Source organism: Peromyscus maniculatus, chromosome 12, assembly GCF_049852395.1.
Source record: "Peromyscus maniculatus bairdii isolate BWxNUB_F1_BW_parent chromosome 12, HU_Pman_BW_mat_3.1, whole genome shotgun sequence".
NCBI lineage: Eukaryota > Metazoa > Chordata > Mammalia > Rodentia > Cricetidae > Peromyscus > Peromyscus maniculatus.
In genome coordinates this window covers 37,152,656-37,441,013 of record NC_134863.1, presented here as the reverse complement: position 1 = coordinate 37,441,013, position 288,358 = coordinate 37,152,656, and the positions used below count along the sequence as shown (strand labels likewise).

Sequence of the window (288,358 nt, the reverse complement as noted above, 5' to 3'; positions counted from 1 at the left end):
AGTGGCTTGAAACAAATATATATATATATATTTTAAAGTGTGAAAAACTAAATATGGCCAGGCAGTGGTGGCACACGCCTTTAATCCCAGCACTTGGGAGGCAGAGATAGGCGGATCTCTGTGAGTTCGAGGCTAGCCTGGGCTTCAGAGTGAGTTCCAGGAAAGGCGCAAAGCTACACATAGAAACCCTGTCTCGAAAAAATAAATAAATAAATAAAAATTTAAAAAAAGAAACTAAATATGAACTTAGGATGCTACAGAACAATGATCACATTGAAACCTCTAAGAAAAGGTGCATTATTACCTCTTCCAGCTTCTGGTGGTTTTGGTGATCCTTAACAGTCCTCATTAACAACAATCTCTGTCCCAGTCTGCACATAGCCTCTGCGTGCCTTCAAGTCTTTCTTTCCTTTAACACCTCTAGTCACTGGAATTGGGGCCCAATTCAATCTAGTCAGACCTTGTCTTGACCTGATTGCATCATCACAGACACAGTCTCCACATAAAGTCACGTGCACCTGTGAGGACGTTGTGTTCGTTCCTTTTCTTTTTTTCTTTCTTTCTTTCCTTCTTTCTTTCTTTCTTTCTTTCTTTCTTTCTTTCTTTCTTTCTTTCTTTCTTTCTTCTTTTTTTGGGGGGTAGGGTTGGGAGGGGTTCAAGACAGGGTTTCTCTGTATAGTTTTGTGCCTTTCCTGGAACTCACTCTGTAGCCCAGGCTGGCCTCGAACTCACGGAGATCCGCCTGGCTCTGCCTCCCGAGTACTGGGATTAAAGGTGTGCACGGCCACTGCCCTGCTTCGTTCCTTTTCTTGTTGCTATGAGAACTGCCTGACAAAAGCCAGTTTAAGACCAGCGGGTTTGCATTGGTTCAGCCCTTCACAGTGGGAGGAGACATGGTGGCATCAGATCACATGCCTTTGACAGTCAGGAAGCAAAGGACAGACAGGAAGTAGGGCTGGGCTACCAAACCTCAAAGACCTGCCCCCAGTGACTCACTTCCTTCCCCAAGTCTTCTCAAAGGTTCCACTTCCTCCCCAAATAGCATAACCAGCTGAAGACCAACTGTTCAAACACATGAACCACAACAAACATTCCAGGTATATTTGTGGTGAACACAATTAAACTGACAACAGGAAGCATTTAATTAACACAATTTTAGAATTAACTTTATGCCAGAACCTAAATACCAATGAAAAGATAGATCCTGGGATATAAGATATGTGATAAAAAGAAAACAAATGGAGCTGAAATGAGAACGCTAAAAAAATATTTTAAAATGTTACCTAAACTGAGTTTATTTTGATAGTGCAAGTGGGTGCAATTAATACCTACATCAAGATGATAGATATAAAACAATACTATTCTTAAATTACCTTGGCCTTGTACCAGACTTTATGTTTGGGGCCCCCAACTGGCTCCCAAATCATGACATGGAGATTTACAATTAGTTTAAATGTTTAAACTTAGGCTTGTTTCTGGCTAGCTCTTTTAACTTAAATTAACCTGTTTCTCTTTATCTACCTTTTGCCTCATGGCTTTTTATCTTTTCTTTCCTTCTATATCTCTTCCTTTCACTGCTTCTCATGACTGTCTGTCCAGTGGCTACCTGGCTGGCTGTCCCCAGGCATCTCCCTCTCTTCCTTCCTTGTTCTCTTCTCCTTCTTCTCTTACCAAGAGCCTAGATTTCTCCTCCTATTTATTCTCTCTGTTTGCCAGCCCCACCCACCTTTTCTCTGCCTAGCTACTGGCTGTTCAGCTCTTTATTAGACCAATCAGGTGCCTTAGGCAGGCAAGTTGGAACAAATGCAACACATCTTTACAAAATTAAACACGCATCCTTACATCATTAATCAAATATGTGAAAATGTTTGCTTAAAATAAGTAAAATTCTGCAGTATAAACAAATGTAACACGTCTTTGCCCAATTAAAATAATATTACACAACATAGCCTTTAAAAAGATAAGACAGCACCTTGAATTTGAAATATTGTTTTGCATTCTAGTTGTATTTTGAAAGGGTGCTCCCATGCTCTGAATTGGAGGCAGCAGGGATTTATGTATTTAATGATGGAAAATGATTTCTTTAGTAAAATGCTCGATAATTGATAGAAATAAATTATTTGTAAGCACTGGGGTGTTTCAATTCACCTCAAACTCAGCAACTGGTTTTTGCTGTGAACTTTCTCACACACATTTCAAGAAGACTTAGCCACCTTTAAGTGTGAAACTCTTTCCTTGGATGTACACTGGTTAGGTGCTCTCAGATGAACTATCTCTACATTGCCTCCCCTCTGTTTTACTTAACAGATTTGGTTGGAAAGATCCTTTAAACTTTTCTGAATCTTTTTTTAATGTTTCTGAAGTTAAAGCTACCATTTAAATCCTTAAGGATTCAATCAGGTTGTACAGTAAGTATTTAGCTATCCATACTCACTGAAATTCAAACACATTAATAGGATGAGAAGTTTGGAGTTTGCTTTGATTTTTACAGAAAAAAATGTGGAAAAAACCTCAGCCAGCTGATAGTTTATTTTAAAAAGTAGGTCAGCTCACAGAATGAAAGGCTGTTTAATTAACTAGAAGCTTAAAAGCCAGGGTGGCTAAGCCACTGTTTGCCTTATTAGAGATTGGCCTTTTAGACATAGATCTGGATGGGTTCTAGACAGTAATAATCAATTGCATGATTACTAGAGCCCCTGGTTACAACATAATACATAGTATGATAACTACATAAAAATAAATCATCATGTGTCCACAGACCTTTATTCCAAGTATTCAGGATAGGCTTTCACATATAACCTTAAAAAAAATGCAATAATAAAGTAATGATTGCCAACTGAAAATAAGAATGTTTAAAGTGGGCTGCCAATCAGTGTGGGCTGAAGCCATTAGGAGATTCCCAGGGTAAGCACTGTTAAGTGCAGAAGAGAAGACAGCAAGAAGGAAAGAACGGTGTGTACAAAGATACAATGAGCAGAAGGAGGGATGAGCATGTATTGAGTAACTAACAAATGACAGACAGAACACAGAACACTTCTGGTTCATTGTATAAAGGCTGGGAGGTAAGTATGCAGCGTCCATTTTTCAAGTAACACGGCTAAAAGGCAAGAGATATAATATCTGTGCAAGAACTACCTAAAGCCAGAACCTGCTTCATTGCCAGGGTAAAGCATGGCACTAATTCCACGTTGTTGTGGGAAGACCACCCCAGCACCCTAGTGGGGCAGCCTGGGAATGTAGGAGTGGCACCCCACACAGCAAGCAGAGCCCGCTCCCGGGAATGCTCTTCGCCAAATACACACCCACGGAGGTGATGCTTCCTAATTTAGAAATTGGCACCTCGCCTTCAGTTTTCTCTTCTACAACTATTTAAAGGCATTACTCTAAGACTTCACATATTACAAGGCAACGTGTGAAAAAAGTGTCTTTACACAGCTGCCTGGGGGAGTAATTTTTAGCAGTTTGAATTTATATTAATATCAGCTATAGTCTAAGTGTAAATGTGGTGAGTCAGGGCCCTGCCACTCGGCATATTTGAGGGTCATTATTCTCTACTTGTTTGCCATCAGTCATGAGATTTATTTTTCTCTCTAATATAAAAGAACTGCATGGGAACAAATAGTAAAAAGAGCAACTTAGCTTTTCCTAGAAGTTGCTTAGCCTGCCTATCCACTTAGGAGTCAATGTTTCAAAGGTTTTACATCTATACACACATGACTGGCAAAGGACACCAGAGTTCCCAGGGTAAAGAAATTCCTTGAACTAACACAGCTCTCAGTGTTCACTTTCTCACTGTTGGAAAGGGACCTGTTATTACTTTCTTAGTTCAGAGGGTAATAGGGGCTACTGATGCCATCTTCACCTTGGCACATGGAACCCCTCTTCTACAGCTTCATTAGTTTTGATCAACCCATGTGAAATCCTAGGAGGGAAAAAAAATGCTATTATAATATACAAGGGAGATGTCATTGATTGTGTTATCAGCATTATTTCAGTTCTCTTAAACTGAAATCTAGATGCTGCTCAGTGTTTTGCATTCCTTAATATGAGGATTGTAGCCAGGTAAGTATCATGCTCATTAACTTAGGTTTTACGGGGAAATAAGTGCAGCTAACACTGGGTAAAGAGGGCTTCTTTCCCTGCTTAAAGTGGGCAGGTGTGTAACACATTAACTTATAAACAGGTTAAGTGAAAAATAGCTTTCCTTTCTGTGGATTTTACTGGAGAAAACTGTCTGGGTAAGAAAAGAGGAGGGGGTAGGAAAAGAGAAATGCTTTTCAAGGTTGCTGACAGAGTGCACTAAGAGCTTCTTCAATCTGAGCACTCATTTGAAGATTATATTTAAACGATGGACAGATTTCATACCAGGCATCTGCAGAGCAACCTGAAAATGGCCAATACAGAATTGATCATCTTCCTGAGGAGGCAAATAAGTAGGTCAACAATGAAGACAATCTGGTAAGTGGTAAGGACAGTGCTATCTGACTTGGGGTGTCAAAGAAAAATCTTCCCTGTGAGCACCTCTCAAGCTGAGATGTAGTATGTGACGAGTTGTCTAGTGGAGCATTGATGGAGTCAGAGTTGGAAAGGGGCGTATTTGCGATTCTCCAGGCAACGGTAATCATACATTCAAGAGACTATGGTATATGGTATACCTTATTATTTTCAAAGCCACAAAAAAAAAAAAAAAAAAAAACAGTATACACGGAGAATTCCACTGTAGGGATTCCCTAATGCACATGCTCTAAATGTACAAAACCATGAGTATTCCCATTAAACACATTAAACCCCTTTGAGCAGATAATGCTGAACTGTAATGTAATCAAAGACTAACCACACAGGAGTGTTCCAAGAGGATCCAACGGGTTGGGAGAAAAAGGAGCTTATCTCACTGCTTTCTCTCTTCAGTGTCCCTCTGTATTGTAAAATTTACATGAAAATGCAGGATGCCAAGTGACTCTGGCTCCTCAGAGGAGGTTTAAAAATCTGTGTGCCACGAATCTGCTCTTTGGCTCTCTGGTGAGGAGAAGAGGCAAGCCACATACGTGTAAGGAAGCACAAGAAAGTGTCAGCCTTTGGCTGAGATTAGGCAGGTTTAACAAAGAAGCTACATGGCAAAGCATCAGATAACCTGGGCACCGGCAGAATTCCATGCAGAATGTAGCAAGCTCTTTGATCTAAATGGGATTACAGTAAGTGGAGTGAACATTTGTAGCAGGAGATGCCTGGAGAAATGTGTGTCCTAAGACTTTTCTTACTTGTATTACTTAATGTTAAAATATAACCATTTTCTCCTTTCCCTTTCCTCTATCTAACCCCTCCTATGTACCCACCCTGGCTCTCTCTGAGAGCTCTTTTTTAATGGATTCATTTTATTCCTTGACAATTGCAAGCATGTATTTACTGCATTCTGATTACTCTCTCCCTCAGCCCTGTATTGTCTCCCTCTTGTCATTACACACACAGACCCCCACAACACTACCCATGTCTATCAGTCCCTTACCAGATTCATGACTTTTGGTGGCCCAGCATCATTCCACACCTATGGGCCTCCTTGGCAGATGTCCCATGGTCTTGCATCCCCAATAGTCTGGAGTCTCCAATACAACTTAGGTTTCATCAGCAAAGCTTCGCACAATTATCTTTCAAGGCCAACTCGCAGGGACTCTGACTCTGCCACATATTTTCTGTTCTTACCTGCTCTCCAGGACCCCTTCTATTTTGCATCTTTCAGGGTTTAAAACTACTTGTCACCGGCCAGTCCCACAGCCACTCAGACCCAACCAAGTAAACACAGAGACTTATATTCCTTACAAACTGTATGGCCATGGCAGGCTTCTTGCTAAATGTTCTTATATCTTAAATTAACCCATTTCTACAAATCTATACCTTGCCACATGGCTCATGGCTTACCGGCATCTTTACATGTTGCTTGTCCGGGTGGTGGCTGGCAGTGACTCCTTCTGCCTTCCTGTTCTTTCTTTTCTCCTCTCTGTTAGTCTCGCCTATACTTCCTGCCTAGCCATGGGCCAGTCAGTGTTTTATTTACTAACCAATCAAAGCAACACATTTGCTATACTTAACATCCCACAGCAACTAGTAGTGTGTAGATGCCATGCCCAAGTTCTGCCATCATCTAGAGATACACCCTTGCCCCTTGGAGCACAGCTATCTCAGCTTCTCTGTGCTGACCCAGAGGAAACCCTTTCATATTGTCCCAGTTCCGAACCCTAGGTTTCTCTTTAATGGCACTGACCCTTTGGCAGTCACAGCTGCTTTCTTGTCTGCATAGCCATTGGAAAGTTTAAAGCTTCCCCACAAACTTCTCCTGAATCAAATTAGTCCATCATCATTTTTGTTTGTTTCTTTGTTTTCCTTTCAACTTCGCTCAAGTTCATGGGACACACGCAGAATAAAGTCAGATTCCTAGGCACAATATCACATAAATGGTCTTGGAAAAAAAATCCATGGTTAACAGTTCTTGTTCCCCTTGAAACCTCACAAGCAGGACCTCAACTGTCCACATATTACTCAGCAGTGCTGTCTTTCAAGTTCCCATGAGAATGGTTCATTAATCTCTGCTTCCGGCATTCAATTGCTTTTTTAAGTTCAAGACTCCCAACTGTTCCACATACATTCTACAAAATAGCTCCAAGGATCTAAAAGCCACGTGGTCAAGTTTATCCCCCCACTTTGGCATCGATATCCATCTTAGTCTCTTTCCTGTTGCTAATGATGAAGTGTTCTCACAAAACTAACATGGTTGAGAAAGGGTTTATTTGGTTCACAATTAAGGTTAAAATCAACCAGAACAGGTATGTCAGAGCAGCAGGAACTTGTAAGAACTAGTCACTGTACATCAGTCAAAACCAGAGAGCAATGAATTAATATTTGCATGCTAATACTTAGCCCAGTCTCCCCATTTTATATAGTCTATGATTTCCTACTCGGGCAATGGTCTCACCTACAATTAAAATGGGTTTCTCATATTAATTATCTTAATCAAGATAACCCTTCACCAATATTCTCAGAGACTAAACTTAACCTAGACAATCCTTCACAAGTATGCTCAGAGGCTTGCCTTTTGGGTACCAAGCTGGCAATTAATATGAGCCATCACAAGTAAAAAATTCCATCACCAGAGAAAAAAACACAAGACCAAAGGAACCACAAAATTATTCAATGGTTAAGGTTTAACTATAACGCACAAAGGGAACATTTCTCCAAGAGAATTATTAAACTCTTGAGTTAGCCAAGAGTTTGGATACTTCATGCCAATGAACTTATAATCCTTTGCTGAGTGGACTTAATTGTCTATTAATGGTAGTGAAAGCCACAGCATTCAAGCATTGCTGGAAAGGTTTTTCCAGGGAGAAAGTAGCTAAAACTTTCTCTGGAGTTCTTTCTAGTAGACAGTATAAATGATTATGCTCATGTGTTTAAAGCAATAAACCAGCAAATACAAAGACAGAAATTATTAAAGGGTAAATATGAGCCACATATAAGTGTGAGAAGAAAGAACATGAAAGAGACAGGACAAGCAAAATATGAAAAGTGAGAAAATAATTGGCGAAGTATCAGGGCAGTCATCCATATAATTTGTATATGTATAAACAAAAGTGTATGTTGTCATAGGGACACATTTATAAGCATGCTGCCTGTGAGGGGAAAAAACAGAAGGGACCTTGGTCAATGAAGACTGCCACTTTTACCTGTGCTGTAAGTCCAAAACATAATGTGACCATGGCCACATTTTTCAAATCTCTTGTTATAATTCTCTGTAGTTCTATGTGTGATCTTTTTTTGTTTTGTTTTATTATTTTCACTTTTGGAACTTCTCAAAATAAAGAGAGAGGTGTGGAAAGGATTTCAAGAACAACGTGAAAAGTCAAGGCTATGGACTCCCCAGCCAATAATGAATCAAGGGAGTCAGGCAGTACGAAAAGCTGCAGCACAGCAGAGGGAAGGGACTGAAAGGCAGTTTCCAATCTGGGACAGAGAGGGAAGAATCTTTAGATTCCTTACCAGTGCTGTGCTTTCCCCAAAACTACCTGCACGAGCTACTCTGTGTGGCTCAGCTTTGTTTATTCACTAGGGGTGCGGATTACCTGATGTGCTTTCTGTCAGCCCATGTTTACAGACATGTGATCATGTTTGACAAGCACTGTGAGCCTACACAGGTATACACTGAGAAACCATGCCTGTAGGATCAGAGGGGTTTGCACTCCTTTGAGGGGGTGGTCGGTCCCAAGCTCTACTTGAACCACTGTCGTGAAATGTTCACAAATTCTCTCACCATGATTCTTTCCTGTTATACGCCTGCTTTCCCCAAAGGTAGCTTTATTCTAAACCAGTGTCAATGTAATAGTGATATTTGTTGTACCAAATGTCATTAATATTCTAAATATTATTATGTTAACAAGCAAGAGCTTTCTTGCTTTAGCCCATAAAGGAGAACAAAGTGGGTTTAAAGTTTACAAGCAATAACCTGGAGCTCTAAGTACTTGCAGACCTAGGTAAGAGAGTCTGGGAAATTTTAAAAGATAAATAAACAGAACCCAAACACAAAGAAATAGATCGAGATGTGTGTGTTATTGTTCAGGGGGAAAAAGAGCAACTCGGAGGACTGGGCAACTTAATGAATTTTCTGAGATATATAAATGAGTTTAAGAATAGTATCAATAGAAGGTAGTGTGTGCCTCTGATACCAGCACCTAGGACACAGAAGAAGAAGAATCTAGGATTCAAAGCTAATCTGCTCTACAAGGTAAGACATGGTCTCAAAATAAATAAATAAAACCTGAAGGGATGGTTCAGTGGAAAAGAGTGCTTGCCACACAAACATGAGGAATGAAGTTCACATCCTTCTCACCTACACAGAAGACAAGTTCATATGTCGGTGTGTGCCTGTGATCCCTGTATTCAGGAGGTAGATATGGCGACTAGATCACATGAATTGTCAAGTTCCAGGATCAGCAAGAGACCATTCCTCAGTAAATAAAGTGGAGAGCATTGTAGGAAAATACCCACTGTCAACCTTCAGCCTCAATAGGCATGCATATGCACTCACATATTTATATATACACACACTTATACACATACTCGCACATACACACATAAAATAAATACACAGATAACATGAAAACAAAATCATTAATAATGCTGCAGACGAAATAGATATTCAACACAGTGTGGCTTTTAGATCTTCAAGCACAAGGGGACCTTGAATATAAATGCCACACTACCTCAGAAAGTTCCTCTGAAGCTTAGAAGAAAGTGAGATTCTGTGATTAAAGAAGAACATAGAGTTTTTACTTATTTATGCATTATGAGTCATGTCAATACTCAGCCTACTAGCACCATCTTACCAGAAACGAAGCAAAAAGTGTCTGAGGGTCACAAAGCAATGCAGATTATAAATTATCACTTCTAGGCCTGTTGCTTAGCGACCAAAAGAGCCATCTTCTTGCTGGCAGCATCATTTGCATTCACTTACATATACTTGAGTGAATTCTCAAGCTGAAAGAGAAACCAAAAAATTAGTACCTGGATACATTAAATGAAAGAGACACCAGTGCATGAGTAAGATAAAAATCTACAGCCTGGGTTAGAGTCTGGGAACCTTGAAAAGCTAAGTGGTGACTTTGGAGTATACCTGGACCACAGTAGAAATTTTGCTAATGGAACTGGACACCAGAAAACAATTGACCACTCACCTGAAAGCAACTTCTAGCTATAACCGACTCTTTAGTGGTTTTGCAATAAAGTTTTTTTTTTTCCTGGCTGACAGGAGCTGACAGTTTAGCTGCTGGTCTTCAAACCCTGTTATACGTTCTATATGTGACCATGTGTATCCCTGTATGTGACATGCACACAGACAGAAATATCACTTCTGAGTGTATCTGTGTAGACACAGCATTATTTTTGCAATAGTAAGAGCGAAGTATTGCAAAAAGTGCCATAGATTCTCCCTTTAGTAAGTAAACAGGAAAAAGACAGAAATCAAACATTAAGGACGGAAAACAGCTTTAGCAGAGGCCTCTCTCCCTCTAATGTGGGGTTGTTTCTAACCAGGGGTGAAATGCAGATGAAAATGAAAAGTGAAAGTTTCAATGTGTTTTGTATAAAGTCAGGAGTCAACATGCCAAGTGCTGAATGAGCAGCGTCTGTGTTGGGAGAAGTGTGATACCATTTGAAAAGCTGGATGTAGAGGTGAGCAATGACAGAGACTGAGAACCATACTGTTCAGGTGTTAAGTTTCAATACAGGAGATGAGAAACAGCAGGGCTGATAGAGGGCCTAGGATAAACAGTTTGAGCAAATTATGTTTGGTTGGGACTCGAGAAAAGTGTAGGGAGAGGAATGTGGTCTAGGTTTATGATTAAGAAAAGGGGAGGGGCAGAAGTCGACTTCATATATTTTCACAAGAAACCAAATAAATATAACTTTAACTCTGCATAAAAATATCTATGCATTCTTTAAAGGCCTTGTGCAAACACTGAGGGTATGAGGAGGAAGCATGGTACTTGGCGAATAAGAGGACCAAGATTTTAGGCCATGGCACCTTACTTTTCCAGGGTGCTATGCCAGGAATTTGATGGGCTATTCTTATAAGTAATAATTAAAATCTAAACCAATGGAAGCATATTCTTATATTCTGGTTCAAATCTCAGACATGTATAACACTTTTTGTTGCTTGTGTTAATGCTCAGAATAGCATTTAGCTTTTCCTTGAATGCAGAATCTCCATCCTGGATGCTAACGGTCTGGTTGTCTTAAGGCCATTGAGGCCTGAGACCTCAGACTGGCTACCAGTCCATTCCACCTGTCAGCTTTTGACATCTCTTCCCAGTGCAGTGATTTCATCAGTTTGGAAGGTGGCAGATGGAATAAATGACTTTGGATTTTCTGCTACTTCACATATTAATCCAGTAACTTTCTTAGTCCCCATATTGGCTCCCCCCAAACCCCCTTGCTTGCTTTCTGATTACAACCTAACATGAAGGAAAGGCTCACAGAGAAAACTGTTCTTGATTTTTAATGTTTTGTCATATTATATACTATTGACACACAAAAAAAAAAACAGAGAAATGTGCTTCTGCTAAGTAAATGTTATTATGCTAAGTAACAAAATGTATGAAGTTCATATGGGGACTTGAATTTTGTTTTTACATTTATTTGTTTGCTCTCTCTCTCTCTCTCCCCCTCACCTTCACCCTGCCATGTGTGTGTGTGTGTGTGTGTGTGTGTGTGTGTGTGTGTGTGTGTGTGTGTTTGTGCATAGACACACCCAGGCATGCGCATATGTGTGGGTGTGTAATGTTTGCACCTGTGAGGAGGGAGGCCGGAAGAAGGCATTAGATGTCCTCCTTTATCATTCCCTGCTTATGCCTTTGGAGGGAGGGTCTCTCCCTGAACCTGTGCTTCCCCCCCCCCCCCCCCGCCGCCCCCCAGACTGGAAGCCAGCAAGTCCCACCAGTCCTCTTTTGTCTCCACCACTTTCAGAGCTGGAGTCATCGGCAGGTACAGGATGCCTGGCTTCTTAGACCAGTGCTGGGATCTGAGCTCCAGTCCTCATCATCGTGCATTGAGCTCTCTGACCTGCTGGCTTGTCTCTTCAGTCCATGACAGTTCAGTTTTACGACTCCTGGCCAATTCTCATGTTCTGCATCTTGGTTGCTTTTACATTTCCAGTTTGTCCTGATTTGTGGCAGTGCGTTGTAAATGCCTGTCATTTTGAAGGTTCTATTGAACCATTTGCCAATAGTAAATTATTGTAATTAATACTTAATAACAATTATTATTATTACTAATTACGTGACAGGAATGTTCAGATTTTATTTGGTAAAGTGTTCACTGTGTTTGCTTTCCTGGGTAGTCTGGTTTGGCACTCAGTCTTAGATTTTTGTTTTATTTTGTATCTGCATGATTAGAGTGTAGAAAGATCTGAACTCATCCTGAGACTCTTTACAGCATCAGTGCACAAGAGATAAGTTGTCTCTGCTGTGGGACGCTTAAATTGTCATTTAGCTCCTACCATTGTCCTGGGATAAAGAGTAAGGCTTCAAAAATAGTCTGCTTACATGTAATTTTGAGGAAATCTTTGGGAGATCTCTGCTGTAATTTGTGTATGAGTAACAAATATTATATGAGTGTTCTCCCAGTGGCCTCTAGGGAAAATACCCTGCTGACATGTCCTTTCATGATCTCAGAATGCACTCCAAACTAATGCAAATATTTTATTTGAAATAGTCTGCACTTATGATAATTGGCTTGATGGAAGCTGAAAATTTGTGTGTCAATGGTCCTAATAAAGATTGATGCACATACATGATGGTATTCTGAACTTCAAAGAGAAGAGACAAATACTCCTGGCTCACTCTTGGGTGACTGCAGCATCTTAACAGATGTGTCAGGAATGTATGACAAAGTGATGTATAGAACTCTCATAGGCAATCAGTTAAGGACATTCTTGGCCAGAAGAACTCCAACAGCATATCTTAAAGGCATTGGGGCAGGTGGGAGGGTTGGGGGGTCGTGATTCACACCACACCTGGAACTAAGCCACGTTCCTTGGTCTTGCAATTTCCAGAGATGCAGAAGAGTGGAGATTAGTCCATTGTTGACACGCTGGCAAAGGAGTCCCTGAAACTAAAGCCTGCATTTTCTCAGCAAGGCCAACTGATACCCACTGATAGTTAAACTTCTAAATATTAATTCTGGAAGCTGAACTGAAAAATAAACTTGATATGGGTTTACAAAAAAAATGACAGAATAATATACCTCAAAGATTTAAAAAGATATTGTGGTGCTGGATAATAATCCAAGCACTTGAGAGACAGAGACATAGAAGTTCAAGATCATCCTTATATGGAAAGTCCAAGAAAGCCAGGATGCTATGTGAGACCCAGTCCCAAGAATAAAGGAGGTAATCTTAATTTGTTCTAATTGTAGTTTAGATTCAACTACGTGTTCAAATGTTTAAAGACCTGTTAAATCTATACTGCTAAATCTATACCATGAAACTTAGGTGCTCTTTGGCCTCTGAAAGCCTATTAAAACAGCATATTTGGGTCTATTAAATATGCCTCATAAAATGTTATGATGATTTGAATATGGCATTAAGGTATGTGATCACCTAAAGCAAGTACTTTTGGGAGACAATAAGTATCTGAAATATTTTATTGAAAGTATGGTTTTTAGACAAAAAAATATTAAATGAGTCATAAAATGTTTATTAAGTTAAAGAATTTTTGTATTGTCTATATAGATTGAATAAAGATTTTCTTCCAACACAAACTCTAGAAAGAAATTAAATTTTGTTGATTTTTCATGGTTTTCAGATATATTGGCCTTTTTAAAGTGAATATACAATGTTTACATCTATAAATGACATTTATAAGTTGTATGGAGAATAGATATAAATTTACATAATGGTTCTAAAAACTTGTAAGGAAATATATGTAATTAGGTGACTATGACCAAAATGCTCTTTATAAGATTTTTAATGCTTTGTATTCAGAGTATTTGGACTTTTTCAAATAATGATCTTCTTTAAATTTTTAAAAAGACTAAATTTAAAAGATAAAAAAGTAATGTTTTATTTTTCCTGTTAATTTTTTTTCATACTATTAACAGAAATTTCTAATTAGATTGAAATCTGTAATGAGCATATTATAGGACTGGTTAAACGGGCCAACCCTACATGAGATACACTTATTTTCATTGATGCAATCTTCAAAAACTTTTTTAAAAAATGCCTTAAAATATGAATTTTCTACCTGCAGAGATGACCAAACCCAACTAATGGGAACTCATGAAAGTTGGACCAATGGCTGTGGAGCCTGCATGGGACTGGACTAGGCCTCTGCATGGCGAGACAGCTGTGTAGCTTGATCTGCTTGAGGGGCCCCCTGGCGATAGGATTAGAATCCATCCCTGGTGCATGAGGGGACTTTTTGGAGGCCACTACCTATTATGGGACACCTTGTGCAGACTTGAGGCAGGTGGAAGGGCTGGGACTTGCCTCTCTACTGGATGTGCCTTCCCATGGGAGACCTTTACTTCTTGTGGGGGAAAAATTGGAGGATGGATTGGGAAGGGGAGGCTGGGGGAGGGCAGGAGGAGAGAAGAGGGGGATCTTTGATTGGTGTGTAAAAGGAATGAAAAAATTTTCTTAATATAAATAAATAAATACATACATAAATACTTACATACATACATACATACATACATACATATGAATTTTCTGAAGGATTTTTCTAAGGTCAGTATTTAATACACAGATTAAACTAGAACCTAATTCTCAGTGTCTGAACCAACAAGGAATTCATAAAAATATTATCCAGCTCTTAGTACCATTTTCAGATAGAATTGACACAGAAAGGGCTGGGAAGAAGGCTCAAAAATGAACAGGCTTGCAGAGCAAGCGCTAGAATGGGCTTCAGAGCCCGAGAACCTATGCCGATGCGGGGCTCCAGGTAGGCACGGCCAGGAGCTACTCCTTCTGTTTTGTAGCGGCGTGAATTTGCTCATGAAGGGTTCCATTGGCACTAATTCCTTGACATCTGTCGCTTAATCTGCCACCCTCTCCCACCACATAGATATTCTTGGATTGAGATCAGAAGACTGGGATAGATGTCCCTGCTTCAGGGAACGGTTGGAATCAAACCAGACAGTTAATCAGCGGTGGCTTCAGAGAATTGTTACAATACAAGAAAAGATGTTGTCAGAATAAGATGGACCCACAGTGAACACGCAGCACTGCAGAGGCTGAACAGGACGATTCCGAGTTCAGAGCCAGCCTGGACTGAATGCAGTCAACTGGGACAGTCCTTCTGAAAGTAACCAAGGTGCAAAGTTCATCGGGAGCTGTTTCTTGTGCATCAGTTAACACTAACTGACTGTCTTTCAATGTTGGCTCCTAATTGTATTTTGCTTAGAATATTTGTTTCAGGCACAGACGTATTTCAGGAAATTTCACACCAACTCTATCATATCATCCCAAATTCCCCAAGACTAAAAATAAAGAAAAGGGCATTGTAACTGCCCTGGTGTGTGTGTGTGTGTGTGTGTGTGTGTGTGTGTGTGTGTGTGTGTGCCCCAGTTTTTACTTCAATCATTTTTTTCTATAAAAGTGTAAGGCTGCTACAGGCAAGGAGAAAAACTGGAGAAACTTGGTCTCCGCATTTTTGCCAAACCATCAATAAACCCATTTTCCTGTATGAATTTATTTTCTAATGTCTTTGAGAATGAGAATGTTTGTGAACCTTTGAGAAGTGTATTTATGAATCTAAGTGCCTGTCCCATAATAACATGTTTGTTTTCCAATGAACTAATGACAAGGTGCTTTCAACTCCACTCTTCTGGGATTCTGAGTCTGGTCTTCCTTTTAATATTTGTAAATAGGTCATGCTTTCATCTTTTACAGTCTTGGGAAGGATTTTACACTTTTCACAAGAAATCTTAGAATCCCTAGGGTCAATGATCTTGTGGTCATTTCTTATTTTCCTTCTTTATGGCACTAATGACCACCAAACCAACAATTATGCATCTCTTGATCCTTCTTCTACCATGACATGTTGGTGCCCCATGGAAGTTTCTTGCTGGAAACCTTTTCCTCACAAAGCTCAGCTTCCCAATGTATTGATGTATTATCCACCATCAGCATCCTTCAACTTTGTTTTATAATATCTGCTACTTCACAGGCAGATTCTTTTTATGATAAATTATTCACCACTCAGCTTTGCCCTCTATTTCATGATCAGGGCTGCTCTTCAGAATCACAGGAACCATTAATAGCATTATGAAGTCTAAGCTCTACCCAAATCCCTGAATGAATTACAGAGTGAGCCCACAATAGCATTATGTTTTAAATGCCCTCCAGGTGATTTGTAAGGCTTTAATTTCTTGAGCATTAACTTGTGTAGGAGCCACCTGAGGATTTTGCTGAAATATGATTTTTGATATTGCACTAATGTGGCTCCTAAGTCTCTACATTTCTGACAAGCACCTAGGAACACACTGTCTCTGGGGCAGTGGTTTTAAGATGGCTCTAAAAGGAATCACCCAAGGAAATTTACAAATCCCTGCATCATGGTTCCCAGCACCAGACATTCGCTTTTTGTTCTAGTTTTCCTGGTTGCCTCTCTATCTCTATTTTTGAAAATGAATACAGGAAAGATGAGGATGCCATATCTGTCACCTCTTCCATTTCCAAACCTAAAGCCATCTCCAAAATATCTTTCCAGCAAAACTTCTGTAATTGGTTCTTACTTTAAATGGCGTGTCTAAAATAATTGTTTAGGAAATAAATGTTAGTTGCTGTTGGTTACTACTTCTGTTTCTGTACAGTAAGATAATCCCTTTAAGTATCATCTCTTATAGATAGTCTAAATCCAAGTGAACTTTTTCACCTATCAGATCTTAGTAAAAATACCAAAAGATTGCTTCATAATTAGTACTACAACATGGACTCCTTACAAAATAAATATATAAACATGGATTCCATGATCTTACCTTGGAGGGATGGAGGGATTATATATATATGGGGGAGGGCTCATGTCTTTATCAAGATAGTCACTGAATATCTAAAGATGTTTGAAAAAGTCTTAAGGAATCATATTGCTTATGCTTACCAAAAATTACAACATACACACACATACACTTAATCTTAAATGAAGATTATGCCACTTAGACTGACAATGCTCCCTTCAACTCCAGCACCAGAGATGAAAAACATCCTTTCAAGTTGTTCCTGGCACAAGAAATCTCCTTCCAAAAGACTCAATAAAAATGGGCTTTGCAGCGATCCTTGATTATAGCAGTAGAAGGGAAGTCAAAGACACTACATACTTAGATCAAAGGACTCCGAATATTTGAGCTGAATTTAGCCTGAAGGGCTCCTTCCTGAAGACTAACTTCCATAATACCAGAAAGTACTGTGAGAGCTACCAAAGGAGAGAAAAAATCAATCTTACACAGCTGTGATGCTTATGAACCAAAACAATGACCAGCATTGCAAGATATTCCTAAAGGTGCAATAGTGGTATCCATAGCTGGCAGTAACCAACAGCTCTCTAATTGAACTTCAGGCTTATTCCATTTGAAGGAAATTGTGTCTGGAAATGGAAAGCTAGCCAACTGCCCAGAGCTAATAAGGTCCTGGAGTTTGAAGAAGAACCGACAACCACCACTTGACTAAACCCTCGTAATTCCTAACTATATTCTAAACATTGTTCCTTATAACCACAGATCAGTGTAACTCTCAGCCCTCATCAAAGAAGTTTGTATTTGCAGCTTACAGAAAAATCACAAATGGTCAAAACGCAGAGATCAACCGATGCATCTATAACACAATTCCTCCATCTAAGGCAGGGAATATCTCAGAAAAGGAGATGGAAAGATTAAAAGAGCTTTAGGACCAGGAAGACTTCTGTAAAAGCATGGTTCCTAGAAAATTCATCTTTAGTGATGAATTTATATTTATTTAACATATTTATCTAATGTCAGGTATTCAGCACTGAAATCGTATACATACAACCAACACTAAATGGACTCAGTAGGTTGTAGTTATAATTTATGCACACACACATACATGCATAGACATATATATAAAACAATAATAATCAAATAAAAAGAGGCTAAGAATTTGAGAGGAAGGAGAGTACACGGGAAGGGTATGGAGTAGAAAAAAATTTTAAGATAGTCATTAATAAATTCATTAGGAGAGGCAGGCTCTAAAACATTGTTAATTTAGGAAGGTGCTCCTATCTTTTAAATCTCTTTTCACAAAGATAACCAATGTGAGCTCCAAAGCTAAATTTTTAGTTCATTTTTCCTCTGTCTACAAAATTTAGCATCATTAAACCTACTACATAAGCACGCGCGGGGGGCACACACACATACACACACACACACACACACACACACACACACACACCTCTCTACACTTATGCAGAAAAAATTAAAATATGTATTAAATGATTATTATTACCCAATACTGCATAAAATTAGCATCCTTCCTTTGCATATTATATCCCAGCCAATAAAACCGCAATTATAATTGGCTAGTAAGATTTTTCAAATGTCAATACTTTGTAGTTTGATTTTCTTTCTGTTCATAATTCAGAAAGACAGCATGATAGCAGAGCAGTGTACTGCATGTTGCAGAGAGCTGTAAGGGAAGTAGATATGTTTTTCTGAATTTAAAATGCATATCATCTATACTCAGACAGGATAAACATAAACATGTAAGTACACAAAAACACACAATGAAATGTACAGCTAGTTTCAGCTGTAAAAAGAATCAAACTTGTGAACTGCTCTGCTACCAAGAGACCTTGCCCAGGGGCCATCTATCTGTAAAAGCTACATAAAAAGGGTAACTTTGTGCAGGCCTTGGTGTGACAGGACAGGAGTGTGGGAGCAGGCAATAGTAGAACAAAGAGGACTACTATTTAAGCATCATCATGGTTGTGACCAATAAAAACAGACTTCTCTTGGTAAACACTGTAAGACAGGATGTAAGGACTACATTATTAAAAAGTAAAATATACAATGAATTGGAGTTTTAAAACAACTTAAGATCCAAAGGCAGTATTGGATCATCCTCTCCAGCAACAGTCCTCCATTATTATATCCAAAAGACACAGTTCACGGGCCTTAAAGAGTATCTTATTACCTTGAAGATCGGTTTGATCTGCTAGTGCCTTGCTATTGTGTGTTATTACTGCTGAAACCAGAGACCTCTGAATAGTATTCACTTTGGGGTCCTTTAAAGTCTGTTCCTAAAGTGCATTGTGTGTTTTTAGTATGTATTCAGCAGGAAGGACAGAAAAAGAGATAACAATCCTATTGTACTCGATACTCTAACAATCTGAGTTTCATTCACCTAAAACGAGATGGATGAATTTCACAATGAATAATAGCTGCACCGTTCTCTGACCATCAGGTGTCTGTTCTTGTGTAACCAGATGACAAGGATCTGTAGGCCAAAAAGGCAGTAATCTCACTGCATGCGAACAATCTTGACTTAATCAGCCACCCTTTAGGATGACAAGAAAATGAGCACTGTGACATGAGAGGTTGAAGTTCTCCAGCACGGTGTGACATGAGTCTAGGCTCAGTGGTCCTTTCTCGTCTGAAAATAAAATCAACTATCAAAAGCAATTGAAAATGAGGATTGTAAGATGCAAACTATGTTGTGATGTTTTTTGAAATCATGAAAATATGCAGTATTTTCAGTTCAAAAGAGGTAAGGATTGCCCTTTCCACGGAAGTTTTGAAGTGTAAAAATCTCCAACGTTATAGCTTCTCCAATAGAAAGGGCATACAATTTCAACTTCAGAGACTCCCCTGATGGAAAATGATATGAATAGAAAAGGTGACTGGTCTGGCCATCCTGCTTGAATCCTTGTGACATCAGCATTTGATTCAAATCTATATTCAAGGTGTAGTAGGTCAGTAATAGGTTCCATGTAGCCTCACCCTGAATGCTGCCAGTAAGTTGTAGGAAAATATCTGAGCCCACCATTGAGTTGCGACTATGGAACAATGAGCTTGAAGTCCAGGAAAAATCAGGTACATATAAAGATAATTAAAATGCTGCTGATCTGGCAGTAATGCTGCTGGACACATGTCAAAAGAACACAGCTAAGAATAAAGAACTGGCTAGTCTAAGAATCCATAACTCTGTGAACTGAAGATGGGACATTTGCACCCTCTAATAGGCTTTTCTCTACAGCTGCAGCCAATGTTGACAAAAAGAATAAACAGGATAGTAAGACAATTTCCCCTGAGATTCTCCTCTTGGAAAAGGACCACCTCTGCTGGAAAGCTGCAAAATTCTACCTAGTTCCTTCTTTTCTAAGATCAAAGACCTCAAACTGTTTAGGAAAGGAAGCAAATCCTACTTTCCTTGGGGCACCATTGGATATTAATTTTACCTTAGCAGTGGAAATAGAAAAGGGACTTCTCTAACCAACAGAAAAAGGGAAAGGAACACTGGGTGGGCACAAGTGTTCTCCAGCTGAATGAGAGACTGGTAATGCCATGAAAACTTTCACTCTGATGATGCAGAAAACGGTGCTTACCTGCCTCTGAAGCTTTATCGGAAAAACAAAGAATATCCAAGCAACAGCACCAACACACACACACACACACACACACACACACACACACACACACATCATCATCATCATCATCATCATCATCATCATCACCATCATCATCACCATCACCATCATCACCATGCAACTAAAGTTGAATAACCAGCACAGAACTTTTAGGAATGGAACAGACCATGATGGGAGGAGCTTTCTTTGAGAGAGTTCAAAAAGCAGGGCTCATGGAAAAGCCAATATTCAGGAAATTCTATTAGCCCAAGCCATATACACATAGTAATGTTAAAGCATTGAAAGCAGTAGCACACGGAGAGCTACCATAGTAGAGTAAACTGTAGAGAGAGTCTAACTTCTTTTTTTTTTATTTATTTTTTTTTTTATTTTACAACACCATTCAGTTCAACATAATAGCCACAGATTCCCCTGTTCTCCCCCTCTCGCCCCCCTCCCCCCAACCCACCCCCCATTCCCACCTCCTCCAGATCAAGGTCTCCCCCGAGGACCGGGGTCGACCTGGTAGACTCAGTCCAGGCATGTCCATTCCCCCCCTCCCAGAACAAGCCAAGTGTCCCTGCATAAGTCCCAGGATTCAAACAGCCAACTCATGTAATGAGCCCAGGACCCGGCACCAACGCACAGCTGCCTCCCAAACAGATCAAGCCAAATGACTGTCTCACCCATTCAGAGGGCCTGATCCAGTTGGGGGCCCCTCAGCCTTTGGTTCATAGATCCTGTGCTTCCATTCATTTGGTTATTTGTCCCGGTGCTTTATCCAACCTTGGCTTCAACAATTCTCGCTCATATAAACCCTCTTCTTTCTCACTAATCAGACTCCCAGTGCTCCACCAGGGGCCCAGCCGTGGAGAGAGCCTAACTTCTTACCCAATTGCTGCAACTTCTCCCCCCCTTGAAAGGTGCAGTAGAAGCAAAAGCACTCAGCCGTGTTGAGCACAGAATTTACTCATTCTTTACTGTCCACATTAGATGCACAACTGCCAACAAAAAGAAAAAAATTAAAAGACATCCAGAAAAGGGAGTAAAAACAGTATATTGTTCAGGGAGGAAAAAAAGCATCAAATATTCTCAGTCTTAGAAATGAAACAGGTGTTAGAAATATCAAACTGGTAATTAAAGATAACTAGGATTAATACATTAAAAGGCTCCAGTGGGGAAGGGAGTCCACATGCAAAGCCAGATGGGTAATTTCAGTAATAAAATTAAAACTATCACAAATCTCATGGGAAATGCTAGAAATTAACATATAATGCAGACAAGAATGATTTTAATAAGCTGAACAACAGGCTTGGCTCAAAAGAGAGGAGAATGTGGTATTTGCAATAAGTTAATGGAATTTTTAAAGATAAATAAAATAAAAAATAAAGAAATGAACTAGACATCCAAGAGCCATTCAATAAAGCCAAACTAATAATTGAAATGTCAGAGGAGAAGAGAAAGAAAATGGGGCCTGGGGAAAGGTTTTCAAAGAAAGAGTAACAGAATTTTCCAAATTTACAGACAAATTAAAAAGAATAGATATAGGGAGCTCAGAGAATATTTATTAGGATAAACATAAAAAGAAGAAAAAAGAGCAAATGTGTCATATTTTAACTAGTAAAAACCAGAGGTAAAGAGAAAACTTCGCTTATGGCTCAGAGGGGAAATACAGGGAGAACAAGGTAAGAATTACCATAGATTTTTCATTAGAAACAATGAAAAAGAAGAAGACAAGAAGGAGAGGAGGAGGAGAAGAAATCTTACACATGCTGATAAAACTTACTCCCTAATTAATACACCATTAAATATATACATTACAGTATATGCATCGTTAACTATCAATGGAGAAAAAGACTTTCTTAGACAAGTAAGCTCAGACAGAGATGGTGGCCAGCAGAGAAAGACTATTCCAAATAAGGTAACAGTGATGTGTCATACCAAATTGTCTATTAAAGGTATTTAGGCAGAAGGCACTTTACCTACCAGAAGCTTGGATCTACAGAAGGAAATGAGAAGCACTAAAATAGGGTAAGAATGTAAATATAAATATTCACTTGGCTTTAAATATTTCAAAAGATAATAGACTGTATAAACTAAAATGGGTAAGAAAACCTTGCCTGATTACTGCATGACTAAAAGCAAAAGTATGAAGCATACCCAGTGAGACAGAGGGACAAGAACTGCAGTGCTGCCAAGGTCTTATTGTATCAAGTGCAACATTATGAGCTGTCTGTAAAGAGGAACCTGTAAATATTATAGTAACTACTAAAAATTGTGAGGAAGAATAAGTAGTAAGTGAATGAAGACTAAAATGATAAGAAGAAAGTCTACAGTAAAGTGAGAAAAAAAACAAATAGCAAACAGCTGACAAGTTAATAGCCAAATGAACCAATCTAAAGGCAAATTATTATTCTATTAAAATGCATACAAATGAGTATTTTTAAGCCAATTACTTTAAATATAGAGCCTGTTGTATGTATACACAAAAATAGAAGTGTAAAAGTAGAAGATAATTCATGCCAACAGCAATGAGAGAAGTCTGAATTCTTATACTACCATAATACCAACCAAAGCAGACTTGAGAAGAAATATTGCCACAGATAAAGAGGTAAAATTGAAGAGGTCAATCACCTGAGAAAACAATAATCCAAAATTATTATGAGCTTAATATTAGCATCAAAAACAGAAGACAAAAGCTGAACGGAATGAAAGAGGAATGGGTGAACTCACACCGACTGTTGGAGACTTTAACTTGGCTCTCAATACTCAAAGAAAAAGCAGAACTGGTAAGGATTCAGGGGCCCTAAGGCCACTCTGACCTTACTGTTGATGCAGCAGCTCACCCAACTAGAGCACATGATTTTTGAGGAATACATGGAATATTCAACAAGACAAGACATATTCTCGTTTATAAGACAAAACTTAAATAGAAAAAGAAATAGAAACAGGAGAGAGCTTAAATTATATAAAACTCCCACATAATCAAATCATTGAAAATTAAAATTATATTTTCCTACCACTAAATTTAAATGGATATTCTAAATTATAAAATATAATTTTGATAAAGATTTCCAAAGTAGACACACTAATACACAGTGAGAATAAATACTGGTACAATCCCTCAAAAGAACATCAGGTAGCATATTCCAAGCTTTAAACACTACATAATTTGACTTCTTAGCAACTTTTCAGGAGTATGACTTTTTAGAAAGCCTCTTATTTTCATAATGAATTGCTGTGGGATGTTCTGTATGGCAAATGTGTTGCTCTGATTGGTTAGTAAATAAAACAGTGATTGGCCAGTAGTCAGGCAGGAGGAAGTATAGACAGGACAAGGAGGAGAAGAATTCTGGGAAGTGGAAGGCTGAGTCAGAGGCACTGCCAGCCACCACCATGACAAGCTGCATGTGAAGATGCCAGTAAGCCATGAGCCATGTGGCGAGGTATAGATTTATAGAAATGGGTTAATTTAAGATATAAGAACAATTAGCAAGAAGCCTGCCACGGCCATACAGTTTGTAAGCAATATAAGTCTCTGTGTTTACTTGGTTGGGTCTGAGCGGCTGTGGGACTGGCGGGTGAGAGAGATTTGTCCTGACTATGGGCCAGGCAGGAAAACTCTAGCTACAATGAATACCACACCAAAAGCAACTTAGGGGAAAAATAGTTTATTTCTGATTACAATTCTCGGGTCACACTCCATTACTCGGGCCCGGAACTCAAGCTGGGAACCTAGAGTCAGAAACTGAAATGGATGAAGGTTCTATGATGACAATTAGGGTAGTCACTAATCTGATTATTAAAAGCCAGTTCAGGCACCCTCTTCACTATTGCTAGGAGTCTTATTAGCTGGTGTTATCCTTGTGGATTCCTGGGAGTTTCCCTGGCATCAGGGAAATATAGAGAAATGGTGCTTGTCGATTTGCTCTCCATGGCTTGCTCAGCTTCCTTTTCTCTACATCTCAAAACCACCTACCCAAGGATGGCACCACCTGCCCAAGGGTGCTGATGGGCCCTCCCACATCAATCATAAGTCAAGAAAATGCACAAAGACTTGCCTATAGGCCAATCTAGGGCAGTTTTTCTCAACTGAGATTCCCTCTTTCCAAATGACTAGCTTATGTTAAGTTGACAAAAAAAAAAAAAAAAAAACTAGCAAGGACAGAATATATACCAAACAAATCATGGTAAATATGCAAAAATATAAAATCTAATAAATTATTGTTAACAATAGTATAACCATGTAATAATATAATAATGCATTTATACTATAGTCATTGAATAGATACTGTATACCAAGAATCATTCTAAGCACTAGACAGAAGGGAATATGACAAAAAGGAACAAGTTTCCCTATTTCCACAGATTTTCTACCATGGTATATTTTTTAAAAGAGATAAATTGTAAATAAAAATAAATAAAAATGCTAGAGAGATGGCTTGGTAAATAAAGCATTTGCTATACAAGAGTGTGGAATCTAACTTCAGATCCTAACCTTAACACTTGGAAGGCAAAGAATGGAGATCCCCAGTGAAGACATTTTAACTTTATGCTGCCACTTTTCTCATTATACACTTCACTTATTATAATAACAAAATGCAAAGAATAATTTTCTATGAACCCGTGATACTTAGAAATTAGTGTTGCATGTATAATGGCACCAAGTTGACCATAGAAAAATCCCATGGAGAACTTAGCAAACTGAAGTCACAATACTTGGATGCTTGCCAGAGTTGAGGTTAAATTGAATTTGACACTGTAAATAATAAGTACAAAGGAGTATTTGGCTAATACAATATATGATATATATGCATATATATATATATATATATAATGCTCCAATGTTATACAATTATTCCAATTATGTATATATATATATATATATATGTGTGTGTGTGTGTGTATAGATTTATCTTTATTACTACTGGAGGCTGCAAGAGTGATATGGGACAACAGTGGGCTTCCTAACAGTGAACTGTCAGCACTGAATAAATAGGCAAAAGATTCCCTACAGAATAGTACAGAGTGGAAGAGAAGGCCTTTCTAAGGTTACACATCCTAAAGACTCCACACTTTCTTTTTGTATTATTATTAATTTTTTATTAATGTTGCATACCAACCACAGTTTCCTCTCCCTCCTCACCTCCCATTCCCTCCCCCACCTCCTTTTTACCCCCCACCATCCTCTCCTCAGAAAGGGGCAGACCTCCCATGGGAGTCAACATAGCATGGCATAATAAGTTGAGGCAGACCAAGCTCTGCATCAAGGCTGAGTGAGACATCCCACCATAGGGAGTAGGTTCCAAAAAACTAGCTAATGCATCAGGGACAGATCCTGGTCCCACACTAGAGGCCCCATAAACAGATCAAGCTACACAACTGTCGCCCACATGTAGAGACCTAGGTCCATCCCAGGCAGGCTCCCTAGCTGTCGGTCTGGAGTCCATGAACTCCCATGAGGTTGGGTTAGCTGTGTCCGTGGGTTTCCCTGTCATGATCTTGACCTCCCCCACCCCTTGCTTATATAATCCCTCCCCTCTTCTCTTCAACTGGACACCCAGAGCTCAGCCCAGTGCTTGGATGTCAATCTCTGCATCTTCTCTCATCAGTTACTGGATGAAGGTTCTATGATGACAATTAGGGTAGTCACTAATCTGATTATTAAAAGCCAGTTCAGGCACCCTCTCCACTATTGTTAGGAGTGTTATTAGCTGGTGTTATCCTTCTGGATTCCTGGGAGTTTCCCTGGCATCAGGTTTCTCCCTAAGACCATAATGCCTCCCTCTATCAAGCAATGAAAGTTGTCTTGATTCTACACTTTCAAGATGAGCAGAGTAATGCATGCCCAGTTCTTTTTCCTACAAGCCTGCCAATAGGGAGACTGTGGTTCCTCCTTGAAGAGAGGCCTGTTAGAGAAAGAGAAAGCCTGCAGTTTTAATGTCTTCTCCAGTGAAACTAGAGAAGGGCAAAATAAATATTCCTAACAACAGATATACTGAGTCTTGCCCCTAAGAATATCATTGGTGCCTTTCAGGGAATATGTGGAAGAAGTTGTCCTCTTTTGGGGGTGCACTTTGAGATAATACTAAGCATGGAGAAAGTTCCAGTTTCTACTCAACAGAGTATTCCAGGGTCAAGGGGGAAAGAATGCTTTCTTTAATCTTCCAATTCCTTTGGGATACCAAAGACTGTCGAACACTTTACATGACAAGGGTGAAATAGACTGAACTCTCTTAGCAGGAAAGAATGATAGTTATATTTGTTTTCATATTCACCAAAGTGATGTATGTGTAGAGTTTAAGGGAAGACACAGTCCCCTGCCTGAAACTGATCTTGTTACCAGAGATAGTCATCATCAGTAATGTGGTTTATTTTTCTGACAGCTTCAATGTTAAAAAATAAAATGCCTGGTCTGTTATGTCTGGTTTCATCATTTCAATCATTCACCTTCTTCATATCTGAAGACCATAGGATTCTTCCTCATCTCATGAAATTATGAGTATTATGATCATTTTGTGGCCAGTATTTAGTTTTCTGCTGGAACACATTGTAGCCAGAAAGTTTCTCTGGTCCCACCAAGCCCCCACAATCCCATGACCCACTTACAAAATCATTCAGAAGCTTATATTAATTATAACTGCTTGGCCATTAGCTCAGGCTTATTACTGACTAGCTCTTACACTTAAATTAACCCATAATTCTTATTTATGTTTAGCCACAAGGCTTGGCAACTTTTCTCAATTCTGCCTTGTCATCTTGCTTCCTCTGTGTCTGACTGGCGACTCCTGAATCTGCCCTTCCTCTTCCCAGAATTTTCCTCATCTGCTAACCCTGCCTATACTTCCTGCCTGGCTACTGGCAAATCAGCATTTTATTTATCAGCCAATCAGAGCGACACATATTCACAGCATAAGGAACGATATCCCACAGCAACACACGTTATTATTTTTTCTTAGTCAACTTTCATTTTTCTCTGTAATTAATTATTGCACTTTTTAAAAAACATTTTAAACTTTATTTTTTTTTTAATCTGTGATATTTCTTCTTGTTGGTTCCAGAATGGCATTGTTTTATACTTTCCCACAATGTGACTTTTTTAATGTCTGTCACTTTCATGCCTTCCCTGAAGCCAACTGCCTTTCTTTTCCCGTTGCTCCTGAGACTTTCCTCACAGTTCTCTGCTGGGGCTTGTCTGCTCGGCACCTTGGGGACTGTTTTCACTTCTCTTGTATGGGATCTCCTGTTGCCAGATCCCCCCACACACACACACCTTCCTGTTTCTTGGTTTACCTATCATTTTAGAGTAACAACAAAAATATTTGAACACTAGGGAAGGAGTACAGGATGTCAGCTCTTGCACATCTGAAGATGATATTATGTTACCTTCACGACTTTATATATAATTCATTTGTGAAAAGTCTAAAAGGGGAAAATCATTGTCATTGGGATTTTAAAGCCAGGTATGCTGGCTATTGAAAAACCTGACATCATTCTCAGTTCCATTCTTCTACATGCAATTGATCTTGCTCTGTGCAGAAGTTTACATTTCCCTGTTGTTTTGGTGATCTGAACATCATCAAGGCATTCCTGAGTTTGATCATATTTTCTTTCCTTCTTCCAAGTTAATTTTCCTGCATTCTCAGAAGGCTCCTGTGCCAGTTAGTTTTTGTCCAGTTGATACAAACCAGAGACAACTGGGAAAAAGGAATTTCAACTAAGAAATTCCTTCTGTCAGATTGGCCCATGTTCATGTCTTTGGAGCAATTTTTATTTCTAGTTGATGGAGGAGGGCCTATCTCACGATGGGCAGTGCTGCCCCGGGCACCAGGCAGTCCTGGTTTGTATAAGAAAGCTAGCCGAGTATATGCCTTGAAGCAAGCCAGAAAGCAGTGTTCTTCCATGGTAACTGCCTCTGTTCCTGCCTGGAGTTCCTGCCCTGACTTCCCTCAGTGATGAATTGTGACCTGGAGTTGTGAGACAAAATATACCTTATCCTCCCCTAAGTTGATTTTCATTAGTGTTTTGTCCTAGCAACAGAGATACAAACAAGGATAACTCCTTCTATCTAGAAGACATGTCCTTCATTAATTGAACACTTCCTATGTTGTTTCCTGAAGAAGTTCCCAATCCACTGTCTCTGTAGTGTATTTGTGAATTATCTATTACTCATCTACAATAGATGAGGGGTGTGTTTGTATCTATCATAGAACTGCTGTATTGATCATTCATGATTTTACTCCTTTTTTCCCTCTTATTCCATTTTTCCAAAGCATTTCTTTCACTTAATATTCTAACCAGTGGGTTGAGTCTTTAATTTCAGGCACAAAGTCCTTAATTTCTAAAACTCGTTCTTAAGTTTTCATTGAATGTTTAGCATTTATTATTACTTTGCAATGATTGTTGTAGAATAATCTCTTTGTACACTATGAAAATGTGTCTTTACTAAGATGCCTTCTGATTGCTTTAATAAAGAGCTACATGGTCAATGGCTAGGCAAAAAGAGGTTAGGTGGGACTTCCGGGCAAAGAGAGAGGAAGAAGAAGTGAATGAGGGTGCAGGGGAGACACCAGATACAAAGAGGAAACAGGGGGTACAGGGTGAAAGAGAGGTAAAAAGCCACAAGGCCAAACACAGATTAATATAAATGGGTTGACTTAAGTTACAAGAGCTCATGGGACAAGCCTAGGCTACAGGCTGAGTTTTCATTATTAATAATAAGTCTCTGTGTCATTTTTTTTTTCTGCAAGCTGGCAGCCCAAAGAAAAATCTGTCAATGAATAATAGCATCATTTTATATCTCTTAAGAGTATGTAAATCAAATTTTGTTAAAATTGCCTTCTGATTCCAGGATTCCTTCTACTTTTGTAAAATTACTTTTATTAATTTTGTTCTCTTTCGTGATAGGAAAAATCCCTTGATATTGTGCTGTTGTGTTTGGTAACAGCATACCATAAAGCTTTTTTGTAATCTGCATCAAATGATGAGTTTTTCAGATGTACGCACTTTGCTATGAGGACTGAATGGCCAGCTAGCCTTTGGGGAGGGTATACAAAATACAATATCCATAATTATTTTCCCTTTGATTCTTCAACTCTTTTCAAAGAAGGGCCCTCTGGGTCTGTTTTACTACTGATTTTCATGGAATAAGGGTGGTGAGAAGGTCATGTTCTCATCATTATACACACTTCCTTTTATCATATTCCACCTTACCTGAGCGAATTTAACCCTCTATCTGTGTCCACCATTACAAGCCTCCAGTATTCATGATTGATTTTTTCCCCTAATCATTACCTTACATTACTTTCATATTTTAAGGTGATTTTTTTTTTGCTTCAGTCTTCATCTTACCCTCACCCCTTCTTAATTACTGGTCCCTCAGCCTTTCCGTGGTTTGACAAATGAAAAGGTTTGACCTTAATATCTTTCCCCTGCTCTTAAGAATCTCCTCCTGCTATGTTGTTTTTCTATCTGCTGGCCATACGCTGGATATCATTTAATCACTCTTGTCCATTGCAGTCTTTTCTCCTACATTGGTAACATTCGTTCTCATCATAACAGAACACTGACAAAGGCTGCCTTATAAAGAGAAAGAGCAGTGGCTTGTTTGTTCCACAGTTTCAGAGGCTGAAACTCCAAGTGGCAGAGGACTAACTCCATATTCGGGCCATTCTCCTTCCTCGCCTTTAGACATAGACAGCAGCTGTGAGAACAAGCAAGTGACTCCATCTTGACCCAGGAATAGTGAGTATGGCTCTTTCTATAGCACCTCTCTCTCGAGAACTGAGGGGATCACAAGAGATTTGCCTCTGTAAGTGCACCCTCAAATGCCTAAGGACTTCCTGCTGAGTCCCACTTCTTAAAGTACTCCATTACCTTCCAATAGTGCTCACCTGGAGACCCAGCCCCCAATCAAATAGACACTTGGGAGACATTTTAATTCATTCTTGTTGCCGTTTCTTATATAAACCAGTACATCTCTCCTATTCCTTTCTCTAACGCTGTTGGGAATCTGAGAGTAGCAAACATTAGCATTTAGTCCTGTTCACAAATTTTTGTTGGGGAATATTATTTTAAGGTGTCTTACTTTTGTTTATGCTGTATTTGTTTAACTCTGTGAAGCTGGGTTACTGTGCCTGTCTAAGACACCTGATGTTTAATAAAGAACAGAACAGCCAATAGCAAGGCAGAAATGAGCATGCTGCCAGATCAAGGATTGAATGGCATGTGAACTTGGTGTTGAAGAACTCAGGAAACTAAATTACTATGTCTCTGAAAGACTGAACCAAGTTAGGATAGACTTAGACAGAATTTGAACCTCTTTGATGCTGATGGCTTAAGTAGATCTTTGATCCGTTTCTAAAGCCCCCTGTTTTCCCTTCTGTACACGCAACTTAAAATGGTTTCAGTTCAATTATTTTTCAAGCGAGGTTTGGGATAAAGTTCAGCAACAGTTTTGCCTAGCATGATCCTCAGCATTTGAAAATCAAACATCATGTAGTCAGTGCCTGGTGCTATAGCGATTTTTCAGTTTTTAAAACTATGCTTCACCTAGTATTCCTCTCCAAACTGCTCTATTAAAACCTGCTCTTCTGGCCTTTCAGTTTTTTTTCTTTCTTTAATGTGCTGAGTAAAACATAATAATGTAATGACTAAATTATCTAGTGCTACCCAGGCTACCAAAAACCCAATAAAACTACATCTAGATATTGAATTCTTACCTGTTATATGTGAATGGATATGTTTCTCTGAAGAAAAGAAAAAGAACAAAGGTACTCTGTTTGGAGAGGCAAAGCATGAGAAGTTTCTATTATTTGATTTTACAAATTAAAATCACACACACACACACACACACACACACACACACACACACACACATCCTGCCACTGGTTTAAAATGTAAAGTTTTAGTCTAGGGCTTTACAGAAATTGTGAGAGTTTCAAGCAGAGCTTTCTAACATTTTGCAGGACTGCCAAGTGAAACAGCAACAGTTGGGAGATTTTAGCTCCAGAACACGTGGCTAATGACCTTTCAGGCAACTGGCCCCATATGTCAACCAAGAAAAAAATATGTGCTATAACTGTTGAGGTTAGATGACTTCCTTATTTTTTTCCTCATTTATGCAACTCAAGATCTGGTAAAATAGCTGTACCATAAGGACAGAAAGGTGTTTTTAATAACAGTTTTTCTCTTAAAAGATGTCATTTTTGAAACTAATTATTAAGAAAATTAGATTTCTTGGCATTTTGGTCGAAAATATGTCCTTGTTTCTTGAAGTAGTTGGGTCGCATTTTTCTACAAATGTGTATATTGGCTTGTGATATTCTTGGCTGAACAAACTGTTACCATGAGATTGTGTTTAAAAAACTGGTGGGGCTTGTGGAAAACACATTTCAAATACTAGTAACTTCCCCTTTTATTATACATTTCTACAAGCAATGCAAAGGAATTAATAAGATGTTTGTTTTTATTACACATGTCTGAGAAGAACTTACAAATATGAGGCATTGCTTTTAAAAATGATGAATTTTCATTCTGTCTGATAAGAAAAGGTTATCAATAAAATTATACAAATCAGAAAACTAGAATATTGATGAGGACATCTGCCAGCAAATAATCCTTGTTCTAAAACAGGTAGCAACATTATATTAGATTTTTACATTTATGATGTGTGGTTATGAACAAAAATATAATAGCATTGACAACTATCTAGTTAAACAACAGTTTATCGCAAGAAAAAATGTTCTGGTATACTCTAGTGTGTTGAATATGGTATTTATAGGTTTGGTGATCAGGCTTGAGGTTAAATAATGTCTACCACTTCTGTATGTACATGTATGCACATCTGTGTGCGTGTGTGTGTGTGTGTGTGTGTGAGAGAGAGAGAGAGAGAGAGAGAGAGAGAGAGAGAGAGAGAGAGAGAGAGAGAGAGAGAAGAGAGAGAGAGAAGGTACACATGTGTGCAGGTGCATGTGGGAATGAATATTTGTGTGGATGCTGAAGCATGAGCTCTAGTATCATTCCGCGGGTACCAACATCCATTTTTCTTAAAAAACATTTTTTTAACCTTTTACTGTGCTGAAACTGGCCAAGTATGCTAGCCTGACTAGTGGTGAGTCCAGGGCTATGCCTGTCTCTTCCTCCTCCACACTGGGATCACAAACAGTGTATCACTATACCAAGCATTTCATACATGCTTCTAGCAATAGAATGCCTGTCCTTGTTCAAGCATAATGCATACTGACCTGTCTCCCTAAGTCCCAACATAGACCATATATGTATGCCCTGAGCTTGTTCATATATTTATTCAATGGCATTATTTCATAGCAAAAAACAACTGGAAACTACTGATCATTTATCCAACACAAGTAAGAGTTAAAAATGGGTCAAGATTTGGCCTATAATCACATAGACTGGAACTTGTCTGTTTTGAAGGAAATACATTTAAAGTGAAGAGAGATTTTGGTCCCCTTCCTTGGGAGAGATGTCTATTCTCTTCTGTTCTATAGCCTGGAAAGTATTTTGTACTTTTATTTGATACCTAATGTTTTCTCATTTTCTTTTATCTGGTGTAGCAAAATGGTTACATTCAGTGTTGGTAAAACGGTAAATACGCCGGGCGTTGGTGGCGCACGCCTTTAATCCCAGCACTCGGGAGGCAGAGGCAGGCGGATCTTTGTGAGTTCGAGGCCAGCCTGGGCTACCAAGTGAGTTCCAGGAACGGCGCAAAGCTACACAGAGAAACCCTGTCTCGAAAAACAAAACAAAAAAAAAAAAAAAAAAAAAAAAAAAAAAAAAAAAAAAAAAAAAAAAAAAACGGTAAATACACAAATAATTAAAATAAAATTATAGCTGGAATTCCAGGGATGTAGAATTCTAATTGGTACTATCATGGAGTACAGATCACAAAATTATGAGAAATAATAATGGAGAGTTGGCTATAAATCTGATATGAAGAATTCTGAAAGTTAAGACTGAGTTTGTCATTTATCGAGAAGGTAGTTAGAAGCCACTGGAAAATGCATGGAGAAACTTATACCATCAGGTGCACATTCTGAAAGGATGGCTCTGGTGGGCGTGTGAAGATAAGATATCAGGAAAATGGGACTAGCCATAAGAGACATTGGGAGCCTACTGCAGGACATCTGCTCATGCAGACATTGATGACTCTCGGAGAGTGGGCATGATCTTCAGCATGAAACGGAGGATATTGACACATGGGAAGGAGAATGTGTTGTGAACTTTATTTTGTGTGGCAGCTTTAAATTATTATGTTCTTGTTATGTGTATTTTTACTTGAGAATTTCATAAGCATGTACAATGTATTTGGATCATTTCCGCCCTGCACTCCCTCTCCAACAGGAAAATCTGAAGGATTATATACAAACGGAAAATTTAGTTACAAACTTCCTACACATCAAATATTGATCCCAGGTGGCTCAGGTAATGAATTTTATCAACCATTGAATAACTCATACCAGTGCTGTTCACAGTCTTTCGTATCACAGATATAGGAAACTTCCTAGCTCATCTGTAAGACCATTATTATTTCAATACTCAAAAAAGACATGTCCATTCTAAAAAAGAAAATTACATGTCTATCATAAATGTAGTCTCAACAGTCTTTAACAAAACTGTAGAAAATAAGTACAGGAATACATATAACACTATCAAAGAGGTAACAATGACACCACATTGAATGCTCAGTGTCAGGCACTGAGGAGGAAAATGATCCGAGAACCAGATGCCAATGCTTCCTATAATTTTGGATTAATTAGGGATTTATAAGCGGCATTATCCAAAGACAGTAAGTTATATCTGGTGGTATATTGGGCATGTATTATTATATACTAGACCTGCCTAGACATTGGCATGTTTGATTTTCACACTGTCTCTATGATAGTATTACCGTATCTTTTTTTTTTTTCCACAGAAGAATAAACGGAAGTTTCTAGGTGTTAACTAATTTGCTCTGTTTAGAAAGTTTGTGAAGGGCTTAACTAGATTAAAATTCGTGTCTGTTGGGACCAAAAGTTCATGTCCTTTCTACTTTATCATACACCAGCCAGAACATCCTGAATCTAAGCAAGAAGAATTACGAAGGAAGAATGATGGTTGAGAAAAGTCTCAAGGTTGAGACAGGGGACACTGAAACTGGAGAGGAACCATAAGTACCTACAGTTTGAAAGGAATGAGAGAGCTTTGAAAAGACTTGTCCCATTCAAAGATGCATACGGTATCATCAATTGATTTAATTAGCCAAGGGACTCATCTATAAAGCCCATATGTGTGTAACAGAGGTTTCTGTAAGTAACTTCGGGTTCTATAGTGGACCAGTTAAACACCTCCTCTAAAACTAAGATGAAAATTTATAAACAATTATGTCTCTAAGTATAGAGATGTTGATAACTCTTTTCCCTTTGTTCTTTGCACTCATTATTTTTCAGTTACAAAAGTCTTTAAATACACAATCACCTCTCCCCTTTTCTAAGTGTAGAAGTATTTACACTGCATGTAAGTGTGTTTATGTTGCATCATATCTGATACTTTATATAAACATTTATTTATTCCAATTTAGATTGCTTCTCTTTATACATATTCACACACACACACACACACACACACACACACACACACACACACACACGGATGATATCTGTATATATACATTCTTTTAAAAAAATAACACCAAAAGGAGGCCATAAAAAAACAGAGTGTGTGGCTCCCCTAATTATTACCTGATGAAAGCCATTCTTGTGGAAAGTCAGGTGAGGAGGATTAATGCTGTGGGCTTGCTTTCTTCTTGCAATGCACCAAGTCTCCGGAAAAATCAACAGATTCTTGCACCAAAGCTCTAATCTAGGTAGCAATTGGATTTATTTTTAGAATAACCACCACCTCCAAAAATATTGCTCATGCTAACTCTTTTCCAGCTCATATAGAATGTGAGGGAAATTTATCTAAGATAGAGATCATTTCTCTACTTTCATATAACATGTTATAATTTGCAAATAAATCATATTGTAATTTGCTTGTAACTCAATGTTTCTTCAGCAAACAGTTGTTTGAGAAGGTTGCTGCTTTTTTTGCTGAAAAAAAATTGCATCTGTGTGTCTTCAGAGTAATCTTGAGTTCCATGTTGGATTCAGTAAGCAACATACTTCCAGCTGAACTTCAGAACGGTCTGAGTAAATGTTGACTGTCTCTTTTGCTTTTGAATATGTGCTGCATTTAAATTTAGAGCTGCAATCTTGGGCAACTCCTATATGAAGTAATGGAAATTATATTGTAATCAACATCTTTGAGTTTGTGTTTCCTAACTGTGCTCTTATGTTTGCATGCAAATATAAAGTAGTTAGCCCTGTAGGACGAAAGCAGTATAAATGAATTTCACCTTGAAAAATGAATCATCACAGCAACTATTTCATAGCCTCCTGTGAGTGTTTACAGAATTTATAGAGAATGCACTGGAGAATCTAGGGAAGTGTTGTTTTTAAAAAAATAACCTTAACATTTAACATCACCTATGTCATATTGATTTCTGAGGAGAAGTTTCATAAAGCCAAATTGCCTGTGCATGTTTTCCAGTATGTAATATTTGGAAAAAAAAATGATCCCACTGCAAACAATGATAAATGAATTTTCTTATAATTCTCTCCTTCCATAGCCTCTAGTCTGCTGCAATAGCATGAACACTGGTGCAAGAACTAGAAGGTAGATGCAAAATCAAACCACAATACAGCCATTGGACTCCCCAAATTAGATTCCTCCCTCCTATAGGCATTGTAGACAGAAAACAAAATCAAATTCACAGTTGGTCTTAAAATCCTAGCTTTTCACAGTTGGTTTTCCAAAAACTCACACACTGAAACACTCATTTTGGAAAGAATTGATCAAGCAATACGACTGGAAAGCATGAAATAGTACTCCATCAGGTGTGCTTTCTCAGCTCTGCACTCAATCCAGGAAGCCCTGTTTGGGCTTTGGTGTTGCCATCATTGTCTCAGAGCACCAATCTTCCTATTTCTCTAGTGATGAGTCTGTTCTTAATGTGTCCTTGCTCCACCCAGAGGTATCATCAGTTCCTAAAAGCAGATGCCTCAGAGGGTACATCTCTTCAAGCACTGCCTTCTCCCTCAGCCAGTAGACTTTAATTATTCATTATTTGGTATTGGACTTATGCCACGCATTGGTGTAATTCTTTGTTCTCCCACTCTAACCCAATAGTTAGCTAATTCTGTGTACCTGGGCCTTGGAGGCAGAGCCTTCTTGGCATTCCTGACTCTATTCCCATGGCAACCAAATCTTCCTTTGTTTCTGTAGCCCATTTAGTCTCTTGCCCTCCGTCTTTCTTTCTTTCTTATCATCCAACATAAACCATGGAGAAAACTTTGTAAAGGACACTGAACTTCTTGTGTGAAGGGGTTTGGGTTATTATAAATTGATATGCTGATCTGCACTTAGTCATTAAGATTTTGTTGAAATTTTGGCTGTTTCCTTCCTTCTTCCCTTATACTCCACCAAACATAAACAGTCCATGTGCCTCATTCCTTGTTCAAATGGGTCTGTCAGTTTTCTTAGGAGCTCAATGGGGGCGATTAGTTGTTTGATGAGCTGTCTTTTTCTTGTTATAGTTATAGGGACAAAACTTTGTAAGTAGAAGAGGAGCATGGAATTGTTAATATTCTCTGAAACAAAGCATCTTTAAACCTTTCTCAAAACATTTAAATTTTTATTTATTTGTTTAATTATCATGTATGCACACATGTGTGATCGAGACAGAGACAGAAGGAGAGAGAAACAGAGAAATGCAGGTGGGGTGCCGTGGCATACATGTAAAAGACAAAGGATAACTTTGGGGCGAGTCAGTTCACACTTTACACCATGTTTTTGAGGTAGCATCTATTGTGAGTTCTGCCACTATACTGCATATATAAGCATCCAGCTGATTCTTCTGTCTCCATCCCCATTTTGCTGTAGGAGTACTGGGATTGGGTTTATAGACTGTGCCACTGAATCTAGCCATAGTCTTTTTATGTGGGTGCCAGAGATTAAATCTGGAGGTCGTGGTTGTACACAAGAGGTTTTAGCCTCTGAGCCATCTTGCCAGACAAAATGTCTTCAATCAAACTCTCATAGTCTCAGGGAATTGAAAGAAAATGATGAACAAACAACTCTGCCTACAGTAGCTTCTTTTACTATCTCAAAGTGTTTCAAAGGTCAAATGATCAGGTTAAGAGGCTCTAAAAGAGGGCATGGGAAATAATCCATAAAGATAAACATTCTCAGGACTGAGGCACATAGGATCCAGATAACCAGGATTTGAACAGTCAAGAATTTTATCTTAGAAATTCCTTGTGGAATTAAAACGTACACTTAGCTACAGACAATGGAAGTCTCTAGTCCATGGAATGCTAGTTATGAACACCCACAAATGTTTAGATGAGCAAAGCAGGCCACTTAAAGAGATCTTCGAGGTGGACCTATGTAATCTGATGGTCCAAAGTCACTTCTGTATGATGGCCAACAAAGGGAGCAGCCATGACTTCAAACACTTTCACTGTCTCAGACAGATGCCCTGGTGGTGATTTCCGTTTTTTTTTTTTTTAATCTATCATCTGCATGTTTATAGACCTCTTAAAATTCACTTATCCTTTTAACAACTATCCTAGAATGTTGGCTATTTCACAACACAACAGAAAAGACCCTATCTACAGTGTGGAGTGTTCTTTCTTGGAATAGGAGGTAGAATTAAACAATATTTATGATAATGCAGTCAGTGTCAATTTTAACTGGGTAGTCTGAGCAAAGACTTGGAGGAGGGTAACAGAGGTAGGCACACAGAAGCCTGGGGGAAGTCCTACAAAAGGAAGAGTCAGCTGAAGGCCACATTCTTCTGCATTACAGAAGTAAGAAGGCCAACAAAGGGAAAAGCAGCAGTATATGCAGAAACAGGGAACAGAGCTGACTGGTTAAATAAGTACAAATAGCACAGCGTATTTGTACAAGTTGCTTCTACTCCCAGGCTTCTATCTACTTGTCAATGGGCCCTTTCTTTCTTTTTTCTTTTTTTTTTTTTTTTTTTTTTTTTTTTGGTTTTTCGAGACAGGGTTTCTCTGTGTAGCTTTGCACCTTTCCTGGAGCTCACTTGGTAGCCCAGGCTGGCCTCGAACTCACAGAGATCCGCCTGGCTCTGCCTCCCGAGTGCTGGGATTAAAGGCGTGCGCCACCACCGCCCGGCTCAGCCCTAGGTTTTTAATAGAGCTGTTAATGCACCAACTGTTCCCAGATATTCCAAAGGAGGTCGGGATATAGAAACTTCCAAATAAAGGCAGGACAGAGAATTTTGTTACTAATTGTAAATGATGCATTAAGATCATTTTAAAAAGAGAGAAAGACAAATGGCTCATAAGATGATAGTAAGAACCTTCGATCTTGCTAGGCATCCTGTTATAATTTTCTGCTCTCTGCATAGATTATTTCTATTTGGTATAGTCAGACTGCAAATTGAACAACCAGAGTGATGAAGCCTATGGCAATGGAGATTGGGAATGCAAGCAGCACTCATATTTCTCTGCAAAGGCCCCTCAGCACGATGAATACCTAAACCTGTGATTACTATCTCAGACTCTGCTAGGTAGCTCAGTGGTGAGTAACAAAAGGCTGGCTCTGCCATGTCAGTTAGACTTTTCCTACACTTAGTCACTCTAGTGGTAAACACTGTTGAAATGGTTCTTTGGTTATTATATAATTAAAGAGATGAAAAGTGATTGTTTTACTCAATGGAAACAAAATGCTTTGAAAAGACTCAATAAATATGTATTTTTTTAGAATAAAGAGATAAAAGAAGGAAAGATGCTAATAAATCAGATGTTTTGACCTTGAAAAGTTGCTTTTTAAGTGCTTTAAGTTCTGTCTCCATTTAAAAATTGAAACAAGTCTCATAAAGAATTAATTCACTATAGCACTCATTATGAAAGAACCCCTATCTGGAGAATTCTCTAATAGCAAAAAATTACAGAAATGAAATCCTGACCAACATTAAAATATTGGTGAGTAAAGATCTATAAAGCAAATAAAATATGAAGTATATATTATTTAAAAGTGTTATCATTTTTAAAGGTATTCTGTTTGGGGGCTGGAAAGATGGCTCAGATCTTAAAAGCATTTAATATTCTTGCCAACACCCAAGTTCAGTTCCAAACACCCATATTGTATAGTTCAACTGCCTTACACTCCAGCTCTAGGAGACTTTCTTCTGGTCTCCATTAACACCAGCACACATGTGACACGGATTCATATAGATACACATACACAAACATAATTAAAAATAAATATAAAACATTCAAAGGAAAGATATTCTGTTTTAATTTTCTTTTATATAGTCTGTAACTAATACTGGGCAAGAGGACTTTCAGTATATACACCAAAACCATTTTAGATACACAATCACTTTTCGAGTCTTATCAAGGACAAGGCTTAGCAAGAGCCCAATTGTGGGGCATCTAACTAACAGGTACTGTTCAAAAGTGTCAAATCATGAAGAAATTTGGAAAAGCTTCAGGAGATATGGGAATTAAATACAACATATTTTATGAATTGGATCTGGAACAGAGAAAGAGCATTAGTACTGTAACTCAATTAGCAGAATTAACATTTTCTTAATACCAGTAAATATGCCAAGATTATGATAAGATGCTAACTTCAGGGAAAATTAGATGAAGATAACTCAGAGAAAAATCAGGAAACTAGAGTTAGAAAATTTGTATTACCATTGCAATTCTATAAATCTAAAAACATTTCAACGAAAATTATATATACATACATATGTATGTATGTATGTGTATAAAATACTCTTTATTGAAATTCTCTTACTGATAAATTACCCTAAGGAAAAGAGACATAGGCAAAATTTAACTACAAGATATCAACTAAAAGTAACTAAAAAAAAAAAGAAAAGAACTTAAAGGCATGATGTAATTATTAAACATTAAAGCTAGAAACATTCTTTTTATTATTATTATTAAGAGATTTTCTATTTATTTTACATACCAGGATCAGAGTCCCTTCTCCTCCCTCCTCCCTCCTCCTACGCCAGCCTTCCCTTCCAACCCACCTCCCATTCCCACCTCCTCCAAGGCAAAGTCTCCCGTGGGGAGTCAGCAGAGCTTGGTGCCTTCAGTTGAGGCAGGCCAAAGCCCCTCCACCCTGCACCAAGGCGGAGCAAAGTGTCCCACCATAAGCACTAGGCTCCAAAAAGCCAGATCATGCACCAGAGATGGATCCTGATCCCAACACCTTGGGGCCCCCTAAACAATTCAAGCTAAACAACTGTCTTGACTATCCAGAGGGCCTCGTCCAGTACCATGGGGGCTCCTCAGCTATTGGATCACAGTTCATGTGTTTCCACTAGTTTGGCTATTTGTCCCTGTGCTTTTTCCAATCATGGTCTCGATATCTCTTGCTCATAGAATCCCTTCTCTTTCTCATCAATTGGACTCCTGGAACTCTGCCTGGAACCCTGTCGTGGATCTCTGCATCTGCTTTCATCAGTCATTGGATGAGGACTCTATGATGACAGGATATTCAGCCATCTGATCACCAGAGTAGCCCAGTTCAGGCACACTCTGGGCTATTGCCAGTAGTCTATGGTGGAGTCATCCTTGTGGATTCCTGAGAACCTCCCTAGCACTCTGCTTCTCCCTATTCCCATGATGTCTTCATTTATCATCGTATGTCTTTCCTTGTTCTCCTACTCTCTCCCTGTTCCAGCTTGAACCTCCCCTTCTCCTATGTTCTCATCCCCCATCTCTTGCCCTCCATTATCCTCCCTCACCCCCAGTTTGCTCATGTAGATCTCATCTATTTCTCCTTCTCTGGGCAATCCATGTGTCCTTCCTAGGGTCCTTCCTGCTAGCTAATCTCCCTGGAGCTGTGGGTTGCAGTCTGGTTATCCTTTGCTTTACATCTAGTATCCACTTATGAGTGAGTACATAGCTTGTTTGTCTTTCTGAGCCTGGGTTACCTCACTCAGGAAGAAAATTTCTAGCTCCATCCTGAAAATTTCATGATGTCATTGTTTTTCTCTGCTGAGTAGTACTCCATTGTGTACATACACATTTTCTTTATGCATTCTTCAGTTGAGAGGCATCTAGGTTGTTTCCAAGTTCTGGCTATTATGAATGATGCTGCTATGAACATAGTTGAGCATGTGCACAATGGAAAAAAGAAAGTGTCTTCAACAAATGGTGCTGACATAACTGAATATCAACATGTAGAAGATTGCAAATAGATCCATATCTGTTGCCATGCACAAAACTCAATTCCAAGTGGATCAAAGACCTCAACATAAACCCAGTTACACTGAAATTGGCAGAAGAGAAAGTAGGAAGTAGTCTTGAATGCATTGGCACAGGAGACCACTTCCTAAATAAAATACCAGTAGCACAGACACTGAGAGCAACAATTAATAAATGGGACCTCTTGAAACTGAGAAGCTTTTGTAGGGCAAAGGACATGGTCAATAAGACAAAATGACAGCCTACAGAATGGGAAAAGATATTCACCAACTCCACATCTGACAGAGGGCTAATCTCCAAAATATATAAAGAACTCAAGAAACTAGACATCAAAATACCTAACAATCCAATTAAAAAATGGACTACAGAGCTAAACAGAATTCTCAACAGAAGAATCTCAAATGGCCAAAAGACATTTAAGGAATTGTTCAACATTCTTAGTCATCAGGGAAATGCAAATTAAAACAACTCTGAGATACCATCTTACACCTGTCGGAATGACTAAGATCAAAAACACTGAAGACAGCTTATGTTGGAGAGGATATGGAGCAAGGGGAACACTCCTCCACTGTTGGTGAGAGTGCAAACTTGTACAGCCACTTTGGAAATCAGTATGGTGGTTTCTCAGAAAATTGGGAATCAAACTTCCTCAAGACCCAGCTATACCACTCTTGGGCATATATACCCAAGGAATGCTCAATCATACCACAAGGACACATGCTCAACTATGTTCATAAAAACATTCTATAACCACAAAAGTGATATTTTAGAAGTACAATAGTATGGATACATGTGCCACCAAGTAACAAGAGATTGATTTGAAAATAGTGTTTTCATACATCTATAAAGTTATTTGCATATATAGGTACATGTATGCTCCCATAGGAAAAAAATATACACACATGAAGTACACATAAAAAGATGTTTAGAAAGCTGAAAACATTTTATTAATAGGGTCATCACTGGGTTTGGAGCTCAGTGCTGATTATTTTCCATTGACATGGGACTTCAAATGTATTTTCCTTTTCCCTTCCTTTGATTTTATGAGCAAAACTCTCTCTCTTTCTCCTCCTCTTCTTCTCCTCCCCTTCCCTCCTTCACTTTTCTACAGAAAGTTCTATTATTGTCTGTATCTGTGAGAGCACTTCAGTTAACCATACTTGCATAACATGAACAACTGTATGATGTCTTGGTAACAGTAAAAGACCTTTAACTACTTTCCCCCAAGACTCAAAGTTATTGAAGCTTGTCAGGGAAGATTGAGGTAGCTCCACAGAAATAAAGTTGTGGTGAGGCCATGAAAGGCTAGAAGCTAGAAGCGTGGCTGTGGAGAGAAAGGGGCTCTGTATGGTGGAGGCCAGCCAGGTCTAATCAGTCTTGCCACAGACAGTCCTACATCTTCCTGAAAGATGGACATAAGCTTAAAGAGCTAGATTAGTCAGCCTCAGAACACTTTTACCCTGGGATATTGTTGTCTAATAGACTACTGTAGAGGGTGCTGGGGAAAAGGACAATCCTTAGAAATCCTGGAATAATCACTGGACAAGTATGTTCTATAAAAAATCTACTGAGACAAAACTATTTAAAATCCATTTTTCAGGCTTTTTGTACAAAAATGTTAAGAACTTCTTCAGTGGTAAAACATGGAAAATAAGATTTCATTCAAAGCCGTCATGTAGCTGTAAATGATCACTGCTGGGGAGTCTTGCAGTGAGGAAAAGAACTTGAGCTCTACTTTGAACAATCTCAGACAAAAAGAAAATTTACAGCCAGAGAACAGAGTAAGTTCTGTGGTGTAAAAATGACAAGGAAGCATCAGGGATAAAGCAGGGTTCTGACCAAACAAGCCTACAAGGATTCTGGCTGAATATGGACTTGGAGGTAGATCAATAGCCAATGCATGGGATGGTGGAGGATGAAGAAGCCAGATGAGTCAAGGATGATCTGGTATATTTTACTAAACTAACTCAGCATGTATTTTGGCTAGAATCAGATTTTACCAAAAAGTACACATATGGGCCTAAAGAACCATTATCAGACACCAGCTACCCTTAGTGATTATCATAATCCACTTTAAGTAAGGCCTCAATACAGCAGTATGGAAGCCACATTGTATTGGAGGAAGTAACCAGTGTACACAGGCACTTGGAAGTCCTCCATCTCAAGGACAACGACAGCCAGATTTAGTAATCTATTTTATAAGATGCCAGTTAGATGTGAATGTCAGATAAACAGTGAATAATTTAGTATAAGCTCGACCCAAATGTTGCATGACGACAGACTTGCATAAACAACTATTGTACTTACTATACATCTGAAATTGACATTTGATTGAGTAACTTGTATTTGTTTTGGTACTGTTATCGGAAGTGAATCCAAAGACTCAGCCTTCAAGGATCATTCTCATATGCCTCTCCTTTTTGTACCTTGAAATGTTACTAGATTTTACTTTCAATGCTGGAGGTCAAACCCAGTGCTTTGCATATGCTAGTCAAGTACTCTAATACTGAGATACATTCTCACCCATAAAATGCTAGTGAGAGAAATATTTTAAAGAAAACATTTCTTGTTAGATAATATGGTGCTTTTAATGCCTTAGCTGATAGATATAAAGAAGGAGAAAATATGGGAGAAACAGCTCACTCAGACACTGTTCTAGCAAGAAAAGTGCTATTACTTTTGTGCTAACCGTCACAGCATGTTGGCTTTAATGAACTTTTAAACAGAAGCATTGCTTTAAACATTTTAAGTGTAAGAAATATAAAAATGATAAAACAAGTAACAAGGTAGAAACAAAACAACTAGCCTGTAGAATTCAGGAAGAAAGAGTGTGAGCATCAGGAAGTTTGGATTTCTTGCTAACCCCTTAATGAAGATTGGTGATTTCCAATGTAATATTTAGAAGTATGGCTCACTGCTGGGAGCAGTTTTTACACTCAACCTATAAATTAGAATACCCATACTACACATGCAGTGTTCAATGAGTATTGTGCAACAAAAAATATGAATATTCATAAATTTTAAAAAAACTTTTGGAAAAAATCCTGCTGAGAAGTGAGAAAGATCAGACAGGTCACTGCTATCAAGAAATCCACCAAGGTGTACAATAACGGATGAGAACACAGACAAGCCTCATCACAAGGCAGAAAGCACTAGCTTCTTAACATTTTCTGCCAGAGGAAAACTGGTAAACAAATTCTGCTTCCTTGGAGCTCTAAATGCCTGCAGGGATATTACTATAGTTATTCATGTGCTTCTATCTTCTAGGCTTTTGTACATTATATAAATCAAGACATTCATCAATAACACAAGATATGGACTTAATATGCCTTCTTCAATCCACTTGGCAGCCTTGACTCTATTTGCAATACAGTGAATAAGCATGTAACAGATGCTCTGGAATTGGAATGCCATAGATGATGATAAAAGGACCCAAAAGAAACTTGAAGGCAAATTAACTGCCACCCATATAGAGAGAGACAACCCTGACAGGAAAAGTCAGCTGAACAAATATTTGACTTACTGTACTTGTCTCTATCTGTCATTGCCCCAGAAGGTTTGTTAAGGGCTTAGCTGGGTAAATGTGCTTTTGCTTGGTGGTCTAGCAAGGACACACGTAATGACAGTGAGTTATCTCTTCCCAGCTGTGTCATGTTTTCTTCAAGAAGGAATTAGTTCCTTTAAGAATGTGTAAGTCAACTTAAACAATCACTAAATCTCTACCTTGCATTGCACCCACAAATATGTTCTTCAGATGTGATGTTTAGCACATATTTTCTAGAAAATACTCAACTAGACTTTATAGGTTCTTCCAAACTGTTGAAATTAATTCACTCGAGCATTTGTCAGAGGCTGCTACGTGCAGATTTCGTTTGTATTCTAACTTAAAAGTCCTGAGATGAACAAAACAATCCCTGCACTAAGGAAATATCTAAGGATTTCCTGAGTGTTGTCAATAATGGCAAAGCTGGAGGAAACCCAAATGTTCATTGATTGTATGGCATTCACATAATGAAACGTTCTTCATCAATGAAAGGAACTAATTCACCCTAAACTGATCAACTTGAATGAATTGTAAAACTCATGTTGCCGAAGTCACAAATTCAAACAGCATTATTCAGTTCATTGAAAGTTTAAAATTTGGGAATACTAAACAATACAACAATGCTTGAAGACATGCCTCATATTGACAATGCTATAAAACAAAAGAAATGAACAGTAAGGATACAATTTAAGAAGACAGTAAATGGATGCATTTGGCTAGGTGCCTCTGAAGTGCTGGTCATGTCCTGTGTCTTTTTTTTTTAACTGTATCAAATATTTTATTCATGCAGTCATTACTGGTATCCCCACAGGACTGTTTCTTGGACTCTCAGCATATACCAAAATCTGCAGATGTTCAAGTTCCATCATATATTGTTGCTTGACTCCAGATAGTAGGTGAAGAACTGTTTATTGTTTTGAGTTTAAAAATAAAGTTTTATAGTTCTTATATATGTGTTTCATTTTATTAGAAATAAATTCAAAAATAATTGGAGAGGCTGTGTGGTGGTTTGAAAGAAAAGGCCTCTATAGGGAGTGGCTCTATTAGGAGGTGCAGTAGGTGTGGCCTTGTTGGAGGAAGTCTCTCTCAGTGGGGGTAGGTTTTCAGGTCTCCTATGTTCAAGCTATACCAGGTGTCACAGTTCATTTCCTGTTGCCTGAGGATCAAGATGTAGAACTCTCAGCTTCTCCAGCACCATGTCTGCCTGCACGCCACCATGTCCCACCATGACGATAATGGATTAAACCTCTGAACTGTAAGCCACCCAATTAAATATTTTTCTTATAAGAGTTGCCACAGTCATGGTGTCTCTTCATAGCAGTAGAAACCCTAACTAGGACAATGATTCATCAAGTAAAATGCTTATCACACAAGTATGAGCCCAAGTTCATAGCACCTATGTATAACATCAGATGTGACCATAAGCATCTGTCACACCATCACAGGGAGACAGAGACAAGAGGATCCCCAAAGCTTGCTGGCTAGCCAGCCTAGTTGAAGCATAAGATTTTAGTTAAAAAAAAAATCTGTCTCAAAAAATAAAAGTGCACAGTTATTAAAGAAGATATCACAACCTATGTCACCAGTACATATGTGTATATACACACAAACATACACATATGCATGTATATACCACACACACTGATGATTAGAAAATCCATTAGGAGATAGACTCTCTATTTGAATATTCTAGAAATAGCAAACCTTTAAAATGCCTTGTAAATTATTCTACTAAGAAAGAGATTTCCTGCCGGGCGGTGGTGGCGCACGCCTTTAATCCCAGCACTCGGGAGGCAGAGCCAGGCGGATCGCTGTGAGTTCGAGGCCAGCCTGGGCTACCAAGTGAGCTCCAGGAAAGGCGCAAAACTACGCAGAGAAACCCTGTCTCGAAAAACCAAAAAAAAAAAAAAAAAAAAAAAAAAAAAAAAAAAGAAAGAGATTTCCTTAGGATTCCTAACATTCTGAGGTTGGCACTCAGTGAAAAATTGAGGTGGCCACCATTGTTGGGGGAATATGGAGAGATGTAGATCATCTCTAGAAAAAAAAAAGTCTCCCATTCAAATTTGGCTTTGAGTAGTCACGTCTTCTTAGATAAGAAACCTGTGCTTCTAGGTATATAAATTTAAAATAAAGACAATGAGTCAACTGAAATGACATCTCACTTCACACAACTATCATACCAATTATCTGAGAATAATCAACTGAATGTCAAAATTAGTGCAAGACTGCTTGGATGAGTCAGTGACCTGGTTACACAGATGGTGGGCGGGATTTGATGCAGACCTGATCCATATTCAATTATAATATCAAGGTGTCTTGCATTTTGATTATACCATTTCATTCATAGACTATATTTGTGTGTGTTGTGAAAAAGGGAAAATATTTTTTTAATATTTAAGTGGATTCATCAACAATAAACTAGTAGAACCAAGAAAAAAATAAAAAAGCAGTTGGTGTCTGGCCTCAGAATCTGAAATATTTATATAGGAAAGGCTGGAACAGATGTTTCCCATGCCTGGAGAGGGATAAACAAGAGATGTCATAGTCTTATTGAAATAGGATGGATGGATAGGTAGATATGCCTATTAATAACAGTATTTGATAAATACATATACAAAATATTCAGAAGGATATGTTAACAACAGTTAACACGAATTTAGTTCTGAGACTTGGCATCAGAGGAGAGTAAGCCTTGACATACGTATCTTTCATTTTCTATACAGTACTTTTTTCACACTGGGAATATATTCCTTTATGAAATTTAAATTATTAGGAAAAGTTTTATTGGGAAACAGTTCAGCGACATAACATCATAGGTCTTCTGTCAAACCACTAACACTGCGATTATGTTTAACTGCTGTTGTAACACTACACATGCTTTTGTAATTTCCTATCTCTCTTTAAAGTAAATGCAATTTGAAGAGGTAAAATTTTGAATGGTTATCTTTGAAAAGCTCTGACATGATTATTTCAGATGTAATAAATAGAAATTTGTCAGTAACCTCAAAATTCCCAGCCAGAGTAGAAGACTTACTTTGTTTTCTTGCTGTGGTCAACTCAGGAAGGCCTGATATAGGTAGATGATGCATTTTACATGCTTGCCAAACAAATTTGTAAATCTTAACTAATGACCCCATCCCTGCTAATAGTGGCTTCACTGATACAGGTTCCCCTGGGTTTACATTGTAGACATCTTTTTACGATGCTAGCAAGTGGTGAGGGCCTTCCTCTTGTCTCAAACTATGCCTGATTCTCCTCCATGGATCTACATCTATGTGATCTTTCTTCACATTTGACTGCTTCAACACGATTCCCCATCTGATGGAGACACTGGTTCATTTAGTGAGGCCCTGAACTGAGTGCATTTTGTTCACACTGAACCAAATCTAGCAGAATGCACAAGGGTTTTCTAGGCTGGATAGCTCAGCCATCCTTTAACTTTCTCATTTGATTCAAACCTGTAAGACTCTGTTGGGGCGATCCTTGAGTTTCTTCTTGCATTGTGTGATTGTGGCCATGGTTATAATTTGATTTGTTTGTAGCTCACTGCTATCTCCAGATATGAGATTTTAATTTAGTTATATGCTGATTTGCCATCTGGTCCTGAACCTTCAATCTTCAAAGTTCTTTGAAATCCATCACTGATACAGGAGTTAATTTTTCAGAATCAGGGTTATTCACCTTGAGTTGTTCCTAAATGGCAAGATCAGTGGGGTGGGAAGATTCTGTAAAGTGGTTTGCTGTGTGCAGGAGACACCTCTGTTCTAGTCACAGACAGTCTTGCACCAAGCTGCTGCACTGAACTTTCGTATTGGCTTGTTCAAAATGGTCACATTGCATTGTAGCTGATTGAGGTGCCATTTGGAGAATGCTCAACAACATAAATGACAACTTCTGCCTGATCATCTGGCAATATCTTAATACCCTGCACATTTACAGTATAATTCTGGTTTCCTCCCAAAACTGTATGCAACGATTCTACCAACTGCTGCTGTTGGCTTCTAGTATCTATTTCTTTCTCGTGGAAAACTAAAATCACTAGCCTATCTCTGCCGTTTCTACTGGGCATACACCTATAACCTACTGATGATTCACTGTTGTGAACTGAAGACTTCAAATACCAATCTAGTTCCAAAACCAGTCCTTAAACCAATATTGGTTCCCATTGCTGCCTCAAAACAGTACCGAAGCCAAAACCTTTATTCTGAGCACAATTCCTAAGTCTTACAGAGCCAATGTTTGCTAGGACAGGAAATCCCAAAGTGGAATGCACAGTAGTAAATATTTTCTCAACGCCTTCAGAACCACCCTTAAGGTAGGGTCTGAAGCTCTGTCTAAAGTGACAGAGAAAGCATCCAGAATTACTGGCCATGTTGAGACTGCAAATAATTGGTTGGCCTGTACTACTGTTATGCAATTTTTGGTGCATTCATGTCCTGAAGGAAATCGCCACCTATACCACAGGGGTCTCCCTCTGGCTTAGCATCATAGTTCTGATACTGAATCTGTTATCCCTATTAATCTGGCATCTCAGTGTTTGCAAATAAGCTTTATCACAGGAAAACATTGTTTAGTTGAAAGAAACTGATGCTTGAGCTAGCTTAGATAAATCTCCTTCATAGGACCGGAAGTTCAGAATAGACAGGAACTGGAAGGCCACCAAGAAGAACCCGCTAACCCAAATACTGTCCCCTCTCTGCTCCTCTGTGTTTTATTTGCATTGTTTTTTTCTTTGTTCTGTATGCAAATAATTTTCTCACTTTTCTATATACAAAAGATGGTGTATATAGTTGGTCATTTTGTGTTGTGTAACAAAATGCCTAAATCTGGGTATTCCATTAAAAAAAGAAGATGTTCACAGGCTCACAATTTTAGTGGCTATAAGTTCAACATGACACCAGTATCTTGGCAAGCATCTCTGGCTGTTACACAATATGACAAAGAAGGTAAAAGGGAAATACTCACATACAGAAGGGACCAAACCAAAGTGCAAGCATGGTTGTGTAAGAACCCACTCTCCCTAGAAATAACTTCCTCTGCAAGGGCAGCATTAGTCTTTCTGGACAATGGTATGTGTCCTCACGACCTGATTTCCTGGTACTAAACCCTGACTTTTAAAGATTCCATCCACCCTGGGGAGCAGGTTTCCAGGACAGGAATGCTTCAAGAATATCTTCCAGTGGTGTCCAAACAACAGCATTGTCCTCCGATATATCATTTTTCAAACTAGTTCCTATGATAAGCTACCTAATATTTTCAATCATATATGACAACCCAAATTGAAATCTTGATATTATTCAATTTTTTCCACTTCAGGAGAATAGATTTCTGAGAATGAAAAACAGAGATGTTACCTAATTTTTGTAATGTCCTCAGACATTAGAGAAAGAAAAACATTTTTATTAAAGGGTCCTAATTTACTGGAACATTCTATTTAGGTGTGATTTTTTGAAATAGTCTGTCTACCCCTAATTTTACAAAGCTTAATAAAATATATTGATGATATTTGTGCATGATTTTCTTTTCTTATTTTAAAAATAAATATTTAAAAAGAATTCTAATTGTTCTGAAAAAAAATCCCAAATTAGTGATGTTTTACTTTTCTTATTAAGAAAAAATTTTTTTTTTTGGTTTTTCAAGACAGGGTTTCTCGTTGTAGCTTTGGTGCCTGTCCTGGATCTCACTCTGTAGACTGGGCTGGACTTGAACTCATAGAGATCTGCCTGGCTCTGCCTCCCAAGTACTGGGATTAAAGGCATGTACCACTACTGCCTGGCAAAATTTTTTTATTCATTTTACATACCCTTCCCTCCTCTTGCCTCTCCAGCCTCCCCCTCCTAACCCAGTCCCCATTTCCTCTTACAAGAAGGCAAGGTCTCCCATGGGGGGTTACATTTAGTTAGAGGCAGGTCTAAGCTCCTTCCCCTGCCTCAAGGTGTCCCATCATAGGTAGTGGGCTCCAAAAAGCCTGATCATGCACCAGGGATGAATTCTGATCCAACTGCCAAGGTGAGATCAATCAAACTACATAATTGTCTCAATAGTGCAGGATTTTCAATGATATTGTACTTGAATTTTTATCTAGGTATATTATCCACTGACATTTTTGTCAATTTCACTATTATCATTCAACAATAATATATTTTATTTTAAAATATGTACAAGTATTTAAAATATATAATAATACAGTTTTTAAATTTTGTTTATTTTTATTGGTGTGGTATATGTATGCAAATTAACTCCTAAGTATGTATGGGTGCCTAGTACAGAGGTCAGAGGACAGCACTGGATACCCTGAAGCTGAAGTGACAGGTTGCGAGACACTCAACATGAGTGTTGGGAACTTAACTGGGGTCCTCTGCAAGAGCAAATAATCACTAATATCTGATAAGCCAGATCTCCAATCCTGTGACACACTTTTTCTTTTAAGAGAGGAGTTTCCAAGTAAGGAAAAAATATTTCAGCAAACTCAAAAATAAATAAATAAAATTAAAAAAAAAAAAAAACCTGGGAGAAGCCTAGTTCAAAAACCTGTGGCTGTCAGGAAAGTCACTCTGGGACCACAGCTGAAGATGGAAGATGTAAAGTTATCAATTCTAGCTATCCCGATGATAAGATGTCCAGAGAAATTCTGCCAGTCTCCTCTATGCTATGAGACTGTCTGAGGTGAGTGGTTGTATGTGTGTGATAATGAAAGGCAGGCAGAGAACAGGAACCCAAGCATTACCTGTAAAGATAATGTATAGGAAGATGAACAATAGAAATTACTTCTAAACACAACTGCAAAATCCCTGAAAGCTACAATATTATTATGTACAGAGAAAGCATTGAAAATAGGCAAAGCCTGATAAGGGTGTGGTGTGGTTTCTCTTTTATTCCCATGACCTGAAAGTAGGTTTTCTATATTTGTTTCTTGTCTTTGCTTCAGCAGTGTCTATCTGCCTTAGCTTTCAAAATGCAATTTTAACTAGATGAAAGATGACTGTGGTGCTCATAGTATTTATTTACAGGGTGAATGTATCGTGAATCATATCTTAACAGACTGGTATTGTACACTTGGCCACAGAAGCTTTTTTTTTTTTTTCAGGCAAGGAAGATGTGAGACAGTGTCCACCTGCACAACTTCCGTCTTGGAACCCTGACTCCAGGCAGCCAGGGAATGAAGACAGGAAAAGCACTGTGATTGGGTGGGCTGTGCTCACCCTGTTGGAGGGCATCTGCCACCACCAACAACCTGGAACCTAACAACCTGTTAGGAAGTACAGCATGGTGTGGGGATGTTAGCTGATCTCAATAGGCAGTCTCTATGGCAACCAGTCTGGGGGAGGGGGGAGTGGCAGGGAAGATGTAGCATGAATCTTAAAGAGTTCTTATTAATAAAATCAGACCTGAAGCCAGTTATTGGGTGAATGCTGGAAAATCAGAGAAGCAGAACAAGCCACAGCTACCTCACCTTGCCAGTTCCTCAGCTGATCCTGTTTCCTCAGACTGGATGCCTCTGAGTCCTCATCCAACATGAATTTCAGCTGAACTGATGCTTGAAAGCCTGAAAGCTTAACCAACCAAATGCTTCTAGTTTCTGGTCTTCGTGCCTTATATATCTTTCTGTTTTTGCCATCACTCCCTGGAATTAAAGGCTCACTTCTTGGGATTAAAGGTGTGTGTCACCACGCCTGGCTGTTTCCAATGTGGCCTTGAACTCACAGAGATCCAGAGGGATTTCTATCTCTGAAATGCTAGGATTAAGGCATGAGTGCCACTATTTTCTAGCCTCTGTATCTAGTGGCTGTTCTGTTCTCTGACCCCAGATAAATTTATTAGGATGCACAATATTTTGGGGAACAGAATACCACCACAGTGGGGATAGACATCTGAGATGAGAAGGAAGCTGCTGTTTCTAGTCAGTACACACACTGGTCGTTCACTCATACTCAGACGCCCTAGGAAAGATTTTCCATCCCTCAAAGCTTGTCCCAGGTAAGGCTTTGCCACTCAGGTGGGGCTGAGCCATTGGAGTCCTCAACAAGGCCCTGCCCATGTCAACAATACATATTCACTCGGGATTTCATTCACTTGGGTTTTCTTCCACTTTCTACAGGAAAGTACAGGCTAGATCAACATCTCTCTCGAAGTGTCTAACTGTAAAGTGCTTTGATAAAGAGTCCCAGAAATAGGTGCAACATAAGTAAAGTCATTGCCCTGTAGAAGGTCCTGGGTCACTGTAATTTCCCAAGTGTCAAGGTCAAATATATTGAAAATGTTTCATTATAATCAAAACTATAAGATTTATTTTTTTTATATTTCAATATTCCCCATACTTCTCTTGAGTTAATTTCATTGGCATTGGGAGATAGATGCCATGGGCCTTTATAAATACTTAGATATCCTTCTCTAGCTAGGACTTCAAGCTTTACATAAGCATTCAACCTTGAGAACATGTAGTGTAGTTTAGTCAGGAATGATACTTGATAAGATACAGCAGAAAGTTCAGTCCATTTTTACTAGGCACGCCTTAAATAACTATCTTTTAAAAATTCATCCCTGGCCGGGCGGTGGTGGTGCACACCTTTAATCCCAGCACTCGGGAGGCAGAGCCAGGCGCATCTCTGTGAGTTCTAGGCCAGCCTGGGCTACCAAGTGAGCTCCAGGAAAGGCGCAAAGCTACGCAGAGAAACCCTGAATAATCAACAGTATCTCTCCAATAAAATATGCTATATCGTAAATCCAAGCAAAAGGATTTAATGAACTATCCACTTGCCCTCATTTAAACTAGTGAATCCCTCCTCTTGAAGGATGATGCCCAGACAAGAACAATAAGTGCCACTCTGGAACTTGTTTGGTAATACACAATTTTAGGCTTACCAGAGATCTGCTGAACTGGAAACTCTAGGAGCTGGAACCCTATAACGTTAATAAGCCTTTCAGGTGATTCATGCGTACTAACCATGAGAACAAGCCTTAAGTTGCTCTCTTCTGATGACCTGTATTAAAAAGGGGAAGGAGGAATCTAGGCCATTGATAAAACCGAATTCCTCATCAAAACACCTGCAAATGTGTTTTTTGAGTCTTGATGGATTAATCATTCTGCCTGGGATATAAAAATTAACCAAAATACTTGCAATTCAGCAGCCCTTAAGCATTATATTATTTTTGATAAAAGAAGGCAAGTTTCCATTTTGCAGAAGAAAAGTATTACAATAGCATTAGAATGATTTTTTTTTTCTGCCATTGAATGTTCTAATTATGGCAGTCTCTCTGTAATCACAGCACTGAGAAATCATACTCTGGTAATGACTGAGAATGCATTTAATGAGGTCATCTAATTCAAGAATTTAAATTGAAATGTTAGGGCAAGTTTTCACCTCGTGTAAAGAATCTTACATACTAGTCCCTCCGATCTCTGACCTTTTCTCTTCCCATAGTTCAGTTACTTGTGGCCAATCAAGGTCTTAAATATTAAACAGAAAATTCCAGAAGCAAGCAAGTCATAAGTTTTACCTTTTACATTTTTCTAATGAGTGTAATAAAACTATCCTAACAACTGCTGTCCATCATCCTCATGCTATATTTACCATCTACCTGTGAATCCCTTGGTAACTCTCTCTATTATCAGATAACTCTGGCAGTAGCATGATGCTTATGTCCCAGTAACCCTAATCAACTGGCTTCAAAACACTATGCTTGTGCCTATGTAATTCATCTCAATTCATCTCACCGTGTAGACACTCTAGCTGCTCCTGTCATCATAAAAAGAGCAAGAATATTACAAAATACTTTGAAAGAAAAAAAATGGATGACATTCTCATAATTTTATTGGGAGTATATTGCCTGGTTGTTCTGTGTTACAGTTAGTTGTTATTCCTATCTCCTACCATAACTATTAACAAATGAAATTTTACTATAGGTATGGAAGTACAGGGAAAACACAGCATGTGTAGAGTTCATGACTGTATGAAATGTCAGCATCCACTAATGTCCCCCACAGATAGAGGGGGTGACTGTACTAACAGGTGTGCCATAGAATGACCAGAAATTTATCTTTCATCTGTTCTTCATCTTTCTCATCTCATAATTTTTCCTGGGACTGAACTCCTAGGGACTTCAAGCCTGTGATAAATGCTATTAACATGAAAAAAATCAATTACTATCTGTTTGATGGCCTATTTCCTCCATTTCCTTTACCTATATATCTTGGCATGCTTCATGGGCCCCCTCGTTGATCTCTAAGAGTCCTTATAGGCTAATATTGTCCAGGAATTAATGAAGCCAATTATGGAAGAAGAAACCAATTTGAATTATTGAGGACATTAACAAAATGTCTACAAGACTTTCAAAATATGTGTTTAGATAGTTGTAGGCCTAATCAAGCTTCCTGCAGACAAATGACCCATTTTTAAAATAGGCTCATTTAAATTACATTATTCTGAAGGAGGGTTTTAAGTATGCTGTCATTTATAAAGAAAATAAATTACTTCTTTGATTAGGAACGAGAAAGATATTGTAGATCAAGGCAGGGGATCATAGTCCCTTGAACATAAGTCTGTCTGTACAACCAATATAAAAAAGAAAAAAAATTGAGTCCTGTTTGTGAGATTGCAATATGTTAGCAAATATTATTGTGATATATTTATAGACTATATAAGTACATAGAGAGTCTCTGCTGAGTTTTCTGGCACAAAGTTCCTAAAACCCTTAGAATCATTGAAGTGTTGTGTCTTTGTGAATACTAATGAGATGGCTGATGGCTGTGGTCTCTGGGTTAGCCTCAGGATGCAGGCGGTTGCCAGGGCAACCAACCATGTGAGTTGTGAGTTGGGACTTGCAGCTTCACCCCTCCCTCAGCCTCTGCAGAGAGAAGAACTGAAGGTTGAATTGCTTAGAAATAGCTAATGATTTAATCATGCCTATATATGAAGCTATTACATCTCAATGGATGGGTTCAGAGAGTTTCCTTTTTAGAGACGCAGTTCTGGGAAGGTAGTGTGCTCAGTGGGACAACTCCCCACCTCTTTCACCATACCTAACCCTATGCAACTCTTTCATCTGGCTGTTGCTGGATTGTTTCCTTTTGTAATAAAGAAGTAAACGTAAGGAAAGTGTTCCCCGTGCACTAGGAAATGTCCAAACCAAAGGAGGGGGTGTGGGAACCTCCCCTTTATAATTGAGTCAGCTCAACAACACTGAACCTCCTGAAGAGAGATTGTGTGCAACATGGAGACCTACTATTTGTGCCTGATTCCTAATGTGGGGCAATCCTATCACATGAACACTGACTTAGGTTACTATCAACAATGACGAAATGTAAGCTGTCCAGGGTTGGAGAATTCATGGGCACAGGAGGAATTTCCACATATTCGGTGACTGTAGGAAAGTTCTGAGTATTGTGGGTGAGACTAACAACAGAAGGAAACACTATGTGGTTATTCTCTATCCATCGTTCATTCATGAAGATTATCTTCTAAGGATTATGAAGAGAATAAGGCATTTTCTTTGATAAGACATTTCTCATCAATATGTATTCTTTTTAATTTTGTAAGGACAGTATATGAATTACAGTTTTGAGAAAAATCTTAGGTGTTGTTAAATTAAACCTAATCGGCAAAACTTTCCCCTATATGAATTATATTATTAGTGCAATTTAAATCTTGCCTTTCTTAAGCTATACAGTTGACCAAGCTGCTTTCTTAGTATCCAATATAAATGTCTCTATTTGGGGACATTGCTGTTGGACATTGTCCTGCAGAAATGGTAGGACATGAGGCTGTCATTATAATGTTTTTGTAAAGGATCCAGAAACAGAAATTTTTATCCTATTAGTCCATCCATTATTTTCTCAGAAATGGCATAAATCCATTTGTTTAGATCACACTTACAATGAACCCTTACTATTGGCCATATTCTAGAGATAGAAAATATGAACAAAGCACGTTGTTATTCTCATGGAATTGATGTTCTGCTTGGTGTAACACCATACACAAACGTATCAAATATGTATTTAGTACAATGGAGGGAAAATGTATAAAATGAGAAGGAATGACAATTAAGGGGCTGGAAAAGACTGATAGAGTGGGGAGGTAAAGGCATGAGTCCACATAAGATGGTTAAGTTAGGAATGCACGAAATAAAATGAGAAAAGCTATATGAACAGAAGGTTGATTGTAGGGGTATATGAGTGAGGGGAAGCTAAAGAAGACAGAGCTGTAGGAAGCCACGACCAGATGAGTAGGGCCCAAGTGATACAGGTATATCTTTAGACTTGATTCTGGGTGACACAGAGAACATCAAAGTCCTCAGCACATAGACATAGTAATGGTTTCTAAATAACCATTCTAGATGCTGGATCAGCACCAAAGACATCAACTAGGAAACGGGGCTAGCAGCTGAGCAAGAGGTGAACATGGTCACAGAGTTAGGTGAGGTGGAAATTTGTCATATTTGGTATATATTTAATGGTTAATTCAAGTGTGCTTATGAATTATAAATTAGATGACAGGTGTGAAAGAAGCAGAGGGACTCACAGAATCTTCTGGTTTAAGAGTTGAGCACTGGAAGGCTGAAATTAAGCAAAGACCATATTTTCTAGGAGGCAAGTTTATATCATTTAAATGGGGTATTGCTCACAGAGTATTGATCATATGTCTCATGGGTCTCGGAGATTTTATAAGTATGGAGAATTGCTTCTGCTGTTGTCATTTTCATTAGTGGAATGCTTTGTTCTAAGGTGGCAGAAAATAACATTTAAAATGTCTAAAACTTTCCCCCATATGATTCTATCAATAAATTATACAGACATCATCAATATATATTTCAGTACTACTAGGAAACATTGATCTCTGTTTGATTTTAATGTTTTAAATATTTCTTATGCAAGCTTTTTGTTATCGTCTAGAATTGGATTATGGCCTCCTAACGGCCTCTTTGATGTACGTATGGCCCAAGATATGTTCCATCTATGTGTAGGCAGTACATATAGTGCCTTTTGCAAATGGTATTTTAAATCACTGTAAATAAGGTAAAGGGGAGATAAGAGGTTTTTCATATCATATCTCAGAATATAAACAACTCTTCTCTGAATATGTAGCCTCAACTGATAGTAAGAACTGATCTTTATTTACATAATAGAAAAGATGCATTTCAGTTTCTGTGATGCAAACAGCTATCTTTCTCAATTACTCATGCCATTTCAGGCACCATACCAAGAGCTACATCAGAGATAAGAAACAAAGACCATTTTCTTCCAGGAACAAAGTCAGACTTACTTTGTTTCAGGATGTGATTTTTTTTTTCCTTTCACAATTCTGAAAGCCTTGTTGGTGTGGAACAGTTATTTCCTAAAATTTGTGCACTAATGACAGAGAGAGAGAGAGAGAGAGAGAGAGAGAGAGAGAGAGAGAGAGAGAGAGAGGGAGAGAGAGAGAAGGAGGAGGAGGAAGAGAGAGGAGACGGATACAGTGATACACAGAGAGAAACAGAGACAGAGAAAGAGAATAGCCTTGTACTTTCAGTACAGTAAAACAGCACTAAAGATAATTACAACTGAATGTTCAGGAAAAATTATAAGATTATAACAGGGAGAGCCACAGAGGGAAGACTGAGCCTCCATGTCAATTCCCTGTGATAAGAACATGTGAACTCTGTGTGTTATGGGAGAGAGTATGGCTAACTTACTACAATGCCTTCTCCCATAGAAGAACCATAGGACAATTAGGAATCACAATGCTTTATGAACAACTGCTTATGTGTTCATTCTGGATATGCTGGTGAGTTTGTTGTTATGGGAAGGAATAGAAAGAACTGTTTTCACAAAATCTATAATTAACCCGAGACTTTCCACTGAATGTATAGCTTAGCAAGGATTTGAGATGGATTTTAAAAGGAGATGAAAGTAGCTACTGCATTTTCATGAAGAACTCTCAAGGGCTGCAACTGACATGCAATGAGGATATCACTTTCCTCCTTTCCAAGCACTAGTACTACTTCCAAGATGCAGGAGAATTTCAGTGCTGTCTAAGTAGCAAATTCCTAGAGTGAAACTTGGAATGTAATCTTCATTATAGTAGATCTTGTTGGCCTCATATGCTGGTATATCCCTGGCATCAAAAATCCGTAATAGAGGCTTGATGAATGCACCCCAATATAAGATCAAGTCTATTTGGGGAAATTATATGTATGGCCATAGCTGGTAAGATATATGGCAATCTGAGCCCCTTATATATAGGAGTGAGAAAAGAGAAAAAACTCCTTGGAAGGATTGCTGGAACTCTTTCGAAGGTAAGTAAACAACTTCCTATATTTATGTTAAAAATGTAAAATTACTACTAGGAATGGGTGCAAAGAATTTACATCTCCAAACCTGTTACAGGCACCACCCATGTTCCCTGGATTTTTATCAGTGTAGTCCACTCCAGTCACTAGGTACCAGCATCTTCTTCTTTGCTACAAGGCTTATTTGGTTGTTAAAACTAGAGCTGGCTTTGGTGTAAGACACTGTTACCAGAATGGGATATCCCATGCTTGGGGTTAAATTGTCTGTAGTTCCTGTGTTGAAATCCTTTATGTTTGTCTTTGAATTTGCTTTCTGTGAGTTCTAATGGAATAAAAGCACATGGCACTCCCAGTTAATAACATCCCCCCTTCAGGATGCTTCCATCCCTCTCCTCTACCCTGGATTCAGTGACTTTTACTGTTCTCTGTCACTAGAGGAATGCTGAGCACAAGGTGGGGAAAGAGTCAGAGTCAGGTATGTGCATCTAGCATATCCCATGTGGCCAGCTGTGGAACAGGAACCAGACAACCACCAACTATATGTAGGACCAATTGTACTTTCCTATGAGTTAATGCTGGGCCCCAGGGAGGATGACAGTAGGTAAGAAATAACACAAGCCATAAGCTGGAGGGAGGCAAAGGAAAATGTGTAAGTCATTTTCCATAGAGAATTTCACTCTCACTTTGACTTGGCTCTGGACCTCATAAAGTTGATGTGGTTGGCACTCTGTCTGTCCATAGACATAACAGACCAACAGGACCAAAGAAATGATCCTGCCCTCTTGCTGAACAGTGAATTGATGCCTTGTTGTTGGAAACAGTGAGAATTCTGAGTTCTCCAGAGTTCTGTAGAATTAAGTTCCTTTTATGCCTTTATCCTTGGTAGTAGGTTGTTTGGTAATAGCTTTCAATCAATCTTTCTTTCTTTTGTCCATTGCTTTCTGACTGATATTCTCTGTGATAACCAAAAAGTATATTCCTGGGGTTTGAACCTTTATTGTCTGTTTCTGAAGAAATAGATTCATAAACTAACATTCAAAGGCATCTCCAATATATTTGGCTGAATAGAAAATGAACAACTTCAGTAGAGTCAAGTCCCTTCCTCTATATGTTCCTCTGGAATTTGAAGGCTTAGAGTTTGTATTTCTATTTATGCCTTAATGGCTAAGATGTATAACCACCCTAATTTTCCCTGAAGTTTATTTTCTCCTTTAATCAAAATAAAGAAGGTTTGAATGTCTAACAGATTCTTTTCCCACACCATAGTTCTATGACTTTTATGTACAATTTCTGAAAGAATGGGAATAACTGAACTATATATAACCTATTACCACAAAATAATTCTGTAAAGACTACTATAATACACAACCATCTATGTATTTCTACATTCTGGCATGGAGGTAGTTTTTAAATGTGACCCTCAAGTTACAAAAATCATGTGCATTATGTATTATTATCCTTTGTTCAACTGTGTTCAAATGAATCCAAGGTTGTGACAACATATTTTCTAGATTTAAGCAAGAAATAGGAAATTCTAGAAAGGCAGTGAAAATTACAGGTGGATAAGAGAATTTAAGTCCAAAGTATTTTATAGGTAAAATTTTCTGTTTTAAATCTTTATTTTAAAATTTGATTACTGCTAATATGGTTGAAAGAAAAAACTAAGAGGGTCCCATCCCCACTGAGACTTGGTTCAGTCCTTCTCTTTGAGAATTGCTTTAGAAGAAAAAACTATTAAGCTCAAAATAAATTAATTTCTACCTGCTGTTCCCTCTTTCCTTTAGTAATTTATAGACTGTTGGATACTATTATTCTCAATCCTGATATTAAAGGCTCTTTCCTTAAAATTTTTTATACCTTGTCAACACAGGATAAATAAAGCCAAGCTAGGGCTGCTAAGGAAAATCTAGATGCTGTTCTAACACATCATGGAACACCAACCCTCTGGTGATAATATTGACTACTGGGGCTTAAACTCCCATACATTTGCTCCAACTCTCTTCTTACCCCTACGCTTTAGTTCTAATCAACCTCTCTACTTATCCCACTGGCCTGCCTCAGTTACTTGTCTCCATGAAAAGTTCATTCATCCATCTATTTGTTTACTCTTTGATCAAAAGTGAATCTACAACCTACTTGATCTACAAAATTCAAGTTCCAACACGGTTTGTGGTACAGCAGCGTCAGAAAAGCAGGAGTTGTTGGAAGTATAAATCTCTGGTCCTTCCACACAGTAGCTGACTCAGAGTCCATGAGGGAAGCCACAGCCATCCGTGCTAGCTTGCTGTGCAAGTGGTTTCACCTAGAGTCTGGGGAATGTGGGTCTATGTCTAGGTCTGAGATGAAGCCCAGGAATTTGCATGTCTATCAAGTTTTCAGGTCATGTTGGTGCAACCAGTCCAGAGAGCACCGAGAACTGCCCACGCAAACACTGAAGCTATTATTGCTGTTACTCAACAAAAGCCTGAGTACAGCTCTACCCAGTTGCTTCTCAGCTTTAAGTTCTGCTTGCCCATTTTCACTATGCAAGTGTCCCTAATTTAGTAGCCCTTTGAAAGATCTGCAACTGTACAACTGTTCATGATATCCTTCATTATTTTTGTCTTTGTTTTGCATGCTCTTTCTGAAAATCACATAGCATGTTGAACTAGGAACAGATCTAAAATTAAATTTGATGGAATTACCAAATTACCTATGTAAATTTGAACAAGTTACTTAACATTTCTGAAATTCATTTTCGTATATGCACAATGAAAATACGATGAATTTGAAAGATGCTGGCAAAAAATGCCTGGCGTATTAGTAGGTGCTCAAATAAAAGTTCTTACATTTTCATATGATAGTATTCTCTTTCTTCAGTGCCATCTAATACAAGGAAATGACATGGAACATGATCAAATCATTTAACTTTTTTTATCATGTCTATATCTCTCGAGAACATTTTTGTTACATTTAAAATTTGAATTTTATTATCCACACTTTGCTCACTCTTCATTTTGATGACCTCTAGAAAGTGAAATATACTAATTTTCCTTTGGCATTAAAAATAAAGTTTTAAAAAGCAAAGCAGACTACAAAGAACCTCACAGTGGCAGTTGTAAAGTATAGTTCTCTGGGTTTCTTGCCATCTGATGTCAAACAAGTCCTAACTAAACGTACCTTAAATTTTCTTATTAGAAAAAAATAGCTTCAACATGGGCTAACGTTTTTTTTTTTACAAGTATCTAATAACACTTATAATGTGTCCATCAGGAAGGTAAGAATCAAAGTACACGAACTAAACCTGCACAGGCTAGTTTAAGAAGTAAGGGCGCATGCTATGTGTAAGTAATCCAAACAGATTAAGGCACAGCCAGCCTGCTCATTTACATCACCCTTAGTGATGTGCAACTCCAACTTAGAGAAGAGGGTGTTTTGAAAAAAATCAGGGATCTTTATATAAAAGGGATGCATTTATAGTCTTATTTAAGCCAAATAATGCTAAAGCACTTATGAATATTAACTATTTTTGCTCCATACTCCTCAATCTTAGATTCGGTCTTCTAGAAAGGACTACCTTTTATTTACAAGACTCTTTAAAGGTATAGTGTCTTAGTTAGGTTTTCTATTGCTGCAATAAAACACCATGACTAAAAGGCAAATTTGGGAGGAAAGGGTTTATTTGGCTTACACCTCAGCATTGCTGTTCATCACTGAAGGAAGTCAGGATAAGAACTCAAACAGGGCAGGATCCAATAGGCAGGTGCTGATGCAGAGGCCATGGAGGAGTGTCACTTACTGTCTTGTTCATCATGACTTGCTCTGCCTGCTTTCTTATAGAACCCAGGACCACCAGCCCAGGGATGGCAACCAGCCAAAATGGGCTGGGCCCAACTCCATTGATCACTAAATGAGAAAATGCCTTACAGATGGATCTTATCAAGGCATTTCCTCAACTGAGGCTCCTTCCTCTGATGACTAACTTGTGTCAAGTTGACACCCAAAGCCAGCCAGTACATATAGGTAATATGGTTTAGAAGACTAGTCTTAATTTCCTAATGTTATTTTTGTCCTCAGACAAAAATCTAACTTACAAAACAACAAGCATCCTTCTCTCGTTTCTCAATGTGTAGTTAAAAAATAATTTTTAGTTAAATAACCTCACAATGTTTAAAATATTTTGAGTTGATATATTAAAGAGTCAAGTGGTTTGGACAGTCAATCATATTGCTTTGCTATGGTTATGGGTCTTCTCTTGTACATATAGTATTGTTTTAGAATTCCTAATTATACCATTTTTTCATATTTTTTATTTTATATCATCATTACTTATTGACTTAGTTAGGGTTTCTATTGCTGGAAAAAACAACACCATAACCAAAAAAGCAAGTTGGGGAGGAAAGGGTTTATCTGGCTTACACTTCCAGATTACAGTCATCATTGGAGGAAGTCAAAACAGGAACTCAAGCAGGGCTGGAACCTGGAGGCAGGAGCTGAAGCAGAGGCCATGATGGGAGCTGCTTACTGGCTTGCTTCCCCTGGCTTCCCCTGACTGGTCTCTTACAGAACCCGGGACCACCAGCACAGCAATGGTACTGTCCACCATGGGCTGGGCCCTCTCCCACTGACCACTAATTGAGAAAATATCTTACAGCTGAATCTCACAGAGGCCATTTCCTCAACTGGAGGCATTTCCTTCCTCTCTGCTGACTCTAGCCTGTGAAGTTGACTTACAAAACCAGCTAGGACACTGATTTTGCTGAAGTCACTCATATCAGACGTTTATAAAATGAGTGTCTCATATCGCTTGTCCACACAAACCCAGGAACTTTCTAATTCATTTGCAGCTGCTGTTGTTCATGGCTGTCCTGGGCTGCTCCTGTCTACTCCGATTGTAGCTACTGCTTCTGATTTTACTCCCAGTGTTTTCTGACTCTTCGATGACAGGAAATAGTTTTTCTTCTCTTTACACTCACATTTGATTCTTTGTATAAGTTTAGAATTCAACGTTAAGAAGTCACTCCCCCGCCCCCCCAGAATTTTGAAGGATTTTTTTTTCCTTCGAAAGGCAATCAGTGGCAATGAGTAAACTTGAAATAATGGGTTAGATGTGTCGTGGTTTTGTTCAGCACTCCTATATAAAACATAAACAATGTAACAATTAGAAAATCACATGGAAACAAAGCTAGTTTTAGATGACGTTAGGTCTGTAATGGGCGGAGTCCTCCTAAAGTAGAAATGTGGAGCGCTTGATAAGTTACACAGAATTTCAACATGCTTGACAGCAGCGGAGTAAGCCGAGCTAAAGAGCCTTCCAGTGGCAAGGCCTCTTACACCATCCATATCATCAGCAACCCAGGAGTTCCAGCCTCTTGGGAAATAAATCCTGATCTCTAACGCTATACTGATTACATGGTGGTCACTTGGGTTGTTAGAGCCAGAGTAATTCAATCAACGTGGGCAGAATGACCTTTCAGCTTAATGTAATCACATTTTCACACACTAAACAAGATTTGCTTGTCGCTGGTCTTTGCTTTCCTGACACTCCAAGAATTAGCTTCCTCTCTTGCCCTCATTCCTTAGTCTTCTTTATTTGTTTGAAACAAAGTTGCTGCCTAACAAGGACGTGGCTGAGAACTATTCAGACACAGCCTCCTTAGGTTGGGTGTCTGGGACAGTTAGAACTTCAAGCAGCCGACTCAGCATCATTCTGAAGGTCTCAACTGGGAAGCTCGTCCCCGCCCAACCCATCTAGGAGAGCCCCTGCTGCAATTCAAACTGTTCATTTTAAGATGAAGAAAATAAAACCCAAAGAGACTAGCTGATTTGCTTCAAGTCTTTCATGGCAAGTTCTAGACTAAAATCCACTTCTGCCGCTCTGTATAACCTCCCTGCCACATCTCGCTTTCTTGGGTAAGCTGTTTTAGTTCTATATACCTTTGCCATATGTTTAGACAACACATTCACACACACACACACACAATATATATATATATATATATATATATATATATATATATATATATATATATATATATATATATATATGATGGGGATGACCAGAATCCCCAGCAGATTCCCAGACTCTGTCTTCAGGGAATCTGTGTGTGCACGTGAGAGCGCATGTGAAGGGAAGTAAGCAGCAGCAAGATTTGGCTTCCGCCGTTCTTCCTTCCCCCTGACTGGAAAGCAAACAAGGAAGCAGAAGTCATCTGGTCTCGAATGCCCATGGAAATTAGTTTGTAACTGGTCTGCAAACTTTTGTAATCAGCCTGAATGTCACTGTGAGCATCAGGCTGTCACTGGGTCTAGGGATTTGCAGGTAGACCTACCTCGCCTTTTCACTTTCTACCCATTTCAACTTACAAATAAACACGTGATCATGAATACTCAGTCTTTAAGGTCTGCTTGTTTGTAGTGTATTCAAGTTGTACGTGGCTCTCGACTGATACTCCCTCACTTGCTGGAGCAGTTAGGCAATTTGGGTAATTTCCTGTGTACAGTTGAAATCATTTCTTTATAGTTGTCTTACCTTGTACAGTTGGAATAATAGAACCTCATCTTCCTTTTGACCTTGGTAGGTCTGAAAGAAGTTTTAGATGTCTAGTAAACTATTTCTTTTGTACCTGCCTCAACTTCTGTGACTTATAATCTTGATCATCTAAGAGAAACTCCTTTTCTTTCTATTTCCAATCTGGATAAAAACACACTGCCAGTAGTCAGATTGCTGCCCTGTGGCCCACAGACAATTTCTGGAATCTAGTTCTAACTTCTCTGTGTACCTCTAAATCAAGGGAAAGAGTAACATAGTAAGTCACTATGAGTTGCTGGCCCAGTGAAAATGTCTCTGCATGCATGTATTTCCTAGTTATTCATTGAGGGAAAGAATGTAGGAGGGATTCTTATTAACATGGTATTCCTCAAATGCCAAAGTGATACTTGCACTGTAAAGCATAATAGGAAATCCGGAGTCTATGGAAGAATAAAATCGGAGGTACAATCTCCGACTACTTAGAAACCAGTTTTTAAAATAGTACTCTACCAATGACCAGCACAACTAAAATTGTTTATTTCACAAACGTAGAAGAGTGATTCCAAGTTATAGTTCATATCAGTAAATATCCAACTTTTGAAAAATATGGAGCCGGGCGGTGGCGGCGCACGCCTTTAATCCCAGCACTCGGGAGGCAGAGCCAGGCGGATCTCTGTGAGTTCGAGGCCAGCCTGGGCTACCAAGTGAGTTCCAGGAAAGGCGCAAAGCTACACAGAGAAACCCTGTCTCGAAAAACCAAAAAAAAAAAAAAAAAAAAAAGAAAGAAAAATATGAATTCTTTTGTAATTCGCCATGGTCAACAAACAAGCAAATGTGCAGGAGAGAGAGAAAGAGAGAGAGAGAGAGAGAGAGAGAGAGAGAGAGAGAGAGAGAGAGAGAGAGAGAGAAAGGGAGAAGAAAATGCTTCAAATACAAACACATATTTCAAGATAATAGCCCTGGCTACTGGGCCAGGCAGTAGGAAGCTACAAAAGCATCCATCATTTTCCCAGTTAGTAGCATCTGCGTTCTTTGGGGAGCACTTTGTGTGAGGTAGAATGTGCCCTTGTCCTCACCAGGGCGGACAGTGGAAGCTGAGCGGGAAGACTGCCTTGGCCTGATCTGTGGGGGAGGGGAAGTGGGGGGGGGCAGAATTGGCCTGGCTGGCAAAGCCAGACGCAGCGGTGAAGCCAGCCAGGCTTTGCCTTCTTTGCCTTTTCCCTTATAGGACTTTTGCACAGATCGGCCAAAAGTTACCTCCCATCTTGCCACAAACACTGGGCAGTGAAACTGGATTCTCATGAACAGCGCTCCACTACTTCCTCTAGACTGGATTTTCAAGTTTGGGGTCTGAAATTTAAAAAACAGAAGGAAACCTTAGTAGGGCAGTAATCCTCCTCCCAAATTAGTCTTTCTCTCCTCTCTTTTCCTCCCTTGTGTTTTACGGAAGAGGAAACATGGGAGTAAATACAGAATATATTCATTGAGAAAATGTCTGTTTTGCTCTTCCTGTTTGTTCATCTAACAAGTTTCACTGTGTGCAACTGTGTATTAGCTAAGTATTATATGTACATAGTAGTATATGTACTGTATGTACTAGAATAAGTTAGGTTTCCTAATGAAACCTATACTCTTTGGGGTTAGCCTCTAAGTCTGAAAAACTTTGCTATGGTGAGAAATCAGGACTCCATAATTTAGAAGTGAGGGTCAGGAAAGGCTTCTCCGAGGGAACAACATATATAAATATCTGAAAAATAATTGAATATTAGTCAAGATAGTCTAGGGAAACTTGTCCACCAAGTTTTCTGATCTAAAAATAGCCCTGCATGTATCTACATAGATGAAAAATAAATGTAGTAGGTAAGTGTGAACATTTGCCAATGGACATTTTAATTTTTCTAGGGTTAAAATCAATGTCACCCGGCAAACTTATATCCTGGTAACATTATAAGGGAAGTTCCCAAATAAATGCTTTATTATTTGATGTTAACAGGGCTTACTAGAGTTACATAGTAGAAAGGATATTAATGGGAAGATATACCTTCTCCTAGATGTGGGAAAGACATTGAAAATTATAATATGGGTAAGAGAGGGGGGCCTGGCTATTATGATAAACATGCTCCCACCTTCTTCTGATCACACTGTTGTTATGATAAACAATGTTCGAGAGACACAAAACACAGTATATGATTTGTAGAAATTGTCTTGCTTAGATTTTTAGAACTCTGTTGGAAATCCATGAAATAGGCACAGATCCTCACCTTCGGGGTCAAAAGGAAGATAAAGCTTAATGTTTAACTAGGTTTCCTTGTACTTTGTAACTAGCTCCTGTAGGAGCAAACCTGACTGAGCTGAGCCCATTGTCTTGGAAAGTACTCCCACAGTGAGTATCCTACCGAAGACAAGTGGGAAGGGAAACCGGTGTGTGTGTGTGTGTGTGTGTGTGTGTGTGTGTGTGTGTGTGTGTGTGTGTGTGTGAAAGCTGGAGCTTGCAAGTGATGGGATTCAGGGCACAATACCCCAAAATATGTCACCTTGGTGTTTAAAAAAAAAAAAAAAAAAAAAAGAACAGAAGCAAGAAGATCCCTCTTCCTCTTGCCCTTTTCCCCAAAGCAGGCCATAAAAGATCACCTGGTCTCCCTCTAGGGTAGGTCATAAGACTTACAGTAGGGGGTGGGTTAAAGAGCAGAGGCTTCCTATACGTGGACAAACGGAAAATTTCTTAGCTGGGAACGCATAGGGACAGAGAAGAATGTGAACTGGTGGGCAATTTCTGTAAATTCCTCTGCTTGCTACTATTTCATCATATCCTCTCTGCCCAGTCATTCTTCCACGTGACTCTCCGCATTCCATCAAGCTGAGCATCAACCACACACAATCGCGCTTACTTTTCTGAGTCTTTATTTCCCATGAAGGTTTCACTGTGGCATAAAATTCATATTAAATAAGTTTATGTGATTTTCTCTTAATCTGCCCTTTGTTGTAGGAGCCTCAACCAGAAATTTAGCAACGAGTGAAAAAAGCCGGAATCTCCTTGTGTATACAGTAGGAAAATACTAAATCCTTTTAGATGGATAAATTCTCTGATTCTTATTGTATTTGGAAACAAAGAAAGCTACTTTCATGGTGCAAGTTTGTGTTTTAAGTTGTACAAATAGAATTAGTTGTGCAGTGTCCATGGGGACATTAAACAACATACATTTTAAACATATTTGCTGTTATTTATTTATTGCTTAAACAGTTATATACTTTTAATACAGGATACTTGTGTTTCACAGTTCTTTGTTGTGAGCCCTCATCAATGCAATGGAGACTTCTCCATTGTTACCCGTGTAGAAAGCCAAATAATTTTTCATGCTATAAGAATGTACAACTTAAATCCCCGCATACAAATGCATATAAAACTATTGTCCCATTGCTGAAGAACATCTATTTGAAGAGAACTAAAACTTAATTACAAAAGCCCTGTCAATCAAGTCTTTCCTCTCAGCCCAGCACAAGGAAAATACTTTTCCAATGACAATTCTTAAGACAAAGCTCTTTAATGTTACTATTTAAAGAGCTCTATGGGGAGCAATTCTTGGGCCCTGACAATGAACTACTTCCAAAGTCATAAGCATGATCCAGGGCCTTTTGAAAGTACTTCTTAAGTAGATCTGCATCAGACTTTCAGGAAATGAATATTACTTTCATTTTCAATAGGGGTCTATGCTGTCATGATAAAAATAAGCTGCCGTGTCTCTTCACATACAGTTTTCTGAGTTCCAAAAACTGGAAGGGCCACAGCTATATTTGAATATTAACTGACATAGAAATCACATTTATTTTCAATCCTAAAATTTAGGATTTTACAGGACAACCAGGACTGTTTCACAGAGAAACTCAATCTCAACAACAACAAAAAATTTATAAAGTAGTTCTACTGAGCAGAGTGTACATGCTATCCTTGAGGTACAAAGCTTAAAAATAATAATGCATTAATATACATATTTCAAGTTTTTAACAGTATATCATGGATAGTCAATAGACATTAGCTTTCTATTGTTAACATTCTAATAATTGCAGATAGCATGATTAAGGGTCATACTCTATTTTCACATTTGGCTTAAATGGTATTCTTAATTTAAAAAAATGTTTAGTATACTGTATTTTTCCAAGTTCCTTTAAAGATCTCTTAAAATAGACATAGTATGTCAAATTTACCATGACACTCTAAAAAGAGTTTTAGTAAATGGCCAATCTGAAAACTTGTTTGTAGCTTTACAGATGGAAGTTGAACTTTTTCGGAGTATCTAACACAATTTTAGAGAACTTAAGAGAGTAAGCCAGAATTTGTCTTTCCTGTGTGGAAGCAAATCCCTATCCGCTTGTTCTTTCCTCATTGGCAGATGATGGCCAGCAGGGAAATGTCACTTTCTTCTGCAGAGGTGCTATTTCCGGCTAGCTCAATCACCCCTTCTTTGATATCTTGTTAATTCACAGAGGTCATCTTGTCCTCAGTTTTCCTCATAGCAAGAAAAACTTATGGTTAAACCACCTGACTGTCACTATCATTGATCATTTTGTCTCATCCCAACCAGCTGAGTTGATGGATAAACAGAGCTGAACAGCTAGGGTTGCTTAACATCCACATACCTAAGGCTAATCAATTCTTCTTTATTCACAATGTCTGCAACCTTCTATTCTCCTTAGACTCCATCCTTTGTTTATTTACAGTCCCCTGACATGGCATCCTCCCTTAAGACAAAGAAAACAGAACAAAGCAAACTCTCCCCCAAAAACCCTTTTCATGGAAAATGTCTTTAACCTGAGCCCAGTCAGTTCATGCTGCATCTCCCCTGTGTGGTCTGTAAAACCCGAGGAAACATTTTCTCTTGATTAAAACCTAGATGCCTGCTTAGGCTATGGATTGTGTTTCTGTATATTTCTTAAAAACCCATGCTTTTGGAGCTGGCCTTTGGAGCCCATTACCTATGGTGGGATGCCTTGCTCAGCCTTGATGCATGGGGGAAAGGCTTGGTCCTGCCTCAACTGAATGTACCAGGCTTTGCTGACTCCCCATGGGAGCCCTTATCCTTTTGGAGGAGGGGATGGGAAGGAGTGGGTTCGGAGCGGGAGATTGGAGGGGAGCGGGAGGAGGGATGAGTCGGGGATCTATGGTTGGTATGTAAAATGAATTTAAACATTTATTAAATTAAAAAATATGCTTTTTTTCGACTCAAGTGTTAATTCTTTTGTATAGTGATATATTTAAATGTTTCAAAGTTCAAAAATGATGGAAGATGATATGATGAAAAGTCTGTTTCTTCCGAGGTCCAGTCACCTAGCCTCTCCTAGGACCAAGTTCAGCCAAAGACATTTTAGACATACCATGTAAACAAGTGCACAATCATTCTTTCTTGAGTCTTAAAAAAACAGCAAAACTTTACACATGGCTACATAGCTGCTCTTCTCATTTAAAAATTTTATCTGAGGCATAATACCAACCAATAAAGTGTTATTTTATCCCTTTTCAATTACATGGCATGAATTATGAATTTCCTATAACTTAGCCTGAACTTACTGGTGCACAATTAGCACGTCTCTAAACTTTTACTGTTATAAATAGCACTGCAATGGCTGTTTTTATGAATTAGCTCACATGTGTAAATGCTCACTCTATGGGTTAAATAAGTTCCTATTAGATGGTTTTAAACATAAAGGATATGCAGGTGTAATTTTAACAGGTGTTTGCAAACCATCCTCTCACCAAAATACAGGAGTGTGACAACACACATCCAGAAGAAAACTTCTGCTAAATTTCTCAGAACTTCGTCATTTCCCTTACAAGATTGGGCATTTTCAAGAATTTATGTTTATGATGGTTTTGCTGCGATCTCTTTGTTCTTATGCTGTTCCTATTTTCTATATTCTCCACTTCTCTCTTTATATTGAACTCAACCATTCCCAAGTCCTAGCAGTGTGTTTTCGAAAGATTAATTTTTGGAAGCTATTCATAGGTAAGGATAGTTTCTGTAATATGCATTGCAACTTGTGGGCCATGCAGAAAATACCTTAGCATATAATTTATTAAGTATCATGTTTTTGGCTTCTGGCTTTTGTAATGTATTTAGAAACGCCCCCTTCCCCATGTGCCACATTAAGATGATAAAAGAAAATCGTGTGTTTTCTTCTATTTCTTTTATAATTTGTTTTAAAGTTTGCTGATGTAGAATATACCTATTTATTGTATTATTGCTATATATTTTATCATTTTGATTGCTACTGTAAGGGGATCTTGTTTGTATTAGATCACTTAACGTACTGTTTTAATTTGTGAAATCTGCTAATTTGTGTATATTAGTCTTGCAGTCAGTCACTGAATTCTCTGGTGGGTTCTTAATTAATTGTCTTGGGATTTTCACATGTACAATTGCATTATCTCCATGTCCTAACAACTTAACCTCTTCCTACCTCATATTGAAACCTAAAAATTCGTTTTTGCCTTTTTTATTAACATTCTCAAGGGTAAAAAAAATTAGACAATCACATACTGGTAGGTATTCCTGCCTCTTACTTAGGTAGTCTTGGGTTTTAGATTGTCTTCTAATTTCTAATATCATTGATTTCTTCCTATTCATTTGTACTTTCTAACTTCAAAAACCCTTTGATATTGATAGCACATACCCTTCATTTACTGTTCTGAGAGAACATGCATACTCCATCTCCTTGCTCTCTCAAAGCTGTCTGCCTTCTTCTTCCTCTAGTCTCCTTTTCTGTTTTAGTTCACTGTCACTCTCCTTCCAGTTCTGATCCCAACCCTGGCTGATGAGCTGCACTGGAAGGGGGTCTGAGTTCCAGAGGACACAGTGGCAGCAGTGTAAGGAGTGATGACTAATGAATGTGCTTTCTTCTTAGTGCCAGATGTGGCAGCTCATGTCCAGTGTCTGCATGAAGAGTGTCCTCGGGATTCCCTCCACGGCTTGATCTGGTGCCTTGTCTCTGGCTGCTGGGCTGCAGTCTGGCCTGTCACTCTTCCCAGAGGTGAGTCTTTCCATCCGATGTCTGTTTTTATTAGCTGTTCTTGGTGTTGCTCTTGAGATTACCAGTGTTCCCAAGTCATTCAAATGGGTTATCCTTTCTAAAAAAAAAAAAAAAAAAAAAAAAAAAAAAAAAAAAAAAAAAAAAAAAAAAAAATCATATCTTTAAAGTTTTATAATGCTGCATTATAATTTTTTTTCTTTTTTTGGCAAACCCTGGTCTGTTTTACTAGTAGAGCTTTCCTTCCATATATAATTCCAATATTTTCAGCTCTGAGGGTAAAGCTTTATCTTCCTGTGGCATGTTCATAAGTAATCCCATATACTTACATGACAGAAACTTTATAACTACCTTGGACCTGTTTCTTTCCAGCATCTAAATTCAACCAGTCCTTTTCAGGTTTGTTTTGACAACTGTGAATCTAATTTCCTCGCGATCACGTGATCTACCATCACTTCTTACTTCAGTTCTTGTATTCACTTAACTGATTGAATTCAGTTGATTCAACTCATGCATTCACTTAGCTGATTCCTGAATTTAGTTAATTCAGTTCTCAGAGGGAACCCCGACCCTCAGTGCTCATGCTCTCTATAGTAGTCAGGTATAAAAGGTTATAAGTGGAAAATTGATGATGCTATTTCTCAAGTGAGAATTCTTTTAAAGGGTTGTTTCCCAGTACTGATGACTGAAACCCAAAATGCTTAGCATGACCTTGCTAGGCTTTCAGTACCTTATTTTAAAAATTGTTTTGATTGATTTTATCTCTGCAGTATCATACTTGTATATAATATACTGTGATTAAATCACCCCCGCCATGCACACACACCTTCCTTCATCTCCCCAAGCAAATGGCAGTGGAAGGCTGCTACATTCTCTTCATTTATGTAGTCACTGGTGAGTTACTCATAATCCAGTGAACAACTTCTTGTACTCGTGCTCATGAGAGAGGCCCTGGTTAAACCCAGTGAGTCATAAAGTAAGAGTGAGTAAGTAAAATAACACTAAAATGGGAGAGGGACTTTGGAGAGGACAGGCTGGTGGGGGTGAGAGGAGACTGGGAGAGCAGGAATTGTGGTCAAAACATAAGCATGTATACAATTGTCCAAGAAAAATTAGTGAAAATAATAAACTAGGTCATAATTTTATGCTGGATAGCCATAGTAGCGCAAGAAACACAATATCCAAGGGATATTTGGCCAAGCAAGATACCACCCGGGTCAGGAAGCCGCTTTCCTCCCTGGATGGGTGCTCATAGCTTTCCTTTCTCTTTCCCAGAGATGCTGTTTGCTCTGCCTCTGCTGGAGCTAAATAGGTACATGCCCTTCTATAGAAGCTGCTAAAAGCCTCTGTTAACCACACCACATTTTGTGTGGCTCTAAAGGGTCCCTAGGAATCAGGAAGGATAATTGACTTTTTACTTTCTAATTCCTCTGCCACTGCTGCCCAGTGTCAGATATTAACAGGAAATGTGTTGACAAAGGAATCTGCAAATTTCAATTTGCAGACTTCCAGCCCCTGTGACTGAGATGAGAGCACAGTCAAGAATAGAGCTGGCAGGCATATGTCCCTGCTCTTCACTTTCCAAACTTATCAAACTCCTGGCTTTTACATCACCCCTTTCACGATACACACATACGCCAAGTTGTTGTTGTTGTTAAAGTATTAATGCCAATGTATTGTAAGGGTCTGAATGTAAATAATAGTTCATCAGGAAAGCTATTTTAGGCCCACATTAATCTTCATCCCTCAATATATATGCCATCCTGTGTCTTTCCTTATAACATTGATAAAACTGAGACTAAGTAACACATTACATAATTATTCATTTAATATCTACTTCCCATGCTAACCTGAAAAGTCATTGAAGAGAAGCGTCTATATGTCTTATTCATGACTACCAAATGAAGCATGGGCAGTATATATTAAATGTTGTTGAATATATGAAATGTCTCTTTTATCATACAATTTGAAAGAATAGTTTTCTCATTCATTGTCAGTGGTCCTTCTAGGGACAAAACATTTACCAGTTTGGAACAGTTTCTTTTCATTAGGCAAAAGGGTCAGTTCCTCAAGGATTTCTCTCATGTTATTAAATCAGAGATAGAAAGGACTGTTAGTTTTTCTGGGTACGTTATGTTGAAGTTAAAGAAGAATTTTTCAGGAACCTAATATGCTTCACAGAATTTTGTTTTGTTTTGTTTTGTTTTTGTTTTTGAGACAGGGTTTCTCTGTGTAGCTTTGGCGCCTTTCCTGGATCTCACTCTGTAGACCAGGCTGGCCTCGAACTCACAGAGATCCGCCTGGCTCTGCCTCCCGAGTGCTGGGACTAAAGGCGTGTGCCACCACCGCCTGGCTGCTTCACAGAAATTTAAGTCATTGTGAAGATGGACACAAAGTGTGGAGGCAAATTCAAGGAGTTAAACAACATTTTTGTGAAAGGTCTGAAGGGAACACAGTATGAAGAAACAAAGAAAATTCAAGAACAAAAACAAATCCTGACATTTCCACACATCTAATTATTGGTCATAGCAATGACAAAAGATATTTGTCATTTACACATTTACATATATATGTAATATTTACATATATTTCATGCCAAAACTATTTTTCCATACCAAATGGTAGCAGCTAGACATGAAGTTACTGGTTCATAAAACAAATAGAACTATTGGTCTTGAGGAGCTGGATGGTAGCTCTCTAATCTCTTCTATTCATGAGGCCAGCTGCTTTGTCTTTACATTCCTATAAGAGAAAGATCCTAAGGCAGCTGAAATACCACCGATCTGTTAGCTTTGAGTCTGGGTTTCAGGTTCTGACATACTTTGACAACTCTAATACTCAAATGGTTGATCTATTTTTAAGACATGAGTTGCATCAATGCTCTTCATTCCTCCTCAGTCGAAGAGACAATAATTATCCTATGGGTGGTGATTTGTGGGGGAAGTGGAAAATGATGTTCCCAGCAGCGAACGTTTCAGTTACTTCAGAGAAGAAAGGGTTGCAAGTTAAATTAGAAAGCGAAAGCTAGATCATCTAGAAGCACCTCCATATTTTTCCAAGGGGGGGGAGGACCATGAACTGAAGAAAGAAAGAGCATGCAGGATTGAGGAGAAAGAAAAAAAAAATATGGGTTATCACTGCAAAGGTCTCAATTAAGCTCACAATAGATTGCATAGCTTTGAGAAACTGAAGTGGAAGTTTGCTAACACAAAGTTTCAGGAATTAAACTTGGCACACTGTTGAGATTTTTATCAAACAACTTGACCTAGGGCAGGAATGTTGAATGCCATTAGTGAAGGACAGCAAAGAACGTAGGCATTGCTGAGTGCATTTTTGAAAATTTTGTTATGATGTCCATTCTTGATAGGAAGGCAGACAAGCAAGAATGGGGATAAGAGCATGGAGATGCATTAGAAGACAAAGTCTGGAAGATTAAGAGCAATTCAACACTGATAATTGACAGGAAAAGAGGAGCTAAATTAGAATAAGGTCTTCAATCAGAAATTTTTACTAAGCCCAAAGGTTCACAGGATGAAAAGGTACTGAAGCACTAAAGCTAAGTAGTGCATGTAGAGGCAGAATGGGAACATGTCCACAGCATTCAAACAGCAGTACAGTTGTTGGATGCAGGCTGTAGAAGGGTGGTGTAGAAACAGACACTACCCTCTTCTAGGAAGCATGCGTTGAAGGAAATGGAAAAGAAACCGGAAGCTTTCTTTGAGGAGGGGAGACAGAAGATCTTCGATTTCTGGACCACTGATTCATGCTTCATTTCATTTTGAAGAGAAGGACTAGTAAAAGCAACAGCATGAGGATGTTTGTTCCTAGTGGCATGACGGCCCTAAAGGGACCAAAGACAAAGATGGCGTAGAGTATGCTGATAGGTGGACGTGGCTAGGGACAAGCTGAGGGCCCTGCCTCTTTGAATGCTGTTCAAAGGGATCAAAAAAGGTGGAAGGTACAGTAGTAACATTACTACTGATACAATGACTTTCAAAAATGAATTACAGTTTTGCAGGCTAGTTCAACAGGGGATCATACACGGCTCAAATCAAAGTGGGTAGGGCTATATTGCTTTTGGGTGGCCCCAGGAATAATGCCTGTTTTGTCTTTTCAGTCTCCTAGATAGAGCACTTATTTCTTGGTGCACATTCTCTTCTCTCTGTCCTCAAAGTCAAGACACAATCTCTCTGACCATTCTAAGCCATCATTTTCTGTCTCTTGTCGTCTGTCTTCCTTGACTTCTAAGGACCTTTGTGATTATACGTTACCTACCTGGATAATGCAGGGGCACCTCACCATTTGTAATGTCAACCAGTATTGGTGAAATTATTAAGGCTACTCCATGTAGTCAAAATGGAGGTTTATTTAGTGGCGTAACTTACAAATGAAGGGATAGGTAGGCTGCAGGGTCTGGGAAAGATGCAACACAGTCCAGTGTTGTTCTCTGGAGAACTCTGCTAGGTCTACCTCCACCATTCGGGATCCAGGAACCAAGAGAGCCCTCACATCCGGAACTCCGGTCTTCAGGGTCCTCTCTCGGCCCCGCCTTGTAGGCGTGACAGTTACCGAAACCTCGATGTGGGTTGGAACTTCCAGATCAAAGCTACCCACTACAAGCCAGTAGTAACCTGAATTCCATCCACAGACCTTTCACCTTTGCTGTATAGCCTGATATGTTTCTAGGTTTGGGAGACTGTCACATAAACATCTGCAAACTACCTGAAGTGAACTGATGAGGTCTGTAAATCGTAAAGATAAAGATGCACACAATTATTATAATAATAGGTAGAGTTTGTCAGGGCAGTTTTCAAGATTTGAATGGCATCGTTGGAACAGGAACCTGATCAGAACTGCTCCCAGTTAGCTGCAATCAACAAGGAATCCCCAAGTTTATGTTTAAAATACCTCAGTGGCTAATAATAACTCAACCTCAATCAGAACTAATGTCTCTTGGGTTTTGTTTCAGATCAGTTCTAAAGTTGCTACACCAACTAAAGCAGCTTTAATACTCGCAGAAATGAATAATCGTTTTCCTTACTTTCATAGGAGGAGACTAAAGAGAATTAGTAACTGACCAAAGATCACAAAGTGGCAGGCCATGAACTGAATCCCTTGCAGCAATGTGATTTTGACATCAATTACAATTATGTGCCCTTATGTGCATATTTCTGGGTTGGTGTACATGAAATCACTGATGAGTATCATTATGAATTAGATATCAAAGGACAATTTGTAAACAATGCTTCAGCGTGGACAGGAACTAGTGAAATCCCAAGGGAGAGCAAAGCAACTTTTCATTCCATAGCCTATATGGATGGAGGATGACCATGGGCTCTGTTAGTTCAGTATGACTGACACACAACAGCAAAATCACCCACAGGTCTAGTCTCTCTCTCTTCCCATTCCATTGAGAGAACACCTATGGATTATTGGCAGTTGGAAAGAAATTGGGCAATATGTGAGAGAGCTAATTAAGACTTAAAAGTACGGAATACACTTTACCTCAAAACTGCCTCATAGTGCACGAAGCCATCCATTGCCTGGCTGCAGCTTTTGTAGCTTCTGCCTCTCCAGATTTTCTGATCCAGTGAGGTCACTGGTCTTTAACCCCCACCCCCACCCCCCCCACCCCCCCGCCCACCTTTACACACATTTTCTTACTGGCTTTCAGTGCTTCCCCCTTTCTTCTTCCCCTCCCCCCACCATCTCTCTCTGTCCCATTGCTTGTTTCTCTCCACTGCCTATATATATCATTTCCTATCTCCTCATATCCTATTCCAGCCTCTGTGGAGATCCAGAACGATGTTTTAAAACCCTAAAGTTTTCCCTCAATTATTTGTTTTGAGACAGGGTCTTCTCCTCCCTCCCCCGCCCCCCACACCCTGCCAGTAGACTGTGTTGACACATTCATAGAGATCCACCTGCATCCCAAGCGTTGAGATTAAAGGCCTGTGCTTCCACACCTGTCTTTATTAAACTGCTCTGTTTCATCCACGTGAGGCTCATTCCCTCACTGCTCCTCAGAACTCCCTTACTAAATCCCCACTTGCAATATCCCCAGACGGCCTGACGTCCCATTTATCTTCGCCTTCCCCAATTTCTCTGATTTCCTTAACAAATATAATCTTGTCATTCTCTTCCTCAAAATTCTTAAATCGTTCTCATGGTCTCAGATAAAATCCAATCTTCTTTTCAAAATTTGGAAAATTTTAGTCAGATGTGTTGGCTCAGGTCATCACTCTTGGGTCAGGATTGCCAAGACTATGGGTCCAGCCTGGGCTACAGGGTAAGACCCAGTTTTAAACTAGCCCAACCTGGGTTGGGGATTTAGCTCAGTGGTAGAGCGCTTGCTAGGCAAGCGCAAGGCCCTGGGTTCAGTCCTCAACTAAAAAAAAAAAAAAAAAAAAAAAAACCAAACCAAGCAGAAATCTCTGCCAACCTCAGTTCATTTTCATCTTTAGCCTTATGTTCCTTATATGCTACCCTCTCGCAGCACAGCAATGCTTGTGGTTTCCTGAACATATGACATGCGTGTCTCTGTAACTCCCCATTCCCACTCCTCTCTTTGCTTCCTTTCTCTTATCTTAGTGGCAAACTCCAGGCCACACTTTAAGACTGTCCAAACACTGTGTTTCCTGTGAAGCTTTCCCAGTCTTTTTAAGGTAGAATGCAACACAAATCCTAAATGGTGTTATAATAAGACCCCAGAGCCAGATATTGAGGTAAATGCCAGAGAGACAAAGGAACAAGCCACTAGAGAAACTTCTCACTGCTAATGAATCCTCCAGCTGATTGGGACTCTATATAACTTCCTTCCTAGTAGATAAGTCCTGTCTTTAGGAGATTCCACTTCCCCCTTTTTAACCTAGAGACTCCTTCAAGCAACATTTCCCTCTGTGCAGCATTTTCCTCTATTAATTTCTTTCACTTAAATAGTTTCTGCTTCCGTCATTAGACTCCGAGTGATACTCATGGGATCCTATCTCCATGAATCCTCTGACTGAAAGCCTCTCAGTCCTCAGCCGAAAGGCACGTTCTTCAGCTGTAAAGCTCTAGTTCCTGTCTCCTCATGCCTTACATGCCTTTCTCTGCCCAGCCATTTCACTTCCTTCCTAGTGCTGAGATTAATGGCGTGTGTGCTTCCCAAATACTGGTAGCAAAGACAGGAGATCTTAAGTGCTGGGATTAAAGGCGTGTGACTCCCAAGTACTGGGATTAAAGGTGAGTGCCACCACTGCCAGGCTGTTTCTCTCCTAGACTGAATCAATCTCGTGTAATCTAGGGTGGCTTTGAACTCACAGAGATCCAGATGAATCTCTGCCTCCTGAGTGCTGGGATTAAATGTGTGTACCACCACTGCCTGGTCTCTATGTTTAATCTAGTGGCTGACTCTGTCCTCTGATCCTCAGGCAAGCTTTATTTGATACACATTATATCACCACAGCAGAACTTTGCCTTCCTTCTCTGTTTCCTTTATATTATGGATCTTTAAGTGAAAACTATCATTAGTATTAGGGCGGGTTCAATTATATCTGTTAATCTAACCTATTTATTATTTAACACATCAATCTTGTGGCATCGCTCCTCTTTCTGCCTGAATATATCTCCTTTCAAGCTACATTCTTTGGAATGATAGCATTACTACAGAAGAGAAGCAAAGTATAACTATGGTTTACCAGTAGTCAGATGTATGAAATGAATGTTTGCTGTCATTGTTGGCTTGAGAAGTATAAATGAAATAAATCAGACACATAAAATGAAAGGTGTGCATTTGATTTTTAACATACCTGGATAAAAAACAGAAAAACTAAGACCTACATGTATATCATAGTATCAACATAATTTCACTGCTTTCAAGATCATCTCTGATAAATGTAGTATACTGCCAAGGAAATAGAAACAGTTTTGCTCTTTTGACTTGTGGCTTCTATTTACAGCTATTGGTTTATTGATGGATTAATGTTGGCTCTGCGATGTTCAAACAGTTTTATGTAGAGAAAAACAACGGTTATAAGTTAAGATGTGAAGAAATAATCACAGAAAAACTGAGTGTCACTTGGAGTCTAATGACGGAGGCAGAAATTATTAAAGAAATTAATAGGGGAAAATGCTGCACAGAGGGAAATGTTGCTTGAAGGAGTCTCTAGGTTAAAAAGGGGGAAGTGGAATCTCCTAAAGACAGGACTTATCTACTAGGAAGGAAGTTATTATGGCCTTTAGAATCCCGGGAACAAAGGAGGAAGTCTGGGTTATCAGCACTCAGAAGTCCAGAGAAGAGATGCTGAGCTCAGGACTGGTCCTCTGAGGAGTGGGAACACCTCGGCCGGGGCTGGTATCTCTGAAAGGTTGTGAAGAGTCTATTATTTAGAGTGTGAAAATGAAAGTCTGGAAGCAAGTCCTAAAGACAAGAATGACAGTGTATAACCACCAAGGTGATGCTGTTAGGAGCAAGAAATGAATGCCAAGAAATAACCCAGTGACTTAGTGGTAGAACCTATGAGAAAGCCCATTGGTAAAGGAGACGTGTAGACTGCAGAACCCCATACCCCAGCATGGCAGCCCTAAAGTGCAGAACTGTGTGAATATACAGCGGAGAGACAATGGTTGGAGGCACAGCACCAGAGCTGGCTCAGTAAGTCAAGCGCTTGCCGAGCATACATGAGGACCTGAGTCTAGATCTCCATGACCACACGGACAAGCCAAGAACCAAACCTTTTCTCCCAGTGCTAGAGGAGCAGTCACAGAAGGACAGAAGGAGTCCTAGAGCTCCCTGCCTAGGCCATTTAGCTTATTAGATGAGTTCCAGTTTAGTGAGAGGTCCTGTCTCAAATAATAAGTATTGAGGGACATATCCAGCATTGACCTCTGCTTCCACATGCATGTGCATACATGTATATACTCACCCCCAATACAACACACACACACACACACACACACACACACACACACACACACACGCACACGCACTAAATAAAAATAAAAGCATCACTAATGGCAGTTAAATCAAAGTCTTAAGCAATGGTCAGAATAATCATTTTCTAGCTTAAATATACAACATGATCAATAAATACATGCTAAAGTCTTGAAAAAAATTAATGTACTTCCATTGAATTTTTAACCATTATACAGGAACTTGAGTATGTTACGCTATGTTGTTATAGTGATCATTTAAGCATCCAATCTGGAATCTATATAGTACTTTTTTTTTTAACGTGTTTCTGTATTAGTAGTGAAAAAGTAGGAAGGAACCTGAGTGTCCTCATAGAACTTTCACTTTAAGGGGAAAAGATGATAGACATATCTGGAGAAAATAAACTGGATTAAGTAGACGGAATGTGGAGGTAGTTTTCACCCAGGTGGTCCTTGACGAGCTCAATGATAAAGTGAAATTTGAGCAAACACCCAGAGGAAATGAGAGGGAAAACAAAACAATGATCTTTTTAGTAAGAAGAATTGCATTTGATTAAAAACATGACTTTGAAACTTCTCAAAGTTGTGGACTCCTTTGTGGGCTTGTAGCTTGTTTGCAATCACTTGCATAATTCCTTTTCAGAACCCTGGAAGTCTAAGGGGCTCCATCACCTAGAGTGTTATGTATGGTACCAAAGTTCAAACATTCTATAAGCCATTGTTCTTCTCCTCCATTAAGGAAAAGTTATGCTTTGTCACATGAGTTAAACTTGCTGATGATAGGGAAATTTAGTTAATGCATACACTGTCCAACCTGTTCTACAAAGGACTTACTTGGTCACTGAGTTTTACTAGTCTCAAACTTTTGAACCAATTTAAAACCCCCAGAACTGCACATAATTACTTCATCGTTCACACAACAATCTTTGTTTTTCTAGTTAAGAGTTAATGAACTCCGATAATTGGCAAATGGTCTTTAAAACTAAAAGCAGGATCAAACCCTATCAATACTTCATGTGAAACAATGAAACTATTGTTGGCATCAGAATTGTGTTACTTTTTCTTCCGATGTTTTTCCTAACATGTAAATATATATTTCAATATATGAGGCCAAAAATTTTAATGAATTAGAATTATTTTTTTTCAACCAGATTCTTAATGTGAGTTTTTCTGTAAAAGAAAACTCAGATTTTTATAAAGCCCAGTAATGGTCTAATTCTAGTCTTTGGGGGATATAAAGTTTTACTATGAAATGTAAAATATTGTGTGTGTGTGTGTGTGTGTGTGTGTGTGTGTGTGTGTGTGTGTGTCTAGTAATAATTTCCATCAGGGAAACTAGAGCTTGGTAAGGAGAATATAATCTCAGACTGGACATTTAGAAAGCAGAAAATCATATTGCCTAAGTGCATTTTTTTTTTTTTTTTTTTTACTTAAAAGGGTATCCTGAGGACTCAGTGGTGCCCACTGGAAGGCAAGAAGGCAGTTCTGGCAGAAATAAACGTGCATATGTCTGGCAGGGTTTGCAGAGCACTTAACCCCTGCCTAGGTTCCTCCAGCTGTCAAGTCGGGATAATAGTAATTGCCACCTTCCATGTGATATGAGCATGAGCTTTGACATCTCTGGCTGAAGATGCCACAGCAACACAAATTATTATTATTAGAACATAATGCATGTATTCACATAAAACACCAGCACAATGCTCTTTTTACTCATTATATCACGTCTATAAGTACTGTTCTTCCACATTCTTGCTTCATTTTAGGTGAGAGAATATGATCACAGCAAGCCACTGTTCACTGTCTCCATATATGGAGGAAATAGTTTAGAAGTTCCAGATCATCCTTTTGAGATATCCTCAACCTGTTAATTTCTTATGGTCTTTGCAGCAAATTGCACAATAGCCCCTGAATTAAGCCTTTGGCACCTTTAAAAATGTTAGCTAAATTACTTTTCCTGGAATCTGGAACCATCAGGGAAAGTCTGGGGGAATGAAATTGGCTAACGATATTAAAATTTTGGTTGTTTAACATTTAACTGAATCGCAACAACGTGTTAAAGTGCTATCTAAACAGATAATTAGCTAGTAGTTGTAGCAGTGGGCTCTGTCTAAATTTAGCAGTGAAATTAGATTTAGGGAATGTGAAAATAGGGAAAGAAATGTTCTCAGGGGAAACAGTGGTGTCAGCACAGCTGAGGAATGTCACAATAGCTACATTTTGTCAATTATGAGCATCATCAGGGGAACTTCCCAGCAATGCGGGGCAAGGTTTATTCATAAGTGAACCTTGAGGATAGGCGATAGAAAGCAAAGACTGGGGCAGACAGATGGGAGGAGAAAGAAAGGGGGAAAGGGTGGTGGTAATGAATAGAAGTAGTCCCAGTGCTGGGAGACAGGGCAGGAGACAGGTGAGGAGAAAGATGATAGAGGAGAAAGAGAGACACACTGAGAGACCGACTGGGTAGGAGGCTGTGTGGTCTTGGAGGTGAGTAAAAACATCATAAATCAGTGTGTGAAGGTGGAGAGATCCCGGTGATTCAAAGTCTGAGCACAGCGTGCTCTTGGGCACAAGGCAAGCTTTAGTTTAGCTGCCACAAGCTCATCTCTGGGTGGCTGATCTTATTATTAGAGCACATCTGTAGCTATCTGACTGCAGGATCTACGTAAATTAATGGTGTCAGGCTTTAGGACGGTGTCCTCCGCTTCCACTGCCCCCGCAGACAGCCCAAACTGTCCATCCTTCCCCTTCCTCCTACAGAGCTACAGTGGCTGGGGCTTCAAGGTCAAGTCACTTTGGCTGTGTGTGGTGGATGGATGAGGAGAGCAGGCAGACAACCATTTGGGGTTGAGGGAGGGCTGTGATGAATCACAGACGCTCCTCTTATGGGCAAATGTGTAATACTTCCCGAGGTCACTTTTCTGCGAAGAGCTCGAAGAGAAACACGCAAGAAATAAAATTACACGCGCGAACATGCAAACGATCAAAGAAAAAAAAAAAAACACACGACCGCACTCGAAGCCTTCGGATGGGAGAAATCCATGGCCTCCTGTTGCCGGTCGCCTAGCGCAGAAAGTGGACAACCCGTCGGCCCGAGCTAAAGAGCAAACCTTCCGGGGGGTGGGGGTGGGGGGACCCTAGTGTCCCCCGCCAGCTCCGCTGACCCTTCCACCAAACCGCCCTCCCAAAGAAAGGAGCAGGCTAAATGCCTGGGCTAACGCAGGCCCGGGACAGCGGAGAGCCGGGATGCCCCGCGGGGGGAGGAGGAGGAAGGAGTGGAGAAGAGTGTCTCCTTTCAGTCCCGGTGCCCCGGTGAAGAAGGGAAGAGCAGGCTGGTCCAGCGGGCAGCATCCAGCTTCCCAAACAGGCACCTCCCGCTCCGGCCGCCGGAGAGAGCGGGCATCCGAACCCTGCCTTCCCCGCACACCCCCTGGTCGTCCCTGGTCCCTTTGGGGGACCGCACCACTCCACTCGGGAGAAGGAGAGAGCCAGGACTGGGAGTCCCCAAGCCCTCCTCCGCCTGGGTGAGCCTCGGTGCGCCCCGGCGGCCCCGGCCCCCGCGAGGGGCGGAGTGGGCGAGACCATCTCAAGCGCCGCGAAGGGGGGAGACGAGGCGGGGCCGAGGGGCGGGGCCGCCTACCCGGGTCCCGATAGCGCTGCCTCGGGAGAAGCTCGGTTTTCCAAGTGGATGAAGTTTCGGTTTTTTTTTTTTTTTTTGAAAGGGGAGGAGCGTGAGGGGAGGGGGTGGGTGGGAGGGGACTCGGCGAGCGGCTGGGCGTCCCGGCAGCGGGGCGGCGGGGAGGGCGGGCTCGTCCCGGCGGTGAGGGTCGGCGGCTCCCCCCCTCCCCGCAGGGCGGGGTGGTGCGTTCCGAGTTCCCAGGAGTTCGCGGCGGGCGGGGACCGCGGGGAGGGGAGTGGCGGCGGCGGCGGCGGCGGGCGGCTCCCGCTTCAGCCTCGGCAGTGGCGTCGGCGACGACGGCGGAGTCGAGGCAGCCGCGAGCGCTCGGCCGAGTGGCGGCGGGCGGCGACGGCGCAGGAGCCGGGGGTTGAGGACACGCGCGCTGGCCCTTCCGCGCCGCGGCCGCCGCCGCCGCCGCCACCCAGAGCCTAAGGGGCCGGGGCAGGGCGGGCATGGCGCGGACCCCGGGCCCGGCCCCGTTGTGTCCCGGAGGCGGCAAAGCACAACTTTCCTCGGCTTCATCTCCCGCGGCCGGGCTGCTGCTGCTGCTGCCGGCCCCGACGCCGCCGCCGCTGCTGCTGCTGCTCATTCCCTTGCTGCTCTTCTCCCGGCTCTGTGGTAGGTGAAGCGGGTGGGCGCGGGGCAGGGGGAGACCGACGCGGCGGGGCGGGCGCGGGCCGCTCGTCCGGGCGGCGAGGGGAGGCGAGGCCAGGCGAGGCGAGGCCAGGCGGTTGTGCCGGGCGGTTGGCTGCGCGAGCGGCCGCCGCGGACTTTGCCTGGAAACTTTTCGCCGCGCCCCGGGCGAGGCCCGGGAAAGGCAGGGAGAGCGAACGAGGCGCCGGCCGCTGGCTTCCCGCCCCCCTCGAGGCCCGCGCGGGTCGTGGCGCTGGGCGCCCCCACCCTCCCCCCGCCACCCGGGGCCGGCGGTGGAGCTCGGGGCGCGCAGACCCCGCGCTCCCCGGGAACCGTTACTTCCGAGCTGGTGCGCCCGCCGCCGCCGAAGCGGAGAGCGCGGACTTCTTCTGGGCTGAGGTTAGGATGCCGGGATGCACGTTGCCGCCGCCTCTTTTCTCCCTGATGAAACTTGAGCTGCGAGTCCGGAAACCCTTCGGACACTAGCCCCGGAGCACTGAAGCCTTTGGGTCCACGCCTCCCGGCCTCCCGGCGAAGGCACCATCTTAAAACCCACCCTGCGGCAGCATCCCCCTCCAGCCACGTTTGTACCCTGGCAACCTTTGGATCTTTGGGTTGAGCCCAAGACACACGCTGCCTTCCAGTTGTTGGACGTCCTTCACGCTACCCCTGCTTATTTTAGAAAACCTTGTTCTCGGGGACCCAAGATTTACCTTTTAAATACGTATTGCATCTGCTGTCCTCCGGCTGTGGAAACAAGTAGCCCGGGTTTCTCCCGTGTGTCTTTTTTTTTTTTTTTTTTTTTTTTACTCCAGGTTTAGGAGCTAATCTCTTTGTAAGTTCTGATCCTGGGATCTGAGACTAGTTTAGAGACCTACTTTCTAAGGATGGTGAAAAAAAAAATTGATAAATTCACTTTTCATGCAAGAGAAGTGGACGTGATAATCAGTGAATGGCACTGATTGGTGAAAGAAAGCCACCAGTTTTAGGAGATTAAATGTCTGGGTTGATCAGAATACTGCAAGATGTTGTTCATTGAAGGGTTGCTGAGGGGAAAGGTGGAGGAATAAAACTTAGATTGCTCAGACACCGGTTCTCAGTGCATCATTAAATCTCACAGCTGATGTTCTACCAGTATTTATTAAAAAGGAGAGGTACGTACCAATTTCTTTGGATACATACACATTTCTGTACTGTGATGCAGAAGAAAGAAAATCCTGTTACTGGTAGGTGAGTCAGGGTGGTTGGTTCTGAGGGAGACGAGATTATGTTGAGATTGAGTGCCACTTACAGACTGAGAATTTCAGTACATTCCCAGTGCTGTAAGGCAAGTTTTCTGATCTACATGGAATGCAGTGTGATACATGGTATGCTATCTAATCCACAGTTTGCCTAGCTCTACTCTCCAGATGTTTGGTTCTAAGACACAGTTCTTAGCCCTGTTACCTCCTTTTACGTTAATATGAGATAGATCTAAGATTGAATTTGTATGTTGTGTTATGAGCCATTAAGGGGGGATGTAGATGGTGCTTAACGATTTCACTTCCAAGACACCTGGAAGTGGGAGGTGATAGAAGCATTTTACTGTCAGGACTTCCTTGTGGGAAGTGCTGAAGGAGTATTTGTAGGTCTAGAGGTCTTTTTATCTAGACAAAACCCAATGGGATTCTGCAGCTGTAAAAGTTGATAGCGAAAATAGAGTTCATGTTGGTAATTTCATGGTGGCAGTGGGTTGTTGATTAGTTTGGGAACAAACATTAGTTTTTACCTAGAAGAAGGAAATAGGTTTTAAGGAGATCTTGTATAGTGTTCGACTGGAGAAGGATGATCAATTGTTAGAGCCCAGTAAACTAGGCAGTGTAGGGAAGTGTCCTGTAATACAGAGGAGGTGTAAAGTGGGGTTTTTAGTGTCAGCTCTGCTTGCTGCTGTAGGCATAGACAGTAGCTACGTTAATATGTGCCCTCGATTTAAAGGGTTGACTTTTGGGGCTTGTGTTAGAATACCCTAATTTGTGAGCCCCTATGACATTAAAAAAAAATCAGCCTCTATTTTAGAATACAGTCTCTGAATAGGGCACAGTTGTCTTGACTTAGGGATGCTAATGAGTATAGAAACAGGATTTTCTTCATGTAAGCTTCCCCCCTCCCACAACCTGTTGATCTGTGAATGATAGTAATATTGACATTCCATAGTGCTTACAAGGTTTGGCTCATACTTACTCTTTGGTTGAGTTGACTCAGTTTTAGAGTTGGAAGATTTTTAGATTTTCAAAAGATGACCCTACCTGATTGTTAATCAGAATGCTGTGTGCTTGTTTTATCGTTTGCAGTTTTGTTTTTTCTTTCTATAAATTTGTTTTGATAAGTTGTTTACATTTAGCACTGCATTAACTAGTCTGGTTAGCATCATCATGTTAATTTGACTGTTGAAAATATCCCTCATCACTGGTAGACCTTATATTTATATATATACCGGAGTTGCTATGTGTTTAGGCACTGTATACTATCTTATTTGAATTTGAAGAATTAAACTCTCTCTCTCCAGGGGTGGAGAGCCAGGGTCTCCTGTGTAGTTGAGATTGGCCTCAATTCCTGAGCCTCCTCTTTTACCCTCCTAAATTCTGAGATTATAAGTATGCAAACCCATTTCTGATTTGAGAGCTGAATGTTTAAAATGAGAGTTTCAGAGGTGGAGAAACTGCCAGTTTTTTAAAGTCTAAGACATTTCTAGTTACAAGGTCTAAGGGACCAAGTTTATATGATACTTGATTCAACAAGCCTAATTTCTTTAATTCTGAAATTCCATATTCTTTTGTGATGATAATTACCATTTGATCAATTATGTGCCTCCCTTTTTCTTCCTACATTTTTGCTGAGAGGTTGAGAATATTGGGTTAGTAGGAAGGTGACATTGAAGAATTAGAAGATGGAAATTTTGACCCTTCTAGGGCCCTGTTTGTCTTTGGGATTCACCACAGTGCCTCTGCCTTGGGACCAAGACTTTATCTTATGATAAATGTTTAGACGATGGTTGAAAACAAGCTATCATATAATGCAAATCTTTAAAAACACTTGGAATAGTTTTAGGTGCTTTATAAACACTTGGGAACACACACTCGGCAATATGCTTGCAGGGTTCTGACAGACAGAAAGGAAGTAGATGATTACAGGACAGTTTAGTGTTTCTGTAGAATGGATATGCTATCCCATGAATTTTTTGGGGTAGGAGAACGTTAGTTAAACAGACATAAATGAGGAAAAAATTCACTCTGTGTAAGTGTGAATTGGGTGTATGTTTAGGGGGGGGGGTGTGCATATTTGTCTAAGGATGGAATCCAGGGAATAAACAAGTACGTTTCCCACTGAACTTTAAAAATCCTTACTTTAAAAATAACTTAAAAATCAATTGAGTCAGATCTTCTTGAGATTAGACAGTTTAATGATATAAGATGTCTGTTTCTCTCTTTTTCTCACTCTCTCACTGCAATTTATGGTTTAATCACTAAAAAGTCAGTCTGGTTCGGAATGAAGACTGCCACTTAGTCAAAGTGAATCACTGGCAGGGTACTTATATCATCTTACTAATAGGATTCTTAGGCTATTAAATGAAAGAATAAACTAAAATGCTTAGAGTACATGGGTGTGGTAACTTCTGCGTGCAAACTTTTATTACAGTGTACATTATAAACTGTCGATCCTGGCGTAGGTGACTCTTAATCCTAAATAGTTGAGTTTTCTGGTTAATTGACACTTGCATGTTCATGACTGTGTAACATAATCAGTACTCCAGAAATATTTATTAGATGTACTTTCTATAAACAGTTAGCTATTTCAGCACATAGCCAAATTAAATGTGTATTAGTGTGGAAACTACTTGAATCCTCCATCAGTGATGTTGAGTATTTTTAAGATTTGGGAGTTTTTCATAGAGTCACTTAGAAGATTAGTGATTATATTGAACACGTGGGACTGGAGAAGGAAAGGGACAGAATTTAGACTCTACTTTTTCTCCATACCATCACGTTAGGGTCTTAATGAGATTGTAAACATGAATTATTGGAACATTGACCAAATTTAGAAGCAAATGATAGAAAAACTTGCTTCTATCTATAGCATCTGAAAGAGGCATAGCTGTAGGGTTGTATGCTTGTGCTTTTATAATGTATATTTATTGGCATGCTTTGTTTATGTATGAGAATCTCCTTTTTGAAATGCTTGGGATCAGGCATGTTTCAGATTTAAGATAAGAAAATTAGATTTTATCTTATGTGTATGAATGATTTGCCTGCTTGTCTTCATGAATACCGCATGTGTGCCTGGTGCTCATTGAGGGCAGAAGAGGGCGTCAGATGCCCTGGCACTGGAGATAAAGATAGTTGTGAATTTTCCTGTCGGCGCTCGGGACTGATATTAACTACTTGAGAGCTGAGTATTGGGTTACATACAGGTAACATGGATAAAATCATCATGATAGGACTGAGGACTAAAAGTAGAATGTGATCAAGTTTCATATATGCCTTATACACTTGGCTTTAAGGTAATTTTATATAATATTTTCAGTAATTTTGTACATAGTATGGGATTTTATACTTGAGGCATCATGTGCAAAGAATTTTCTTTTTCTTTTTTTTGTAGCATTTTGAATTACAGCATTTTGGTTAATGGATAGACTCAATCCCTTCACATATTTACACACACATACACACACACTCTTGGGTTAATGGATAGGCTCAATCCCTTCACATATTTACACACACATACACACACACTCTTTGGTTAATGGATAGGCTCAACCCATTCACATATTTACACACACACATGCACACGCACACCACTAGTAGCTTACTCTGGTATGCATCTTGGATCTGTATAGTTAAAGAGATAAAACTTTCCATTTATCGTTAAGTCATTAAAAACTAATTGAAGAGAAGCTAGCTATGATAGTCTTATTAAAAAAACAACAACAATATTTTGACATTCTGTAATTTATTAAAAGTCGTAAGTGTATTTCTGTAGATTGTTGTGTTAACTATTAATGTCTTCGTAAAAATTGACAGTAAGGGCTATATAATTTTCAAAAGGAAAGACGTTTAATTAATTACTGTTAGTATGTAAATTGGGATAAAATTAAATAACATTAAGACAATAATAGAATTTTAAACATTCTTTGTAACAAGCATTCAGAAAGCACTTAACTATCCAAACACCCTTAATTTGTCATACTTTCAGTTTTTTAAATATATCTTTGCTTAAAATCGCCTTGTAATTCTTAAATGCATAAACTTTCTTGAATTTCATTAAATTTGTGATTTTAATTTTTTAAAATTACTTATTTTCTTTGTAATTTTGTCTCACTGTGTATCTGTGGCTAGCTTAGAACGCACTGTGTAGACCAGGTTGCCCTTGAACTCAAGAGAGCTCCAATGTACCTTTGCCTCACAGGTGCTGGGATTGAAGGCATGTGTCACCACACCCGGCTTATGTATTTTTCCGTGTTTATGTATAGTATGCATGTATGTGTATGCAGGAATATATGTAGACGGGTGTGTAAATGGAGGCCAGAGATAGAGATTGGCAACCTTCGTCTGTTCTCTTACTCATTGAGGTCTCTCACTTGAACCCAGAACTGGGAGATAGGGCTGCTATGGCTAGCGGAGATCCCCTTGCCTTTTTCCCCCAAGGCTAGAATTGGAACCTTCCATTATTTATGTGGGGGTGGGGATCTGAACTCAGTACTCTTTCTTACTTGCATATAAGCTCTTTAACAACTGAGCCTTCTCCCAAGCCCTCTACGACTTTTCCTTTTTAGTAGATTCTGACAGTGTAGTTCTTAATTTGGGTTTGTTGGGAAACTATTAAGGGTGGATTTGAAGTTTTTTTCCTAAATGGCTCTCTTATAGGCTGTCAACTTAAAATTTTAGTGAGTGCTGCCTTACATTTGTCTTGATTCATCTATGTTGTACTTTCTGTGGTTCCCTTAGAAAGGATAATCATTTATGCTTATATTGTGAATACTTATATATATGGTGTAAACACGTCATGTGTTTGTCAAAGAGGTTGTTTTTCTTGTAGACTTAGTGATTGATTACAGTCATTCTACTGACTGGGTAAGTAGGGAAGAGCTGTTGTATTGTGTAGATCCTAAAATGGAATAAGAGACATGTATAAAACATACCAGCTTATAATTGAATAGCTATGAAATGGAAGTATAGCTTTCAATACTGTGTGATTCTGTAGGCTTAAAATATTTTATGCATGTGATTTTATAGACTAAAAGGATGACAATTGTTTTTATAATGTTATTTGGTTTCCTTTAATAATGCTTAAGAAAAACATTTTAAATAGGTTGGCTCTTTAGGTTCTTCCCAGAAGAAATCAAATGAAGGAGAGAAGGCCAGTATGAATTACTGTCCTCAGATGGCCAGGGTCAGCGAGAGTCGAGTGTATGGGTGGTTTCAAATCGGTCACCAGGGGTCCTTTCTAAATCCTGCTGCGCTAGGCTCCACTGTGGACATGAGGTCAGCAGTTTGCAGGAGGGTTGGCGAGCCTGGGCTTCTGAGGTATTTCCAGAGATGTCTTCAGATTCTTCTCCCAGATGACTTCTACTTGTTACAGCCATTTCGTTGACAACTTGACCAGATGTGAATACTTTCTGAAATGAATGCACTGTACCATCTTGTTCACTATTTTGTACTCTTGTGTGCTTGGCATGCAGACACTCAAGTTTACTTCAAAAGTTTAGCAACAAGATCAAGTTTAGTTTTAAGTGAGTATGTGTACAATAGAGTGTAATAGGACCCACATAATTTTGTTTTCCTAATATTACATTAAAAGGTTTAAAAAGTAAACATGCCATGAGATAACCAAATACCGTTTCAGCATATAATTGATAGTAAAATTGTAGATATTTTGCTTTATGTTATAGCTTTTGAAGTCTTGTTGGCATTTTATGCTTACAGATTGTTTCAATTTGGATACCACACTTAATGCACTAAATAGTTAGATGCGATGTGGCTGGTGGCTACCACTTCAGACATTGAAGCACTAAACTATAAATTGTCTCTGAGGTAGGTTATGTGCTTTGGGTTTAGGATCACATTGTTCTACCAACTTACAGCCTAAAGTGCTTGCTGTAAGAATGGCTTTCCTCATTAAGGCCCCCCTCACTGCTTACATACAGTGAGAATATAAATCCATTTTCCAAGGGTTTTATGTTTAGAATCGTGTTGATAGGAGTTTTTGATGGAACATTCATCTTTGGAAGAAAATACCAATGATGAATGTATTTGGGAATGGGAAAAGGTATATACTATATAATTAATACCTGTCACACAAAAAGTCACAGTGTGTATTAGATTATTAGTGGTCTAAGATATTGTTTCATGAAGTATTCTACTTTAACTCTTTTTCTTGTGAAATGCTTATTATGTTGTAAAAGCTAAGCTATACAAGGCATATTATTGGAGATAAGAAACTCTTGAGATGTATGTTAAATTTGAGGTACAAACTTTTTTAGCTGGAATACTTTCCCATTGTGATTTGTTTTGTGTGTTGATTTCTCATTGGTATTCCTTTTTGAATTTGAAGAGGTTCAGAATTGACCTTTTGGAGAAATGTAAATTTTCTTCAGTGATATTGTAAACAGCTGTGTATTATTTAGCTAGTGTGGCTGTAGCTTAAACAGCTTCTAGTGGGGGCATACCTTATGATGTGCAACAGAAGTGGGTAAACTTACAATTGATAACATGTTATCTTGTAATAGAAATATACCAGAGCCACTGTTGAGAAGATATGGTAGTACCAAGTGAAAAATATAAAAAATAGGTTCATAGAGCTATCTCTTCAACTCAGTAACTGAGAAAATTACAATTAAGAGTGAGCTACACTCTTCAGAGAAAATGTATTAATGAATGCAATATTGGAAAACCATGACAAGATCAACTTTATACATGAATTATTTCTGTGAATTGGGCATGATAGAAATGATTGCCTTTCAAAAATATTTTGGACCTTTGTTTTTGAAGACAGAATAAAATTTCTTAGGTATAGCTGTACTGAGTTTGGTTAAAATTCATTTCATAATGGTCATTGTGGATTCAGTTTGATTTAAATTAGAGATAATTGTTTATAGCTCTAAGTTTAACTGGCTTAGAAATCTGTTAGGCCCTTTATTTAGAAAAATTGGTTTTTAAATACCTTTTACTTAATTGCTTTTGAAGAGATTATGACTCGGGGTGGAGTGGGGATAATGTACACGGAACACTTGAACCTTGGTTTAAGTATGCTACAACATCAGCAGCATTTTTTTCACTGACTTGTAAAACTGCTTATATTAATAGCTGGCATAGCTACTCTGAATTTTTGCAATTCTTGTCAACCTTGAAAGAGATAAACAAATAACCAGCACAAGACTCTAGAAACATGCCAGTTATGCATTTGTATTCAGTACCAATTTCCATATTAGCTTCCTCCTTATAAACAATACTCAAATGGAATGAAGTTTGACATAGAAATGGCAGCAGACTGGCAGTTCTCTTACAAGTTCTCATCTGTTTGTTGTATGTTAGTATAATGTCAAAGGTTTCACTTTTTGTTTAAGCTGCTATGGACCCTATAGTTGACTGGTTTCGAAATTTAAAAGGTATATCAAGTCTAGGATTGGTAATAGTAATGAACACATCTTTCTTAGAAAAATAAGGCTCTCTGGTTAAACTATGTTACTTTTTTTCTATATTCAAGAAAATAGTTCACAAGTAAAAATATATTATTTTCATAGTTTTAGTGAGAAAACTGGAATTAATTAGTAATTATTGTACTTATTTTGAGGCCATGCATTATTTATCAAATTTATTTGTGTATGTATATACACACATACATGGATCTGGATGTATATGAAAACATTAACATATATAAATAATCTGCTAATTTTACATTCTAAAAGTCTGTTGTCCTCCAGAGCTTTAATTTTGATGATATATTTTAAGATGCAGGTTTTCTTTGAGGACACTTCTGTTGCTTTGCTGCCCTCTACTGTCATCTGGAGCAGTGGCTGTGTTTGTATTCATGGCTGTTTCCCTGGGACATAGTTAGAGAGAGTCCTTGTTGATTTGTGAACTTTAAGCTTCAAGAGTGGGTTGAATAATGCTTACTGTTTAAATGCAATACGGCTTAGGTAATTATAACACTTGGTCTTGTTATGCAAAAATTAAAGGGCTTAGAAATAGAAGCTGGAGGTAAATGCTGGTTACTATTAATCAAATCCTGAGAGACTATAGAAATCATGCGTGTGCTATGGTAGAGTCATGATAGCTACTCCTAGGCTTATAAACTCGGTGGTAAGACTAATACAAAGTCGTGTGTGTGTGTGTGTGTGTGTGTGTGTACAAATATGTGACATCTGTAGAAACATACCCTGTATAGCTGAAAATATGATCAATAAGGCCTGAAAGAGACATAAGTAGAGTTCAGCTGGATAAAACTGCTATTTCAAATAGAGAAAGGACTTTTTCTCCCTTTTATTGAACATTGAGCATCCCTTTGTAATACTGGCCCTTAAAACACGTGCAGTTTGTTGCTTTACTTTTTACAGTGCGAGGGGTCAAACTTCAGGCCTTGAACATGCTAGGCAAACACTCTGCCACTGAGCTGTATACCCTTCACCTAAGAAATAGGAAGTGTCAGATCTTCTTGGAAGGAAGAGAAGGGAGGAGGGAGGGGGGAGAAAGGAGAGAGGGGGAGAGTGGGAGCTAGTTACTTTATACCTGTTTCAAAATCTGTAAAATTGTCTAAATTATACTTCATTTACAAAATTGCTGTGAAAATCAAGTTACACTCTAAATCTACACAACAAAACCAGTGTAAAGTGTTGTGTGGCAGGACCAGGTGGTGCAGGTCTGCAATATCAGCCACCCAGGAGGCTGAGACAAGAGGATTTCAATTGCAAGTTCAAGACCACCAGCCTAGCAGCCTAGTGAGACCTTGTCTCTAAGAAAAAAGTGAAAACAGATTTGAGCATATAACTCAGTGGTTGAACAGATGTCTAGTTTGCATGAGACTTTTACTTGTCTCCAGCACCATAAAAATAAATGAAGGTTAAGTTTGTGAGATTAAAGAAATAATTTTTTTTTTTTTTTTTACTGTTGATAGAGGCAGACTTGAAGAGGATCTAACATTTGTAGCTGAATTGTGAAGGAAACATTTACATTTCCCTTTATGAGGGAATCTAGAGAAATAGAAAATAGTAAGTTGAGAAACTCACTGGCATGAGGATTCCAGAAGAAATCAATGTTGCTGTGCCTTTCAGACAGGCAAGTGATTATTTTTCTTGGCTGAGATTAGCATGGTGTAGGCAGTTAGGAACTATGGAAATTTGAATTAGAAATGTCTCCCATGGGCTCATGTATTTGAAAATTTGATCTCTGGGTAGTTGTAGTTTAGGGAAGTTATGGCAACTCTAGGAGTTGGGGCCTTGCTGGAGGTAGTACACCACTTCCTGTTCCCTGTTCCTTCTTTCTGTTGATGGATGGAAATGTCATCAGTTGGCTTCCGCTCCTGCTACTTATACCATTCCTTCCCTGCCATTATGGATTCTTATACCCTGGAACCATAAACCCTAATAAACTAATTTCTTCCTTAAGCTGCTTTTAGTCAGTGCTTTTTTTCACAGCAACAGAAAAAAGTGACTAAGAAGGACATTGGTACCAGAGAAAGAGGAATGTTGTATGAAGAACTTGACAACATGGTTTTTTGAAGGAACTTGGAAAACTTTGGAAGTTTGGACTAGCAAAGCTATTGAATGCTGTAAACAAAGCTCAAAGAGCTGTTTTTATAGGAACCTGCAAGACAGTAGTGCTGGGAGTAATGTGGAGAGGGGAGACCTAGCTGTTAGTAATTGAGCTACAGGTCATTTGTGTGATATTTTGACAAATAATCTGGTTGCGTTATGCCTTTGTCCTGAGAACTTGCCTGTAGCTAAATTAAAAAGTAACAAACTAATTTCTTTGGCAGAGAAGATTTGAAGATAGTTGATGTTTGATGTTGAGTCTGTGACATGGTTATTACTCTTGGGCAAATCTATAATGAAAAAAAGCAGATGGAAAAACAAAAGATGGTTTGAAGAAGAACGGAACACTGGGAAGTTTAGGATTGCAGTAAAGTCATGTGCTGAAAAGGCAGTGCAGTAATTGTTAGGAGATTAGGGCCTTAAAGATAAATGGTCTCTGCATGGGAGTCATAGCGAAGGTTTCCTGGGGGCAGGACCCACCCAGCTAAGCCTCCAACTTGTAAAAAAGATCCAAGGGGTTTCTTGCTCCTAGAAAACCATTGCATATGGAATTTTTGTTCATCTTTACAGAAACTGCTGTAAATGTTGTCCATGTGGGGCAGGGTCCATCCCAAGCTGGCATCAGAACTTGGCAGTGTCATCTAAATCCTGCTGTTTTTAGAAACAAGAACCATAAAAGGCTGAGAAGGTAGTGGATTCTTTCTCTGCAGTTTCAGAGAGCCATTGAGTCGCAGCAATGTATAACAGGGTTGATTTTCCCTGTGAAGATATGAAGGTGAAGCCTGGGTTGTGGTGGAAACCACATCTCCAAGGTGTTGGAGATGCCAGAGAAGTGAGACATAAGGTAAGGAGAGCTTCATATAGGAGTAAACCATTTCAAGAGAAAGATGCATGTTGCAGACAGCAAAGCTGGATGGGTGGAACCATCTAGGATCTTTGATGCTGAAGCCCCAAATACTGGACATAAAGTTAGAGAGATTTAGTGTTTGCCCTGTTAGGTCTTCAGGCTTGTTTTGGTCCAGTTTTTCCTCACTATGCTTCTATCCCTCCTTTTTGGAACAATAATGTGTATCCTGTGCCATTGTGTGTTGAAAGTACATAATTTTTTTTTGATTTAATGAAGTCATGGGTAAGAGATTGCCTTAAGTCTCAGAAGAGACTTTGTACATTGGATTATTGAACAGTATTGAGACTTAAAGACTTTGGGGACTGTTTTAGAATATTATTTCAAGGTGTGTTAGTTTTGTTTATGCTCTGAAACGTTTAATTAATGATGCAAAGATGTGTTTAATTAAATAAAATTCACCTGCGGTCAGGAGGCTGTATCAGCAGTTATCTGACATTAAGTGATAGGGAGGAGCCAGGTGAAAAGGGTTTATAAGGAGGGCCAAAGAGAAGTATGAGGGCTTTTTGGAGGATGCGAGCAAGGAGAGAAGGTGAGCTGCTTGATATTTAGCCTCTCTTTAGAGCAAAATTCCACCTTATCCTTTGACTCTTGAGTTTTTTAGAGGGACAGAGGTTAAGTTCCCTTCTGGCCTAACCACTTCTGGTAGTGGCGGAGTTAAAGTTGCTGATTTGGACAGCTGTGGCTTAAAAGGCAGAAACAATTTAAATAAGGACAAGAGGAGATCTTTGAAGCTGGACTAAATGTATTGTGTATTATGATATGACCATGAGCTTGTGGGGGGACAGGGACTGGAAGTGGTAGTTTTTGATGAGAAATATACCCCATCCTAACTCATGTATTTGAACAATTGATCCCAAGTTATTGGTGCTGTTTGGGGAGGCTATGGAACCTTTAGGAGATAGATCCTTCCTTACTTCAGGGTTGCCTCCTCTCACTTCCTGTTTCTTCTCTCTGCTTCCTGTATATGGATGGAAATGTGATTAGCTAGTCCTGTTTCTCCTGCCATGTCATGCCTCCCTGGCATTCTGGACTCTCTGGAACTATAAGCCTGTTCTTAAGTTGTTTTGATTAGACCATTTTATCACAGCAGTGGAAAAATAAGGATTTTCAAGGAAAGTAGCTATAGACTCAACTGTGTGGTTGAGTGTACATTAGTAGACTCTATTAGTGAGATGTCAGTGCTATGAGAGGCCAAAGTGGACCTTGGGAAGCCAGGATTCCAAGATAAAGGACAATGTGTTAGGACTTGAACAAATCTGAGAAGTAGAAGTATTTTGATATCATTGTGACTCAGAAGAACTTGAATTTCCTCTGAATGACTAGGAAAGAGTAGTGATGGCATTGATCAATTAATTCACTAATTATGGTGCCTATGGAGTATATTCTTTCCACGTCCTTGGAAATGACCTGTAGCAGATAGGATGTGACATTGAAAAGGTTAAGATTAAGACATTGTATTTGGTGAGCTGTCTGGGAGATAGTAGGGCACAGGACAAGAAGAAAGGGATCAAGAGGAAAAGCAGAAAGGAAAGCTAGAAAAGGAGAAACGAGAGTGGGTCAGACTTTAAAGGTCAAAGTTATTTTTATTGGATAAACTGTAAGAAAGAGGGAGGAAGAAAGGATAATTCGGAGGGGCTGCATCCTGTCATAACTAGGGCATCTCTCGACGATGGCCCTATGGATCAGTAAAGGGTGTGGAAGTAAGCCATTTTGGAAGCAGTTTCAGGCAACAGTGTTGTTTTATTGCATGTAAGCAATCACTTGTATGCTGGAAGCCCATCAACTGTGATTGATTAGCACATCACCTCAGATTGGATAGTGAGCACTACTATCACCAGGGTCTCTATGCAGAAGAAGCACATTAAAGGAGACATGGAGAGTACAGACGCTTCAGCAGGCCAGCTCTGTTATACACACTACTTTAGAATTCAGTGTTGTGACTTCAGGAGCTTGATGTGCCATGCCTCTTATTTAGAAGTACAGTGTGCCAGGTAGGCTGGCTGCCAGGTAATGCCTGCATTTTCTCCTACAGCTGGAGAGAGGGTTCAGCTGGTAGAATGCTTGCTTAGCATACATGGACGTTGGGCAGTATCCCCATCATCACATAAACCACATGTTGTGACTCACACCTGTAATCCTACCACTTGGAAGGGTGGAGACAGGAGGATCAGAAGCTCAGAGTCATTCTTTGAGGCCAGTCTGGAATACAGGAGACCCTGACTTAATGGGGCAGAGAGGAAGAAAGGAGGAAAAGAAGGGAAAAAAAGCTTTTAATAAGTAGGCAAGTAGATTTACTAGTTAGGAAGAAACCATTGAAGCATCAAAGACTATTTTATTAGATTATTTGTCGTTGTGCATGTGTATGGCCATGGAGTACAGAAAAGGGCATCAGATCCCCCTGAATATGGTGGATCAGGAGTTACAGGTGGTTGTAAGCTGCTCAATGTGAGTGCTAGCTAGGAACCAAACTCAGGACCTTTCTAAGAGCAATGAATGCTCTTAACCTCAGAGCCGTCTTTCTAAGTCCCAGGCCAAGTGGTTGGGGAAAAATACCACATACCAATAAATCATTTAGTGAGAGGCTAGTGAAGATATAGGCTAGGACCCACTCTTGGGAAAGATAAAATTGAGAGAAAAAAATGAATCAACTCATTAGAAACTGAATATATGTATGTCTCATTTATATGTTGACCTTGAATCCCCACTGTGACAGTGTTAGATGGTGAGTTCTTCAGATGATTGAGTTTGGACAGGTTGGAAGGGTAGCACAGCAAGAAAATAATAATCAACAAGATGCAAAGATCTGTTAGCAGGACTGAATGAAGCTGGCACCCTAATCTCAGACTTTCATCCCTCCAGTGTTTACGGTTAAGTGTTTAAGGTTCAAGCCACCCAGTCTGGTATTGTCATAGCAGCTCAAGATAAGACATGAAGATTGAGAGTTCTCAGTTAACAAGTGCCAGGAACTTGACTGGCTAAAGTAAATGATTTAGTAGTGCAGATATGGAAATGAAGAACAGAAGGAGGCTACTTGGGCATCTAGAAGTATATGCCAGATACCACTGTGGAGGCAATCTGCCCAGGACTTTACTTGCTACCTCTTAAAAACACTGAATTATTTTAGCTTTGCCTCTGACACTGACTTTGATGAAATTGGGTGTTGGATTTTGTGGTGCAGGCCTATAAAAATAGTTATTAAGGAGGCTAAGGCAGGAGGATCATATATTTCAAGGCCTTCTAGGATAACTTAGACTCTGAAAAAGTCCAAAAATGGTTTAGAGATAGGGCTTGATTGTAGAGTACTTGGGGACCATGCACAAGGCTGTAGGTTCAGTTGCTAGAACCATCAAACCCCTGACCCTAGACCTTGATGTTTTTGCCATAGCTGAGGAAAGTACATTGCCTGTAGTTGTCCATGTATAGACAGTGATAGAAAATCCCTTTTCTTGTCCAGTTAATTTTTATGACTTCTAAATGTGGGGGAAAGACATGGGAGATGTACACTGGCTATATAGCAAGGTTGAGGAAAAGAAAACAGGGAGAGGCTAGTCTTTAGGAGACCTTAGTAGTAAAAGCACCTTCTAAATTGAGGAAACTAAACCACAGGGAGAGAAGAAAGTTATAGGGAGGGTTTGATCTTTAATGATTTTAGTGATATATTTTGAGGATAAATCAGTATGAGTGATAGCTGGAGGAAAGTGGAGTAAAACAAAATGAAGAATAAATTATGAATCAGCTTTGAAGACACAGGTTGACAGAAGCTGAACTTATACAATAAAAATGATGATGTGGTAGTAACAGTGTTATGTTGATGGATACAAATATTTGAGGACTGAGTTTCTCAGAGATTTTAGGTACCATGAAAAAAATAAATTAGCTAGCTAATAAGGAATAAAATAGGTTTATTGGAACTTACTATGTTTTTGAAGGAAGTAGGATAATAGTGCCCAGATACTGCATACTTTTTGGCTATCATTTAACGGAATGTCTGACAGTTTAGGACAAGATAAATAATATAAGAAAAATATTTGACACTTAAGAAACAGGAATTATATAGGGAAAGTAATATGATTTATTGTAAACTGTATGTTCTAGGTTAAAATTAGAATGGTAATGATAGAAATAGAAGGGAAGGGTTTAAAATAAGAGATTATTAGAAGAAAAAAATAATGTCTTGATGATTCCAGGATATGAAAAATGCTGAGAAACGAGTGGATTTGGATTTTTGTATTGTATAAGTAAGAGAGTAATATAATAATTGCTGAAAGGGAGGTTGAAGTGAGAATCTGAAATTATATGGAAGGATTCATTGGCTTCCTGCAGATGCCATAGTAAGCACTGCAGACCAAGTTACTTAAACCACATACATGTATTCTCTTAGGCTCTAGAATCCACAAGTCAGAAGTCATGTTCTAAGACAAAAGAGACTCCTTTCTTGCAAACTAGTTCGGGTGGCCATTGTCAGTTTTGCTGTTTACAGCTTTTTCGCTGGAGTAACTGCCTCTGTCATCATACACCTCACTGAACGTATGGCCTAGGATGTTTGGATAAGAGTCTACTATACTAAAGGCATCCCCTACTTCAGTGTGACCACATCTTAAGTTACATGTTACTTACATGTGTGGATAATTCTATTTCTAAATAAGGTCACATTTACAGGTCTTCAGCATATCATTTTCTATGACAAAATCAAACCCATAACAAAAGCGTGATGATTTTTATTTTGGTAGTACAAACTGGGATTTGGGGTTTGAAGTCAAAGTGCCAGATAAATAGAGTATTTTGAAGGTACTTAGTGTGAGCTGGCTTGGACAAAATTTTACACAGATGAATGAAGTGTTAAAACTTATGTATGTAAGCGTGCCATTGGATGGATTGTAATACAGTTAATATATCCTTGAAACCACAACTCTGGCCAAGAAATAAAGCATTGGCAGTATTCCAAAGGTTCCTCTAACTCTTTTTCAATCGTAAGTCTCCAGAGAATAACCACAATTCTGTTAACACTAAATTGCATCTAAACTTGCAAAATACATTTTTACTGATATGAATGGGTTGGACCACATTATTATATAGAATGTTTTTTTTTTAAAATCATTGTATATTATTCTTTGTCCTATTGTAAAATTTATTAGGGTTCTGATGTTACTTTGAGTTGTTTTCACTTTTAAGGCTTTTACTGCTATGAGCATCCACATTACCTGTCTTGGTAGTGGAATTTCTGGGCACTCTTAAGCATGATTTGCTTTGAAAAGGCTTATACCAGTTTATACTCTTACCAGTAGAGTATAAGTTTCCTTTATAATAAATAGCAGATTTTTCTTTAGCCATTCTAATTGTTGAGTAATATTAAAACATGAGTTTTATTTGTATTTCCCTAATGGCTGGGGTCTCAGGATTATGAGCATGTGAATACTTACTTTGTGAAATATATGTTCATTTTCTTCTTTTTTTTTTTTATTAGTTTGGGTTGTCTTTTAGATTTGTAGGAGTCTTTTACATGTGCTAGATTTGAGTGCTCTATCTGCATGTACACTTTATGCCAGGAGAGGGCATCAGATCCCACTATTAGATGGTTGTGAGTCACCATGTGGTTGCTGGGAATTGAACTCAGGACCTCTGGAAGAACATCCAGTGCTCTTAACTGCTGAGCCATCTCTCCAGCCCTGATACTTGTTTTCTTAAAAGGTATGTTAGAAAGTTTCTTAGGAATTTGTGGTGCAGCATGCTTTCATACTAAAGACTGATTTATTACAGCAAAACAGTACAAGCATTATTAGCAATGGGTCATAAGGCAGCATGGGGAAAACCAGGTACAAGCTTCCAGAGTTTTTTTCCTATAGTCCCAGAGGGTGCACTTAATTCTCCCAGGAAAAGCTGTGATGGCACATATGAACTGTCTAACCATTAAAGCTTGTTTCACTGGAGTTAATTCCTTCCTCAATAGATATCCAAATTCTGGTGTGCTTCCTTGCTCAATAGATGCCCAAATTCCAGGATCTGAAGGAAAGTGGGTTGGTATACTGTAGAATCCAGCTAGTTTTATCTGAACGTCAAATAAATGTATTTACTGATTCTTAGTACTTGCTCTTGTGTTTTTAGTGGTTGCTTTTGTTTTTGTTTTTTGTTTTTTAAATTTTGCTGGAGATTTGCTAGTTAGGTGGTGACATTGACATCTTTTAAGTGGGAAGATAAACTTTTGCATCCATAGTGTTACTAGTATAAGTTAGAGAATGTGTGTTCTTGAATACAATTTAGTTTGGCTCAAAGTTATGTTTTTGAATTTTCACCTTATTTACAAACACTTTAAATCTTTATTTATATGTAGAAAGTGTGTGTGTGTGTGTGTGTGTGTGTGTGTGTGTGTGTGTGATGTTTGTGTGCATCCATCCATGTGCTATGGCAGGCGTATGTGGAGGTCAGAAGATAACTTTGTGGAGTTGGTTCCCTTCTCCACCATGTGGCCTCTGAAGTTCAGCTCAGCCATTATGCTTGGTGGCAAGTACTGTTACCCACTTGGACTCATCTTGCTGATCTGCATCAGTAGTTTTATATCTCAGTTTTATATCTGAAAAGTATATCATTAAACTGTAAGCTCTGAGTATTTGGAGATTCTGCCCTTAATATTGAATGTTTTTGAGATTGTTCATGCTTGTATACAAACTTTTGTGTTTAATCATTATAGAAATCGAATATTTATGAAACTTGAAAGTAGATTAGTGTTTTGAAAGAAGTAGTTCTTCGTAGTGTTTGGTGCTTCTGAGATGAAAATTGCCTATTTGTGGGCTCCTGCTTTCCTTTACCTACTGTACATTTAAGATCAGAAATACAGAACCAAAAGTAAAGGGTTGGAGTGAATTCCTAAGTGTGGTTAAAAAATAATTTATTTGGTTGAAAATCGCCTCCTGTTGTTCATTATGATCACTAAAATATTTTGTTAGAAGTAAAACTTGAAATTTTTAACTCATTTCATTATTTAAAAATATAACAGTACTGAGACAAAATATCTTGACAAGCAATTTAAGGAAGGAAGGACTTATTTTGGCTCTGAGTCCCATTGTGGTAGGGAAGTTGTGGCAGCAGGACCTCAAGGAAGCTCCATCACATTGCAGAGTGTGAAGCAGAGGAGATGATGCTGTTCTCAGCTCTAATGTTCTCCTTGCACAATGAGAGACCACAGCCCCTTTGATGGAATGGTACTGCTGACATTTAGGGTGGGTCTTCCTGCTTCAGCTAACCTAATCTGGACGATCCCTCATAGACATGCCCATAGATTTTTTTCCATGGTGATTCTATAGCCTATCAAATTGACAGTAGTATTAACTGTCTCAAATCAAAAGGACAGAGTCTTGGTAATTACTATGAAAATCCTTACATGTTTGCTTGTGGTGGAAGTAATGTTTACTCATGAAACACAACCCTTCTCCGCCTTTGTGTTTTGGAAGCCATCAAAGTTTGGAAAGACAAGATAAGTAATCCAGTTTCTCTTTGTGCAAAACTTTCCAATTTTTCTCATATGTACTGTGCACAACATGATGAGGGTGGGAAAATGTCCTTTCAAATCTAGGAAGCTGCTTCCTGACTCTGTTTTTGTCATAAACTGGCCATATGGAAAGAACACCTTACTACACTGTAAAATAAGTTAGATTATATAACCTGGAAAATATCCTTTTTGAGAGAAACGTTTACTTTTTAGAAACTGAGTTTTATTTAGGCATTTCATGACCTATTCCAAATTTTGTGAGAAATATTTATGCAGTAGGAAAATATAGAAATGTCCTCAGTGGTAAACGAAGAGTTTTCTGTAGTTTGGAGGCATAGGGTGAAATAATTTAGTAGTTCTAAATACATTTGGTAATTGCTTTTCAGTTTTCCTGTGGAAGTGAAGTGAAAGCCTTAAGTGTTAGGTTATGACTAAAGATATTTAAACTCTGAAGGGTTTATTATATGGGAATGATAAAGCATTATACTTTTATTTTGCTAAATAATTTTAAATTTATTATAGGAAGAAATGGATGCCATTATACTTTATTCATATACAACTCCCTTCCTATGGGGGATCCACCACTACCTTTTCCCCCAGGATACTCTTGAGGAGTGAGGGGTAAGAGATTTAGATAGAAATATATATGTGAGAGAGACAGATAGAAACACAGGATAGCCTCAGGAGGGCCTGCATCTTAGTCCACCAGCCCCTGTATCTTCTAAAGGGCTTTTTAAAGGAATGCCAATGGGTGGAGCAAAGATGTCCCCCTAGCACAGCCAAGTGCAGACCCTTCCAAACACCTGGTAACCATGCACGTGGTCAGTCCACCCCCTTATGCAGCCCTGCTGGGTAAAGCAAGCTCAGATCTCACTAGGAAACCTGTGAGCTCCCACAGATCCCTCCTCTTAATTTTTTAAAGAACCCCTCAGGCCCCTCAGATGGACTGGGTCTATCTTAGGTCATCCTTGATTATTCTTCCATTAAGCTTTCCATCAAGCATACTCTGGCTTAGGTCGAAAGCTATCAAGAAGAAAGTTGCCTGTCTCTGACCACCAGCCTCTGGCAGGGGGAGTACATAGCTTAACTCAACTCAGACTCACGAGCAAGTAGTTTGAACAGCCCAGTGATTGCTAGGCTGCCACACCTTCAGTAAAGGAGTAGATGATGACCAAGATGGAATGTTCTTTTTTGAGTGGGTCTTAAGATGTCTGTAACAGCCTTAGCTGTGCCAAGCCCTTTTTTTAAATCGATAAACTCTTGATGAAACCACATCAAATAAACTGCATCAAACTTAGATTCCCTTAGCTTCACCAAACTCTGGTTTGTTAATATTTACATAATTCTAGTATGAATATTATTATACATATTAACAACTAGCATGACTATTTACTATACGTATTTACACTTTTTTACAAACTTAACATTCTATAGGGCTACTTTATAAACCTTAGCAAACATCTGGAAGAGATCTCTTAAATGAACTATCATCACTATACATATTTACACTTTTTACAAACTTACATTAAACATTTATACTTACATTCAACATTTACACTTTTTACAAACTCACATTCAACATATACTTATTTACAAGCATATTCAAAAGAATACTATTTTACAAACTTTCGTATATATCTAGAAGAAATTTCTTAGAACTATTTATCAAACTTCAAGAGGAAACTATAGAACTATTTTAAAGAATCTCTTAACAAAATTAACTTACACTAGAAAGAATCTCTTAACAGAACTAACTTATTTTCTTTTAACAAGATAAGAGTACACAAATCATAAGTTACCATAGTAAAAAATTGTAAGTTAACTCAACACTGCTTTATTTCTAAATTCGGAGTTCATGGTAAGCTTTGATATGAGACTTCTGTAGGTACAATTTTCCCCCCTTCTTAAATTTTTAAAGCTGCTTTTTAAGATTACCATGAGTTCTTTTAATGATGCCAATGCTTCCCTCTTGTATTTTTAAGCACAACACAATCCCATAAGGTTTTTTCATACCTGAAGCAATTTCCCAGTGGGAGGACCGCTTTTCCTTGTTTTCTAAAATATTTTAAAGTGGCTTTTTGACAAAGAGTATTAGCACTTTTAATTATCTTTTGAGAGGCAAGCTGCTTGCCTGTTCCTAGTTCTAAAGAAGTAAGACTAAGATTTCTGCATTTGGAGCTGAAAAAAAAAAGTTTTAGGGCCTTATCGCCATTTTGAGCTGATAAATTTCTACCTTTCTCTGTATCTTCCCGCAGTTACTAATGACATTATGGACTAGGTTTCCCAAGGTGCCTTTCAGGTCCGCCACATTCCCATTTCTGTTTACATGGTTTGTTTTCATACTGAAAATCAAGAGCAAATGAAGTTTTTTTTGCCACGGGAGGTTTCTGTTTTCCTTAAGCTTGCTTTAGGACGCCTGTATTACCGTTTGACAGGTGTACCTCTCTATCAGAATGAATAGTTTTCTGACACTGTTCCCAGACTGGGTCACATCTATCTGCTTGCATTCAGACAGATCGTTTGGTGCCTGAAGTAAAAACCCCTCAGTGCTTGCTCTTCCACCTTATCAGGTCAGTGAAAGAAAATGAAAATACTTAAGAGCCTTTTCAGAGAGATTTTTAGGAACTCAAGCCCTGTTTCCCTCATTGCAGGGAGGATTTCAAAGCCTCCACTGCTTTCTCCATACCAGCAGCCCCTCCCCGCCTCTGTTGCTGCTTCACTTTGGGGCAAGCTGTCACTGCTTCAGCTTTCTGCCTGCACTTTTCTGTTAGGCTCTAGCTGCAGGGAACTCTGCCTGCTGATTTTCTAATACTAGCTTGAAAGAGAGACAGGACTAGCAGAGAGGATTTTTTTTCCCTCAGAGAGGATTTTCTATATACCAAGAAGTTTTTTCTTTTTTCTTAGAGCAATTAGAGATGATTTTTCCCATACTGATAGATGTTGTTTTGAGGTGAGTTAAATTTTTGCCCTTACAGAAAGAAAAAAATCTGAGAAAAGTCTGAAAAGCTTTTAGTTTTTTAGAGAGAGATTTTACTATGTTTTTCCCAAGTAAGCTTTCAGTTTTTGAGAGAAAAATTAAGTTTTCCCCAAATCTTCTGTTCTCGAAACTTTTGACTTCATGGCCAAACAAAGACTAATTCTGATGGTATGATGTTTTCATACAGTGGCTCATCAACGGAGGTAAAAGTTTTATTTTATCCACATCTGTCTCAGGGAAAATTCTTTCATCTGCCTCTCAGAGCTTGATTCTAAGCTGTCTCCAGCCCAAAAGCTTCCATAGGAATCTTTTTCCACCCATTTTTTTTCTCATCTTTATAGATTTCTCTGATTCTTCCCCAGGATTTTGTGTTTGTAGCCCTATAATTGGAAAATCAAAGACATGGTTTCTCTGTCTTGTTGCTTATCTTTTTTTCTTAAACTATATTCCTAACCCAATATTTCTATATTCTACCTTACTCTAAATTTCTTCCTACACTATATTCCTATATTCTACTCAATTTTTATAGAAGGAAATTAAGAGAGTGAGAAAGAAATCTAGATAGAAAGACACTCTGCATCTTCACTTTTCAACTTCAGCATTCCACTGCCTAACTTGACTCTTGAGAATAAAATGCCATCCCCTTTATCAATTCCTTATTGGCATGCCTTACACCCGCAACCTCCCCTAACACCTCTTTCGCCAAGTCCCTGGGTCCCTGTTCATGGCACAATTTATGGGAGACCCGCCCCTACCTTTTACCCCAGGATACTCTTGAGGAGTGAGGATTAAGAGATTTAGGTAGAAGGATAGAAGTGAGAGAAACAGAAACACAGGATAGCCTCGGGAGGCCTGGATCCTTATCTCTTGGCCCTTTCTGTCTCTTCTAAGGGGCTTTTTATAGGAATGCCAAGGGGTGGAGCAAAAGACCTCCCCCTAGCACAGCCAAGTGTAGACCCTTCCAATCACCTAGTAACTAACTATGCATGTGGTCAGTCTATCCCCTTATGCAGCTCTACTGGGTAAAGCAAGCTCAGATCTCACTAGGAAACCTCTGTGGGCTCCCACACTTCTTCAGCCATCCTCCCCCTTCTGATTTGTCCTCTTCCTTTCTCTATTAGTCCCCTTCTCTTTCATGTCACAAGTATCCCACTGCTGTCTCTTATTTCCTCCTCTCCAGTTAGTCTCCAGTCTCCTTTAGACTTAACTGTGTGCACAAGCAAGGTTATAGCTGGGTTAGTTTATTTATGGGTCCTACTGTTTTACCCCACTGGTTTAAGTGTCTACATTTGTGCCACTGTCTTGCTGTTTTTGTTACTGTGTGTCTTTGAGACAATCTGATGTCAGAAGATATTCTGATTCTCCCAGAGATGCTCTTACTATTTAGGATTTCTTTGCCTATTTGGAGTCTTTTGTTTTTCCATGGGAATTTTAGGATTGTTTTTGTAGTTGTGTATAAAGACTGTCACTGGAATTTTAATAGAGATAGCATTGGAGATAGTTTTTGGTAACATAGCCATTTTACAATATTAGTTCTGCTAATCTATGAGCATGGGAGTCTTTCTTTAAGTACTGTTTATTCAGTATTATGAAAATTTCATTGTAGAGATCCTTCATTCCTTTGTTAGGATTGTTCTAGATGTTTTATGTTTTTGGAAGCTGTCTTTAATTAGATCATTTGCCTTTGTAAGTAATTTGACCTTTTCCTCTTAAGAAATAGATGTTTTTGGACATTTTCAATACACTGTTATAGAGTGGTTTTTCTATGGTTATGTCTATTTGGGGTTCTAAGTATCTTGTAAAGGGTATCAATTCTTTAGATTTGGGGAATTTTCTACTGTAATTTTATTTAATAGATTCTGTGTCTCTACTTTTTATATCAATATTTCTACTCCTGTATACTTAAGTTTAGGCTCTTGCTAGGTCTGGTCTTGTATATTTTTGTTTGTAAATGACTGACTGATGTTGTCTTGACTTAATTTTTTCCTTAATCTTGCATGTTGATGATTTCTCTGTTTATTATTTGTTTTTTGTTCTCAGCATCTCATTGTCCTTGCTGAATTTTTCTTTCATGGTTTTAAATTTTTCCTTCACATTGATGATCTTTTAATCTCTTTTGTTAATTTTCATGATAAGGCTGTGAATTTATTTTTCCCTTCATCTACTTTAGTCCTCTCTGTGGTTATTAATACTTTTTTATTATTGTAATTTAATTTGTTCTCTGGCAGTTTCTCTCTCTCTCTTACACACACACACACACACACACACACACACACACACACACACACACACACAGCAGTCTGATTACTCTTATTCCCCATTCCCCAACCCTTTTTTTTATCACTCTCACCAAACCCATACTGGTTTCTTTCCCAGACTCATGTTTTGTTGTCATTGTTGTTTTGTTAACCACTGAGTTTAACTAGAGCCATTATGTATGATCATGGACTAGAAACTATCCAAATATGAACACAACTGAAGACAATGGCTCCTTCTCCCGGCATCTATCAGTAACCAATATTTTAGCAATGAAGGTGATAGGGGCCTGTTTTTGCATGAATGTTCACTGGCCAATTCTTGTGCGGGCCCAGAGCAGGTAGCCCTTTGTTGCTGTTGAGTTCATGATGACAATGACTGTTACTGCCCAGAAGATGGCATTTTTCAGTCCTTCTCACTATCTTACATTCATTCCACCCTCTTTCCATTGATGTTACCTAAACATTCAATGGAGTGATCCAAGTTTTCTGTTTAGGGGTGAGCACTCAGCTGCCACTTACTCTCAACACCTTTAGCAGCAGTGAGTTTCACTGTCATTCACTGGAAAGAGAGTCCATCTGATTAAGACTAATAGTAGCATTTGACTATGGGTATAAAAGCATGAATATTTAGAAGGCAGCCTGATGCTGTGCTGGTTTAGCTCAACAGTAGTAGTCGGTTCCCACCAAGCATCTTTTGACTTACCATTCATGGGGTTTTTACCAGGTTTATAGTACCATGCATGGATTTCCTTCCCATTCATGGGTTTTTACCAGGTTTATAGTACCATGCATGGATTTCCTTTTGTGGAGCAGATGTCAAATCCAGAGGTGTTGGCTATTCCTAGGCATGCTACTGCTGCACAAGTAGGCTCATCTAGTTTGGGTAGTTGGTATTGCATTTGTAGGAATCATAGCCAGATAGAACCATTGGTGCCTCTTCTCCACAAGCAGCCTGTATAGCATCTTGAACATTATAAAAGCTGCCAGAAAGAAGGTAGTATTCAATGCCATTCCTGCTTAATTTCTTTGTATCTTACATCCAAGGTATTTTGTGTCATCAGAAATTGGATCTTATCATTGAATTCTGGTGGGAAACTGAGAGAAATGCCAAGTGCATTGTTTTGGATGCATGTAGGACCTTCCTACAGTTGTCATATGGAGGTATGCTACAATTGGCACTGGAATTTTTTAGTGTTAACCCACAGCTCCTGGAGCAGTATTATCAAACCATGCATTTTATCCTTCAAATGCTTTTGTTAAAATGGCATTTTTATAAACTGGGTTACAATGAACATGTGGAATCTGTGTTCTGAGAAGAGAAAGAAATAAGGCATAGAATTGAATGAGTGGGGCGTTGGCGTAGGGGAAACCTGATCAGAATATACTGTGTGAAGAAAAACTATTTTCCATTAAAAAAAAAAGTAGCATTTACATGAACATCTCTAAAATGAAATGTTCATATAAGAATCTAATAAAGCTTTCATGTACATAACCTGTGGTGGTATTATAATTGTACTGAAATGTGATTTTGATTGTATGTTAAATAAAGTTCCCTGGGGGTCAGAGCTATTAGAACCATAGCAAGAGTGTGGCGGTGGTGGCACACGCCTTTAATCCCAGCACTTGGTAGAAGAGCTAGGTAGATCTCTGTGTGTTCAGGGATACAGCTGGCATTGGAGACATATGCCTTTAAGACCTGGGGCGCTGTACATACAGACAGTGACGTGTTTGGGTTTACAACCAATGAGAAGGCAGAACAAAAGACTATGAAAAGACTTACACACAGGAAATAGCTCTCTTTCGGGAAGCTAGGACCACCGCAGGAGGAAGGGTAAGATTTTAGCTCTGAGCTCTGACCTCTTGGCTTTCTCTTTTACATTGGTTCTGTGTTTCTTATTTAATAAGACGGTTGGTTACATCTACAATAACCCACATGCAGAAAAATATTAAAATCTGGATAAAAGCAAAAGTCAAATAAATGAAGAGATTTCCTACGTTCATGAATAGAAAGACATGATATTGTCAAGATGTTCATTCTTCACAAATTGACATACATATTCAATGCAATTCCAGTGCAACACTTCAAGTTTTATTGCAGATATTGACAAATGGGTTCCAAGTTTATATGGTCTTGTTTTTTTTTTTTTTTTTTTTTTTTTTTTTTTTTTTTTTTTTTTTTTTTTTTTTTTTTGTAGATGTCCATTCTCAAGTTGAGATGTTCCTGCTTATTCTAAATTGAGTGTTCCTTTTTCATTTCTGAGTGATAGTTCACTCAGTAATATATCACAGTTTGTTTACTTGTTGATGAACAAGAGGGCTATTTCTAGTTTGGGGCTGTTTGGATTAAGTTGTTGTATACATTTATGTGGAAGTCATGGTATGTGGACAGAAGCTATCTGATGCTTCCAGTGTGTTTATATAATTTTGTAGTCAGTCAGCATTTCATGAGGGATTCAATTTGTCCACATTCTCTCCAGCATGTGGAGTAGTTGTTCTTTTTTCAATTTTGTAACAGTAGTGAGTATAGAGTGATCATCATATTGTGATCTCAACTTGCATTTTTCTAATGATGTTAGATATCACTCTGTGTACTTTGGTGCTGTTTCTTTTCAGCTGCACCTTTAAAAGTATTGTCTTTTAAATTGTGGAGTAACTGTTGAGTACTTATCTATTTTGGTCCTCATCAGATATCCCTTTTAGATATCTGTATATTTGTAAAGATCTTCACTTGGTTGGTGGCTTGTCCAAGAGTGTCATAAGGAACAGAAATTTATTGGTGGTGTTCACTGAATATTCTTGTAGTGGCATAACGAAGAGATTATTGCCTAACCAAGATCACTTTTGTATTTCCGTGTGACTTTTATCAACATCTTTTCTATTGCTCCTAAAATTTGAATAGGTTTTTGATTGCATTGAGTGTACAGATCAATTTAGAGAGACATAATGTCTTACTCTTCAGTTTCTGACTCATGGATAGAGTCCATCTCTCTACTTAGGTCTCTATATTTCCCCTAACACTTGTTTTTAGTTTCAGGTGGTACAGTCCTTTTCACATTTGTTGTTAGGTTTATCCCCATTTCTTTTTTGGTGCAACCACTGACAGTAGTATTTAAAATGTTTATTTATTTTTTTACTTTTCACTGTTAGTTTGTAGAAATCCAGTCAGTTATGTATTTTGTTCTGTAGTCTTCATAAAGATGGCCGTTGCCCTTGTTAAACAGTCTCAATGTTGCTTGTTTGTGATAGTAAAACTGCACTGGTTGGTGGCGCTGGTTACAGGTGGAAAAGTCACAGGCCAAGGCAGAACCCAATATTAGTTTTTAGAGCTTAATTAGGAGGGAAAGGAGGGTAGAGAGAGCCAGGCCTGGGGGGAGGGAGCAGAGTGGGAACAGAGAGAAAACAGAGAGAGTGGGGTCCACATCTGGCTTTTTAAAGACAAGTACTTAGTTGCCTGCGTCTGCTGATGACATAAGATGCCAGACCCAGAGTGAGAGCAGAATCCCAACAGTTTGGGTAGATTTTTATCAGATTATCCATACAGATTGTGTGTGTGTGTGTGTGTGTGTGTGTGTGTGTGTCTGAAGTAGTTTTATTTCTTTCCAATGTGGATGCCTTTTATTTTTCTTGTTCCATTGTTCTAGCTAGAACCTTTAAAACTGTTTTGGTTGTAAAGGAAGACTGCCTTGACTCAGTTTAGGTTTTCTCTTCTGGTGTTGTGGGGCTTGAAATCGTTTGCATGTTGCAAGTTAATGCCAGACACAGTACTCACTGTGTTTGTTATCTCTCAAATGGAGCCTTGGTATCCTCAAAGGATTGGTTCTGGGACAGCTTACTTTTCCCAGGAGACCTCCAAATTCTAAGATGCCCAAGTTTGAGATGCATATTTCCATATAATTGAAATTACTGTAAATTGTATTTACTACTAATACAATGTGTGCTATGTAAATAGTTACTATATTGTGTTGCTTAGAGAAAATAGCTTGTGCATGTTCAGTACAACCACATAAGTACATAGCATTTGAGTGAGATAGAAGTGAACAGTGATTAGAGAATGAATTCTGAGGAGATAGTGAGAACCTGTGAAGTGGAGGAAGAACCATAGCAGAGTATCCCTCCATACCGTCATGGACTTAGCATACTGTTCAGTGCACAGGAGATAGTGAGAACCTGTGAAGTGGAGGAAGAACCATAGCAGAGTATCCCTCCATACCGTCATGGACTTAGCATACTGTTCAGTGCACAGGAGATAGTGAGAACCTGTGAAGTGGAGGAAGAACCATAACAGAGTATCCCTCCATGCTGTCATGGACTTAGCATAGTGCTTGGTGCACAGCAAGGTCAGTATTTGCTTTGGGGACCTTTAAGGAATTTTTTTCCTCTGAATATTTCTATCCACAAATAATCCATAGATATACAAAAGGCCTATTAGACTTTAATGTTGACTACTCTCTGAAATGGTGGTTTCATACAGGAGGGTGAATCATGTTACTTTTTTGTGTAGGAAAACAAGTCTCTGGCTCTGTTTTTAAGGTATCCCAATCATTGTTTTATGTTCATGATAGTTGCTGAAACAGTTACTTATCAGTCCTCCTTTCGATGTATTAGCGGCATTTAGAATAATTAGCACTCATCTTTGGTTGATACTTAAATTGGTCTACAGAGTGCTTGACTCTTTGTTCTCCCCATCCAGTTTTCTGTCATCTTTGTAGAATTCTCTTCTTTCACACCTTTCTGTGCTGTAATGGACCACCAATACTGGTCTTCATATCTTCTTCTCTTTGTTCTTATTAACTTATAAATGATTTCATATAGTCTCATGTCTTCACAAGCCCAGCTCTTTGTAAATTGATACTAGGAATTTGCATGAGATCTGTCAGTTTTTCCAGAACAGCATTTTGTTAGAGATCTAGCTGCTTTTCCAACATGTCCCTCTGGTTATGAAGTAGGCACCTCAAATACAAGAAGTCTAAAACTGTGCTTCAGAACTGTCTTCTCCTTGCTTTTCAAAGAATTACACTTGCTAGCCCTGTTTGATAGCTGGATCTCTCATTCCACATGCGCTGACCAGAAGTCATGGAGTAATTTTACCTTATCTGCTGCTTTTACACTCTTGCTCATCTTACCTGCAGTGCTTTTCAGAATGTCGTTCATCCCACCTTCTATATTCACCTGATGAATAACTTCTGTGTGTTTGATGATTGCTTCGTTTCAAATGAGAAAATTATGTCAGCTTTCATTATTATTAGTCAAAGTATCTTTTCATTTCTGGAATAATTCAACTGGGTATCATATATTTTTATGTGTAAAATGTAGAGCTTAATGTGTCGTAATCTGTGCATTTATTTATTGTAAAAGCAACTTTTTATTGAGAATAATTTTAGTACAATATATTCTGATTATGATTTCCCCTTCCCCATATCCTTCCCACTTTCCCACCCACCCAAATCCTTACCCTTACTTTCCCTCATTAAGATACAAACAGGCATCTTAAAACAAATAATAATAAAACGAAATTAGATAAAATAAAAACAGACCAGAATAGTACAAAATAAACCAAAAGAAAAAGAGCCAAAGAAAAAGCTCAGGAAATACATATAGACATAGAGACACTCATTCATACACACAGGAATTCCATCAAAACACAGAACTGGAAACCATAGTATGAAAAGGACCTGTAAAGAAAAGTTAAAAAATAAGAAAAAAAAAAAAAAACTGTGACAAAGCATCATGAGACAAAGAACCTTTAGAAATGCCATTGAATTTGTTCTGTGTTAGCCATGTACTGCGGGGCGTGGGGCTTGGCCTTAAGAGTGGTTTGTTTCCCTGGTGAGACTCTTTTGGAGAAAACTAATTGTTTCATTTGTGAGTAGTTATCAGTTGGAGGTAGCTTCTGGGTTAGGGATGAGGGCTCTGTCCACTTCCCCCTCAGTGTTGGGACCCCATCAGACCCAAACCTATGGAGGCCCTGTGCATGCTGCCACAGTCTCTGAGTTCATGTGTACCTCGGTCATATGTATCTAGAAGGGCTTGTTTCCTTGGTGTCCACCATCTCCTCTGGCTCTTAGAATCTTTCCATCTTCTCTTCCTTTTCTCTGAGCACTGAGGGAAAGAAATTGATGGAGATCCATTTAGGACTGAGTTCAAAGTGCCTTACTCTCTATTCACTATTGTCTAGTAGTGGCTCTCTGTATTCGTTCCCATTTCCTGCAGGAGGAAGCTTCTCTGATGATGACTTGAGTGAGACCTTGGTCTATGAGTATAGTAGAATGTCGTTAGGAGTCATTTTATGGCTGTGTTCCTTAGCAGAACAGTATTATTTGATTTTTCCCCTAGTTTCTTGGCAACTCAAGCATTGTTGGGGAAGGGTTCCATCTCATGGAGTAGGCCTTAAATGTAATCAGATATTGGCTGGCTAGTTCCACTGTTCCACTTGTGCATCTTACAGACAGGACGTCATTGTAGACTGAAGGATTTGTAGTTGGCTTGGTGTTTACCTCTTTCCCTTTGGTAGCACGCAGAGTCTCTTCCAGTGCCATGAACATTACTTCATAGGGGTGAAGGCTCTAAGATAAGTAAATGCCAGCTCTCCCTCTCTATTGAATGAATTGAGTAGCTGTTATCTTCAGCAGTGGAAGTTTGTGGAAAGGAACCACTGGCCTTAATGGTAGCTTGGGTTGTTTGGCCAGCAACTTGATTAGATGTGACCCATTCCTAGAACCGGAGGCTTCATTTGGTAACGAGGGATGTCCAATTGGGGCTCTGTCTCCCCATTACTTAGCAGGTCCATTTAGATCACCTTTAATTATGTAGCTATTTTAGGAAACTACTGTATTAGACTCCCATACTTCTCAAATGGCCCTTCGTTTTAGCTGTATTCCCTCCCTCACCCACCTCTTGCCTCCCTTTTCCATCTGATTGTCCTGTTCCTGTCCCCTAATAAAAATCAGTATTCATGAGACTTTTTCATGAGTTTGCGTTAAAAAATACCTTAAAGCTTGGTAACTTTGAAATAACAACCACTCATCTTAGGTTCAGTGGGGAGGGGATCTAGACATGGTTCAGTTGCACCCTGCTTTAGAATCTCAAAGTGCTGAAGTCAAGGTGGCAGCTAGGTCTGAAATCTCATGTGAAGTCTGATGTGGGGAGAACCTGCTTCCAGGCTTGCCTCCAGTGGACTCCCCTTTCTACTGAGCTCACTGTTGAATGATTTGACAGTCATTTGGAGTCTGACTTCCAGCTGAACCCAGATCCCAGCTCTTTTCAGTCTCTTACTGTTCGTGTGTGTTTGGGTGGGATGGGCAGGTGGAATATGTGCTTGTGTGTAGAAAAAGGGACAATGACTATATGTTAGCATAAGTTTTTCCATTATTAAAACTATATTGCATGTGTTTCTTTACAGGTGCCTTAGCTGGATCAATTATCGTGGAACCACATGTCACAGCAGTGTGGGGAAAGAATGTTTCATTGAAGTGTCTAATTGAAGTGAATGAAACCATAACACAGATTTCCTGGGAGAAAATACATGGCAAAACTACACAGACTGTTGCAGTTCATCATCCTCAGTACGGGTTCTCTGTTCAAGGAGACTATCAGGGAAGGATCTTGTTTAAAAACTATTCACTTCATGATGCAACGATTACTCTGCATAACATAGGCTTCTCAGATTCTGGGAAATACATATGCAAAGCTGTTACATTCCCACTTGGAAATGCCCAGTCCTCTACAACTGTGACTGTGTTAGGTAGGTGCTTGAGTTGGGTTTGATTACTGTGATAAATAGCATATTAAAAATGTTTTCAAGAATATAAAATGAGGATATCTGTAAATGTGATTTAAATTAAAAAACATTCAAATATACATTCTCAAATTCTGTCTTAAAGTTGTGTATTTCTAGGCTCTCTTAATATAAGCAAAGTCTGTGTGTACCCATCTGTAATGCCGCATAGTTTTAGCTCTTTTTATAATAGGTGGCACTTTAATTATAGTGACGATGTGATTTTCAGCTGGGCATGGTGACTCACACCTGTCATTCCAGCTCTTGAGAGGTGAGGAGGATTATTGCCATAAACTCCAGGTTAGCTGGTGCTATTGAATGAAATCCTCTTCTTAAAACTGGAACTCTTATAACATTTTATTACTTCCTTCAATATTAAAACCTTAGTTAAATTTTTGTTGTTTAAGTTTTTCCTATTTTTTGTTTACTTCTTTTTCTCTAATGACTTGCATTGGACTTCTTGGAGTCTTTTGCCACCTTGTATTTCAGTTTTTCACAATGATTTTTGTTTTTGCCATTGAAGAATTGTATATCTATTTTAATCACATACTATTTTCCATAATAAACTTTATTTCACTGTTTCCTCCCTGAATTGTTAGAGTTTATGGTGAAACTTTGAATAAATCTGTTAGCATTGTGGTAGTTCCCTGAAGTGGAGTATAAAGCAATCTGGAAATGCAGATGAGTACTGTAGTAGTCATAGATCAGGGATGGAGGAGCAGCAACAATCTGTAAAGGAAGTGGAGAGAGAGGCACTGCTCAGCTCCTCCTACAGAAAGCCTCTTTGCTAAGCTAGAGGAGCCAACACTTTCCCTAAGGCCAGTAAGATTCCCTTTATAAGATAGAGGGTGAGTTGGTGGACACAGAAGTCAAACATTTTATAAAAGGACTGGCTGGTAGTCTTTAAGTAATAGGTAGTTTGAGTTTGGCACATGGAAGGAAATTTAGGGAAACCTGCCACTGGGATTGACAGAGAGCTAAGTCTGAGAGGTACTTAGATCAAAGTTTCCTTAATACTCAATTGTTGAATGTGAGAACTAGAATTCTTTTTGTTGAGGATTCTGTCCTGTTCCTCATAGAGTGCTTTGCAGATCCATGGACTCCAACCCATCAAATGCCAGTAACTTCCTCATTGTGATGAAAATCTCTCATCATGCAAGTGTCCTTTGGGAAAGTATAGGATAGAAGGAATTGAAATGGTTGGAAATGGACCACTGAAAAAGTAATTTGTCAGTTGAGCAAAGGATTTGTGTGAAGTATAAGACATTTTAAATTTGGAGCATATGAAAATAACTTGAATGGAAAAATTGGTATTTCTGCTGTAAGTGTGAGCTTGTGCTCCTGCCTCATCTGCTCCCAAGCCCGTGGTGCTTGAAATTTAGTTCATAGGTTGACAGCCTTGGTCTCACGTGGAAGTGTGTTAGACACAGCATTTGAGGCCCATTTTGTAGTTTATTGAATAGTATTCTCTAAGTTTAGCAAAGTTGTAAGGGGTCCAAGGAGACAGAGCAGGAAGATTGCTTAGCACAGAGGGCATCTGTACAGAGAAGCCAACTGAAGTGATAAAACTATTTTACCCAGAAATTTTTACCAAGACAAAATAACAAACAGTATCATTCAAAATTGACTTTAGATATACATGCTCCTCAAGGAAAATAAATCTTTAATGAATCTATAATTTTTTCTGGCCAGCTTTTCAACTGGGGTGTTTGGAATCCCAGAGTATATAGTGAGGAGTATGACTGCATTAATACTGGGAAAAGATGAAGGTATAGAAATTAACTTTGCACTGAAAGCTGATTGATCCTGGAGAAACATTGTGGTGGTCAGATGAGATTGGGGCTGATGGAAGGGAGAGATGGCTTCTCAGCCCTTGAGCTAAGATAAGTGAAGCAAGAGGCAGTCTTGAGTGAAATTCTGTCCAGATATAATTCAAATATAGGTCTGCACTCTACTTGAGGGCCACCAGTCTTACAAGTAAGGAAGGTCCATCTTCAACTCCCTGTACAAATAAGACAACAGAAGTAACTCATGTCTGGGGTATGGCTCAGTTGGTAGTGTGCCTAGCACATTTGAAGACTGAGTTTTAACCCTCCAGCTCAACATAAATTGGCCCTAGCGCCAGGGTGGGGGTGGGGGATGGGGGTGGAGGGGGTGTGTGGCACATTCTTGTAATTCCTGCATTCTGCAGGTGGAGGCAGACAAAGGAGAAGGTCAGTCACAGCAGGCTGCAGAGTGAGTTTGAGCCTAGCCTGGGATGCACAGACTGCCTTAAAAAACACCCAAATAGATCTACACAAACATAGGATGCTAGAATTACCAGAGACTTTTAAACAATATTGCTTGTTCCATTTGGGGAAATGCATCAATCTATAAATTTATGGAAAAAACTAGAAACAAACAAAAATCATATAGTAGTTGGCCTCAGATAAGAGAAATAGGATATTTCTTGGTATGTAGTCAACGATCAAAGTAATTAAAAACATAATACATTTGAATTAACTTTTTCAAAAAGGACTGGGGACATATCTCAATGACAGAACGCGTGTCTAACATCCACAGGGCTTTGGTTCAGTTCCTGAGCATCTCAAAAACAAAACACAGAACAATGGAATGGCAAGTTTGAAACTGATAGAAAATAATCTGTGCTACGTATAATTTAGAAGAAACTGTTTTTTAAGATTTATGTATAACCTCTACATACCAGTTTAAAAAAACCCAAAAAACAAAAAAACCTTGCCTCAATATACATTTGGCAGAAAAAGAAGTTGAAAATGACCCTAAAACATGTGATACTACCTACCCTTGTTCATAACTTGAGAAATTTAAACCTTAGTCATGTCATATATGAGATTGGAATACTGAATCGTTTAATAAGATTAGCTGGTGAATATATGAATCCATATCTTGAAGATTGCAAGTAATTGGCACCTCAAATAAGTTTAGCTGAAATTGAAAATAAATACTAGAGGCAGTTCTAGTATCTGGGACAAACCAGAGAAAGTTGTGTATAAATATACCAAGATATGGATATGTACTCCAGATACAGGTAAAGTAAGGCTGTCTGGTTTGGATTTGCCTTATTGATTCTAATGAGAAGATATTTAAAAATTCATTTACCAAGTTAGAGTTATGGTTCCACGTTAAAGTAGATAGGGTAAGACAAGGAGAGATAAGAAACTTGTGAGTTGCTTATATTCCTAGTTCAGATGGTGGTAGATACATGGATATTTGCTAGAAGTTTATTCATTATATATATATTTTTCTTTCCCTTTGTTTCCCAGAGGAGAGGTACAGAAGGTAATATTAATAGCCTTTAAAGTACAATATAGAGCAAATAGGTAGGTAGGTATAAATTAGAGATAGAGCAAAACTAGTAACTTATTTAAAGGTTATTGACTTTAAATTTTTTGCTTAGGATGTACATATACATACTTAAAGTATAAAACTATTTCAGAAGTAATGAAATTATGATTGACTCTTTCAATTGGGTTATATTCCATTCATCTCAGAAAGTGAAGCTTTATCAGGGACAGCCATCTTTGTGATGATAATTTGAAATTTAACTTGTTCCAGGAATGCAGTTGATATTGGCATTACTTAAAAAATAACTTGTATGATTTTATTTGTATTTGTCCCTCAGATTATGAACTGTTTCTAGATTTTGCTAGAACAAATTGTAAGTACTTTATTAATTGAAGTACAACTTTTTTTTTAAACAGTTGAACCTACGGTGAGCCTGATCAAAGGGCCAGATTCTTTAATTGATGGAGGAAATGAAACAGTAGCAGCCATTTGTATAGCAGCCACTGGCAAACCAGTCGCACATATTGACTGGGAAGGTGATCTTGGTGAAATGGAATCGACTACAACTTCCTTTCCCAATGAAACAGCAACGATTGTCAGCCAGTACAAGCTGTTTCCCACGAGATTTGCTAGAGGAAGGCGAATTACTTGTGTCGTCAAACATCCAGCCTTAGAAAAGGACATCCGATACTCTTTCATACTAGACATACAGTGTAAGTACGCGCCAGGGTCTGCTTACTCGATGTACGTAAGGGTGTACCAACATCTACTTGCAGCTTAAGCTACATACCATATTTCTCCTGTTGTCAGAGTTCTTTATCAAATTGCCTTTGGTTTGAGTACTGAGTATGCAGATATTCCTATAGCAGAAATGCTCAACTTAAACATGTTGAATTGTGTCCTTTTGAGACTTTAAAGTAGGCTGGCCTTAAGGAAGCTGTGGAAACTTGTACCTCAGGTGTGCACTACTTAAAAGATAAACAACTGTGTTGTGGGCTGCTGACCCTGCCCTCGGTCTTACTGTTTTCAGTAAGAATCTTTTCCTTGGATGGTGGTGGCGCACACCTTTAATTACAGCACTCCATAGACAGAGGCAGGAGGATCTCTGGGTTCCAGGACAGCCTGGTCTACTGAGCAAGTTCCAGGACAGCCAGGGCTAGCTACACAGAGAATCCCCTTCTTGAAATACAAAATAAAGTATCTTTTACTTTCCAGATACATTTTAGCTAGTTTGAAAATTTGTCTTCAGTATTGTTCCAAAGTGTTCTTACTGATAATATCATACAGTTTTTATGTAGTTGAGATATTTTAAAGCTATCATTTGGGATAGTAAAAACTATATACAAGAATCAAAGTTGCATACTTTGTAGTTAAAATTTTTGAGGAGTTCTCACATGTGTTTATATTTTCATGTGTACCTACATTTCACTTTTCAGCAGTTTCTGGTTTTGATGCATTGTGATTTGTTTGGAAATTTAAATTTTTGAGTAACAATAGTGGTTGCTTTTCTTTCAGCAAGGGTGACTAACATTAGGTAGATTGAAGATAATACTAGCAAGTGTTTAAGTCTGCTGCCATTGCCATACACGCAGATTGAAGTCATCTGTATTGGGGTTTTGAAGTTGTGCTTAGGAGTTTAGATTACACTACTCATTACACTTAAATAAAATTGATTATGCTGTGCATATAGTAAAGACCATTTGGCTTCAGTGAATACATAGTTTGTTTTATCACTGTTGAAGCCCTAGATAATTATTGTACTTGTATATATTCTTGAAAAGTGTGTGCTACAGCTCTACATGTGCACTGAATGTCTTAATTATAATATATGAATCTTATTTCTCTTAGATTAAACACCCTTTTCAAGACAGTTATATAAGGTATTTGGTACTAAGGCAGTACCTAAATGCCATGTTTCCTTATTTTTTAAGTACAATAATGTATTTGTTTGGTTTGAGTCTACAGTGGGACTTACAAAGTCTTACATTTAACATCCCTGCTAAATAAAGCCATGGGAGGTTTTGTTTATGTGGTATCTGAATTCCATCCATCCATTCATTCATTATCTTAGTCAACTACTGTTGACTGAATATTGTCTTCCTGGGTGATTATGTTGAAGGTAAGGGGAAAAATTATCCCTTGCATTAATGTTTTTTCATTGTGTAGTGTATTTACTCCTAACAAAGGATGATTGTGTCTGCATTCATTGAATTTATAGATGCTCCTGAAGTTTCAGTTACAGGATATGATGGAAATTGGTTTGTGGGAAGAAAAGGTGTTAACCTCAAGTGCAATGCTGATGCTAATCCTCCACCCTTCAAGTCCGTGTGGAGCAGGTAAAAAGAGTTAAATCCACAGTGGCTAATTGTTTAAAGAAGAAAGGTATTCTTCAATGCATTAAGATTGATTTTAATCAGGACAGTGCATAATTAATAGCTGTGAAGAAATTAAACAAACAAAAGTTTTCTCAGTATTCTTCTACACTCTTGCTGTCTCTTACCGTCCTGTTTTCAAATTTCTGATCCCTACTGGCAACAGTGTTAGAGATTTTCGCTTTTTTCTTTTTCCCCTGTAATTGCTATCATAGGTCTGATGAAAGCTAGCCAGCAGAGAGGAAGCTTCCACCGCAGTGTCAGCTGGATGTCTCTGGACCCTGTAATTAGGGTGTGTGATATCTTAGGCAATAGTCTTATCTAATTCTGTTAGACAGCCAAGAGAAATGGCAAGAGGTTATATTGTTTGGGGCCTCTAGTGCCTAGCTAACTAGGGGCTTATAAAGAGGCAACTCATATCTAGCACTGGGATTGTTGTTTAATGATCTGTGACTTTTAGGAGCAACTCTCCAAATCTTGCAGAAGGGCTCTCTTTTACTCTCATTCTTGTTTTTGGCCTACATTTAAATTAGCGAGGCTCCATATGGCCTTTTCATATATACTTCATTGAAATGACCCCTTCCTGTCATGAAGATTACCCCCTTCCTGTTGCCTCCTTACCTCCCCTACCCCTAACCTTCGTTTACTTTCCATCTCTAATATTCCTTCTGTCCACTTCTGTCCATATCAACCATGTTCTGCTACACCCCTGTTAAGGCCCACCCAACCCAAGTGGCCCTTTCTGACTTCCCAGAATTCTGCAAGTACTCTAAATTGAACACAAATCTAAAGATTCAGTGCTAGGGTCCATATATGAGACAGAGCATGGAGTGCTTTGGTTCTGGACCTGGGTTACCTCACTCCTAACTTTTTCTAGTTCTATTTACTTGTAAGTCTTATTTACTTTACAACTGAATAAAGTTAATTGTATCTATCTGCTACATTTTTATTATCTATCCATCCATCAATTGATGAACATCTAAGCTGATTCCATGTCTTAGCTGTTGTAAAGAGAGCATAATTAAACATTGTTGAACAGAAATCTCTGTAGTAGGATATAGAATCCTTTGAGTATATCCCTAGTGGTGGTATATTTGGGTGGTATGATAGTTCTAGTTCTAGCCTTTGAAGAACTGATTTCCATAGTGGCTTCCTTGCTTTACACTCCCACTAACAGTCACTAAATGCTCTTCTTTGCCTACATCCTTGACAGCATATGTTGTCTATTGCTTTCTTTTACAAGAATTTACAAAATTAATTTACAAAAATTAATTTTATTAATTTTTATGTGTATATGCTTGCATATGTGTATCGTGTTCATATTGGAGCCCATGGAGGCCAGTAAAAGGCATTACAATCATGTAATTAGATCTGTAATTAGACAGTTATGATGGGCTAGATGGGTGCTAGGAACCTAGCAAAAGCCTTCTGCAAGAGCAACAAGTACTCTTAACTGCCGAGCCATTTCTCGGGCCATTCATTAGATTTCTTGATGATAGCCATTCCAGTGGGTAAAATAGACTTTCAAGGTCGTTTTAATTTCCCTGATGACTAACAATGTCTAACTTTTAAAAATGTTTATTATTAGCCATTTGTATTTTTTCCTTTGAGAATTATCTGTTTAGATTGTTAGTTTCATCTCTGTTGCTATGACAAAACACTCTGACCAAAAGTAAATTAGGGGAGGAAATGGTTTATTCCCCACTGAGGAAAGTTGGGGCAGGAATTGAAGCAGAAAGCTAACTTTCATGTACAGTCCAGGACCATCTACCTAAGGATGGTGGTGCCCACAGTGGGCTGGGCCTTCCTGTATCCATTAACAGTCAATTAAATGTGAAGTCATTTCTGCAGTCATGCCCATAGATCCACTCTGATCTATCCAAGTAGTCCTTCAGTTGTGATTCGCTTCTTATGTGACTCAAAGCTTTATCAGACTGACAGTGAAAGCAACCTAGGACTTAGCTCCGTAGCCTGTTTTTAGATGAGAGTCTTTTCTTGATGTTTGTTTTAATTTCTTATGTGTGTATTGTGTATATTGACTTTGCAGATATGTAGCTGGCAAAGACTTTTCTTTCATTGTATGGGCTTTTCTTTGCTATACACAAGCTATTTAATTTCATGAAGGCCAATTTGTCAGTTGTTGGCTTTGTTTTTTAAGAGACTCAAATTCTGGTTAAGAAGCCTTTGCCTATGACTTGTAGCCCATCACCTTCCTTTGCCTCTAACAATTTCAGAGTTAATGGTTTTCTGCTGAGGTCTTTCATCCACTTAGAGTTGGTTTCTACCAGGAGAGATCTACTAATGTATTTTCTCTCTGCAGTGAATGGTTTTGAATACAGAGCCCCATGACTGCTCAAGATGCTGAGACCAAGTGATAATTGAGTGCTCAACTCTGAACAGGACATTTATAGCACCCCGTCAAAGGCTCGGGGAATATTTTGAAGAGTGGGTGGGAAATAAAAAGCAGGACGATGAGGAGAAGAGCTGTGAAATATTGTCTTCTGTGCCTGACAAAATGAGTGCAGGCTGTGACAGCCTGTACTGACCCTGCATATGACCAGTCAATGATTTATCAAGAAGGGACTTAGAGGCACCAAGCCCTGCTTACTGAACTATTGGCTATCCTGCATTCTGGGGAAAGGGATGAAATGTGCTGTTTTCAGTTAGGTCCCCACAGATGAGCCCACTCGGCTCCAGTAGATAGTTCCAAATACATGGTCACACCAATAGCTTTGGTTAAACTCAGTGTGCCACAAAAAGACATGAATGGAAAAAGCAACTCTTGAGGGTGGGGCAGAAGGGGTTTGGTGCTTCAGATATGGTAGAGGATGACAGTCATCAGGATGCAGTATATATGTAATTGGTGAAATTGTGGAAGACATTTAATGAAAGCTATGAAAATCTTCCCTCTCATTATGTTGACCTATCTAACATACATAGATTAATTTCCTGAAGAAATGGGTGTACTTAATGGACTCAGATAGTTCATCTTTATTGAAATGAAATTTATGTGTGCTTATAACTAATTATATCCAAAAGATAGTTTTATTGGCATCTTAAAAGTATAACAACTTAAATAGTTGTCAGTGTTTGCTAATTTAAGCTATTTAAAATAATGTCATGCTTTTTAAACATCTAGGTTGGATGGACAGTGGCCTGATGGTTTATTGGCTTCTGACAATACTCTTCATTTTGTCCATCCACTGACTTTCAATTATTCTGGCGTTTATGTGTGTAAAGTGACAAATTCCCTTGGTCAAAGAAGTGATCAAAAGATCATCTACATTTCAGGTAAGCTACTGCCTCCTTTCAAGATGAGTTAAAGTAGTACTATCATAATAATTATAATGTAGTACTGTGTAGTAATTTATACTTCTAACAGCTTATATTCATTGATAGTTTTAAAAATAATTCGTGGGATATGGTAAAGTAATACCATCTAAAATATGTATATAAAGTGGCAGTTCTTTAAAGCAATATCAAATGAGTATGTAACAAGTTCTGCATATTTCTTTGACTGGTAGCATGACTTTCTAAATTCTTTGGTGTTTAAATACTGAACAGTGTTTTTTGTTTTTTGTTTTTTGTTTTTTTTTTCTTCTTTATTTGCTGCTCTGCATGTAATTGTTGGGAAAATAAAATGGGATATTAACTTTGTTAATTTGGCTGCAGAAATAACATTGCTTGCCATTGGAGATAAGACGGCCATTTTAGGTTAAGCAGAGGTGAAGTAAGAATGCTACTGTAAGTGTTTTAAGGAAGTCAAATTTGGTATTTTTGTCAGTTTTTATGCCCTGAAAATATTTATTTTTCATATACTGTTTGTTTTACCATGAAAGTTTTGTTAATTTGGTTCAGTATAAATTTGAACATTCACAAAATATAAGAACAGAATCCACATTTTTTTATTAATAGCTATAAATTACCCACAAGGTACTAATAATGTAGGAAAAATACATTAAATATTTGAGTAATTCTTAATGATTACTCAAATGAAGGATATAGCAGTCTTCACATCTAACACATGGGAAATGAGGATGGGCAAAAAGAGGACTTTGAGATGGTTTGTATTATAGAATGGATAGTTATGGTGCTCAGTCTCTTCAAAGGTATGAATAAGTTATGGATTTTAGAAAGCATTTATCTTTGTGTTTTCAGTGATGTGTGACCCTGTGCTTGTGCCCAGTGTCACTGCAGGCTAGTGGTGTGCTTATGTTGATGCTCACCTGTCCTCAGGACAATCAATAGGTTAGTGCCTAGCACACAGCAGAGCTCCTGTTTTGTTTTTGTTTTTTTTTTTTGTTTTTTTGTTTTTTGTTTTTTTTTATCATGCTCGCAAAGAACATAAAGCTGTGTACAGCCACATACAGCTCTTTAGTAACAACACTTCAGTGGGAAGTTGATTGAAATATACAAGTCACTTTCTTCCCTTAAAGAACAAGTCATAGTCAGTTTATATTTAAATTATATTAAAAACTTAAATTTTAATTTCCTGAAGAGTGTTGAAGTTACCATTTGTTGCTTTTCCACAGCTTCCTATGGGGTATTTGAACTTAGCTCTAATGTTACTGTTACTATTGTATCTTTATGAATCAGGTTCATGTTGGTCTTTTACAGATGTTTACTGAGTCCATTGGTGACCAAACCTAGACTTCTCGGATTCCGGGGTTGTTATTTATTTATTTCAGTATTCTCCACCTTTGTTTCAGTTGCCTATTCAGAGTCATTAAATATATGCAGAAATTGAGCAGGCATTTACAACTCACCTTGTTCAAACCAAGGTCTGTCCTGACTTTTGTCTTGCCCCTTGATCCAAACATGTTTCTCTTGTCAGTCCCTCCTTTCTGTTGCTTGTGAGTTCTGTCATATTCACTAGGATACAGCCCTTCTTAGCAACCTCATTTCCTCTTTCTCCTTTGCGCCACTCAGTCCATCAACAAACCTGTATCAGCTCTCCTCCGCAGTATGAAGTATTATCCACACTACACCTCTTCTGCTGTTGCTGCTATGATCAGAACGACAAGAGCTTTTCTCCTCTAAGCTGTTTATCTCCCTCTTTGGACCTGTCACCCTTCAGTCTGTAATCAGATAAGCAGCCAGTCATCCTTTTAAAGAGTGCATTAGATTATGTCACTCCTCCTTACATCTTCCTGGAACTTGACTTACCTATGGTCAAAACCAGATCTTCACACTAAATAACGGCTCTGTGTGCACTCTTTAACATCATGTCTGTATTCCTTGTTCCTAGTTCATCCACACTGGCCTCCTTTCTCCTTGAACATAATAGGGATGCTTCTGCCTCCAAGTTTGCATTTTCTATTCCTGTAGCCTGGAGTAGCTCTCCATAGGTGTCGTGTCGCTCTTCCCTCAGTTGTGTTTCCAAACTGCCATGTTTTCCAACAAAATCTCTGTTCTTTCTGTGATTCTCCATACCCTTTTACTGCCTCCTCTCCTCTCCTTATCCTTCTCTTTGGTGCTTGTCAGTGTGGCATACTCTTTATTTTTATCCATATGCTCATCTATTTTTATCTCCACTAGAAGTTAACTCTTAAGAGGGCAGGGATGTGTATCTATTTTAATCATGGCTATATTGCTGTCATGTCCAATAATCTGTCACATACAATAGGTTTTTCAGTACATTTTTGTTGCATGAGTGAAAAATAGATTTAAGAAAGAAATAAACTAATTTTCTTTGTTTAGGGAACTGATGACTAATCCTTGTTTAAAATTAAAATCTAATAAGTGTTATAAACTGGGGAGAAAACTTTAAATATAAAAAGTCAGTTTAATGACCTCAAACAACTGCTGAAGAACACAAGATAACATTGTGTGAGGTAGTGTTTCTCAAGTAATCAAGAATTAGATTTTACCTTTCTATGCAGAGTCTATGGCACTGTTTTCTGTGCCAAGCATATTACCTTCTCTGTTACTGCTTGTGCTGTGTTAAGCAACCTAGATGTGCTGGTGCTTTTACAGAGGCGTTTTCTCATCAACCTACTGGGTTTTTATCAGGGTAAGAGGCTGTATTTGACACAGTAAGATTTCATCTCACTGTAAATGAACTTTTAAAAATATATGATCTTATGTCAAGAGTCAAAATTTTGCTTAGAAAAACAGAGTTGGCAACTCTGAAATTGTGAAATTGTTTTTAATATCGTTATGTTTTCTCACATGAATGGCCATCAGGGTTAGGGTTAGGCTTTGGGCAGAAAGCTGTGGGCTCACGTTTGCAGTATTCAGCTTAGGTAGTTGCACTGTATTCTAGCATAGTGTCACTCCCATGGCTCTTAGTAGCTCTTAGTCCAAGACTAGCTGAATGCTGGAAATTTTATTTTTCTGCTTTGCTGTTTGCTTTATTTTCCCATAACTGATTTATTACTTCTCTGAAAGTAGAAGGGCAAATTAAGACATTTCACATCATCACCTCATGCCCTTCATTCTTACTCCTCTGTAAAGTTGAATTTCATAGTATTGATTTTAGGGTCCAGGCATAAATTTAAGAATCTACAAATGACAATTTCTGACTCTAAGATATGTTTTTTTAAAATTTAAACAACCTACATATAGTATAAAGAAATGAAAGTCAATATATGTAATTTTTAACACAATTATCAGTAAATTTAATTGTACCTTATGGCTACAAAGAAATTTCTGAATGTACTATATGTTGTACTGTTTGGCAGAACTAATTAATTAGTTGGTGAAACAGACTTACAAGGCTCTTGTTTTGGGAGCAATCACAGAATCAACTGAAATTCTTTCTTTTTCCCCTGAAATTCTTTATATCTATCTCAGAATCAGCTAAAATTCTTTATATCTATCATCTCATATGCCAAACATTTAGCAAAGAACCTAAAAATGGCTTATTGAAACAATAAAGAATTTTGATGTGATTATTTTTTTACATCACTATCAATAAGTAGCTGTTGATGATTATTAGAACCTTTGACTTCATGCGTGAACTATGATTCAGTTTAGATAAAATAAAAAAGATAGGTCTGTAATACATTGCCATATGCCCATTGCTTAGAATGTGCAATGAAGTGTTAACTCCTTGGACTCCTGACATTATGGCTATTATCTTTAATACTGGTTAAGGAGAATAGTGAATGCAAAATTTCCTAGGGCCACTAATAAGGCTACTAAAGTTTTAAGTATTTTTGTTAGATTTTTCTGAAATCTTTGTTTTGTTAAATATGAGAAAAAACAGCCATTTGTGTACATTTAAAGAATTTTATAAGTTGAAATAAAAATGTCAAATTTTTATCAATATATTGTAACACCATTGAGTTTCGTATTTTCTCCCTGGTTGGAGCTCAGGTGTATGCATTGCTTAAGAAAAACTAGGGCTTGAGGAGCTGTCATAAGCCTTGGAAGTCTCCATGTATACAGATGGATACAGATGTATAAATCTTAAATAATTAATGTAAGCAATTTGTATTTTTATTTTGATATGCTGGTACATTCTCTTTTGCAATCATTACATAGGTACCATTCAGTAGCTCTGCTGGCCGGTACTCCCCTAAACAGATAACTTGTCTCAGGAAGGAGTGTAGGTGTTTATCTCTAGTCCTCAACTCATCGAAGCTGGATCATAGGAAGCTTTACTGCTTTACACCAAACAGAATCCTTCAGTTTCACAATTGCTTCTTTCAGAATGAACTTGCTCAGCTCGAGAAGACTCTTATAATAAAGTTGTCCTAGCTTCACATACATATAGCACTTGATAGCATCCAGCAGTAGCTTACAGCCATAAGAAAAAGACGTCTATGATATTTGGTGATTTTTTTTTTTTTAATTACTGTACTTGCTAAATTTTTACTACATTCTATACATATGGCATTCCGTGATGAAACCTGTATCAGTAAGTATATTTCTTTAGCTTGTGATGTTAGAATAACTTACCCCATGTAGATTTAGTATTTTTCTAACAATCATTTTAAAAAGCTGTTAGACCCACTCACATAAAAATTAATTTTAGGAGATTACCATTTGGGTCATTTATTTTTATCTATGAAAAAACTCCACATTTTAAAACTCATCTTCTCTTTAAACTCTAGAACTTTATATAACATGACCTACAGATACTACTTGATGGACAATTAACAATCTTTAATTTTTATTATTTATGTTTAGTTGCTTTTTAATATTAATGGCTACTCTATAGTATAATGTCAATAAATGGTCCATTTGCATCTAATATTTAAATTTTATTAGAATGTTCTCTCTAAAATATTAGCTATTCTCTTTTGACAGTCTCTCTTAAAACATGGCATGGAATCATGCAAATATAGTTGAAATTCCTTCATTTTACAAATGTTCATATATACTACCCATTGATTATTTGAGGCGATTACTACATTAATTTTTATTTTGTGTCTGTTAGTCTCATTTGATAATAGCTCATTTGATTGACGCAGTTTTAAATATATGCTTTTGATTTTTAAAATTACCAAATAATTTTACTATTATATATCTTTACCATTATGTATCTTTCATAAGAAAAATATTTTTGAGAGAATTATTAAACCAACAACTTATATAGTATGCTCATTTAACAAGATTCTATGGTTTTTCATTCTTTTAAAAGATAAGTTCTTATACATTAAGTAAGGATGCATATTAAGAAAACATTTCATTTTTATTGTCATTTTATTTCCTTTTGCTATTGGCTAAGAAGATACATTTGAATACTTGATTTAATTGAATTTTTGTCTGTTCTTAAGCCGTCCATGTATAGATCACTTAAGTAATACTCTACACTGAAAAAATAACCCATTCTTTAGAGCACGGTATTACTCAGCTGTGGATTGAATGACCTTGTACTCACACTATTGGTTTCATTCTTCTCATCTCATTGGTAACTGACTAAGAGTCAGTTCTTTTGGTTTGCTTTGTTTCGTTGTTTTTTAAAAAATATTTGTAAGTAACACTACTTTCTAATCTTAAATTAAGAATGAAAAACTATTGTTAGTGTGAATATGTATTCATTAACTATGCTGCCTTTTCAACTGCTACTGAATCAGCCTCATTGACATTCTCTGCCTTTCTGTGTCTTGTCTATCTTACTGTTTCCATTAGATCCTCCTACCACCACCACCCTTCAGCCTACAGCTCAGTGGCATCCCTCAACTGCTGACATCGAGGATCTAGCAACAGAACCTAAAAAATTGCCTTTTCCATTGTCAACTTTGGCAACAATTAAGGATGACACAATTGGCACCATCATTGCTAGTGTAGTGGGTGGGGCTCTCTTCATAGTGCTTGTGAGTGTTTTGGCTGGAATATTCTGCTATAGGAGACGACGGACGTTTCGTGGAGACTACTTTGCCAAAAACTACATTCCACCATCAGACATGCAAAAAGAATCGCAAATCGATGTTCTTCAACAAGATGAGCTTGATGCTTACCCAGACAGTGTAAAGAAAGAGAACAAAAATCCAGTGAACAATCTAATACGTAAAGACTACTTAGAAGAGCCTGAAAAAACTCAGTGGAATAATGTAGAAAATCTCACTAGGTTTGAAAGACCAATGGATTATTATGAAGATCTAAAAATGGGAATGAAGTTCGTCAGTGATGAGCGCTACGATGACAATGAAGATGATTTAGTTTCCCATGTAGATGGGTCCGTAATTTCCAGGAGGGAGTGGTATGTTTAACAGCCACTAATGTGACTTCACTGTACAATGTCTCATTCATACTAGTTGATCATTTTCAGATTGTTCATACTTTTTCTTGAGGAAGAATAAGCTTTTTCAAGTTGATTTCAAGCTTACTTTTTATATTCTGATCTGACAAATGAAAATGTAAAATCTGGGTTCAATGTATCTGAGCTGCTTTACAATTTTTTTCACTGCTGTACTACTGTCTCAAGATTTAAATTCTAATGCAGAGTACTTTATTGGTCTGAGGCACACAGGTAAGAAGAAATGTCAACGTTAAATGTATGACGTTTTTGGTACAAAAATTAAAAACAAAAAAAAAATGAAACTACCTTGGCATTGTGTATTAAATGTTTACCTAAGACTATAATCTCAAGTATAATGTTTGTGTAACATAATACCTCTCAAAACTGATCACCACTACGTGTACTCCATCAAAATTGACAGTAAATCTAATTCAGAAATGCTTATATATTTTTAGTATACTAAAATTATTCATCCTGATGGAGTATCTTTCATTTTCAAACATTATTTTCTAAGTTTCTATATAGATAGAATCTTTACCTCTGCATTTTAATGAGCCTTGCCATAATTTCTGTAGAGTGGCTTTTCAAAGATATTTTGTTGCACTAAAACCGTGGCCATAAACTCAGTGAATATAATGTGTGGAAGAGCATAATTAGCTGATCAATATTTTTGTCCAAAATACATGCAAGAATAATAAAATATATGCCTCCTAATACCATAATTATTAAATTTTTTCATCTCTGGAAGAACTTGTTTTGTGAACATGGTTTTGGTATATGAAGCATTGACCTTACTTTAATGCTTTATTTGCTAAATGTATGAATAGTGATGAAAATAAGGTACACAGATAAGTTCAGAGAGGATATTTGAGTATATGCGTGTGCCAGATTTAGACATGAGCTGTTTCAGCCAGGAATCTATACAAACAATTTTCTAGATCATCTTGTTGTAGTTATTTAATGTTGGTGTTGTTCAAACGGGTAAATGTAAAAAAACAATTAAAATAAACTTTGAAGCTTGAGGTTTAATTAGAGAAATTGAATTCCAAAGCCAGTTGTTGATAACACTTGCTGATGAATATTGGCAATCCATCCCTTTTTCCTTCATGTCCTCCTAAATGTATGTATATGTTTCAAGCTTTTTTGTTTTTATTTTTGTTTTTGGTTTTTTCAAATTAAAACTGGAAACATATCATGAGATTTTTTTGGGTTTTTTTTTGTTCATTTGTTTCACGTAGCTCATTAAGTATATTCTTTCCAGTATCATGTAACTTCTGAGAGATGTTATATAAAACTTCAAATGTTAATCTTCTTTGTATGGTAAATTAGTTCCATAGTAGAGTTCTAAAAATTGTGATAATGGCAACTGTTTTAAGGCCCAACGAATGTTTTTCTATTGATTGATTAAGAAAAAAGTCTGTGTAGAACAAGTGTCCTGCCAGGACAGTGAAGATGTTATTAAATGAATCATAACAGATAAATTATTTTTAATAAAAATAAATTAGGTGCTCCACCTACTCCCAATCATCATTCATATGTATATGTGAATTTTATATATATATATATAATAGAATGTCATTCTATATGTTTCATATAGAAGACATTGTGGCATACTCCTAAAATATCATAAGTAGTAAAAGCTTTATTCTGAATGACTAGATACTTTATTCTTTAGCACTGTTGTGGAAATTAGAGGCTCTTCTGTAACGTGTATTTTAAGGCAATAATATCAGATTGAAAGTACAGTTAGTTCACCAATCTCTCATTGAAAATATGTTTTTAATATATTTAATCACCTAATAGACAAATAGTAAGACATATTACTTCTAAGTCATTGGAAGTACACAGTTCGTTAGTAATAATACACTGTGACAAAACTAACTGTATTTTCATTTAAGTAAGAGTAGTGATATGAGCCACAAGAAAGATAGGCCTAAAATTTCTTTCCATGAAAGATAAGAATTTATTGCTCCTTTGATCGAAAATTTTATTTTGAGATGTAAGGTTTTGATATGCTGTATGATTCCAAGCAGAATGATCACATTTAGGATTCTATATAAATTTCAACTTGAATATATAACCTAAAAAATATTAGTACTTAAGAACTGTGTTTCTAAAGTACAGGTACCTACTGATGGTGAACTTCCTTTCCCGTTGTGTCTATTATGTGGCTAATATTAGGAATTTTGTTTAGTTTTGTGGGCAAAAGGCAATCTGGAAATCTATGGAGTATTTAATATAGTCTATATCCATAATCTGGATAATTTGGCATTTTGGGGGCTTGGCAGGTTCTAGGAATCTTACACTGGTGCTTAAGGCTTTTTGGAAGCATTGCACTGTTCATAAAGCTTTATATATGTACACTGTACATAGGGAAGTTGTCTGTGAACATGAGTATTCACATGAATACCAGTGATGTGCACAACTGATTGTCAGGTATATAAAAATCGTATCTCCTTGGAAATTTTGAAAGATTATTTTTACCCTATAGAGACCATGTTTACTTTTGTTACTTTGATATGTTTTGAACTGTTTTTACATTTTTATATTTACTTCATGGTTTCTTTTCTACTTGTTAAAATATTTCAATAATACAAATTGTTTTTTCCTGGTAAATTTTATTAAAATATAAATGTTTCCATAAGCTAGAAGTTAACTATAAACTAGTATTTGACTGTATTTGAACATTTAGTATTTAACCATGTGCCTATTAAGAGACGTGTGTGGCTATGCCCATTCCCTGCCACACACATACATGCACACACACACACACACACACACACACACACGCATACATGCACACGCACAGCTATAGATAAAGAAATTAAAACTTTTTTAGTAGTAACTACTGCTCTGATAGTCATCCATGTGTGAAAAAGTTCTAGGAAGAAACTGTAGCTACATGTCTTACATTAAGGGATTATAGGAATTAGAATAAGTGGAAAATTTGACAAAAATGTAGCCATTTCATATGCAAAAATATTTGATGTGATTTTGATGGACTGTTAAAGTATATAAGTATAATAGGTGATTTATACATGGAAGTAGTCAACATAAAATATGAGAAATGAAAGAATGACACACAGTGAATTTTTAATCTTACAGGGTCTAGAATATAAATAGATTTTTCCTCCCTACTTGTTAATTAGAAATGACCTGTCAAAAAAGAGTGAGAAGTATTTCTCAGCTTTTTTTGACGTTCTGGGATTGGGTTCCATTTTCCAGTTTTTTGTTTTTAACCAGTAATTTATTCATTCATTTTTATTCTCTCCCTCCCTCCCTTCTTCCCTCTCTACCTCTTTCTTTCTTTCATCATTACTTTTATTAGGTGTTAGCTCTCATAGCCATGTAGTAAATCATGAAATAAAGTTTAAAAAAAGCTTTTTCAGTGGTATATTTCTAAAGTGAGATGAAATTCTGTATTATTTTCTTCGTCTTCATATTTGCTACTGTGCCTGTGCTTTTATGTTCATGGATGTATAACCCATTTTCATTTCAATTAACAATTAAAATGCAATTAATAATCATAAGAATTAGGATCTACTTCATTTGTCCCCCCAGACAACTAATAGTCAGGTTAAAGATAGAGTTAAGTCAACTCTGACAGTGCCTATACGTGGACATGTTAGCCACATTGACAGTTTGCTTTTACCATATATTCAGTAGCTATTTTGTGTTTTTGTCAGTGATACTCAGAAATACTGAAAAAGTTCATCTGCACCAAAACACGTGCAACCTGTTTGTCTCACCTTTTTGTAAACGCTCCTTTACAACTGTTATACGGAATTTACAAACTATTAGGCATTTTAAATGATTTGAAGATAAATTGTATTTTGGAGGATATATACAGATTATGTTTACCTAGTAGTTGGCTAGGGATTTGAACATCACTGTATTTTGTCATCTTTGGGTTCCTGGAACCTTTGTGTATAGATACCCAGTTTGCTTTCATTTTGAGATCAGCTCATTTTAAAAGATGCTTAGCTTGTCTTTAAGTGGTGTTTACTTACTGCTTATGAATTGTTTTGAGTAGCAATCACACTTTATAATCAATTTCCTGATTACGATTTATTATTTTTAATAATGGTATATATTTTTCTAAACTATTTTTGAACAAGCAGCCATTTCTTAAAAGTGACATACACTTTGGATTGTTTTGTTCACCCGTGGTATACCAATAAAAACTGATTGATGCAAGCATCCCTAGAATAGTGTCAACAGTATCCCAACTTCTAAAGTTTTAAATGTGTCTCTGTTTACATGTCTGTTTTCTTCTGTTAATATATGTCCACATTTCTAAACCACAAAGATGAGTAGTGAAAGGAAGGCTACGTTTACAAAAGGTCGTACTGTATATATTTATGTGGGAGTCATTTATTGAAGACTGGTAGTAGTTATTTCTGTTTGACTTTGCAAGAGTAAGGCCTCTTTGTGGGGAGAAAGTACATGTCACTGTTCTAGATGCACACTATGACAACAGCAGTGACGGCATCAGAATGGTAACACCACAGCAGAAACAATCCTTAATGCTTGAGAACAATCCAAAGACTCATTTTTTACATGCATATTATTTCTATATAGACACATCAGTACAGAAATTACTCCATTCCAGTTAGCAGAAATGTCTCAGGGAAAACCTACTTGTGGAGATTTTTTTTCTTTTAAATCCACCTACTTCAGTTCCTACTGGTTCACTGTCACTAATGTGGAATTTAAGCACATCTCCTCTCCTGCTGTGAACTCAATGACAGTAGATCAGATAAGTTCTAAAAGATAAAGATTCTAAGAACCGGCCATTATCTATTTAAAAACTTCTCATAGTATCTTTATTATACCAAAAATGAATATCTCTAAAATTTCAAGCAGTAAGTATTCACATTTCAGTCATGTTTTAGCAGTTTTAATCAGGATCCAAGTATGATCTGTATATTGTAATTTTAGAAATACCTTCTTGTGTGTTCTGGCCCAAAAGGCAGAAGTTTCTCCCATCCTTCCCTTTGTTTGTTTTCTGAACATGGCTTTTCCCTACAGTTTCCCTGTGTAGATTGTCTCACTGCATCCCCAATGCATCCTCTGCATTTTTATAAGTTGTAAGGTCTAGAGCCTTGCTTCACTCAAGTTTCATTGTGTGAGCAAAGTTACTTCATAGGAAATGATTCATTCTTCCACCAGGACGTTCATAGTACTTGCTTTTCTGCTTGGATACTAGCAACCATTTGGTCCTCAATGCTGAGACACAAAAATAGAGGCCCTACTCATGTCCAGATATATTAACTGTGCATTTACCTTGTGGTGTGCCTGATATATGAATAATCCTGTCCATGCTTCCCCTTTATTGAAAACTTCCTTTTCCCCTTTTCCACATTGCAAGGCCAGTCCATATAAGTGTATCTCAAATGATAGATTTATGATGCTTCAACAGAATTAACAAATGCCGACCATGGTCTTTTCTGTCATCTTGTATGTTTACATTTTATTATTTTGGGCTGTCTTTTGTAGATCAGTGAAAACTCTTGATTGTAACATAAGCTAAAAAAATGAGTGTGTATTCCAAGTATATTTGTGCTACTAGAGCAACTCAGTTGTATGTATTTTAAAGTAGTCCGAAATGGACATCTTACTCTGATAAAATAATACTTTTCAATGCCCGTGTCATTGTCACTATTTGGGATGCATAATGTGCTTCATTTTTAAAGTTAACCTCTTTTCTCACAAACTGATATTTAAAAATAATTAAATGTGCTTCATTTTAAAAATCTTGGTTTTTAGACTTTTTGATTCAATAATTTAAAAAGACCTTATTCATTCTATGGTACATATCTTTTGATACTTGGCTTAATGTGGTGCTCTCAAAGACAACTTGATTCACATGGAATGGGAGAGCATTGTTGAGAACTTGAAAGATTTTTGTCACACCTACATTTGAGAGCTTATCTTTATGTACAAGGTGTTTATTTTTCAGTGTCTTGCCAGTTGCAGTCAATTCACATACTTTGTGCTTTTGACCCTCTGTAGGTTTATTGTGAGTGTAATTGATACGGAGAAAATATAAGTATTTTAATTAGTCTCTTGGTGCACCTGAATTTTAGCTGATTTATCATAGCTCACTAGGTTGTCATGGTTTTACTTTCATACTATAACTAATGGGGGATGTTTATGTATTGAGTAAGATGTTGGCACTGCTTTTCTCTGAGTTATGTGATACCTTCATTATGCCACAGCTTTTGCAGGATAGCATATACTGGGCATAATGCTTACCTAGTGTATATCACAGATGAGTTTTGGTAATCTCATTTGGTTAGGTGCTCACCTGACACATGGGACACATTAGTGTTAAAAATGAGTACTGAGTCAGTCGGCTGAACTCCCGTGTGTCATACGTGTTGATTATACTGAGAAGGCACATAAGCGAAGGCCTTGAGGAAGTTCCGCAGTTCACATTGGTTGTGGAACTGTTACACTTCTTCCTCCCTATGTGCAGCCCCAAATGGTGAGTGAGCAACTGACTCTCGGATCATATAAGGCTGACAGTGCCAATTCATAGATTTCATGCTCGCTGCCATTTGCTTTTGTTTTTAACTACTGTTGCTTGTTTTTGCTTTTCCTTGGAGAAGGTAATTGTCAATAATTGAGTATAACTTGTCATTCTACACAAGCTCTACCAATGAATCATTAAATGTCTTTTAAATATTAGTTCTGTTTCTATACTTGACTAGACTGTATATTTTATGAATTTGTAACCTCATCTTGGGACTGTTTCTCTTTTGTGAGGACCAGTATTATGTCTGATTCACCCTTGTGTTCCTAGAGATGGTATAGTGCTTAGCACTTAGATGCCTGATAATTTATTGAATGAACAGCTGAATATGACCTGAGCTAAAAATGGTACTTAGGGAAAAAATGGTGAGAGAAACTTTGCATAGATAAAAGCTTAACTGTTGTGTTAAAAACATAAAAGCTGTTGAAAATGAACACTGGAAGGCTGACAGTATAGCTCAAAAGTAGATCACATGCTTGTCATGTGCGAGGTGTGGATCCTCACACTGAAAACTGGAGGGGTATTTATGGAAAAAATGGTAATAACAGTTTTGTATAGTATGAGAGTAAATATAAGATTGATAATAAAAACAAAACTAATTGTACTTGATAGCTATAATATTTACTACGTGTGTGTTTTCCAGAAAGTTTAGTATGTATTGGTTGGTTGGTTGCTAACTGGTTTTTGAACATTATTTTTAGAAGATGTACACTTGGTATCTGTAATTAATTACAGGTGATATATTTTTGATGTATGGGAGATTGTCATTTTTTTGTGTGTGTGGGAGGGTGAGTTTCCAGTGTGTGGGAGGGTGAGTTTCCAGTGAATGTGAGGTAATGTAACTGTAGTAGCAGCAATCTGTTGTTCTTAGAGATTCATATACCACCTTTTCATGGTAAAATGTTAACACTTATTTTCTGTCACTTTAAACGTTGTAGAACGTGTCATGTTTCTTAAGTCACTGGCTTAGGTTTGAAAATGCCAAGTTTCACTTCTGCACTGAACTTTTGCACTTGTGCAGTATGGAGAGTTTATGTCAGTGTGCTTATCTGAGACTACAGTATTATTGTGGGACCAAATTCTCAAATTTCCATCAAAATACTCCAATTTAAATGCAAAAGATTTTATATCTTCCTTTATTTCATTCTGACACTCAAAAATTTATATCTTTAATGCCTTGTACTATCCTTAAATATCCTGTGTCCTTTTCTTTATTTAGTAGAAGAATCAGGAAAGGAAATGTGAAACATACATATGCATTTACCATCAACTTACTTATGTGAAGTGAACCTATTGTAATGATCTGTGGGTTGAAAATTTTACTTTGCACTCATGCTCAAGAGTAACCTGAGCTTTTGAAAAACAGTTTGGAAGTACTACTGTTCTATCTTGTGAACATCATTATAAAATAAAACTCAGAAATTTAAATTCTGTGTACTTAGGCAAAATGGTAGGGACATTTTAACCTTATCAGATGAAAGATTCAATTTAAGACATTTAAAAGAGCTAGTATGTAATAAATAGAAAATTTGATGATTGGGACTTTTATTTCTGCCACTGCCTTTAGGTGGTTGACTTTGGTTGGTCAAGTCCTTAAAATAGATTTCAGTTGGCCGACCATTAAAGACAGAGTGGACTCATCTACATTGTAGTTTGGTGCCATGGTGGAAAATAGAATATATATTCTGAAGAAGTGAGTGATTAGGTTGAATGACTCCAAATCTCAGGTTTACAAGCACTAAATCCTCTTGACTGCACTGACAGATGAGAGAGCTGATAATTAGACTGATAAACCGAAGCTGATAATCTCAGTTGTGTGAAAATTGAAAGTTGTAGTTTGAGCATAATTGCGTGCTATGCCCACTCTGTCTAGATTGTATTCATTGATTGACAGTTTATTCAAATGGATGACTTGCACGGAAGGGTAAGAGTTGGAGTTTAAAATGAAGCTAATGAAATGACCCACTAATAAACTGTCTTGTTAGTTTGCTAAAGAAAACTTTAGAAGGTAAAAACCTTTCAGCCATGTAAAACCCCACATGCACAAGACTTCTCTTGAACTTGTAGACATACGTCTGCCTCTCCCTCCCTAGTGCCACGATTAAAAATACATGCCACCATGCCCAGCCACAAGCCACAGTTTAATAAAAATACTTTGATAGGTAAGAAATATTTTAAACATTCTGTAGTGCTTCAATTTCATTTCAGGTAGCCATGTCTGGTCTGAAAACTAATTACAAGGATTTAAGACATGTGACTAAACCATTTTAATGAAAACAGCTTTTGGTTTCCCATAGGGAGCAAAAGGGCAAGGCTGTGTTAGCTGTTGCCTCCCACCCCACGTCCCAAACTGGAGCAAGAGCAGTGGCTGGAGACTTGGATCTCACCCTGGCTTTTCCTTTTGTTCCTTACTGCTCCTTAAATGGATGACTATGGGCAGGAAGCCTTAGAGCCTGGCTTCATTTTAATTTCTCATTGTCTGCCTTATTGGTTAGAAGAGTAAAAAAAAAATCAAGTTCAGGGGTGAGGGTGTAGTTTGTTCGGTGGAGTATACATACACAAAACTGGCTTGGTTCCCCAGTAGCTCTTAAACTGGGCATCGTGGCAAATGCCTATAACCCCCACTTACAAGGCCCCACAATTAGAATTACGAGTTTGTAGTGACCCTTTGCTACACAGCAAGTGCCAGAATAGCTGGGGATACATGGCACCTTGTCTCAAAAAAAAATAAATAAATAAAATAAAAAAAATAAAGGGTATGAGGAAACAAGTTACTCCACAAAACTGGGCTGCTGGATTTCATATGGCTAGAATTAAAACATTTAGTAATGATATTACTTAATCCATTTGAATTGAAGTGGTTCCAATTTTTGTGTTTATGAATGACAGTGTCTTTTAAAATTTGTGTGAGAATGTTGCTATATTCTATTTTAAAACATTTTTAAAACTTTTTAAAGTATACTCTATAACTTTTTATACTATATCTGTAGTATGCTTTTTTGATTTTTTGTTGTATTCAAATCCTTGAATATTATTACATTATTTTTAATAGTGTCTCTCTTTCATTTTAATAGAGTAAAATGGTAAGTGTACGTATTGTCAACTAATTTTTTATCACCTGTTTGAATGAGAACTTAAAATTATCTTTGTCTTTTTATTTATCTTCTCTTTAGACATTATTTGACTGTAGAAAATAGATTTATTCAATAATGACTGATTAGAGATATTCTTTCCAAAATTTGAGTAAAGCAAAGTTGGTAGTCTTAAGGAAAATAGAATTGTATTAACATAATTCTTCTAAAATGGATGGGTTAAATTTGAGGTCCTCTAAACTAATTGTTGGGTAAATACTTTAAATAGCCATTGAGCACTGTAAAAGTTAAAGCATGCAACTCTAAAAACTCTTTCAAGTTGTTTGAAAAGTCTGATTTTTTATTACTTAACAGACATCCCACTTAAGCAGACCTCATCCATAGCAGTGGCTGGAGCTGTGATTGGAGCTGTCCTGGCGCTCTTCATCATCGCTGTCTTTGTGACTGTACTGCTAACACCGCGGAAGAAGAGACCATCATATCTTGACAAAGTGTAGGTAACCATTTTGCTTGTGTTCAGCTGTGAACATCCTTTTTCCATTAGCCTTCATGTCCACCTTTACGTTACTTATAGTCAGTGTTCAACAGATGGAAATAAGGATAGTGTTGGACCTTTGTTAGTTAACTGGGGATTTCATCAGACCATCTTAAACTGCTAGTTTAATAATAAATAAAATGAGAATCTTCACAGGGTTGCAAACCTGGAAGCAAAGGTGTTAGGCAGCTCCTCATCCACAGGCACTAGACATCTTTCCAAATGCATCATATTGATAGCTTATGTTGTCCCACCTAAATAGAATTCAGGCCTGTACTAAGTACTGGTTTCAGTATTTCTTAGGCTTAATTGATTATATGTCTGTCTTAAATATAGATATAACTAAACTACCAAGAATTATTTTTAAAGACTCACTTTAAAGCTTTTTTCTTTTTTTCTTCTTTTTTTTTTTTTTTTTTTTTGGTTTTTTGAGACAGGGTTTCTCTTTGTAGCTTTGCGCCTTTCCTGAAACTCGCCTTGGAGACCAGGCTGGCCTCCCAACTCACAGAGATCCGCCTGCCTCTGCCCTTAAAGCTTTTTTCTTAAGAAAATAAATGCTTTGTTTCATTTAATTATAAAATATCTTTTCATTTAAGCAATAATTTTTCCTAATCACCAAGATTGAATTATAAGTGAAATACTGTACCTTGTTGTAGAAAGTAATGACTAACATATCATTTCATTTTAATCTTGTTATTATCTCTGCCTGTATGATATTTTCCATATTTCACATGGTTGTGTTGGGAACAGAATAAGGTGATTTGGTTTTGAGGACTGAGTAGCACTGAGTAGCGGAGCTTCCTGTTGCCCGAGGGCATGAGGCTGGTATTCAAATGGTACCTTCCTTTGTTTCTTCAGAGTGCTTTGGGATAGGGTTCCACTCCTTCCACCTGACATGGTCACTGACTGGCTTCTCTGGATCCTGTCATCATGTCCTCACCGCTGTCACCATGAGCAGCCCACTGCTCCCATCAGCTTTGGCTTTCTTCCTTAACTGGAGCTATAAATTTGTTTCTATTTTCATTAGAGAAAAGTTACTGCTTGTGAATAAAAGATGGACAAATGCTGCTTTAATTTGATAATTGTAAGATGGGAGTTCTTTTGTAATAAACTTTTTATATACTTACTGAATTATTTTCAGTAGAAAATACCACTTTATGCCCATATTGAGAAATGAGTAGGTCATGGCACATTTATTATTTTAGCATCTAAAGATGTCATTTATTTTATCTTTTAATATAGATAACTTTTTATTTCATTTGCTAAAGTACTGAAAATACATCTTTAGTCTTTAAATCATTGAAAACTATGTATCTATCTATCTATCTATATATATATATGAGAGTAATTTCTATAAAAACTATAGACTCATGAATTTGTTTTTAAATATCTAACATTTAAAATATGTGTGACTATTAGGAAGTTTTAAGGATGAGGTTATCAAAAATACATTCTTTAAAGAAATCTTGGATCCTTCAGATGGCATGATTTATGATGAATTGTAGCTGAAAAAAACTTAATTTATGAGATAAATGTTCTAAAAATAAATAAATTCCTTATAAAAAATTTGTTGATTTTTGATTTATGTGAATGCTTGTTTTGTTTGCATGTATGTATCTGTACCATGTGCTTCCCTGATGTCCATGGAGGTCAGGCAAGGTATCAAATTCCCTGGAACTAGAGTTTCAGATGATTGTGAGCACCATGTGGGTGCTGGAAACTGTTTAACCTGGGTCCTCTGGGAGAACAAACAGTCTCTCCAGCCCCAAGGCAGCCCTTTTGAAAATCCGTCTTGGAAAGCTGTTCAAACTATAATGTGAGCTCTTGTCAATCTTCTGAGTCACTTCTATGACCATTTGGAGAAACATAATAATACACACATTAGGGGCTGGAGAGATTGGCTTAGCGACTTAAGAGTGCTTGCTGCTCCAGCAGAGGGTCTGAGTTTGGTTCCAAGCACCCACATCTGGAAGTTCACAGCCACCTGTACCTTTGGCTGCATGGATCTGACCTCTCTTATGGTCTCTGGGCATCCACATACGTGTGACAGACATATGTATATCATGCATATATGCATGAATAAAATCTTTTAAAAATACTGTCTTTAAAATGTTTGTCAGCATCATCAAAGGTCAAAATATACCAAACTTGAGAAGGATACTTGTTTAATAATAATTTTCAGTGTTTCTATTTGAATTGCTTCTTTAATGTGAATAAGTTAGTTGGTGTTAAGTATTAGAAGTAGTGATGACTTTTTTATTTCCTGATGGATTAACAGAATATAACTTAATTAAACATGTAGAGTAGAATAAGTATGTATTATTATAGTATGAAGAAACTATCCTTCAGATTTGTGAGAATCTTGTTTTCTTTGTTTTTCCTCCTGGAACCCCCCCACACTGTGTTTGCTGTTTTGAACACAGAATCGACCTTCCACCTACACAGAAGCCACCCCCTGTGTATGAAGAACGAGTTCCTCCTCTGCCTCAGAAAGGCCTTCTGTGTCAGGTAAGTGTTCGTGAAGACACCTAACATCACCCGAACTATCTCCTAAAAGTCTGCCCAGCTGTTGTGGTGCACATCTGCAACCCTTGCACTGGAGAGGCTGGAGCAGGAAGACCAGAAGTTTAAAGTCATCCTTGGCTACACAGTGAGTTCGAGGCCAGCCTGGGCTACAGGAAACCCCATTGCAAAAATTGAAGTGAATAAACATTTTAAAAAATCTATTCCATTTGTTTTAATTTTTTAAAACATTGTCATTATCGATTTTGTAATGACACATAGTTCTTAACATGTTCAAGTATTCTTCTGAAATATGTGAGTGATCATTCAAACTTTTTGTACCAATTAGTAAGAAAAGTGATGACTAGCGTGAGAAGGGAAGTCAGTACTGAACTGGCCTTTCACTAGAAGCTGCGCTTAGAGACTGCTTGTGAATGCAGTTGTATTGACCTGCAGATTGATTGTAAAAATAGGCATCTTTATGTGAATAGAAAGTAGAGGCCTTGAGTTTCTTTGGGAGATTGTTGTGGACATCTACTCTTCTCGGAGCACCGCATTTTACTCTTGTTTCTTTTCAGTATGTGGTGTCCAGAGTTGGTTCTGAGAATTTTGTTTAGGATATTAGTTTTTTTTTTTTTTTAGAACAAGCTTAATTGAATATAATTGAATTGTGGTCAGGAAAATCAGTTTGTATGTTATTTATTCTTTATATTTTCAAGATGCCTGTGTATTGAAGCTTGACTTAGAAAAAGTTGTTTGGTTCAAGTCATATGCATTGGGTTTTAGTTAAGAAAATATAACTGTTACACTTATATTATAAGACACTGCATGAAAACAAAAGGAAGGTGTTATATTTTGCATGACTTGAGCTGACAGTGAAGCAGAGGGCTTCCAGGATGGCTCAGCTTGGGAGATACAAAATAAATTCCTCAGACAATAATTAGAGCAATTTGATTGTAGTAAGTTTAGTAACAGGAATAATTCTGGGCAGAAATGAAGAATGACGTTGAAAAGTAGTCAAGACCTTTTGTCGAAGGAAGCTTGATGGGAAAATACCTTGTAAACAGATGAGCATTGTTGGCCCTTAAGAAGTAAGCCACCAATTGGTGTTGTGATTTTTTTTCTCATTCAAATCAAGAAGTGAAAAGCATTAGTCACCAATGTTTTCTTCTAAATATAAAACCAATTCTATAGTCCAGGTGGTGGTGGCACACACCTTTAATCCCACCACTTGGGTAGGCAGAACCAGGCAGATCTCTGTGAGTTCGAGGCCAGCCTGATCTACAGAGCGAGATCCAGGACAGGCACCAAAACTACACAAAGAAACCCTGTCTTGAAAAAACAAAACAAAACAAAACAAAAAAATCTATAAAATATAGGAGAATCAGAACTTGAGTTGGACATGAAATCGGTCATAGTTTTCATTCTTTAAAAAAATGCATTTAGAAATAGAGTTAAAGCTTTAGTAAGATAATTTATTGTGACTCTCCCATTATACTATCATACAGTAATTATATAGATATTTGTTTTGAGTTTATCTTATGTCAAAATGCAAAGCATATAACTGTTTCTTGGTTACTAAGGAGTCTGTGCCTCAAAAGATAACTCACTAACTTTAAATTCATTAATTTCTACTTGAAATAATTACTTTGCTCTAACAACCAGGCCTGATGACACAGGTCTCATGTTCCCAGAAGGTCATTCTGGCTTTAAGGAAGAGCCTGTTGTCTACATTAAACACGACTCTTGCCTCAAAGAAGATAAGAGACAGTTTATTCTCGAGCCAATTTCCACAGCCTGGGAACAGGGTAGCCTCAAATGATATGCTCTAGTGTAGACACAAGGTGTAGAACAAAAGAAAGTCTTAAATTGAGGTACATTTTCAAATATATTGGTGGAAACATAAAGTAGGCAGGCTATACCAGACATCCCTAATGTAGCTGCCACATGTTATGTGATGGTGTTCATACCTATTGAGTTGGTGGAAGCTGTTGACCTGTTTTTTTATGTTAATGCATTATAAGAACTTTGACCAGATGAACACAAGAATGCAGGAATGTTAGGTCTAATACAGAAGTGGTAGTGAATGTCTGTTAAAGGGACTAAAGATGGCCTGTGATAAGTTGGCTTTCGATCTGCAGCATTCCAACAATCAAATTCTGATCCATCAGTCAGTGTTGTCGAATCTTTATGAGTGTGACTCTTTCTCTGAGAGTTTCAGTTTGTGTTGGCCTTTTTATTGGTGGTTTTCCTTGAGAAACTATAGAAAGAGGTGATTCCTCCCATATGTGCTAGTTCACAGTGATGAGCAGGTTTTTTTGGTGCTATTGTCTGCATTAATCCCTGAGAGCTTTCACCCCAATACAAGGTATTCAGTGGAATGAAGCCTGCTATTGTGAAGAGACACTTTTCTTGAGTGAGAGCTGTTTTCCTACAGAGAAGCTGTCCGAAGTGGCAGTACACATTTTCAGGAAATCAGAAACGATGTTTTGTCTGAAGGCAGAGGGCTCTTAAATCCACCAGTGTGTCTGTCCTCTTCATAGATGAACACCTGCCAAAGTGATCTTTATTTATGAAACATACAAGGTTGCAACACTAAGCTGTATCTTACCATTTTATGATGGTTTATTTTCCTTGTATTTTTCATACATAAGTATACTCATCGTATAAAATATAAAATACAATCTTACAGAAATTTAGAAGATCAACTGTGCAAATCTTTCTTTCATTCCACTATCCTCAAAGATCCCAGTCCCTTTCCCTGGACAACGCTTCTCACCACACTTCTCTCCATGACTTTACTTCATACATGTTCATATTTTATCTGTGAATTGTTATTTTTAAAATATAGGTGGAGCTTATTTGAAAATTTTCTTTGTCTTATTTACTATGTCTTCCTTGATAATGTATTTTTCAGAATGGGCAGTACAGTTACCTTTATCAAGATCCTCTGGGTTATTAAATGAGTATTCACAAACAGTTTCAGTTACTTTGGATTGCACTCTTTGGATTGTTAACAGTTGACATGACCCTGCCAACTAGGTGTGTTTTAATGGCATTCAAGTCTAAGTTCTGTTTACGTATCTCTGTCTCACTCTGGATGACTATCAAAATATTCCATTTTATTGATACATAAAATTCATGCAGTGAGATCTTTATTTTCGTTGCAGAATTGTAGTGGGAATATTTGATGCATTTTGTGTGCTTGTGTATTTATTATGTGATTTATGCAAAGAAGTAGAATCTGTATATTTTTTTACAGAAGGTGTCATAGTATTAGCCACAGTGTCAACATATATTCTTACAGATGGCATATAATGCCTGTTTCTTTCCCCATCCTATAGTATGAGGTGTTCTGTGGGTGTTATAACTAAACAATCCGTGGATTCTTGGCTGAAGTGGGCCCTACTTGCCAGTTACTGAGCTGCCTGTTTGCATAGTTTCCCCCAATTTTTTAGTTGTGTTTTGAGCTTTGATTGTTGTTTATTTAGGAATTCTGATGTAAATGTAGTCCTTTGTCTTACATCATTTCCTAATTTTTAACTTCATGGTGTCATGTAGGCTACTAAAATTTTTAAGTCATCAATTCCATTTCTTGTACTTTGGGGAGGTTGTTTTAGTCTGAAACTGTTTCCATTCTGTCTCTTATGACCATTATTTTTTTTACTCTTATAAATTTCTAATGTTTTTATGTTTTACTTTAAAACTGAGATTTTGTGTATGTAAATTCAAGTAGAGACCTGTTTAACCAGTGAGATCACCAGTTGTTCAAATTTCTGAGGTCTAATTACATTTATATTTTTGTGTTCCTTACTAAACCATAACTTGGTGATATGATTTACTATTCACTGAAACAAATTCCTTTATTAATTTTTCCTTGCCAAGATGTTGTTTTTTCTTTTTCTTTCGACTTTATGAGTGACTTCTCAGATTTCATAAAACTATATATTGAACTTAAGGATTGCTTCAATGCAGACTGACAACCGTGGTAATACTGATATGAGAAATCACGTAGGCTTTCACTTTGGTATTTTTTTCTGTATTGGGATAAAATTTCTTCTTTGGAGTGCCTGTTTTCTCTTTAGGTTTATTGTACACAGGATAGGCATTTTGATTGCCAGTGGTGCTCCCGGCCCCTGCCTCTACTCCTTGGCCTCTTCTAGGGGCTTGTTACTAACGTGTACAAAGACAGACACTAAAACCACCTAGGGTTTTTGCTATTGCTCCTTGTTAGTATACATTACATAGAAAACTGTCATCTGTCAGATGACTTTAGTAAGTGCAAAACTTTTAACAGTATTGAAAATAATGTATGAGTGGTACTTCTATTGTAAAACTATACAGAACAGTTTTTGTGATTCAGTGTGTGTGTGTGTGTGTGTGTGTGTGTGTGTGTGTGTGTCTGTGTGGTATGTTTGGTGCATGTGTATAAGTGTTCGTGTTCTCTACTTTCAGGAAACAGAATATGGAGTTTACTGATGAGTCTTCAGATTCTGTATAGCAAGTAACCTTAATAAACTAGATACACAGTTTGGGTGTAGTACTGCAGATGTTTTCCACTTACCTCAAAAGACTATTGAAATAGGCCTCCCTTTTCCAACTTATCTGTGTGCTGTGGATTTTTCCTTCATGCTGCTCAACTAAAGAGCATATTAAACAGAGTAAGCACTATAGCTAATAGTAGTATCTAGTTTTCTTCCTGGTTTTGTTGTCTTTTTTTGGCCTGGATTTTTTTTCTTTTTCTTTGCTAATGAATATGTATGTATGTAGATGTTTTAATCTGTAAAGGTATACATGCAGTAGAAGCCCAAGGTTAATGTGGGGAATCTTCTTCCACTGATGGCTCTTCTACCTTCTTCTTTGAGGCAAGGATTCTTAGTCAAACTCAGAGCTCTCTGATTTGGCTGGCTTCACTAGCCAGCTTGTGCCAGACTCAAATTACAGGTGAGCCTTCACAACTACCTAGTATTTATGTGCCTACCGAGTTTTGTGAGTTGCCACTTTGCTGAAATTGTTGGTTGTTTTTTTAGAAGTTTTCTGGTGGAATCTTGGGTATCATTTATATGTAATATCATGTTCATCTGTAACGATGGATGATTTGTATCCTTTTAATTTTCTTCTCTTTTCCTATTGCTCTGACTAGTGTTTCTAGTGCTGTGTTGAAAAGGAGTAGGGATAGTGGGCAGCCTGGGCTCATTCCTCATTATAATGAGATTGATTCAGATTTTTCACCATTTAACATAATGGATTTTTCATATGTGGCTTTTATTACGTTGAGGTATGTTCCCTCCACTCCAACTCCTTTAAGACATTTATTATGAAAAAATGTTGGATTTTGTTAAAGGCTTTCCTGTATCTATTGAGATGATCATGTGAGTTTTGTCTTTAAGTCCATCTATGTGGTTTAATTACATTTATTGAAGCAATCATCATGGAATATCAAGGATAAAGCCACCTTTTTCATAGTGCATGTTATTATTGATATGTGCCTATATTTGGTTTGATAGTATTTTATTGAATATTTTTACATCTATGAACAATATCAGAGATATTGGCTGTAGTTTTATTTTGTATGTGTCTTTACCTGCTTTGGGTGTTAGAGTAAGACTGTTTTCATAGAATGAGTTTTGGTGTGATCCTTCTAATTCCATATTTTTTGTTTTTGAATTGTTTAAGAAGTATTGGGTGTAGTTCTTTGAAAGTATAGTAGATTTCTGCTGTGATTGTTACCGTTTAAATCCCCTCTTTTGTTTGAGTCTGTTTAGGTTGTTTATCTCTATTTGGTTTAACTTTGGTAGTTTAGATAAATCAAGAAGTTCATCCATTTCCTTTAGCTTTTCCAACATAATGGAGGACAGGTTTTTAATGTATTCCCTTGGAATATTCCAAATTACTCTGGTGTCTGTGTGATACTTGTCTGTTCATTCCTGATTCTAGTAATTTGGGGTCCTTCTTTCTTTTGACTAATTGGCCCTAGAATCTGTTGATCTTGTTCATCTTCTCAGAGAGACAGCTCTTAGATTCACGATTCACTGATTCTTTGTGTTGTTTTCTTTGTTTCTATTTCATTAATTTCTCCTTTGATTTTTATTATTTCTTGCCTTCCACTGGGTTTTTGTTGTTGTTGTTGTTTTTCTAAATACTTGACTTGTGTTATTAAGTTATATATTTGAGCTCTTTCTGGGTTTGGTTGTTGTTGTGTTGTGTTTTGTTGTTTTCTCACATAATATATCCTGAATACTGTTTCCCTTCCCTCTATTCCTCCTAGTTCCTCTTCACCTCCCAAATGGATCCACTCCCTTTCTAGGCACTTAGTGCTGTAAATGTTCCTGTTAGGGCTGCTTTTATTGTGTCCCAGAGTTTTATTTTCATTTAGTTCCAGGAACATTTGTATTTTTTCTTGATTTCTTCCTTGACCCATTCATCGGTCTGTAATGAGTTGTTTAATCTCTGAGTTTATACACTTTCTCTATTTTTGTTTGCTGTTGATTTTAAGTTCCATTGCATAATATTTGGATAGTATACATGGGATTATTATTTTAGAAAGGCTTCCATGTGCTACTGAGTAGATTGTATGCTATTTGGTGTTTAGGTAGAACATTCTATTTGTAAGGTCCATTTGGTGTAAGATGTCACTTAATTCTAGGGTATCTCTGTTTACCTTTTGTCCAGAAGACCAGTGAACTGGAGAGTTTTGGTGTTGAAAGCATCTACTGTTATGGGGTTTGCTTTAATCTGGGTCTTTAATTCCATTTGTATGCTTCTTATGAAATGGAGTTTGGTGCTGTAACATTTTCTCTATTAATTAGTCCCTCAATTAGAATGACAAGCCCTTCTCTGTCTCTTCTGACTAGTTTCAGTTTGGCATCTGTTTTCCCAGATATTAGGAATAGCAGCACCCGGTTGCTTCCTGATCCTATTTTCTGGGAATACTTTTTCCATCTTTTCATTTTAAGGTGGTGTCTGCCTTTAAAGCAAAGATGGGTTTCTTGTGGACAATAGAAAGGTGGGTTTTTGTTTCTTAATCAGTTAGCCACCCTATGTCTTTTGAGTGGAGACTTGAGACCCCGAATAATTAAGGTTATTATTGAAAGATATATGCAAATTGGAGTCATTTTGTTCATTTTTTGCTGTTTATGTTCTCAGTTGTGCTCTGTATTTCATTAATTATACCAGTTTATTTTCTTTCTAGAGTCTCTTGGCTGTGCTTATTCCTCTCTTCAGTTTAAAGCATTGATTCCAGTATTCTGTTTAGCAATTGTTTCTGAATATACATGGTTTCAGGCTGTTTGGAAGGAGAAGAAGAAAAACTTTCCATGACCTGGCCTAACTCTAGTCACACAGCTCCTGCACTGGTACAATACCAGACAGCGGGAAGGGTGGAAAAGAAAAGGAGCACGTCACTAGTCAAAGGGGGCTCATGAGCAAAGCAGCCTCAAAGCCATGTCTGTGGGTGGGGAGAGGGCAACAGTGGGGCGAAGGATGGGAAAGGGAAGACATGATTGACAGTCACAGGCAGTTCACAGATAGACTAGAAGACATGACTGACAGTCACAGGCAGCTCACAGATAGACTAGAAGACATGACTGACCAGTCACAGGCAGCTCACAGATAGACTGGAAGACATGACTGACAGTCACAGATAGACATGGTTCTTAGGTGCAGGATGGTTGTAGGCATACAGGTGTGGAGCTGGGGGGAAAGGATCAAGGGAGAAATTGGAAAGGAAGAAGCCACTTACCCTGCAAAGGTGGCTCACAAACAAAAAGGATTGCAGGCCAGATCTAGGGCCAGGCCTACGTATGCAAATGCCAAAAGGCAAGGGGCCAAAGAGTATTCTAATTTGACATAAATAACTTGCATTATTTATGATTTAAACTGATGATTTGATGTATGCATGGTTTGTGAAACAACTAAATCAAGATAGTTAATGAATGCATTTTGATATAAAATTTTGATAAAAAATCTCTGAATAAATAATTGAAAGCATCAAACCTCTCCTTACATCCTCTCTACTTCTTCACTATTCTATGATAGCTCTGTGAAATATACATATATATATGTGTGTGTGTGTGTGTGTGTGTGTGTGTGTGTGTGTGTGTGTGCACATATATATAAGTATGTGTAGGTATACATACCAGTATATATGTGTATATGTGTGTGTGCATGTGTGTGTCTTTATATATATCAGTACCTAATGTCTGTATAGCTCATGTTGTATACCAGTGTATTATCTACTGGATATAGTAAAACATGTTTTGTGCTTTACTAATCCTAATTTACTAAAAATACCATATATATATATATATATATATATATATATATATATAATTGTAGCTTCGGTATTTTCAGTGATAGCATCTTTTCAAGTGTTTTAAATGCTGTTTTTCCTACAGATATCACTTTTCCATCTTGATTCATTTGAAAGGTTATTGTGAGTATTTATGCATTCTATAGCAGCTATGAATGGCTTTTATCTTAACCTTGATATGAACACTATATACCCTACTTCTTCATATCAAAATTCATAGTAAGAAAACTTCAATAAGATGAGTGTTCTTGGGGCTGGAGAGATGGTTCAGTGGTTATGGTCACATGTTGCTCTTACAAAGAGCCGAGGTCTTGTTCCCAACACCCACATGTCAGCTCATACCCATCTGTAACTCCAGTTCCAGAGAATCTGATGCCATCTTCTGGCCTCTGCAAGAATGGAGAATATGCATGCTATATAACACACACACACACACACACACACACACACACACACACACACACACACACAAATGCAGTGAAATTACTTGAGTAAAAGTGAAAGTACTGCCTCTTTGATTCATTTAGATTAGATTTGGAATATTTCTTTTGGAAATTTTTGATGCTTTATTTTAATTTTATTGGTGCTTGAAATTAAAATAATATCTATTTTATATTTATAACATCTTGTTTTCTAATCATTATTGTCATAGAATTCTTTCATTTTTGCTTCCTTTTTTTAAGTTTTTTTTCAAGATTATCATGTAATTATATCTTTTCTCCCTTTCCTTTCCTCCTTCTAACCCTCCCATATACCCCTCCTGCTGTCTCTCAAATTCATGGCCTCCTTTTTTCATTAATTATGGTTACATATATATATATATATATACATACATATATATATACATATATATTCCTTAATATATATATTTAGCTCACTGTGCATAGTGTTCCTTGTGTGCATGTTTTCAGTGCTGACCTATTGGTTCTAGATAACCAGTTGTGCTCTTCCTTGCGGACGACTATTTCTCCTGCTCCTAGCATTCCTTAGTTTCCTGCAGCTCTTCTATAGGGTTGAAGCTTCATTGCCTTTCTCCTGTCCACTTTGACATGTCTGTTGTTGTCAGATATTAGGATAGTGGCACCTGCTTGCTTCCTCGTCCCATTTGATTGGACTATTTTCATCCATCCTTTTACTCAAAGGCAGTATCTATCTTTAAAGCTAAAATGTGTTTGTTGGTTGGTTTTTTTTTTTTGTAGACAACAGGTAGATGGATTTTATTTTTCGATCCATTCAGTTAACTTGGGTCTTTTGATAGGAGAATTGAGGCCACTGATACTTAAAGTTATTATTGAAATGTGTGTGTGGTCCCCATGTTGTTGATTTTTATGGTGGTATTTGTGTTCAATGGTATTTTGTGTTTTAATAATTATGCCTTTATATATTCATGGTTCCTCTTCTACGCTCATTCCTCCTTTAGCCTGACATGCCTTTCTTGTTTTTTCTTCAGGTTTGATTTGTTGGGTGTAATTTTTTTAGACTGTTTATATTATGGAAAATTTTACAACTTGAATTATGGTAGATAGTTTTGTTGGGTATATTAGTTTAGACTGGAAGTCATAGTTTTTTTTAGGACTTGGAATATGTTGCTTTAGGTTCTTTTGGCTTTCAGAGTTTCCATTGAAAAATTAGCTATTATCCTGATGGGTTTTCCTTTATATATGCCTTGTGTTTTGTTTTTTTCTCTTGTAGTTTTCAGTATACTTTCTTTGTTATGTTTACTTAGTATTTTAACTATTACATGCTGTGGGTATTATCTTTTCTAATCTTGTCTATTTGGTGTTCTGTGTGCTTCTTGTATCTGCATGGGTATGTCTTTCCTTAGTTTGGAGAACTTTTCCTCTATTATCTTGTTGAAAATCTGGTCTGTGTGTAGCTAAAAGGTTTCCTGTGTCTGGCCCAGTCCACAGCCACTCAGACCAAAGTAAACACACAGAGGCTTATATTAATTAAAACTCCTTGGCCATTGGCTCAGGCCTACCACTGGCTAGATTTTACATTTAAACTCAGCCTATTTCTGTTAATCTATATGTCTTCACGTTTTTTGTGGCTCTATCTGTGTGCCATTACATGCTGTTCTCTGGATGGCGGGCTGGCGTCTCCTGACTCATCCTTCTTCTTCCCAGAATTCTCCTTGTCTGTTTATCCTGCCTATACTTCCTGCCTGGCTACTGGCCAATCAGTGTTTTGTTAAACCAGTGTACAAAAGCATTAACCACAGCATCAGTGTCCTTACCTAGGGGTTCCTCTAACTCAGCTATGCCTATAATTTGAAGTTTTTTTTTTTTAATGGTGTCCCACACTGCCTATATGTTTCTTTAGCTTTTTTTTTTTTCCATATTCCTTGCTTATTTGGTCTAGATTATCTACTTTTTCTTGAGTCCAGATATTCTGTCTTCTCCTTATTCATTTTTACTTGCAAGACCTTCCTCTGGATTCGCTATTGAGTTGAGTTTTTCAGTTTGATCTACATTTCAGCCTGAGTCTTTAGTGTTTGTGTCTCCTTATCGAATTCTATTCTCGAGTCCTGGGTTGTCGTTGTCATTACCATCAGTCTTGTGTTTGTGTTTTTTTGGGCTTCAGTCAGGCATTTATTCCCCTTAAGCTCTTTCTCCTTAATTTCACTGCACTGTTTCTTTTTGTCTTCTTGAAACTGCTTGAATTTTTTTTAAAGTTCATGAGTGTCCTTTTAAATTCTCCATACTGGGATTCATCTAGGAAATTCTCATTGGCAAACATTTCTTCAGGAGCTTGTATTTAATTAACAAATAAATAAGCACCAAGGATAACCCCTTTCTTCCTTTTGCTGAAATACCATTATTTATATACAGCTGGTACAAAATAAAATGAACATATTAGAAGTGCAGATATAATAATGTTTTCCATATGATCATATGCGAGCAAGCATCCCCACAATCTGTAAAGTGCACATAGTCATCATGTCCAAAGGATTTTTAGTGTGCTTTTATCTTCCCTGTGGTACTTACCAGCTTACTTTCCACATTCCACTGATCTCTCTGCTTTCTGTCAGTTTATGCAGCAGTCTTCCCTAATTCTTGCCAAGAAAGATCCATCCCAAGACTTCTTGGGTTCATAAAAGTACAGATAGTACCAAACCATACCTACCTTTTTTTTTAATACATAGAAAGATACCAATGATAGTATAAATTAAGTATAGTAAGAAATTATATAGTAAGAAATAATAATAAAATAGAATAGTTCTAGCAATATTAGTACTCATGAAAGAGTTAACTCATGAAAGAGTTAACACACTTACGTTCTCAGATCACACAGATGTGTATCTGAATCTCCAGACAGTGGAACTAAGTACATCCTTACAGTATGCCTTCCTTTTTATCTTGAGTCTTTCTTGATAGTTTTGAAATTCACTCGAGTCTTTCATGATAGTTTTGAGATTCACTCCTGTTACGTCCATCAGCATATATCTCTTAGATAGTATTTCTTGTACTTATACAGTATTTTGTACGTTTACCTGTTAAATGTTCCCCTTGAGTCCAGTTGGAACTTGTAGTAGACAAGAGTTTCAGGGAGCCTTATAATGCATACCTTTGTGTAAATGTGTGATCTCATTTCTCTAGGAATTAATGACTAAGTCATGGAGTAAGCATATTTTTAATTGTTTAAGGAAATGCAAAACTGTCATCTTGTGCTTTTATCATTTCTGTTTCTGTGGACAGTATATGAGTTGCTCCATGTACTTACCAATATTTTTTCTTCTTATTATTTTAAATGTAATTCTTTATTAATACTTTGGAAATTTCACATCATGCACCCCAACCCTGCTCCCCTCCATATCTGTCCCTCATCCTTGCAACCCCCAAATTAATTAAAACAAAACAAAAGGCCCACCCCGTTCCTTCATCATTCCAGTACCTCTTCATCCTGGTGGCATCAGGAGCTGTGTGTCACGCAGTACACCCCTTTTGTCCAATCACACCCCCCACAAAATGTTCATTGCAGTGAGTCATTGGTCTGGTTTCTGGTATGCCATCATCACTGGGCCCTCATGGAGACTCCTCCCAGATATTCTCTTGTTGCCCCCCATCATGGATATCCTATGGTTATCTTTCCAGCAGGTCATAGATGCGGCAGCTGTTAGGGTGGGCCAGCCCAAGGCCCAGGATGTGGATCTGGGTGGTAGCTGAGCTGGTCAGTCTGGGCCATTGGGACCACCTCATTAGGCGAGGGACAGAGTCAGCTCTCCTAGGCCCCTGCCATCTGGGCCAATTCTCCTAGGCCTGTGTTGAAGGATGGGGCCATCTCTTCCAAGTGCTGGGGTCAGCTCTCCCATGGGAGGGCAGGGCCAGCTGTCCTAGGGCCAGTGAGACACAGGGCTGGCTCAGCATGGCCCTTGGTTTTCAACAGGAATGCTTTCTATGACCCCCAGTGATAACATAGCCAGTGACATCAGCCCAGACCCTGGCTTATGGTCAGTCTGTTAAGTATTTAGGGGGGTGGTTATATTTTTGTCTTGGTTTTAATTTGCATTTTTTGCAGTTACTGTATAGAATATTTTCATGTGTTGAAGTGTCTGTTTATCTTCTTTGGTATAGTACATGTTCAAATATGTGCTGTTTTTATTGGATTACTTTCCTTTTTGTTTTTTTGTTTGTTTTTTTTTTGGTTTTTCGAGACAGGTTTTCTCTTGTGTAGCTTTGCGCCTTTCCTGGAACTCACTTGGTAGCCCAGGCTGGCCTCGAACTCACAGAGATCCGCCTGGCTCTGCCTCCCGACTGCTGGGATTAAAGGCGTGCGCCACCACCGCCCCGCTTACTTTCCTTTTTTTTTAATCTCTTCACCGACACATACGCACACTTTCTCTTCCCCTTTCCATTCTCCTTCTCCTTCTTTCTCCTTCCCTGTTTTGGATTGCATTCTTATTGTTGAGTTTGAACGGTCTTCATCAATTTTGCATATAATTGTAAACATTATATGCAACAATTTGTAAATACTTTCTCTCATTCTCTTAATAGTAACTTTTGAAGAGCAAAACTTCCCTTGAGTTGAAGGTGTGGAGAACCTATTTTGTTATTTAGGTTCTACTTCATTAAAACTATGTGGTTAATGATTTTATGATATGCCATTGTACTTAATTTTTCCTTTGTGAACAATCTCACCAGTTAGAAAATTCAGCAAATTAACTCAAATATAGTTTTTTTTTAAGTCATCAAAAATCCTTAGTGTCTGCTATTCTCAGGAATTATTAAGTGTTATACTTACTTCTTGCCTGAACACTATAGACATTAGAAGGATTTCTCCTCCTCGGTAGTATTTTATGGCTCATGGCACAGAAGTGCACCTTACCTTTTACATGTTTCATCCATTTGTCTGTCAGGTACAGAATTATCACAAGTGGTAAGAAAGTAAAAATTGAGAAGGAAATAAGTCCATGACACCATTTTAGAGCTGTGATGTTAACTTTAGAATTACATAGGATCCATGAAGCTAATTATAGTCAAGACCATATTAGTCATTTTAACCTCCTATCAGTGTGAAAATACTCCAAGAAAGTTTATTTCAGACTTACTGTCTATGCATAAACCACAGGTAATCTAGGGAGCCTGGAGTGGTGGTTTCTAGGCTAAGATTCCACATTCACTGATTTTTTAGTATTTTATTAATGTGGACGCATTCACAAATACTGTTGGTATCAGCACATTATATGTGTGGCTTTTCAGGAGCTGAGTCAGTTTGGTTTTGGTGCTGGGGTTTGAACCCGGGGACCCTGTGTATACTGAGCACATATTTTAGCACTAGGTACAGGAGTTGAAATTTGACTACTCTTCTCACTTCTGTCTCTTCCTGCCTTCTAACTGGATTGCTTCTGGGTGGAAAGTTAGTTGGTACTATTTTAAGAAAGAAAAATAAATGATGGGCTATGTAATGATTCCTTCAGAAATATATCTAACACTGGTTAAATTATACTTTTGTGTAATTAGTGATTGAAAAGAACTGACTTTATTCTAGCCACCAGTATCCAATATCAGAATGAAGCAGATAATTAAAAGCAAATCATTAGATAGCAGCTTTTTAAGTCTGTTCTGAACAACTCAAAGAGAATGTCTAATTCACTATTTCTTGAGATTCTTTAGTCTAACTCCATGCAGTTCTGTCTACATTATAAACCCCCAGCCTCCTTCTTCTGTTGGAATTTTAGCACAGAGTTCAAAGAATGGATTTTTTAAGCTACATAACTACTTGTACTCATATATTTGGATCTCTTCTTGTTCTCTGTCTTCTTATTTGGCTCTACAAGAGGAAACTGGCTATTACTTCATTTGTAGCATTTCTTCATATCTAATAAACTGCCCTATACCAGGGTTATTCTAAAGTCACTGCCTTACAATGATAGTGAATTGTTCGTGAAGTCAGTTACCCAGTCCAACTGAACGTAATAGAGATTTGGGATAGAGGAAGGGATGCTTGGAAATCTGTTGACTCTGTCGCTTTGTTCTTCTCCCTGTGTAATTGATTTTTAAGCAATGAGGAAATTGTATAGCATATGGTTTGTGAAGAAGAAGAGGTAACTTTTGGAATAGGTGCTAGTTTCTAGGTCGTGCCAAGTTCAAAGCTTTTACCATTGTCCACTCATAATAAGCAGAAATTGACCTCGGCTAGTAAAAAATTGCTAGTAATTTTTTCTTTTGAGGCTGGGGATGTTTTTGAGACAGATTCTCATGCATCCCAGGCTGGTCTGGAAGTTGCTGTATGGCTGGTGAAGACCCTGACCTTCTGATCTTCCCGCCTTCATCTTCAGAGTGCTGGGGTAAGTATAGTATCCAGCCTAAGGCCTGTACAGACAAGGCAGGCATTCTATCAACAGGCCACATCCCAGCATCCTAAAAATGTTCTAAAACGCCACATAAGTAAAAACTTGAAGAATTAACCCAGATGCAATTCCAAAACTTTGGAAACAAAAAGGAATGAAAAGAAACTTTTAATGGCTCAATGTTACTTGGGAACTCTTATAGAGAGGTATCATCTGAACCAATAATTTACTAAGACTGTGGTTTTAACTTTTAAGGAATTAAATTTAGACAATTTTTGCATAAAATACAGTCAGAGCATTAAACTTGTGTGGTTTACGTTAGACCTGTGTTAAGTTCACACTGCCATTAGGGACCTATAAGTCTTAATTAGAGGTGACTTGATTGACTCCTGAGTAAGTAGTACAGAAACTTTTGAAGGTAAATATGGAAGCTAAGTAAGGTGAGATTTCCTCCTGGATTTCAAAAGACCTAATACTTTTCCTTATCAAAGTACTCATGATCCTTTTTAAATGGAGCAATTTTATTTCATGTTCAGAAGGGGCTGAAAACAGAAGTGGGCTGTTTTTATTTGATTTGTTACTTTGTGTGTGTGTGTGTGTGTGTGTGTGTGTGTGTGTGTACATGCAAGTTCATAGATGTGTTCTGATCTGTATGTGGAGGTCAGAGAACAGCATGGAGGAGTCAGCTTCCTCTTCCTACCACATAGATCTCAGAGATCAAACTCAGGTCCCCAGACTTGGCAACAAGCACCTCTACCCACTGGACCTTCTTACTGGTCCCAAACTGGGCTCTTTTAGATATTCTGAGCAGAGTGATTAACTTTGGGGAATATTTGTTTTTTGTTTTTTTAAAGATAGACTTCATATAAATGAAATTTCATACATTATCAGTTTTATTTTGAATGTGGTCATTTAGACTTGGTTTACTGTAGACAAGTTGTTCTGAGGTTCTTTTGACTGACAATGACAAGCTGTCCTCTGACCTCTCCAGACACACTGTGACACTGTCGTGCCCCATCCCAATAAATAAAGGTTTAAAAAAAAATGCCAGCAGTTAAAACATAGGCCATAATTGTCAACAACACCATAGTTAGAAATAAGAATTAAAGGTGTCAGTCAGCACCTGGAAGGGATTGAATCAAAGACTACAGTTGTGCTTAAAATCCTGACATGAAATTTAAGACATAGGGTTTTGCAGATCTTCCAAATACTTTAAATCATGTATGTCCCACCTGTGAGCGACAGACTGTGTGCATGCTAGGATGACTCTGGATGCCACTCAACATATTTGTAGATAACAGCATCCTGTCTGAATGTCAGAACATGAAACCTCAAGTCCTCTGCTAAGCTATGGAAGGGAGCAAGCAGATACAGAGACCCACAGCGAAATATTAGGGAGAACTTGGAGAATTGTAGGAAGAGGAGGAAGGATTGTAGGAGCCAGAGGGATCACCACAAGAACATGGCCCACAGAATCAACTAACCAGGGCTCATAGGGGCTCACAGAAACTGAGATCAATCAGGGAGCCTGTATGCACCTGACCTATGTCCTTTGCATATGTTATGGTTGTATAGCTTGGTGTTCTTGTGGGACTCCTAACAGTGGGAGTGGGGTTTATCTCTGACTCTTGACTGCTTTGGGGACCCTTTTCCTTCTACTGGGTTGCTTCACTTAACCTTGATATGAAGGCATGTCCCTAGCCTTGTTATGCCATATTTGGTTGATATCCCTGGGAGGCTTGCTCTTTTCTGAAGGGAAAAAGGAAAATGGAAGAGGAGTGATCTGGGGGAGGGAGGGACTGGAAAGAGAGGAGGGAGGGAAACTGTAGTCAGGATGTAATAGAGAAGAATAAATAAATAAGTTAATTTAAAAAATGAAGCCATCTCTGGCTTGCTTAGTGCAACATAAATGCTTATAAATAGCTATTATTCTGCAGTGTTTGGAACAATAAGAAATCAATGTGTACATTGAAGCATTTATAAAAAAAAATTGTATTGTTGAAATTCCTTAAACATTTTCAGCCATAGTTGATTGAATCTGTGAATGTGGAGTGTGAAGATAAAGGAAACTAACTATACTAAATTAATTTCAATGTACATATTGGTTGAGAAATCTTTAAAACACCAAAATGTAAGAAAAAGTTTAAAGAAACTGAATAGCTAGAAAAACTAGGAAATGTGTGTTTAGGGTACAGTGGTCATGATCAGTTTATCTGTGGGTAAACTGTCCTCAGTTATTCATCTACAGACACTAAATTGTTCTGTTTTATTATAGGTTTGGGAGTCTTCTACTTAGACTCCTTGGCAGTCTGTCAGATGAGTTTCCATAGCTACTAAGCTAGCATGCTACAAATTTCCTGCCCGGAAGCATAGTGGTAGATGTGGTTATCACACCAGGTCCCAGTGATATGTTTCTCATCACTGATTACATTTGATGTGACATGGTTCCAAATTAATGTCATTGGTAAACCAAGATGTTCATTTCTTCAGTCTCATGTACAGTGGTTTACTTGATTTAACTAGTACTTGTTGAACTGCAAATGTGTTCTGAGCCAGCAATTAGCCAATCAGTGAGTCCATTTTTCTTTTAAATCTTATTTTAAGAATAAATTAGGCCGCAAGTAACTTACATGTTTCTGTGGCCAGGAAGATTAAAGGATTAATCTTTTCTAAACATTACATTTTTATTATTTATGACTGGTCATAGGCCATGGCCAACTTGAAGGAGTTAGTTCTCACCACCATCTGGGGATCGAACTCGGGTCAGGTGTGATGGCAAGTGCTCTCACCCATAGAGCCATCTTGCTGGCCCCCAAAAAAGTTAATCTTGTAATTCAAACTAACATCACTTTATCATTGATGAGTTAATACAACCCCAGTACCTGGAGGTGGGAAAAGTTATCTGAAGTGATTCTTTAGTTTGAGTCATTGGTGTTGCTTTACAAATACTTTTCAAAACCATTGGATGAGTTAAGTATAAAAGTGTCACAACTCGCCATTGTTCCTTTTGTGTGATTAACAAATATGTACGCAACACATTTACATCAGGATCGTCTCCTGTGATGATTTCCATGGCAACCAAACAGTAACTTCGAGTTTCTATCAAATCATTTATCCCGACTTCTGTAACTTTCTGAGAAACCTAACTTGGGTCTTCAGCATTTCTAAGAATGGCATTCTTGCTTCTTCTCTGTCTTTTCCTACAGAGCCAAACTCTGACAGTGGCTTCATATTCCCCTCATTTGTTGAGTATAATTGTTGTATTGTTTTGTAACACAGGGCTAAGACCTGAAGGTGAAGACCCACGAAGGGAGATTCCATGAGCACTTGCTTTACAGAAGACTTTCTAATGATTAGGTTTATTTGAAAAAGGGGCGAATGGATCCCATAAGAAGTGGTGGTGTTAATGTTTGTAACCCTAGTTGTGGGTAAAAGAAGCTGCTTCTAGCTTGAGAATAAAGTATTCTCACTTATTTTTACTTATGTATATAGATGTGTTGCCTTAAAGTAAGTATATCACATGCATGCAGAAGTGAGAAGAAGGTGGTAGATGCCCTGGGACTGGAGTTACAGACAGTTGTTAGCCTTCATGTGGTTGCTAGAAACCAAAGTCAAGTCCTATGGAAAAGAAGCCAGTGCTCTTAACTGCCAAGCCAACTCTGTAACCCTTCTTGACTTGCCTCTGAATCTTTTTCTTTTTCCTGTGAGGAAATGATACAGATTTTCTCATATACCTGAATAACCAAATTAAGTTATCAGGACAAAAGGTTAATTTTGTCTCACTGTTGTAGAGATTCAGTCATTGATTGGTGGTAGTTCCTGTGTCATTCTCCTGAAGTGGAGAGGGAAGTAGAAGAGAACCTCTTTTCTCATGAACAGGAAGCAAAGGAGAAAGGGAAAGGTCCCACAATTCCATGTCATACCTCCAGTTAGCTAACTTCCTCCCACTAGGCTACCACCTCCCCATTGTGCCATCCTAGGGACCAATCCTCTGAAGCATGGGCTTTTAGGGACATTCACAATGCAAACACTTAGCTCATGAGTTGCCAACTGCACTCTTAGCAATGGCAGCACTACTCTACACGTTTTTATTTTGTTTAATTTTAAGAGCTGCTGCTGATTCCAAATATTGCTGGGTCTTCCTGTAGAGAAATAAATATAACACAAACAAATGTTAATTCAGAGAGGTGGTGATGGTGGTTTTTCCTAACCTTTTCAAGAAGAAAAGAACTTTCTTCTTAAAATGCAATTTATGCATTGGTTTATGATTGGTTACTTTTCTACTTCTGTGACAACCCACCATGACCAGGGGAAGTTAAAGAAGAAAGAGTTTATTGGGAACTTGCTTAACATTTCAGAAGATAAGAGTCAGTGACCATCATAATAGGGAGTATTGCAGCAGGCAGGCATGTTGCTGGAGCAGCAGCTGAGAGCTTATATCTGGTCCATAAGTCTTGGCAGAGGGGCGCAGGAGAGGAGAGTGCTAACTGAAATGGTGTGGGCCCACCCTCAGTGACAAAACTCCTCCAACAAGGCCACACCTCCTTACCCTTCTCAAACAATTCCACAGACTGGAGACCAAGTATTCAAACAAGTTAGCCTATGGGACCTGTCTCACTCAAAACAATATAATTTACAAGTTTGATTCTGTTCGTATAGATAACAAGCTAAAAATGTACATCAAATATCTTGAACATAGCTTTAACAACGAGTATTATATAAAATATAAAATCTGCTAGATGTAGAATATTTCTTAAAGTAAGTGTAGAAGAATGTGGATAGGTAAAAGTTTTCAAAATAAAATACTTAGCATTGTGGCAGTTCCTGTTTTAAGTTTAGAAGCATTTTACAATGACCCCAACTTCAGGCGTTTAATGGGCAGTGGTTTTTAGTCTGCCATTTTTATTAAAAGAAATGGCATGTAAATACATTTGCTTGAAACTTCTTTAGAAATATGATCCAAAATATTAGCTTTATTTGTATGTAGGAGCTGAGACATCATAAGCTACATTCCAGAATAGGTAGCTACAAGGTTGAATATGCTTGCTGTGGTTCCCTTTTACTGAGATATGATTGGATGTGCGGTATGCATTTACATACGACAAGCTAATTAATTGTACTAGAACACAAAAACAAGAACTATAAAAAGCATTAAGTTGGGCTTACAGTCAAAAATTAGTATTTTAAAGGGCACCCTTAAGAAAACAAAAATAGCTGGGCCGTGGTGGCACATGTCTTTAATCCTAGCATTCAGGAGGCAGAGGCAGGCAGATCTCTGGGTTTGAGATCAGCCTGATCTACAGAGCTAGTTTCAGGACAGCTGAGGCTGTTACACAGAGAAACCCTGTCTCAAAACTCCCCTTCCCACCAAAAAAGAAAGGCAAACCAAAGGTTAGGAAGAATATTATAATGTATCAGAAAAAAAATAATATCAGAATTATACATATATAAAAAGAGTTATATATGAAGTCATGCAACTCAATAAGAGAAAGACAGGGTGACTCCATTTTTAAGAAATGGAAAGACAGGGCTGGAGAGATGGCTCAGTGGTTACCAGCACTGACTGTTCTTCCAGAGGACCTGGGTTCAATTTCCAGCACCCACATGACAGCTTCAACTGTCCAGTTCCAGGGAATCTGATACCTTCACACCAATGCATAAATTAAAATTAAATAAATTTTTAAAAAGAAATGGAAAGACTTATGTAGCTATTTTTATCAGAGAAATAAATGTGTTGGTAGCATATATTAAAGGCTGATACATTCGGCACCATTAATCAGTAGAGACATATAAATAAATCAAAGTGAAAAGCCAACTGATTGAAATGGGTGTCTGTGTCACTGCTGGTTAAATTGGCTAAAGCTAAAATGATTGACTGAACTAGGAGTTACTATCACAATAATGACTCCTGATTTATCTTGTACAAGTTTACTCTTCATTTTGTTTATATAAAGCAGTTTGTACTTGATCTCCTCCATTATTATTAACCAAGTACATGCATTATTCTTATTTTCTATTCTATCTCAGAGAATTGCATATAATTGGAAGCCCATCTGTCATTGTTCTTAGGGTATGGAGGGGCTAATCTTCATTGTCAGCTTAGGTAGATTTAGACTGATCTAGAAGACTTATCTCTTAATGTGTCTGTGAGGCATTTTCAGGAAGATTTAACTGAGTATAAAAGCTTCCTCTGAATGGGTTGTGGCACCATCCTGTGGGTTGGGCTCCCAGACGGAATAAAAATGCTTACCACCAACATCCCTGTCTCTGTGGACTTGGTGTCACTTCATGCTCCTGTTTCCCCACCACGATGGACTTGATCTCCTTCAAACTATATGCCCAAGTCAATGCTCCCTTCTCTGGGTGCCATTGCCAGACAGAGAGGAAAGTAACTAATACAGGAGTTTCCTTGCCCCTTCTGCCATTATGGTTCTTACATCAGAGATCTATAATGGTCAAGGCTTGGGGCTCCACAAAGTGACTCTGTTCTCTACTGCTGAATAAACCTGTTCTTTGTGGTAGTTTCCTATAATTATTGGCAATCCACTTTTTTGTTTTTAATGTGATAGGATTGTTAGCAGATTTGCCAAAGGAAAGCCTTAGAGCATAGGACCAATCTGAAACATGCACTAGAGTGAGATACCATTTGAGATCTCATAACCCAGTCTTTTTTCTCTCGGTAAAAGTTCCTCTAACACTGCCCCACCTCAAAAGCTAGTCCCCGTGCCTTTATTAAAACACAAAATAATACTTTACCTCCCAAGACATTTTATTCTGTTACTCATCTCAAAAATTGTGGACTGAAGAGATGCACTGTCTGCTTTTCCAGTGCCAACATGGTGCTTCACAAGTATCAGTAACTCAACTTCCAAGGGATCTGACACCCTCTTCTGGCTACCATCAGCACGAGGCACCGTCATAATACACAGACATACATGCAGGCAAAACACCAGTGCATATAAAATAAAGTTGCTAGGAAATTAGACATCTAGTTTTCTTTCCATTTTTTTCTTTTGAGACATGGTCTATGTAGCCTAAGGATGACTTTGAACTTGTGATTCTCCTTCCTCCACCTTCCAAGTGCTGGCTTATAGGCTTGCACCACCACATTTAGATTTTGGTGTTGGGGACCAAACTTGAGGCTTCCTGCATGCTAGACAAGCACTCTACCAACTGAGCTACATTTTCAGCCCCTCCCAATGTCATGAGTCACTGTTGTAATTGTTATAAGTCTTAATATTACCTTGGCATTTTAAGCGATAATTATTAAGAATGTGTGTATATTTTTGAATCTGTATGCTACTACTGCATACCTTAAATGCTTACAATACCCCTTTAGGAATTGTTTATATCTCTCAGAATATTTAATGTCCTCTTACTGACTTTTACCATTTGGGGGGGGTGTTGAGACAGGGTTTCTCTGTGGTGTTTTGGTGCCTATCCTGGATCTCGTTTTGTAGACCAGGCTGGCTTTGAGCTCACAGAGATCCGCCTGGCTCTGCCTCCCGAGTGCTGGGATTAAAGGCATGGGCCACCACCGCCCGGCCCCTTTTACCATTTTTTTAAACCAACCTGAATGTTCCTTTTTGCCCTTTTCTTACATAATGTAACATATCTTCCTTCTGTGGACTATCTATCAAAATACAGTTTAGTATGTGGCATATTTTGTTTAGAACAAAATAGAAAACATTGGGGTGGTAAATTCTAAAATAATTTAGTTATATTTCTCTTTCCTAATCCCTATACTTGTAGCTAAATGATCTACTTTGTGTGTGTGTGTGTGTGTGTGTGTGTGTGTGTGTGTGTGTGTGTGTGTGTATTTCCTTGCCTATGTGTGCGTGTATGCATGTGGGATATAGCCAGCTACAATCCTTATTTCATCCCTTTTAAATTCAAGCACTTTCTATGCCATCATACTTTATTAACTTAATTATCTTTTCTCCTTCAAATATAACCTTTATTTTAGATTAGTGTTTCAACATGTTGCCAACTTTTCATTTACAATCAATATTCTGAATTTCTTACTTATTTTAGGGCCCTTTGCTAGGATGAGAAACAGTGAAACCAACTCAAAGCAGAAAACAGGAAATGATGTGACCTAGCGGGTTAGTTATCAAAAATGGGATCTGTGCTATCCTCTTCAAGCTTAAAGACAGTCTCCTGTGACCCCCTAACCATCTGTTACATGACAGCAACAGAGAGCCAAGGGGTTGCCTTAAAACCAGCTTGGATGCTTTGTGTGTGTGTGTGTGTGTGTGTGTGTGTGTGTGTGTGTTAATTAACATGGCTACTTTGCATAAGTATCACCTCTAGTACACAATAGGAGACTCTAGTTATGGAATCACAAATTAATGATAATTAAAGTATTTTTCTAGAACAGTATTTTGGAAATTGCTTGGTTTTAGTTGCAACCAAATATGTTAAATAAAATGAAAGTTTCCTCTGAGACGAAATTATACACATAAAATGTATATAATATAATTAAATATATTTAATTGCTTATTTTTATGTAGACTTTTAAATAATTGTTATAAAACTTAAGTGATCCTATTTCGTTTACTATAATAACCAGTTCTTAGCTATCCATAATGAGAAGACAGTAAAATACAGATAATTGAATTCTACCAGTAATTCAGAAACCAGTAACCTGAACCCATCCTCCAAAAGAGCTCTTCCTGAGCTACTGCACATGGCTCCTGCAGCACTAGGTAAGCTTGGTTATTCCAAAGGAGCCAACAGTTTCTGATTTGGGGAGCTTATAGGAGACAAGCATTTATTGCTGTGCCCAGGGTCTGCTGCAGTTCTTGGCAGTGACTCAAGGCAGCTTTCTCTGTTAACTAGCTAGGTTACAACAGTGCATACTTCTGCAGCCACTGGGGCCAGCCCTAGAGCTGTCGGGGAGCTTTGTCCCGAGATTCATTACAGCTTTAGGTGCATTCCTCCTTATATGCTTGTGTGGTTTATACCTATCACATGCCTTCAAGAGCATGAGAGAATGTCATCAGAATTCCCAGAAAGAGAAGGGACCTACATATCAGCAAAGAATGCATATCTAACAAGCTCCTTTTCTGATCCTTGCCCATTGTCTTACGACATGGTCCATGAAGAACAAAAAGATCAGCCCACCAGCAAGTTGTCTGCAAATAAACTCAGAACAAGTTATCTGCCCATTTTCTTTGTAGAGATTTTAGAAGGATCTCATCGGCCTGGAACTGGGGCACTGCGGATGCTTTCCCAAGCTGGAACTGAGGGAATCAGTTTTCTGACGTTATGCCTGTGTTCCTGGAGATTTCTGAGTCGGTTATTTTCAGGTTTTTCGTGGCTTATTCAAGAAGCACACACATTGCAAATTGGCAAGTACAGTTTATTAAAAAGCCAAGTGATAGTCCAGGTCAGACATGCCACAAATGAGCTATGCACTCAAAGGTATCACCAGTTGCTATAAGGGGCTTCCTTTTAAAGGATCCAGAAGCAAGAAGAGTTGGTTGCTAAGGGGTATATGTGGATGCATCTGTTTGATTGGCTGGCTTGATTATGTCAGGCTTTGTGTACTGAACATGTCCCTTCTTATGATGCATCTACTCTTAATCATATGCATGCTTGATTATGCATGAGCATAAGATGGTTAGAACAAGACTTTTCCTTAGAAGTTCATTCACTCAGTGGACAGTTTGCCTTATTGTGCATGTATCCAAAACTAGTTCAGACCAGATCAGTTCCCTGCCTCCAGTATCCCGATCTGTTCTGGATATATCTGAATAGAAACTGTCCACCAAGAGGGGAGTTACAAAGACTGTCAGGAAGTAGTAATTTATTCTATCATTTAAAGTGGGATGTATCTGCGGTTTGGTGCAACTGTGTTCCCTGGGTTGATAGCTGTTATTTAGAGAGGTGTGGGCATAGCCTAAACCAAGTAAAGTCCCAGGTTGCTGAGCTATTATTGTGATTGCATACCGTGCTGCTTTTTGGTACCTACCTGATGTTTATCTGATTTGAGATCCTTTGATCCCATATAGATTAATATCTGCCTTAAGAGTCATCCTGTTCTTTATTTGGCCTGGGAATGATGGAAGGGGAAAGTAGTGAAGATGGGTTGCTGATAAAAGGTACAAAGTATTAGTTGTTCCTTTACTACCCTTCCCTCCATCAGTCCTACATGACTACACTCATGCACATACTGGCTTCATTAGTGGGCTCAGTATGTTTTTTTGTTTTGTTTTGTTTTGTTTTTAGAACACTTGACGTTATGGAATAACTTGGAATCGTAGTGTTGGTGATAAGGGAGAAATTGGAGGAGAGGGGGTGGGGAATAGACCTGATCAAAGCACAGTATGTATTTATGTGAATTCTCAAACAATAAAAAATTTTAAAGTTAAAATCTTTTCTCACATTGCTTTATTGTAAGCAGTAGTGTATACTGAGCATTACTTAGATAGCAGGTGCTGTTTTAGTGCTTTACATAAGCTGTCTCATTTCATCCTTGCCGTCACTCAGGTCAGAATGACTGTCTTCCTATCGGTAAGGAAGTTGAGACTCTGAGGATTGTTAGAGAAAACTACTCAACAATGGATGTTAAAGCATGCCATGGACAGGTTTATGTAGAACAACCAGAATGGGAGTCCCACTACAGCAGGAAATACAGGGGAGAAAATTAGCATAAATATGAATACAATAGGATAAGGGAGAAGCATAGGGAAGAACAAGCTGGGGTCAGTGGATAGAAAATCACTGCGAGAAAACAAGGGTAAGGAAGATCCTAGCAAAACTGACCCAAGAGGATACTTGCTGAAGTCAGGTCTGGGTAATGGATCAAACACCACCTGGCGGGGAGGGTGAAGACCTATGGTCTCAAAGTTAACACATTAGAGCAGTGGTTCTCAACTTTCCTCATGCTGGGACCCTTTAATACAGTTCCTCATGTTATGGTGAACCATAACCATACAATTATTTTGTTGCAACTTCATAACTGTAATTTTGATACTGTTCTTAATCATAATGTAAACATTTTTTGGACATAGAAGTTTGCCAGAGGAGTCATGACCCACAAGTTGATGGTTCTCATCACTGCCATTAGTGGGTGAGAAATTTTACCTGACTGTCTTAGCAAGGATGGAGGAAGTAGATTCTATAGGACATGCACAGAGAAACCTAAGATAAGGTTCTGAAAGAAGGCTGAAGTTCAGTCAAGCTTGATCTCTCGGGTCAGTTTTCCCAAGGTCATAGATAGTTCCTGAGCTTGAGGTTTTCTTTTCCTAACTACCTGCCAACTGAGGGAGCATATGTTAATCCTAATTATAGCATCCACTTATGTCGCAACTTAAAATGAAAGGCATTCTTCTAAGTGATTTAAATGTATTAACTCATAATCCTCATAACTACCATGTGTGGCACAGACCATTGTTTTCAGATGAGTGAGCTCCTAGAGTTACACCACCTCGTCAGTGTCAGTCACCTGGATAGTGGGAGTAGAACCCAGGCCAGAGCCCATACTATGATCATTGGCTTGTGAGTCAAGGAATATGGATTTAGATTCATGGGTTAGTCTCCCACAGGTGAACCCTGAGCAAAATGCTTTTACCTCTCAGGAGCTCCATTTGCTCATAGAAGAAGAGAGGATGTTTGTTTCTAAATAATTCCTGACGGCATTTGTAGACAAGTCCTGAGGTTCTTGCACTGGTATTTTAGAATTGCCAAGATGAAAAGGTCAGGGTGAGCATGCACCTTCTGATTCGTCAGCTGAGGACACTTTGAACCTCTGCTGCTCTACATCCTGCACCTTCTGAGTTTGTGCCCAGAAGACATTCACCTGCTACAATTTAATACATGTCCTTTCCCAGTGTATCACATGCCTAGCTTCTCTGTGGGACACAGCTCCATGCAACTGTGTGTGTGTGTTGGCACTGAAAGCTCTTGTTCAGGGATATCATATGACCCTATTATTCAAGTGGATGGACCCTCATAAGGAAAAAAAAAACTCTTAAAAACCACTGACATGTTTGCATGTGGACATATGCATTTAGTGTATGTGTCTATGCATGTCTATGACATTTGTAGCAATAACACTAAAATGTAAAAGGCATGGGTTTTTGTTGTTTTTTTTTTTTTTTTGGTTTTTTTTTTTTTTTGGTTTTTTACAACAATTCACCTGGTCATCCACCTTGCCTTGGTAAAGGTCTGTTATACAAATTTGTAGTGAAGTACTTAAGGTGACTTCTTTTTTATAATATTACACGAAATAAGTAAACATGTAGGCATTTTTCTGGATTTAGTCATTTAATATTTAGTGCTGTCTCTTCCTTTGAACTGAATACAGATCAACTATAATATTTAAAAGTAGAGAAATTGATGGAGCTGGAGAGAAGTTTTAGCACCCACATCTGTAATCTTCTAGCTGCGTAACTCCAGTTCTGGGACATCTGATGCTTCTCCTGACCTCAAGGAATGCTCACACATAGTGCACATAAATACAAACATGCATCCAGACACACATGATACACATACATACATGCACACATACGTACATACACCTGAATGCTCATGTACTTGAAATAAAGAAAAATGTGACCAAGATATTGAGGATTATTGTTATAGGCCTATTCTTCTGGTTACATGGCCATATTTTATGAGCTTCTTTATACATTGTACTGTAGATGCTTTAAATCCTAAACTCTTTTCCTTTGTGTATGTAGCAGCTGCTGCTTGCCATGATCTCCTTTCTTCCTTTCCACACTCCCTTGCTCTTACACCTCCTGCTTAGCACATGGAGCTGCTCATATGTTAAACACCGTGCACACCCCTTGTTATTGTGATGCAGAATCCTCAATGTCGCTAAGTTAAATACATGGAGATATCATGCACATGTTTAAATTTTGGATTAGGAAAACTAGAAATAAAAATAAAATCCTTTTCTCCCATGTTTACACAGTAAAAGAGTCTAAAGTTAGCCTTGATTGTATTCGACATGAGAGATATTTGGACTATTTAGCATCATTCTTAATAGTCCCATAATATTCATTAGAAAATTCTCTACCACAAATTATCAGGTGGATGCTGTTTCCTTTTCTCCTGTCCTATTGTTCTGCCCTGCTGTGTACAGATTGGCAGCTTCGTGTTTTCTGTGAATTCCAGGGTGAAATTCTATACTACTCTTTGAATCCTTGTATTATGTTCTCAAACTCCCCAAAGCAGGGTTTCAGCAAACCACTCCTAGCTATTTTGAGAGAAAGGTGATAATTTTTGTAGCTTTCAAAGCCTCTCACATTGAATATGATTTCTTCTTCCTCTACTCCAAACAGCTTGCATACAGATGCTATCCACATTCTTTTGGGGGAGGGGAAGGGGGAAAGACTGGCCAGAGCAAACTATGATGCCCTTAGTACACAGGTAGAGCGGGTTCTCTTTGATGTGTTACCAGCTCTGGGTCTCTTCAGAAAGGGAGACCCGTCACTCTTCTTTGGTCCAAGCTGCTTCATCTCAATTAACAAGGAAGGTCGATTTCTGGACCTGTGTCTACCCCTCCTCTTCACATGAGGAGGTTTGTCATGTGTTAACACTTAGGCCCCTTTCTATTCTGATATGTTTCAGGCTGTGGGCAGCTTTTACTTCTTCTGGGTCGTTTTTTCACTTGTAATCATACATGATCTTTTTCATCAGGATTTTTCTATGAGGCCCGTAAAGCCTTGTTCCTTTCTTTCAGAGCCTGGCAGCGTTAGACCTTCTACCCCTTCTTCTTAACCTCACAGTCATTTCAGTGTCTGTAACATAACCCAGGGATTTCACACCTTTGTCCCCTCCTCAAAACCAGTCATTTCCCCAGCAGCCAGGCCCCGCCGAACAGGCCCTCTTCCCGCTGACCTGGCATTCCTCCTCCTCCCTCTGCACCTTTGTGTTCCTGGATGGAACTTGACCCTGCTTACTCTGAGGTTCATTTGTAGTAATGTCTCTGTTATGCACACTGATACCCTTCGACGCACAGACACACACACTTTGGCCCTGCAAACCTTTATTTAATAGAATAAAAAGTTTGCATTGGTCAATACTTTTTCACATGCCTTCTGCTTCCATGGGTTGGTTTAGGTCCATTGGTAGTTTTTGTGTCCCTTCTCCACACCCAGCTGTCAGTGATCAAACCCTGCATTCTGAAGGACAATTGGAGCCTAGTCATTTCTGTCACCACCATCACCACCACCACCATCATCATCATCTTCACCATCAGTCAGACTAGAATCTCTCAGGTCCTATTCATTGTTGTTGTCCCAACCTCCTGTGTGGGTGATTCAGGGGGCTTGGGCCTCAAAGTGATCTGTGTGATCTGTGTGATCTGACCCTACTATGTACCTAGTTCAGTGCCTCCAGCGCTCCCTGTGACCCCTCTCTCCCACCAGTGGGTCCTTGCTAATACTGGTCAGCTTCCTCCTGGGATTAACTTATATCATGTTAAGAGAAATAAGCCAGGAACAGAAGGACAAATGCTACAGGTTTTAAAATCTCATAAGTAGAATCTAAAATAGTGGGTCTATTACAGGTAGTTGAAAGGAAGGTACCAAAATGAAGTTTGATAAGAAGAATGAGTTCTAGTCACCTGCAGAATGACAGAGGAACTACAGTTTATTTTTTTTTAAAAAAAAAAAAGTATTACATGTCTCAAAATAACTAAAAAATCGAATAGTTTGAAGATTTCAATGCAAAAGAAGACTAATTACCCTGATTTGATTGTTGCATATACATGTTTATAGTTGTCAATTATATCTGGCCCTAATAGTTTCAGATATTATGGGCCTGCAGTGTTCAGAGTACTATGATAAATGAGGAAAAGAGAAAACAGAACACTGGTATATGGCTTCCTTCCAAAGTGACTTTCTTTGTTAACTATTTAAAAGAAGACCCACATGAATCAAATTAAAAAATTCCTGGTGATTGCAGGCCCATGAGATCTTTTCAACACTCTTAGTAAAGAGTGTTACAATGTGAGGCTTTGTAGGCAACTAACTATGAATTTCCAAGCTACTTCCCTTTCATGGCTTTTCACGAATAACAAAGCCAACATTTATATCCTATTTCAAGCCAGATTTCCCAAACACCCCAACATTTGTCTTTCGTACTATCTGTATGGGGCTGAGGCACAGGCTGTTTCTGCTTCAGGGTACGTATATTATGAAATGAGGTCTCCCCAGCGTGGCCAGTACTAACCAGACTCATCTGCTGGCTTAGGCTATGCCAGCTTGTGCAGGAAGTGGGGTGCACTAAATTGCTGGGTGAATATTCCACTAAGCATTTTTGAGTTGCTGTTCAGAAGCACATGTAGTCCTCTGTTAAATAATGGAAATGCTTATGTCCTAACAGAATGACTGAGTCCTCTCCTCTCGAGTAATAGAATGTCATCTTGCAATGGCATTTACTAGTCTCAGACTAAGTGGATGTTCTTATTTGCAGTGCAGCCTATTTTAGGAGCCATAGTAAAATACTCTGACTCTGTTTGGTCAAATGAATTATGTATGTATGAAGAGAAAAGGCTTTTAGCTGTCATTTATTCTTGGCATGCAGGATTTCTTGCCTCAGCAATAATAACATCTAATAAAGTAGTGCCGCTGTGTAACAAGTATGAATGCTGTAGGGTATACCGAAGATAAGAAGAATGCTTGACTGGCTTCTGTTGTTACTAGGCAGCATATGTCCCCTAGAAGAATTCCTCCCCTTGGTGTTGTCACCTGATTGACTTTTCTCCTGAACCACCAGTGTAGGTGTTCTCATACCAGTGACTGCTGCTGTCTGCTTGTACTTGCCTCATGAGCTAACCTCCAGCACAGGGTTCCTTTCAATGGGAGGAACCATGAGGAAGCGGCATCCGGTCTCAGTGTACTACCTGTTGACTCAGGTCCATGGATATGCTCACTTAGATAGTCGATTGAAGATGAGGCTTAGGACGGCTCATATTAATGAATTAATGATCTCTGGAGGGGAATTGCTGTCGGTTCTTATTTTAGGTGAGAGAATTTTACCCCTCTGTATAAGAGCCATCTCTGACATAGCTTGAGGCATATGCTTCATCAAGAATATGATTAGCATATGAGGAAAACTACAAAGCAACTCTGAGCATCAATCTTACAGCATTCTGATGTAAATACGTGGTATGTATTGATTGTGAGAACTAGTCTCTGGCGTGCATACCCTCTTTGTTCCCTAGAAATCGTTACGCATGGGTGGAGGGGCATTTTAGAATTGCATGTGGGGGACTAGTTTGCTTGTAAATAATTTTCTTTCTCATCTGTCCACTTTAATTAGATACTTGCTTTGCATACATATTGCAACTTAAGTAAACTTTTGCTATCTTGTGTATTTTAATGCAAGGATTGAGACTATAACCCAAGATAAGAAATTTCATTAAATATGTCTTATCAAATTTCACTTTAAACATTAAAATTCAGAGTGTCTACTCAGCAGAAGTTGTGCATTTATTTACCCTTGAGAAGTAGGAGCACAACTTTCCTTCTGGATGAGGCATTTGTAGCAACAAAGCTCCTAGAGTCCTGTGATAACTTCAGAAAAGTCCTGTGCCACCGTATGTGATACTGTACCTACTCTTCTATCTCGAAAAGAAGCCTCATGACTTAAGCCTGTGTTTGATAATATTACCATGAGGTCATTTCTTCCTTTACTGTTTCATTAAAATCTGTAATATCCTGAGTCAGGGAATTAAAGCTATTGAACTTTAAGATAATAACTATATCTCTTTGTAGTATAAGCAAACAATCCAAAAGAGAGAGAAAATGCACTCCAGTTATTTTGAAGCATTAGCCTACAGTAGATAACCACTCTGTACCTACCCAGGGATGAGTCTCATGATTGCTCATGAAAAGCCTTGTCTGTGTCTTCCTTCCAGAAGCCATAGCCCAAGTAGGTGTTGTGACATCACTTATGCCATAGCTTCTATCCACTCAGATAAAGATGAACCAGAAGAAGTGGGAAACTGGCAAGGACTGAGCATTTCGGATCTCTCCTTGAATTGTCAGCCATCTCCCCTTTCATGTTCTGTTTTTGTTTTGTTTTGTTTTTGTTTTTGTTTTTTGCAGTCAACTTAGGAAAACTAGGCAGTTTCATATGATGGTTGAAGACACAGATTTTGATATTACACCAAAATGAATCTAAATCTTAACTCTATAAATGTGGAAATTGCTTGGTCATTCTAAGCCTCAATTTCTTCATATGTAACATGGGAACATTGATGATACTGCCTACGATAATAAGAATATATACATCTAGATTTTCTTTGCCAAGGCCTATCTGATCATAATTCTTGGCATAGGTTTGTTTTCAGGAAAATACTCATTAACTGTGTATGGAACTTTGATTTGAAACCTTTATTTAGTCTTGAATTGCACTGGAGAGGGCCAGAGTAAAGAAAGAATCTTTTGCATTTCTTATAAATTACCTGTGTACATGTACCATAGCCAAGACTGGTGATGTCTCTTTTACCAAGCACATTACTGAGCCAATCTTTGTGTTCTCTTTCTCTCCTGGTTTTTACTTTAATAATACTCCAAAATACCAAGGATTGAGAACCTGTTTTTGTGGAGTTTCTTCCCTTTTATATCCCCTGTTCTTTGCAGAAAGTAATTCAGAACTTTAAGGTTTCTAGTACCAGCTGGCATTTAGTGTCCCGGTCATCTCCGGGGACCCCTTACTAGGTGTGGGACACAGAACAGATCCTGTGTGTCAGAAGCAGCTCTTCAAGGATTTATTGAGCCCTGTTCCTTGTCAGAACCACGTGGAGCTTGAGAGTCTCTGCCAGTCTCTTACAAAACTATGAAGAGTGCTGATAGATGAGAACTCTTTTAAAGTATTTAGTGGTAAACCTAAACTACTTGACATTTGGAAAGAAGGGCTATATGCAAAGAAATCTCAAGTATGTGAGAGTCCAGTCCACATAGACTTTACACAGGTAATGTGTGTAATGTGGGATGGCAGTCTGCAGTGAGCATGATTGACTGCAGATACCAAAGAACCAAGAAGTAATTTTAATAAGATAAGGGGAAAAGTCCAAACTTAGCCATACAACAACTCTCCAAGCATTCAGAAAATACTCCATAAGCTTTTCAGAAGCCTTACATCTCCAAAATACTTCTGTAATTATAAAAATTACTTGGAAAGTTGAAAATAAAAGTTGGACATTGAGTGGTCCCTGAGCTTGCTGGTTAATTAAATGATAAGTCCTATTAGTAATATCTCTGGTCTTGATTCCAGTCTGTCTTAACAAAGGACATTTTATCATCTGCCATAGGCCTCTTGCTATCATTCATGAGCACTGGCTGTCAGTTGATGCCATCCAGTCTCTAAGGTGCTGAGGGTCTATTGGAATATGAAGAAGAGACAGTCTGTGATAAATTCCCATTTGGGTAATTGTCATGAAAGTGTAATGATTACCTACCTTGTAGAACAGGTACCGGATTAATGTAAATGCTACTCAATTAGAACCCCATCTTTATGGATATCGCTCTTGCAGGATGATCAGCTTCTCAAGCAACAACTCAAAGCAGTGAAAGGGAACCTTTGGCTAGCACTTTTATTTGAGATTTTTGTTGGCTTGAGGCAGGGCCTCTCTGTAATGTATAGGCTGGCCTTGATTCCTCAGTTCAAGTCATTCTCCTGCCTCAGTTTCCCAGGTAGCTGAGATTATAGATATTCTTCACCACACCCAGCTAGGTTTTGTTTTCTTTCAGAGAGGAACTTAAGGCAGGAGAATATCATGTTTTGAAGAGTCTGTACATTTTGAATTATGTATGATAGCTAGTCTTTATGTATTTCTCTATTAGCATAGAGAAACCATCTGCAAAGATTAGCAACTCAGTCATTAAAACACAAATGCACATTCAGATATATTAACAGAAAAGTTTCTGCATCAGAGATAAGGTTATGACTGAGAATTTACTTTATTGTGGCAGATGCCAGAATAACTTCCCAGTCTACTTCATCTCTTCACTTGAGTTCCTCCTAAATGGGTAACTATGATAAAATAGAATACAGATTTAAAACATCAGCTTCATTGAAGTACAACTTATGTAACAATGCTGCATTTTAGGTATAAACTTTGATAAACATTGCCAGATGCATGCATTCTATAGCCCCTTCCCCAGCCAAGACCATTTCAGTGACCTGAAGCATTTCTCACATAATGTTCATCCTCACCACTACCTTTCACACATGTACCTTCTATCTCCAGCAAGCCCTGATGTGCTTGCTCTTGCAGTACATTAGGTCTGTCTTTTGTCAAGACCCACACATGAAAGGAGTCAGTGTGCTCCTTTATATTCAATACTCTTGGTCAACATGTTTTGAGATTCATTCATATTGAATGAATATATATCTCATTGCTGAGTAGTGCGTGTGTGTATGTATGTATATATATATGTATGTATGTATGTATATGTATATATATGTGTATGTGTGTGTGTATATATTCACAAACTTTTAAATTCACATAATTGTTGAGGACTGCTTTGGTTTCAAGTCTAGGAGTTTAAAGTTTGAGAATAAACTGTGGACAAAATCCATTAGCTGATTTTCTTATGTTGTCTTTGGAACCCAAGTGATGCCAGTCGCACAAGAGGATTCAGCGTGTCTTCTTTCTCCCCATTTGCTGAAGGAGTTCAGGCTGGTATTAGCTTGTCATTATGCAAAGAATTTCTTTTGTATCTTGAAGACATATGTCATTTCATCTAGGTTGTTGAAATATTAGCATCAAATTGTTTATAACAGTGGTTCTCCACCTTCTTACTGCTGTGACCTTTTAATACAGTTCCTCATGTTGTGGTGACCTTCAACCATAAAATTATTTCTTTGCTACTTCATGACTGTAATTTTGCTACTGTTATGAACCATAATGTAAATATCTGATACAAAGGATGAATGATACATGCAACCCCTTTGGGATTTGCCACTCACAGGTTGAGAATTGCTTATTTATAACATTTTATCCTATTAATTTATGTGGGATGAGTGCAGAAATGCCAATTGTTTTCATTTTCAAATGTCTTTATGTTTGCTGGGATTTTGTTTGGTTGGTTTTTTTCAAAGAGTTTCTGATTTTTCTAATTTTTCAAAGAGGCAGTTTATGGTTTCATAAATTCTCAGTTTGTTCATTCTTACTGATTTCCCATTATTGTTGCTTCATTCCTTCTTCCCTTAGGTTTAATTTGATCTTTTGTTGTTGTTATTGTTCCTTAAAGAAAGACTTTAGATGATTAAGATGTTTTTCTACGAATTGTCTAGTTATAAGCATTTAAAGTGGAAATGTTTTAGTATGAACACTTAAAGTACAAGCAGTTCTTTGTTTGAAATCCCACACAGTTTGACAGTTTTATTACATTCAATTCAGAGTATCAGGCTGGGAACTGGCTCAGTTGGTAATTTTACAAGTGCAAAGACCTACCTTTGATTTCCAAATTCCTATGAAAAATGTTAAATATGGTGGTATGCCCTTGTAATCCCAGTCAGTGCTGGGGAGGGGGAGACAGGTGGATCCTGAGGCTCCCTGGCCAGCCACACTGACCTGATAGATGAGCTTCAGGCCACTTAGCAACTTTGTCAAAAAGAATGTGGACAGTGTCTCTGAGGATGATACTCTAGGTTGTCTTCCGACCTCCAAATATTCACCTCAACAAATAAATGTGTAAACACACACACACACACACACACACACACACACACACACACACGCAAATATTCACCTCAACAAATAAATGTGTAAACACACACACACACACACACACACCACAAACAAACAGGGGGTAGGGTTGCAGTGTTTTCTAGTCTCCCTTGTTGTTTTCTTCTCCAATCAATGAATTATTTAGAAGTATGGTTTTTGTCCTTGTAGTTTTATTTGGTTTGGTTTTTTGTTTTGTTTTTTCCGAGACAGGGTTTCTCTGTGTAGCACTGGCTGTCCTGGAACTCAATTTGTAGACCAGGCTGACCTCGAACTCACAGAGATCCACCTGCCTCTGCCTCTGAAGTGCTGGGATTAAAGGCATGCGCCCCCACACCTTGTGGGAGTCTGTCAGAGCCCAGTCCAGCTCTGACCTGCTCTCACCTTTCAAAGCATTCTTGGGTAGAGGAGAGAGGAATGAGGAAATATTAGGTAGAAAGATAGAAAGAGATGATAAGAAAAACAGAGACACAGGATAGCTTCAGGAGGGCCCTGGGTCAATACCCAGTCATCCAGAGCTTTATTCAAAAGGACTTTTTATAATATGCCAAGGGCAGAGGCAAAAGACTTCCCCCTTGCAAGATCAAAGCACACCATACAGCCAAGTGTAGCCCCTTCCAAACACCTGGTAAACATGCCCCTGGCCAAATAATCTCATTATGCAACCCTGCTGGGTAAAGCAACTTTGTTAGGTCTTACTAGGAAGCCCCTGTGGGCCACCACAACACCTGGCTAGAAGGATGTTTTTAAATCTATAAACATTGTGAAATTTTTCAAGTATTTCATTATTAACCTCCCATCAATTTTCTAGTGATATATGCATACATATCTCCAGTGAGAATTAATGGCTGTAAAAATGACTATAGAATCTTAGTTCCTCCATGTTGAGACTTTAAGCCCCGGCAGATGATGTGTCTTACAACACTGATGTAAATGTCATTGTGTGTGGTGGATTGTAGTCCTCTACAGATGTCACTTAGGTCAAGGTAGTTGCTAGAGTTGGTCAAGTCTTTTAGACACATAACAGATGTTCAGTTGATAGGAGTACTTGTTCCAACTGTGTATTCGAGTGTGTCTGTGTCTTTTAGCTCTGTCAGCTATTCATAGATTTTGTAATTCTATTGGGTACACAAACACTGAGGATTGATTGCTTTGCTGTCTCCTCTTTATACCACGGGTCTTTTTATTATTACCTGACAGTTTCATACATGTATATAATAAATTTCAGTCCTTTTCACCCCCTTTTCATCCCCACTCCTTTTTTTGTGCTGAAACACTTCTTCTCAACAAGCCTCCCTCCTGCTTCCATGTCTCTCTTAATGTATGTGTGACTCAGAGTTTAAACAGGGTTGCCCACATGAACAGGGGTGGGAGGGCTTTCACTGAAGCACAAGTAATTCATCAGTGACTAACCACTGAAGAAAGTGACACCCCGTCCTCCAGCCACTATTACACGTCAATAGTCCCACAGTGGTAGGTCTTCATGAGTCCTACTCTTGCTCTCTACTGGCTTGCTTTCATAGTGCCAGAGGGTTCACTGCACAGGAAGGAACTCATGCCTGCCTGGTACTGTAAACCTGGCTAAACCTGTGTCTGGGGAGGTCCTAGGCCTAAGGGAGAACCTGCCTCTACTGGAAGTGAGGCCTCATGCATCTTCCCTGCTTCCATATGAAATGTGGAGGGGTCCAGTCTTGGGCTGGTCATCAAAGCTATAGTAAGTTCATGCGTATCAGTCATGGCCTTCTCAGAAGACACTTTTGCAGCTGTCTTCCCCAAACTCTGGCTCTTGGATTCTTTCTGCCCCCTTTTCCGTGTTGTTCCCCGAGCCTTGGGAATGGGGGCAGAGGTGACACAGATGTCCCCTTTGGTGCTGAGCACTGCACAGTCACTATTTCTCTGCACTTTGACTAGCTGTGAGGCTCTGTATTAACCACTGTCCACTGCAAAAAGAAGCTTCTCTGAAGAAGGCTGAGAGCTGTGCTGATCTATGAATAGGAAGTGTTTAGAAGGCAGGTTGATAGTATGTCCATTTAGCAAAGCAGTAGAAGGCTCTCCCCTGTGCCTGTGACCTCCCAAGCCACGGGCTCTTAACCGGGTTTACAGAACCAGGCATGAGTTCCCTCCTGCGGAGTGAATCTTCTAACATCATGAAAGCAAGCCAGTAGAAGAAGGTAAGCTTCCAGCTCAGTTCCAGCATGATTTTTTCATGTTCTGTGACCAACATTTGTAGAGTCTTCAGCAACAGGGTACCATCCAATTCTGATGTACAGCCAACAGCAATGGCAATAGCCCATTTTGAGGCTCGGGGCCTCTCTGACTAACAACCTGTATTGCTGGCACTCAGCTTCTTGTTTAATAAACTGGCTTCCGAGAGAACCAGCATTTCCCTGAAACACTGATCTTTCCTACATCTGTGAAAGTTCTCTTTTTTTTCTAGTAATTTTCCTTGTCCTGTAATCATTTGGACTGATATTAGTATGGCCACTCAGCTTTTAAATGTTTCTAATGCTTTTCTAACGGATTGTGTTTTCATGGTATGGCTTTTCCTTCCTTTTGCTTTGGGGGCGGGGGGGGGGGGGGAGAGGAAAGGGTTGAAGCAAGGTTTCACTTTGTACCCAAGGCTGGCCTTGAATTTGTAGCTGTCCTACCTCAGCTTCTCAAGTGCTGGGATTGCAGGTGGGAGCCCACACACACTGCTTCCTTCTGCTTTTCATCTCTCTGGATCTCAGATGAATTTTATATAAGTAATGTGCAGGTGGATGAGTGTGCTCATTCTAAAAATTCTTGCCTTTTATCATTATGTGTATGCCGTTCTGACTCCCACAGTTAGGTTTAACTTGGCCATCTTATTTGTTCTGTTGATTCTTTACCCCTCATCATTTCCCTGCCTTCTCCCAACTAGATGAGTCATTTGGTATTAACTTCTCTGTTGAATTTTAGTTATACTTTTAATTTTTACTATTTTTGTGATTTCTCAAGCATTCAGCAAGCTCATTTTTTAACTTAACTCTCCTAGTTAGGGTTTCTTTCCTGTGATAAACACCATGACTAAAAGCGTCTTGGGGAGGAAAGGGTGTATTTCAGCTTACAGTTCTCAGATCACACTCTATCACTGAGGGAAGGTGGGGCAGGAAGTCAAGGCAGGAACCTGGAGACAGAAACTGAAGCAGAGGCCATGGAGGAATGCTGCTTACTGGTTTGGTCCTCATGGCTTGCTCAACCAACTTTCTTATTGTACCCAGGACTACCACTGGCTCTGCCCACAGTGGACTGGACCTTCTCACACCAATCACTAATTAAGAAAATACCCCACAGGCTTGCCTATACGCCAGTCTTATGGAGGCATTTTCTCAAATATGGTTCCATCTTTTTAGATAACACTAGATTATGTCAAGTTGACAAAAAAAGAGGACCCCTTCCATGCTCTACTTAACATTTACTTCTGCCTCCCTGTTCCCTTAATTTAGCTTTTCTTTTTTTTTTTTTTTTCGTCAAAAAATTTTATTCAGTTGAAACAGAAAAAGCAGGAGTTCATACTATAAGGAGAAAATTGTAATTCCCAATAGAAATAATGTCTAGGAAATAACATCAAAATGAGTGACAATATTTCTCTTAAAGGTGGTGATATATAAATGTTAATCTGGTTTTTAATCAAAACAATGACTTCTGGTTGTTACCTATTGTTCTGAATCAATCAATAATCTAATTCTGTGACTGTTTCTTTACTTTTTTTGACAGACATGTAATTTTACTTCTTAAGGTGACCAGGAAAGGAGCCCCCCCCACATACATACATACATATTTATACAACATTATTTACAAAATTACAATAGAATATTAAAATTTAAACTATAATTCTAAGCTGTGATCATTTGGACAATGAAGAGACTATATTTGTAGATTATAATTATGCATCACCATGCTATATGTTTTCAACAACATTAAGTAATCCATTCTTACTGTGCTTTTCTGAAACCATAATGTATTTTTTTAATGTTAAAGTTATGATTGGAGTCAGTTTTCTTGGACCTGGAGAATCCTTCTGTAACACTCTAACAATACAGATGTTCTGGGCACAAAATGTCTCATCTTTGCTTTGTCTGGAAATGTCCTCATTTCACTGTCTTTATTTAACATTTCTCTAGGGATCACAAATGATATTCAGCTTAATTGTTTTCATCACATGCATTAAAACTGTATTTACATTGTCTTTTGTCCCCCATATTTTCCATTATTGCTGATAAAAAGTGACAGATACTTCTTGCCTTTTTGCATATCTTACATCTCATTTTTTTCTTCTAGCTGTATCTTTGAGTATGTCTTAAATATTGAGTTTTAGCAGTTTGATTTTGAAATAGGTTTGGGTGGCATTACATACTTTAATTCTTCTTAGAATGCATTGACCTTTGAGAAATACAGATTTGTATTTTTCACCAACACTCAAAAATTCTGCTAATTCTCATTCCACTCTGTTGTTTGCATTGATAGTTTTACATGCATATATACATTCACTTTTCTTGAACCATGTCTAATCTGCTGTGAGGACATCTGGAGAAACTTACCGTTTTAGGTTGTAATTTTTTTTTCTTTTTTTTTCTTTTTTAGCTGTTGAAGCTCTCTTTGATTTTTTTCATCATTATTATTACTCACATTTTCTTGCCTTAAGCATATTTATAATAGCCATTTTTTCTTTATTTTTGAGATAGGTTTCACTGGTTACCATGGAACTAATACTCTTCTCCCTCTGACATCTCAGGTGCTGGAATTATAAGTGTGTGCCACCATGTCTGGCTTATGCTGGATATGTTAAAGTGTTGGCCAGCAAACTGTACTGTATCTATCATTTCCAGGTTATTTCTGTTGATTTACTTTCTCTATTTTATTCATGGTCATTAGATATTAATTAGGCCTTGGACATTGTAAATGTGACATCAATTTACTTAATTTTAATATTATTCCTTAGTAAGAATTGGGTTAGTTTGTAGCAGTGTTAACTTAAAAATCATTGTCATCCTCCAGAAGCCTATGTTCAGTTTTGGGGGTTGTTCTAGAGGCCTGTCTTTACCTCTAGGGATGACTGGGTCTTGTCTCTGCGGTGTTCTGGGTATGTGTTCAGTATCTGCCAAGGCTTCCTCTGCTGCAGTGTAATCCTCACTTTATGCAGAGAATGGAAACTTACTGAAGCTCTGAAGGCGGCTTTTGAGAGGTGATTGGGGTTAGATGAGGCCGTTGAAAGGATCTCCATAACTGAGTGCTTTACAGGTGGCTTTATAGGAAGAGGGAAACCAGACATGCCCATGTGTGCACTCCTTGTCTCCGGCCATGTTCTCCCCTGGGTTACCTCAGGACTCTGCAAGTAAGAAGTCCAACACTGGATGCAGCCCCTCACTCACTCACAGGACAGCGAGCCAAAGTAAATCTCTGTTCTTGAGGTAGTAACCAAAAATGAAGTGATTCATTATCATGTTGAGGAGGGACTTTCCTACTTCGGCTGGTTGGAAATTTAGCACCTTTCAGTTTTAATCATGCTCTGACAGTGGTAACAATTATAGTTTTCTACTAATATCTCCTTCTCTGGTATTCATTCATTGTCTATTCCACGTCTGCTCACACTAGAATTGAGCCAAATGAACTCTCTTCCTGTGCCAACAACTGAACTTTTTCTAGTTGAGTCTCATTTTCAGTTCCCTTCTCCAGATTCTAGACACTTCATCTTACCTAAAAGTGGAACTCTTCCATGTGAGTTCAGCAAGACACTGTGATCATCTTCAATAGTCTCTCCTGAAGCTGACAGAAAATTCATGGCTATTATAGGATCATTGATTGTGTGCTTGCTTGCTTTCTGGAATTTCAGCTCTGTACAACACAATTCTCCAGTGTTTGATTGAAACTCTTGTTCCATGAACTTGATGTCCAGTGTTTGAAACGTGGGTTCTGTGGACTTCATACCATAAACCATTATAACTGGAGACTCACTCTTCAGTCTATAGAAAAAGTATTAGGACAAGCTATATCAATAGAGTTGAAGTCCTTTGCACTGTCTTGACATAAAGAGAGGAAAAAAGATGCTAGCTTTGTAACTAGAGTTTTCCTGCCTGGCCCACAGTCAGGACAAATCTTTGTCACCCGTCAGTCCCACAGCCGCTCAGACCCAACCAAGTAAACACAGAGACTTATATTGCTTACAAACTGTATGGCCGTGGCAGGCTTCTTGCTAACTGTTCTTATAGCTTAAATTAATCAATTTCTATAAATCTATACCTTGCCACGTGGCTCGTGGCTTACCGGCATCTTCACCTGCTACTTGTCATGGTGGCGGCTGGCAGTGACTCCTTCTGCCTTCCTGTTCTTTCTTTTCTCCTCTCTGTTAGTCCCGCCAATACTTCCTGCCTAGCCACTGGCCAATCAGTGTTTTATTTATTGACCAATCAGAGCAATTAGACATACAGACCATCCCACAGCACTAGCAGACATGTGGCAACATGTGGAGAGCAAACCAGAAGAGTTCTGGAGCAAGCATCCAGCTCAGAAAAAATAGCTAGGTTTTCTGTGCCCCCAGAATTGTCTGTTTTTTGGAAGTCCATTGAAAAGTAAATTTACAGAATATCATAGGTGTTAACCTGGAACTGATCAGAGAAGAAAAAGGAGGTGTGGTTTCTGTGGTCAGCAGTGAACTTGAGAGATAACAGAAAACTCCAGGACTGAAAAGGAGAGAACACTATAAAATATATCATCTTGAAAGGCATAGAGGGCAGTAGATAGCAATTTGTTCTATTTGTCTAAAAGACAACAAGATTTCATGCAGAATCAATATAATTAAGTCATATGTTCATTACTCATGATCTCTTCATATAATCTGTACCCTTTCATAAAAGATTATGAGTGTGCGTTAAAATCTGTAGTTATGTCTGATGTGCTGTTAGTGGAGGTGGAAAGTTACCCAGGGATGTGACAGGAGCTGAACAAATGCTGGGACTGGAAAGGCACCTGTGGAGGACAGAAGAGCTACACACTAAGGGTGAATCTGCCTATCTTTACTTGCAGCCTTGGGAACTGGGTGATCTTTCAGGAGGAAGGGCCAAGTCCATGCTGTCTCATTCATGACGTTTTTGAAATGTTATGTCTGAAAATTTTAAGGACATTGATTTTGCCTTTCTCTTTTAAGGTGGGAGAAACTTAAACAGATTATATGTTGAATAGAAGAGTCAATGAAATGATGATTTGGAGATGAAGTATCCCTCAGAAAGGCTTGTGTGTTCAAAGCTCAGCCACCGGATAGTAGACCCAGTTGTTAGGGGACCATTGGATTATTGGGCCCACTAATTTATTAATTAATTCTTTCACTGGTAGCATCATAACTTGATAGCAATATTGAGTCATGCTAGGAAGTAGAGGATGGGGCTGATTGGAGAAAATGTGTCCCTGGGGCCGAGCTCTGAGAGGGCATATTTTGACATACACACCCTCCCCTCTCATTTTTTCCCTTTTGGATGCCATGGTGTAAGAATCCTGCTCTGACACACACTCACAAAAGCATAATATTCTGCCTTGTGCAAGTCCAAACCAACCGATCGAGGCAACCATGGAATGCACTATAAGCCAAAATCAATCTGTGATCTTGCAAGCTGTTGCTGTCAGGTATTTGTCACGGCAGAGAAAAGCTGAAGGAAATAGGTAGCTGAAGCAAGAGAAAAAAAGAAAAGCTGAAGGAAATGGGTAGCAAGAGAAGCAAGCATGCTGCAGAGCCTAGATATGAAAGTGGGGCAGAAGTTCTCAGAGGTGTGGGAATTTCTTCTGGAATGGAAAGAAAGACCCAAAAGCAAGATGAGGATATGTTTTAGCTTCAAGGAAACTAAAATGATGGGTCAGGCAGAGACCAGAAAGCACTGATCTAGGTGTCCAGTCCTCAGTCAGAAGTAAATGTGATCATAACCAATGGGATGGTAGCAGCGGCAAATCTGGATTCTCTCAGAAAACCCCTGGAAATGTAGGTGGCAGTGGCTAGCAGCTAGAGAGAGCATGATAGGAAAAGGCTTGAAAAGACAGGAGTGTGTTTTTAAAAAGACAATGTTGGGGCTGGAGAGCTATCTCAATGAGAGCACTGTGGAGGCTCACAAAGATTCCTAGTGAGATCTGAGCTTGCTTTACCCAGCAGAGCTGCATCAGAGGATGGCTTGACCATGTGCATGGTTACCAGGTGTTTGAAAGGGTCTACACATGGCTGTGCTAGGGGGAGGTCTTTTTTTCCATCCCTTGGCATTCCTTTTTTTAAAAAGCCCTTTAGAAGAGACAGAAGGGGCCAGTGGATAAGGATCCAGGCTCTCCCAAGCTATCCTGTGTTTCTATCCGTTTCTCTCCCCTCTATTCTTCTATCTAAATATTTTTCACTTCTCCCTCTTCAAGAGTATCTTGGGGTAAAAGTGGGAGTGGGTATCCCACAGAGCACTGGCTTCCTGAGGACATGGGTTTGATGCCCAGCACCCACATAGTGGCTCACAACTGTCTGAGTGGCAGAGCACGGGTTGGGGGGTGGGGGGTGGGTGACAAACTATTCTCTATGTGATAGTAGGATGATGCTGCCATAGCATTAGACTCTTATTAGCAACCAAATAAGGTGCACTGCCAAGAGTCAATTCAAATATGAGTTTTGAACTTCTGAAAATGAGAGTGTGTACAAGAGTCACCATTTGTAACAAATGAGCCTCAGTGAGGCTGGAAGTTACCCTGAAGGTGGGGTTTATACATGCAATTGGAGGGGACAGGAGAGGTATATGGAAACTGTACTTCCCACTCAACTTTTAGATAAGCATAAAACTGACCCATGAAAATCAGTTTGTTAATTTAAGAGCTAAATTGGTGTATTCATCATTGCAGACTTATGGGTCCCCTGAGGTATAGTGATTTGATGATGAACATTTCAAATGTGGGACAGAGTCAAGGCACTTCCTTTCTTGTTCGGGTCCATGTTGTCAAGGGTTTGGCTAATTTCCTATCTCCTAGCATAGGAAATGGGAGCAATTCTGTACTAATCATAAAGCAAGTGGTTCTTCGACATCTTTGTATTGAAGCAAGTAGATTTTAGCTTCTGCAGTTCCCTAGCCCTGGCAAGTATAATGCGGATATTGTTGCTCATGATGCCCTATCTTTGGCTTCCAGGAAGTTGTTCTCATGTTGCATTGACACAGAGGAGAGGCTTACAAGCAGGTTGGGAAGATGGAGGCGATAATGTGTTTTCTGGCTATGTTAAAGTTACCATCTGGAATTTTGTAAATTGGGACAGCATGTCTTCACAACACATCTCTTCTTAAACCCTTGCAGCCATATTGTGTTCCTAGAATGTGCCTGTCCTTCAGGGCGGATGGTGGTGGTTCTTCATTCCAGAATGTCCCCAGTAGGAGGAGCAGGGAAGAATGTATTGGTGTGCATCTTCCTTCAAGGTTAGCAGAGTTGTAATAAAGATTTTCTTACTCTTTTTCTTTTCTCATTTTCCCCACGATTGAGCTCTTTTAAAAGAGCAGCGACCTCCAAACATTGCTGGTTGCCCTTCCTTTGGTAGATTCTGTACCCTTCTGGAAGATGGAACAGCTTCATCCATCACCTAAGTTCCTTTTTCCTTCTCTGACAGTATTAGATGTAGAAATTGACTCAGACTATTAGACAGCTGGGAGTGCTTAGGAAGACCATGTAGGCCGACTGTGAGAGGACTTTGTCAGAGGTTCGTGATGTTGGGAAAAGGCACAGGAGATTGTGATGCCTTTCACTGACTTACTTTTTTTCTAAAGATCAACACAAATAGGTTTAAGTTTTGTTATAACATAGAGGATACTGGAAGAAGAACAAATGAAGTTATAAATAAAATGTCTTTTGTAAAGACAAATGATTTAGAAGATCTATGCCTGCCTTCTCTGTGCATCTGTTATCTCCTCTGTCTTATCAAGTTATACTTTGTTCTGATTGACATAGAACAATTTTTTTAAATACTTGTATAAAATGGATAGAAAACAAGCACAAGCATCCTCTAAAAAGCAAAGAAGCTAAAGAAAATACTAATTTTACTTAGTTTTCAAGTCTCTTTTCCTTGGACCATGAACAAGAAAAGAATTTGTAAGGCCTAGCAAAAGTGAGCATTGAGATGGTGATGCTAGGTACCAGAATGAGTACCTAGGGATGAGTAAGAGGCTTGCCTTTGCTGGGACATGGCCTCTGGGACCTGCCGACTTGTGTGGTACTGGAAGGGCACACACTTCTGACTCTAGCTTTCCCTAAGCCAGAACTCTGTCCTCTTTCAGGGTGGAAGGCCATGACATTACTGGATGGGATAGTAAGTGAGACCTGGGCACTAGGAGAGGAGAATGATATCCAAGAGCCAACTAAAGCCAAGCACCAGAAGGCAGGATGCGTGGACCTGGGGTTCCTCATCCATAAGCATGCTGCTTTGCCTTCTTGAGCCACTTACAAGATATAAATTCATTGTAAAATTAAGAAATCAAATATGACAACTGCAGAGTATTGAATTCCAAGGACTCCACATGACTGGCCACAGGTCCATTAAGCTGACCTACCTGGGGTTTGTAACCAGTATGTTTTGTATTGTTAATGTCAGCTGGTCATCATCATGGTACAGATGGCATTAGGAGGGTGTGGATTATCAGAGATAATTTTAATATGGATAACCCTGACACAGGAGACCAAGAACCAATGAGAGTTTACATTCCAACCAGGTAATTAACTATTGACTTGTTATTACAGAAGATAGGCTGTAATATAGGGATGAACAAAGAGATAGATATAGAGATGCAATAAAAACAAGCCATAAATTAGGGGGCTCATGACTAACAGATACTCACTTAGTTCTGAGGCTTGAGAAGTCCAAGATCAGTGCACCAGCACATCTGGTATCTAGGGAAAGTCTTCTTCCTGATATGGCCATCTCACTGTAACCTCATAGTTTAGAAGAGAACTCTGTAGCCTCTTCAGCGCATTATAAGGCAACACTAACTCCATTCATGGGAGCCCTACCCCCATGTCCTTATCCCTTCCAAAGTCCCACCTCCTGATACCATCACATTACAGATTAGGTTTCAACAAATGGATTTGGCAAAGGACAAACTTTCAAGCCACAACAGCAGACAGGACAGACTCAGTATTTGCTGGAGTTGAAAATGGCAAATGTTCAAGATTATAAAATAAGGCAAACTATGATGTGAGGCCTAAGATATGTGCAGAGAAGAAGAGTGGAGAAAGTGGGAGTGAAAGGATTGACTATGGAAGAAAAAGGTTCCACAGAAGAGAAGAGTGACTTTAGTGAAGCCACCGTATATGGAGAGGATTTCAACTATCAGAGCTTAAGGAGCAAACCGTCCAGACCAAAGAGACAGCAGGAGCAAAGACTCCTGTTGGTTGATATGCCACACAGGATATCAATCTTCCTCCCATTGTATTTGCAGAACATCTCGTGTAGGCATGGCACCTGAAACAGGACATAAGCCTCAAAAACTTAGAATCTGACAAAATTATGCTTGAGTAGCAGTCTACTAACCATCTGTGAGATGAGACACCTTAACCAGGCTGAACCCCGGATTAAGTCACATGTAGGATAACACTGATAGAAAAACACAGTTTCTGCTTCAAAAGGAATAAGAGATGGTTGATTCTGGAGTCAAATATGAGTGATCATGGCCTGATCATGAGGGAACACTGTGTTCTAATGTGGAGGCAGTAACATGAGATTTTATTGGTTGCAGAAGAAAGTTGTAAATCAAAGTATTTGCCAGATTCATGGGTGGGTGCCATATGTATGTGGATTTAGATGCTACTTGATGACAGTCCTTAGCCCTTGGGTTATGGGAAGCTAGTGGTCTGCTAAGAATACATTTTAAAGGTTTTGATAGTTTCCAGGATGTTAAGTCAGTAGGGGTGAGCACTGAATGGCTTTCAAAGTGACTAAAAGTAGAAGAAGATAATTTGGCTTTGGTCTAAAACAGTTTAACTCTCCTGGTCATGAAGTTAAGTCATTGACTTTGTAGTATCTTTAACACAGCTGTGGTGATCTCCTTGACCCCAACTTTAGTTCCCAATGGAGACCAGCTTTATAGAGCTACTTATAAGGGTTAGATAAGAAAATGCTTACAAGACTCCTTCCAGCACTCAAGGTCTCCCATAGGAGGCTGCTATTATATGCTCTGATAGCTGCCTCCACCTGAGGATGTTACAGGGCTTTACAAATGCTGTGACACTTGAATGGGGACCTAATGTAGTAGGCAGAGGGGGCTGAGAAAGACCCTTTGCAGCTGAGGTTACATTCAAAGTGATGACTCCCTTTATAACCCATGAGGAAGGAAGCAGGAAGAAAAGAATGGCCACATGGATGGCCACAGATAAAAGCTCAGTGCCAGTTCAGCCCACTCTTACCTGATCAAAATACCAGACTGCTCCACTGGAGGAAGACTGAAGAGCTATAGTGCAAACGCTCTCAAGTCATATAGTCAGTTTGCTCAAGCTCTTGTGCAGCAGATGCTCTGGATAGTTTCTCTCTGAAGAAGCCAAGAGCCAGAGGAGAAGGGGTGAGGAGAGAGGGAATATGTGGCTGTTGTTTTTTCCATCCTCCTGGAGGATATTTTGCTTCATTGGTAGATGTTTAGCAAGACCTGGTTGGCTCCTTGAACACAGGAGTCGCCCAGGTATTGGTTGATGTGCTAGTACTTTACATTGTATATCTTTTACTGTCTTCCAGACTGAACACTTGCCTTTGCAGACTCAGTTCAAAGAGAAAGGCGCTGGTGGTCTTCAGTCCTCTGTAAGTAAAGCTCATGTTGTATCCACCCAGGTACATTTGAAAGTCTCGTTGGATATCCACAAAAGTTCATTTTAGCCATTGCTCCCTGTTTACATGTCTGTACATGACTTGATAAAGTCCTTGAACTTGCTTACCCTTGCAAATAATGTAAAGAACACTTCTGAGTAATCCCAGAAGTGTTTCAGTCACCTGAAACCAATGCCCAGGCAGAAGGGGCCATGTCAGAAATACCAGAGAACATCAGAGGGAGTTCATTCCACAGTAAGTGTCAGCTGTGGCTCAAGGTCAAGTCAGAAGGAAGGTCGAGGAGAGGCTGTCTGGGGCAGCATTTTTAAGTCTCCCTTTGATCAAGCATATGGTCAAATGCTAGTTCATTTTGCTGTGTCTGTTCCCTAATCCCCCAATGCTGAATCTTGATGTTTATTTTCGTTTTGTTTGATTTAATTCTCTGACCATCTCATATATTCCTTCTGAGCTTGGAACCCTTTTTGAGATGTTCCTGAAGTTCACAACCATGCCCTTCTTTAGCTGACCTTGATTGGTACCAATTCCAAACTTCAAAACCTAAAACAGCTCACAGCCCCATTAGTTGGAATTTATAGTTAAAAGTCACCACTCCTCTTTCTCGGGTATGGTGGGCACCAGATGACTGGAACATGGTGAGTTGTAGAACTTTGCCTTGCCATCTAGTTCCTTGTGGGGTCGTGAACTAGGGACATGGACTTTAATGAATTTAACTTTTGCTTGTTTTTGCCAGTGTGCTAGAAGAACGTAAACAGTTTCTCTGCTAATATAAGCAATGTTTGAATTTTTAGAATGGACTAAATAGCAGATTTGACTATGAAGATGAGAACACAGTACAAGAGGATGGGGCTCAGGAGATGTACCCCCTCTACAACCAGATGAGTTACCAAGACCGAAGCCCCCACAAACATCACTCAAGCAACCCCGAGAGACTCTACATCAACCCACGAGAACATTATGTGTGATTTTCCTCTTGTAATGGGTGTTCTAACAAATGTTTATTCCTAGACTTGAGAGAGAAACTGAGGCATCTAAACAATTTCAGTCTGAGTGAGTCGGAACTCTTGATGAATGACTCTGAGCTAATAGTGGTTTTCTTAACTTCATTAAGGGTTTCTTAACCACCAGCTGTGTTTGTGAACTTGCCTGTAGCTTTGCATCTCTGTAGCTCTAGTGTTTAACTGCTAACACTTGGCCTACAATGGCGTGTTCATTTGAAATCACGGCATCATCTGCCTGTGATGACTGCAGGCAAAGGCCCCAGCTGCTGGCAGCCACTCGGCTCGGGTCTCAGGCAGTGCTCGGCTGTAATTTAAACAGGTGGGAAACTCCGAGCTCCAAATCCAGTTCACTAATTATTAAGCTGGGATTTAGATTTCCCTAGCATCTCAGTGCGATTACAATAGCTGTGTCCAGAGGCCGAGGGAAGAGGCGGGCTCTCCTCTCTCCAAACAATATAACAAAAGCAGTGAGAGCCTCCAGGCCTCTCTGGGTGCTTGTGAAGCAGTATTAGTGCAGAGTGTCCTTCCTAGCCGGGGGATCCAGGGGCTCCACAGGGCCCTCTGCCTTCTGTCCCCTCGTGACTAGCACTGCTACAGAGTCTTCTCCTTTGTCCTTGGAGCCGCGCCTGTTTTCCCACCTAGTAATCCTAAAATCCCTGCCAAAACGGGCTGCAGTCCTCTTAGTCTTGCTCTTTTCTTCTGAACCTGACACGCTCACCTTTCTCCACTCCTGTTGATTTCACACCGGTCTCCCTCCACACCGGCTTCCGCTAGCTCCTCTTCTGCACTCTTTCCCTTTCTTCCATGTCTTATCTACCTCAAGAAACAGAAAGCCTACTGAAGGTCACCCTGCAATGACTCCCACTCTTAAAAGCCAGGTGGAAAACTGAAAAACTGTTTTTTGTAAAGCTACTTCAACATGACGTGCTTGCTAAATCTGCATGTTCTCTGTTCCTCCTCCCCACATCACCTGGTGAACAAGCCTCTAGAGAGCGTACAAAGTGAATAATACAGTAGCCTCTGCCTAGGTAAATGGCTACACCGTGATGCTGTTATACCTGCTCATGTCTGCCCGGAGTCCTGTCATCTCCCTCTGCCAGCTGTCTATCACTGTGACTGACAATGGTCACAGAAAGAAACTTAGAGGCCAAAGGATCATGGGCACATCTTAAGGATAATGTCGCTTTACTGTGTATCCTGGATGATCAGAGCATGTCACAGGCATTAAAAAATAAAATACTATGTACGTGTTAATATTAAGAAAGACTGGTATCAACATCAAAATAAATAGTATACACATCCATCCTAAACTACAAGAGGAAATGAGAACATTACCAGATTTATAGTGAAATACCAAAGATATTTTATTCATGCCACACTCGGCCTTGGTTCTCCATAGCTTCTTTTTGTTGTTTGTCAGGCTTTGTGAGATAAGCCATAATGGTTGTTCTGCTGTAGTAATGTACACACCCAGCCCACTCCCCGTTATCAGCAGTTCAAGGAGTAACAATACTCAAATTGCATCTTACATCTTGGTTTAGGATTGGCGCTTTTAGAGGTCATGGCTCCAAAGCACCTAGAGTTCCACTGGTCTTCTCTTCTCCATCACTGTGCTACTCTGGGTTTAGTTTACTGCCTTTATAGCAAAGATGATGGTCAGCTTCATAGCTCAGACGCCATTAGGAAGTCAGTGTAACTACAGCTACAGGGTTCCTTGTGACTGTCCTCCAGTAGTCAGATGGTATAGTACTAAGAGTTTTCTTTGGCAGTGAAGCATTTCATTAGCCCTCGATGTTAGGGGCCAGATTGTAGAGCACTCCTCCTTTAGAAGGCTTTAAATATCTTAACACTAAGGAGAGTTGCTAGAGTCCTGCTGGGTGGCAGGTCATAGAGTCATCTTCACAGAAGCACACAGTGGACCCAGGGGGAGGGAAGGATGTCCTCCTTTGTGCCAGAGAAAATGATGTGGAAGCCTTTTGTCCTCTGCTTAGCATCCTCCCAGGAGGAACCCACTGTCTACCTTTCAACGATTCTTAGGATTGTTAGGAAAAAGTTATTTTAGGGTGTGGGTATTCTCATGCAGCCAGCCAGTTCACTATCATCTGTGCCTTTCTGTCAGCTAAGGAATTTCCTAGACAAACTGCTATATTTGATAGTTGTTGGCCCCAGACAGGGGTCACATAAGCTTCATAATAGTTTATTCTAGTGTCTCCTGTCTGTTTTCTATTTTAAAAAAAAAAGAAAGAAAGAAAGAAAAGAAGGCCAGATACTGAACAGGTTTAAAGGGGGTTGATGAACCAGTCCCCTCAACCAAAAAATGCCATCCAAAATTAGTCTGCTGACCTCTGAGTTTGGAGCCTAGACTACTTAATGGTGCCATTTAAATTTGGAAGTTAGACTCTAAAGGTCAGTATGTGAGGCTGAGGGACATATTCACAGCTGGCCATGCTCTGCCCATAACTGTTTTGTTAAAGTTCACTGAGAAGTAAATTCATATGGCATTTTTCCATGTACTGCTTCCACTCTGCATTCCAAGGAGGCAGGGGTACATGCTCACCCTCGCCACAGCCTCCATTGCCTATTTTACCTGCTGGCGTTGTGGCTGCAGTAGCAGATCACCAGATTCTTTGCATCTCACTACAATTGAGCGTCTGGACTGGCTAGGAGCAGCCTGACTTAACAAAATAAGAATGCAAACAAACAACCGTGATTCATTACATCTTCTATGAGAGTTCCCCTTATGCCTGGTGTTTTTTATGCTCTAAATTTGAAGACATCTCTGTGCTCTAAGGAGTATATGAAGCTCTTACCTGTGCTAGACACATGTATAACAGGTACACAAGTACATACATACACACACACACACACATACACACACACGTACATACATACATACATACACACACACACACACACACACACAACTGAAGAAATGCCCAGTTAGTGACCAGGTTCTCGTCATTATTATTATTATTTTCTATGTCCTATTCACTCATAGAAACAGGACCAAGCCCTTTACCCTGAGTTGTCTTTTGTAGAAGTCTAAATTTCACAAAAGATTATCTGTTATTGCTCATCTTTTCTTGCATTCACTTGCCTCCTGGTGCTATCCCTTATTATACTCTTAAGGCCTACCTTGGAATTAGAGAATCCCCCATTGTTTTAAGACTCAATAGGATGGGTCTATACCCAGCTTTCCCCCTAGCTGTAAAAACTTAGGAAAATAAACTGTGTAGGGTATCAGCTGTTCCCACCCATAAAACAGAGACCTTCCCTGTCAACCTCTCAGAACTGTGCTAAGAATTAAACTAGGGAACAGCGGATAAGAAATTGTAAGCTCTCAGAAGCACCTATCCTCCCCTGTTGCATTTTGAACTTCAATGCCCAGTGTCTTTGGCCGTATTTAGAGTACTGGAAGGTCCTCGCGAGAGTCATTCAGCAGTGTGGAAATTGCAGTTTGGTCTAGTTTGTATATAACCAATTGCAAATTCAAACATTCCCTTTATTATAATAAACATATATCCCATAAAATGTTTCAGGTCTGGGCCATTGAAGTAGATCCTTGGGTAAAGGCACTTGCCATGCAAGCCTGCAGACCTGAGTTTAATCCTTGGAGCTCACATAGGAGGAGGAGGAGAGAGAAGGGCCACAGCATGGTCCTCTTACCACCACTTGAACTCACACACCTGCACATGCAATAATAATAATACTAAATATTTTTAAAGGTTCATCTGTCAAGCTTTAGGTAGGATTGGAAATGCATGTTATTAGAATTCACGATTGCTCTTGTTTTTTTTCAAATAACTATGAATGGGTAGCTTTACTGAGTATATGGTATAAACTGAATTCCAAGGCCAGCGCTTTACATGAATCATCTCACTGGATAGAATCCAACCCCTGTTATGTCCTCTTTCAAGAGCTCCTATGGGAACAGAAAGGCTTATATTCTCATACCATGCAGTTGTAGGCTATGCAGATCATCAGTCACCTGTTACTTCTTTTAAACCTGCTTTGATTTGGGGGGAATATAGCTATCTTGGTTTTCTTTTTAAAGCAGAAGTATAGGAGCCTACTTGGAATGAAACAATAAGAAACGTTAAAGTAGAAAGGAAGCACATGTGCTCACCTTTTACCTCTGAATATCCAGTACTATTCTGTTCACTAGGTTAACCTCCATAAGGTTAAGCTACCAAGGCCAAACCAAGTCAGATAGAGCAGTCTATACCAGTTGGCTTGGTTTTGCAGGGCACAAATGTCTAACCTTCTTCCCTGGACTTCATTTGACATGCTTCTTGCTGTTTGTCTCTGTTAATCAAGGTCCAACTCCTAGGGTGGGAACACGCACACCGAGGACAGCTGGAAGTGAGCCAGAGAAGGGTGGAAAGGGTGAAAGGTCAAGATGCCAGGGTCACCACCTGTGCCTCAGCTCTGTTTTTCTTGTCCTGGTGTTCGAACAACAAGGCCCGCCCTTCATCCTTGGGTCATTTGAAGACTCTTAAATAACCCGGGACTTTTATCCCCATTAAACCAAAACTTAATGTTTGCAAATCTTGTCAACTATAGAATGCAGCTGCAGTAGTCTTATAGCTGATGAATACATGGATTTCTTCCATTCAAGAATATTATAATCTGGCCTTTGCCAGCTGTTAGGCTGTTTTGATAGCCTTTAGTAGACAGATGTGTAAGGGCTATATGCCTCCTCCAGGTGGGACTGCAAATAAAGCATATGGTAACAGCCTCGGAAGTGACCGGAGCTGCTGGCGGCCCCTGGGAGATGTGTGCTCCTGATTAGGATGCTGCAGATATTAACCAGCTACCCTTAGAGCCATATTCAAACTGATGGGCATGTCTCAAAATAATTTTAAAAATTAAATGCAATGTAACAGAATTTGGCGAGATTTTTTTCAGGTTTTCATGCCATCATACTAGGGTGGGATAGGGCTATTTGCTATCTGAAGTGAGGCATCTGCTGGAGACTTGTGCTGACATTTATCCATGGTAATAATTTTAGGATAGACTGTCAGCGCCATGCAGATTGATAGAAAAAAAGCAAAGTATCTGTGACTTAACCACCTCTTATGCTTCAGTTCCACAGTGGGTCTGTCACAGTGGCCACAAGCAAATGTTACGTAGGAGACAGGTCGCTTGGATATGAAGAGAGCTGCTCTCAGTCTTAAAGCTAACATCAAGTTCTAATTAATTACTAGCCCAAACATCTTGAGTAAACTAAGGAGGCTTTCTGAGATAGTTCATCTTCTCCCACTCTAAGGGTGGCAGGCCACACAGTTGCCCCTTTATGGGTTTTGCCAGAGTATTTCTAGGATCAGATCTCAGAGGCACAACATGAGGCCTGGTTTTGTGACCTGCACTGGATTGACTTGATCTCCATGATGTGGCATTTGGCTGTGAAAGGTGATGAGGAGAGCCTGAGGGAAATCCTCCCGGGAATCCAGAACATCGGATTTGCTACAGTGACTTAGAACTGAGCCCTGTCCTACCACAGATGTGTCTGACAGCCATGAAGAGATGGGTTATTTCACTTCCTCAGAGGTTAATTTCCCTTAATGACACACAGTAGACCTCTGAAGCCCAGCGCTACACACAGTTTTCCAAGTGAATGGACACCATTGTTTGGTTTTCAATACCCTTTCCAGGAACAGGCGGGATTATTAAATCCACCCTAGTGTATTGATGGAACTAAATTAAACTCCTCTCTGGGTTCTTAGGAGTAGCCCAGTAGTCACCATATTTTAACTCGATGCAGCAGAAGTTTGTTCTGCATGCACTAGTTTACTGCAGCCCACACCGTGGCTGTTACACCCCTGTGCTGTCACGACACATAACTATAGGCTTCCCTTGAACTGAGCGCTTCAGTAACCAAACCAATGTCCATCATCTTTGGTTTCATTGTATACTTGAAATCCCAAATCCTCTGTGAAAGTCTAAGTAGCTGATATTGCTAATAGTTCCCCAGATTACCCCACTTGTCCATCTGTAAGAGTTGCTGTCACCCCTTCACCTTCTGTTTCTGCCTCTAAGCCAATGCTATACAACATACCATCTCCATCCCGTTTGTGCTCCATGTGGTCCTCCCCTCTCAACATCCCTGCAACTCCGCTTGTCCCTTCAAGTCTGTGCTCTCTACCTCACAGGGATTGTACCCGTGGTAAGGGGGAATAAGATGTCCTAGGGGTGTCTTCAAGGGACATCCTTCTTTCAAGGTGATTTTACAAAAGCCTCCACGCTTAGAAGTGAGAAACTCTCTGGCTATTATATTTTTCTATTCTTGTTTTGCTATTTTTACCTCTGCAAAGTGATCTCTGTCTGAAAAGAGGCTTTATCCTGGTTTTCACTTTCTCCCTGGTAACCCCTTCACCCTGAAATCTATCTACACTTTGTGCTCTCAACTTCTTACTTTGACCCGAAACTAAGGCTCTCGATGGAAACCCCAACTCTTATACTGCTATTAAAAATAATAATGCCTTCTGCAGACAAATCTCTCGCTTTTTTTACGGGAAGCCAGTGAGACCTCACTCTGGCTCCATCCGGTCTCACAGCAAGCCTTGCTTCGTCATTTGGAAACTGAGGCTAATCCAGTTGTTTCCAGTACCCGGGGTTTGATTCCTGGCTAATAAATGGTGGAAGCATCTTACACATGACATGTGCTTCATTAATGGATCATCTAGACAGCCTTCAAGTGGTAGTGAGTCTAGCTGGATTTGGAATCCCTTTACCCCCACTGTTGGCAAAAGAAACATACCTTGCTGTCTTTTTATAGTAGAAATCCATTGCTTGTTTTTTTTTAATTATTTTCGTTTTGTTGTGTACAAAGGATTTTATGCTATATATTCCTGCTTGTGAGAAAAGACCCAAGTTATAAGTTTAAGCATTAGAACTGAAGCAGTTAACAGTGTAGTTTCTTGGTGAAGAAAATTCTAGCTCAGATATTATGAAATACAAAAAGAAATACCAGCTTAGACTTTGATATTATATTTTAAATAGTAGGTGTTAATGTGGTGGGTTTTAGACAGTCTGTAAGTTTCCTAAAAATTGTCTTTTATTTTTGCAGTTTTGGACTATATGGCTTTTTAGATATTATAAATAAAGTTTTTTATCATTTAAGTTTTTTATTTCTGTTATCTAAATCTGTTACTAAAATGCATATGAAATCACCAACCTAATTATATGACCATGGAATGTACAAACTGCAAACAGTCTGAAACATTTCTATGCTTGAGGCCTTCCTGGAAAATTTTAAAAGTAGTGACAAGAGCGATGTGTGCTCCAAACAGCATAAAAAGTGGACGTTGTTACTGTTGTAGCTCCTTATAAAAAACACATGATATTTTATAGATTTATTTTTAATTATGTGTATGTATATAGTATGGTTATGTGAATGTGAATGCAGGTACCCTGGGGGCTACGAGGCATCAGATGCCCCTGGACCTGGAGTTCTAGGCAGTTGTGAGCAGCCCTGATGTGAGTGCTAGGATCCAAACTCAGTTTTTCTGCAAGAGCAGTATGTGCTTTTAACCACTGAGCCACCCTTCCAGGCCCCATAATACTTTTTAAATGAAGCTACATTTACTCTAGTTAGCAAATAGTTTATCATTTCTTGACTCTTTTAATCACTAAAATTACATTCTTTTTAGTAAATTCTATCAGTACCATTGTAAGTGATCATTAAGTGGTGCTATTTATCAAAAGCAAATGAACAAAGTGGACAGCTATGGTGGATTCCAGAATTTTCCTTACTAGTTTCTGAAATCTCAAAATCTGGAAACCACACTTTAAAAATAACATTTTACTGAGATCCACAACTCATCCGTATAAAAAGTATTAAATTTTGTAGGCTTTAGTATATTTACAGGGTTGTGAACCCATTATTACCACAATAAATTTTCAGTTTTGTACATGGTCTCCAAAGTAAACCTATGCACATTATCATTTCCTTCTAAGAAGCCCCTGACTTGGTCCCTTTAAAGCCACATTCTCCTTCCTATCTCTGTTAGTTGCTTGTTCTGGGCATTGCAGCTATTTAGTATTATGCAATAGGTGGTCCTTGGTGACCTGTATCTTTCATTAGCCTCATTCTTCCAAAGATAATCTTGTTGGTTCATGCATTTCTCTCATTCCCAAAACTGGCTCACTGTAACAGATTGAACCCATTAATATGGGACATTTGGGACATTGCCTTTAGGAATAATTATGCTTTATGAATGATACTGCTGTGGACATGTATGTACAATTTCCATGTGGAATGGTTTGGCTTCTCTTGCACACATACCTAGAAATGGACCTACAGGGCATGTGACCACTGTGGTTCAATCTCTTGGCTTTTCTAAAGCTGCTATACTATTCTCACCAACATAATTTTTTTCAGTCTTGGTGATTATGGCAACCCTAATGTGTTTGTTGCTGGGCTTTACCTGCTGTCTTGTGGTGTTTACTTTTTTACTACAACTTTTTAAGGAAGAAAAATCCATTCCTATCTCATAAGCCGTATGAAAAAGGCTACAACTATGTGCTAACCAGTTAGACTTCTCACTAAGAGGATAGACTTAGGGGACAAATGCATTGAAACAAACATTCTAAACACTCTTTGTATGCTGAAGAACACAGAGGAAAGCATGAGCCATTAACAGACATGGGAGATTAAAGAAAATACATAAAATAGTTAAGTCACTTCACCACATACCAAGCACATGATATACACCTATAGACTCATCATGTGGATCGTAGAGGCAGAAGTATCAGGATTTCAAAGGTATACTCGGCTACATAGCAACTTCAAGGCCAGCCTTGGCTACACATGACATTGGCTTTAAAAAAAAAAAAAAAAAAAAAGGCTTACTTGGAGGAAAGAAAAAATCTCCACTGGGCTATGTCAATTGCTGAATCCCTCCTGTGTGTACTGTAACTGCAGCCCGTTTTAAGTTCCCAAGGTGATGATGCTACTGAACCTGGTGTTTAGAAAGAATGTACCATTGGCTCTGAAAGCTGGAATCAGCTGCCTCCCACAAATCCCGGATGTCAGCCCCCTCTTCATAATCCATGGTAGCCAGTAAATACAACTAATATCTACACAGCTAGTCCAGATCTTCTACAAATGCCCAAAGAAAAGGGGAATGTTTGCCCCTTTCATTGTATCCTTAGACCATCACAACCTTTTACCGTTTCTCAGTCAGTCCTTGTTACCCTAGAGTCATAGCCAGGTAGCCACAGACTTTTTTTAAAATCACACAAACATTTATAGTCCTCAAAATGTAAAAACAAACACCAAAAGCTGCTTCAGAATAAACTCAAACATGGTCTGACACCACACCCCATAAAAATTCCCTGGGAGTACCTTTAGCTGGAAGTTACATGAATGGAAGATGGTCATGCAAACCCAGACACAGACATGTGCCACACATGTGGATCACTTGTGCACATTTCAAACCAAGAGTAAACGATAACAAAAATCCAAACGACTTGTCTCAGTGGTTAGATATGCGTGCAATGGATGATCAGATGTTTGCACCTCTCTGTTTCTTCATTCTAGAGGCTCCAACAGAAGCCTCCATTTTAGCCTCAAGTTTAGATTTCTGTTTTCACCAAAATACAAGGGGTTGGGGGAGAGGGCGATTCCCTTCTATACCTTCTGAAGTGGCTGGAGATAGCTCTGGAGAAATTAGCTAGAGAAGCACCCAGAAAATAAGCAGTTCATAACTCGCACTTTAAATAGCCCTCTGCAAATCTGGTCTAATGTTCCCTACTTGGCATTGCTTTGTGTAATGTATTTAAATACATCCATGCATTCTCATCCATGGTCTCCTGGGCTCCTGTCTTCTCTAAATACTTTCCTTCCTGCTGGTGGTAAGGGCTAGAGTTCAGGGAGGGTACCCCCTTTGCCCATGCATACATCTGCTCCAAGCGAAGCAAAGAAAGCAACAACTTTGCTGAGCAGAAATTCTACTATGCTGTGTCACTACCTTGCATGGGCTGGCACGGATATTGACAGCTCCCCAAGATCGGGACTTGAGCATGCTGTGACTAATTGTGAGCTGTGCGAAGCAGCTCTGTGACTTTCCCTGGCTAAAGTAAAAGCAGAGTCTTTACTAACATGCAAAAGATGTCGTGACACAGATGTCCCCCGCTGTGGTCCAACAGACTTCCAGGATTTTCCTGGAATGGCCCTTTATTCCAAAATCAGCCTGGTTATCCCCTTAGGAACCTCTCAGACCCTGCACCACTACAGTGGGTTCAATGCCCAGGATCTGTGCCCTTTACTGTAATCCAAACATCGGGTCTTGAGATAGTAATATAAAGATGAGGACTTCGGGATAATGGCCTCCACACTTCAACCCATCCTCCTCACATTTCAGCCTATGCCTGTATTCTGCAGTTATGATGTGAGAAACGGTGCCATTGTCCCTTCTCTGCTGTGAATACACTCACTTCAGCCACTGGTTTCTAAAAGGGCAGTGTGAGGTAGTCAGGAGAGCAAGGCAGGGCTGCTTTGCTGTGTAGAGAGAATTCCGGGACAGGAGAACAAAATACCACTCATGGAAGGCCAGGTGGGAAGCAGCTGGACTACAGCTAACCAGGGTGGGTGGTGTTCAGTGGGAGTGGTATGTGTGAGGAGGAAAAGGCAGGGTCTCTTAAGCCAGCTCCAGGAGAACTTCTCTACTCAGAATATGCAGGTTGGGTTCGAAGCCAGCAAACCAGGTAAAAGGATTTTTCATTTTCTTCACTATGAAAGAAGCCCTATGTGTGACTCAATGTTGTGACGTGTGGGACCAGGGCAGAGAGCCACATGCTCTCTCCATACTCAAGTTATGGTGTTGGCTGAAGGCTTACAAAAAAGGTAAATACTGGGCATCTGTAGCTGTGGACCTTAAGAGATGAAGTAGGATCAGGCAGGGAAGAAGCAAACTAACCTACTTCATGAATCATTGCCGTGGCTGCGACATGCACAGCTTATCCCAGTTGGGCCGAATAGCCCAGTGTGTGTCTGTCTCAATCAGAGACACACTGTTGGATATAGGTCACTCTGGAAGGCAAAGCTTCTGTCTACAACTCAGGAAGCCCTGGCAGGGCTGGCAGCTGCCTTTGCCAGCCTTCCCTTAAGGAGAAGTCCTGTGGTCTGTCAGGTCTGCCTTAGTACACTCTTAACACTGGCATTCATTTTGGGGATCTACTCAAGGGAACCTCCTCCATGGGTTTGGAGGGGACCATACTTATGCAGCTGGCTTTGGGGCTAAGACTGATAGGCAATGTCTCCATTTTTGCTCACTATTTTAGATTCACCTTATTCTCAATGGTTCAGTAGGTTTAGTATTTGGCCAAGATCCCAATGCTGTTTCTCACCCCTGAGCATCCTGAGCCCCTGATCACCATGTCTGTCTAAGGTGAAAATGACTCACTTCTATCAGTGTCAAGGGACACCCGGTAGAAACTGGGGGTACACATACTCCTTTCCACACTGGGTGACAACATCCTGAGCCCCCTCCCCCAGATTAGGATAACTTCACTCTATCAAGTTGGTGATACCACTCCTTTCTAGTGGAACTTTCATTGTCTCTGTTCAAACAATGTGTGTGTCCCCTTGGGAGATTACCCCTGAAGCTCAGATCTCAGGAACAAAGAAAGATAGAAGATTCCTCAGTGAATCAGAGTGATGGTAAGTGGGCGCCCTCCTGATCCCACACCTTGATTTCGTTCCCATGATATCTTTCTATTACAAATATGGTCTCATGTAAAGATCTTTAACTCAATATGCATGTTCTTTCCTGGAGGAAAGCACCTGTCTCTATAGATTAGAGCTTTTGTGTCTAAGCTGGCACACCCATCTCCCCATCAACTGACAATCACAGTGATCTTTGTCAGGCAATTTCTAAATACCACCTTATGTTAAATATCCAGTGAGTCTCATAATTTTGGACCTACTTTCATTTTGTTCACTACAAAAGAACCTCTATGTGTGACTCAATGTTGTGATGTGTGGGGGACCACACCAGAGAGCCACATGCTCTCTCCATACTCAAGTTGTGGTGTTGGTTGAAGACTTACAAAGAGGAAAGGTAAATCCATACACAGGACGTGTCCATTTACTTAAGATAAATCTGTCGGTCCCAAGATAGTACCAAGTACTGTGTGTCTCCAAAAAGCTAGTTGATCTCTTAGGCCGGGCTGGGGACTCAGACTTGCTCTGGCAGATTGGCTGTTGGCTGGCAACAGTATTTTGGAAGTAGTGCTGAAAGTAGAGTACACACTCCTGGCCCCATTCATGACACCTGTCGCCTCCTACTTGGCCATCCCTTTCATGTGCCTATCCAAGGCTTAAGTGGCTAATGACCACCAGGTGTGCTCTCCACCTGCCTGTTAAAGCAGTCCGTCCAAGTGATTGTAATATGCTTCGTGAAGTAGGTGGGTTCTTGTTAGTGGGCGTTGCCTGATAAAATAACCTCAACTTTGGGCTCATTCACATATGCCCATCCCAGACTCCCTTGTCTTAAATGTTCCATTTTCCCCCTTTTCAGGTCCCTGATGAACTGGTTGGCCATTCACTACTTCCAATGAGTCCTGTCCCTCTCTTGCTCAAGTGCAATTGCCCCGCTGCTTGTATATTTGAACACACACCTCCTGAAGCTGTGCCCTTTGGGAACATTTTTTTTTGCCATGCCCACATCTTTCAAAGCATTCCTGAGTAAGCCTGCAATGCCGCTGTCCTCTGTTTGGGCTCACATTCACTCCCTATCCTATTCTATTTATGCCGTTACAACACACCTGAGACTGGGTAAGTTCAAGAGCAGTCATTTATTTCTTAGACGTTCCGGAGACTACAGTCAAGGACTAAAGGGCTAGCACCTAGCCAGCGCCTTCTTGTTGTACCATCTTGTAGAAGAATTCAAAGGGGGGTGGATTAGGGGGAGAGGGGTGGGGAGGGGTGGGAGGAGGGAGGACAGGGGGAATCTGTGGCTGATATGTAAAATTAAATTAATTATAAAATTTAAAAAAACATTAATTTAAAAAAAGAGCTAGAAGGGGCTAAACCCAATTCTTATGGTAACACCAGTCCACCTGCTCACCTTGCCACATCCCACCTCTTCATACTACTACACTGACCATTAAATTTCAATGTGAGGTATGGAGGGACAAGCATGAAGCTCCCCTTGTAACCAGTTGTAAAAGAACCCCCATGTGACCACGGTCCTGATCTGAGAGAAAGGCACGAGTGTGACAGTGGCACACGGGTATGGGCTGTGTGGAGTGTGAACTGTGTGCCTTCGAGTCCTGCTCCTGCTGGATCGAAATGGCCCACCTCATCTGAAGATGGCCTGCTGCTGGGCTGCCGGTTGGTGAGTTCTGAGAGGACACCGCATGTGATGAGAAATCCCAGGTGTTCTTTCCTGGAGGAAAGCACCCATCTCTATAGATTAGAGCTTTTGTGTCTAAGCTGGCACACCAATCTCCCCATCACCCATGCTGGGTGTCCCATGATGAGATATGTTCCCTCTGTCAGAGCCAAGTAGCATGTTAGGAATAGCTTTTTTTTTAAGTCATAATTGTCGGATGGAATAGTCCTACACTTCTCCTGGCCTTCAGTGCCCATGCTATGATTTTCACACTGGAAACCTGCTGTAAGGCTTATCAAAGCATTTTTCCTACAATGGGGTCAGCCTGGATGTGCTACACACCCTTTTCCAGCCAGGAGTCTCACTCAAATATAAAAGATTTTTGGGCACCCAAATATGCACCACAGCAGGATCTCCGGTGTGGAAACTCATGTCTGGAGAACATGAAGAGAAGGTCCAGGCCTTTTATTTCGTTTCTTTGCAGTAAAAGATGCAGATAAAAAGTGAAAAAAAAGAAAGATATCTAGCTACTTTCAACTAGAGTTTTAAACAATTTACTGACATATTTAAAATAAACTTAGAATTTATTTTTCTTCTTTTTTGTTTTTTCTTCTTCTTTGTTTTTGTTTTTTTGTTTTGAGACATGGTCTCTATGTAGATCTGGCTGTCCCTGAACTCACTATGTTGCATTTTGTCCTTAATCTTTTGGGGTAATGTTGTCATTTGTTTTTGCTCATGGGGGCCCGCCACCCAGCTCGAAAATAAATTCACACGCACAGGCTTATTATTACTTATGAATGCCCAGCCTTAGCTTGGCTTAGTTTCTTGCCAGCTTTTCTTAACTTATCCCATCTATCTTTTGCCTCTGGACTTTTCCTTTTCTATTTCTGTATACCTTTCTTTGTTTCTTACTCTGTGGCTTGCTGTGTAGCTGGGTGGCTGGCCCATGGAGTCCTCCTCCTTCTCTGGCTCCTTCTCTCCTCTTTCTTCTCCCAGATTTCTTCCTCTATATATTCTCTCTGCCTGCCAGCCCTGCCTATCCTTTTGCCTGCCTTGCTATTGGCCATTCAGCTTTTTATTAGACCATCAGATGTTTTAGACAGGCACAGTAACACAGCTTCATAGAGTTAAACAGAAGTAACACACCTTAAAATAATATTCTACTACATCACCATGTAGACCAGGCTGGCCTTAAATTCACAGAGATGGGTCTGCTTCTGCCTCCTGAATGCTGGGATTAAAGGTATGTGCTACTACACCAGGCCGAGCTTGGAATTTCACTTCTTAGACTTATTATTATAGAATTTATCTCTGGAATCCATATTACTGGACAAGGCCTATAGCCTGCCAGCCATTTCTTGCTTGGACAGCTCCATAAGCATACTACTAGAGATGTATTGGATAAATGAGATTCTCTGTGGTATGTTTAGACTCCAAATATCTTTGGACTACATTTTGACGTGTGTGTGTGTGTGTGTGTGTGTGTGTGTGTGTGTGTGTGTGTGTTCCAAAGACTGTAAATATATACTGAAACATCACACATGAATTTGGATTGCCTGATATTTTCTCAACAGGAAAGAAGACAATATAATGCATCTCCAAATCAATAGTCACATATACCACCACAGACTTGCAACCTAATTACCCAGATTTGAAAGAGGTGCCATCTTCAACTCAGTGACTAGAGTTGAAACCACTAGGTGGTTGAGTGAGAATTCTCTTAGCTCTGGAAAATGTATGAAAATCAATGAAGTCTTCCTCATACCAGGTCATCGAGCAACTCCATTTGGCAAAGCCAAACCTGGTCCTGCTGGTTCTTTACCGGCATCAGCCAGCGTGTATTAGCAGGACTCACAGCTTCTTTGGAGTAGAGTTCTGTTACTCTTCTGTCAAGCCCAGTATGTCCCTACTGGTTATCCTTTAATCCTTCCTATAGACCTAGAAGCCACAGTTAAAGATGGGAGTTATGTCTTAAAAGAGAGCGATTTCAAGTTTTCAGACAAGAAGGAACTATGAGCTCTAATTAGGAAGAGATGGGTCCCTGCTGCAGGCTCGGGGGTATTGTAGAGTGGACAGTGTACCTGCTTTGTGATCAGGGCTGTATGTAGTACTGAAATGTTAACATCTCAGAAAGCCCCTATTTGCAAGTCAAGAAACTCCAGGGTTCAAGAGATTTGGGTTTTTCAGATGTGTTTTCCCAGGATTCCATTTTTTTTTTTTTTTACCCCAACCAGGTTAGAAGAATATGTCTTCCTCAGATACACACTTAGTCAGAAAATCGGTGATAGATTTTTGCACTGAGCTTGAGTTTCAGTTCTTTTCATCCTCCTGGAGTAAGATGTCAGAGCCTGTTTGTGACAGAGCATCGAAATCCTCTGCTTTTCATACCTGGCTTGCAGTAGCCTAGATTCTACACAATTAATTGTTGTCTTTAAAATACCAGTAGGGGTTCTCAGCAATACTCACACGATTCCACTGTCATCATTGCTGTTTACCCCTCACTCTCCTAGAACCCCCCACCCTCCACCCCGCACTAGTGCCTTCTCTTTCATGGCTATAGCATTTCATGTCAACCATTAGACTGTCACCATCACTTAGTGCCAGGAGGTGTCTGGTCCCATCAATTGTTTTGGTGGTAGGGGACGGAGATAAGTTTTCCTCTAGTACAGACTGGCCTGCAATTCCCTACACAGCCCAAGCTGTCCATGGATTTCTAACAATTGTCTTACACAGCCTCCCAAGTGCTGGGATCACAGGCATGAGCTACCATGCCCACCTCTCCATGTTTGATCTTATATGAGTTGGGTCCTCATTGCTCATCAGGTTCCAGGGATTTTACTCCACAAGCCCATGGGAGTAGCTGCTTTCTAGGGCCAATCCTAAACAAACTTTTCAAAAGAAAGGTTCTATAGAAACCTATGTGGAATACGATTTAGAATGGTGTCCACCAGGGATGAATATCTGTGGGAAAAGGGAGTTTAAAAAAAGTCACAAAGTGTATGGGTCCATCCTGCTATCCCATGTTGGCCTGACATGGCTGGGCTTTTTAAACTCTGCTTTTCTCAGTCCTGGGTATACACTCCCTCCTTGGGAGAAGAGGCCCTTTGCACTGGGTCAGCCATGGAGGAAGCTGGTCCTGTCTTGAAGAGGGGAGTGGGAGTGTGTTTTCTCATCTTTCACAACCAGAGAGGAACTGGAGGAATTTGGAGTTGCTTGTGTTCTTGTCAGTGATTATCAATTGCTCTACAAGCTGAAAACATTCTGTAAATGGCAAAACAATATTTATGTTTTCTCTGTGTGTTTTTTTTCCCCATTCAGTGGGTAGAGACCTCGTATATATTTCTTCATCTCAAGGGAAATTTTCTCTGTTCCTTGAGTTTTCCCTGGAATTTAAATCTGTTGTTCTGAGAATAGTTTGAATAGGAGGGAATTCTGTCCAAGCTAAAGAAGACACTCCAGAATGAACATTTCTAAAAGAAATACAGACAGATATGCAGGAGAGAGAGAGAGAGAGAGAGAGAGAGAGAGAGAGAGAGAGAGAGAGAGAGAGAGAGAGAGAGAGAGAGAGACCCAGAGTCCAAGAAGGTAAATATAGAAGGTGCAAAATATCTTGTATTTCCAGCCCGGAAGCTGCTCAGTGGTGGGCATGTGCAGACATGGGTCCTGGCTCTTTCTGAGGAGTATGATAGCACCTTGGTACTTTGTGAGACCTTGCGCCTTTGACACAACTCTAAAATTAAAAAGGTAAGCAGAAGAAGACAACTGCATGAAGAGCTGTGGGTGTCTGGCTCACTTGGAAGAAGACTGGTAAGACTTTAGAAGAAGCTGATGTGAAGAAAACAGTGAGGCACCAGTGTCATATGTAAATGTATGGGCTGATATCTAAGTGTATGCTACCCATTTCTTGTATGAAAAGGAACCCATTATGCACCTCCCTCCTTCCCCGCTCCGGTACCCTGAGGCTACTGCTTCCTTCTGTGTCTCCAGGCCACCTGGACCCCTTATCTCCAGATGGATGCAGACAGTAGGGTAAGCATTTTCTGCAAAGCTTCCTTCCTGCACCTGGTTGTCCATCTGAGGTTGTCCATCTTGAGCAGGCACACCCTCTTCCACACCCATCCTGTTTGCTCTTTCTTTTGTGAATCTGATCTCATTTCTTGTCCCAAGCATGTTATTTATAGCATCACTTTAGGAAAAATAACCCACCCTATTACTGTTTTTGTTTAATCCACAGGGTTTTCGTTCTCACATTCATTTGCTTTTCCTTCACATCACCAACATACTGCATTCCTTCATATCACTTACATATTCGTTTGTATGAGCTCTTTGGGGTTTCTGCTTGTAAAGCAATGGTTTGCAGTACTTCTCATAGAAATCTCAAAATGCCACTTACAAAATGAGCTCTTAAAGGACTGTAACATACGGATGTCAAAATTCTGACTAAATTAAAACAATCTTCTTGCAGTGATTATCAAACAAAAATAGAAACAGAAAAATGCACATTTCTCAATGTCATTGAAAATAAATAGGAAAAGGATGTTGAGGTCTATTCATGTAGAGGGCTATTTAATGAGTCTGGTTTATGTTTACTTAGTTCCAAGATGATTCTCCTTCATAAAACCATGACTTCATCAGTTGGTGTTTAAAGCATGTTAAGTGTCTGTTGAGGGCTTTGCTGAGAGGCCTTGATTTTCCTTAGTTCATCCTGCTGATCATCCAAAGGCCCCAGGGTGTTTAGCAGTCTCTCTGTGGTTTTACCCTTTTCTTTATTCTTACAACTTCTATCCACTTGTTATCATTAGTTCTTCCCATATTTTTGTGACATTCATTCACTCATGCATTCATTGAAGGAATACAGTGAACTTTCTTCAAGGCTCTGTTAGAGACTCTTGAGACCATGCAAATGAACAGAACAAACAAAAGTTCCCACCTCATGGGACAGTTGGAGAGAAAAAGAGAAAGAACAATTTAAAATATTTGTATTAATATGTTAGAATAATAACAATGTATAAACACCAAGGGAAGGAAGAAAGAAAGAAAGCAGAAAGTGTTGATGGGTAGAAGGGCAACCAGAAAAAGCCAGTTATGGCTTGAATATGAAATGTCTTCTGAAAGCATGTGGTTTGAATGCTTAGTTCTGAACTTGTGGTACAATTTTAAGTCTACAGAACCTTTAGAACAGTGATTCTCAACCTTCTTAATGTTGCAACCCTTTAATACAGTGACTCATGTTGTGGTGATCCCCAACCATAAAATTGTTTTCTTTACTACTTCATAACTGTGATTTTGCTACTCTTGTGAATTGTAATGTAAATATCTGATGTGCAGGATATCTAATATGCAACCCCTGTGAAAAGGCTAACCCAAGGGGTCATGACCCACAGGTTGAGAATCACTGCTTTAATTCAGTTCTTCAAGTTGTGGTGACCCCCCAACCATAAAATTGTTATTGTTGCTACTTTATAACTATAATGTTGCTGCTGTTATGAATCACAGTGTAAATATCTGATATGCAGATAGCCTTAGGGGAAAGGGGTCTAGCCCCACAGGTTGAGAACCACTTATGTAGACTGTGGGGACTGGCTGTGGTTGGTTGAAGTAGACCACTGGGTGGGCCTTTGAAGGTGATGCTCACTTCTGCTTTCACTGTGCTGCTCTACTTCCTGATCTGCAGTCATGATGTAAACAAACCCCTACCTTATGGTCTGCTACCATGGTCAGGGCCCCTCTGCGCTGCCTTGCATGGATGTTCCCCATGCCCAGGATGGAGTGTACTGACCAAAAGGCTGAGTCTGTGTAGATCCCTCCTCACTTAATTTGCTTCCGCCAGATATTTTGTTACGAGGAGAAGAAAAGTAGTTATTACAGAACATCGGTACCAGAGGAGTGGGACCATTGCTAATATAAACCTGACCATGTAGTCCTCAGGTTTATAGAACTGGTTTATAGGGGGAATATGGAAGAGTTCAGAGCTAGAGGCTAGAGAAGCCTCAAGAATGCTGTTTGTGGAGCTTATTATTGTGCTGGGAATCCAAAAGACCAAATTCCATTAGAAATCCAACCAGTAAATATTGCAATCAGAATACTTCACCTGGTACCAGTGACTCTCTTAGACACTGGGTGGTAAGCCATTCATATCACATTTGTCCCATATCCTGAAAATTTTAGGGATGCTTAATGTATTGGTTTGGGAGAGGAAATTTCAGAGTTGCATAATGCCCAGGCTCTGACACGGTTGTAGCTGGCTGATTCCAACATGTTTATAATGAGAATTCAGAGAAAATAGCTGAGCAGAATGACATGAAAAATGGTTGTTTTTAAAACATTTATTTATTTTAGTGTGTGTGTGTGTGTGTGTGTGTGTGTGTGTGTGTGTGTGTGTGTGTTGGGGGGGGATATGGCTGTGTCATGTGGGTGTGTGTATACCACAGCATGCATGTGGAGGTCAGAGGACAACTTAGAGAAGTCAGTTCTCTCCTCCTCCCACGTGGGTTCTGGGAATCAGACTCAAGTCAGCAGCCTCAGAAGCAAGCACCCTTACCAGCTGAGTCATCTCACTGGTCCAAAATATGCAGTTTGGTGAGCAAAGGCACTTTAAAAGTCTTTAAAGTATTAACAAGCTAACTACTGTTGACAAAACCATGATATTGCTAAAGACATCCCCATTACTGTAAACTTTCCACTGGGGTAACAGGAAATGTGCCTAGAAGGCAAGACCCTGAAAATACAAAGCTGCGGGGAAAATGTTCCCTTAAAAAGATTGTATATAAGAAGGTAGAGCCACAGGGGATTTTTCTGCTCCCAAATGACTGTATATGGACATGTTTTTCTGGATTCAGCCACCCATGCCCTCAAAAGATTCTGTAGCCAAGAGAGCCTGACCACATTTCAGGCAACAGATCTTCCATATTATGCTGATTCTGTAAGCATACAGAATGCAAGGGTTATAAGGTCATGAATGCTTGCACCTGGGTTCCAGAAGAAGCTGGTAAGGTCAAGCAATGTATCATAGGCTCCCATTTTGTGCAGAGAAGCTGTGAGATTTCAATGCTTGAAGTGACTAAGTTGAAGCCTAAGCTACTGTTGAGACACAAGGATGCTGAAGAGGCCAGGAATGTGGCATCTCACCAAGGAAATCTTCAGGTGCCAAATGGAGTGGATCTAAAAGAGAGGGAATGCGTGCTACAAAAAGGCAAGGCCATAAGCACCGGGTTACCCCAACCTAAATTGGTTGGATCTCACATTGCGCTACTTCATGGCTTGGATGCCAGATAAAGAGCTGTGAACTTAATATTGGCCCTGGTCCACTGTAAATGACCTGGTCTAATCTTTCCTTTCCATAACTTCATTCCTCCCTTTGGAATGGGAATGCTTACTCTGGAATTATGCATGGGAGTTATTTAGCTTATTGTGTTGTTTTTTTTATAGGCTCATAGCTAGTAATGTGCCTTGAGCCTCAGAAGAGAGTCTGGACTTTTGAACAATTCTGAGTCTTCAGACCAAGGGAACTTCTGAAGTTAGACTGGATGCATTTTTTTTTTTTTTATGAGCTAGCCACTGACCTTTAGGAGCCATGGGTAGAATGCCACGGTTTGACTCTGAAATGTCCCCCACGGGCTCACATTTTTACTATTTGGCAAGCAGCTTGTCTTGTGACTTTCAAGCTTCCTGGGCTTTTAGGCGATAAGGCCTGGGTGGCTGACGTAGTTGACTAGAAGTGGTCCTGTTGCCAGCTGTACTCTCTGCTTCTTGGTCTGTGGTTGGGAGGTGAACAAGTCGCTGTATTGTACTTTGCTGTCATGGGAGTTGATCCATGTTGCCTTCCGAACTAGAATGAACCATACCGTTCCAAAACCTTGAGACAAAGTAAACCCTGCTCTCTTGCATTGATTCCACCAGGTCTTCCCACAGCAGTGAGAAACGAATACTAAGCCTCACTGAGAAAATAAAACCTCTAAGAAGACCTGAAAAAACAAAGGGTCATACATGAAGGGGAGAAATTATCTAATCACAGAATCGAGTGTATAGGTCAGCAACCCTGTGTCAAGCCTGTACCAATGACATTTAAGGAGCAGCCACGAGTGAGGAATAAAGCTGTTAAAGATGATGTCTGAGAGAAGGAATTCAAAGCAGGCTCTGGAGAGGCATTGCTTTGGGGACATTGGATGGACTCATGCTTCTTCTTGGTGAACCATGTGAGGGTTCTCAAAAGGGTGATGGCATAATTACAATATTACCAGTTCTTTCTGTCTGTCCTGTAGAAACTGGACAAAGGGAGCCACAGACAGCAGCAGAGTATCCAGTAAGGGACATAATTCAGTCATTTAGCTGAGAACTTATAAATCACAGTGACAGCAGATAACGTGATAGGATTATTTTAGAGGCACACTGCCCATGCTCTGATCCCGTTTGTGTTCTTTGTGACTGGTCAAAAGCTGCTCTCCTTATTCTATTCTCTTACTCAAGAATTTGTACTCACTAAACCATGTCCTGTTCTTTTTCCAGCCCTCTAATCCTTTGTGGCTGGTGTTATTCCTTCATGCTCTGTCCTCTCTTGTATCCCAGCCCAAGCTGTCTATTCTAGCCATTTATGGGACCATCTTCCTTGCTGCTCACACAGTGCCTGCCACCAATTCCCCAACAAGAGTCCAGCCTGTTCTCCCTGTCTGGCCTTCCCATCCTTGCAGCTTGTGCTAAGCTCTACCTCCCTGATGCCTTGCTTCTTCTTCACCTTCAGAGTTCGCACCACTATCCCTGGCTTGTCCCTCAAAGCCTACACCTCATCCGCTGACAGGTTAGCTTATGCTACTTTGCATTGTTTTCTAATTTACGAGTCGCTGCCTTCCCAAGTCCATAACTTCCACCATGACAGAGACTGCATAAAGTGTACTTTTGTAACTTGTATCCCTCCAACACAGATGAGGCAGACAATGAGTGTCTATCACGCATTTGCTGGACTGGCAGAGTCTAACATAAGTTCTTAAAATGAGCTTCAGAGAAGAAAGGAGAGCAGAGTATAATGGCATTCATGCATGAAGATGCCATGATAAAACCCACTATTTTGTATATTCACATAAAAAAATAGTAAGTTAGTCTTTGCATGATGACCTGGCCAGCTGTCTTGACCAGGTAAAAGACATGTTGGCAAACGTGATGGTGCTAACCACCACCTGAAACTCCTTATTCAGGATCCTAACTACCATTCCTAGAACATGTTTACTGAAGGGGCCACAAGCATGTCTGTCTGCTTCCCAGAACTGTACCTCACACACCTCACATATAAAATCTATCCTTCCCAGCATACAAAATTCCCTCTTTTAGGCACTGGCTGCCCTCTCTCACCCCTTCCACCCTCCCTCCCCCCACCTCTGCACTCCTCGCCTCCCCCTGCACTTTGTGGATTATTTGTAATCATCACTTTTAAGGACAGATCTCATCCAGACTTGCTGAGCTGCATGTTTATGCAGACGCCAGGTTTTTCTTTCCAGCTGTGGACATTTTTGGCAAGCTCTCTCTTACCCACTAATTGAAACGACTGCTTGGTTCTCTCTCTCTCTTATTAAAGACAGATTAAGGAAATCACTTCAGTGCCTCAGCCATTTTAAAGTCATCTTTAGTCTCATGTTCTTGATTTACTAGCAGCCTTAAAAAGAAAAGGAAAAAAAAAAATGTGTCCCCACTAACCTTTACCCTGCTGCCCGGCCCCACTTGATGGTATCAAAAGACATTTAACTTTGGCTACTCATTTCATTTCCTCCATGAATGGATGCAGTTTGTGCTCATTCCCCAATGGGCCTCTTGGAACACTTTCCTCCCTTTATCTATATGTCTTTTACAGTTTGTCACTTGAAGTTTTTGGCTCTAAATGATCTTGAATAGGAAGAAGGAAATGGACACTATCCATTCAGGGATAGTGTCCCTCAAATCAGCCTTCTTGTTTGCTCTCATGATTTGCTTGGCTCCTTACTACCCCAGTGGTGGTCAGTACCATGGATTAGCTGTCATGCACTCACCTGTGAGCAGGTTAAGCGAATAGTCACACTATTTTCCAGAAGAATATATGTCATTGGTGGAGAGGACAGGTGTCAGGGGTCTGAAGAATATTACTTTCCAGTACAGACTCTGCAAGTGAATTCCAGTTACTGGTTTTATGTTTAGATGCCTTGGGCTTAAGGCCTCATTTAATAACTTGCTCTGGTCTTCAGTATATTCCAAGTTTTCCTTGACCTTGTGTATTAATCTCCTGGTCCACAGCTATGAGTTCAGGGCCACCTTCTTCATTTAGAGACCCTGATCTAGCCTCATGTGTGAGCAGCAGTGTTCTTAGCTTTTTGTGCCCAATTAAGGGCCAAAGACAACTAGCAAAGATCACTCCAGGAACTTCTCAGTGCCAAATGGAGTCTTGGGTAAGTGTTGCCATCCTGTTCACTGGATGACTTACTCTGCCTTCCTACTTCAATATCTGTCCACACCGGCTTCTTGATAGGATGCCTCACCCACAGGACATCTGACCTGTTTCTTTTCTAGCAAGCATCTCATCCAAGGAGACACCATTCTAGGAGAGCTCTTAGTTTTCTTCCTATTTCAGTCTCTCTTTAAGCTTTCTTCCATTAACAACATCCTTAGTAACCCGAAACATTATAGTGTTTCTCTCAAATTCATCCATATCTCCTAAGATTCTGTTCCATCTGTCAGTGCCTTCTCAGTGTCCCAAGCCCCTCTGCCCAAGACACAGTTCTGACCTGTGCCAGTTTCCTGCCATGGTCTTGATAACACCCCTTAGTCCTTCCCTGTTTGCAGCCAGGGCTCTAGTGTGTTGATTCTGCAAAGGCCACCCTCAAGGCTTCTTATATTTCTCCTGAAGTTTGCATCAGTTTTCATTACCAGAACACGACACTGTTCATGAGAGTTAAAAGAGGCCGTGTTGATGTCCATGGTTTATATTGCCACCAGAGACCATGCTTAGGTCTGTGGCTTTTGCTGTCCCCAGAGGATGTGTGGATGTCTGTAGCCAAGCCCTTTCTCTGTCCCACCAGCCAGTTCCCAATTAATGACACAGAGACCTCTTGTTAATTATGAAAACTTGGCTTTTAGCTTATACTTGTCCCACTAGCACTTATAACTTAATTTAACCTGTTTCTATTCATCTACGTTTTTGCCTCAGGGCCTTTTACCTTTGTTTCATTCTTTATGTCCTGCTTTCCTGCTTCCTTCATGTCTGGCCCCTGGCATCTCCTTGGCATGTCCCTCTCTCCCTCTATCTTTGTGTTTGTTTAGCCTAGATTCCTCCTCCTACTTACTCTCTTTGCCTGGAAGTCCCACGTATACCTCCTGCCTAGCTATTGGCTGTTCAGTTTTTTATTTTTTTATTAGACCAATCAGAAACCTGAGGAAGGCAGGGCAACATAAACAAATGCAACACATCTTTACACAGTTAAGCTAATATTCCACAACAGATGTCTGTGGTCGGTGCTCCAGCTGACTGTATAGGACAAAGCAGTTCCTTCTGCAGTGGTTTTGATGACTGCAGACTCACAGTTGAGAGAGACATAGAAAGCTTCTGTGACAACCTCCACCCCCACTCCCAAAAGAAGCAATAGCCTAGACAGGAAGCCACGGAAGAGAACTCTTAAAAATTGTGATTAAGGATGCTGAAGTGCAGCTAACCACAACTAATGACTTTTGGCAGGGATGCAGGTAGGGAAAGACTCAGTTTTAAGGGGCTGGCCACTGGGAATGTGACCCTGCTCCAGTGGGCATATGAGCAATACAAATTGGACTTGATTTTTTTCTTCTTTTTTATGGGAGGGGGTCACAACGGTAGGCAGAAAGTCCTGGGAGGACTGGGAAGTGAGTGTGATCAGGATCATTATGTAACTTCCCAAATAATCAATAAAAATATTGTGTTGGAAAAAATGAATAAATAAAAAATAAGAAAGACCCTCTGGAGATGATTAGAAGATGTCATACTCTTCTTAGTCATCATCTTTTCTGTTCTAGAAAAAAACATTAGCAACTATGAGCCTTTAAACAGCAATGAAATGATCATTCTAATGCTTATAGTAATAAATCATTTTAAGTTTTAACAGCTTTGAAAACAAGGTAATCAAGTAGTTCATATTCTGTTCCTAGGACTAGGAAACAAGTGCATAACATGGTTTGGTGCTAATTTTTAATTTAATGTTTGAGAATTTCGTATATGCATATGATACCTTTTGTTCATATCCTCCCCTCATTCCTCCCCCAACTGTCTATGACTGCTCTTCATATGCCTTCTCAAATTCATGTCTTCTTCATTAAAAAAAAATAACCCATGGAGTCCAATTAATGCTGCCCATATGGCATGGGCAACCTACCACAGACTAAACTCCTGAAGAAAATTGACTCTCCATCCCCACAGGCCTTCAGTTGACTCTAGTTCCTCAGTTGGTGCCTCTTGAGTTTCTCCCAGTCTATGCTGGAATTTTGGTTGGCTTATCTTATGCTGGTCCTGTGAAGGCAACCACAGTACTGTACTTATGAATGTCACAGCCCTGACAGACTTAGAAAACACATGTTGGTGGCAGTCTTCTCTGACTTCTGGTTCTCGGACTCTTTCCACCCCATCTTGCGTCATTTCCCCTAAGCATGTAGTGCTGAGCACCCATAGTCACTCTCTGAACTTGAACCAGTTTTGAAGCGCTGTTAACCACTGTCTGCTGCAAGAGGAAGCTTCTTTGAAGAGAGCCGTGAGCTATACTAATCTATAGATCTAAAGTACTCATTAGACAATTTGATACCGCCCACGTACATTTAACAAAAAATAGTGACAATTCCTCCCCGAGGACCCATGACCTCCCAGGTACATATTCTCAACCAGGTTCAAAGGAGGTTCATTCACTATAACCCAGTAATGTTCCATTTAACAATATGCCTTGTGGATACAGTAAAATAATCAAACAAGGACTCATATATGAAGATATTTATTAACTATTATACACTGACCTTCTGTATTGTGGGGGATTGGTTCCCCAAGAACTGTGGATACCAAAATCCTCCAGATGTTCAAGCCCTGGCAGTAAAATGTCCTCTAATTACATTTGCATAATACAATCACGTCTTTCCATATGCTTACTAACATCTCTGAATTATTTGAAATCTAACACAGTATAAATGCTGGGTCAGTAGTTATTATGCTGCAGTATCTACAGAATGATGACAAGAAAACAATGTCCATACATGTTCTACACAAATATGTTTTCCCCAAATGTTTTTTGATCTGCAGTTGTTTGAATTTGTGGTGTGAAAACCATAAGTGAGGAAGGCCAGCTATATTTAAAACAGCAAACACTGGGAGACAAAATGTCACCAATAGAAGAAAAGCTAATGTATAAATATATAATAATAACTTATGCTGTGTCACATCAGGGAGCTGTTAAAATATTTTTAAAAAATATTTTAATGTGGGAAAATAATGCCTTGTTAAGTGGAAACAGTAAAATTCAAAATATTGTATTCTGTGATGTTATGTCACTGTGTCATGGTGTGAACATGTGTTCTCTCTGTGTGCATTTTGTAAATAAGGGCAGGGTAAAACAATTAAAACATTAATAACACTAACTGCATTATGGGCCTAGAATAGGTTTTAATTGTACTTTGTTCCTGTGTTTTTTCAGATTTTCCATGGTAAGCATATTGCGTTTATAGTCTCAAAAATGTCATTAAAAAACGTGAAAATAGCTAGACTGGAGTTTAGTGTAAGTGTTTTTTCAGCTGCTGGATCTGTTGGGGGATGGAAAAAGAAGGAGAATTAAGCAGAGCAGCATCTCTGGCGTTCACATAGCTTTCCTACTGTATTGCTCCGGCTCTTGGGACAGAGCACGGTCCGGCTTCCCAGTGTGTATGCATCAGTTTTATTTTCTCACGCTCAATCATAATATGGTAAGTTGTCTTTGTTAAGATAGGAAAAACAAACAACTAGAGCAGCCCGCTCTCCCCCTCCAGTTCCGGTGACTCCTGTCATAGAGTTCCACAGGTGCGTGACCAGTGAGGCCCACTGCGCATGCCTCCTGAGAAGTGGGTACAAGGGAGCAGAGTGAGGTGCCTCTCTTGGGAGGGATGGCAAAGAACGCTAGATACTTGTCGGAAATTTCAAAGCAATTGTGAACGCTGAGAACATGGAGTGTCTTCAGACTATTTCAAAATCATTTTACATGCTTTGAGTAACTGCCTAGAGACATTGCCCTGAAGCCTTTTGTGCGAAGCAGAGAATGATAGCGGGATGTAGGAACCAGGCAGGCAAGGAAGAACGAGGCAAACCTCAGACGCCTTCCTGGGCTGGGCCACATGTGGTTTTGGTTCTCTGAGCCTCAGTGCAGCTGTACAGTGAGCCATTGGCTCTGGATACTGCCTGCCAACCCCTTCCAAGTAACCCTCCCGTTGAAGGCCTGTGGACAGCTTTCCCACTCCATGCCAATCTTCCTGGGCTCCTTGTGGGCAAGGGATATTCTGCCCTGGCTCTCCTACAATGACTTCTCTTCCCTTCTCATCAGGACCGGGTGCCCCAGCCCTGACTCAAGCATTCCTGACTGTTAAGACTGTATTTTCCTAACCTCAAACCAGAACATGTGGGAGAAAGACACTTTCTCCCAATTTGACTCAAAAAAAAAAAAAAAAAAAAAGTCCTTGCAGTATAAAAATTAGATCACATTTAGTTATATTTAGTAAGGGAAAAGCTGTGTTAAGTCGAGCTTCTGCGGTACATCTGGTCTGATGGTCACCACACTTAGGCTGAGTATCCCGGTGATGCCCTGAAGATTCAGCTAGGCCTTCCTGGGATTCCCCTGCAACGCACTCTGGTGATTCCAACTTAAACTTGGCAGCTGTTCTTGCCTGGCAGCTGTTCTTCCCTTTGCAGCTCGCTCCCGAGGGGGACCTTGCACATAATCGCTTAGCCACTTACGAGCCGACAGCTCAGCAGCTTCCCAGCTCCAAGCCTCCTCCCAAGGGTGCCGCGGCTCCTCCTCGAAATCTCGGCTCTTCAAAGACTCCGTGCATTTGATGAGCACTTAAAATGTACGACCTGTCCTCCCCTGGTTTCCAGTGGAAGTTTCGTATTTTCCAAAGGTCAACCAAAGACAGGGACGGTTTATCTCAAATTAAATACTGCTTGTGTGGCTGTGTATTTAAATAGTCATTTCCAATGAAGGAGTTGAGCGGGTGAGCAGAGACTGAAGAGCTTCGAGGGTCTTGTCACAGCCTCAAATGCTCTCAGTTGGTATGAAGTCCACCTTAACCTCTGAGATCTCAGACTGAGGTCCATCTCTGTTGGCCATGAATATAACTAAAGTTCAAATACCTTGAGGATGTTCTGGTGTAATCCCAAATCTTAAAACAGTATGAGAATGCAGACATTTTCCCTTAGAGATTAAAGGTGTCTCAGACTGTTCTTACAAAGTAACTTGTTATTCTGGGCACCTATAGTCTGCCAGTTTTTGACACTGTGAATCAGCATTGACATTGTCATCTTCAAAGTTCACACTTTAGATCTGTATAGCTGAGTTTAAAAGTAACTAAGTAATAAATAAATCGAAATAAAATCCCCTAATAGTTATGGTAAGTTTACAAGCTTGTGTGTGGCCGCCTTCATAGCTATCATAGGCGAGGTGAGTGAAGACTTGAAGGCTGAGGTTTGGACAGCCTGCAAGAAGAAAAAGTGTGTGTGTGTGTGTGTGTGTGTGTGTGTGTGTGTGTGTGTGTGTGTTTACCTCATGCTGTTTTTGAGCTGGCTGTAGACAAATTTCTAAACAGTCTTAATACATAAAAAACTCGGAGCCAGATATAGGGATGAAAGCCTTAGAGAGATCATGGAAATGGGGAAAGCCATGGCTAACCTCACCTCACAAACTCCACAGCTTCCAAATGCCACCACTTCCTATATGCCTTGCTGTTCTGCCATCTGATTTGCTCTCTCTGTTCAGCTACATCACTTCCTCTTCCTATCCAGCTCTGTCACTTCCTGTCTCTCTGTACAGACCTCCAGACCTCCATGGTTAACTAGTCTTGGAATTTAAGGTGTGTGCCACCATACCTGACTCTGTTTCCAATGTGGTCTTGAACACAGAGATCCTGTCTGACAAGTGATAGGATTAAAGGCATGTGCTACCCTTGCCTGACTTCTTTGTTTACTTAAAATGGCTTGCTATTTCCTCTGATCTCCAGGCAAGCTTTATTTTTTAAAGCACATATAAAATATCACCATATTTCAGCACAAATAAAATATCACCACAGTTGGCCAAGAAAGAACAGGGCTGTCACCTCTAATTCAAAGTTGGATGATGACATGAACTGGCTAATATGAAGAATTTGTGACTCCAGCCCAAAAAGGCTCAGGAAGCTGTGTGTCTAAACCACAAAGCACTGAGCCCAGTGTGCGGAAATGGCAGAGCCACCTTCCCGTGGTGGGTGGTGGTGGTGGTGGTGGTGGTGGTGGTGGTGGTGGTGTTAAGATGTGTTTTTTTAATGTCGTCAAATGTTCAGTCTAATAAAATGGAAACTCAAAAGAAAGATTGGTGTTTTCAAATCTACTATGACAGGTGGCTTTAGAGTAGCCAATGAACTCATCATTAAACATGCAGTGTAAGAATATCCTCACTTGGTTCCATTTTCCAGGAAGATCTAGATAAACTTGCTTCTTTCGGGCTCAACATCTCCAGAAGTGGAAAAAGATTGCCCCACATAATTTTAATGCAAGAAGGCCCTCTAGAGAACAAGAATGACCTTAGCAGGAAAAAAGAATGACTATATTTCAGATATCCATGGAACTTCTGTGTCTGTGCTATATAACAGTTTCCCTGGAGATAAAACATTCCCAGAGAAAACTTTGTTAAGTTCAAGAAGCAAGCAACTCAAAAGTGTCAGGAAGTCCCTAAAACTTACAAGATTTACCAGGCCCATCTCTTGCCAAATTTTATATACGTGCCATGAGGACTGCCAAAAGACACTCTCAGAAAAGCAGAGTCACCTGGATGAGGCTCATCCCACATAAGCTGCCTAGAAAAGATACTCCCCAGCCTGTTGGGCTGCTAACAAGTTGTGCTGTGAGCTCCAAGTTTCCAGCTTTCCTGAACAAACATCCATGCTGGGGTAGGCTTTTAGTGATGTGACGATACTGCTGCTTCTGTGACCCCTCTGTCATACTCCTTTAAATAATTCCAATAAAATGCATTGGCTAACCTAGTTGGACTTTGGCAGTGTCCTTATTTTTGGTCTGTCATTGCTTCCCTGTCTGGTGTTGGATAGATATTTGTTTATGTCTCCCACACAACAGCCTGCTCCTCTTTCTTAGGAGGGACTCACCAAGTCCACTGTGTCCCTCACCTAAAACAGCTACTAGAAGAAGCTGATGGTGTAGGAAGAGAGAGAAACAGAATTACCTAGGCATTTTCAATAGGAAAAAAATAAAAAGAAGTTATTTTATTAACTGATAGATGGGGAAAATGGAGAAAATACAACATTTCAAAATAACCAACTGGTGACAGGTGCATCCCAGGGATAAATAAGGCCTCAGACAATGCATAGCAATAATGATGCTAAGAGCTGACACTGGTCAGTGCTGCCGTATCTGGTTATGCTCTGAAAGCTTTAGAAGCATATCAACTCATCTGGTCTTAATGCAGAGATTACCTGATCATGGGGTGCCCAGCCCAGATTGATACATCTACAACAGTTCCTGCACCTAAGGCTCAAAACAGGTGAAAAGAGTATAGGAACTAACAGAACAGGAAGTCTGCTGTGAGACTGTGTCTCCTAGAAAAGACAGGGTACCTTCACCCATGAGGCCTCAACATATGACTGCCTAAATAGGACTTCACAATACCAATAGACATAGTAAGTAGATGTGGTCAATGGATGGGAAAATCTTACTGGACCCCATTCTTCAACAAAGAACTGTGGGCAGCTAAGTACTGCTGAGAGAGGGAGAATTAGTTGAATTAGTCTTCCCCAGGAATAAGCCTCTGGGAATTGACTGTCCAATTCTAAGTGATCATCCCGGAAATCATATACACACAACTAACACTAAATGAACTCAACAGTTTGTGTTTATATATTTATGTGTATATGTTTATGTATATATATATATATATATATATATATATATATATATATATATATATATATAAAATCAATGACAAAGAAAAAGAGGCCATGAATTAGAAACAGAGTATATATGGAAGGGGTTAAAATGAGGGAGAAAATGGGGATAAATGATATAATTATATTTTACCTCAAAATATAGTCATAGAAATAAAAATAGGGGGAGAGAGAGAGATAGAGCGAGAGAGAGAGTAAGAGTGAGAGAGAGAGAGAGAGAGAGAGAGAGAGAGAGAGAGAGAGAGAGAGAGAGAGAGAGAATGAGAGAGAATGTTTGAAGGGTTTGGCCATAATCCCTAAAATAATCCCTAAAAAACACAATCCCAAATTCTATAATCCTGAATTTTGAGATCCTGAAAACAAAATCCCTAAAATCTAAAATCCCAAATGATCAAAGTATCAAAAAATCCCCCAAATACAAATTAATTTTAATCAGAAAGAGTAACATCTCAAAAGGTAAAACCCTCAAAAAGTGGCCAAATTTCCCCTTATAAAGGTTATTCAGAATGGAGAAGTCAAATTCTGGGACAAGGACTAGGACATTTCAACAAGCATAGGACCCTTTCCTCTCTTCTTTCTCCTCTGTGGCTTCTGCTCCTCTGCACATGCCACCACATCTGCCTACAAATCCCAGAATTAACAGAACTCTACTAGCTCAGAAACTTCTGCTAACTCAGAAGCTCAGGGTCTTCAGAATTTCTGGCACTTGCACATGGGAGGCTCCCTCCTCTCTTGTTATAAGGCTCTGGGAAATGGGAAGCCATCTTTCCATAGGCATGAGCCTGTGAAGATAGATGTCTTTTTATTAAATCTGACAGAAGAAAACAACACACTTCACTTTAGCTGATAGATGATGCTTTCAAAAATGTCTTCACTGGCTCTTGTTGTTTTGCTCTGTCAAATACATATGTTGTGTGACCTACAAGACTTGAAAATTCTAAAACTTACCCACTCATTTGGAGTGACAACTGGAAACAGCATACATTACATACATGCTTCTTTGAGGATCTGGTGAACTGTAGGAAAAATAAAGCAAAACAAAAACAACAACAAAAGAGATTTCACTGGGATCCCCCAAATTATGGCAGATTTGAAATGAGATGGGACCAAAGCTTCCATCAGTGAAGTACAAAGTGTTCCTATTCGTCCAGTTCATCTGCTAGAAGATTCCGATGACTCGCTTGGTCACTCTATAGCATAATAAAGAGAATGTCTGTTCAAGTATGAGCCATTGACAGTCAAGTACACACATATTTGAGATATGTATGTGGAGAGAGCATTATATAAACATCCAACCCTCATAATTCTGATTTACAACCAACCAGAGTGATTAATGCATACATCGGTTGGTTTTTTTTAACCAAGAATATATATATATATATATATATATATATATATATATATATATATATATGCTTCACCCCCATTTGAAGATTTTTTTTTTAATCTCCCAACACACTAGGAATGCATTAGTTTTCCTTCCAGTAGATGAAATTCCAGGTGCTTTCCATAAACTAAAGTCATATTTATCTGAAGAAACCAGCAAAGTTACTGAGTAGCTCAGAACTTGCCCTGTACTTAGGAGGATATGACAATGCTTATGACGCCATTGTTGCTGTTTGTACACCAGTGCTGACATTGTGAGCAGCACTCTGAATGAATGTGGAGTGTGCAGGGACAAACCACACTGTGTTGGGTAATTTTGCAGCTACTCTGTTCTCTGCTAATCTCACTAATCCTTGCTCCAGAAACAGGCTTTCTGACCCTCTTATAAAACCTTTCTTCTTTTTCTTCTTAATCAGAATTGGGATTTTTGAGATTTTGGCCTTTCAGATTTCAATATTCAAGATTTTAATCTTTCAGGCTTGTGATTTTTGAGATGTGCTCCTTTCAGGTTTTAGACTTCAGGTTTTTGTTTTTGTTTTTTAAACTTTCATCAACATTCCGCTGAATCATGGCATCTAGGAGTGTGTCTTCTGGAGACGGAACTACAATTCAGCATGTCTCTGTGATCTCAGATTTGTCTTCTTCCCATTATCCTATCAAGACATTTTGGGTGACAGAGCTTGGAATTGGGTTTCTTTCTGGATTTTGTTTAAAATCTATTTCTGAAATTTACCGCACAACATGGTTGTAGAATAACACAGTAGCGGTCAGTCAACACTACTCCCTTTTGATCGGAGATTTCAAACAACTTTGTTTTGAAAGGGTGGCATGAAAAATAACACGGTACAAATAAGGAAACACCTCAGCAGCATATCTAGTGGGGCTGTATAAGCAACTATACCTAGTGGAGTCACAAATACAGTGGTGTGCATCCAGTGCAACTTTGAAGATCCTTAGGAAGAGGTTTCAGAAGCAGACATGGATGCCTGCTACCTGACGTCACTGGCTTTTCCTCTGATTGGGGCTTCTTGCTTCACTTGCAATGAGAAGAAACTGAATTGCAGACTTTGGCTTCACTGCAGGTGCCTGGTCTGCCAAAAAGCAGCTGGCTTATCCATTGGCTCTGTGAACTGAGTGAAATCTCCTCGAGAGACAGATGGCCCCTGGTCAGGGTGGTATTTCCCGGTCAGGGTGGTATTTCACAGCAACATGTGTTTGCTTGAATAACACGGCCATAAACCTTTCACTCTGGGTCTCCAATTAACTTGTAGCTTCTGGATGTTACCTGGAGCTCTCTACAGGAGAGAGGATTTGAATGCCAAACTTACATCACAATTTCACCAGTGACTTCTACATAATTTTCAATATTTGGTTATTAGAAAAACTGCAGATATACATGTTTCAGATCTGCATGGGGCATTATACAAAAAGCCCACCTTCATAATCCTGAATTACCAGCCAGACAGATTAATGAGTAGGTTTTCATATCATCTAGAGAAAAAAATACGGCAGACCAGTACTTTGGAATTTGCTCTATTCTAGAATGTCTGGTCATCAATAGGTCTTAAAGAATTAATAAGAGGTAGGAAAAGAGGCATTTGTCCTATGTGGTTATCTGCTGGTGAAGTTATTAACCTAAGTACTATTTCTCTCAGAGGAGCCAAGAATAATACAGGGACGATCAAATACTCATCAAAACAGGAATAGGATGAATAAAAATGGAAGCTAAATCATGACCATAGAGTTCTGTATGATTTTCTTGTATTTCAATATTTCACACTTTCAGAAGATAAGATTAAAATTTTTGTCTCAGTAAAGCCATACACTTGTTACTTCTTGGAATGTCCTAAGAAACCCTCTACTAACTAACTACCTCTTCTGTTTGCCCAACCATTTCCTGTAGGAATGGAGGCACCATATTGTTGTGGCATGGTGGCAGGCTCCATGGAGACAACTTTCTCTTTCCTGCTTGCCATTATGCTATGATTATTTTTAGCAAACATTTCATTTTGAGATAATTACCTACAATTAGAGGAAACAACACACAGGATTCCCCTCATGCCTTTCATTAACATTCTCCACTGGGGACATCTTGGAAAGCACATGATATGATGTCACTTCAAAAAGCTGACCTCAACAAGATTCATGGACTTTTTGGGTACATTGTGTCAAGACGAGTTTTATTTGCATTCATTTGGGTATATTTGCATTTAGCTGGACATAATTTTTACTATGTTTATAGATTTATGTAACCACTATAGTCAAATGCAACAGAGTTTCTCAGAAGGATCCCTCATGCTGTCCTTATGGCCACAGCCACATCCCTCTCCCACCCAAAGCCTTGGTAACCTCTCATCTGTTCTACATCTCCATCTTTTACTATTTCAAGAATGCTATAAATATGAAACCATGTTGCAGTTTGTACTGTGAGTATAGAGAATATAATCTGTAATCTTTTTAGCTTTTTTTTTTAATTGAGCATAATTCCCTGAAGACCTGTCCATGCTGTGTGCCAAAGAATAGCAGGCCCATAGTTTACCTAATTCTTCACTCTGTGAAAGAGTAATTGGTTTAAAATGATATGGCCTATTCCCAGTCTGAGATTATTATTAATGGACAATTGGGTACAAATTTTCCTGAGGATAAACACTCAAGAATACAATTGCTGGGTTTTCCAATAAGTACACAATTCTGTAACTAACGGCTTTACTCTTTCCCAAAGTAGTACATAATTTTACATGCCCACTGGCAATACGGGATAGTGCTTATTATGTAATAAAAGCCCTCACACGTTTCATAATTCATCTCACTTCAAGTCCTCAATGAGGTCTTCCTGTCCTCACCATTTTTATTTATGCTTACTTTTCTTACATCTCTGAGCCATTTATTCACATGGGTAGTCTTCCAATATTTAAATATTTCTTGTAAAAATTCATTCCAACTCACTTGAAAATGCCTTAAGTCCTAAGATACTTACATATGCTATATCTAGTTGTTCCCAAAATAACCTTAATGTTTCCTCTATGAAAGATGTTAAGCCAGTAGCAAAATACCAAAATATTATGCCAAAAATTTAAATGTAGTTGAGTTGGTAAATTGCCACTTTTTATTGCCTTGTCTCAGATGTTTCTCGCATAACCATCTTCACATTAGTAGATATAAAAGTGATACAGTGCTGGTAAATGTTTAAAAACCTGCTCTGTAGCCTTTGCCAATTTCCTTAATGTAAATATTCCAATTATCCTCAACTCCAAAAATCTATGTTGATGACTTGAATGTAAAGTTGGTAAGAGGGGACCACCACAGACTGAGATGAACCAGTGCTACAGCACACTAGTTCTAGAGACACAGTGAATTCACATGAGGGCAGAGAATAGAGTGCTGAGCTATGTAATGCTATTTAGTAGGTCTGGGATCAGTTCCCAGCACAAACCAAACCAAAGCTTAGGTAGCAGAGAATGCTCAACAGTTAGAAATATTGAAACTCGTACATGCATTATGGACACTGGGAGTTTTTGAATGACTTGTATCCAAAAATCTATCTTCTCACCAGTAAGCTGAAATGTGTGAATGCTTTTCCAGATGTGAGGGACTCTTTAACCCCTTCATGCCTGTTGATCTTCCTTATCTGTGCTCAAATGTTTCTGCTCTGCCCCAATTAAACTCAAAACCATATGTCTGAATACATCACAATCTTCCCTATTTTTCTGAGCACTACAGAGGACGTCTGCATGGGTTTGTGCTTTTGTTCCAGTTCGTGTTCACTCTTCCTAGACTGGACACTGCATGAGGACCTTTCCTCGTGTGTCCTTGCTTCTGGTCCCAGCAGCACAGTGAGCAGAAGGATGAATCAACTCCTTTGATCACTGTGGTAGGTGACGTCTCCTTTCAGTGGAGCAGCCCCGCCTCTACTCACGTGACCCATGCATTTTGCATTCCAATGTTATCACAGGATGAAAGAAGTCACTGCCCTTCTAGCCACTTTCATTGCAAGACGTAAGGCATATCCATATCAGCAAAACAATGTGGACATAGTCACTGGGGGAATGGGACCTTCGGTCAGAAGATGACTTCTTTTGCTGGCGTTCGTCAATTTGTTTCTTTTTGAACTGTTTCCTTATGTCATCTGTGATCACCTGTGATCCGTGGATTTATTCAGCTCTGGAAACTTAGCCTCTTTTTTATGTTATTTTTCAAAATTGGTGTGTGTGTGTGTGTGTGTGTGTGTGTGTGTGTGTGTGTGTGTATGTTTATGTGTTTATGTGTATGTGTTTATGTGTATGTGTGTTTGTGTGTGTGTGCATGCACATCACAGCACATATGTGGAAGTCATAGGACAATTTTGGTTCTAGAGTTGGTTCTCTCCTTTCATCCTGGGATCTGAGGATGGATTGAAGGATCAAGTCATCAGGCTTGAGCACTAAAGGGCTTTTACTCACAGCCCTACAATGTATTCTTTATTCCACCATCAAATTATACGTGTATTATTGATTCAGGTAGTGGTGCACGCCTTTAATCTCAGCATTCAGGAGGCAGAGCCAGGCAGATCTCTGTGAATTTGAGGCCAGCCTGGTCTACAAAGTGAGATCCAGGACAGGCGTTAAAACTACACAGAGAAATCCTGTCTTGAAAAAACAAACAAAAAACAAAAACAAAAAAAGAATAAGAAGAAGTAAAAGCCACTATGTGGGTTTTGCTTCTTTGTTTTTGTATCACCTCTACAAAGTAATAAATGAGAAAGACATTTTATAAACTGTTTAAAATATATGTATGTGTTTATATATTATTATGTACTGTAGATATCAAATGCAATATGTATTACATATATGCACATATAAAATATTGAATGCTGCATCATCACAGATCTTAAAATAGAGCCTCCCACATAATAGCCATTCAATGAATTGTACTAAGTACATAAATGAATGAAATCATAAGTGAATCATTTTTTAAATGAGACTATGGAAAACATTCCAGAAAGAATTCCCCAAGGTCAGAGGCTTTACACAACAACAATGCTTAACAAAGGAAAATAATCTATTGTTAAAAATAACTCTACAAAACTTAACAACCACATAAATCAGAAAAGGAAACAATGTAATTTAGCAGAAGAGAGATTATGGTTCATAGAGGTCCTTTTCCTCTACACCTTCCAGAGCCTCTGCTGAAAATACCAATTTTCTTAATTACCATATAATATATTTTTAAATTTTTCAATAACAATACTTTGTTACTGTGGCAATTTGTAAATTACAAAGCTGTTTCAAAGATTGTCACAATGATTATACAAAGGAGAATGGTTTCTATGCTTGAAGACAGGCTATATGCTATTGAAAACAAAGCAAGTGAAGACACGGTGTGTCCTAGTCAGTGTTCAACTGCTCTGCAGAGACACTGTGACCATGGCAACTCTTATAAAAGAGAGCATTTAATTGGGGCTTGCTTATAGTTTCAGAGATTTAGTCCATTATCATCATGGTAGGGAGCATGGTGGCATACAGGCAGACATGGTGCTGGAGAAGCAGCTAAACTGTTCTACATACAGATCTGCAGGCAGTAGGAAGAGAGAAAAAGCCACTGGGTCTGGCTTAGGCTTCTGAAACCTCAAAGCCCACTTCCTCCAGTGGCATACTTCCTTCACAAGGCCACACTTACTCCACCTTTTTTTTTTTTTATAAAACCATACAAGGACTAGACCTACACACACACGCACACGCACGCACGCACGCACGCACGCACGCACGCATACCCAGCAAAAAAAACAAACAAACAAACAAAACTTCAATAAGCTAAGCTTGGGGAAGAAAGCAGAGGACGTAGGGGGACATGAATTCTGATTGGATCCAGAGGTAGAGAAAGAGTAATCTTAGGTGGTACTTGAGGTGACCATTGGGATGTGATTCAGGTCTCTGAAGCCAGCACAAAGAGTAGGATTGTTGGATGAGTTTTCATGACTAGCAATAGCTACTGTAAGCCTTAGAGCCCCTACAAGTTCCTGGCAATACCTGGGATTTCATTACTAATTTTACTTAAAAGCTCATCTTTGTAGCAAGTGCCTTTCCTCTCTACAGAGTGCTTATGGTATACATTATACCAAAGCTTTGAGAGTGCATATAAACACAGTATATGGCTTGAAAATATTCTTCCAAAAGATCCTTTCGAACATTCTAAACTCTCCATCTTCCCAAATCCCTTAATAAATTGTTCAGGCAAAATAACATTAACATAGCATTAAAAAGGTTTGAAGGCAATTTAAGCAAAGTAATAGCATATGGTACCTACCTTAGAGGTTTGAACGAGGATACTCAGCAATGTCCAGCAAAATGGTCTGAAATGTACACACTTAGTCTTACCAGACTCCATATGGGCTCATTGCTTAATCTTTATAAAAGATGGATATTTAGTATGAGTTTAATGGTGCACTTTCTTGCAGTAGCTGATGCTGAGATTTCAGGAAAGAAATTTGGTGTTAGAAATATTTACTCTAGCACTGGCACATAAACCAAGAGCTATTAGATTTTAATGCTTTCTCCCTCTAAACTTTTTATAGCCTTTCATTTTTTAATCGCTGCCAATCTGCTGATTTTATTTCAAATAGATACTTCAGGACTATGCTTTGTCAAAACAGACAGATGTATCATTAAATTCTCTCCCAAATTACATACTAGACCATGTCATGGTTTCATGTACTACTGAGGTATTTGAATTTCTTATAATCTGGGGGGAGGGGGAAAGAGACTGGAGAGCTGATTTTCAGAGTGAAAAGGCTTTGTGATTTGGAAATGGTTGTTCTGATTGCGTGTAGCTTGGTGGGATGCAAGCTGGCATAGTGAGGGTGGCCTGGACCTATGTGCTCATCCTTGGGGGGTCATTGTGCTACAGTTTTCTTGGAAGCCAGCAGTAGAGGGCACAATAAAGTCGCTGGGCTTGGCTTTCCTATCTATTAATCATCTCCTTAAAGAAAAGGCTGAGGGATAAATTCATCAGGTAATTATTAAATATTTCTCTTTAGTTGGGTTGTATAGTTCCTTCCAATTCCTGGGGCAATGAATTAGTACAACTTCTTGGCTCAAAATAACCCAGATTTAGAATTTTACAGATCTGGAGGCCAAGTCTGAAATGAGTCTCACTGAGATAAATTTTTGATGTCAGCAGGGAAACATTTGTTTGTAGGTTTTAGTGAAATCAGATTTTCTGCCCTTTTGGGCTTCTGCCTCTTTCTGGCATACCTTGGCTCTCTGACTTCAGGTCAATAGTGTCACATGACCTAACCTTCCCTGACTCTAACCTTGCCTCAATCATCCACTGGAGAAGACCTTGTTGGGGACAATGAACTTATGAAGAAAATTCAGGGTCATCTCCTCATTGCACACTGTAATTTAATCATGTCGGCAAGGTCCTTTTTTATATTGCTTAGTTGCATTTTCACAATTTTTAAGGTATTAAGATATGGGCACCTTTGAGAGGGGGCGGAGCTTAATTATTATGCATTTTGCATGTGCAAAGTAAGCAATTTCTGTGACACATAGTCCCTTCCCTAAAAGTGAAAACCTGTACTTTCAGCTTGGAGAATCTGAAAGAGAAGTATTTTTTGTTTTTGTTTTTGTTTTGTTTGTTCATTTGTTTTTAGTGAACAAGTCTAGTTACTGGTTTCAATAAGTGGGAAAAAAGCCTAAAATGAGGTATATAGTTTGTTTGTTTGTTTGTTTGTTTATTTATTTATTTATTCATTTATTTATTCTTTTGCTCTTTAGCTTTCTGACTCTTTCAGGGGCCTGCCACCCAGCTCCCAACTAAATCACACAGAGGCTTATTCTTAATTATAAATGCTGGGCCTTAGCTTGGCTTGTTTCTTACCAGCTTTTCTTAACTTTATATTATCCTGTCTACCTTTTGCCTCTGGGTTTTTACCTTTCTCTTACATCTGTATAGCTTACTTTTACTCCTACTCCAAGGCTGACTGTGTAGCTGGGTGGCTGGCCCCTGGCATCCTCCTCCTTGATCCCTCTTGCTCTTCTTCTTTCTCTCTTTCTTCTTTCCTCCCAGATTTCTCCTTCAATTTATTCTCCCTGCCTACTAGCCCCGCCTATCCTTTCTCCTGCCTTGATATTGGCCATTCAGCTCTTTATTAGACCATCAGGTGTTTTAGACAGGCACAGTAACACAGCTTCACAGAGTTAAACAAATACAACACATCTTTGCATCATTAAACAAATGTTCCACACCATAGACAAATGTAACACATCTTAAAATAATATTCCACAACAGAGTCACCTTCCTGTCATCCATTAGAGAGGCATGTGTAATGTGAGGCTCCATGAGAACTGCACACACATGGGTCAATGCACCCACCAAATGGTACATAGGACAAGGGAACACAGTATTCTTTTGTCTTTTCATCATCCACTAAAGGAAACCAAAGACCTAACCCTAGTATTGGAAAAAAAATCCAATAAATGAAAGCCCGATGTACCATGTTATTATGTTTGCCCCATATTTCATCTGGGGAAAAACAGGTTAAAATGCTGTCTGATAATGACAACTTGAGTTCTTTAGAAAAAAGGAAGCTCTGGTAGGAGATTGGAAGCCTGACCGTGAAGCCCCTTGTGAGAGGCAATGGAGGAATCATCTCACCTCTTCAGTCAGCTGTGATGTGGGTCCTGTGACCCAATAAGACCTAGGGGTGACTCTGCCTCTTGGAGAAAGTGAAGCCACTGAGGAAAAAAGCAAAGCAAGCATAGTGTTGAGTCTGCCACTCAGGAATCCTGCACACTGTTGACAGGAACCACATGCACGCACTTCATCCAGGAATGTTCTCTTTATTTCTAACACCGTTCCCACTTTTGATGTCAAAGGCATATTCTGTTCCTTTCCATTCCCCAAGGTACCTTTCAATTTCCCCTCACTACCTGAGCTTGTGTGTGCTTCTCTACCCTGGATAGTGCCAAATGGAGCAATAGTCTGTTGGATTCCTGTGTCCTGTTGCCACAGAACCAGGCTGTCTTCACCAGGAATCAACAGAGACACTTCCCATTTCCTCCAGGTTATTTGGCCACGTATACAAAGAGGAGCATCATGGGCCTCTCATACATTTCCACCCTCTGCTTTGTTGATGCCATTCTAGGGACAGGCCTTGGACTTACCAACACCGGCTACACCAGGTATTTTGGTTGTGAGTCTAGCCTTTAACGGCTGAGCCATCTCTCCAGCCCAACACACCAGGTATTTTGAAGGAAGATTTGTCTCTCTTTTTCCTTTTCTCTGATTAAGATGAAGAAAAGAAATCGATGTTCCTTTCTCAAGCTTCCTTTTCGCCACAGAAAGTAATGATTGGCATTTTAAACTTAGAAGTTAATGTACCATCATTCACTTATTGAGCTAAGTGCACTGCTTGGAATCCCTTTGCAGTTCTATTTCTGAGTAAGAAGATTAAGAAGCAGGAATGGTGGGGAGGGGAGGAAAAACCATAGATCCTGGCTGGGATTCTAGAATGAGTTTCTTAAGATATCATCAACACAGTTTGCCCATGAACAAGCTCCATCCTCTGGAACTGTTTCCTCTGCTGCCAAAGCGGGTGGTGCTGGCTGCTCTCCAAGGTCCATCCCAGGCAGCTGCAGGCCTGGCCTGCTTCAGCCCGCAGCAGAGAGCTCACAGGGAGGGCACACACTTAAAAGGAATACTGCTTTCTTACCTGCAAATAGAAACATCCCCTCCTTGTCAGTAGGATGCCCGGAATAAGAGAAGAAACTTCTTTTAAAGACGTCCAATGCAAACAAGCCAGAGCTTAGTTATTATAAATATAGGTAGAGATTTTCAGAAACCCAACCAGCTTTTTTAAATGATAAAAGTCATGACTGTAAAAACTTCAGTATAAAAAGAGAGAGAGAGAAGAAAAGCATATTGAAACAGGAGAGAATTTAGCAATAATCCACCATTCAGAAATATGCCCTCTTTTAACCTATTAGTCTGATTCCTTAGAGTCACTCAGTTCCTACAGTTCCTATTGTGTCGCTTTTAAAATGAAAAGAAGAAATTAGGGACCAAATTCAGTCTTCACCTTAATTCCAAGATGCTGGGGAGGTATCTCATGCTCATTTTGTGCCTCCAGTTTCATTTTTCTGGAAGATCTCACTTGAGACTCCGGGCTGCGTTTCAAACAGTATTGTTTCTTCAGGGATGCGTGACATCTTCCCTCTTAAGCACAGGTAAAACAGCATGTGGCTCCTGCCCTGCGGCCTCTTCTCTCTGCTGCCTCAGTGATTAACCTGGCATCAATTACACTAAGTGCTATTTAAGGAGGGAGGGCGGGCAACCTGGAAATTAAACCATTAACACTAAATTAAGGCCATCAGGAAACAGTCAAGAAGCCTTTTAGATGCAAATACTTTCTTTTCTATTTGCTGTACAGTGAGACACCATCCGTACAGAGAGTTCAGCTGAACTGCTTGGGCAGGTATTCAAGCGAGCATGGTTCCCTTCCAAGATAAGATTCTGCTTCCTTGTGCTAAGGGAGAGAGGGTGCCTGGCAGGGTCAGGGTTCACAGAGATGTAGTCCCACCAAGAAACACACTGTTGGTGCACAGTGTGTATACTGTTTATTAAGCTCTGTGCTGTGCGTGTGTTCATGTGTGCATATAAGTAAGACTTACATGCATTTAAACGTCATTTACGAGCATCCTAGAAGGAATTTACAAAGGGGCTGGAAGTCAGAACACATTTTCTTTTCATAGTTAATATAAGTATCACTGTGGCTTTCTGTGGTTGTCTTCTTACAAGGAAGGGTTTACTGTACTGATTTGCAAAACTCATCTCTTTGCTCATATGTATTACATGCCTACCGTGTGTCAAATACTCTATTTGGTATTGGAGCTAGAGCAGTAAACCCCAGCAGCCCTTCTCCTTCCACTGTGATAGACACTAATAATCGCTTGGAAGAGACAAAGTGTGGAAGTGGATGGGAGTTCAACAGATGTGGGTCGGGGTTGGAATGGAGGGTCTGGGGGTGGCTGCTACAGAGTAATTAGAATGACCTGGCCAAAGCATGCATATGATCTATGCCGTGGGCATGGGTGATCTTGGGTGATTCAGAGTAGTCATGGGTGGGGGAAGACTTGGGGTGTGAGGAAGAGAGTCAGGCAGCAATCTGGAGGAGGCATGAGTTGGGAAGAGGCATCAGCATGTTCAAAATCCCCAGGCAGAAACACCATCACTTCTGTTCCTTCCTCCCTTACCTCCATTCTTTTCTTTCTTTCTTCTCTCCCTTCCCCTTTTCCTTCCCCCGCTCCCTCCCTCCTCCCTCTCTCTTTCTTTCTAAAGAAGGTTATTATGAGTAGATTAATTAGATCAGGCCCAGGATAATTTCAGCATTTGGGGGGGGGGGGTAGAGCTGACAGAGAGTCCACAAGAGAAGAGTGAATATGAAGCAGATGAAAACACAGAATTGAGCAATGTAGACAACTGTGAACAGCCAGACTCTAAGCAGCCAGGTTAACAGGCTTTATCCTCAGGGACAGTGGGATAGAGCCAGTGAGGTAAATGGAAATGACCTCAGGAAAGAGGTGTAGCCAGGAGACTGGCTTTTCCCAGGTCTTTCCAAGTTTGGCTCATTACTGGACAGTGTTTCCAAGTTTGGCTCATTACTGGACAGTGTTCATATCACCCAGGAGCTTGTTCAACCCAAGAATCTTAGGTCTCCAGCCCAGCCCAACCTCTTAAATGAGCTATACACACATTCAAGTTTGAGAGGCACTATTGTATCCTCTTGTCCTGGGGGTAATGCCTACTGTATGGGCTTCTCTAAATTCTAGAAAGTTGAACATTGCAGGAAACCACTTGAACTCTGGGCAAACCGGACTGGGTAATCTCCTAGTCTTCTATTATCCACAACGAACTTTTGTTGACAATTATCCACACCTGCTAGATGCCCCTGCTCTGTTCTGTCTCTGTGCAATTTCCTTCAGTGTCTTCCCACCTCTTTTCCCACTGTCCACCTCAGGGTCTTTTCCACAATTTGAGGTCCATTGGCATAGAGGAGTTTGCACAAAAATCCAATCCGAATTAGATGGTGGCAGTCATGGCCTCACGGAGTACACCGTGTGTGATCTCAGGAGGTAAGAGGTAATCTGTTTGAATCAGTCGAGCAAACTTTTCTCCTCACTTGAGAAGTCCCAGATGGTGAGGGATGCCCCATGGGAGCCAGCAAAGCTGGGAGAAACTACTCAGCTCATGAGGTACTTCTCCGGTTCTTCAGAAACAGTGTGTCTAGAATGCCACTGCATAGCTGGGAGTCACCGGGGGTTCCATCCTTTTGCCAGCCTCCCAGTGACTTCCTCACACAAACACCAACCCAGGTACATTGCCAGGCTGCTCTGCCGTGGCCCCAGTCTGCTCCCTCTCCTAACATGACACCTCAGGCATCTCCAGGACTGAGGTGACAATAAAGACAGCTACAGTTACTCAGAGCAGACTGCGGGTCAGGTAGGACCAGCTCCATTCGCTGACTGTGAGCCAGGCAACAATTCTAGGATGCTGCATAGTTCACGGATGGAGAAATCAGGGTCCACAAAGAAAAATAACTTGGAGAGGAAGTAACAGCACTAGCATGTTCACCTGGCTCTTCTTGACCCACACTCTTTGTGTGTGTATACATAGATGTATGCACATGTACACATATGTACATGCATGTGAAGGTTAAAAGACAATTTTGAATGTTGTTCTTTGGGAACTACCCATCTTGTGCTGTTTGTTTGTTTGTTTGTTTGTTTGTTTGTTTTCAACAGTCTCTCATTGGGTGGCTGTCTGGGGAGCCCCATGGATCCATCAGTTTCTTGTCTCCCTGTGCTGAGATTGCAAATGCATCCCATAATACCAGCTTTTTTACGTGGGTCCTGGGAATTGAACACAAGTCCTTGCATGGCAGCCACTTTACCAGCTGAGCTATGTCCCCAGCCCTCTGGTCCTCTGTAATCTGAATTTGCCTCTGCCTTTTCCTTATCTAGCCAGGGATGTGTTCTTCATGGAAGGTTCATAGGCATCACATCCAAGAGCACAGCCCAGCATAGCAAACCTTTAATGAAGTTCTGAGAAGGAAAGGGCAAAGAATAATAGTGACATTTAAAAGTCTGTTAGGTGTAGAGTAAGGATTGGGGGGCAGGGGTACAGATAGATTTCCTTAGGGAAGGGAAGTAGAATAGCTAGTTATAGATGAATGAACGAAGGGGGCTGGAATGGGAGGATCGAGTGGGGAGGGGGATAGGACAGGAGAACAAGGGAGGGAATATGAGGAAGACAGCTAAAACAAAGGGCCATTTGAGGGGTAGTATGGAAATCTAATACAGTAGAAGCTTCCTGAGATATATACAGATATGAAGGTGATCTAAATAAAATTGCCAAATAATGGGGGAGACAGAGTTCCAACTGGCTGTCTCTTGTCACCAAATGAAGCTTCTAGTACCTGGATTGGGTTACATCTAGTTTACTTGTTAGCCCAAAGGATCCCACGGAAATCCCCAAACAACCCAGGTTATCGCCAATACAGTAGGTTGCTCTCCCCAAACTGAAGGCAAGTCCCCATAGCTGAAGACAGCACCTACACAACTCATTGAACATGGAGAAGTCAGGCTAGTGCCTACGTAGAGCCTTCACTCCTATGTTCTAGAGCAGTGGTTCTCAATCTTCCCAGTATTGTGACCCTTTAATACAGTTCCTCATGTTGTGATGACCCCAATCATAGAATTATTTTCATTGCTACTTCATAATTGTAATTTCACTACTCTTATGAATCATAAATATCTAATATTTCTAGTGGTCTTGGGCGACCCCCGTGAAAGGGTTATGCTACCCTTAATGGGGTCGTGACCCATAGGTTGAGAAACCATGCTCTAGAGTCTTTGGTACAAGAAGGCATTCTGCAGGCTACAAAAAGAAAAACATAAACATCAAGTGAGCCACAGAACTTTTGATCAACAATGGTCTTCTGCCTGCAAGATATGCTAGGCCAATGATGGCACACAGTTTGTAGAAGTAACCAACCAATACCTGATTTGACTTATGGCCACTTCATAAGATGGACCCCACTACTTGGGTGACCAAAAAAAAAAAAAAAAACAGAAACTAGACAGCCCAGGGGCCTAGGGTGATACCAAATACTACTGGTCAAAAAACAAAAAAAACAAAAAAAAAAAACAAAAAAACATAGCAATAAAATGACTCCTAATAACATTCTGCTGTACTCATGGATCGGTCTCTTGCTTAGCTATCAACAGAGAACCTTCCTCTTGCAGCAGATGGGAACAGATGCAGAGACCCACAACCAGACATTGTGCAGAAAAGAGACAGAGACTTTGGAACACTCAGTCCTGAATTGGGTATCAATCAAACCCCTTCCCCCCCTGCCCCGCCCCTGGGGCTCAGGGAACCCAACAAAAGAGGAGGCAGAAAGAGTGTAAGAGCCAAAGGAGATGTAGGACACAAAGAAAACAAGGCCTTTAAATTAGCATGATGAAAGCTCACCTGAATTCACAGAGCCTGAATAAGCAAGCACAGGCCCTGCAAATGTCTGCACCAGGTCCTCTTGGTATACATGATGGCTTCCAGTTTAGTGTTTTTATGGGATTCCTGAGTGTGCAAATGAATGAGTCCCTGATTTTTGTGCCTTCTCTTGGGCTCTTTTCCTTCTGTTGGTTTGTCTTGTCAAACTTAGATTTGTTATTTTTATTTTATCTTATTTGTCTATTATTATTCTTTAGAAGTCTTTTTATTTTCTAGTGATAAACAGAAAGGGAGTAGATATGGGTAGGAAGGGGGTAGAGAGAAACTTGGAGGAGTAGAGGGATGGGAAACTGTAATTGGAAATACTATATGAGAAAAAAAATCAATTTTCAATAAAGAAAAAGAAAAAAATATGTTGTTTGTGTCCTTAGTACTCTGCAGTGGAACTCTGTTCTCCCTTCACGCCATGACCACTGTCATATTGAAATCTGACTATCTGTGACTACTTGAAGATAACTCTCAAAAGATCAGGCCGTTAAGAGTCTGTTGTGGGACAGAAGTCATTGGGCCTTTCCCTGGGACTGCAGCTACCATGTCTCCCCTGCCCCCAAGCTGGCTGCATTTCGGTCCAGTTGGTGATCTTGGAGGGTGCTAGAGCATGGCGGAGGTTAAGGTTGATTGTGAAGGGAACTGTAGAGATGTGGCTTTGATGAGGTGCTTCTGCCAGTAAACCCCTCACCCAGGAACTTAATCATAGCACCCCCCCCCCCAAAAAAAAAAAACCCAGCTCATTGGTTTGCCATGCTGGACTGGAAGGAGTGGTTTCTAAGTTCTGATAGTGCCCTAGTGAGTGGACATTCTTTCTGGGGAAACCACCTCAGCCACGTTCTATGCACTTCTCTCTCACTGGAATTGTTAGCTTCAGAGCCCATGCCCAGGCAGCCCTAATGACCTAGGCTCAGTCACTGTCCTGGTTTGCTTTTCGATGCTTCCATAAAACACTGATCAAAACCAACTTGCGGGAAGAAATGGTTTATTTGAATCACAGGTTGCAGTCCATCATGAAGGAAGTCAAGCCAGGAACTTAAGGCAAGAGGCTGGAAGCAGGAACTGAGGCGGAGGCCACAAAGGAATGCTTGCCTACTGGCTTGTTTCCAGGCTCATGTTCTGATATCCATCAACAATCAAGACATTGTCACTCAGACATGCCCACAGGCCAATGTGATGGAGGCAAATACTTAACTGAGGTTGCCTTTCCCCAGGTGTGTCAAATTGACAACCAAAATTAGCGATCACAGCCACCCATTCAACAGGCAAATTAAATAGTAATAGTGAAAAGCAAAAACAGGAGATTTATTCAATATGGTTAAGTTGGGTGGGAAAAGGAACACAGAGGTCCAGTAGCATCTCCAGTTCATGTTCAATATCCTAGAATGAGGTTCAACTTTAAAAAGAAAACACATTAGCTAAGTAGCCATGGTCAAAGTGTGGCCCTACCCACTACTGTTGCCTGGGCTCTAGTCTCTGCTGTGAGGTAGTATGACAAGCTGGAAGCATGTGAACACATTTCCTGGAAACAACTTCACGCACCCCCCAAACTTGACCAGCACCAGGGACTCAGTCTTGTCGCTCTCCTAGCCTGAGATGCCTGGGGGGATTCCAATTTCTTGGCATCCATTGTATTAATAGTGTGATAGCCAAAAGGAAGGGTACATGTGTCTCTCTGGAATATTGTTAGCCCAGAGATGGTGGTCGTGCCATAAGATTATTATCATTACTAGCTTCTTGCATCTCTTTAAATCCAGCATCATCTGTCTTGCACTCATGCAGAAATTTTGGCTTTTGTTTTGCAATTTTCAGAAAATTTATGGAAAGGACTTGATGTTGACTTTTGTTTGAATCACTGGAGAAGACAAATTGTTAGATTGCCAAAAACTGAGATTTTTGAACAGAAACAAAAAAAAAACCCCATGCGATGAACAGAGGAGGCTTGAGGGTTAGTTGGTCAGTGGGAAACGTGGCATGACTTGAAAGTAGAAAGGTGTGTCTGTGTTTTCTCAATTTCTCCTTTTAAAAACTACATTGTATGAAATTCTCAAAGCATTAATAAAAATCGTATTATCAAAATAAGGCTGTGTTTCTTTCCTTTTCCACACAAAAGAAGTAGGTACTTCAAGTTATCCAGTGGAATTGTTTTCCATCTGACTCAGTAAGGCCAGGAGCTTTCCCACTCTCCCTAGAATGCGTGTGTAATGTGGAGCCCAGTTTTTTCTCTTCCTTCAGGCTACACAAGCTCAAATGTAAGCTTCAAGAGTTTATGGTGGGGAGACTCTTCCTTCAGATACTTCCTAGACAATCTTATGTCTTACAGTTCCCTGCTCAGATTTTCCAATTTAACAAAGTCCTTCTTCATTGCTATGTACAAAAGACCTCCTTCGTGGTACACTGTGTCTATCTGCAATCCACATAGCACCCGTTACCATCTGATACATGTTTTTAGTAGTTGATGAGCTTCCATTCTCTACTACAACATAACCTCCTGACACTGTGAACGTGATGCTGGCATTAGGAAGACTCAGTAAATGTTCTTTGCATGGAAGGAGGCAACATTGTTTGTAAAAACACTGGCAAAGACCCTGCTTTTCAACCCAGAAAAGGATGTGGGTTGCTGGCACTTAATCTGGGTCAGATACTAGGCTATCTCAGTATTTAAACACATTTTAAAATCAGAAGTCAATTCATTGTCTATCAGTCATAGTTCGGTCAGTAAAACAAGAGCTACTCTAGGTATTTGGAGTGTGACATAATTTAATGCAGGGAATTAGAGTCTAGCACTATTGAAGTGCTATGCTGGAAGGCCATGGAGCCAAGATAAGCAAGGCTGCTCTCAGGAAGCCTGGAAGAGCATGCTCTCAGAAGCCATCACCAATGGCTTGGCTGACTTCTCTAAGAACTGGGTGACTCTCAGCAACCTCTCTGAAAGCTCCCATTGAAATTCCTGCCAGCCATGGCTGCCATCTGCAGATATGCACACACTGGTCTACAGCTGCCACTTAGTGGAGAAATAAAGCTCTCTTTTTTCTGTTCTAAAACTCTCCAACAAGCACTTCTCATTAGCTAGATCTTGATGAATGGTACTGTAAAAAGAATGTGGGAACAGTGAGTGTCTCAATCCTGCAATACAGAGGAGAGGGTAGAAAGATGGAATCATTCTCATTTGTAACAAACAATGTAACATGCAGGCTGCACATCCATTAATTGGGGGATTAGTATAACTTTAGAACTGATGTTGTCCATGTCCACTAATGATCAGCACCTTGACATACTATGAAGTTGAATTCTAAAGTCTCAAGCCTGGGGATGTGGTGACATCCTAGCAAGCGTCAGTGATCCATCTTAAATTCTCTTCCTTGCCTCAAGCAATACTTTGAATTTTGCTTATGGAAATTACTGCCTAGAAGAATTTCAAGATGATGAATTATTGCCTCTTCAAATGTAAGAATGTGTTTTATTGCTCCCATTGGGTAACTTAAGAGAGTTCTCCCATTCTCTACTAAATGTATGGCTCTTTCTAACAGGTTCTCTGTGAATCAACATAACTTTAGTGCCTTGAAGGTGATGCTGGAGCCAATGGGCTAATGGCACCATACATCTGGGTCTCAACTGTTCATTCACAATCTTGACACAGCCTGAGGTCTGTGGGCAGGGAGGAGTAGTATCACCCTGGGATCAGAGGCAAAAAGACTCTGTGATGATGGTATGGCTCATGTTGGCCTCACTCTGTTGCCTGGTGAGGCATCAGGAACTCTGTAAAGACCACAAAAGATGGCTACTATCCCATTTTGCTCAGGTATTTCTGATGTATTCATCTCATCTAGATTGGAATACATCATGGCAAATCAATGTCAAAATAGATCAAACCAGCCACATCTATGGATTTCTTATAAGCATTTTCCATAGTCAGATTATGTTACCTAAAAGGCCCTCCAGCTGAGTATTCTTATTCAGCTTAAGAAAAGGACAATCTCATGAACTTCTGGGTAGCAGACACATTAATCTAACACCCATCTGCTTCTCCTGGAGTAACCCCATAATAGGAATTAGTATCAGACTATCATGCTCCTTTAATGTACCAATGCATGAGACTTCTTGCAGTGAAACCCGTGACCTTCCCTACCGTGTGGTGATTACTTACCTAGAAATACCCTGAAATAGTCAAAGACTTCAGGCTTACATAGATTCTCAAAATCTTTCTCTCATCATAAGAAACACACCATCACTCTTTTAATACATCTATCAGTTCAAAGTATTAGTCTTCAGAATCCCATGAAACATAAGGAAGATATAAAAAAATGTTCAGAGTTGAGTATATGATGTTCTTTGACATTTCCTTGCTTGTGATCTACACAGTCTTAGGACATTACAGAACACAAACAAACAACCAAAAAATTTCATTCATGAAGGGCATCCCATGGACTCAGAATTCATGTATTATGTCCTATTGTAGATTGAAAAAAAAATCACCTATGCTATGTGTTGTATTCATGCCTGTCTAACTTCTAGAGATCCTTCTCTCTACACAGTCATCTGCTTCTCAGCCCTCCACAGCCACCCCTAGTCCTGTCCTGTGCTTCTAAATATGCCCAAGACACTTACAATGGGTATGTATGGTGTCCTTATCCTGCTTCCTCTAACCCTAGGATTCTAGGGTATGGGATCTCTTCTGACACTGCATTTTTGGGCCCTCCTGTTATGATTCATTCATTGAACCCCAGTTTTCACACTTGCCATTTTCTGGAAGCAACATTATTCTATAGCTCTGTGGTGACTATGGTCTCTAAGTTCAATAGTCTCTCTAGATTCCCTCTGAAATGCTTCCTATACTCAACTGTCCTTATAGTTAGTGGAACTACCTAACATAGCACCCCAAAAGTCAATGATGTAAAGTGGGAATGCTATATACATTGTTGCTTAATCCTTTGGTGGGCTGTTTGGAATTCTGCTGGTCAAGGATGGATTTGCTAGGTGGCTCTTACTTCAAGTTGTGATTAGTGGGGCAGCTTTGCTTTGTTTCTAAGGCTAGCCTGGAAGTCCCTTCTCTACAGCTCTCTGACTCTCTGCAATTATCAGGAAGCAAGCAGGAGTATCTTTTCCTCATGGACATGGCAGAGACAGAAATACATAAATCCTTGTGAAGCCTGAGCTTTGAGCTGGCACACTGTGACACCTTCCTACATTCAGTTGACCAGCCATATGAATAAACCTAAAAGTTTTGGGCAAAGCAACTATATCTACTACCAATGAGGCCATTGTGGCAGTGTGGGTATAGGGAGTGGTGGTGGAGAATGGAGGCATTCATTCATTCATTCATTCATTCATTCATTCATTCATTCACTGTACCCAAGACCCAACCATCGTTCAGCCTTTAAGACTTATGCCATTCTAAGTCTCTCTCTAGGTTTCTTGTGACCTTTCACTGGATCTTCTAGTGATATAACTATAGAATCTGAACAGTACACTGTCTCCTGTGCTGTGTTCTCTGGCAATAAGACTCTTCAACTGGATTACTACCTTAGTCTTGAAGATCCCCAGGGTCTCTCTTAAGAGGTTCTATTTTCTCATTGGTTTTATGTTTTCCCCTTTCTGAAATTTTAGATTATGTAGCACACTGTTACTCTGAATTAACAATGCCAAAGATAATTTATCATGTTTCACCAAGAAAGCAACTTTTCTTTTTACTTCCTTGATCTATCAACGGTGACATCATTGCAGCCTGGAGTTGTCTGTCATATTTGCTTATCTGTCCTCTTCACTCAATGTCAGGAATGTATTAGATCTTAACAAATTTTAAGAAGTGATTCTCCTACCATCCTAATATAGGCCCTGGTTTCTTTTCTCCTCTTCCAAATTCCATTCTCATTCTTAGAGGATCAACCTGTGACCAGGTCTGAGAAGTTATCTTCTCCAACAGCTTCAGACTTCTTTGTGTTTCTAACCATAATCCAGTGGTTCTCAACCTTCCTAATGCTGCAATGTAGTTCCTCATGTTGACTCCCAATCATAAAATTTTTTTTGTCACTACTTCAAAACTGTAATTTTGCTACTGCTATGAATCATGATATAAATATCTGGTATGCAGGATATCTGATATGCATTTCTCAAGGGGGTCCTGACCCATAGGTTGAAAACTGCTGCTGTAATTCATGTTATAACAATCAGTGTTATTGGTTAAGTGCCCTCTGAGATAATTTTCCTATTCAATTTGTATGTGTCTACTTTCCCCAGGAGACAGTGCTTTGCACTAATGGACAGGATGGTAAGATTGGAAGACAAATGTACCATTTGGTATGAGTCATATCCAGCTTTGTACCTGTGTGCTTTGAGGACTTAAACTTGTTTTACATCATTTTTTTCTCATGTATAAAAATGGACTCTCTACACGGAAGAATCTCGGAGAGGAACAAAGGAGACTGATCATGTGTGAAATGTACTTTCCCCATAGCAGAATGGTTTCTTTCCTGTTTGCCTTCTCTTTTGTCTCCAAGACATCTTCCTACGATTAATTTTTTTATGTTCTACTTACATGCTTTAACTCTCTTTAATTATAAAACAAACTTCTCAAAGAATATTATCTATTCATTTTATATGCCACAGATGTCTTTCTGTATGGAAATCATGTGACCTAAAAGTCTCTATGTATGATGAGACTTTTTACAAAGCCTCATTACTCTAAGATTTTGAGAAGTCTTTTGTCTGTCAACAGACCCTAGTGAATCAGTCAATAACTGAGTTTCCTAATGAGTATTTCCAGTTATTCCATTTTCATGACATTTTCCTACCATTTTAAGGAATATAGTTCTCTCCCTCCAATAAAACATTTTCACATTATATCTGACATTGTATTTTTCTAGCTCTCTGTGAGTTTTCATCTGGGAAGTTATTTCTCAATGAATTTTCATAGCAATTCATTCATTTAATCATGATTCATTTTGTTATTGACAACAGTTCTTGGCTTAGAGATGAAGATGTTAGTATACTCTTGTCCTAAATGCACATCTTTTAGAAACAAATGAACTAGAATATATACATTCAAATCCCAGCTAGGCCACTTATTATCTTTATGATCCTGAACAACAAACTGTGCCTCAATCTTTATCTCTAAAATGGAAATACTTATATATCTGGTTCATGGTGCTATGTGAGAATTAAATATGTCTATAAAATATAAGTGCTTATACCAGAGACCAGCAAAGACTTAATGCCATTCATGGATAAGCTGGGATTCAAAAGATAGCCAACATTCCCACTCTCTTCAATGTACTGAAACAAACCTATGCCCCATCCAGCCAATTTAGCAAAAGGCTACTGTCTATATGCCTTAGATGGGAGATTCTTACATGATTGGTAGCTGACACCGAAGTAGAGATGACAGGAGACTGGAAATTAGTTCACCAGTTAAGGGCAATAGGTCCTCTTCCAGAGGACCAAGGTTCAGTTCCCAGCACTAATAACCATCTATAACTCTAGTTCCTGGGGATCTGGTGCCCTCTTTTGGCCTCTCTGGGCATTGCATGCACATGGACATACATGCATACCCGCACACATAAAATAAAAAAGTGGAGAAAATAGAATTAAAAGTATGATTAGTAGTACTAATTTGCCAAAAGCTAGGAGCTTATAAATAAAGTCCATTAGATAAAGGCCTATAGTTAGTAGGAAATAAGCTTGATCTTATAATATACACACATACACACTCAAACACATACACACACATAAACAACACAAACACACATATACAAACACAAACACACACATGCACACATACACACACACACACACACACACACACACACACACCAAAAATGTAACACATGGGAAGCTCTGCTGCTCGTGACACACACTTTTACTCACTAGTGGAAATCCTAGCTCTTCACTGCTCCTCCCCATCTGGGATGCTATGTTTGACACTCTTAAGACCCACCACTGACAACCTGGGAGCAGTTAGAACAGGGCAGCCAAGCAAAGGACGGGCTTGTACCCTTGGGCAATAGAAACAGTACACAGAGAGGCTCTAGCTTCCCTGAGAATCAGGACCTCAAGCTGGGTTCATCGTTGCTCTGCTTTATTCTGCCCCAAGGCACAAAGATGACAATGTCTGAAAATGGGAGGCTCATTTTGTTAAGGACATTGAATTTCCTGCCTGGAGTTTCGAGGAGGTACCCAGTGCAGATTGGAAAATGAGTGACCAATCACATCCAGTTACCTCCTGGCTCTGGTATAAACATTTACATATCAATATTCATATTTAATTCTTACAACCCTCTAAGCCAGATTCTAGAATTATTCCCATTTCTTAGATAAGGAGACTGAGGCTCAGCCAGACTTTTCTTCAGGGTTATGTGGTAATTAGCGGTAGAGCTGGGGTTTGAATGCAGCTGCTTCAGAGTCATTTTATCTCAGGAAGACAGGGTGAGAGCATATGATGTACCCTTGGCTTGGATTCACTCTAACTCACCTCCCAGTTCTAAGCCTTCTCATAGAGACTCCATATCTCATAAGGAATAGTTACAAACTCACTCATCTTCGCTGGGAAGTAGCTCAGTGGTTACAGCACTCACCTGGCAGGCATGAGGACCTGAGTGTGATTCCCAGAACCCATCTAAGAAAGGCAGGCATGATGGGACATGCTTGTAATCTCAGCAGTGAGGAGACTCCACAGGCTAGAACAGCCTGGTCTAGTTGTCAAGTTCCAGGCCAGTGGAAAACCCAGGAAGGAAATAGAAAGTTGGACATGGCCTACGGAATGATATCTGAGGCTGAACTCTAGCCTCTGTACACACACCCATACACACGCACCTCCTCACAACAAACACACAATCCACCAATTCATTATTCTTTGGTTGGCTCTATTGATTTATTTGCATCTTGTATATTTTGAGTACTATCAGAGAGCATGCAAATTGCTTCATCTTTTGTGGGGAGGCGATTTCTCATTCAGAAGGATCATATCATAATTTTTCCCTCTCTTCAATCACACAATCGTGTTTGTTTGTTTAAAGAATCAGGGTTGCTGGAGTGGTTCTGAAAACCACTGGCGGAAGAACAGAAAGCAAAGACAGTAAGTACTCTTTACTGAGCATTTTCTGGATGCTAGAAATGTGTGTGGCAATACATATACATTGTCTTACTTGATAGACTTAGTATGCTAATGAGAATTACATCATGGAGAACTATTCCCGTTAATACTCTCAACAAGCAATAGAGACTATATTGGAATCTAGAGGTAATTGGTACCAACCCACATCACTCCAACTACACCATATTGTTTCTCAATTGCAAACACTAAAGACTCTACTGTAAGTTTCTCCAAGTTCAAGAAAAGAGCAGCACCTATTTACTATTTTTTAATCCCTTCAGGAGACCTTCAAAGAAAGAAAAGAGATCCATACCCTGACAGAGATGATACATGATTGTGGGAGCATGTTTTCAGGTTCTTTGTGGCTTTACCCAGCATGTCCGCAAGGATGATTAGGACCACGGGCCTGAATGCAGGTGTCTGAGATGGTCTGCACTTGGCTGTGCTGGGTGGGGGTCTTTTGCTCCACCCCTTGGCGTCTCTATAAATACCCTAGGGCAGAGACAGTCAGGGCTCATTGGAATAGGTTCCCGGCCCTCTCAAGGCTATCCTTTATTTTCTATCTGTTTATCTCCACAATCTAAATCCTTCTATCTAATATTTCCTGCTGCTCACACTCAAGAAAACTCTGTGGAACTGTGGGGTTGGTGGGTAAACACCCTGCAGATGATCAGTCTCATAGAATGACAGTATCATGTCTAGAGCCTAGAAGTTACCAAGGCTTGAACAACAAAGAGTGGAAGAAAGATGCCTTCAAAGTCTAGTCTGACAAGAGAAAACCTCAAGCTCTTTAATAGTTACTTGCCCATAGTCACTTTCACATACTTCCTGTATGTGTTGACTCTCCTCTTCTTTGTCTAGAATAACCCAGAAAAGCATGTCCATCATACTCTACTCAGGAAAGAACCCCTGTGTGTCATTATGACCCTGTTATGTAAAAAAGACCCAGATTTTCTAGATTAGTTATCTATTGCTACATAATAAATTACCCCAAATTTAGTGGTTGGAAATAGCAAAGTGTTTATCTTCTCATTTCTGTAGGGTAGGAGTATGGAAATAATTAAATAGTTCTAGGTCAGCACCCAATTTCAAGGTCATTTACAGGACAACATAATTCCTCGCTGTAGACACTTCTCAGAGTGTTTTTCCTTACAGTGAGCACCAGAGGGAATTAAACAAACAAACAAACAGAACGAATGATTGAAGTGATACACTGTCCTTTCTGTTGTAGCTTATTGACCACATGGATGAGCCAACCCCTCTAAAACTAGGAAATGATTTTGCAAAAGTGAAAATACCTCAAGGGAAGGATCAACAGCACAAGTGCATTTCTTTTTTTTTTTTTTTTTTTTGGTTTTTTTGAGACAGGGTTTCTCTGTGTAGCTTTGCGCCTTTCCTGGAGCTCACTTGGTAGCCCAGGCTGGCCTCGAACTCACAGAGATCCGCCTGCCTCTGCCTCCCGAGTGCTGGGATTAAAGGCGTACGCCACCAACGCCCGGCGCACAAGTGCATTTCTGAGGCTGGGTACCACAATGATCTTTTGTGGATTATCCTACCTCATGGGTCCCTCAGTTAAAGGCAAATATTTCCAAAGAGGGTTAATATATTAAAAGGTCACTACTAATGAACCAAATAGCTGCCACTGTGGAAAGCAGAAATAGATGAGCAAGCTGTGTGGATGTGGTAGGGGATGCTTCGAGACATAAGGACACTTCGTCTTTGAAGCTTTAGCGCAAAGTCAATAGAGGAGGCTTTGTTCTTTGTGGTTGGAAAGTTTAGGATATGCTGATAATAAAGATACCCCAAAGTGGGGGCAGAGCCCTGTCTAAGGACAGGGAATAGAGTAGGAGTGAGGACAGAAAGCCATTTTAGTCACTGTTTTTGAGAACATCCAGTACCAAGGCCTTGGCGCTGGGCATCCATGGTGTTGGTGCAGAAATGGGAAAAAGCAAGTGCTGTGTCTGCTGCTGGTTAATTAAATGTTGATTCCAAGGCAGCTGGTAGAATATGTGCACTATATATTATCCTCAGTTTGCTTTTTCCCTTTTTTCCTAAATCACACATTTTAATTAACCTTCAAGCCCTTGCTGGGGCTTTGAAAGAACTTAATTGGCCTGCAGGGACTGGAATACACAACAGTTAGAAAAAGGCTACGTCTCAGTTGTTTTCACTCCAAGGACTTATAAAATTGAAATTATTGTTTTATTTCATTCTTTGAAGCCCAGAGCTACATGTGGATTCATATTTGGAACTGGCAGAGGCATTCTTGGATGCTTACATGAAGATTGCAAAAGGTATTTAAACAGTGTGAGTATTTCATGCGAGAATCTTTTATTAACCTGGTGTCTTTGAGTTTGCAATGAATTCAACACTTCTTGTTTTTCCTAAGTTCCCCAGTGAAGGACTAAAATACAGTGACCAGAATTTAGTACACAAATTTCACAGCCTGGGTGGGTGAAGAAATCTCTTGATAACAAGGACCCTTTAGGAGACTTCTAACAGCTCTTGGGGTGGGAAGAGCTTCACCCAGGATCCTACCCAGTGCCTCTGGCACCTAGCAGTTGGACACCATTATAATTCTTTGAAGCAAGGTCCTGCTCAGAGCCCTGATGGACTAAGTGGGCAACAAGGCCCAAATTCAGCACCAGGCAGATGGGTGCTATTATGGTGAGCAAAATGTATGATGTAGTATGGAAGAGCCAGAAAGGCAGAGTGGTTCATGGCCTGTTGCCAGAGGCATATCTGAGGAGGTGAAAGTGGTGAGCTGACATGGGTGGTGTGATTGCCACCCAGGGCCATCATAATGTCTGGGTCTGGGCTGCAGCTGGGGCCCAGGTCTGGGTTCATGGCCCCGATGCAACCACGATCTCTTTTGATGTCCAAGGCTTCTGATATCACTGAAGGCCAAGAAGAAAGAGCTGTACAGAGTTGGCCCCACCCCCTCACTGGCCACAACACTAGAGAGAACTGGTCCTGCCCCTCACCAGCTGCAACACTCAGGAGAGTCCTACACCTCACCTGGGCAGCACAGTAGAGCTGACCCTGTTGGCAAATGAGCTGGTGAGATAGTCCTGAAGGTTCAAGAGCTGTTCTTGCCCTTGGATTGGCTGCAGCACTTGGGAGGGTGGCCCTTACACCGCACCTGGGCAACACATAGAGTATGTATGGGAGAACCCTGAGGATGCGAAAGCAAGTCAACTGGCCCTACCCCTTGCCCATCACTGCAAGGGGTGAACTAACCAGGGCAATGCAGGAGAGCTCACCCTGGTAGTAAGGACAAGGGAGAGCTGGATGACCAACCCTGCAAGCCCCGAGGCCCAGAACTGGGCTTATGAGTTGACCCACTTCAATATTCACCCAATCTGTGATCTGCTGGAGCTCATGAAGGGACTGGTCCTATAGACCCAAAGCTGTAGGGTCTCCACAAGACAGGGCAACACCAGGATAACCAAGAGGAGTCCCAGTGAGGGCGCAGCATCGATAGTGTAGCAGAAACCAGAGGTCTTGAACCAGACCAACGACTCTTTGCAACAAACACTTGCAAGTAAAGATAAATGGACAAAAGAGTTTACTGTGTAATTCACTGTGTCACACTTCCATAGTGAGATTGATTTTTCCTTTTTGTTATTTTTTCTCTCTTTTCTTTTTTTTCTTCTCTTAAATTTTATTTTATTTTGGGGGGATGTTGCAGGGGCAGAGGCAGATAGGAAGGGACAGGGAAATAAATGGGATGGAGACGCATGATGTGAAAGGCACAAAGAATAAACAAAAAGTAAAAAAAAAAAACCCAGAGACTTCCATATGGTTTCAGTTTGTCAACAATGCTGAGAATGAGTCAATGCACATATTTCATTTCTTAACTGAAAAGCAACTCACTTACTGAAAACCAGTGATATATGGAGACCAAAACTATGGGTGAATATTCCTACGTTCTGCATAAAGGTGAAAATTCTTCAGCTCGTCATAAGAGTGGGACAATTCACAAAGGGGTTTTAGGTAGAGAAGTGCAGAGGGTTGAGACCATGCATGCCGAAAGTGAAATTGGGAAATAAGCTAGCAAGGGACCAAGAACAAAAAGAAAGAAGACTCTGAAGTAAAGGGATTCCAGGAAGGGGAAGTGAAGAAAGTGAAGGTCAGCGTTTCCAAAACAGAGTGTAAAACAGCAACACAATTGTGCAGAAATGTTAAGGAATAAAAGGATGGTGAATAAGGCAGCTACATATAACAAATGAATGTGATGGGAGTGATGTGTTTTCTGAGCTTCATTTTTATTTTGTGTCAAGTATTTCAAGGTCCTTTTACCCAGTAGGCAGCTAATTATTGCTGGGTAAGAAACTGACCTAAAGTTAGTGACTTCAAACTATGTGCTTGTGTACAATCTCAGAGGTTGGAAATTTGGGCTGGACTCTACTGATGAAATTTATGAACATGTTCTTAATATTTTCATGTTCTTAACAGCGGATGGATCAGCTTAGGGCTGGTTGGTCCCAGATGATCTCATTCCTACGTCTGGCAGTTGAGGCTTCGGTCTTCCAGGAAAGCAGGCCTAGCTTTGTTCTGTGAGTTCCCAGTGGTAAAAGCAGTAGTCACACACATCTTCAGACTGAGATTTGGACATTGCTCACATCGTTTCACAACATTGTCTTTGTCAAAGCAAGTCTTAAGGTCATCCCAGATTCAACTGACGAAAAATACTCTTGACAGGGGAAGCGACAAATTACATTGTAAAGACATAAGGACGTGGGGAGAGTCATTCACTGGTAGCCATTATTTTAAAAGTCTCCAGCACATGCCAGCAAGAACAATCGAAAACTTGTGAAAGTATAATCTGACTGTACAATTTCATGCACATTATTAAAACTTGGTCACATATCAAAATATGTCCTTGTGCAATGCCACTGATTCTATCCAGTGGGGAAAATTTTAATTTTTCAAAAGCAAGGGCAGACCAGGAAGGACAATGAATGGTGTTGAACACAGTCATGTTAAATAAAGTGAGTCAAACTCAGAAAGACAAATATCATATGTGTGGGAATTGGAGGAAGCCTCTAGTGAATGTGTGTTGTGGACATGAACATGGGCATGTAAAGGACCCCAATGCTCCAGACTCATGGAAATAGCAAAGCCGTCCCCAGGTCAGGTTCAGAAGAGTGGTAAGGCCTTCCCCCGGTCTGTGTGCAGATGTTGACAGTGTGTGCAGAAATGTGGACCCCAGCTTATTCCTCTCAGATATTTATACCTGAGTCTGCTCCCCTACAGACACCCCCTATGGAGACAAGGTAAACCTGCCTCCTTCTTCAGGTGTATATAATAACCATCTCCTTATTCAGCTGTAAACAATAACTCCACCTCCTTGATTCAGATATAAAAAATAAACACACTGAGATTCCAGGTTGCCCTTAGTGCGTCTCCATTAGAGTACATGGCCCACCTCATCCCAACTTTAATGTACGTGATGTGTCATTATATCACTCCGTGTGACTGCAGTTAGGTCACAGCTTCTGCTGTGCAGATCCCAGATCATGGAAAATATGTTTTATTTTAAATGAAGAATACATTGTGTGTGTGTGTGTGTGTGTGTGTGTGTGTGTGTGTGTGAGAGAGAGAGAGAGAGAGAGAGAGAGAGAGAGAGAGAGAGAGAGAGAAAACTAAAAAGGGGACCATAAGACATTATATGTATGTGTTCTGGGGATGAGGTTGGTAATGGACTATATGTGACAAGAAAATAGGAAAGAAGAAATTTTTGAGGAGCAAAAAAAAAAAAAAAAGAATCAGAAAAGATTGTGCAAAGGAGGGAAGAATAAGAAGGTGTAATGACTATATATATTTATGTATCTGTGCATGTATGTATAAAATGCCATAATGAAACCTAATACTTTGTAGTCTAGTTTCATTTATGTTGCAGAGATAAAACAGCTTGACCAAGAGCAACCTAATGGAGGATAGGATTTGTTTAGGTTACAGTGTTAAGTTACTGTTGATTATTTCAGGAAAGCCAAAGCAGGAACTCAAGCAGCTCGCCGCTTCACATTCTCAGTCAAGAACAGAGATAAATGAATGCACAGGAGTTGATTGCTGGTGTACAGACAGCTTTCTCCTCTCCTGCATCATTCAGAAACCTCTGCCTAGGAAATGAATGGTACTGCCTCTGTGGAGTAGGCCTTCCTACATAGATTAACAATCAAGACACTCCCGCAGATTGATCTGATAAAGACAATTGCACTCCGACACAAGCCTTCACAGAATGTCTTCAGGCAAGTGCTACTTCAGGACTTCACAAATGGCCTCTGGAGACTTTCCTCCCTCCCTCCCTCCAAGTTCCAACTGGGTCAGAAGAGGAAGACGAGCCTTGTTTCTGGTCCGAAAGAGTCTCATAGGTGGAGGTATAGGCACCGTTGTACCTCTCAATTGAGACCCTTTTCTCAGGTAAACTGTTAAATCTTCCAAAATTGTTGCAAGTTGATGTTTAAAAATAATACAACATTTTATATGTTTACTTAAAATTTAATTAAAAAAAGCTAGTACATCTAATCTCAGTTCCTTGACTCAAACACAGATCTACAATTCCTGGGTTGTCTTTACTACCTTCCTTCAAAGAGACCACCTCCTTAGTGCTATCAATATTCTGAATTTTTGATGCTGTGAGCTAAATTAAAATTAGAACATCACTTGTCATATTCCTCAACCTAAGGTTACACAAGAAATCATCTGGTTTACAATATTATGGCACGTATGAAGGACCTTCTGGCGGTGGATATAAGCTTTTCTATAATTTTACCCCCTCCATTTTTTCTCTCTCCACATTCCTCAAAAATAATGTCACATGAGTTTTAATGAATGTGAGCGACTGAGTCAGAAGGACTCACTTGTTCATAATAACTGGGAAATGTAGAAGCTAAGCTGGACAGCATTCTATGTCCTGCGAGTATTGCCAGGTAAACTCAGGGTTCAGTCCTTGAGGAACATGTCCTAAACTAAAGCTGAGCATGATATTCTCTCACAATATGAGAAAAACAAAACATATGAGAACAGGGAAGGAAAAGATCTAACAGTATCAGAAGCTCCTGGCACTTAATCTACATGTGATCAGTTGATCCCAGAGCTACCACCAAAACAGCTACTTTAACCTCAATTTGAAAGAGGAAGAAAGTGAAGGTCAAGGAATTTAGTAACTGGTGTGGAGTCAGAGGGCAAAGAGGTGCTGGAGATTGGGTTATGACAAGGTTGTCTGATTCCAGTGTCTATGTTGTTTCCACCTTACCAGGCAAACAGATTCAAATGATTCATTTTTCAAAAGTGATAAAATCTCACTTTTCTATGTCAGGGTTGTTTAGCCTCTGACTCATAGTGCACTTCCTTGCTTCATGAAATTACCGAACCCACAATGGCTTATAATACCAATACTGGCAAGACAATCTGGATTCTAACAATGGTTTCAACTGATTCCCTACCCTATGGTTTCTCTTTCTTTTTATCAACTCTTGATCAGGGAGGATTAAACGTGTAAGACACTCAACTGTCCATCTGCTTGATAGTTAGCAACATAGTAGGAAAAGAGATTTTAAAAAACAATATCAAAGGCAAATTTACATCTTTAGGGGGCTTCACTTGACTGTGTTATACCATCCACCATTACCTGTAAAAGAAGAGTTACATGCCTTTATGTTGGCTTCCAGTCTGTAAAAGAATTCTCCTTTGAAGAAAGAGGCACAACTCCCAGAAAATCAGTTCATAGGAACATGAACATTTCAGGAATTTCTTTCCAAAGAAGAGATAAGGTCAGCTTAGGTTTGAGAATTTTAACTGATTTTCTTATTGTTAGCAATTTGGAAAACTAGCAAGGAATTATCTTTATCACTCCTGTGCCTCCATTTAGTGCCCATTCAGCCTTCCGCTCAGGCTGTTTAATTGGCTCTCTATTTCACTTAAGAAAAAGGTACATAAACCTGGGCAGTGATTTTGTTTCTACTTCATAAAATTGCTTAGTTTAATTATAAAAGCATTTGTGTCTCATTATAACTTATGCATCTAAGATAGTGTGCACTAAACCTTTGCACAGCCTTAATATAAAACCAAGTATTCCCACTTTTCTACCTTGCTATTCCTACAACGTGTCCCTAAAATGATGTTTATTGACAATATAATACACTGAGAGAAGAGATGTAATTAGAATCAGGACTACTGCTCAATGAATTCCTTATCATGTGATTAGATGATAGCTAGAGCTTCCTATACCATAATTCATTGAGTTCTTGCTACACTACCATAGGATAGATGTATTCCTCACCCCACTTGAGAGTTCAGAGAGGCTGCCTAACATCGAACAACTATTAATAACAGAGTTCAGATTTTTGTTTAAAAACTTCTGTACTCTTTGGGCTCCCGTCTTAGTCGGTTGGATGCTCTGACAAACAGTCTGGAGCTGAGAAATCCAAGATCAAGGCACCAGCACACTCAGTGTCTGGTGAGGACTCAAGTCCTGGTTCACACACGCCATCTTTATCTTTCCTCCTCACGATGCAAAAAGGAGTTCTCCAGGGTCTCCTTTACATGGGCATTAATTCCCTTAATGAGAGTTACACCTTCACGACCCAATCACCTCTCTAAGTCCCCATCTCTAAATGCCATCCTTTTGGGAATAATACTCCAACATTTGAATTTAGGGGAAAAGCAAGTTTTTAATCTATCATAACTTCCAATTACTGTGCTTGCCTCCCTAGAAATGTTTAAACTAAAAATTTAGTTTCAAATATTTTTTTATTCTGGTTTCTTTACTTTTTTATTTTCCTGTTCTTTTTTCTTGAGAGGGAAAAAAGAAGGCATGGAATTGGATAGGTGAGGAGGTGGAGGGGATCTGGAAGGATATGAGGAGAGGAAACCATAGTTAGAATATATTGTATGCATTTTCAATAAGGAAGTTTAAAATAAATAAAATAATGGTAGAATCATATGCAACTGTAAGAAATATTGCATGGAATTCTGTATCTCTTTAATTCATACTCTACACTAATATATTGTAAACCATAGTGTAGTGTCAAAACCACATCAGTTCTGTTACAATAGAATCGTTCCTTTAAAAAAGGGTTATCCTTTTATATCCACCCACACACCCCTCTTCTCACTCTCTAATGTCTAAGAAACATGAATCTCTTATACATTTATTCATTTTTGTCATTTCAAGAATATTACATAAATATAATCATGTCATGTCTAATCTTTAGAGGATGACTTTATGCTCAGCTTGCAGATTTTTATTTGTCCATTTTTTTTATTATTACTGAACAGTGTTCTGTGATCATTGTTGACTTAGCCATTTACTCCTTTAAGAACATCTAGGAGGTTTCTGAATTTTTAGCTATTAAAAACAATCCTGCTATGAATATTTATTTACAGCTATTCTTGTGTTTGTGAATATAAACTTGTATTTCTCTGGAGTAAATGCCCATGAGTGCAATTGCATTTTTGTATTATAATTGCATGGTTGGCTTCTTTAGAAGTTTTGAAATTCCTTTCCAGAGTTGATGTACCATTTGTACTCACACCAATAGTGCCAATGCTGCACTTTGTGACTCTTTACATTTTTGTCATTCTGGTGATACACAAGGATACCATACTGAAGCATAAATTTACATTTCCCTGTTGGTTAATGATGTTTAACATTGTGTGTGTGTGTGTTTGTATATGTACACCGCCTTCAGTGAAGTGTCTCTCACTATCTCCTTCTCACACTCTAAATAAATTGTTTGTTTTACTATAGAGTGCTGAGAGTTCGTTACATATTTTAGATATAAGCTGTTTTCTAAGTAGATGGTTTGAACATCAATCTATAGTTTCTTTTTTTTTTTTTAACTTTACAAGGTCTTTTGTAGAGTAAAACTTTGCAATTTTGATGGAGTTCCAGTCAACTATTTAATCTTTTCATACAAAGTATAAGCACTCTTTGGGTAAGCTACATCCTGAAATTGTTTTTTGTAAAGGTTTTAGAGCTAATGCTTTGCATTTTATATCCATGATCTACTGTAGCTATAGTTTTCCTGGTCTTGCCTGGCCCACGGTCAGGACAAATCTCTCTCACCCTGCCAGTCCCACAGCCACTCAGACCCAACCAAGTAAACACACGGAGACTTATATTATTTACAAACTATATGGCCATGGCAGACTTCTTGCTAACTGTTCTTATATCTTAAATTAACCCATTTCTATTAATCTCTAAGTTGCCACGTGGCTTGTGGCTTATCGGTATCTTAACATCTGTTCCTTATCTTGGCGGCTGACAGTGTCTCTTTGCCTCAGCCTTCCACTTCCCAGAATTCTCTTCTCTCCTTGCCCCGCCTATACTTCCTGCCTGACTACGGCCAATCAGTACTTTATTTATCAATCAATCATCCACAGCAATCTACTTTTAGTATTTTCATTTGTTTGTTTATTTGCTAGCTTGTTTTGCTTAGTTTTGTTTTTACTTTTGCCCAAGGATACCTAACTCTTGGAGCAACATGTGTTGAAAATTTTATTGGATTGCTTTGTACAATTTATGTTATCAAACATAAATTGAACAGGTGGCTAAAGATGGTGATAGGAAGGCTAAAGAAGGAAAGACTTTTGTACCACTCTTAGTGTATAAGTTGGGGTGGAAGAAGCCATCCAGTAGGGAAAGTCTGCATTAGGTAAACAATTCTCAATTTTCACATAAGTGAAATAAGAATGTGTTAGCCGGGCGGTGGTGGCGCACGCCTTTAATCCCAGCACTTGGGAGGCAGAGGCAGGCGGATCTCTGTGAGTTCGAGGCCAGCCTGGTCTCCAAAGTGAAGTTCCAGGAAAGGCGCAAAGCTACACAGAGAAACTCTGTCTCGAAAAAACAAACAAACAAACAAACAAACAAACAAACAAACAAAAAGAATGTGTAGGCTCACTTTCTTCCATAGAGGAACAGACTTAGCAACACTATGAAAACCAATGCCTTTGTGGGGACTCTAGAAGTGACTTAAAGATGTATACCATGCATGTGAAAGGCCAGGAAGAACTGATCTATGCAGGTAAAATATCTATTGCATCTATTAATCATCGCCCTTTCCCCAGCTGGCGCAGTATAGGCCAATCAGGTGCTAACTCCTGATTCTATATGGTGGTTTGAATGAGAATGGACCCCATCAGCCCCCATGTATATTTGAATACTTGGCCCCCAGTTGATGGAAATATTTGGGAAGCATTAGAATATGTGGCCTTGTTAAAAGAGGTGTGTTGTTTGGCATGGGCTTTGAAGTATGAAAAGCCCAGGTCACTCCCAGTTAGACCTCTCTGCCTCCTGCTTATGGATCCAGATGGAAGTTCTCAGCAACTATTTCAGTGCCATGCCTGCCTACTTGCTGCCATGCCCCACCATAATGCTCATGGATTCTCACCCTCTGGAACTGTAAGCCCCAAACAAATGCTTTCTTTTATACCTTGCCTTGGCCATCATGTCTTATCATAGCAATAAAAAAGTAACTAAGACATTCTGTATTAGACAATATAGCTCCAAGGTTCTTTCTTTTCAAGGGGATGCCTATAGGAATTGTTTCCTATTTAATGTGCCACAGAGAACGGATGATAACTATCATAGATTGTCTGTCTAAAGGCTGTGGAGAAAGAAGACAAACGGAAAACACATTCTACAGAATCAGGGAGACAATATTACTATGGAATTATTATGGAGAAAAGTGATCATGAACTTGTTTGAGAGAAAAATCAAAACCATTTAGTGAGCAAAAGATATTCTCAGAAAGATGTTGAAATGCCCCCAGAACCATTCTGTGAGATTCCTGATACAAATCTTTTCTAAACTAAGTCCATTAGTTGAACTTGGAAAGCCAACTATTAAAAAAAAAACAAAACACCTCAACATCTGTACACAATCACAGTATTTACAAGCATAGGGGGCCCTGGACAAAGCCAAGGGAATAAAATGATGTTCAGGCTGACCTTGAAGAAATCAGTACTCCGAGGCAAGATGAGGGCCTAGACATTGCTTTAGCAAACTCCAAAGAGAAAAGGGAAGGACTTGAGAAAGTCAGGACGGTGGTGACAGACACACTGCAAAGTGTAGGGAGAAAGGGGACACACACAAAAGGAACGAAGGCAAGACGGACACACCTGAAGCCATGTGTCTCTCCGGGGAGCTAAGGGAAACAGAAGCGTCATTCAAAGGGCAAATCGAGGGAGCCTGACAAGCAGATTAGCAGACGCGGCACAAACGTACACTTGCCCCATACTCCAAGCAAGCTTCAGGTTCTGGTGGGACGGTGATTTCTCAGGGAGAAGGACCACCAGTCCGGAGGAATTCCAACTTGTCATGCTATAGGGCTTGGAGGGTCGTGACCGTGCACAATTTTGAGAGAGGACCTGCTGTTCAAAGTTGAGCCACCTTTGCGTTCTCAGAACAGAAAATGGCCATCATGCATCAAGCCTGACTTTATCCTACCTCAGGCCCCAAGGTGAGAGACAGCCCTGGGAAGCAGTAACAGAGAGTAGGTGGGCTGGATGCTAGCAAGCTTCAAGGTTCACCTCAGACAGTGACCTCCACAGGGAGGCTGGGAGCAGACCTCATCAATTCATATGAACCCTCCAGTTGGATTGCACTGAGCCGCAGGTCAGTGAGTGGATCATCCTCTGTAGCCACCATCTGCCCTTCGCTAGAATCCAAGAACTGAAGTTCCATCAACATTTGCAGCTACATCTTTTTAATAGGTTGATCAGTACTTTAGGAGGTGGAAAGACCGGTCCTTCACCTGTACAAATCTCAGAACTGGGCTTGCTTCTCCCATTCCTAATACTCTCCCCACAGCTAGAACATCAGCCACTTCATGGGAGTACAATCTGGGGAGTCTTGGGAATGTGGGAACATTCTATCCCCAAAACTGCAAAGCTGAGCTTGGCCACAAAGGCCCTTGGTACACAAATGGAAACTACTAAAGTAAAAACAACTCTGGTAGACATCAGGTCCTCATCCAACACAGGATCATCTGGTGGACACGAGGCACTTATCCAATACAGTACCGACGCCAGCATAAAGTTACAGGGAAATCAGGAGTTCACAAGTCTAACTGACCTTTCTCATGTATGTCTCTTAGTTACTTTTCTATTGCTGTGGAGAGACAACATGACCAAAGCAACATACTAAAAAAAAAAAGAAAAAAAAAAAAAGAGGGTTTCATATGGGGCTCATGTTTCCAGAGGATGAATCCTTGATCATCAAGGGGGACGAATGGCATCAGGCAGGCAGACCTGGCCCTGGAGGAGTCACTGAAAGCTTACATCTGATCCATGAACACGAGACAGAGAGAGCTCACTGGAAGGGCATGAGCTTATGAAACCTCCAAGCAGAGCCCAAAGCTCAACCTCAGTGACATATCTCCTCCAACAAGGTCATTCCTCCTCATCTGTCCAAAACAGTTCATGCATTCAAATATATGGGCCTAAGGGGGCCATTCTCATTCAAGCTGCCACAGACACTGTTATATTTAACATGGAAGTTCCCTCAAACTCTACAACTCCCCTACAGCTGAGCTATAAAATTTCTGGGCATATACACAAATGACCTAAGTCAACATACCACAGAGGTAACTACACTTAAGTGTGTACTGCTGCACTATTCACAGTTAGTGAAGAGATGGGGAGTTTGTCTGAAGACGAAAGGGTAAAGAAAATGCAATAAGTTTACATACTGAAATTGAATTCAGATGTGAAGAAAGACATGACACTGGCAGGAAAATGGATGGAACTTGAGATCACTCTGTTATGTGAGATGTCACACCCAGAAAAAAATATTCTCCATGTTTCCTTTCATACAGTGTCTAGATCAGTGGTTCTTAATTTCCCCAATGCTGCAATCCTTTAATACAGTTCCTTATGCGGTGGCAACCCACAACCATAAAATTATTTTCATTACTACTTCATAAGTGTAGTTTTGCCACTGTTATGAATCACAATATCTGACATGCACGATATCTGATATGCGACCTCTGTGAAAGGGTCGTTTGAGCCCCAAAGGGGTCTGTGTCCCACAAGTTAAAAACTATAGATCCGGATCCGGATTGAAGTGTGTGTGTGTGTGTGTGTGTGTGTGTGTGTGTTGTGAAGAAAGAAAGGAGGACCATAAGAGAGAAAGAAGAGCGCTCACAGGGAGACAGGAAGAAAAATAGAAAGTAATGGCGTACATATGAAATGAAGTGGAGACTTGGGGGGTGGGTAGGGACAAGCAAGAGGAAACGGGATGGGGAGAGCAGTGGGGGAGGGGATGGATAAGAACAAGGTAAAATCACCTATGTGTATGAAAATACCACAAATATCCGTTCCTTTATGTCTTTATGTGTTAACTTAGAATCCAATTTAAAAAATAAAAGGAAAATGTTTTCAACCTGAGACATGATAGATTTTGCTACCGTGGGAGTTCAGTGAAGGATTCAGTGAGGTGTAGAAAGGAAATGTAGTTTGGTGCTAGCACTTACAGAGCTATGATGCCAGAATTTGAAGTTTATAGTTTAGTCTGTTCTCTGTCTCAGGAACTTTGCTTGACTGACACTGCGATAGGCTGAGTGAGTCTTGACTTCTTGTCCATGTTCTTGAGCAGCTTATGGCTGTGGCACTTGCTAACTGACTTCGGTTCACGAAACCATGACACGAGCAGAAACGTAATGTTCTCTGAAGTACCTGGCTTCATTCCCCTGGGAAGCTGTTGCCTCCTTCAAAGAAACATAGAAATGCCATGTGGAAGGGCACACCCACCCCTCCACTGGAGATCTAGTTAAGTAAGGTAAATAGGAGCATTGATCCCTTAGTCAATCTGTCACGAATTGTCCCCAGCAAGATCAACAAGAGAAGTACCCAGATGAGTCCAACCCAAACTACAAGATCAGGAGTCACCCAGCTGTTGTTTCAACGCTGAGTTTTGTAGCATTTTGTGGAAGAACAAAAGATACCTGATTCACAAGTATGAAAACTCCTTGAGGACAGGGTTTGGCTCCTCTGTGTCTAAATGTTCCACCTTATGGTCAGTCTAGACTCCGTAGCAATGGGAGCAGCTACCTGGTGAAGTTAGGAACATGTACAGAGAGTCCGTGATTGTCTATGAGGGAAAGATGTACAGGAGGCTTCCAGAGAGCCCTTGAATTATAGTGAGGGGCCACTGGGAGAAACGCTCACACTGCCACAAACAATAGATCACTGGCTAACTCAAAACCTCTCTTGGCGCTGTGCTCCCTCAGATGTTGTTGTGGTTCCAGCTTGCATATTATATCTCAATTTAAAAATGCATTTTCACTGAGAGGAAGTAGCATTAAAATGAGCAACGTTATGATCCATTTCATTGTGCTCCTTTGCAGTCTGGTTAACAATGCATTTTAATAAGCAAAGCGGCTGTGGATGTGCTGTCCGCTCATGTAAATGAGACACTGGACTCATCTTTCTCCTTCGCTGTGATTACTTTTTATTTATTTTTGAAAGCTTCCTGGACTCGGGCTCATTGTTCAGTTGTGAATCGTATCTGCTCTATATGGAGCAGTTATTTTAATTTCCAGGTTCTGAGCAGCTATTCTTCCTGCAATTCGTTTCACTCTGCCTTTTCCACTTTGGCTGCATTAAATGTAATTTATGCCAATTTTCCTGTACCTGCTAGAAATCACTTCACCGTGAGTTTCCTGTCTTCGCTCTCCTTGTTCCCTACTCTAATTTCTATTAGAGAAATTGGTGGGATAAATTTGTGCTTTTTAATGAATTTATTTCATACAGGAGTACCTCAAGGCTTCAGTGGCAAAAATATATGTCTACAACCCCCTAAGTGAGTATTTTAAGCAAAATTAAATTACCAATGTATCATAGGAATATAAAGTAATGAGAGATCACTTTATTCTGCACTGTTTTTCAAAATAATAGGTGTCCAAAACAAACAGCATATGTCCAGAATGACACATTGCTATTCTGTTGTGGAATGGAGGAGAAGCTTGAAAATGAATATGGATGGCATGGCATAAAATCGTGTGCTATGAAATAGTAGCTCCCTTTTGGGTAATATTACAGGCCCTGTTCTGGGTCGCTGGTTCTCAAATGCCTTTTTTATCTTCCCCTCATAGCCATTATGACTTATTTTGCCCTTCATTTGCCTTCACGGTCCCTCCAACAGATGCACAATCAGCCATCCCCAGTTCTAGAACATCTGAAGGGAAGCATGGTCTGCTGAGGAGTCTCCAAATTTCCCCAAACCTCTGTGAGTTTGTTTGGAGCAGAATTTTCTTAGATCATTCTGATCCTTTTATTACCTGAAAGATTCTGAAACTAAGAAAAGCAAGCAAATGGGACCAGCCTCTTATCATGAATCACAGGCTAGCCTCCCGAATGTCTATCCTCATATAAAATAAGCTCTTGAGGATGATACCCACACCAGGTCCACTTAAGTAACTATCCACAAGCTCTTTTCATAGCAAATGTTATGCAGTGTATCTGCTATTAAATTTTTATATAATGAAGAACAGTTTGATTTCAGTAGCATCCATAAAAGCTATTGTTTATCGTTGTATGTACTCTGTTGCTTACCATTGATTTTTAAAAAATCTTTTAACAATGCAATAATATTTTTTATTTTTTTTATTTATCTTACATACCAACCAAAAATTTCCCTCCCTCCTCTCCTGCCATTCTCTTCCCCCCAACTCTTTTCTACCTACTCCTCCATTCCCTCGTCAGAAAGGGTAAGGCCTCCTGTAGGAGTCAACGAAGCATGGCATATCAAGTGGAGGCAGGACCAAGCTCCCCACTGCATCAAGGCTGAGTGTGGGCTCCCACCATATGGAAGAGGTTCCAAAAAGCTAGCTCATGTGCTAGGGACAGATCCTTGTCCCACTGCTAGGGGCCCCACAAACAACCAAGCTACAAAACTGTCAACCACATGCAGAGGGCCTAGGTCGATCCCATGCAGGCTCCCTAGCTGTTGGTCTAGAGTTCGTGAGCTCCTATGAGCTTGGGTCAGCTGTCTCTGTAGTTTTCCCTGTCGTAATCGTGACTCCCCCAACCCCCCCACCCCCCACTCATATAATCCCTCCTGAACTGAACATGTTACACTGAACATGACAGAAAAGAATGTGGGAAGTAGTGACACAGGAGACTCCTTCTTGAATATAACATCAGTAGCACAGACACTGAGAGCAACAATTAATAAATGGGACCTTCTGAAACTAAGAAGTTCCTGTAAGGCAAAAGACCCAGTCAATAAGATTAAATGACAGCCTACAGAATGGGAAAAGATTTTTATCAACTCCACATTTGACAGAGGGCTGATCTCCAAATATATAAAGAACTCAAGAAACTAGACATCAAAATACCAAATAACCCAATTAAAATATGGGGCACAGATCTAAACAGAGAATTCTCAAAGGAAGAATCTCAAATGACCCAAAGACATTTAAGTGATTGCTCAACATCCTTAGTCATCAGGGAAATGCAAATCAAAATGACTCTGAGATACCATCTTACACCTGTCAGAATGGTTAAGATCAAAAACATAGATGACAGCTTATGTTGGAGAGGATGTGGAGTAGAGGGAACACTTCATTGCTGGTGGGAGTGCAAACTTGTATAGTATAGCAGTTTTTCAGAAAATTGGAAATCAATCTACCTCAAGACCCAGCAATACTACTCTTGGGCATATACCCAAAGGATGCTGAATCATACCACAAGGACACTTACTCAACTATGTTTGTAGCAGCATTATTCGTTAACAGCCAGAACCTGGAAACAATCTAGATGCCCCTCAACCAAAGAATGGATAAAAAAAAATATGATACATTTACACAACAGAGTATTATTAAGTGGTAAAAAAAAATAACATTATGAAATTTGCAGGCAAATGGATGGAACTAGAAAATACCATCATGATTGAGGTAACCCAGACCGAGAAAGAAAACATGGTATGTACTCACTCATAAGTGAATATTAGATGTAAAGCAAAGGATAACCAGGCTACAAATCATAGCCCCAGAGAAGCTATGTAACACAGAGGACCCTGAGAGGGATGCATGGATCACCCTGGGAAGGGGAAATAAATAATATATCCTGGGTAAACAAGGGAGGGGGAGTAGAGGAGAGAGGATGGGGGATGGGAACATGAGGGATTGGGATGGCTGAGTTGGGGGAGGGATGGAAAGGGAGAGCATTGAAAAAGATATCTTGACAGAGGGGGCCATTATGGAGTTATGGAGATACCTGGTGCACACAGGGAAATTCCCAGGAATCCACAAGGATGACCCTAGCTAAGACTCCTAGAAATAATGGAGAGGGTCCCTGAACTGGCCTTCTCCTGTAATTGGAGTGGTGACTACCCTAATTGTCATCAGAGATACTTTATCCAGTAACTCATGGAAGCAGATTCAGACATCCACAGCCAAGCACTGCTTTTGGTAAGATTGCCATTTTTTACTATGTTGATCCTACCTATCCAAGAGCATGGAAGATATTTCCATTTTCTGATATCCTCTTCAATTTCTTTCTTCAAAGACTTAAAGTTCTTGCCATACAGGTCTTTCATTTATTTGGTTAGAATTATCCCAAAATATTTTATATTATTTGTGGATATTATAAAAGGTGTTGTTTCTCTGATTTCTATCTCTGACATTTATCATTTGTATATAGGAGGGCTACTGATTTTTTTCTTAGTTAATTTTGTATCCTGACACATTACTGAAGGTAATCAGTTGTAGGAGTACCCTGGGAGAATTTTTGGTCACTCATATATACTATCATATCATCTGCAAATAGCCAAAGTTTAACTTCTTCCTTTCCAATTTGTATCCCATTGATCTCATTTTATTGTCTTATTGCTCTAGTTAGAACTTCAAGTACTATATTGAATAGATATGAAAAGAGTGGACAGCATTGTCTTGTTCCTGATTTTAGTGGAATCGTTTTGAGTTTCTCTTCATTTAATTTGATGCTGGCTGTCAGCTTGCTGTATATTGACTTTATCATGTTTAGGTATATTCCTTGTATCCCTGATCTCTCCAAGACCCTTATCATGAAGGATGTTGGATTTTGTCAAAGACTTTTTAGCATCTAATAAGATGATCATGTGTTTTTTTTTCTTTCAGTTTGTTTATATGGTGGATTACATTGACAGATGTTCATATGTGGAATCATCCCTGCACCTCTGGAATGAAGCCTACTTGATCATGGTGGATGATTTTTTTTTTTTGATGTGTTCTTGGATTTGGTTTGCCAGTATTTTATTGAGTATTTTTTGTCATCAATGTTCATGAGGGAGATTGGTCTATAGTTCTCTTTCTTTGTTGCATCTTTGTGTGGTTTTGATATCAGGGCAACTATAGCCTCATAAAAAGAGTTTGGCAATGTTCCTTCGGTTTCTTTTGTGTGAAATAATTTGAGTAGTATTAGTATTAGTTCTTCTTTGAAATTCTGGTAGAATTCTGCACTGAAACCATCTGGCCCAGGGTTTTTTGGTTTGGAGACTTTGAATAACTGCTTCTATTTCCTTAGGGGTAATAGGGTTATTTAAATTATTTATCTGGTCTTGATTTAATTTTTGTATGTGGTACCTAGCCAGAAAATAGTCCATTTCTTTTAGATTTCTGATTTTATGGAGTAGAGGATTTTGAAGTATGACCTAATGATTCTCTGGATTTCCTCGGTGTCTGTTGTCATGTCTCTCTTTTCATTTCTCTCTCTGTCTTTTGGTTAGTTTGGATAAGGGTCTGTCTATCTTGTTGATTTTCTGAAAGAACCAACTCCTTGTTTCATTGATTCTTTGCATTGTTCTCTTTGTTCATATTTTATTGATTTCAGTCCTCAATTTGACTATTTTATGTTGTCTACTCCTCCTGGGTGAGTTTGCTTCTTTTTGCTCTAGAGCTTTCAGGTATGCTGTTAAGTCCCTAGTGTGAGATTTCTCCAAATTCTTTATGTAAGTGCTTAGTGCTATGAACATTTCTTAGTACTGCTTTCATAGTGTCCCATATGTTGTGCATGTAATGTCCTTCCAGATCTCTTTTGATTGATTTTAATTTGAAGTCTATTTTGTTAGATAGCTACACCAGCTTGTTTCTTAAGCCCATCTGATTGAAAAGTCTTTTCCCAGCCTTTTACTCTGAGGTAGTATCTATCTTTTTTTCTTTTTTTCTTTTTTTCGAGACAGGGTTTCTCTGTGTAGCTTTGCGCCTTTCCCTGGAACTCACTTGGTAGTCCAGGCTGGCCTAGAACTCACAGAGATCCGCCTGCCTCTGCCTCCCAAGTGCTGGGATTAAAGGCGTGCGCCACCACCGCCCGGCTAGTAGTATCTATCTTTGAAGACACTTGTATGTTTCTTGTATGCAGCAGAAAAATACCCATTCTGTTAGCTTGCGTCTTATTATGGTGAATTCAGTCCATTGATATTAAGGGATATTAATGACCAGTGATGGTTAATTCTTGTTATTCTTTTGGTGGTAGTGTGTGTGTATGTTTCCCTTCTTTGGGATTTGCTGTTGTGGGATTATCTATTGCCTGTGTTTTTGTGGGTGCACCTAACTTCCTTAGGCTGAAGTTTTCCTTCTAGTGCTTTCAGTAGGTATAGATTTGTGAATAGGTATTGTTTAAATCTGGTTTTATCTTGGAATATCTTGTGTACTCTATCTATGGTGATTCAAAGTTTTGCTGGGTGTAGTATTCTGGGCTGGCATCCATAGTCTATTAGTGTCTGCGTAATGTCTGTCCAGGACCTTCTGGCTTTCAGAGTCTCCATTGAGACATTGGGTGTAATTCTGAGAAGGCTACCTTTATATGTTACTTGAACTTTTTCCTTTGCTGCTCTTAATATTCTTTGTTTATTCTGTATGTTTAGTGTTTTGATTATAAGGTGGTGAGAAGACTTTTATTTTAGGACCAGTCTGTTTGGTGTCCTGTAAGTTTCTTGTATCTTCTTTAGGTTAGGAAAGTTTTCTTCTATGATTTTGTTGAATATATTCTCTGTGCTTTTGAGCTGAAATGCTTCTCTTTCCTCTATCCCTATTATTCTTAGGTTTGATCTTTTCATGGTGTCCCAGATTTCCTGCATGTTTTGTGTGTTAAGATTTATTGGATTTAACATTTTCTTTGACCAATGAATTTATTTCCTCTATCATACCTTCAATGCCTGAGAGTCTGTCTTCTGTCTCTTGCATTCTGTTGGTTATGCTTGTATCTGTAGTTCCTGTTTATTTACTCAGATTTTCCATTCCCAGAATTCTCTACTTGTGTTTTCTTTATTACCTCTATTTATATTTTCAAGTCTTGCACTATTTCCTTCACCTGTTTGATTATTATTTTTCCTTGGCCTTCTTGACTTTCTTTAAGGGATTTATTGATTTCTTCCAATTTTTTGTTTGTCTTCTCCTAAATTTCTTTAAGGGAATTTTTCATTTCCTCTTCAAGGGTCTCTATCATCTTTATAAAGTTATTTTTAAGGTCATTTTCTTGTGCTTCATCTGTGTTGGGATGTTCAGGTCTTGTTGTAGAACCACTAGGTTCTGGTGGTGTCATATTGCTCTTTATGTTGTTAAATGTATTCTTACATAGCCATTTACCCATTTGGGTTTGAGATAATTATAGGTAAAAGTGTTGATTCTTCTGATGTCCTTGTTGGATGGGCCTTTTATTCCTTTATTGTCTGTTTCCTTTATTGTCTTTTGGCCTGAATGGCCAAGGGTTCTGGTGATTGGCTGGTTATCAGATCGAGTAGGGTTGTCTCAGCTGAGGTTTATGGGTGTTTGGGTGCCTAGATCCAGAGTATTGTCCAGTTCTTATGATATGGGCTTTCCTTGTGCCTAGGGTGTTTGCTCTTCCAACTGGTGTGGCTTGTGCCTGCGGCTATGAAGTCTGTTTTCCAACCGATGTAGGTTTTCCCTATGCCTGTTCTTCCAATTGGTGAGGGTGGCACTCGTGTCAATAGGGTCTGCTGATGTTACTGGAGAGTACTGTTCAAGGGGAGGCTGCTCTTCTTCCAATTAGTACAGGTGGCGCTTGGGCCTCTAGAGGCTGCTAATGTTGCAAGGGATGGTTGGCCAGGGGCAGGATGATGGGTTCAGTTGGTTTGGGCAGTGGAGTGGATCTTGTAGGTTACAGTAGCTAATGAGCGGCAGGCAGCAGTGGCGGAACAGCCTGCCCACAGGACTCTTACCTGCTGGCCTGCTGCTGGTGCTGAGATAGGAGGGGGAGGGGCATGGGATGTGCCCTGGGGCTTAGAATCTAGAGATGGGGCAGTTTAGCTGGGAGATCAGTCACTCACCTCTTCTTCCAATTGGTACATGTGGTGCTTGTGCCTCTAGGGGCTGCTGATGTTGTGGGGGATGGTTAGTCAGGGGGAGGAAGATGGGTTCAGTGGGCATGGGTGGTGAAGTGAGTCTTGTAGATTATAGTGTCCAAAGGGTGGCGGTGGTGTTGGAGTGGCCTGCCCACAGTACTTTTACCTCCTGGGGCTGAGATGGAGAGGAGAGCATTTACCATTTCTTAGTCAAAGTAGAAAAACTTTGTCCATGAGTTTGGTAAAATGAAAATGATTCTGCATGTGAAATTAAAGATTTCTTTCTAGCAATTCTATAATATTTTGTTTAGCTTGTGTCTGGGCCAGTAGGCAGCTATGATCTAAAAGGAGTGCCTTGGTGAAATAATGGTCTCATTTTAGTTCTGAATAAAATTCTTCTTTCTTTCCTACATTTTTAAGTCCTAATTTTATATATACATATTTAGGTCATGGACCACTCCTTTCAGACAGAGATAAAACTCAAAGAAATAAGAAGTGTGGAAATGAAGGAATTAGCTTCTGAACACAGACTACCTAATAGTCAACACATTAAGAAATTCCAGAGAGTCTTTAGTGTTGAAATATGAGCATGTCTCTGCCTCTGACCCAGCCCTGTCTTCCCTTGCTTTATTAAAGTGCTACAATAAATTACCGGCAATAAACTTCAGAGAGAATATAACTTGGAAGAGAAGTCTAATAATCCTCAGGATTGTCATTGATAACAAATCAATGCATTTCTTTACCATCCAGAAAAATAAATCTATGGACAGAGTGGAAGCTTTAAAGTGTAATCTGTGGTCCGCTGCCAAGAAGGCTGAAGTGGCCAGTTGCAGGAAATAGCCCCTCAGCTGCAGCCCAATATCTAAGTCTATGCTGCCTGTTTTATTTATGTTGCATATGTAGAATTGCTTTGTGTTTAGTCTAGCCAGATTTGGAACTTTGAGCATTAGCTCTTCTGCCTTGGAAATAAAGGTAGATGTTCATAACAGCACCATGGACAGAGTCACAGCACCATCTGTCCTTGCCACAGGAGCACGGCCATCTCCAGATGAAAAAATGAAACACAACACAAAACAGTACACTATTTTTCAATAATAGAGGTTATGCAAAATATGTACATCTTTGCATATCCTTGAGGTAGCAATAATTACTTCCAATGTCTTGGTTACTAAGGTACTGTTGGAGTTTACATTCTCAGTAAACAGAGTATTAGGGGTGATAAAAGGGGCATATCAGGTTGCCATGGAAGATGCAGAATAAGATGAAACAGCCATTTATGGTGGGTGAGGAGGAATTTCAGCATGGGGAAGAGGTTATTTTATAGGAAAATAGAAAGATAGTCTAATAAGGGCTCACCTGTTCTTACTGAAAGCCCTTCATTATATCTAAGTTTCCTATCCCATAAGAATAGACCACACAATTATCATTGCCTTATTTCACATTTATCAAGAAAATTTAACAACCATACCTTTAATTAGTGTGAGCACAATTTTTAAAATGCTAGTAGATTATCTGCAGCTTTGAGGAAATCTCAGCCACTAAAGAATGCACTGATTAATTTCATTTGTGAAATTAGGAAGTATGTCCCAACATCTACCATATCCTCCATTGAATTATAAATAAGAACACAGAGTCATTTTGAATAAGCAGAGAATTATTATGTTCATACTAAGCCACACCCCCACTATTCTCTGTTTGGGTTTCTTACCCAGGGACAAGAGACTTTTCCACAGCTGCATTTCCTATTTTGTTTAGATAAGGAATTAGTATTTCATCACCCATTGTCCACAACAGCTGCTTTGATTTTTCCTAACAGCTTAATGGGTCTCATTAGCCATAAACATAAAATGAGGCAACTGGATTTGTGGGACAGATCTCCTTTACTAAGAACAGTTTTCTGCAAGCTCCTTCTCATCTGAGGCTCTCTTCATTTAGAGCAAAGGGATTTGAAGGACAGATGAGCTATTATACATGGGTTTGTTTTGGTAATGTAAAAGAGCTAATTAAAAACCAAAAATATAGCCGTTAAGCTCTTCAGGGCATGTACATGGAGATCTAGAAGAGGATATATAGGAGATCATGTCCACTCAAGGTGCAGTATTGTTCTCATTCAAGGAAAAGATGAAGAAGTATTGGTGAGTGATTGTTGGGGCCCACTTGCTAGTGAGAAAACAGTTGGGTTTATTGCTGATTCTTTGCCTCATGTCTTTGAGAACATTTGTTTTTACTACTGACTATTTAGTGTTGATCATTTAAATTTTAATGCCACTCTCCCATTGTGTACTGATTAGTATCTTGGGACAAAAAAGGGAGAAGATGAGTGAATATTCCACAAAGGAGAAAGAAGGAAGTAACCCATGAGAAGATATGAACTTCTAGGAACAATAAGCTATTTTTCTACTTTTCAATTTTTTTTTATAGTTTATAAGTACTTCTCCCCCTCCCCCAAATTTCACAGAATGGCTTAGGAGAGCTGTGATCACATCTACCACATTTTCATTTCAAGTCCCCTCCCTCCACCAAGGTTGAATTGCACCTTCCCACGCTCCAATGTTTTCTGCACATTTGCTTTGTGACTTAAATAATGAATGATGCATGATTGCATGATTTAAGATGACAATTATTCTTTGAGTGCAAATCTCAAGAATAAGGGTGATAATTATCCACAAGAAAAGCGATAGAATACACCGGTAGATGAAGTTCCTTTCATGCCATTTTCCTCCTCTCTGCCTCTTTGTTGGTGTGTTTTATTTTATATTCTCAGCATCTCAGCTCCTTTGCTTCGCTGCTAACCTTTAAGAACTGCACAAAGGTATAAACTCTGAAAGTTCCATGATAATGCAGGAACCCGCCCCCATTCTCTCTCACACACATTTTTTAAATGTAGATACTTAGAAAGGCAGGTTAGGGGATGTAGTCCTTAGATGAGTTTCTATGAAATTAGAAAAATCCCTCAAATTATTGGATTATGAGTTAATTTCAAGATTATGCCTTATTCAGGGCTGGGGCTATAGGTCAATAATACAATGTTTGCCCAACATGTGTGAGGCCCTAGATTTGATTTTAAGAGCTAGGGGAAATTATATTTTATTCTAATGACTTAATATCAAACAATGCATTACTACAATGAGAATGTATTTTTTAAACTTACCTTGTTCAGTTTGAATATTTGCTGATCTCTGAACTCTGCTCTGTATAGACATCTTCTATGCTTCATAGCCTTCTGAAGAGCAGGTTCATGATTGGACTACCTCACAACCTCTTCCCAAATCCCTTTACCTTCAGCAGGGTCAGCACTAGAGCCAGAATCCCATGCTTTCTTCATAGAAATTCCCTGTAATGAGGTAGAGTCTCATCCCAAGTTGGAAGCTGAGCATGTTTGTTTGTGGAAAACATGTAGAGAAGTGGGTCCTTCAAAGAAGAAATCTTCTATACCTCCGCATGTGGCAACAATACTATAAATACAAGTATGCCATTCTTCAAAGTGATCCTGCTATCTCATCCAACCTCCCCTTTCAATCCCTCCCTCCCTCCTTCCCACCCTTCCTCCTTCTCTTTCTCCTCTGTTCTCTCTCTCTCTTTCTCTCACCACCTGCTCCCTCTGATCTTCTTTCACACAACAGAGTGTATTTCCTTTAATCAGTATGGAGCATCTTGAAACTAAGGTGAAACCAAACTCTGGCTTCATGCCCAGATATCACTTTCTGAAGTGACAAGCTCTGGTAATAGGAAGGTTTGCAATTATACAGATCATTGCTTTGACCTGATGCAAAGTCAAGCAACGCACAATCAGGAACAGAAAGGCTTGGCTTCTGAAGCTTGCTGAACATTTTGAGAGTGTTGGAAGGAGCTGACCTGCCTGCTGCCCTGGCCAGCCACTTTGCTCATCATCACTTGAAGCTCGTGATGAACAGCACCGCTCATTTGCTCTTCCCCCAGTGAACTCCTGTCTCGGGAAGGAAGAAATAATGGCCTTATTACCTGTGTTCTTTTTCACCACAATTCACTTGAAAATGACTTGCACAAAAGAAAAGGAAGGAACCTCTAAATGCAAGACTGTATTATAAATATCTGATTATCACCTACACCTTTTGTGTCTTAGCTTTGGTGGCTTTTTAAAAAAGGCTCTTTCCCATCTTCCTTTAAAACAAAATCTCTCCATTTAGGACAGCTTAGCATGTGATCGATGGAGAATAGGATTGGGAAGTTGCTTAAACACACACACACACACACACACACACACACACATACACACACACACACACACACACACACACACACACACACACACATTGTGGTTTTCTAATCACTTTCAAGAAAATGAGGGCAAGATCTTCCAATTATATGAGTATTTGTCACCCAGACAGGCCAAGGCAAGAGGTGTAACTGAACCTCTCATTACTATTCACTCTGACTCTCTCCATTCAGCTTGTCTTGCAGTGTCTCTTATTTAAGCCTTGGGGAATTAGAAATGTCAATGAGACCTGAAAGTAGGGGGGAGGAGCCCCTGTGAGAATGTCCCACATGTCTGGACTCCATAGTCAGGGGCAGGGCAGGGGGGAGTTGCATGGGAGTTGGGAGAAAGGATGAAAAGCATCCTTGAAGCCACAAAGGAGGAGCCAGCCTTCAGCAGTTGGCAAAGCCTGAAGATGTGAATTGCTTTCCATTGTGGGATTTACATGTGTATAGTCATGAGCAATTGCATCCATTTATATTTATTTTTTGAGTCTTTGGCTTCTAAGGAAAAGTTTTTAAATGGAAGTATCCAATATACTCAGCTTTGTTTTTCTAGTATCCAATATACTCAGCTTTGTTTTTCTACACAACCTACTTTTTTCTCTCATTCAGCATCCTGAGAGCACAGATAACTGTACTTACACTATGGATGGCTGAGCTGAGTGGCTCATCTCAAGAAGTAAGCACAATTGTTTCTCTCCACTCGTCCCTTCTTTGGTGACTGAGTAGAACTTATTCACCCTGAAATCTTCCTCAGCCTAACTTTTTTCTTTATGTCTTTATCAGCCCCACTGTTTGCCTTTGCCCAGCATACTGCCAATAAAACATTTAAGAGGTGAGTCGGGTCAGTAAAATTTTGCATTATAACATAAACCACAGCACTGGGGATCCTGTATTTTTAATTTCAGTTTCCTGTTGCTGGATTCATGAAGTGATTTTGCTGTGGAATAGGTGAGACACTTTTAATATTTGTAACTATATTCAAAGCCCCTCCTAAGCAGGCATCTTTAACTACAACCACAATGACCTTATTTCCAAATAAGATCATATGCTGGATGTCCCAAGGGAAATGAAATGTGGATGGCACTGTACAACATACCATACTAGGATTGTAAAGGAAACTGCAGGACATTAATGCTAGCACCTTTATTATGTAAACAAAACAAAAGATGAGTTACCCAAACTTACATGGGTTCTAAACGGGGTAGGCTTTGTTTTCATTTTTATAAACCTAATACTGCATACATACTGGCTATAGCAAGCTTTCTTGTCAAACTCTTTGGACAACTAGCCTGCAAATAATGACCTGGAGACTTATGATTAACCATGAAAGCTTGGAAGCTTGGTCTTAGCTTAGGCTTTCCCCCCTGACTAGTTCTTATAATTTGGCTAACCCCAATTTTTTAATTTACATTTTGCCACGTGTCTCAGTTACTTCTTAATACAGCACATCTGACTTGCTCCAAGTCTATGAATGAAAGCATATGCCTCGAATCCACCTCCCAGTTTCTCTCTTTCTCCCAGGAAGTTGTGCCTATTTGCCCCTGCCTAGCTACTGGCCATTTAGCTCTTTATTAAAACAAATAGAAGGCGCCTTAGGCAGAGACTCATTTTTGTAGTGTAAATGAATATTCTGCAACATTCCTTCCTTTTTGTCTAATTAAAAAGGAAAGGTTTTAATTCTAACATAGTAAAACTATGTATAATAAGAACAATTATCAGGTAAGAATTATATTCATAGTGTCCAGTCTGTTTGCATTTGGCAAATTCAAAGAAAGTAATATCTATTCTATCTAAGTGAGTCCAAAGTTTTATACCTAAATGATTTTCTATCATAACTTGTACTGCCATCCTAAAAATATGTTTTACACCTAAAAACATTTCCTTAGATAAACAACTTAAGCTTTTTTGTCTCTCAACCTTATATATTTTAGATACACAAATTTCTTTTCTGAATTTGGTAACAAGGAAAACTATAACTATAACTATCTAGACCTCAACCCCATCAAAGACCTGAGAATGATATATTACCTGAGTAAACAGGAAGTGCAGAGCAAGCAACTTATAAAACTATAGAAATTGCAGAAGCAGCTGGCTGCCTGGACAGTCACCCAAGGTTCCTCTGCAACATTGGGGCATCCATCTTCAGTCTACAGGCCTAGAATATCTGACAGACTTTTCTGTGAAACAGGAATTTTGAAGGACTGTCCTACCTTATCTGACAAAGCTTGGCAGTCACCTTCTTTTGTGGCCTGCTTGTCTAATTTGGACAGCATACTGTCAGCAGTTGAGGCAAGGGCAGCTTCTTACCCAGTGACTGGCTTTCCCACAATAAAAGCAAACTCCATATGGAGGTTCTTTAATGTCCCTCATCTTTTTTTTTAAGTAAATTTGTGCTGCCAGGAGAAGACATATTTCACTGCTATGAAAATTAAAACATCTTAAATGCCATATTCTGTAGATCTCTGAAGTGTTTGAAGACCATCTGTCTATCAAAAATATATCTCTGTTTGATCTTGAAAACATACTTAACATGACTACAAGTTTGACTGTTACAGATTATTACTAACTTGCATTTCTCAATTATCTTAAGTAGTTTATAATAATAGCTTTCAATGATTAGAAATTTACATTACATTGTTAAATGAGCTGCATAGGTATAATACTATAAACAAGAGTAGAAACATATATACAGTATAACAAAAATAACCTTAACCTTGTATCAGTATACAAAAATTTACACCAATGTAAAATATTTAAGACTAGTAGTTGCTTTTTTAGTTTAAAAGTAGATTTGATAATTTATCATTTTATCCTATCATTTCTATATTACCCTTTTTCTTTTCAGAGCAAGATCCTTGAATCTAATCTCTTCTGCTTAGTTTCCTCTCTGACTATGACCAACAATTTGTAACCAACCCCCCTAAATGATGATAAATAATCAATTGAGTGACCAAAACTCATCTGCCCCACCTGTTGGGAATGTGGGCATCATGTTCTCTAGACTGCTTCCTGTTGTCTGGGACGTGATGGCATCTCTAGGGAACCCTGAGAAATTTGGGACAATGGTAAAGTCCTGCCTTATTTTTTGTTTAGTCTCTGTGTGATGGGAAAGTGTGGAGTTTATCTGAAGTCTTGGCTGGAGTAGTCTGTGAGGCTGGACCATCTCAGCTAGCAGCTTTGAAGTGGTTCTGGATGCAGAATTTTGAGAAAACTGCAACAGAGGCACTCCGGGAGGCTGGATTACCTGGGCTACTTGTTTTTATTGGTGTCTAGTCCTTTTTTTTTTTTTTTCTGAAAACACACAAACCTTTAAAGGTAACATATATATTTGAATTAGCATAAGTATGGAATGTGTGGTGTGCAAAACTCAGCTAAAGATTAATTTTGTTCTATGTTGGAGCAGGTAAAAGGCATCGGTTAACTTTATAAGGCTGCTTGGAGTGTATAACCAAACCTCTATCCATTCTATATGAAAGGATGGCATGTAGTGATAAGTCATGAGGACTCTGTAGCCAACAAGATTTATCGTGTCTCATCCAATCTCAGAGCTGTTCCCATGTACATGGATCAGCTTATATGTCACCTGTCTTGTAGGGCTTTTTGTTTTCCTTCTTTCTTCCTTCCTTTCTTTCTCTCTTCTCTCTCTCTCTTCTCTCTCTCTCTCTCTCTCTCTCTCTCTCTCTCTCTCTCTCTCTCTCTCTTTCTTTCTTTGTGTCTGTAGCCAAGATTTTCAGGAGGTCTCCCCTGGTCAAATCTGGTCTTTATTAATTTTGAAGAAATCCATAGCTTTTTGTTTCCTGTGAAAACAAAAGCAAAGCCTCTCCTCCAAAGCAACATATTTTTTGACCTCCATTCTGAAGTTAAAACACTCTCAAAATATATAGGTTGGTTTAATTTAGCAGTTTCCATAGTCCCATGTCTCTTAGCAGCAATTGTTTTTGCTCATTAGTATTTAAAAAATTTAAAGCCGACAAAGCACCATACAGCATCCAGACACCCTGTGTTTTCCCATCTTTATGTGGTTTTTCCTTTTATATTACTTTACTCTCCCTTTAAATACTTTATTATTTTAAACTATTTATTATTTTTCTATGACTCTCTATACCCATTTTCTTTTTTTTTTTTTGTTTTTTCTTCATCATCTAAGCACATTTTTAATCATACTATATCTGTTTAGAGTTTTTCTCAGTCTGGACCTGACTTTTTGCACCTCTACAGCCTTCTCTGAATGTGTAAGCCAAACCTTAAACTGCTAAGTAGCAGCTAGACCTTCTGCCAGGTGCCTCCACTTAGCATTTGGCCTGAAAGCTGGCTCCACCCACTTCAGGTTGGTGAGAAGGAAGCCTCATGCCTGTGGGCCTCAGCCTGGGGCTGGTCTATCTACCCCAACTCTGGTAAGTGCTTCGACCTAGTCTCCAGCCACATGCTGCTCATAAACCCCATCCAAGTGCTCAGGAACAGAGTCTCTTAAAAGCTGCACATCTGTAAGCTTTTGGAACTTAAAAGCCTACTCGAAACTTTCCTCCCCAGCTTTCTCAGGCCCTATGTGGATTTACATGCAACACCAAAATTTGCAAGCTTTCTTGCTGGACTATCTTTGGACCACCAGCACATAAATAATGACCTGTAGACTTATTATTAATTCTGAAAGCTTAACCTTAGTTTAAGCTTTTCCCCAACTAGCTCTTAAAACTAAATTAACCCATAGTTTTAAATCTATGTTCTGCACACCTCTTCTTCATACAGCACATCTGACTTGCTCCAAGTCTGCTAGTGAAACACATACCTCGATTCCTCCCCTCAATTTCTCTTTCTGCCTGGGAGTTCCACCTAATCAGTTCTGCCTAGCTATTGGACATTTAGCTCTTTATTAAATCAATCAGAAGGTGCCTTAGGCAAAGACACATCTTTACAGTGTAAACAAATGTTTCACAATACTAGGCTATGTTGAGGGGTATGAATTTTAGAGTTAGGAAAGTTTAGTGTATTTTTAAATTAGCTAAGTTCTTTGATATTCCACCTGTTGAGAACTGAGTTCTATTTTCCCTTCACCTGAGTGGGGAAAGCCTTTTTATTGCTTTGACCATTGTCATGTGACATTAATGGTGCTGAGTGACTACTGAGGTGAGCCCTTAAAGAACCAGGCATGTGCTTTGTCTTTAGAACAGTCTACTTTGGAGTTGTCTGGCTACCTGGGTCTGAGGAAGTCAGGTCACAGGTAGATCAAAAGCTGAACTCAGCTTAGCCATCCACTGAGATGTGCTCATGAAGGAATCTCCAGAAAATTCCCTGCTCAACCATGCAGAAGATACCAGTCTTTGCATTTTTCTCAAATGAGATCCCCAACATCATGGGATACAGACTAACCATCCCTGATGCTGACTACTGCTGTACTCATTAATTCATACATAAAATAAAAATAGTTGCTATTTGAACCCATACATAACACTTGTAGTTGGAATAAAGTCACCTATGGTTTAATCAAATAAAAAATATATACTTATGACTATCCCGAGAGAAGTATGCTTCTGGCATCAGAACAGCTTAATTTCAATAAGGATAGAACTGGCACAGGAACACAGTGACAAATACTGACCTGGTGTGAGGAAGGGGCTCACCACACTTACCACAGGAGTGACCCAAGTGGCTTGTTCACTGTTCACTGGCATCTTAAAATTTAGTTGGGGCTATTTCGTGGTCCTGATCAAGATTAAAACTGACTCTTCAATACTGTGTACTACAAAAGAAATGGCACATTTCATGCATAAAAGAAAATGAAGAAACAAACCTATAGCCAAGCACCCCCTAGAAAGAAAGCAGAGAACAAGTATCTATACATATGTGTGTATGAATATGCATATATATGTATATATATAAACAAGGTACATGCAGTTGCTACATACCTGCACAGACCCCAAAATGGATTTATTTAAATGTGATCAGCCATGCTCATGTTCTGTTTTGAATATGGTCACCTGAGCATCTTCATTCTCTACAGACCTGATTCTCAACTCTGATATTTCTGTTATCACTCATGCTCTCATGCTTCACGAATGTATTGCTCCCTCCTTACCACTAGATTTTATTTATTAGAACTTCATTATGCAATGCCTTGAGGTTTGTGTTTAAAGTGTGCTTCCCAAAGAGTACTAGCTAATTGGAACCATTTAAGCCAGGGACCAGCAACTCTTTTGTTATCAAGGACCAACTAATAAGTATTTCAGGTTTTGTGAGCAACCCAGTCTCTGTGGCAAGCAATCAGCCTTATTATCATGGTGTTGAGGGTGTGTAGTATTCTCTCTCATAAGCCTGGTTATAGTCTACTGTAGTTTATCTCATTCTGAAATTTGAAATATTCCCTTAAAAAAACTTTTTCTTACGTTCACTTAAAAATGTGCTAACTATGGACAGAAGGAGAGAGTTATTTGGGTTTAGCCTATGAAACAGTTTGCTAGCTCCTACTTTAAACTAGTGTGTGTGTGTGTGTGTGTGTGTGTGTGTGTGTGTGTGTGTGCTGTATTTGGTCACTCAGTCATTGGTAATTCTAGTCCTGATTTTATATGAAAGTAAGACTAAAGATTACAATTATGATCTCAGATGCCTTCTTTTTTTTCTTTTCTTTTCCCCCCTTTCTGCAAAGCCATGTAGACAAATACCCATACCACTTCCCTCAGTGAAGGCAACTTTCCCTCTAGTTAACTCACAAGCCTACCAAGAGGTCTAGCTTGAGGTGGGTAGAAGTCTCTGATCTGAACTCCCACGATCCCTAGGATTCAGGTATTTTCCTCTAAAGAGTAATAGGAACCATAAGCTCTGAGTTCTAGACCTCCAGGCTGGGGAGAGAAGAAATAACAGCTTGGTCTTTCTGGATGACAAATTCCAATTGTCCATTTCTGTATGTGAGAGGTTCTTTTGAAATTCTGCCCTGTACAGATATTATGTACTTTTCAGCCTATGCATAGATGTGGGGGAGGGTGTGGAGGGAGGAAGAGAAAGAGGGAGAGAGATAGAGAGGGAGGGAGAGAGGGTGGGAGGAAGGGGGAGAGAGAGAGAGAGAGAGAGAGAGAGAGAGAGAGAGAGAGAGAGAGAGAGAGAGAGAGAGAGAGAGAGAGGATAAAATGTTTTACACAGTATCTAAAGCTTTTGGGTGCTAGCTCTTTGGATTTCATGTCCTTGGAAGTAGGGATGGTGTCATCAAGAGTTACTACTATAGAAGCAACATGAAAATCTTAGTGGAAACATTCTAAGAAGCAGAGGAAAAGGCTAAGGTGACGAAGTATCTGGATTACTTCGCATGGAAGGAACTTCCAGAGTAAAGGAAATGTCCTATTTGAACAGTCGTAATGTTTTTGTTTGTGTGTGTCTGTCTGACAGGGTTTCGTGTAGCCTAGCCTGGCCTTGAACACGGATGCAGCTAAGGATGACCTTGAATTCTTTTTTTTTTTGAGACAGGGTTTCTCTGTGTACCTTTGCGCCTTTCCTGGAACTCGCTTTGGAGACCAGGCTGACCTCAAACTCACAAAGATCCGCCTGCCTCTGCCTCCCGAGTGCTGGGATTAAAGTCGTGCGCCGCCCCTGCCGCCCCCCCCTCCCGGCGACCTTGAATTCTTGATCCCTGACATCACCAGTGCTTGGATTGCAGTTTGCTCCACCACACCCACTTTTATGCTGTATTAGGGATTGCAGCCAGGGCCTCAGACACGCTAAGCAAGCACTCCATTAACTGAGACAGCGAAGTATTTTTTAATAAGTAGTTATAGAAAGCTGACCAAAAAAGGAAGGAGGCCGATGAAAGACATGCCAAGTTGAGTGGGCAATGTATCTGTGTGTATTCAAAGGTGCCTGGCATAAATACCAAAAAGAGACAGGAATGACTACATATTTACAGAAGCAAGTGAGATGATGACAACATTGATTCAAGGGATGTTAGTCCTGTAGCACAGTGCAAACTGATGTGGGCCACAGACTAACTTTGGTTGTAAAAACACAAGCATCCAATAACTACTGTGTGAAGGTTGAAGACTAATGCCTGTGGTAGCAGTAGCAGAAATAAGAGCCACATTCAACAGATCCAAAAAATGCAGCAGAAGAAGGTGAAGGAGTGGGATAAACAGCTAGAAGAGGGAACAGTTGTGAGAGAAGCCCAAGGCGGGAGACAGCATGTGGAGTCCTACATCGCACTAACGTTTCTGCAAGTTTTGAAACATCCTCGAAAGCTATAGCATGAAAACCCACTTAATGAAAAGTCGGGAGATTATGAGAAGCAAGGGTCTCGGGTTGTGGCGATTCTCTGAATTTTATGGTACTGCTTTTCCCCCTCCAAGTAGGTTTTCATGGATTTTGTCTGTCTTTGTAGTTAGCACTCGCAGTGGTGCTGGGAGGTTTTGCTGTGTCTCCTGTTGGAGCAGATTCCTGTGATATTTTCCCTAGTTCTGCAGCCACTGGGTTTCCCTGGCCACCTTCATGACAGCAGAGTGACAGTCTGTGAACTGCCTTCCCACCATCACATGGATTGGTGACGGGGAGGTGAGGCCACAGTCACTGTTTCAGCAATACGGAACAAATAAACAAAACTCATTTTGAATAAACCAGGGTTGAAAATTGAAAATGTTCACCTTAACTGCTTTTTCATGCTTGACACACTTCAGGAGCCATTCTTCCTGACAACAGAATCAAGGTCAGTGGTGGACTTAGCATTTGTTTTGCTTGCTTTATTTTGAAGATGTTGCATTTTCTAAATGAATGATCCCGAGAATAACCTTTTGGAATGGCAATATCATTTCTCAGAAAGATCTGGAATGGCCTTCCACTTCATGTTCTACTCTTCAGCACTCTAGGTACCAGTTGCCATTTCAGAGAACATAATTAATATGTGAAACAGGTGCTTTCCTAGGAAGAGGTACAAAATGTGGGTTCTGTGTAGGTAGGAAGAATCTAGGCAGATAATCCAAGGGGAGCATTTCACCAACATGGCACCCCACTTCACTTTGTTTTGGCTGAGACATTTGGAAAAAACTGCCTTAGATGATCATTTCCTAATTGTCTTCTTCAAGGGAGTTTGACACCCCCTTTTTACACAGAATGAAGGGCATGTGTTTCTTTGTAGGGTATGAAGGCTTATGGTAAAGTTCTACAACTGAAAAAAACTGCTCATTGTGAGAGAATGGAATGAATGCTGAACTGAAAGTCAGTCTTTGGGTCTCAGTTCTGACACTCCTTGATGGCTGGTCACTGGGTGCTCACTGGGTAATTGGTTGTGGAGACTGGAGGAAGCCCTGAGTGAATGTGTGAACAGGGACGAAGTCCTGAGTCAAGGTGTGTTGTTGACCTGAACACAGCCCTGTCAAGAACTCCAATGTCTCAGACCCATGGGAATGGCAAAGCCTTCTTTAGGGCAGGATCAGGGAAATGGCAAAACTTTCCACTGGTCCAAGGTCGAGTGTTTACAAATGATTGACTGGTATATACCATTTCTCATCACCCTAGTTAGGTCAGTTCCTAAGCTATGCAGATCATGGCATAAGATATTTG

The 288,358-nt window shown here is 39.4% G+C and overlaps 1 protein-coding gene, 1 long non-coding RNA gene and 1 pseudogene across 7 annotated transcripts; 1 reads left to right on the top strand and 2 right to left on the bottom strand.

The window, feature by feature from the left end:
- Positions 1-48,400: 48,400 nt before the first annotated feature.
- Positions 48,401-49,026, bottom strand: LOC143268029 (nuclear pore complex protein Nup54 pseudogene; annotated as a pseudogene).
- Positions 49,027-72,206: 23,180 nt separating this feature from the next.
- On the bottom strand, positions 72,207-83,792 carry LOC143268128 (uncharacterized). Its single transcript, XR_013043759.1, has 2 exons — positions 82,109-83,792; positions 72,207-72,853 (listed from the first exon to the last, which is right to left on the bottom strand). It is a non-coding gene; the product is annotated as an uncharacterized LOC143268128 (long non-coding RNA).
- On the top strand, positions 72,588-197,077 carry Nectin3 (nectin cell adhesion molecule 3). Of its 6 annotated transcripts, none has more exons than XM_076548925.1 (10): positions 85,601-85,960; positions 117,783-118,124; positions 121,880-122,176; positions 123,682-123,799; positions 126,975-127,126; positions 143,511-143,649; positions 146,115-146,199; positions 191,311-191,429; positions 194,726-194,788; positions 195,604-197,077. In XM_076548925.1, exons 1-10 carry the CDS (start codon positions 85,795-85,797, stop codon positions 195,611-195,613), a joined length of 1,491 nt encoding a protein of 496 aa, XP_076405040.1. In that variant the 5' UTR covers positions 85,601-85,794; the 3' UTR covers positions 195,614-197,077. The 6 variants fall into 6 exon arrangements, 5 of the variants coding, with proteins under 5 accessions (XP_076405038.1, XP_076405040.1, XP_076405039.1 ...); XR_013043758.1 differs by lacking the exon at positions 191,311-191,429 and adding an exon at positions 169,329-169,399 and having other exon boundaries at positions 85,604-85,960; positions 195,604-195,763; XM_076548924.1 differs by lacking the exon at positions 191,311-191,429 and having other exon boundaries at positions 85,604-85,960.
- Positions 197,078-288,358: the final 91,281 nt, after the last annotated feature.

Bases quoted from the DNA above. Each gene is read 5' to 3' on its own strand.
- Nectin3 (XM_076548922.1), top strand. From the start codon at position 85,795: ATGGCGCGGACCCCGGGCCCGGCCCCGTTGTGTCCCGGAGGCGGCAAA. The intron at 85,961-117,782 runs GTAGGTGAAGCG...GTTTCTTTACAG, and splicing joins GCTCTTCTCCCGGCTCTGTG to GTGCCTTAGCTGGATCAATT. The intron at 122,177-123,681 runs GTAAGTACGCGC...TTGAATTTATAG, and splicing joins TTTCATACTAGACATACAGT to ATGCTCCTGAAGTTTCAGTT.